This window comes from Ranitomeya imitator, chromosome 3 (genome assembly GCF_032444005.1).
Source record: "Ranitomeya imitator isolate aRanImi1 chromosome 3, aRanImi1.pri, whole genome shotgun sequence".
Classification (NCBI taxonomy): Eukaryota; Metazoa; Chordata; class Amphibia; order Anura; family Dendrobatidae; genus Ranitomeya; species Ranitomeya imitator.
The window spans coordinates 180,842,408-181,130,765 of NC_091284.1; the positions used below are offsets into that span (position 1 = coordinate 180,842,408).

Here is a 288,358-nt window from a genome sequence, read left to right on the forward strand (position 1 = left end):
AATTTGCATATAGCTGGTTTTTGGTCATTCTGCTTCACAAAAATCGGAATAAAAAGCGATCAAAAAATGTCACGTGCCCGAAAATGTTACCAATAAAAACGTCAACTCGTCCTGCCAAAAACAAGACTTCACATGACTCTGTGGACCAAAATTTGGAAAAATTATAGCTCTCAAAATGTGGTAACACAAAAAATATTTTTTGCAATACAAAGCGTCTTTTAGTGTGTGACGGTTGCCAGTCATAAAAATCCGATAAAAAACCTCTATAAAAGTAAATCAAACCCCCTTTCATCACCCCCTTAGTTAGGGAAAAATTAAAAAATGTATTTATTTCCATTTTCCCATTAGGGCTAGGGTTAGGGTTGGGGCTAGGATTAGGGCTACAGTTAGGGTTGGGGCTAAAGTTAGGGTTGGGGCTAAAGTTAGGGTTAGGGCTTGGATTACATTTATGGTTGGGAATAGGGTTGGGATTAGGGTTAAGGGTGTGTAAGGGTTTGGGGTGTGGTTAGGGTTACCATTGAGATTAGGGTTAGGGGTGTGTTTGGGTTAGGGTTTCAGTTATAATTGGGGGGGCTTCCACTGTTTAGGCACATCAGGGGCTCTCCAAACGCGACATGGCGTCCGATCTCAATTCCAGCCAATTCTGCGTTGAAAAAGTAAAACAGTGCTCCTTCCCTTCCGAGCTCTCCCGTGCGCTCCTTCCCTTCCGAGCTCTCCCGTGCACCCAAATATGTTTACCCCAACATATGGGGGATCAGCGTACTCAGGACATATTGGACAACAACTTTTGGGGTCCAATTTCTCCTGTTACCCTTGGGAAAATACAAAACTTGGGGCTAAAAAATAAATTTTGTAGAAATAATTTTTTTTTTTTTATTTTCACGGCTCTGCATTATAAACTGTAGTGAAACACTTGGGGGTTCAAAGTTCTCACAACACATCTAGATAAGTTCCTTGGGGGGTCTAGTTTCCAATATAGGGTCACTTGTGGGGGGTTTCTACTGTTTAGTTACATCAGGGGCTCTGCAAATGCAACATGACGCCAGCAGACCAATCCATTTAAGTCTGCATTCTAAATGGCGCTCCTTCCCTTCCGAGCTCTGCCATGCACCCAAACAATGGTTCCCCCCCACACACACACATATTGAGTATCAGCGTACTCAGGACAAATTGGACAATAACTTTTGGGGTTCAATTTCAACTGCTACCCTTGGAAAAATACAAAACTGGGGCTAAAAAATTTTTGCGGAAAAAAAAGATTTTTTATTTTCACGGCTCTGCATTATAAACTAGTGAAACACTTGGGGGTTCAAAGTTCTCACAACACATCTAGATAAGTTCCTTGGGGGTCTATTTTCCATTATGGGGTCACTTGTGGGGTGTTTCTACTGTTTAGTTACATCAGGGGCTCTGCAAATGCAACGTGACGCCTGCAGACCAATCCCTCTAAGTCTGCATTCCAAATGGCGCTCCTTCCCTTCCGAGCTCTCACATGCGCCGAAACGGTGGTTCTCCCCACATATGGGGTATCAGCGTACTCAGGACAAATTGGAAAACAACTTTTGGGGTCCAATTTCTCCTGTTAACCTTGGGAAAATACAAAACTGGGGCTAAAAAATAATTTTTGTGGGAAAAAAAAGTTTTTATTTTCACGGCTCTGCGTTATAAACTGTATTTAAACACTTGGGGGTTCAAAGCTCTCACAACACATCTAGATTAGTTCCTTAGGGGGTCTACTTTCCAAAATGGAGTCACTTGTGAGGGTTTTCAATGTTTAGGCACATCAGTGGCTCTCCAAAAGCAACATGGCGTCCCATCTCAATTCCTGTCAATTTTGCATTGAAAAGTCGAATGGCGCTCCTTCCCTTCTGAGCTCTCCCTTGCGCCCAAACAGTGGTTTACCCCCACATATGGGGTATCAGCGTACTCAGGACAAATTGTACAACAACATTTGGGGTCCAATTTCTTCTCTTACCCTTGGGAAAATAAAAAATTGGGGGCAAAAAATCGTTTTTGTGAAAAAATATGATTTTTTATTTTTACGGCTCTGCATTATAAACTTCTGTGAATCACTTAATGGGTCAAAGTGCTCACCACACATCTAGATAAGTTCCTTAGGGGGTCTGCTTTCCCAAATGGTGTCACTTGTGGGAGTTTCAATGTATAGGCACATCAGTGGCACTCCAAACGCAACATGGCGTCCCATCCCAATTCCTGTCAATTTTGCATTGAAAAGTCAAACAGCGCTCCTTCCCTTCTGAGCTCTCCCTTGCGCCCAAACAGTGGTTTACCCCCACATATGGGGTATCATCGTGCTCAGGACAAATTGTACAACAACGTTTGGGGTCCATTTTCTCCTGTTACCATTGGTAAAATAAATTGGAGCTGAAATAATTTTGTGAAAAAAGTTAAATGTTCGTTTTTATTTAAACATTCCAAAAATTCCTGTGAAACACCTGAAGAGTTAATAAACTTCATGAATGTGGTTTTGAGTACCTTGAGGGGTGCAGTTTTTAGAATGGTGTCACACTTGGTTATTTTCTATCATATAAACCCCTAAAAATGACTTCAAATGAAATGTGGTCCCTTAAAAATAAATGGTGTTGTAAAAATGAGAAATTGCTGGTCAACTTTTAACCCTTATAACTCCCTAACAAAAAAAAATTTTGGTTCCAAAATTGTGCTGATGTAAAGTAGACTTGTGGGAAATGTTACTTATTAAGTATTTTGTGTGATATAGCTCTGTGATTTAATTGCATACAAATTCAAAGTTGAAAAATTGCAAAATTTTCAACATTTTTGCCAAATTTCCGTTTTTTTCACAAATAAACGCAGGTAGTATCAAAGAAGTTTTACCACTATCATGAAGTACAATATGTCACGAGAAAACATTGTCAGAATCACCAGGATCCGTTGAAGCGTTCCAGAGTTATAACCGCATAAAGGGACAGTGGTCAGAATTGTAAAAATTGGCCCGGTCATTAACATGCAAACCACCCTTGGGAGTAGAGGGGTTAATATCCCATGGAGGTCTGGATTTGGAATGATACTCAAAATCAAAGTGGAAATTAAAATTACAGGCTGGCCCAACTTCAGTGGAAATGTCTCAAGACAAGGAAATGATGCTCAGTAGTGTGTGTGGCCTCCACATACATTTATGACCTCCCTACAATGCCTGGGTATGCTCCTGATGAGGCGGTGGATGGTCTCCTGAAGGATCTCCTCCCAGACCTGGAGTAAAGCATTCGCCAACTCCTGGACCATCTGTGGTGCAACATGATGGTGGTGGATGGTGCGAGACATGTACCAGATGTGTTCAATCAGATTCAGGTCTGGGGAAAGGGCGGGCCAGTCCATAGCTTCAATGCCTTCATCTTGCATTAACTGCTGACATACTCCAGCCACATTAGGTCTGTCATTGTCCTGCATTAGGAGGAACCCAGGGCCAACCGCACCAACATATGGTCTCACAAGGGGTCTGAGGATCTCATTTTGGTACCTACTGGTAGTCAGGCTACCGCTGGCGAGCACATGGAGAGCTGTGCGGCCCTCCAAAGAAATGCCACCCCACACCATTACTGACCCACTGCCCAACCGGTCATGCTGAAGGATGTTGCAGGCAGCAGATAGCTCTCCACTGTTTCTCCAGGCTGTCACATGTGCTCTGTGTGAACCTGTTTTCATCTGTGAAGAGCACAGGGCACCAGTGGCGAATTTGCCAATAATGGTGCTCTGTGGCAAATGCCAAGCATCCTGCACGGTGTTGGGCTGTGAGCACAACCCCGATCTGTAGACTTTGGGCACTCAGACCATCCTCATGGAGTCGTTTTCTAATCATTTGTGCAGACACATGCACATTTGTGGCCTGCAGGAGGTCATTCTGCAGGGCTCTGGCAGTGCTCCTCCTGTTCCTCCTTGCACAAAGGCTGAGGTAGCAGTCCTGCTGCTGGGTTGTTACCTTCCTATGGCCCCCTCTACATCTCCTGGTTTTCCGGCCTGTCTTTTGGTAGCGCCTCTAGCCTCTGGACACTACGCTGACAGACACAGCAAACCTTCATGCCACATCTCGCAATGATGTGCTATCCTGGATGAGCTGCACTACTTGAGCCAATTGTGTGGGTTGTAGAGTCCATCTCATGCTACCACGAGTGTGAAAGCACATCCAACATTCAAAAGTGAACAAAACATCAGCCAAAAAGCATTGGTGCTGAGATGTGGTCCCCACCTGCAGAACCATTCCTTTTTGCGTGTGTCTTGATAATTGCCAATAAGTTTCATCTGTTGTGTATTCCATTTGCACATCAGCATGTGAAATTGATTGTCAAACAATGTTGCTTCCTAAGTGGACAGTTTGATTTCACAGAAGTTTGATTTACTTGGAGTTATATTCTGTTGTTTAACCCTTTACTTGCCAAATTAGGAATTTTCATTTCTATTTTTTTAATGACAGATTTTTAATGATTGGGGTCCTAATGAATCAGAAACATAATTTGCAAAAATTTTTCAAGTACGGATTTTTCTGAAAAGGGCGTCCCAATATTCAATTAAAAATGACAATTACATGATTTCCTATTTTGAAAACATTCATTTTACAAACAACACAAAAAATTGGACCTAATTATAAAAATTATAAAAATCTTACTTGCTAGAAGCTAAAGATTAGGCGTCCCAAGAAAAGGATATTGGTAGATAATGGGTTAAGTGTTCCCTTTATTTTTTGAGCAGTGTATATAAAAGTTCAAATCACCCCCCTTTCGCCCCATTCAAAATAAAACTATAAAAAAAATCAAGCATACACATATATGGTATCGCCGCATTCAGAATCACCCGATCTATCAATTAAAAAAAGGACTAACCTGATCGCGAAACGACGTAGTGAGAAAAAAAGTCAGAACGCCATAATTACTTTTTTTTGGTCGCCGCGACCATTGCATTAAAATGCAATAAGGGGTGATCAAAAGATTGTATGTGCACCAAAACATCAGCTCAGCGTGCAAAAAATAAGCCCTCAACCAGCCACGGATCACGAAAAATGGAGACGCTACGGGTATCGGAAGATGGTGCAATTTTTTTTTTTTCAACAAAGTTTGGAATTTTTTTTCACCACCTACATAGATAAGAACCTAGACATGTTTGGTGTCTATGAACTTGTAATGACGTGGAGAATCATAATGGCAGGTCAGTTTTAGCATTTAGTGAACCTAGTAAAAAAGTCAAACAAAAAACAAGTGTGGGATTGCACTCTTTTTACATTTTCACTGCACTTGGAATTTTTTTTTACCCGTTTTCTAGTACACAACATGGTAAAACCAATGGGTCGTTCAAAAGTGCAACTCGTCACGCAAAAACAAGCCGTCACAAGGCCATATTGACGGAAAAATAAAAAAGTTATGGCTCTGGGAAGAAGGGCAAAAAATGAAAATGCAAAAACTAAAATACCTCCGGGTGTTAAGGGTTTAATCTATATTCTACACAGCCTGGAGTTGTGTTTTAAGTCTTTCTCCTGTTGAAAAACAAACGCCCAACTAAGGACCGAGGGATGCAATGTTATGACACAACGAAATACTGTGGTAGCCATGCTGGTCAATTGTGCCTTCAATTCTGTATAAATCAACACATTGTCACCAACAAAGCACCCCTAGAGTGCCACATTCCTTCCTTCCATACATCTTTTCTGCATCCTCCAACATTAATGACCAAATTGATAGCAGCCAACATGGGTAAGTGCGGGTATTTTTGCACACTGCGCTCATATTCAACTCTGAATAAATCGAGATATTTCTATTTTTTTCATCATTTGCATATCATTAACATGTCTATCAATCCTGTGATTTCCATAATTCCATGACTTTTCCTTCTTGTGTGTTACAATTTTAACGGTGAGGGATGTATCAAGAACAACTGATTTCTCAAACTCCGCAACTACATTCCCGGAGGCACAAGATGACCCCAGTTGTCCAGAAAGCAGTGGGTCCTAGAGGTGCATAAATTAGACATTTATGAGATATCATGCCAATATTGAAATACCCCTTTAGTTCCATTTATCCTAGATATAAACCCTTTTGAATGTTACATGATAAAAATTTAAATAAAGAATAATCCACACAAGGCTGAAAGATTAAGTCCTAGACCAAATCACATTTTGTCCTTCCTATTAGTGTTTGTATGGTGTTTTTTGTTTTTTTCTCGTTTTACAGGACTGAAGACCATGACCTGCTACATCTGTTTTCTGGTTACAAATGGGATCTAAACAGATTGTACATTACAGTATATTTTTTTTACTATATTGACCAAGGATAGACATATTATCTCAAGGACACTTTTGCAAAATGTATCTTGACTGAACAACTGTATATTAACTCTTGTAGAAACATTGTAAAGTAACATAAGCTTGTAGCATCTATATTCTGCAATAATAAGCCATTTTACTAACATAGTAGATAGTAGAATTTATCCACCATTACTAATGTCATCCCATCAGACTTATATATTTACAATCTGGATATCTGTATGCAAATCTGGCATCACATGTCCTCCAAGGTCTCAAGATCGCCATTAGTTCATTAATAAATTTACGTGCCTCCAGGTCATTAATAATCTTTTTTGAGCAGTCTTTAAGAAGCTTATCAATTTTCTCCTGAGTGGAATTAGGAAACTTTTCTGCTGTTAAGTAAGGTAACAGATCTTTACATAACAGAATAACGTTCTGTTTCTCCGTAATATTGGCACAAGATGAAAGCGTTGGTGGGCAATCAGAGGATAGGCAGCTGAAAATATCAGTTTCTTCATTGTTCTTTTCATACATTGATTTTTCTGCAATTAAAAAAGAAGGTTGAGATCTTGAATATAAAACATCAGTCACTCACAAGCAAAAAGAGCAATTAAAACAAATTCATAATTTAAAGTATACTGTTATTATTAAAACAAATCCATAATTTAAAGTATACTGTTATTAAACTATTAAAGTTACAGTTTTACTTTTAGAAGAAATATATCTTCCTCCCTCAAAAAAGTAAAGAGTATTTTAAAAATAAAAACAAGAATTTGAATTACGATACTCCCTTTTGTATTCTATAAATATAAAATACAAAAGCATATTTGATATTTTGCATGTGTAAAACATTTGGTCCAAAAATTATTTATTCTGTATGGTGAACATTGTAAAACTAAAATAAAAAATAATCTACAAACAAGCTAGCTCTCACACAACTCCTTCAACTGAGAAGTAAAAATGTTTGGGTCTCAGAAAGCATCACAAACCAACTGTATTTTTTATTAAAATAATTCGTTTTTTTTAAAAAGTAAGATTTAAAAATATACATGCAAATTTACTCGGACTCCCATGACAGCACGACGAGAGAGGGGATCCGCCCATTAGGAACAGGAAACCTACAGATACAAAAAGGGCGGCACCTCTCCCTTGCCTCAGTTGGTTTCCTGTTCCTGAAGGGATGGGTGCCTACAGAAGGAGCCCAGGCCGGCCGGCTGATTACGGTAGCGGGGGGGTCTCCTACCTCGGTCGGTGCGGAGATCCCTGGAGACGCCACGGTGGTCAATGCTGGATTGCACGCGGTGGCGTTCGCAGCAGGGAGCGGAGTCCGGAGGATTTCCTGCCTCCATCAGCGTCAGCGCAGGTAAGTATCTCCCATTGGTGGTGCAGCGGCGCGGCTGCGGGTGCTCAGGTGTGTGGGTGAGTCCCGGAGCGCTGCCGATCCATCCCCGGCATCCTGCACCGCTCTCAGCGTGTGCTGGAGCGTTTCCGGGTGCAGTGACGTAGGGGGGCGGAGCTGGTAGCCGCTTCCGGGTCGCCGGACGTCTGTGCATGCGCGGTCGGTCCAAGATGGCGGCGCCCATCGCATCTGAACGCCGGTTCGTCCGCTAGTCCTCCTGCCCTCCCTGCTGTGTCCGGAGCCAATAGGTACAGCGCTGGCCTATCTGCCGACCGGATCCAAGGGGGATTTAAGCGGGTTACAATGATAGAACCCTGCTTTTGGTCACAATTCGTCATGGAGAGTGGTGGTGAGCAGCAGCAGCAGCTGTTAGACGAGGTGCGTCAGAAGCCCAAGCAGAAAGATAGAGGCGACCAGCCCAGTCGTAAAAACTCATCCGAGCAGGGATCCAGAGCTTCGACTAGGAAAGAACCCCCTCGGATTCCGGTACTTGACTTTGGCGCACGGGTAAGTGATCTACGTGAAAGTTCACTCTGTGATGCGGGCCCCTTATACTTTATCTTTCCAGGGGAAGAAGAGTACGGACAAGTCAAAACATAAGGAGTGTGCCCTCTGTGGAGTCCCCTTACCTGACTCTTGTTCCAAAAAATTATGTGCCCCCTGTATACAACAGACGGTGAGGTCTACAGGAGTGGTTGGGTGGAAGTGACTTTAGGTCAGATAGTGGTTATCACCTATATTGTCCTCCCCTAGGTAGCAGAAGAGTCCGTGAGTGCGGCAAACTTAAAGGAAATGATCCGGCTAGAAGTAAAGGAATCATTACGGTCCCTATCCCAAGCGGAAGGCTCGAAGCATAGGACCCCTCTGGACTCTAATTCTTCAGAAGAGGAAAGAGAGGAAAGTACCTATCTCTCTAGTCCTTTCTCCTCTTCATCGGATGAGGAGTCTGGACGATTTTGTCTACCCTTGGATAAGATTGACAAGGTGGTCAAGTCAGTTAGAGGCACGATGGGTATAGAGGAACCCAAATCACAGCTCTCAAAACAGGAGTTGATGTTTAGTGGATTAGATCGTAAAAAACATAGATCTTTTCCGGTAAACGAGAAGATCCAAGACTTGATCCTCCGAGAATGGAAAAAAAGGGGGCCTTACCGCCAGCTTTAAAACGCAGGTATCCCTTTGATGATCCGGTGGTGGATACGTGGGATAAAGCCCCTAAGTTCGACGCGGCAGTAGCAAAAGCGTCAAAGAAAGCCTCATTACCCTTTGAGGATATGGGGTCCCTCAAAGATCCTCTGGACAGGAAGGCAGATATCTTCCTTAAAGGTACCAGGGAGATGGCGGCAGGATCCCTCAGACCAGCCGTGGCCGCAACATGCACAGCCAGGTCATTAATGGTCTGGCTAGATCAATTAGAGTCTCAGCTTAAGGAACGTGCATCCAGAGATTCTATTCTGAAAGCTCTACCAACAATTCAGAATGCTGCGGTGTTCCTATCGGACACATCTGTGGACTCTGTCAAAATGGCGGCTAGAGCGGCAGGACTATCTAACGCGGCTCGCAGAGCCTTATGGTTAAAGTGCTGGTCAGGTGACATTCAGTCCAGAACTAAACTCTGCACATTCCGTGTGAAGGACATCTCTTTGGTCCAACGCTGGATGAATTGCTGGAAAAAGCAGGGGATGACAAAAAGAAGTTTCCCAGTCTGTATTCAGCATCCTACCGCCGACCCTTCAATCGAAGGAGGTTTGGTCGCGGGAAGAAACGCGGGTCCTCTCCCACTAGGGAAAGCTTCAGATGGGAAGACAGACGCGGTAGAGGTACGGGCTACATGTTTCGCCGTTCCTCAAAAGATCAGAAAAAAACGGACCAATGACTAGCGATCCCTGTGGGGGGTAGACTGTCAGCATTCTCCTCAGCGTGGCTTGACATTACGAACAGTAAATGGGTCAGAAGCATTATTACTAAAGGTCTAAGGCTGGACTTCAATCACTGGCCTCGAGAAAAATTTAAATTAACCCCTTTACGTTCCTCCCCCCTTGAGCAAGCAGCTCTAGAAGCAGAGGTCATGAACTTATGCTCCAAAAACTTATTGATGGAAATTCCAGAATCAGAAAGAGGAAGGGGATTTTATTCCCCCCTTTTTCTGATCAAGAAGCCAGACAGATCTTTTAGAGCGATCATAAATCTCAAATGTCTTAATGAGTTCCTGGTTAATGAATCGTTCAAAATGGAAACAATTAATTCGGCAATAAAAATGTTGTTTAATCACTGTTTCATGGTAGTTGTAGATCTTAAAGACGCATACTATCATGTTCCGATACATGAAGATTTCCAGAGATTCCTGAGAGTAGCTGTGTCAATGGGGGGTCAGATTCGCCATTTCCAGTTCAGAGCTCTTCCCTTTGGCTTATCAGCGGCTCCTAGAGTGTTTACAAAACTAGTGGCCGAGGTCATGGCGCACTTACGAGAGCCCGACATCCTGATCATTCCCTACTTGGATGATTTCCTTATAGTAGGGAGCTCAGCAGACCATTGCCTGTCTCAACTAGAAACAGCCACATCCAAACTTGAGCGTCTGGGGTGGATCATAAATTGAGAAATCTCGTTTACAGCCCCAAAAAATACAAAGATTCTTAGGACTGTTGTTAAACTCAGAATCCCAACAGTGTTGTCTTCCACCCGACAAATTATTACATATCCAGCTACAGGTGTCTAAGGCAATTGATAAACCATCCATGACCCTTAGACAGGCTATGTCACTATTGGGTTCTTTAACCTCTTGCATTCCCGCTGTCCCTTCGACCCAATTCCACACCAGACCGTTACAATCCGAGGTGCTGGTTAATGATAGAATTCTACATGGGTCCCTGCAGAGTCAGATTACTTTAGGTCCAAAAGCGCTTACATCTCTTAGGTGGTGGCTAGACAATGAAAACTTATCGGCGGGAGTTCCCTGGGTGTCACAGGTAACACGTATTGTAACAACAGATGCTAGCCCTTGGGGTTGGGGAGCACACATGGATGACATGATGGTTCAGGGTCTATGGCCCCCTCCCCTAACATCAGCCTCCTCCAACCAGAAAGAGTTAATGGCAGTAGAACTTTCAGTGAAAAAATTCCTCATATATCTGCAGGGTCATCAGGTCAAGATCCTCTTGGACAACCAGGTGGCGGTCGCATACATAAATCATCAGGGTGGAACTCATTCCGAATCACTGATGAGAGTGGCGGATCGTCTGTTCCAGACAGCGGAAAATCATTTCTTATCCTTAACCGCTCTACACATAAGAGGAAAAGAAAATGTCAAAGCGGACTTTCTAAGCCGCAACACCTTGAGGCAAGGGGAGTGGTCCCTAAACAATCGCGTGTTCGATCAGATTGTCCACAAATGGGGACATCCAGAAGTAGATTTATTTGCCACCAGGGACAACCGGGAGACAATAAAATTCTGTTCCCTAAATCCCAGGGAGAATCCTCTGGCGGTAGACGCCTTTCTGATCAATTGGGATTTTCAGCTGGCTTATACGTTTCCTCCACTAGGCCTGATACCCTTAGTAGTCAGGAAGATAAGAGAAGATCGAGCCAGAGTTATATTGATTGCCCCATTCTGGCCCAGAAGGGCCTGATTCACTTGGCTCAGGATCATGTCAGTGGAGGATCCCTGGGTACTTCCGGAGATTCCAGATTTGCTCTACCAGGGTCCGATCAGTCATCCGCAAGTAAAGAATCTTCATTTAACGGCATGGATTTTGAAAGGGCGTTACTAAAAAACAAAGGGTTCTCCCCGAGTTTAATTGAGACCCTTATGAAAAGTAGGAAGCAAATAACCACAACAATCTACGCTAGGACCTGGCGGAAGTTTCTGGCCTTTTCTGATTTCAATTTAGAAGAGGGAATACCTATAAAGCAAATCTTAGAATTCCTGCAAAAAGGCTTAGAGCTAGGTCTATCCACTAGTACTCTAAAGGTACAGGTCTCGGCCCTAGGGGCTCTATTTTCCTGTAACATCGCCAATAATTATTGGATCTCAAGGTTCATTAAAGCATCTAGTAGGTCTAGACCCATACATAAAGATAGATCTATGCCTTGGGATCTCAACCTAGTCCTGTCAGCATTGACTAGAGAGCCGTTTGAACCATTACAATCAGCTTCAATTAAGGACTTATCCCTTAAGACAGCATTTCTGGTAGCAATTACATCTGCCCGTAGAGTAGGAGACATACAAGCTCTCTCCAGGGTTTCCCCTTATACAGAGTTTCTGCTAGATAGAGTAATCCTCAGACCGGACCCGGCCTATTTACCAAAAGTGTCATCACGGTTTCACAGGTCGCAGGAGTGCCGGCTACTTCCCTCGTACCTGGAACCAAGGCCTCATCACACCCATCCACAAGAGTGGGGACAGGTATGACCCAGCCAACTACAGAGGCATATGCGTCAGCAGCAACCTGGGAAAACTGTTCAACAGTATCCTGAACAAGAGGATCCTCACCTTCCTCACCGAGCACAACGTCCTCAGCAAGAGCCAAGCAGGGTTCATGCCGAACCACCGCACCACTGACCACATCTATACTCTGCACAGCCTCATTCAGAGACACGTCTACAATACAAAGAATGGGAAGATATACGCCTGCTTTGTGGACTTTAAAAAGGCCTTTGATTCAGTGTGGCACCCGGGCTTATTCCTGAAACTGCTGGAGAGTGGAATAGGAGGAAAGACCTACGATGTCATCAAAAGCTCCTACACCGAGAACAGCTGCAGCGTGAGTGTGAGCGGCAAAAGAACGGCTTTTTTCCAGCAGAGCCGCGGAGTAAGACAAGGCTGCAGCCTAAGCCCAACGCTCTTCAACATCTACATCAACGAGCTGGCTACCGCCCTGGAATCCTCCTCAGCACCAGGTCTCACCCTCCACGACGCCCAGGTGAAATTCCTGCTGTATGCAGATGACCTGCTGCTGCTGTCACCAACCGAGAAAGGCCTCCAGGACAACCTGAAAATCCTAGAGAAATTCAGCTCCACCTGGGCCCTACCGGTCAACCTAAAGAAAACCAACAACATGGTGTTCCAGAGGAGAAAGAGAAGATCAGACCAACACCCATCATTTATCCTCAACAACTGCGACCTCACAGGAACGGACAAATATACCTACCTGGGCCTAGAGATTCACCAGTCAGGGAGCTTCAAACAAGCCATAGAGACCCTGAAAGACAAGGCCTGCAAAACCTTCTATGCCATCCGAAGGACACTCTACCATCTGAAGCCACCAGTGAGGGTCTGGCTAAAAATCTTCGACTCCATCATCGCCCCAATCCTCCTGTATGGCAGCGAAGTCTGGGGTCCTCACACCTACCCAGACTGGTCAAAGTGGGATTCCAGTCCAACAGAAATATTCCACCTGGAATTCTGCAAGCACCTTCTCCAGGTCCATCGGAGCACCTCCAACAGTGCTTGTCGGGCCGAGCTGGGCAGATTCCCTCTACACCTAACAGTTCTAAAGAGGGCGCTGTCATTCCGGGCTCACCTGCATAGGAGCAATCCAAGCTCCCATCACCATAAAGCCCTGATACATGAAGGTGAAACAGAAAAACCAGAACCCCCGGAACAGCCCAGCCAAACCCAACCGGAGCAGAACACCAATCACAACAACCTGACAAAAGCCGGAATTAGGAAGATGGCAGATGAAGGCCAGGAGAGGTATGTCAGTGACTGGAAGAATATCATCAGCTCACAGAAACTGACCATGTACCGGAGCCTACAGAGAGACTACAGACTGGCCCCATATCTGGAGAAACTCCCGGACCCCAGAGACCGCCAGATCCTGAGCCGATATAGACTCAGTGCCCACAGTCTGGCCATCGAATGTGGCCGACACAGGCAGAGCTACAAGCCCAGGGAGGAAAGACTGTGCCAACACTGCGATCAGGAGGCCATAGAGGACGAAACCCACTTCCTGCTACACTGCTCCAAATACTCAGCAGTGAGGGACACTCACTTCAGGAGACTCTCACATCTCTTCCCAGACTTCATCACCATGAAGGAGGAAGAGAAAACATATATCTTGCTGGGAGAAGAAGAGAGAGCAGTGGAGATAGCAGCGCGGTATGTGAGCGAATGTCATAGACTGCGAGAAAGAGAACTATGATGCCATGGACTATAGCCCCCAACCTGGACCTGCCCCATCCACCTCCCCTATGCCATGGACTATAGCCCCCACCCTGGATCTGCCCCATCCACCTCCCCTATGCCATGGACTATAGCCCCCACAATGGACCTGCCCCATCCACCTCCCCTATGCCATGGATTATAGCCCCCACCCTAGATCTGCCCCATCCACCTCCCCTACAGCTCCTACCCAACATCCCCACAGTCCCTATCCCTATTGCCTCTATACACTTGCTTTGGCAAAACTGATGTGTATTTGGTCCTGCCAATAAAGCTTCTTTGATAATTTTACCATCCTTCCTTCCCAATCCTGCTAACCCTAAGGAAGAACTACTCCATACATTAGACGTTAGGAGATGCCTGCTAGAATACATCTCTGTTACTGACACATGGAAGAAAGATGATGCGTTATTTTTATCTTTCCAAAATCCTAGAAAGGGACTCAGGGTATCAAAGTACACGCTAGCAAAGTGGATTAGGGAGGCTATCTCTTTGGCTTATACTGCAGGTGGGGGTCCGGCTCCGCAGAATCTGAGGGCGCATTCCACCAGGGCCATGGCTACATCCTGGGCGGAAAAATCTGGAGTATCAATCGACCAGATATGTAAGGCGGCCACATGGTCATCCCCGTCCACCTTCTTTAAACACTATAGGTTGGATTTGGGGGCTTCCTCTGATCTCACATTCGGTTTAAGGGTGCTACAGGCCATAGTCCCTCCCTAAGGTACCTTACATCTCTGTAATTCTCTCGTCGTGCTGTCATGGGAGTCCGAGTAAAGCATTAAGCTACTTACTGGTAGCGGCATTTCTCGGAGGCCCATGACAGCACCCTTAGTTCCCTCCCTATTCACGTGGGGGTTGCACTTCCTATAAATGTATATATCTCACATATGATACCCAGTTCCAAATATATGGCTGAGATTTTGTATATAATCTGTATATAGTGTATATTTTTGTGCCACTAACCGCGGTAGTCCTCTCAAGACTCTGAAATACAACTGAGGCAAGGGAGAGGTGCCGCCCTTTTTGTATCTGTAGGTTTCCTGTTCCTAATGGGCGGATCCCCTCTCTCGTCGTGCTGTCATGGGCCTCCGAGAAATGCCGCTACCAGTAAGTAGCTTAATGCTTTTGTACCACTGTTGCTATACTGACCAGCAGATTTTAGTACTCAGGTCATTTTATCCACTATTTGACCTTACATTTTATTTTTTCAGTACATTATATGATAAAGTGATTGGCGTAATTCAAAACTTGTCCCACAGAAAACAAACTCTTATTGCAGATATGATTACAGATATTTGAAAAAGTTAAGGGTTTGAGAAAAAGAGTAGGAGAAAACAAAAGCACAAAAAAAAATTGGTTAAGGTAAGTCAGCAGTGGGTTAATGTACTATAATTTTTGAACTAAAGATACCCAAAAAATCTAGTTCCATCTAGCCAAGCCAGAATATGATTGAAATTAAATGAGTCAGCTCTCCAGAACATAAACTCATTTCAACTATTCATTTAGGGAAGAGTCATCTTAACCCCTTTATGACCGGAGCTTTTTTCAGTTTTGCGTTTTAGTTTTTCGCTCCCTTTCTTTCCAGAGCCATAACTTTTTTATCTTTCCATCAAAATAAAGGGGGCTTATTTTTTGCGGGACGAGTTGTGCTTTTGAATGACACTATTGGTTTTACCATGTCGTGTGCTCAAAAACGGGAAAAAATTCCAAGTGTGGTGAAATTGCAAAAAAGTGCAATCCCACACTTGTTTATTGTTTGGCTTTTTTGCTAGGTTCACTAAATGCTAAAACTGATCTGCCATTGTGATTTTCCATGTCATTACGAGTTCATAGACCCCAAACATGTCTAGGTTCTTTTTTATGTAAGTGGTAAAAAAAATTCCAAAATTTGCTAAAAAAAAAAAAAAAAATTGTGCAATTATCCGATACACGTAGCTTCTCTAATTTTCATGATCTGGGGTTGGGTGAGGGCTTATTTTTTGCGCTCCGAGCTGACATTTTTAATGATGCCATTTTTGTGCAGATACGTTCTTTTGATCACCCGTTATTACATTTTAATGCAATGTTGTGGCGACCAAAAAAAGTAATTCTGATGTTTTGATTTTTTTCTCACTATGCCATTTAGCGATCATGTTAATCCTTTTTCTTTATTAATATGTCGGGTGATTTTGAATGCAGGGATACCAAATATGTGCATGTTTGATTTTTTTTTTATTGTTCAAAACAGCTGACATGTCCCGACTTTGTTCCGGGCTCACCACCAGAGCCCACATCAAAGTGGGGTTGCTGCCATTGGACGTACAATCCCGTTCAATGGCAGTAAAGGGTTAAAAATAACATCTTCTTTCCTGACAGAACCCTGCAATATCCCAGATTATTTGCCAACTTTTAGGGCTTAAAGGTTAAGAAAATCATATTATTGATCCGAGTGCAATCCGACATAACATCGGATCGCAACAGGACCAATGTTAGTCTATGGGGCCATGCACATGTCCGATTTTCTCCTCCGAAGAGCCCGTCAGAGGAAAATATCAATGCATGCCCAGGTTTCTTCCGATGATCAGATCTCAGTCGGCCATGCAAGTCAATGAGTGCATGGAATTCATTGAACTGAAAGTGGATGACATCTAATTTCCACACACTGACAAAATGGAGATGATGGGAGAAATTGTTTTCTCCATCTTCTCATCCTAGAGAATCGGATCAGACTATGATCACACTCTGATCAAGCTCTGATCATAGATTGATCAGAGTGTATTTAGCATCATTGGCCCAATTCTCTCAGATGAGAGAATCTAGGACTGTGTGCACGAGCCCTTAAGGTACCTTCACACTAAACAACTTCACAACGATATCGCTAGCGATCCGTGACGTTGCAGCATCCTGGCTAGCGATATCGTTGTCTTTGACACGCAGCAGCGATCAGGATCCTGCTGTGCCATCGTTGGTCGCTGCAGAAAGTCCAGAACTTTATTTCGTCGCAGAACTCCCTGCAGACATCGCTGAATCGGCGTGTGTGACGCCGATTCAGCGATGTCTTCACTGGTAACCAGGGTAAACATCGGGTTACTAAGCACAGGGCCGCACTTAGTAACCCGATGTTTACCCTGGTTACCAGCGTAAAAGTAAAAAAAACAAAACTACATACTTACCTTCAGCTGTCTGTCCCCGGCGCTCTGCTTCCTGCACTGGCCGTGAGCGCCGGTCAGCCGGAAAGCAGAGCGGTGACGTCACCGCTGTGCTTTCCGGCCGCTGTGCTCACAGTCAGTGCAGGAAAGCAGAGCGCCGGGGACAGACAGCTGAAGGTAAGTATGTAGTGTTTGTTTTTTTTACTTTTACGATGGTAACCATGGTAAACATCGGGTTACTAAGCGCGGTCCTGCGCTTAGTAACCCGATGTTTACCCTGGTTAACGGCATCGTTGGTCGCTGGAGAGCTGTCTGTGTGACAGCTCTCCAGCGACCAAACAGCGACGCTGCAGCGATCGACATCGTTGTCGGTATCGCTGCAGCGTCGCTTAGTGTGAAGGTACCTTAAGTCTGAAACTTTTATTGCTGCTTCAATATTGGGACTTCTTTAGAGTCCACATTTTTGACACAGATCAACTTGGTAATCTAGAATCTTGGAAGGCTATATATGATAGACTGCATAATCATTATGAGGTATATCAAAAGTCTCCCCTCAATATCTTTTTATCACTTGAATCATCTCAAAGAAGCCAGATGTAAAAAAATGTTCTGATCCCAGCAGAAGATACTGCCATATAAAGGCTCAAATGCTTTCCATATCATCTGACACACTGATACACTTCAGAGTGCAAATTTCAGATGTCTCCTTACCCAACAAGTCCTTCAGAACCCAGCATGCCAACATCAGCATCACATAATATGCAACCGGGGGTTACCAAATACAGCCATGTACAGTGGGTACGGAAAGTATTCAGACCCCTTTAAATTATTCACTCTGCTTCCTTGCAGCCATTAGGTAAATTCAAAAAAGTTCATTTTTTTCCTCATTAATATACACTCTGCACCCCATCTTGACTGGAAAAAAAACAGAAATGTAGAATTTTTTGCATATTTATTAACCCCTTAACCCCCGGAGCTTTTTAAGTTTTGCGTTTTCATTTTTCGCTCCCCTTCTTCTCAGAGCCATAACTTTTTTATTTTTCGCCAATATGGCCATGTGAGGGCTTGTTTTTTGTGGGACGAGTTGTACTTTTGATCGACACCATTGGTTTTACCATGTCGTGTACTAGAAAACGGGAAACAACATTCCAACTGCGGTGAAGTTGTAAAAAAAAGTGCAATCCAACACTTGTTTTTTGTTTGGCTTTTTTACTAGGTTCACTAAATTTCTAAAACTTACCTGCCATTATGATTTTCCAGGTCATTATGAGTTCATAGACCCCAAACATGTCTAGGTTCTTTTTTATCTAAGTGGTAAAAAAAAATCCAAAATCTGCTAAAAAAAAAATAGTTAAACTCACACAGGACAAGCTCTGGGATGTGGGAACTCTGCTGACCGCAGGCCCTAATCCTATCACAACAACTAGAAATAGCCGTGGAGCGTTCCTGACTCTCCCTAGACGCCTCTTCACAGCCTAAGAGCTAGCTAGCCCTAGAGATAGAAAATAAAACCTACCTTGCCTCAGAGAAATTCCCCAAAGGAAAAGGCAGCCCCCCACATATATTGACTGTGAGTAAAGATGAAAGTCACAAACGCAGAAATGAAACAGGTTTCAGCAAAGGGAGGCCAGACTTACTAAACAGACAGAGGATAGGAAAAGTATCTTTGCGGTCAGCACAAAAAACTACAAAAGACCACGCAGAGTGTGCAAAAAGACCTCCGCACCGACTAACGGTGCGGAGATGCCACTCTGCATCCCAGAGCTTCCAGCAAGCAAGACAAAATCATGATAACCAGCTGGACAAGGAAACAATGAACAAATAATAACTATCAGGAACTTAGCTTCTGCTGGAGAAGACAGGTCACCAGAAAGATCCAAGAGCGAACTGAACCAATGCAGGAACATTGACAGCTGGCATGGAGTAACGATCTGAGTGGAGTTAAATAGAGCAGCCAACCAAAGGATAAACCACGTCACCTGTGTAAGGAACCTCAGAAGCAGCAGCTTCACTCACAGCCACCAGAGGAGTCCATGGACAGAACTCGCCGAAGTACCATTCACGACCACAGGAGGGAGTTCGACAACAGAATTCACAACAGTACCCCCCCCTTGAGGAGGGGTCACCGAACCCTCACCAGAGCCCCCAGGCCGATCAGGACGAGCCAAATGAAAGGCACGAACTAGATCGGCAGCATGAACATCAGAGGCAAAAACCCAGGAATTATCTTCCTGACCATAACCCTTCCACTTGACCAGGTACTGGAGTTTCCATCTCGAAACACGAGAATCCAAAATCTTCTCCACCACATACTCCAACTCCCCCTCGACCAACACCGGGGCAGGAGGATCAACGGAGGGAACCATAGGCGCCACGTATCTCCGCAACAGCGACCTATGGAAAACATTATTGATGGCAAATGAAGGACCAAACGAAATGACACAGGATTAAGAACTTCAGAAATCTTATATGGCCCAATGAAACGAGGCTTAAACTTAGGAGAGGAAACCTTCATAGGAACATGACGAGATGACAACCAAACCAAATCCCCAACACGAAGTCGGGGACCAACACAGCGCCGGCGGTTAGCGAAACGTTGAGCCTTCTCCTGGGACAATGTCAAATTGTCCACCACATGAGTCCAAATCTGCTGCAACCTGTCCACCACCGTATCCACACCAGGACAGTCCGAAGGCTCAACCTGCCCTGAAGAGAAACGAGGATGGAAACCAGAATTACAGAAAAAAGGAGAAACTAAAGTAGCCGAGCTGGCCCGATTATTAAGGGCGAACTCAGCCAAAGGCAAGAAGGACACCCAATCATCCTGATCAGCAGAAACAAAGCATCTCAGATATGTTTCCAAAGTCTGATTAGTTCGTTCGGTTTGGCCATTAGTCTGAGGATGGAAAGCCGAAGAAAAAGACAAATCAATGCCCATCTTAGCACAAAAGGACCGCCAAAACCTCGAAACAAACTGGGAACCTCTGTCCGAGACGATGTTCTCTGGAATGCCATGCAAACGAACCACATGCTGGAAAAACAATGGCACCAAATCAGAGGAGGAAGGCAATTTAGACAAGGGTACCAAATGGACCATCTTAACGTACCGTCACACTAGACGATATCGCTAGCGATCCGTGACGTTGCAGCGTCCTGGCTAGCGATATCGTCCAGTGTGACAGGCAGCAGCGATCAGGCCCCTGCTGTGCTGTCGCTGGTCGGGGAAGAAAGTCCAGAACTTTATTTGGTCGCTGGACTCCCCGCAGACATCGCTGAATCGGCGTGTGTGACACCGATTCAGCGATGTCTTCACTGGTAACCAGGGTAAACATCGGGTAACTAAGTGCAGGGCCGCGCTTAGTAACCCGATGTTTACCCTGGTTACCATCCTAAAAGTAAAAAAAAACAACCACTACATACTTACCTACCGCTGTCTGTCCTCCAGCGCTGTGCTCTGCTCTCCTGTACTGGCTGTGAGCGTCGGTCAGCCGGAAAGCAGAGCGGTGATGTCACCGCTCTGCTTTCCGGCCGCTGTGCTCACAGCCAGTACAGGAGGAGTGCAGAGCACAGCGCTGGAGGACAGACAGCGGTAGGTAAGTATGTAGTGGTTGTTTTTTTTACTTTTAGGATGGTAACCAGGGTAAACATCGGGTTACTAAGCGCGTCCCTGCGCTTAGTTATCCGATGTTTACCTTGGTTACCGACATCGTTGGTCGCTGGAGAGCGGTCTGTGTGACAGCTCTCCAGCGACCAAACAGCAACGCTGCAGCGATCTGGATCGTTGTCGGTATCGCTGCAGCGTCGCTTAGTGTGACGGTACCTTTAGAGAAGCGATCACAAACCACCCAAATGACCGACATCCTTTGAGAAACAGAGAGATCAGAAATAAAATCCATGGAAATATGCGTCCAGGGCCTCTTCGGGACCGGCAAGGGCAAAAGCAACCCACTGGCACGAGAACAGCAGGGCTTAGCCCGAGCACAAGTCCCACAGGACTGCACAAAAGTACGCACATCCCGTGACAAAGAAGGCCACCAAAAGGATCTAACCACCAAATCTCTGGTACCAAAGATTCCAGGATGACCAGCCAACACCGAACAATGAACCTCAGAGATAACTCTACTAGTCCATCTATCAGGGACAAACAGTCTCTCCGCTGGACAACGGTCAGGTCTATCAGCCTGAAACTTCTGCAGCACGCGCCGCAAATCAGGGGAGATGACAGACAAAATTAACCCCTCTTTAAGAATACCCGCCGGCTCCGGAACACCCGGAGAGTCAGGCACAAAACTCCTTGACAGGGCATCAGCCTTCACATTCTTAGATCCCGGAAGGTATGAAACCACAAAATCAAAATGGGAGAAATAGAGCGACCATCGAGCCTGTCTTAGATTCAACCGTTTGGCAGACTCGAGATAAGTCAAATTCTTGTGATCCATCAAGACCACCACGCGATGTTTAGCTCCTTCAAGCCAATGTCGCCACTCCTCGAATTCCCACTTCATGGCCAACAACTCTCGATTGCCAACATCGTAGTTGCGCTCAGCAGGCGAGAATTTTCTAGAAAAGAAGGCACATGGTTTCATCACCGAGCCATCAGAACTTCTTTGCGACAAAACAGCCCCTGCTCCAATCTCAGAAGCATCAACCTCGACCTGAAACGGGAGCGAAACATCTGGCTGGCACAACACAGGGGCAGAAGAAAAACGACGCTTCAACTCCTGAAAAGCCTCTACAGCCGCAGAGGACCAATTGACCACATCAGCACCTTTCTTGGTCAAATCAGTCAACGGTTTAGCAATACTAGAAAAATTAGCGATGAAGCGACGGTAAAAATTAGCAAAGCCCAGGAACTTCTGCAGGCTCTTCACAGATTTCGGCTGAGTCCAATCATAAATGGCCTGAACTTTAACAGGGTCCATCTCGATAGTAGAAGGGGAAAAAATGAAACCCAAAAATGAAACCTTCTGAACTCCAAAGAGACACTTTGACCCCTTCACAAACAAGGAATTCGCACGAAGGACTTGGAACACCATTCTGACCTACTTCACATGAGACTCCCAATCATCCGAAAAGACCAAAATGTCATCCAAATATATAATCATGAATCTATCCAGGTACTCTCGAAAGATGTCATGCATAAAGGACTGAAACACAGATGGAGCATTAGAAAGCCCGAATGGCATAACCAGGTACTCAAAATGGCCCTCGGGCGCATTAAATGCTGTTTTCCATTCATCGCCATGTTTAATTCGCACAAGATTATACGCCCCTCGAAGATCTATCTTGGTGAACCAACTAGCCCCCTTAATCCGAGCAAACAAATCAGACAGCAGCGGCAAAGGATACTGAAATTTGACTGTGATCTTATTAAGAAGACGGTAATCAATACAAGGTCTCAAAGAGCCATCCTTCTTGGCCACAAAAAAGAACCCTGCTCCCAATGGTGACGACGACGGGCGAATATGACCCTTCTCCAAGGATTTCTTTATATAACTCCGCATAGCGGCGTGCTCTGGCACAGATAAATTAAACAGACGGCCCTTAGGAAACTTACTACCAGGAATCAAATTAATAGCACAATCGCAATCCCTATGAGGAGGTAGGGCACCGGATTTGGGCTCTTCAAATACATCCCATTAATCTGATAAAAACTCAGGGACTTCAGAAGGAGTGGAAGGCGAAATTGACAACAATGGAACATCACCATGTACCCCCTGACAACCCCAGCCGGACACAGACATAGATTTCCAATCCAATACTGGATTATTGACCTGTAGCCATGGCAACCCCAAAACGACCACATCATGCAGATTATGCAACACCAAAAAGCGAATATCCTCCTGATGTGCAGGAGCCATGCACATGGTCAATTGAGTCCAGTACTGAGGCTTATTCTTGGCCAAAGGCGTAGCATCAATTCCTCTCAAAGGAATAGGATACTGCAAGGGCTCCAAGAAAAAACCACAGCGCCTGGCAAACTCTAAGTCCATCAAATTCAGGGCAGCGCCTGAATCCACAAATGCCATAACAGAATAGGATGACAAAGAGCAAATCAGATTAACGGACAAAAGAAATTTAGACTGTACCGTACCAATTATGGCAGACCTAGCGAACCGCTTACTGCGCTTAAAACAATCGGAGATACCATGAGTGGATTCACCACAGTAAAAACACAGCCCATTCCGACGTCTGTGTTCTTGCCGTTCAGTTCTGGTCAAAGTCCTATCACACTGCATAGGCTCAGTCCTATGCTCAGAGAATACCGCCAGATGGTGCAAATCTTTGCGCTCACGCAAGCGCCGATTGATCTGAATGGCCAAGGACATAGACTCATTCAGACCAGCAGGCGTGGGAAATCCCACCATGACATCCTTAAGGGCTTCAGAAAGACCCTTTCTGAAAATTGCTGCCAGGGCACACTCATTCCACTGAGTAAGCACAGACCACTTTCTAAACTTCTGACAGTACACCTCCGCTTCATCCTGACCCTGACACAAAGCCAGCAAGATTTTCTCTGCCTGACCCACTGAATTTGGTTCATCATAAAGCAATCCAAGCGCCAGAAAAAACGCATCAACATCACGCAATGCAGGATCTCCTGGCGCAAGGGAAATGCCCAGTCTTGAGGGTCACCACGCAACAAAGAAATAATGATTTTTACTTGTTGAACGGGGTCACCAGAGGAGCGGGGTTTCAAAGCTAGAAACAGTTTACAATTATTTTTGAAATTCAGAAACTTAGATCTATCCCCAGAAAATAAATCAGGAATAGGAATTCTAGGCTCTAACATAGGATTCTGAACCACAAAATCTTGAATGTTTTGTACCCTTGCAGTGAGATGATCCACACAAGAGGACAGACCTTGAATGTCCATATCTACACCTATGTCCTGAACCACCCAAAGGTTTAGGGGAAAGAACAGAGGCGTATCTAGGGTTTCTGGCACCCGGGGCAAGAATTCATTTCGGCGCCCCCCCCAGGACATATGTGATTTTCACACTTAGTCATGTACCCACGAGCTCCTCTCCCTAATGCTCTCAATATTCAGTGAAAAACTGAGAGAAGCAGAAGAGAAGCTCGTTGTCACAGGACCACAAGTCTGAAAGTCGCATATGAGTGAAGTGTCCATGTGACGACTACTGGAACCTGCAGAGCTGAATCCTGACATCGCAGCTTCTGAATTCTTTTAGGATTCTCCCTTGCCGGTGGACGGTCATGTCAGCAAAAGCATGTGATTTGTATACTTCTGACCAAATTCCGACTAGACGTGCCGGCCTCGCTCAGTTCATTTTCATTGAGTGAGGCCACACATGTCTAGTCAGCACGTGACCGCATGTATGTAAATCACCAGCACGAGAGAATCCTGACAGCGTGCAGGGCGCACTGTGAGAATTCAGAAGTCTGCAGTCACAAAGAATGACTGCAGACTCATTACAAACCTGGACAACCCCTTTAATGCTCCTAACATAAATAAAAACATGAGTTAGTCAGTATCACAATGTTATGATTAGGTAATTCAGAACCACAATGGACCTTGAAGTTCAGAGCACACAAGTGACCTGACAAAACCCACAAAACATAGGACGAGCTCTGAGACGTGGGAACTCTGCTGACCGCAATCCCTAATCCTATAATACCACACTAAAGGTAGCCGTGGAGCGCTCCTGACAGACCTAGGCGCCTCGGGCACAGCCTGAAAAACTAGCTAGCCCTGAAGGTAGAAAAATAAGCCTACCTTGCCTCAGAGAAATTCCCCAAAGGAAAAGGCAGCCCCCCACATATAATGACTGTGAGTAAGATGAAAATACAAACACAGAGATGAAATAGGTTTAGCAAAGTGAGGCCCGACTTACTGAATAGATCGAGGACAGGAAAGATAGCTTTGCGGTCAACACAAAAACCTGCAAACAACCACGCAGAGGGGCAAAAAGACCCTCCGCACCGACTAACGGTACGGAGGTGCTCCCTCTGCGTCTCAGAGCTTCCAGCAAGCAAGCAAAACCCAAAAAGCAAGCTGGACAGAAAATATAGCAACAAAATAAACACAAGCAGACTTAGCTTATGCTGAGCAGACAGGCCACAGGAAAGATCCAGGAGGAAGCAAGACCAACACTAGAACATTGACTGGAGGCCAGGAGCAAAGCACTAGGTGGAGTTAAATAGAGCAACACCTTACGACTTCACCACATCACCTGAGGAAGGAAACTCAGAAGCCGCAGTACCACTTGTGACCACAGGAGGGAGCTCTGCCACAGAATTCACAACACACAAATAACATTTACATCCAGGTACCTTATAGATGTCGTCATCTCTGGAGTCGTTCTACTTCTTTTCTTCATCTTGTCCAGACCCCATGATGAGTTTTCTCATCCACCGCCGTCTCTGCAGACTTCCATCTTGTCCGCTCTTTTGCAGAAAATCTCCACATGACGCCCTTAAAGATACAAGTGTCATTATAATGCTCCTGAATAAAAAATTGCCCCTCACTATATTGTCTGCCCAAAATATGACCCCCACACTGTCCCTCTTATGGTACATACTCTTCACTCTAACCTCTCCTTTCCATACCGGTCCCCTCTTCACACTGTCCTCTCACACTGTGTCCCCCTCTATAGGGCCCAGTATTTGTACTGTACTCTGATTACACTCCCCCCTCCTTGGTATACCGTCCTCTGCTGGCTGTGCCCTTACACTGTCCCCTCATTCTACACCCCTACTGCTCAGTTTCTATTCTGTGCCCACTCACTTTTCTCCCGCATACTGTCTCCTCACACTATTCCCTTCCCTCCTCATACTGTCTCCTCTCACATCCCTCCTGTTCACCAAACTGTCTCCTCATATATTTACCCCCTCGCTTTCTATACTGCCTGCTCACCCGACTCCCTATATTGTGTCTGCACACATCCCATCACCCTCACTCCCCGTACTCTGTCCACATACATTTTTCACATTGCTACTCATACTGTGTCCACATACATTCCCCCGTTCGCTCCTCATACTGTCTGCACCCATCCCCCATACTGTTTCCTCAGATATGCCCCCCATTCTCCTGAACTGTTTCCTCATATATGCCCATTATTTTCCTCTACCCCACCCCATCATTGCTCTCTTCACCACCTCCATCTTTACTTTCTCCACCACCACTATAATTGCTTTCTCCCCCACCACCCCATAATTTCCCATTCCACCACCTCCATCATTTCCTCCTTTGCCTTTTCTACCATATCCATCATTTTCTTTTCCCCCACCATCTCCATCTTTGCCCTTTCCACCACCATCATCATTGTCCTTTCCACCATCACCATACTTGCCCATTCCACCACCTCCATCATTTTCTCCCCCTCCAATATCATCAGTGTGCTTTCCACCACCACCATCCTTGTCCATTCTACCACCTCCATCATTTCTTCCCCCCCTCATTATTGCCCATTCCACCACATCCATCATTTCCTCCTCCCCCTCCATCCCAATTATTGCCCTCTCCCCGTCAGTCCCATCATTGCCCTCGCCTCTCCTCTCCGTACACACACAAAACCATTTACGTCTCTGCACATTCACCCGCAGCGCTACGCATGCACGCACAAACACACACACACACACTGAGTACAGTAATGTAATGGCCACACCTAGTTACTCCTACACACGTGGCTGAGCTCCGTACACCTTGCACACACGGCTCCGCTCCGTACACACGTGGCTCCACTCCATACACCTTGTATACACACGGCTCAGCTCCGTACACCTTGCACACACGGCTCCGCTCCGTACACCTCGTACACACACGACTCTGCTATGTACACCTCGTACACACACGGCTCCACTATGTACACCTCGTACACACACGGCTCCGCTATGTACACCTTGCACACACGCAGTTCAGCTCTGTACACCTCGTACACACACACACGGCTCCGCTCCGTACACACACACACGGCTCCGCTCCGTACACACACACGGCTCCGCTCCGTACACACACACACGGCTCCGCTCCGTACACACACACACGGCTCCGCTCCGTACACACGGCTCCGCTCCGTACACACACACACGGCTCCGCTCCGTACACACACACACGGCTCCGCTCCGTACACACGGCTCCGCTCCGTACACACACACAGCTCTGCTCCGTACACATATGGCTCCGCTCCGTACACACATGGCTCCGCTCCGTACACACATGGCTCCGCTCCGTACACACACACACGGCTCCGCTCCGTACACACACACAGCTCTGCTCCGTACACATATGGCTCCGCTCCGTACACACATGGCTCCGCTCCGTACACACATGGCTCCGCTCCGTACACACACACACGGCTCTGCTCCGTACACACACACAGCTCTGCTCCGTACACACATGGCCCCGCTCCGTACACACATGGCTCCGCTCCGTACACACACACGGCTCCGCTCCGTAAACACACACGGCTCCGCTCCGTACACACACACGGCTCCGTTCCGTACACACACGGCTCCGCTCCGTACACACACAACTCCGCTCCGTACACACACACGGCTCCGCTCCGTACACACACGGCTCCGCTCTGTACACAGACACGGCTCCGCTCCGTACACCTTGCAGACACGGCTTCCGCTCTGTACACCTAGTACACACATGGCTCTGCTACATCCACACAAACCACTCCTGACCCTTACCCTCGTCCAGCACCGAGCACCATGACAATCAGCAGAGTCCTGCACTACACAGAAGCCCTTCATCATGTGACTCCTGACTCCTCCCCCCCGTGACCTCATCACAGGTCCTGTGAGCACAGAGCTGCACAAGCAATAGCTGTGGTGTGCGGCTCTCTGCGGTGGAGGGGCTCTGCTCAGCTGCGGGACAAGTGCAGTCCCACCCGAGCCTCCTTGGACCGCCGCATCATCAGGCGGCCCGCTGGCGCCCCCCTGTCGGCTGCGCCCGGGGCACATGCCCCGGCTGCCCCCCCCTGGATACGCCACTGGGAAAGAAAGACAAAACACAGTGCAAAGAAAAAAAATGGTCTCAGAGCTTCTCTTATCCTTCTATTGAGATGCATTAATACTTTGGGCCAGCTGTACTGTTATGACCTGGTGGTTAGGAGCACCGGCACGACCTGATAGTTAAACTCACACAGGACAAGCTCTGGGATGTGGGAGCTCTGCTGACCGCAGGCCCTAATCCTATCACAACAACTAGAAATAGCCGTGGAGCGTTCCTGACTCTCCCTAGACGCCTCTTCACAGCCTAAGAGCTAGCTAGCCCTAGAGATAGAAAATAAAGCCTACCTTGCCTCAGAGAAATTCCCCAAAGGAAAAGGCAGCCCCCCACATATATTGACTGTGAGTAAAGATGAAAGTCACAAACGCAGAAATGAAACAGGTTTCAGCAAAGGGAGGCCAGACTTACTAAACAGACAGAGGATAGGAAAGGTGTCTTTGCGGTCAGCACAAAAAACTACAAAAGACCACGCAGAGTGTGCAAAAAAACCTCCGCACCGACTAACGGTGCGGAGATGCCACTCTGCATCCCAGAGCTTCCAGCAAGCAAGACAAAATCATGATAACCAGCTGGACAAGGAAACAATGAACAAATAATAACTATCAGGAACTTAGCTTCTGCTGGAGAAGACAGGTCACCAGAAAGATCCAAGAGCGAACTGAACCAATGCAGGAACATTGACAGCTGGCATGGAGTAACGATCGGAGTGGAGTTAAATAGAGCAGCCAACCAAAGGATAAACCACGTCACCTGTGTAAGGAACCTCAGAAGCAGCAGCTTCACTCAGCCACCAGAGGGAGTCCATGGACAGAACTCGCCGAAGTACCATTCACGACCACAGGAGGGAGTTCGACAACAGAATTCACAACACGTAGCTTCTCTATTTTTCATGATCTGGGGTTGGGTGAGGGCTTATTTTTTGCGCTCCGAGCTGACATTTTTAATGATGCCATTTTTGTGCAGATACGTTCTTTTGATCACCCGTTATTACATTTTAATGCAATGTTGTGGCGACCAAAAAAAGTAATTCTGATGTTTTGATTTTTTTCTCACTATGCCATTTAGCGATCATGTTAATCCTTTTTCTTTATTAATATATCGGGTGATTTTGAATGCAGGGATACCAAATATGTGTATGTTTAATTTTTTTTATTGTTCAAAACAGCTGACATGTCCCGTCTTTGTTCCCGGCTCACCACCAGAGCCCACATCAAAGTGGGGTTACGGCCATTGGACGTACTATCCTGTCCAATGGCAGTAAAGGGTTAAAAATGGGGGTGTTTTTCAGCAGCAGGGACATTACGACTGGTTTCCATTGAAGGAAACATGAATGTGGCCAAGTACAGAGATATCCTGGATGAAAATCTCTTCCAGAGTACTCTGGACCTCAGACTTGGCCAAAGGTTCACCTTCCAACAAGACAATGACCCTTAGCACACAACTAAAATAACAAAGGAGTGGCTTCAGAACAACTCTGTGACCATTCTTGATTGGCCAAGCCAGAGCCCTGACCTAACCCCAATTGAGCATCTCTGGAGAGACCTGAAAATGGCTGTCCACCAATGTTCACCATCCAACCTGACAGAACTGGAGAGGATCTGCAAAGAAGAATGGCAGAGGATCCCCAAATCCAGGTGTGAAAAACTTGTTGCATCATTCCCAAGAAGACTCATGGCTGTACTAGCTCAAAACATGCTTCTACTCAGTACTGAGCAAAGAGTCTGAATACTTATGACCATGTGATTAGTGATGAACGAGTATACTCGTTGCTTGGGATTTTCCTGAACATGCTCAGGTGATCTCCGAGTATTTGCTAGTGTTCGGAGATTACGTTTTCATCGCTGCAGCGGAATGATTTACAGCTATTAGCCAGCTTGATTACATGTGGGGATTCCGTAGCAACCAGGCAACCCCCACATGCACTCAGGCTGGCTAATAGCTGTAAATCATTCAGCTGCCACGATGAAAACTTAATCTCCGAACACTAACAAATACTCTGAGACCATTCGAGCGTGCTCGGGAAAACCCGAGCAACGAATATATTCGCTCATCACTACATGTGATATTTCAGTTTTTCTTTTTTAATCAGTTTGTAAGCATTTCTACATTTCTGTTTTTTTCAGTCAAGATGGGGTGGAGAGTGTACGTTGATGAGAAAAAAAATGAACTTTTTTTAAATTTACCAAATGGCTGCAATGAAACAAAGAGTGAAAAATTTAAAGGGGTCTGAATACTTTCCGTACCCACTGTATCATTTGCCTTTAAAGATTAAAACAGGCATGATTCCTAAGTAGTAAATGATGACCGGCCTTAAGTACTTACTTTGCAGTTTGTCAATAATTCCCATCTTGCTTGTGTCTCTTATAAACAAGCGACCATCATTAAATATTCCAAAAGTTGTTCCATCAATCGATGTGAAATAAAAGAAATAATTTAAGTCGTTGGCATTTAACTGGTCAATGATTTCAAGAAGCTGATATGCTAGATCCGCTGCCATGTCTGGACCAGAGATATTTAAGGAATTCAATATTTGAGTACTTGTGCTCACAAATAAACGTCCACAGGAACCTAAATACTTAGAAAAAGGCCATCCCTCTGCTCTCGGAAAAATCTAAAAGAACAGAGAATGCATGTATCAAATACCTAACATTCAATATATGTCACATACAAATAGGCAACTCAGTGGTCAAAGGTTAGCACTAGTCTTTGTGCGTGTGATATAACTGGCATAACTACCTTGTGTCTTGCTCTTGTGCTAAGTCTTGCCATTGTGTATGACCTATGACATAAATATGTCTTCCACAACCTCTTTGTAGCAGAATATGGTTGTTCCTCGCCTTGTTTTAACCCTCTTACACAGTTGTTCTTTTTTTAATTAATATCAATGTTTCAACTTACTCATGAAAATAATAATTATAATCACCTGTTTTGTATGATTGGTTACTTAAACCTACATAATTCCTGTCTTTGTTCAAGTGTAGAAGGTGGTCACACCAAATATTGATTCATTTAAATTTCTCTATTGTTTATTCGCTTTGCAATGTATTAATTGATAAAAAATAATTTATTAGCGCTTCTAGTTTTAAAAGCCTACTTACTTTTTTTTTCATTTTCAAATTTTGTTCATTAATGTAGACATTATTAATCCAATTTTAGAATTAAATAGGTGTTTTCTACCAATTCTGTTCTCTGCTTGAATTTGTAACCCTTTTAACACAAAAAGTCAAGCTATGTGTATTGCTTTTATGGCTTACTATTCTGAAGGTGTGCAGCTGACCTTTTCTTCAAGATTCTACTGGTACAACCAATGTACATCACGTTACGAATATTGCATTCAATAGAGTAAATGACATTATTCATGATTTATACCAAGCCGTAGTTTAAGCTCTTGTTTCTTATTAAAATATTGCCACTTGCATACACATTTTAAAAATCCTTTTGATGAGAACAACTTGGTATTCCCTGAATGAATCAAGAAGTTTACAACCCACATCAGTCTAGCTAATCTCCTTGGACGTGGACAGCAGAGAAAAATTGTTGAAAAGTTGAAAGGCAGGCTAGTCCGGATGGTGGATAAGCAGCCCCAATCAAGTTCCAAAGAAATTTAAGCTGTCCTGCAGGCTCAGGGTGCAAAAGTGTCAGCGCAAGCTATCTGTTAACATTTGAATGAAATGAAATGCTATGGCAGGAGACCCAGGAGGACCCAACTACAAACAAGAAGACATAAATAAGCTAGACTGTAGTTTTCCAAAATGTACGTGAATAGGCCAAAATCCTTCTAGGAAAGCGTCTTGTGGACAGATGAGACCAAGATAGAGCTTTTTGATAAAGCACATCATACTACTGTTTGTCTAAAATGAAATGAAGCCTACAAAGAAAAGAAAACAGTACCTAAAGTCAAATATGGTGGAGGTTCAAAGATGTTTTGCTGCCTCTGGCACTGGGTGCCTTGACTGTGTGCAAGGCTTCATGAAATCTGAAGATTAACAAAGGGTTTTGGGTCTCCATGTAATACCCAGTGTCAGAAAGCTGGTGCCATGCAGCTGCAGTGCAATACAGCGCAACCTTCACCAGGGGGAGTTTAATAGGGATGCGAGACTGCACACACTGAGCAGCTGAACAGATGCCACCTAGTGGCAAGAGAGTAGTCAGAAAAAGCAGGGCACAAGATAACAGTCAGGGTACAAGATAACACGTCAGTACAAAAAGGATTAAAACAGAAAGGATAGTCAGGGCGTAGCAAGAGATCAATAAACCAGGGCAAACAAATTACGGTACAGTAGGGACAAATCAAGACAGAGTCAATAGCCAAGCCAGGAGATCAGAATCAGAGAATCAATCAGAACAGACAAATGCACGGAAAGGGCAGAGGGGGATAACAGACACAGGACAAGTCAGGGTTCACAGCAGGACAAACCAAGGGTTTCCAGAGTCAGGTTCACAAGCCGAAGACAGAACTATAACTGACACTGCCAGCAAGATTCATGGGAGCTAAATAGCAAACCCAAACCCAGAATGAGGCAGAGCAAAGTTAACCCTTGATATGATCCATCCAAAAAAGGGCAGACACTAATAAACCCTGAAACGGATCATGACAGCTGGGTCATGGGTCTTCTAGCAAGATAATTAACCCAAACATGCTTCAAGAAGCATCCAGAAATGGATGGAAACGAAGCACTGGAGAGTTCTCAAGTGGCCAGCAATGAGTCCAGATCTAAAACTCATTGAACACCTGTGGAGAAATCTTAAAACTGCAGTTGCGAGAAGGCACCCTTCAAATATGAGAAACTTGGAGCAATTTGCAAACGAAGATTGGTCCAAATTTTCAGTTGAGTGGTGTGAGAAGTTTGTTGATGGTTATCGGAAGTGATTGATTGCCAACAATTTTGTCTGGCTTATCTTTAGGGTTTTGTGTGAAATTATGTCTAATTTGCATTTTTTTCAGTTTTTTGTGTTATTCCAATACACACAAAGGAAATAAACAAGTATATAACTAGACAGTTGTAATTGAAAAAATGTTCTGGAAGAAATACTTCATTTTCTGAAATACATTTTTATTTCAAGAGTGCCAACACTTTTGGCCATCACTGTATATTGTTTTGATTCCTTCTTATTGAATGTTATATTGTCCCACATAATAGGCTGGTGCTTCTTTTAAATGATCTTTCCCACGAAACCTGGTAACACTAAATAATGAAGATTGATTGTAGTGTCAGAGGTTCCTATTGATTAGAATCAAGTGAAACATTCAAGTATTTTAGAAGATGGATCTGCTGGTAGCTATTGGTTGTAATTTTACTACTTATAATATACTATAGATGTCTACAAATATAGTTTACAGTAGTGAAGGAGAAGTCAATATTAGATATGATCAGATCGATCCATGGAGGATCGAGTTTGGGTTGAATTTCCTAAATTTCACTGTTTCACATGAATGTAAACATTTTGAGAGTGAATTCGTGATTTGAAAAAAAAATTGTCTGGCACAATTTCCACCCTGTTGAAGTATCAGCGAGAGGGTCATTGTCAATTTGTGTTGCAGCGTGGACCTCCCCATAATGAGCAAGAGATTTAGAATTCTCCTACACTCAGTAGATAGTAAAAAAATTAAAATGGACAACATGTTGCATAATTGAGTCAACCAATTAAGTCAGCTTGCAAGTGAATAGAATATTTAGTCTGGCTGGGATAGCAATAGTATAAAGTGCTTGGCAGTTATGCAATGGCATTGAAGCTGATGTTCCTCTCTTCTCTTCTTCACACAGGTATTTTAATCCATCATCCATTTGTGTGCTGACTGCAAGTGTGAACAGATTCATATCTAGCAAGCTTTGCTCAGGGAATTTTAATTCATCATCCATTTGTGTGCTGACTGCAAGTGTGAACAGATTAATATCTAGCAAGCTTTGCTCAGGGTATTTTAATCCATCATCCATTTGTGTGCTGACTGCAAGTGTGAATAGATTCATATCTAGCAAGCTTTGCTCAGGGTATTTTAATCCATCATCCATTTGTGTGCTGACTGCAAGTGTGAACAGATTCATATCTAGCAAGCTTTGCTCAGGGTATTTTAATTCATCATCCATTTGTGTGCTGACTGCAAGTGTGAACAGATTAATATCTAGCAAGCTTTGCTCAGGGTATTTTAATCCATCATCCATTTGTGTGCTGACTGCAAGTGTGAATAGATTCATATCTAGCAAGTTTTGCTCAGGGTATTTTAATCCATCATCCATTTGTGTGCTGACTGCAAGTGTGAATAAATTCATATCTAGCAAGCTTTGCTCGGGGTATTTTAATCCATCACTCCTGTGTTGCTTTTTTCCCCCCTCTGTTTTTGGTTTCTGATTTAAAGTGTTCAAAGCTATTTTTTTCTTTCTTCCTCTTTCCCACTGTTTTATGGCCTTGTTCAGCATTGGTTGGTTACCCTGCATAGTAACGCCTGCTAAGGCCCTATGCTAATTGGTTAATTGCTGATTGTGGCCATTTGGTTCCTGAAACTAGCAGTCATTTCATTTCATATATATTTAGGCTATGTGCACACGTTGCGGTTTTTACCGTGGAACCGCAGCGATTTTGATGCTGCGGGTCCGCAGCAGTTTCCATTGCGTTTACAGTAAACATGTAAACCAATGGGAAACCGCAAACCGCTGTGCACATGCTGCGGGAAAAACCGTGCAGAAACGCAGCGGTTTACAACCCGCAGCATGTCACTTCTTTGTGCAGAATCGCAGCGATTCTGCACACATAGAAATGCATTGATCCACTTACTTCCCGCATGGGGCTGTGCCCACCATGCAGGAAGTAAGCGGATAATGTGCATTTGCTACCCGGGGTGGAGGAGAGGAGACTCTCCTCCAGGCCCTGGGAACCATATTTGTGGTAAAAAAAAAAAAAGAATTAAAATAAAAAATAATGATATACTTACCTTTCAGCGCTGCATGCGGCCGTCCGGTCTCAGGTTTGCTATGCGAGCAGGACCTGCGGTGATGTCGTGGTCACATGACCGTGACGTCACAAAGGTCCTTCTCGCACAGCATCTTTGGAACCAGACTGCCGCCTGCAGCACCGAGGAGATCGGGACGTCAGAGGGTGAGTATAACCATTTTTTTTTTAACATTACTATTGATGCTGCATATGCATAGTAAAACAAGTGCAGGAGTAAAACCCGCAAGACAAAACGTGATAAATCTGCAGGGATAACCACAGCGGTTTTGCCCTGCAGATTTATCAAATCCGCTGCGGGAGAACCCGCAGGGACCCGAACCTACGTGTGCACATAGCCTTAGTCTGGCTGGGATAGGACGCGTGCGAGTTCGCGTGTGCAACAGATATTAAGTGCAACAGTATAAAGTGCTTAGCAGTTATACAATGGCAGTTGGACAGGGCAGGAGACAGGTAAGGTGCATAAGTTTTTCAAACAATCATGCTTCTCGGTCAGTCATTCTACATTATGCATTTATCATATCAATCTGCTTCTTATTTGTTTCTGCTTTCTCACAACTTGCCCGCCCTTTAACACATTGTGGGCACTCTCTCTATATCCACTTCTCCCCTCTCCCATGTATAACTCTGAGGCTCTACTGACATTTCTTACCCACTCCAAACCAGTCACTACCGCCATGCAGCACTCAAAACGTTTATACAAATCATCCCACCACCTGCTCTTTCTGTTTTTTCTCCTTCTACTAGTTGCAGATGACATCTCCCCAAACCCTGGACCTCCCTCCACCAGCATACATTACTCTCCTCCAGCTACATGCAGAAACCCTGCTAATCTTATTAACATTCAGTGCATGCCTTCTCCTATTGCTTTCCACTGTGCTCTCTGGAATGCACAGTCTGTGTGTAACAAACTAACTTACATTCACAATCTTTTCCTCTCTAATTCCCTTAACCTTCTGGCTATTACAGAAACCTGGATCCAGCATTCAGACACCACCGCCGCTGCCGCTCTCTCGTTTGGTGGGCTGAAATTTTCACATACCACCAGACCTGAGAACAGACAGGGTGGAGGTGTTGGTTTACTCCTTTCATCACAATGTGCTTTCCAGGTCATCCCCCGCTTCCCTCACTTGCATTTACTTCCTTTGAAGTCCACGCCGTCAGACTCTTTAAGCCCTTCTCCTTGCGGGTGGTGGTTGTTTATCGCCCTCCAGGCTCCTCCCGCCTGTTTCTAGACCACTTTGCCACCTTACTCACTTTATATCCTGTGGCATCCCCACCCTCATCATGGGCGACTTTAACATCCCCATCAATGATCCCCTCTCCCAATCTGCCTCTCATCTTCTCTCTCTAACTTCTTCATTCAACATCTCACAGTTTACTAATTCTCCTACGCATGAGGACGGGAATACTCTGGACCTGGTTTTCTCCCGTCCCGGATCGCTGCACGACTTTACTAACTCCACTCTCCTGCTCTCGGACCACAACTTTCTTTCCTTCTCTGTCAAGAATTGTCTCCTCACCCAGGACACCCCCACTTAACACACTTATCGGAATACACGTACCATTAATACCCAGCAGCTTATGGACAACCTCCACACATCTTTAGCCCCCTCTCCTCCCTCTCCTGTCCAGACTTAGCATTGTCACACTTCAATATTACACTGAAGAATGCCCTGGATGAAGCAGCACCTTCTCCACGCAGAAAGACCTGACAGACAACGGCAGCCCTGGAACACTATGCAAACACGCTTTCTTCAACGTTGCTCAAGTGCTCAAGGTGTGCAGAGTGGCAGTGGAGAAAATCTCTCTTAGCTGAAGACTACATCCACTATAAGTTCATGCTCAAAACCTATAACTCTGCCCTTTCTCTGGCCAAACAATCCTACTTCACCACCCTCATCACCTCACTATCCAACAACCCAAAATGACTTTTTGAAACCTTAAACTCCCTCCTGAAACCTAAAGTACAGGACCCCATCTCCAATCTCAGTGGTGAGGATTTGGCCACTTATTTCCTAGAAAAAATCAACCACATCCATCAGGATATCTCAGCCCAATCTCCTCAGTGCCTGGATCACCTTCCCTATCAAGCTCACTAGACATCTTTGAGCCTGTTTCAGAAGAAGAAGTTTCCAAGCTCCTCACTTCTGCTCGGCCTACAACCTGCAATAGTGACCCCATTCCTTCACCTCTCCTGCAGTCTCTCTCACCAGTGGTCACCACTCACCTGACTAAAATAGTTAACCTCTCTCTTTCTTCAGGTATGTTTCCCTCCTCATTTAAACATATCATTACCCCTTTACTTAAAAAGCCATCCCTGGACCAGAACTGCACGGCTAACTACAGACCTGCCTCTAACCTTTCCTTCATCTCTAAACTCCTGGAACGCTTGGTCCACTCCCTTCTAATCCACTATCTCTCGGATAACTCTCTTCTTGACCCCTTACAATCTGGTTTCCGCTCTTTACACTCCACTGAAACTGCCCTCACTAAAGTCTCTAATGATCTAATAACAGCTAAATCCAAAGGTCATTGCTCTCTGCTGATTCTCCTGGATCTATCTGGCGCATTTCATACTGTGGATCACCTGCTCCTTCTCACTGTGCTTCGCTCCATAGGCCTCAAGGACACAGCCCTCTCCTGGTTCTCCTCCTACCTCTCTGACCGCTGCTTCACTATCTTTTGCTGGCTCCTCTTCCTCTCCTTGTCCCCTTAATATCGGGGTTCCGCAGGGCTCAGTCCTGGGCCCCCTCCTTTTCTCTCTATACACTGCCCCTATTGGACAAACAATGAGCAGATTTGGGTTCCAGTACCATCTCTATGCTGACGAAACCCAATTATACACTTCTTCCCCTGACATCACCCCCACTCTAATTCCAAATACCAAGGATTGTCTGTCTGCTGTCTCTAACATCATGTCCTCCCTCTATCTGAAACTAAATCTCTACAAAACTGAACTACTTGTGTTTCTCCCTTCTACTAACCTCACTCTACCCAACATCGAAATTACCCTGGAGGGTTCAACCATAACTCCCAAGCAGCATGCCCGCTGTCTTGGGGTTATATTCGACACCGAACTTTCCTTTACTCCCTATATCCAATCACTCACTCGCTCCTGTCACCTGCATCTTAAAAACATCTCCAGAATCCGACCTTTTCTCACATTTGAAACTGCTAAGACTCTTACTGTCGCTCTTATTCATTCTTGTCTGGACTACTGCAACTCTCTTCTGATGGGTCTCCCTCTTTCCAAACTTTCTCCTCTCCAATCCATCTTGAATGTGGCAGCCAAGGTCATATTTCTGTCCAGCCGCTTCACCGATGCCTCCATCTTGTGCCAGTCCTTGCACTGGCTACCCATTCGCTACAGGGTCCAGTATAAACTCATCTCTCTCATCCACAAAGCTCTCCACAGTTCTGCACCGCCTTATATCTCCGCTCTCATCTCTGTCTATCGCCCTACACGTGCCCTCCGTTCTACAAATGACCTAAGACTAACATCCTAACTTCGCACCTCCGTCTCCAAGACTTCTCTTGTGCTGCGCCAGCTCTCTGGAATGCACTTCCCCAGACAATCAGACCTATTTATTATAACTGCCAGACATGAAATAACAAGCACTTTTCACCTATTGTGTCCCCCCCCATTTCATTGTAGATTGTAAGCTTGCGAGCAGGGACCTCACCCCTAATGTCACTGTTTAAATTGTCTTAACTTGTACTGAATTTATTGTACTGTACATGTCCCCGCTTAATTGTAAAGTGCTGCGGAATATGTTGGCGCTATATAAATAAAAATTATTATTATTATTATAATGTTTTAGCTAAGCTCTTCCTATGGTAGGAAGAATTTAAAATTATTTGTGCGAATTATCAGTTGACAGCCATTACTGACTAGGAATAATGCAGGCAAATGGCAGTAGCTAGCATCGTGTGTTACCCTCCTTATTCTAGGCTGCTCCATCATTATATGCAGTAAATACTAGATTATAAGCCATCTAATGTGCCAAAAAATAAATGGACATGTAAAAATGCCTTTAATATAAATAAGGCAAAAATCGGGATGTAATCTAAAAATCATGATGATGTTATAAATATGAGGATATTAAATTAGGATATCTATGATTTTTATTTGTTCATTAGCTTTTATTTCATTTTAAAACCTTTTTCATTGTTTCTCCATTTTTTCTTTTACATCATTATTTTTCTTGACTGTAAATAAAGAAATAAGTTATGTATATTATAATGCAATATTGTAATTATGCATAGTAGTATTTAATGACCTGTGCAAATAAAATGCCTAGTCAAGGAATCATTTTGAGCAAGTGGTAATGGGTGTCCTCTCCATTAGTGAAAAATGCAATTTTCATTGAAGAGGTATTAATCATGGTGATCCCGTAATGGCAACCAAGTGGCAAGGTTAATGTAGACCATGAAAAGGCAAGGAGAGGGAAGAACCCTAGAATGCTGTGAGAAGATGAAAAAGATGGTTACTCAATTTCCTGTGTAAGATGGTACTGTCTCGAAAACACCAGTAAAAAGATGACCCCAAAAACACAGAAAAAAGCTAAAAATGCCAGTGGAAAAATTATTAAAAAAGCGCTCATAAAACAACCAAAAGACGAAGAAAAATTATGCTTCAGGTTTATTAAAGCCCAGAGAAAAAGAGCAATTAAGCATTTTTTGTTTGAAAAATGTTTTTGACCACAGAAAAAGGACACAATGTGAATATGCCCTAATAGTGAATTAACATATTTAATTATGCTATATAAAATAGATTGCTGAATATAGGACTATAACAAAACTTGATGGTCTAGACAGGGCTGACCAACATGTGGATTTCTACAAAGAAGCATGAAGTGGAGTTTTAGAATTTTGGATTGTATCACAGTAGTATTCAAATAAAACACAACTTTATTCCAGAATTGCTCATTTCTCGTTATTTTCAATTTTTCCACAGAAAGTATTCAAAGACAGCTTTGTAAGTCATAACACTGAAATGCAAATGTTTTATGGGGAAACATTTTATACATTTAATTTAGTAGAATTGTTCTACATCATATTAAAAAATATAATTTCTAAATTATTACTTAACAGCGAAAGGTGAATGTTAACATTCAGATGGGATAATTGTTAGTAGTAGAAGAAGAATTCAGCTAGTCTGTTTTTATGCATGCAATGTCATAAACCTAATGAAAAAGAAAATAATTAACTGGGTAGAAGGGCAAAATGAGCAATGGTAAGTACAGAGTGCTGTATAGTATTATGATTGCAGTATTTTAAAAGGATAAAAACTGATGGGAGCGCTTCTTTAATCAATAGTTTGATGAAGCTAAATTAATTAAGAGAAGCATGCTTATTGATGAGTTTGGTGTATCCTTTCAATGGCATGTGCCTCCTCATGCCTCTCCAGAAATTGTATTAATTTGATGGGTGGTTGTAGCCACACCACTTCTCCTTTCAAGTTCAACAAAGATCCATGAAAACGGCAAAAGAAAATTTTTTGCACAACTCCGTCATAAACAGTTTAATGATCCGGCCCCTTAACCCCTTTCTGACATGAGACATACTATCCCGTCGAGGTGGTCTGGGCCCCTATGAGCACCGACGGGATAGTACGTCATCATCGATCAGCCGTGCTCATGAGTACTCAAGACAAATTGCACAACAACGTTGGGGTCCAATTTCTCTTGTTACCCTTGGGAAAATAGAAAATTGGCGGCGAAAAATCATTTTTGTTAAAAAAATTAAGATTTTTTATTTTTACGGCTCTACATTATAAACTTCTGTGAAGCACTTGGGGATTCAAAGTGCTCACCACACATCTACATAAGTTCCTTAGGGGGTCTACTTTCCAAAATGATGTCACTTTTGTGGGGTTTCCACTGTTTAGGCACATCAAGATCTCTGCAAACGCAACATGAAGTCCTATTTCAATTCCAGCCAATTTTGCATTGAAAAGTCAAATTGCACTCCTTCCCTTCCGAGCTCTGCCATACGCCCAAACAGTGGTTTACCTCCACATATGGGGTATCGGTGTACTCAGGACAAATTGTGCAACAACTTTTGGGGTCCAATTTCTCCTGTTACTCTTGGTAAAATAAAACAAATTGGATCTGAAATAAATTTTTTGTGAAAAAAAGTTAAATGTTCAATTTTTTTTAAACATTACAAAAATTCCTGTGAAGCACCTGAAGGGTTAATAAACTTCTTGAATGTTTTCAAGCACCTTGAGGGGTGCAGTTTTTAGAATGGTGTCACACTTGGGTATTTTCTATCATATAGACCCCTCAAAGTGACTTCAAATGTGATGTGGTCCTTTAAAAAAATGATGTTGTAAAAATGAGAAATTGCTGGTCAACTTTTAACCCTTATAACTCCCTAACAAAAAAAATTTTGGTTCCAAAATTGTGCTGATGTAAAGTAGACATATGGGAAATGTTACTTATTAAAGGGAACCTGTCACCCCCAAAATCAAAGGTAAGCTAAGCCCACCAGCATCAGGGGCCTATCTACAGCATTCTGGAAAGCTGTATATAAGCCTTCGATGTATCCTAAAAGATGAGAAAAAGAGGTTAGATTATACTCACCCAGGGGCGGTCCCGGTCCGATGGGCATCACAGTCCGGTCCGGTGCCTCCTATCTTCAACAGATGACGTCCTCTTCTTGTCTTCACGTTGTGGCTCAGGCACAGGCGTACTTTGTTTGCCCTGTTGATGGCAGAGCAAAGTACTGCAGTGCGCAGGTGCCGAGCCTCTCTGACCTTTCCCTGCGCACTGCAGTACTTTGCTCTGCCCTCAACAGGGCAGACAAAGTACGCCTGTGCCGGAGCCGCAGCGTGAAGACAAGAAGAGGACGTCATCTGTTGAAGATAGGAGGCACCAGACCGGACTGTGATGCCCATCGGACCGGGACCGCCCCTGGGTGAGTATAATCTAACCTCTTTTTCTCATCTTTTAGGATACATCGAAGGCTTATATACAGCTTTCCAGAATGCTGTAGATAGGCCCCTGATGCTGGTGGGCTTAGCTTACCTTTGATTTTGGGGGTGACAGGTTCCCTTTAATAAGTAACATTTCCCATATGTCTACTTTACATCAGCACAATTTTGGAACCAAAATTTTTTTTGTTAGGGAGTTATAAGGGTTAAAAGTTGACCAGCAATTTCTCATTTTTACAACATCATTTTTTTAAAGGACCACATCACATTTGAAGTCACTTTGAGGGGTCTATATGATAGAAAATACCCAAGTGTGACACCATTCTAAAAACTGCACCCCTCATCTTTTAGGATACATCGGGGTTTATCTACAGCATTACAGAATGCTGTAGATAAGCCCCTGATGCCGGTGGGCTTAGCTCACCTTGGATTTTGGGGGTGACAGGTTCCCTTTAATTATTTTGTATGACATATCTCTGTGATTTAAGGGCATGAAAATTCACATTTGGAAAATTGCGAAATTTTCACCAAATTTCCATTTTTTTTCACAAACTCAAGTAATGTCAATGAAATTTTACCACTAACATGAAGTACAATATGTCACGAGGAAGCAATGTCAGAATCACCGGGATCCAAGCAAGCGTTCCAACGCGTTAGAACCTCATAAAAGGACAGTGCTCAAAATTGTAAAAATTGGCCCGCTCATTAACGTGCAAACCACCCTTGGGGGTAAAGGGGTTAAATTGCAACAATGTCATTATTATTTCTAATCCCAAATTAACTCCCTTTATGCTAGAATATGATCCAAGGTTATGCTCTTGTTAACATACAGAACATGGAACATTTCCAGGCTTGTTGCAGAGGAGTGAGACTGAGCTCAGAGATAAAAATTCCATCATTAGAATCTGTGTCTCTTTTTTCACATATAACAGATAAAACTAAGACACGTTTGTTAATCCCAAAAATGAAACTGAGGGCAAGTAGCAAGAGAGAATTTTAGAAGGCATAAAATCAGAGCACACTCAGACCAATGTTATTCAATGGGGACCATGCACACTTCTGAAAAATCACAGCATGCACGATTGGCATCCGATATTTCAATATGTAGATTGCATTAGGTCATGCAAATCAAAGGATCAATCAAAAATATTGGACCGTACTTGGATAATATCTGACAGACTGACAGAGTGAAGAAGATGGAGACTTTTTTCCCCATTCTATCCTTATTCGAGACAGTCAGATCACACTATGATCACACTCTGATCATATTCTAATCAGAGTGTGAATAGAGTTGGATTAGCATAATCGGACTGATTTTCTCGGCTGAGTAGAGAATTGGTCCTGTGACCCTAGCCTTACACATGTCTATCCGGGGAGGGGCAAAACTTTGTCCACGTAAGGGTAGATGCTGATTCTTGTTTCCTATTATTCAGCATACAGTCCAAGATAGAAGCGTTAAAAATGCTCCGTGTAGACTTTGATCTCAATTCATCAAAGATTTATTTCTAGAAGACTGGCATAAAAAGCTTAGAAAAGTCATAACATTTTTGCATAACCACCAAAAAATTATGACTTTAAGCGGGTTCATTTGTGTTTGGCAGAGCTGGTGTGGGGCAGGGTGTGATGGGGCGTGATGCTACAGCTCATCAAATTCATAAGAATCTTTTGCATTCCTTATACCAGAAATCTTACTCCATTCACAGACTGGAGTAAGAGTCGTGGCGCGGTGAATGTAGGTGCATACCATTTGTCAGGAGCATCTGACTCCACCAAGCCCCTGATCAAGACGGGAGTGAAAATTGATGGTCTTGATAAATCAGAGCCATGGAACTTATTTATCTTATTCACACATCAGCATTTGGTCGGTATTTAGCATCAGCATTTGGAAGCCAAAACCATGCAACATGATTTTCCAACGCGTGTAGCCTGATATGGTAAAAATGTAAATAATCCTATATTGATATCTAAAGGGTAACTTCATCTTACCTGTAAAACAATTGGGTATATGTTAATTGAGAGTGTGTACAGCAACCTCATTCTGTCCTTGTCTGTCAGGTGGGTCATATAGACACTGCCAGCATCAATCACTTCACTATAGCGCCGAATTATTCGATCTAGGAGACGTTGTGAGGGGCAGCGAAGGAATTGAACAGGTAGACCCTAGAAAATACACATCAAGAGCAAATTATTATAGCTATAATGGTAGAAAGAAAACAAACAAATGTAAAGTAATTATGAATAATCATAAAACTAGACCATTAGCATAGTGCTAGACCCTATACAATGCATTTTTAGTGTATAAACTGCGAATATCTACCTACAGTAGTGTTCAAAAACATGAGAATCACAAAATCTTGTGATTTTGGGAATATTGCACACTGTTTTCCAATTCAAAACATGAAGATAAATGCATATAATTTTAATTACTTTACAGAAAATAACAAAAAATGAACATTGGGCTGTTCTAAAAAATAGCAGTGTCTGCATTTGTCTTTGCAAATTCACAATCCGCACTTTTTTGTGGATTTAGCATTCCTGTGAATCACTTACCTAATATTTAGTTGTATACCCACAGTTTTTTAGAACTGTTTCACATCTATGTTGCATAGAGTCAGCCAACTTCTGGCACCTGTCAATTGTTATTCCAGCCCAGCATTTTTTTTACTACATCCCACAATTTTTTGCAATTCGTTGGCTTTGCTTCAGAAACGGCATTTTTAATGTCACCCCACAAGTGGTCTATTGTATTAATGTCCGGGATTGGGCTGGCCACTCCGTAACCTCAATTTTGTTTGACTGGAACCAAGATTTTGCTCGTTTACTGGTGTGTTTAGGGTCATTGTCTTGTTGAAACACCCATTTCAAGGGCATATCCTCTTCAGCGTAAGGCAACATGACCTCTTCAAGTATTTTAGAATGTGTAAACTAGTCCATGATCCCTGATATGCGGTAGATAGGTCCGGCACCTTAGTAAGAGAAATATGACCATATCATGAGGCTTGCACCACCATTCTTCACTGACTTCAGAGTGTACTGTGACTTGAATGCAGAGTTTGGGGGTCATCCGACGAACTGTGGCCCTAGGACCCAAAAAGAAGCTTCCAAACACATGACATTGGACAATTTTGTACTGCCCATATGACAAAGGAATAATCTTAGTGTATGTAAAATTTTGACTTTGCAGTAATAAAAATGCCTTATATTCTCTCTTTCATTATTCTGGCATTTGGCAAATATTAATAATTATGGTAATCCTAATTGACCTAAAATGGGGAAGGTTTATTCTGATTTCATGTCAGATACTGAGAAAAACATGCATACATGTCTTTTTTTAAAGTTTATGTAAACTTCTGGTTACAACTTTACCTTTGATCATTGTGACCAAAGAGTTCTATTTTAACCTTATTGGTCCGCATGACTTGTTTACAAAATGCATCCGGCTTGTTTAGATTTTCATTTGCATACTTCTGATGCTGAACTTTAAAGTGAGGATGCAGGAAAGGTTTTCTTCTGATGACACTTCCATGAAGACCATATTTGTGCTGGTGTCTCTGAGCAGTAGAACAATGTACCACAACTCAAGAGTATGCTAAATATTTCTGAAGGTCTTTTGCAGTCTAAGCAAGGGTTCTGATTTGCCTCTCACTAAATTTTTTCCAGACCTTATCTTAACCTCCTCTTTTCCTTTTAACTACCATTTTTTTATTACATTTTGAATCGAGGAAAGTGCAAATTGAAAACGCTTTGCTATCTTCTTATAGCCTTCTCCTGCTTTGTGGGCCTCCATCATTTTTATTTTCAGAGTGCTAGGCAGCTGCTTAGAAGAACCCATGGCTGCTGTTTTTTTGGCACAAGGTTAGAGGAGGCTGGGTTTTTATAAAGCTGAGAAATTTGCATCGCCTGGCCTTTCCTATTGATGATAGTGAACAAGCTATAACTCTAACAGGCTAAATAAGGTCTGAAACCTTGGTCATAGTTATCTGAGCACACAAATCTCCAAGGGTGCCCAAACTTTTGCATCAGCCCATTTTCTTTTTTTTTTAATTTTTAAAATGTTAAAAATTACAATATATATATTTTTGCGGCCTAAAAAGGAAATGTGTCAACTTTAAGTTTTAGAGATAATTTCATCTTCAACTTGCTTAACTGTTAACAATAATAGTAATTTTGACCATAGGTGCCCAAACTTTTACATGCCATTGTAGATAGTGACAGATTGAGACATCGAAGTTAATGGAATATAGTTCAAATTGGATAAAGATATATGTCTGTATTCAGTGTCGGACTGAGGAGTCAAAGGCCACCCAGTAACCGATCCCGGGGCCCCACTTTTCAACTACATGCAAATGTGACATTATCCTCATTCACAAATTTATATAACATTGAACTGGATAGATTGTTAACTGAATAAGATGCTGTAAGGTCTGTACATAGTGATTCAAGTATATTGTGCCAAGTACTGCTCATATATGAGGGTGGTGGCCCACTGTTGCACAGGGGCCCACCAGAGGATTCTCATGTTCTCCTGTGGGCTAGTCCAATCCTGGCTGTATTGCACATGGGTGGAGTCATCTTGTGTCTTACCCTATAAATGCTGCAAAATGTAGAATTTTTTTTCTTCGAGGAATACAACATTGATGACCTATTCTAAAGATAGATAATCCATATGAGATCGGTGGGGGTTTAACACATGGCACTATCATCCTTCAGTTGTTGCCAGGTCCGGCAGTCACTGGAAGTTTATTGCATACGAAGCTGCTGATTTCTGGGTTTGTACAGCGAATCTTTAGTGGCTGTGGGACCTGCTAAGAGCCAATCAGGGGAGGTGATGCTCTGATATTAATGACTGATTCTGAGTTCACATTCACACGTTCAGTATTTGGTCAGTATTTTACATCTGTTTTTGTAAGCCAAAACCAGGAGTGGGTGATAAATACAGAAGTGGTGACGTGTTTCAATTATATTTTTCCTTTGATTGTTCCGCACCTCATTTTGGCTTACAAATACTGATGTAAAATGCTGACCAAATACCGAACATATGAACATGGCCTACAGACAGGTCATCAATATTGTAAAAAAAAAAAAACAACCATAAGAAAAAAGCAGGATCCCTAAAATATCACTTTTAATAATTCAAGTTTAAAAGAGTATTCCAATACATACCATTGTGATGGCCAACATTCACTGATGAACCCCCGCTATTCCCACGGGGGCGAAACGCGTCGGATACTACCTGGGATGTCGTTCATGTGTGGCTTTACCGACGATTCAGAATGATAGCGACCCTCTATCTCACAGCACAGATAAGTATATGCCATCTGAATATTAATATGATTGATGAGTAATATCGGCCTTAAATGTGCTGACTATGAGTATGTGCTGAAACCCTATCTAAAGGATATATATGATTTTTTTTTGAGGTGTCGCTTGCTGAGGTCTCTGGTACTATTATGTTTGAAAGTGGCCTTTAATTTTTGTAATGGGTCGATCGATGGCCTAATAGGGAGGGCATACTCCGTTCTGTATTTCATCTGAGGGGTATTGATCAGCTGCAATACCCCATATAAATAGACACTATGGTGGTTGTTTGTGACTTATAATGTATATACATTTCTCCATAAGTGGTATAGAACGTGGAGTTTTTTTGCTTTTCCCTAGTAACATTACAGAACAAATGAGACAAGTCTATAACTTTACACCTTATATACCTACAGATTGATATTTTGGTATAAAAGGGATATTACTCCCTAGTGTTCCCCATTTGGGAGCTGAATAGAGCATTCATTATTTTGGGACATATTTGCTCTATCTATTACTGAGATATCATATACATTTTTTATACCATTTATACTCCTAGATTATTTTTGGGTATAGAGAGGATACGATTTTCTCTCCCATTTGGGAGGTGTCTAGAGCAGTTATTATTGTGGGAAATACCCGCTCTATTTATTATTTAATTTTTTCATTTTTTATGGTTATTTTGTAATTTTTTCTATGTTTTTTTTCACTTGGGTAATGGGTGTAGTGGGACACATTTTTTGATCATAGGGATTTGTAGGGACAGGAGGGCAAGTCGCCGCGGAGTGGGGGCGCTTACCGCTGAAACTTAGGGTGCCAACCTCCATTGTCAGGTAGGGGTCATTTTAGTGTATTTATACGGCCCATTAGGATATACTATTGGTACATATCCTCTTTTCCCCTATGATAAATATATTGGTATTTTTTGCTACCTGTCTCCAATTTTGGAATACACTTGAATTATTAAAAGTTATATTTTAGGGATCCTGCTTTTTTCTTATGGTTGTTTTTGTTGATTAGGATCTTGACATATTTGTTTTTGGTGGATTCATCAATATTATAATCCTAGAAAGCCTTTAAAAATGCTTTGTGCACATGGCCACATTATGGCATGAATGGTTTATCTAGTGCCAATAATGAGATTGGATCATGTCTTGAGAGATTAGAAAGTATTTTTTAGATCTTTGGCAAAGGATAATATTGCAGTGAATAGAAAGAAACTCAATACACAACCATAGGACAGAAGTAGTGCTATACAGTCTGTCTCTGCAGTATATACTGCGCCAGAAACGCGTTAGCTTAATAACATAATGTTATCCTTGTCTTTTTTTTTTATATCCTGTTTAAATATGAAGGAATAAAGATTTAAAACTTTTCATGGACGTGTTTATCCAGTTTCATTTTCAATCAATTTTTTCTACGCCATTTACTAGATTAATGCACATGTTGATGGGAGCAGCTTTTCAGCCACACGGTGAGGCTTTTGTTCCTTTCTTGTACATTTTGACTTATTTATATACAGTATATACTTGTAAATATATAAGTATAATAATAAAATATTACTAATAGAATGAGTGCTTTCATTTGGCTGGTTTTACTTTAAAATAATGTGACTTTTTATATTAGTTTAGAATTTCTCACCTTAAAAACAGTGATCATGTAACTAGCACTGTACACGGCACTTTGTAAGTGCATTTAGGCAGACAGGAATAGTTCCTCTCTGACTGATAGCGACACATTGTTCACTGTTAGGCGTGAACATCTTCAATCCCAAAGTATACATTAACAAACTGACTTAGAAATGTGTGAAATTTCACAGTATTTCACCTTCTTCAATCAAATTTCCTATTTTTAAACCTTCATAGAATTTATCTGTGTCATGAGCACGGCGGATTAGGTCATCATTACCATGTAGAAATTAAGATACCCCTCATTCCCATAAATTTCATTTGAGAAACGAATGTTTGCGTCTTTTGCATTCTTAGAGAATGTTGTCCAATAAGCACTGCTGGGAATTTTTGCTAAATTGGTCCAGGTCATGTAATTGTAGTTACAGTAAATAGAAAAAGATGTTAAATCCTTTAAGGACCTAGCAGTTTTTCATTTTTGCACTTTAATTTTTCCCTCCACTTCATTCAAGAGCTGTAACTTTTTTTATTTTCTCTTAAGGGCTTGTGTTTCGTGGGAGTTTTTGAATGACACCATCTACCGTATTTTCCGGCCTATAAGAGGACTGGACGTATAAGACGACCCCCAACTTTTCCAGTTAAAATATAGAGTTTGGGATATACTCGCCATATAAGATTACCCCTCTTCCAACGCACATACGGAAAAAATAAAAAAAAACATCAGATTTGATTTCAATATGGTAATTTTAATTCAAATGCTTATGACATGCAGGTACTCAGGTACTTAGCAGGAAAACTGTCACTTATAAACATAAGGCTGTTTATCATCAAACATGTACGGTACATTAAAACAGTGCAAGTGGATTAAACTTTTCCTAATTCACTTTAAGCTGAAAGGAAGGATAAAACAATAAACCCATGGGAGCTGCCATGCTGTTTGTTTTCTAAGGCTACTTTCACACTAGCGTCGTTAGGCGGATGTCGCAATGCGTCGTTTTGGAGAAAAAACGGATCCTGCAAAGTTGCCCGCAGGATGCGTTTTTTCTCCATAGACTAGCATTAGCCGACGCATTGCGACGTATGGCCACACGTCGCATCCGTCGTGCGACGGATGCGTCATGTTTTGGCGCACCGTCGGCACAAAAAAAGTTACATGTAACTTTTTTTGTGTGTCGAGTCCACCATTTCCGACCACGCATGCGCGGCCGGAACTCCGCCCCTTCCTCCCCGGACATTACAATGGGGCAGCGAATGTGTTGTAAAACTGCATCCGCTGCCCCGTTGTTCATTATTTTTGCAGTTTGCGTCGGTACGTCGGGCCGACGCATGGCTAGTGTGAAAGTAGCCTAAGCTGTCAACCAAACTGGAACTGATAATAAGAGGAAGATAACAAACAATAGAGAGAGAGCAAGTCTCTGTTAGCAATGCCATCATAACTGCAAGCTACGGTATTTTTACAGGTTTTGCCTTTAAAAGCCATCAAAATCCTCCTGTTCGTCATCTGATTTCATAATTACATCAATGAGATCTGGTGATACATTTGTAAGGCAGTCATCATATGGATCGAATTCCGTATCAGATGGTGTGGGCTCAGCTTCAGCTTCCTCTTCATCTTGCCACAAGTAGTCGTCCTCCATACCATCTAATGAATTTGATATGCCACACTTCTTGAAAGACTTGATTACTGTTTCTGCATCAATATCATTCCAGGCTTTTATGACAAACTTGCACAAACCATCCAACTGTGGAGCACGCATGTTTCCTCCTTTTGTGAATGACTTTTCGCCGCTAACCATCCATTCATTCCACTGTTCTCGAATGCTATCTTTAAATGGCTTGTTTAGGCACACATCCAGTGGTTGTGCCAACGATGTCAATCCTGCAGGAATAACTGCCGCATAAGTGTTTAGTTTTGCAAGTCTTTGCTTGGTGCTGGGAGTTAAATGAGCCCTGAACATATCCCATACCAGTAGACTACATTTTTAAATAAGTCAGTCCACCTGGTCTGCTGCTACATACATTATCAAGCCATAGCTTTACCCCTTCTTCATCTATCCAGCCTTTTTCATTCACATATACAAAACAACCAACAGGGAACTTGAGTTTTGGCATTGTTTGTCTTTTAAAAATAATCATTTGTCTCAGCTTGCCGCCATCAGCTATGCATCCTAATACCACTGTAAAACTGGACTTCTCATGCCCCGTTGTTTTAATTAAAATTGTTTTTTCATCTTTTTGATGGACAGTTTTATTTCCACCCGTATCAAAATTCATTGGAGTTTCATCCATATTTCCAATATTACTTAACGGATAGCCATGTTTAGTGCGCTGTTGTATTACATATCAATGGAAACTATTCACTTTGCTATCAAGATCTGCAGGCAATTTTTGGGCAATTTTTGTCTTTTGCCTCAGTACCATATTATGTGTGGCACCCCTAGGGGTATTTGCCACAAAAATAGTTACTGACAGTAAATGCAAATACCAAAATAGCAAGACTGCACTACCACCTCCGGCCAGAAGGGGGAGCTCCAGAGACTCCCCTTGATCCATTCTGGTCTGAGAGAAGAACTGGCAGTTGGGCTAAGGAGCTGAAAGTGAGAGGTCATACAGTTGAATCTCTAACAGCCCTGTGACTGTTACCAGGCCTAAATCACCGGCCTGAGGAGAAGAGGGATAGAGAAAAAGGACATTGTGAGAACCGGGTAGCATTAATCACTACCCAGAACAGGCGCAAAGACGGATACCGGATCCGTGGCTGTATTCATTACATATAATACAGCAACCGGAAAAACGTGAGGTGATATCAGCTTCACTAGGGTCGGACGCAGCAACAGACACAGAGTTCAGCGGTACTCCTGGAGGGGGTAAGCCGATAAAAGGACTCGGGTTGCCCGTCGAACCAGGACCCGGAGGGGACAGATTGGGCCGGCAGCCAGTTCACATACAGCAGCAGGGCCACACAGATATTGCGTACAATAAGAGGCGAAGACCCCGGCAGGGTCAAAGTAACTCAGAGTTCCCATACAGACTCCGGTGACAGGACTGGTTGTAAATCCTTTTTTGTTAAAGTAAACTGGTTAAACGTTTCAGTGCCTCAGTCTTTCATTTGGACAATAGCCATCTATCCAGGATTGGGATCATCACCGCTGGGAGAACCTGCTGCTGATCAAGTAAGTGCCTGTTCCCTCACGATACCCTTTACACTGTGCATTGCCTGAGGCCACAGCACCGGGTCAAGCCACCCGTGACACCCCCCTCAAGAGACAGACCCCATTGGTCCGGTGCTGGGTACCCCGGTCTCTTGGGCGTCACAATTGGCGTCACGAACAGGATCTAGCCAGCCCGTATACCGGGTATTGTGTGCCGTGATTGGAGCCCAAAACTGTGAAAACTTGGATGAAAAATCTTGAAAATTGACTTTATTAAAGAAAAATCCATTCTCCATTGAAAACTATTGAAAGTGACTTTTCCTCATTGGTTATAATGGAGTAAAGATGGCCGCCATCCCCTGAGTTAATCACTTCATAACCGTTAGGCACGAGACTGTTAATTGAGCTACGCCATCACCTGAGCCCCAGTCTAACTGAAAAACTTCAGAATCCGCCATTACAGAGCGCGGTGGGTGGGAGCAGCAGGGGGCGTGTCATTGTGGGCGGCACCAAGCTGAGCGCTCTGACATCAGAGCAAGGGGAAAATCGATCCTGCTGCACAGCGGAACGAATCTACACTATCCCGACGGAAGCGGAGGACCGGAAGGGTCCGGATTAACTAAGGGGGCACAGTATGTCGCAGCACGGAGACGCCACAGCACCCGGCGACGCTAATGCAGCTGAAAGACAGAGTGTCGATAGAGAGTCCGGTAGCGCAGCGGTGCAAGGAGTGGCGCCCATCATGCCGGTGCTGATGCCATATACCCCGGGTGGCCCATGGCTTCCAATGTATGAAGGTGAGCCTAATACCCTTGACGATTTCAGAGAAAAGATGCTGGCCCATTTTGACATGTTCCCTGTGGGTGAAGTTCAGCGTGTTAGTCTCCTGATGATGCAGTTAAGTGGCCATGCTAAGCGAGAAGTCACAGCATGGGCAGCTGATCTAAAAGGCACTGTTGAACGCATATTTGCTGGATTAAAAGCTACATTTGAAACCACTGCCAGCAGCAAAGCTAAAGTACGATTCTTTAATTGCAAACAAAAAGTTAATGAGGGCGTGAGAGACTTTGCCTTAAACCTGCAGGAAGCCCTTAAATCACTTACACTGGCTGAACCCATTTTTAACACCGGAGCGGATAAACTGCTAAGAGATCAATTTATTGAGGGACTCTACACCCCTTCTCACCGGGGGCATGTGAGCATGCTTGTTTTTAAGAACCCTGAATTGACATTTGCCCAATTAAAGGAGAGCGTTATACGTCTCCAGCTGGCAGAGGCACCTCGGGATCAGGATCCTGCGCAACTCATGGCAGAGGCTCCTCAACAACATGGAGTACCAGTGACATCAGCTATGTCCGGGGCCATTGCTAAGCCCCTGGGGCCCAGTACTAATGAGGCTCTTCAACAAAAGCTTGACTCTTTAACTGATGTTGTTGCTTCAATGGCTAAAACCATGCAGGAGATGAGAGGACCCAAGATGGAGTTGTCAAACCGTAGAGAAGGTGTTCCATGGATGAGACCCCGGAGATACCCGACATGGAGAGGACGACCCCGCGACCGCTACCAACCGGATGGACAGCCCATTTGCCGCCGTTGCCAGCAGCCAGGCCACTTTGCACGAGATTGTGATTTAAACGGGAATCCCCTGGGAATGCGGGCCGCTTCGCAGGAATGAACTTTCAAGGCCCAACACCCTGGCACGACAGGTACATCGGAGGACGACCCATTATCCCTATCGTGCTGGACGGAATGCCCCTCAACGCTTTGCTGGACACAGGTTCCCAGATTTCATCTATACCGTATATCCTTTATAAGAGGTACTGGGCTGATGCAGATATTGATAAAGGGCCCTCTGATGTTGAACTAGATATATGGGCCAGTAATGGTAAGTTGGTACCGAAACTAGGATTCAGGGAGATGACCATAAAGATTGGTAAAGTAGAATTGAAGAAACAGGGTATAATTGTTGTTGATGTTGACCGGCGGAACTGTGAACCAACTGTATTGATAGGAATGAATGTGTTAGAGAACTGCTTTTCCGAAGTCATTTCTGTCTTACAGCAAATTGCTGAAACTGCCCAATCCTGCCAGCAGAGAGTTCTCCGGAGGGAAATAAAAGTATTGATGTTAAGGCAACAGGTAGAAGTTGCAGGTGGAGAAATCGGCAGTGTGAGGGTAAGTGATCCAACATCTATTGTAATCCCACCAAAAACAGAAATGCTGGTATGGTGTAGAGCAGCCATTGGTACTAAGGGACGAGATTATCAAGCCTTAATAGAACCAGTGTACACCGACAGCAGGCCCACTATACTCACAGCACGAGGGATAGTCGAGGTACACCGGGGACGAGTGCCGGTACGACTGGAGAGGAAGAGGTCACTTTGCCAAGGTATGCTACAATGGCAAAGCTATATACTGTTGACAACAATGCCATCACAACCATTGAGCCCTTAGAACCAACCTGTCAGGTGGAAGGCAATGGCTCAGATGGAGAAATGGAGGATTGGTGCCAACAGCTACACGTGGGCATAAATTCAACACCTACCCATCAAAAACAAGGGGTGTATAGGCTAGTGACGGAATATGAACAAGTCTTCAGTAAACACCCATTGGACTTCGGACGGATAGAAGGGGTAGAACACACAATCCCCACCAGTGACCATCCCCCAATAAAAGAAAGATATAGACCCATACCGCCCGCTCACTATCAATGTGCAAAAGATATGCTGAGGGAGATGAAACAGGCCGGGGTAATAAGAGACAGCTGTAGCCCCTGGGCGGCCCCTCTAGTGATTGTCAAAAAAAAGGACGGAACCATGAGAATGTGCGTAGACTACCGGAAGATTAATAACATCACCCATAAAGACGCCTACCCCTTGCCTAGGATAGAAGAGTCCTTAACTGCTTTGAAATCTGCTAATTATTTTTCCACCTTAGACTTAACAAGCGGGTATTGGCAAGTCCCTGTGGCTGAGCGAGATAAGGAAAAGACGGCATTCACCACACCAATGGGTCTATGTGAATTTAATCGCATGCCGTTCGGACTCTGCAACGCATCCAGTACCTTCCAGCGGCTGATGGAATGCTGCCTCGGACACAAGAACTTCGAGACCGTCCTCCTGTACCTAGATGATGTGATCGTCTACTCAAAGACTTACGAACAACACTTAATAGACCTGGCAGAAGTGTTCGAAGCCTTATCCAGGTATGGCATGAAAGTCAAGCCATCCAAATGTCACCTTCTCAAGCCAAAGGTACAGTACCTGGGACACATCGTGAGTTCGGAGGGAGTAGCACCAGATCCCGAGAAAATAAGCGCCATAAGGGATTGGCCAAGACCTACCAGCGCAAAAGAAGTGAGACAATTCCTGGGATTGGTGGCTTACTATCGCAGATTTATAAAAGGATTTACCAAGTTGGCAGCACCCTTGCAAGACACCTTGGTAGGGCAGACGAAGAAACCTTCAAACCGAAACCCTCCTTTTCAGTGGAACGACGAAAGGGAAGACTCCTTTGAACAACTAAAGAAGGCACTAACCGGAGAAGAGGTTCTGGCATACCCAGATTACCATCAACCTTTCATCCTCTACACCGATGCCAGTAATGTGGGACTAGGAGCGGTGCTGTCACAAAAGCAAGAAGGTCGGGAGAAAGTCATCGCCTTTGCAAGTAGAAAGCTCCGGCCTACTGAAAGAAATTCAGAAAATTACAGCTCCTTCAAATTGGAACTACTGGCAGTAGTTTGGGCTGTGACTGAACGTTTCAAACACTATCTGGCCGCTGCAGAATTTATTGTCTATACTGACAACAATCCGTTGACCCACCTGGACACAGCCAAATTAGGTGCGTTAGAACAGCGATGGATAGCCCGGTTATCTAATTACAACTTCAAGATCAAGTATCGAGCAGGTTGCAAGAATGGAAATGCCGATGCCCTATCCCGGATGCCACACTTGAGAGATGTAGAAGAAGAAATGGGGGAGCTTGAAGAAATTGAACTACCAGCCTTCCATCATCCCAAGGCAAAACATCATCAGTCAAGTACCTATCAGAAACAACAAGAGGTGAATTTAAATCCGTTAGCACACCATAGATGGGCTGACACCCAAGACAGCAATCCGGCTGTGAAGTTGGTGAAGGAACTGTTAACTGAGCAAAGTGCATATCCCGATGAGGATGCCCCAGAAGAGACGCATCAACTCTGGAAAGAGAGAGGCAAAATGTTCCTGTATCAAGGGAAGCTCTGTAGAAGGTACACCAATCCGAAAACACATGAATTGGTTTGGCAGATTATCGTGCCTAAACAAGATGTCAAGATGGTGCTCGAAGCTTACCATAATGGTGCTGGTCACTTCGGTTGGAAAAAGTTAGAAGTACTTCTAAGAGAAAGATTTTATTGGGTCGGGATGAGAAAATCAATCGAACAGTGGTGCAGAAATTGTGGCCCATGCAACCTCAGAAGAAACGATCAAAAGAACCAAAGAGCACCACTGCAGCCCATAATCACCAAACAACCACTTGAACTTGTAGCCATGGACCACGTGAAGTTGACACCAAGCCGGTCTGGCTATGTCTATGCCTTGACCATCGTGGACCATTATTCACGCTTCTTGGTAGTAGTACCCGTAAAAGATCTGACAGCAAAAACAGCAGCCAAAGCGTTCCAAACGTACTTTTGTAGACCCCATGGATATCCGGAACAGGTTCTCACCGACCAAGGTACAGCCTTTGAATCAGAGATCTTCAGAGAATTCTGTAATATGTATGGTTGCAAAAAGATCCGGACGACGGCCTATCATCCACAAACAAACGGCTTATGCGAGAAGATGAACCATATTGTAATAGAACTACTAAAGACTTTACCTGAGGCAGAAAGGAATCAATGGCCAGAGAAATTGCCTGACTTGGTGGATCTGTATAATCATGTCCCGGTGAGTTCCACCAATTGCACCCCAGCTTACCTTATGCGTGCAAGACCCGGCCAATTACCAATCGATCTAGAAATGGGAATTCTGAAACCAGACGCAGAAGTCCAAGACTCCAATTGGGATATCATACGGCAAAAGCAGTATCGCCAAGTGCAAGAGAGTGTGGAAAGAAGCCTTCAGCAAACTAGAGAAAGACAAGAGCGAACTTTCAACCAGAATGCTCTAGCGACCCCATTAAGACCAGGTGACCAAGTGCTCAAGAGAAATCGTCGAACCAATAAACTGGACAATCAGTGGGAAGCCGTACCCTACACAGTTTTACCAACAAGAGTGGATAATCCTAAAATGTGTCTCATTAGCAAAAACGGAGGCTTAACATCTGTACTAGTGTCAAGAGACAATCTTAAATTATGTCCGGAAGCATTGAAAGAGCCAGACGTTGTCCAGCCAGAACCAGAAGTTATTCAACCCATACAGGTTCAACCAGTAAAGGAAAAAGAAGAGGAAGTGTATCACACCTGTATAGGAGACTTTCCCAAAACCCTACTAACATACCATGGTGCAGTAGTGGTTCCCATGGTGGCCTTTTACCCAACACCAAACCCAATACCAGAAGTCCCAAGACAGGAAGAGGCTGACCCCGTACTACAGGAGGTTCCAGGCCAGGAAGAACAGATTCCTGGTCAGAGTAATCCCATTCACGGTGGACTTGCCAACTCCATAGTCGTGGAATTATCTTTAGCAGAGCGGGCAGATACTACATCCGCAGTAGACAGTAGTACACCACATGAAGAGACACCGCTATTACGTAGATCACAGCGTAGTACCCAGGGTCAATTACCGGCCAGGTATGCAGATTACCAACTATAAAGCTCATAATGTGAATTGTATATATGTTATGCCGTATATAGTTAAACAGAAAATGTAGTATAGTCATTGTTATCAGTCTGCAACGTTTAAGCCCAGTGCCTACAGAGACTTGTCTGTATGAACTTCTTGCATATTCTTGAACTTTTTATCAGCCCGGAGGCACTAAATCAAAGCTCCGGAAAGACTGCTTTTTGAACTTTGCTCCTCGCTCTTTTTGAACTTTCTTTAGACTTTATATTGATAACTCCGTTGGAAAAATGGAACTAAATTCCTGGACACTAAGTACAGTGCCTTTCCTAATACCTTCAAGGATAGAACTGTATTAATGGACGCTATTTGAAGTGACTTTGTACAGAACTATATTTTTGTTTCCTCGAGTGGTTTTTGTAACTTTTCATTTTTAAGACTCTGTACATATTAATTGTTATTTTAAAATGTTATTGTCCCACAGTCCCGGAGTACTGTTCTTAACTAAGGGGGAATGTGGCACCCCTAGGGGTATTTGCCACAAAAATAGTTACTGACAGTAAATGCAAATACCAAAATAGCAAGACTGCACTACCACCTCCGGCCAGAAGGGGGAGCTCCAGAGACTCCCCTTGATCCATTCTGGTCTGAGAGAAGAACTGGCAGTTGGGCTAAGGAGCTGAAAGTGAGAGGTCATACAGTTGAATCTCTAACAGCCCTGTGACTGTTACCAGGCCTAAATCACCGGCCTGAGGAGAAGAGGGATAGAGAAAAAGGACATTGTGAGAACCGGGTAGCATTAATCACTACCCAGAACAGGCGCAAAGACGGATACCGGATCCGTGGCTGTATTCATTACATATAATACAGCAACCGGAAAAACGTGAGGTGATATCAGCTTCACTAGGGTCGGACGCAGCAACAGACACAGAGTTCAGCGGTACTCCTGGAGGGGGTAAGCCGATAAAAGGACTCGGGTTGCCCGTCGAACCAGGACCCGGAGGGGACAGATTGGGCCGGCAGCCAGTTCACATACAGCAGCAGGGCCACACAGATATTGCGTACAATAAGAGGCGAAGACCCCGGCAGGGTCAAAGTAACTCAGAGTTCCCATACAGACTCCGGTGACAGGACTGGTTGTAAATCCTTTTTTGTTAAAGTAAACTGGTTAAACGTTTCAGTGCCTCAGTCTTTCATTTGGACAATAGCCATCTATCCAGGATTGGGATCATCACCGCTGGGAGAACCTGCTGCTGATCAAGTAAGTGCCTGTTCCCTCACGATACCCTTTACACTGTGCATTGCCTGAGGCCACAGCACCGGGTCAAGCCACCCGTGACACCCCCCTCAAGAGACAGACCCCATTGGTCCGGTGCTGGGTACCCCGGTCTCTTGGGCGTCACATATGCCTTTCCATGAATCTAGTACACCAGGATACAGTGGCCTTAAAGCTGGTGCTGTGATCTGGGTTAGATTTGGCCCACTGAAGTGCAAAGAAACGTATTTGATTTCGTGTCACTACATAACCGCTTTGGCGGTGCTCATTCACCATGTCTGCTACATGGTTTTCAAGTTCTGGCCAATGTGGGGTGCCTCTTCTTAATCCACACTTACCCCTTGGCATGCTCTTTAATGCTTTTTCATTTGCTTTCCTGTCCCGAACCATCTTTTCTGTTACACCCAATTGTCTTGCAGCAAAGCAGGTATTATGTTCCATAGCAAAATTTACAACTTTAAGCTTAAAACTGGCTTCATATTTCTTCTTGCTGGTGGAGCCATGATGGGGTTTTGACTGCTGGCCATTTGTAATGTACTGTATGTACTGGTAAACAGGTACAGATATTGGTGATGTACTGGTATCCAGTATACAACAACAACCATCTAAAGTACCTTGCGATTGGCTGGTGTTGTATACAAGCCCTGCTTGGGTTGGTCCCTGTCTGCCCTGTCTTTCTGGCCTGCCCTTGTGCCTATTACTGGTACCTCCAGAGAGCACTGTGCCCAGCAAAAAAGGAGGAAAACAAGCTGCAGGCGTCCCAGGGTATGGAAAACAGTGAGAACGGTGCTGTGCCCAGAAGACACGCCTCTTTCACCTGTCTGGCCCGCCCTTGTATCTCTGCCTCTCGCCTCTCTCGCTCCGGAGTATCTCGCACATGTGCCATTGCGCTGCTGCCTCGTCACTGCAGTACTCCGAAGCGAGAGGCAGAGATGCAAGGGTGGGCCAGACAGGTGAAAGAGGCGGGTCTCATGGGCACAGCGCCGCTCTCCCCCTGATCTCCAGGACGCCTGCAGCTTGCTTCACCTTCCGGTAAGGTGCTCCCTCACCTCATCAAGACCGCTTTCCCCCGCCATATGCGCAGCCGCCATATAAGGCAACAGTAGACCGCAGCATGCCCCACAACCGCCGTATAAGGCGACACCGGTGTATAAGACGACCCCCAACTTTTCTGAAGTTTTTCAGGGGTTAAAAAGTCATCTTATATGCCGGAAAATTTGGTATTTTATTATACAATTTACTGGAAAATGGGAAAAAAATTCAAGTGAAGAGAAATTGTGAAAAATGCACAATTTCACACCTGTTTTTTGGGTTTTATTTTTTTTATGTTCCTGCTCCAGTAAAAATGACTTGGAAATATAATTGTCCAGGTCAGAAAAATTACAACGGTACAAAACTTGCATTTTTTATTTATCTTTTTATTTAAGCGGTGAAACAAAATTCAGAAGTTTGTCAGAAAAATTAGATGGAGTCTCCGTTTTTTAAAACCCATAACATTTTTATTTTTTGGTCGATGAAGCTGTGTGAGGGCTTGTGTTTTGCGTAGAGACCTCATGCATTTTTTGTTGAGTTACAGTAGCCACAACCAGAAATTCTGGAATTTCTATTTTCTTTCTCCTTATTGTTTTTACAGATCGAGTTACTACATTGTAGATCAGGTTTGATAAATCAGACTTTTCTGAACATGTCAATAACAATACAAAAATGCCCAGACTCACATTAATCAGTAAACCAAGCACCATCACCTAGCTACCTGTATACCACTCCATTACTATATACTAACAAAAGCAGAAACATAGGAGTTTTATGGTAGAAAAACTTATGACAAATCTTTATTAATACAATCACACATATATTGACAAACAATTTTAAAAAATATATATATGATGGTAAAGGACACCAATAAGCAACATACAGCACCATATAGATATGAACGTCTAACAAAATAGGACTAAAAGTATATAAGGTAAGTAACCCTATCCCATAGTGTGTCCAAACATATTCCCTCAAGACCTCTAGGGGGAGGACAGCACAGGTTCTGCCCCAATGGTTAATGCATGATAATGTCCACAGTTCATAATAGTTCCATCTCCCATGCCACCATGTAGGTAAAGTTATAACATAAGTATTGGACAGAAAGAATAAGGGTTAACCTTACCGATGCCTGTTATGATCTGGTGGTTTAGGAGCAACATGGGACGAGCTCTGAAGGAAGTGGTACCTGTACTGACCGCAGTCCCTAAGCTCAACACAACACTAGAAGTAGCCGTGGGATGCTCCTGACACTCCCTACGCACCTCGTCACAGCCTGAGAACTAACTACCCCTAAAGATAGAAACAGGAAAACTATCTTGCCTCAGAGAAAATCCCCAAAGGATAGATAGCCCCCCACAAGTAATGACTGTGAGTGGAGAGGGAAAAGACATACACAGAATGAAACCAGGATGAGCACAGGAGGCCAGTCTAGCTAGATAGATAGGACAGGATGGAATACTGTGCGGTCAGTATAAAACACTACAAAAAATCCACAGAGTTTACAAAAATCTCCACACCTGACTAAAGGTGTGGAGGGTAAATCTGCTTCCCAGAGCTTCCAGCTACACAGAATTAATTCATACTGACAAGCTGGACAAACATAGAAAGCACAGAACGGATAAGTCCACAACATGTGGACAGAAAAGTGCAAGCAAGGACTTAGCTTTGCTGAACTGGTCAGGATAACAGGGAAATCCAAAGAGATGTGAATCCAACCAGGAACCATAGACAAGTGGCACAAGCTGAAGGAAAGAGCCAGGCTAAATAGCCGAGCATAATAGACAATTAGTGGAAGCAGCTGCTGACTGCTAAATCCAAGGAGCAGCCATTCCACTTAAAACGACCGGAGGGAGCCCAAGAGCAGAACTCACAAAAGTGCCACTTACAACCACCGGAGGGAGCCCAAGAGCGGAATTCACAACAGATGACGTAATGTGCAACTGGACGCACCCACGTACGTTTTGCCGCTTTACAGCTTGGCTTTCTCAAGGGGAGGTGTGTTTCCACTCTCCTGCAGGACCTTAAGTATCCCTGGTAACCGGTTACATGTGTATCACGTGACCGGCCGCTACTGGGCTGTGTATATAAGGCGCATGTGCCCACGGTCGACCCCACCAAACCCACTACACCCGGCGCGTCTCTGCCCAGAATCCGAGCAGGAGCAGGAGGTAACCATAACTCCCAGTCAGACGCCAGCAGCGACCATTGCTGGACTGCGCAGGGCAGCGGGCTGCGGCAAGCGGGAGCACGCACACCACAGCCAGAGAGGCACATATAAATACCAAATGAGCTATAGACACCATTACAAAATAATATATATCATAAAGGGGTTATTCCAAATTGTAGCGTATTATGGCATCATAATAACGATAGTTCATTCTTCAAGTCTCCTTTTTTTTGTGGTCCCAAACCCAGTGGATTCTTTAAGGAGTGTTCAAACAATGATAGGGATAACTGATGTAAAGATCAGATATAGTTCATCATACCGCAGGGGACAGATTAACATTAAAAAACTATTGAAACAAGGAAAAACAATTAAAATCAGATAAAAGCACACACAAAAACCAGTTAAAAGCATACAAGTGGAAGGGTGTATGATCAGAGAAACAAAAACACCTCTAATTATATTTCTTTACAGAAAGGGTGCGAAATTAAGGGCCTCATTAATCCCAAATGGTTTTACTGTTCCCAGTGTAACAATCCATTTTAATTTCCTCTGCGCCAATAATTTTGGCGTCTGACTGGGAGCTATGGTTACCTCCTGCTCGGACGCTGGGCGGTGATGCGCCGGGTGGCGCAGGTTTGGTGGGGTTGACCGCGGGCGCATGCGCCATATATACACAGCCTATCAGCGGCCGGTCACGTGATACACATGTGACCGGTTACCAGGGATACTTAAGGTCCTCCAGGAGAGTGGAAACACACCTCCCCTTGAGAAAGCCAAGCTGTAAAGCGACGAAACGTACATCGGGGTGCGTCCAGTTGCACATTACGGCATCGGTAAGTTTAACCCTTATTCTTTCTGTCCAATACTTATGTTATAACTTTGTACCTACATGGTGGCATGGGAGATTATGAACTGTGGACATTATCATGCATTAACCATTGGGGCAGAACTTGTAGAATATCTATATGGTGCTGTATGTTGCTTATTGGTGTCCTTTACCTTCATATATATATATATTTTTTAAATTGTTTGTTAATATATGTGTGATTGTATTACTGTATATACTCGAGTATAAGCCGACCCGAGTATAAGCCGACCCCCCTAATTTTGCCAAAAAAAACTGGGAAAACTTATTGACTCGAGTATAAGCCTAAGGTAGGAAATGCAGCAGCTACTGGTCAATTTCAAAAATAAAAATAGATGCTCCATACCGTTCATTATTTCCCCATAGATGCTCCATATACAACTGTGCTATATACAATGCTCTGCACCGTTCATTATTGCCCCATAGATGCTCCACATAAAGCTGTGCCATATGGAATGCTCTATACCATTCATTATGGCCCCATAGATGCTCCATAGAAAGCTGTGCCCCATATATATTGCTCTGCACCGTTGATTATGGCCCCATAGATGCTCCATGGAAAGCTGTGCCATATATGCTCTGCACCGTTGATTATGGCCCCATAGATGCTCCTTATAAAGCTGTGCCCCAATATATATTGCTCTGCACCGTTGATTATGGCCCCATAGGTGCTCCTTATCAAGCTGTGCCCCATATATATATATGCTCTGCACCTTTGATTATGGCCCCATAGATGCTCCTTATAAAGCTGTGCCATATATATATATATGCTCTGCACCTTTGATTATGGTCCCATAGATGCTCCTTATAAAGCTGTGCCCCATATATATATATATATGCTCTGCACCTTTGATTATGGCCCCATAGATGCTCCTTATAAAGCTGTGCCCCATATATATATTGCTCTGCACTGTTCATTATGGCCCCATAGATTCTCCTTATAAAGCTGTGCCATATATATATATGCTCTGCACATTTGATTATAGCCCCATAGATGCTCCTTATAAAGCTGTGCCCCATATATATATTGCTCTGCACTGTTCATTATGGCCCCATAGATGCTCCTTATAAAGCTGTGCCCCATATATATTGCTCTGCACCGTTGATTATGGCCCCATTGATGCTCCTTATAATGCTGTGCCATATAGAATGCTGCTGGTGCTGCAATAAAAAAAAAAATCACATACTCACCTCTCTTGCTCAGGACGCCAGCGCTTTCAATATTTACCTGCTCCTCGTGCGGTTCCGTCTCCAGCAGTGACGCTCAGCAGAGGGCGCGCACTGACTATGTCACCGCGCCCTCTAACCTGAGCGTCACTGCTAGAGGATGCTGCAGACGGAGCCGCACCGGAGCGAGGAGCAGGTAATTATAGCGCAGCGCTGCACTCCCCGTATACTTACCTGCTCCTGGCACGATCCCTGCAGTCCCTGGCTTCCCCGGCGCTGCAGCTTCTTCCTGTACTGAGCGGTCACAGTTACCGATCATTTACAGCAATGAATATGCGGCTCCTCCCCTATGGGAGGTGGAGCCGCCTATTCATTTCTGTAATGAGCGGTGCCATGTGACCACTCAGTACAGGAAGAAGCTGTCAGCGCCGAGGAAGCCAGGGACTGCAGGGACCGCGCTGGGAGCCGGTAAGTATAATTACACAGCCCCTGCTCCCCCTCCCCTGCCGACCCCCGGGTATATGACTCGAGTATAAGCCGAGAGGGGGACTTTCAGCCCCCAAAAAAGGACTGAAAATCTCGGCTTATACTCGAGTATATACGGTAATAAAGATTTGTCATAAGTTTTTCTACCATAAAACTCCTATGCTTCTCCTTTTGTTAGTACATGCTAATAACAAATATGTATTGTTTTCATTTTTTATGTTTCTTTATTGTTAATTGTGGAGAATGTGGTGCGGGTGGTGATTCAAGTTAGTAGATGGACCTGTGATCGTCTGATCGCTTGTGCTATGTACTGCATTACCACAGTTATTGGTATTACTGTATTTTGTATATGGTATTATTGGCATTATGGTATGTTCTCCTCTGTTGCCCAGCCACAGGCCGAATGTTACAGAACTGATTACATCACAGGAATGGGGTCGCTCGGCCGGCCTCAGGCTACCACAGCAACTCATTGACACAATCGTAGGGAAGCCAATGTCCACCCGAACTAACATCTGACCTGGATTGTGGTGATTAAATATGGCTTTCAGCAACTGACAGTGAAAGGGCTGGACTGAGATTAAGAAGGATACTTTGTGTTGCCAATTTGTTAACCAAGAAGAAAATTAACCATCTTTAAGTCTACAAAATCAGCAATGAATATTTTTTGCTATATATATTTTCCAAGACTAAAACGATGGCCTTGTAATCTTATTTCATACTGGAGTAGTGACCAGTTTATAAACCATATCAAAGAAACAAGAGCTGATGTGGTCTATCTAATGCCATTTTCTGAATCAGCACCCCAAATTGATACCAGGAACAGGCCTAAAAACTAAGACACCAACATTTTTTTTCTTAGGCTGTGTTATCACTTTTGTTAACCTGGTAACGTTTAAATGTTGCAACAAGATTTTTTTTCATAGTGTTTCTATTAAAATGTATCCAATAATTTTTCAAGGGAAGTTGTCATCAGAAAATTATGTATTATTTAAATCAGGTTTTTGTTTTACACAAATTAAAATAAATGGTAATTTTTTTCATATCCATAAAAAAATTGTAATATTGCAATTTTTGTTGGCCTAATGCATATTGATCTGTATGTATTGCAACAACTATTGTTTGTTTAATATGATGTGATTTATATATCTGCATGCATATTGTTCACATGTCAGCAAAGTTAAAAAAAAAAAAAAAAAAGGAGTCCTCATTTACAGACAGAATGTTCCTCCTCCCCCTTCCCTGTGAGCACATTTTCTTGTGTGTAGCTGAAGCAGAAGGACTCACAGCAGATATGTCTCTCAGAAACCAGATTGATCCAGTTCTCATGTTGTAATGCTGGATGTTCTTGATTCTTAATAAATGAACATTCTCTGTTGCTCGTTGTGGACATCACGCTATTTTAGAAACCTACTTCCTGTGTTTACATGAAAAGTTTTCAGCAGGCTCTTTATTATCAGAGGCAATATTATGATAGATAACACCTCTATACAAAAAACTATTTTTTTTTTTATACACTAAAATATAACTTTTAATATTTATATAAAAATTAGCCACTCAAGCAAAATAAACACACACTACCACCAAAGTATCATGCAGACACTTATAAAGGACTAGATGGTGGCCTGATTCTAACGCATCGGGTATTCTAGAATATGTATGTATGTATATAGCAGCCAAATAGTATATAGCACAGGCCACAACATATTGTAGAATACCCGATGCGTTAATACAGGGCACGCAGTATATAACAGTGGCCACGCAGTATATAACACAGCTCAAACAGTATATAACATTTCCCACATAGTGTATAACACTGTCCACGTAGTATATAACATTGCCCACGTAGTATATAGCAGCCACGCAGTATATAACACAGCTCACGTAGTATATAACACAGCCCACGCAGTATATAACATTGCCCACATAGTGTATACCACTGCCCATGTAGTATATAGCAGAAATGTAGTATATAACAGCCCACGCAGTATATAATACAGCCCACATAGCATATAACACTGCCCACGTAGTATATAGCAGCCATGTAGTATATAACGCAGCCCACATAGTATATAACACTGCCCACGTAGTATATAGCAGCCATGTACTATATAACACAGCCCATGCAGTATACAACACAGCCCACATAGTATTTAGCAGTGTGGGCACCATATCCCTATTAAAAAAATAATTAAAATAAAAAATAGTTCTATATTCACCCTCCGTCGTGCAGCAAAGCTCTGTCGATGCGCGCGCGGCTCCCGCCAGCTTCCGTTCCCAGGGTGCATTGCGAAATTACCCAGAAGATGTAGCGTTCTCACGAGACCGCTAAGTCTTCTGGGTAATTTCGCAATGCATCTCTGGGAACGGAAGCTGGCGGCAGCCGCACACACGCATCAGCGGACGACGGAAGGTGAGAATAGCAGGTTTTTTTGTGTTTTAATTATTTTTAACATTAGATCTTTTTACTATTGATGCTGCGTAGGCAGCATCAATAGTAAAAAGTTGGTCACACAGGGTCAATAGCAGCGTTAACGGAGTGCGTTACCCGCGGCATAACGCGGTCCGTTAACGCTGTCATTAACCCTGTGTGAGCGCTGACTGGAGGGGAGTATGGAGCGGGGGCCGGGCACTGACTGGACAGGAGTAGGGAGGGACTAATTCTCAGCCGGACTGTGCCCGTCGCTGAATGGTCGCAGCAGCCAGGACAGGCAGCTGGCGACACCAATCAGCGATGCGGGATTTCCATAACGGAAGTTGTAGACAGAAAGACGGAAGTACCCCTTAGACAATTACATAGTAGATACAGTTGTGGCCAAAAGTATTGACACCCCTGCAATTCTGTCAGATAATACTCAGTTTCTTCCTGAAAATGATTGCAAACACAAATTCTTTGGTATTATTATCTTCATTTAATTTGTCTTAAATGAAAAAACACAAAAAGAATTGTCCTAAAGCCAAATTGGATATAATCACACCAAACATAAAAAAGGAGGTGGACAAGAGTATTGACACTGTTCGAAAAATCATGTGATCTTCTCTAATTTGTGTAATTAACAGCACCTGTAACTTACTGGTGGCACCTAACAGGTGTTGGCAATAACTAAATCACACTTGCAGCCAGTTGACATGGATTAAAGTTGACTCAACCTCTGTCCTGTGTCCTTGTGTGTACCACATTGAGCATGGCCCATTTTTGGAGTTTTGTGTGAAATGATCAATGTTTTGCTTTTTGCTTCATTCTCTTTTGTGTTTTTTCATTTAAGACGAAGTAAATGAAGATAATAATACCAAAGAATTTGTGATTGCAATCATTTTCAGGAAGAAACTGAGTATTATCTGAGAGAATTGCAGGGGTGTCAATACTTTTGGCCACAACTGTACCTAGGGAAGTGTCTATTCCTACAATGCACTGTAGTAACCCTACCTAACAGTGGAGGTTGGCACCCTAAATCCTGCGCAATGGCGCCACCACTCATTGACGGCTCACCCTGATGGCCCTATCGGCCCTGTTATGGAGAAAAGGAGAAAAAAAAAATAAGACAACACAGGTGGATAAAGGTGTCAGGATGTTTGAATATGTATATTGTACTGAAGAATATTAGGGTTTATTTATCTACTAAAAAGGAATTATCTGTGTAGACGTGCTGGTGGTCCACTTGCCCCTCTGTTATTCAGAACTGCCTAACAGCGGGGATTGGCGCCCTAGAGGCAATGAGAGTGGCGCCCCCGCTTGTCAGCGGCTATCCCTTATGTCCCTTACTGGATGTAAATGCCAATTAGCATAGTGAGAGGGAAAGGGTGATGAATAAAGTGCTTAGTGTCAAGATTAAATGTTGTGTAGTAGTTGTCAAAAGTGGTTGGCTTTAATACCATAACATGGATTCCACACATGTGACAAATAGGTCATAATGTTATATACTACCTATCGTAGCGCTCTGGTGTACAGAAATTCTTAGTGCAGCAATAGTGGGGCAATTCACGCAAAGAGTGCAGTGTAGTCTACAGAGCCACAGTCAGGCAGTCAATCAGAGGGGATTGGGCTCGGATGGCCTGTATGATATGAACCTTATGCATTGCACCTAAATCATCTGATGTCAGCTAAGTTTTTATCATTAGTAACATAGTAACATAGTTATTAGGGTTGAAGGAAGACTATAAGTCCATCTAGTTCAACCCATACCCTAACCGAACATGCCCTAACATGTTGATCCAGAGGAAGGCAAAAAAAACCATGTGGCAAAGAGTAAGCTCCACATTGGGGAAAAAAATTCCTTCCCAACTCCACATACGGCAATCAGACTAGTTCCCTGGATCAACACCCTAACAAGGAATCTAGTGTATGTACCCTGTAACATTATACTTTTCAAGAAAGGTATCCAGTCCCCTCTTAAATTTAAGTAATGAATCACTCATTACAACATCATACGGCAGAGAGTTCCATAGTCTCACTGCTCTCACAGTAAAGAATCCGTGTCTGTTATTATGCTTAACCCCTTCCCGACCTCCGCCGTACTATTACTGCGGAGGTCGGGTCCCCTGCTTTGATGTGGGCTCCGGCGCTGAACACACCTCAAAGCCGGGACATGTCAGCTGTTTTGAACAGCTGACATGTGCCCGCAATAGCGGCGGGTGAAATCGTGATTCACCCGCTGCTATTAACCAGTTAAATGCTGCTGTCAAATGCTGACAGCGGCATTTAACCGGCGCGTGGGGCTGTAAATGATCGCATCGCCGACCCCGGTCACATGATCGGGGGTCGGCGATGCATCAGGATGGTAACCATAGAGGACCTTGAGACCTCTATTGTTACTGATGCCGGCCTGCAGTGAGCGCCCCCTGTGGTCGGCACTCATAGCAAGCCTGCATTTCTGCTGCATAGCAGCAATCTGATGATATGCTATGTAGCAGAGCCGATCGAGTCTTGCCAGCTTCTAGCCTCCCATGGAGGCTATTGAAGCATGGCAAAAAAAAAAAAAAAGTTTTAAAAAATATGAAAAAAATTAAAAAAAAATATAAAAGTTTAAATCACCCCCCTTTCGCCCCATCCAAAATAAAACAATAAAAAAAATCAAACCTACACATATTTGGTATCGCTGCGTTCAGAATCGCCCAATCAATAAGAAAAGCATGACCTGATCGCTAAACGGCGTAGCGAGAAAAAAATTAGAAGCGCCAGAATTACGTTTTTTTGGTCGCCACGACATTACATTAAAATGTAATAACGGGCGATCAAAAGAACGTATCTGCCCTCATCTGACCCCAGATCACGAAAAATGGAGACGCTACGGGTAACGGAAAATTGCGCAATTTTTTTTAGCAAAGTTTGGAATTTTTTTTACCACTTAGATAAAACTTAGTCATGTTTGGTGTCTATGAGCTCGTAATGACCTGGAGAATCAAAATAGCAGGTCAGTTTTAGCATTTAGTGAACCTAGCAAAAAAGCCAAACAAAAAACAAGTGTGGGATTGCACTTTTTTTGCAATTTCACCGCACTTGGAATTTTTTTCCCGTTTTCTAGTACATGACATGCTAAAACAAATGATGTCGTTGAAAAGTGCAACTTGTCCCGCAAAAAACAAGCCCTTACATGGCCATATTGACAGAAAAATAAAAAAGTTATGGCTCTGGGAAAGAGGGGAGTGAAAAACAAAAATGCAAAAGCGGAAAAGGGCAAGGTCGTGAAGGGGTTAAACCTTCTTTCCTCCAGACGTAGAGGATGCCCCTTTGTCCCTGTCTCAGGTCTATGATTAAAAAGATCATCAGAAAGTCTTTGTACTGTCCCCTCATATATTCATACATTAAAATAAGATCACCCCTTAGTCTTCTTTTTTCCAAACTAAATAGCCCCAAGTGTAATAACCTATCTTGGTATTGCAGACCCCCCAGTCCTCTAATAACCTTGGTCGCTCTTCTCTGCACCCACTCTAGTGCAGTTATGTCTTTCTTATACACCGGAGACCAGAACTGTACACAGTATTTTAAGTGTGGTCGAACTAGTGACTTGTATAGAGGTAAAATTATGTTCTCCTCATGTGCATCTATGCCTCTTTTAATGCATCCCATTATTGTATTTGCCTTTGTAGCAGCTGCCTAACACTGGCCACTAAATGTGAGTTTGTCATCCACCCATACACCCAGGTCTTTTTCATTGACGGTTTTTCCCAGAGTTTTAGAATTAAGCGCATAAGGTACCTTCACACTCAGCGACGCTGCAGCGATACCGACAACGATCCCGATCGCTGCAGCGTCGCTGTTTGGTCGCTGGAGAGCTGTCACACAGACAGCTCTCCAGCGACCAACGATCCCGAGGTCCCCGGTAACCAGGGTAAACATCGGGTTACTAAGCGCAGGGCCGCGCTTAGTAACCCGATGTTTACCATAGTTACCAGCGTACACGTTAAAAAAAAAACAAACACTACATACTTACCTTCAGCTGTCTGTCCTCCGGCACTCTGCTTTCCTCTGCACTGTCAGCGCCGGTCAGCCGGAAAGCAGAGCGGTGACGTCACCGCTGTGCTTTCCGGCTGGCCGGCGCTGACACAGGATGCAGGAGGAGTGCAGAGAAGCAGAGCGCCGGGGACAGACAGCTAAAGGTAAGTATGTAGTGTTTTTTTTTTAACGTTTACACTGGTAACCATGGTAAACATCGGGTTACTAAGCACGGCCCTGCTCTTAGTAACCCGATGTTTACCCTGGTTACCAGTGAAGACATCGCTGGATCGGCGTCACACACGCCGATCCAGCGATGTCAGCGGGAGATCCAGCGACGAAATAAAGTTCTGGACTTTCCTCAGTGACCAACGATCTCCCAGCAGGGGCCTGATCGTTGGTCGCTGTCACACATAACGATTTCCTTAACGATATCGTTGCTACGTCACAAAAAGCAACGATATCGTTAACGATATCGTTATGTGTGAAGGTACCTTTAGTTATACATCTTATTACTTCTACCCAAGTGCATGACCTTACATTTATCCCCATTAAAGCTCATTTGCCATTTGTCAGCCCAAGCTTCTAGTTTACATAAATCATCCTGTAATATAAAATTGTCCTCCTCTGTATTGATTACCCTGCAGAGTTTAGTGTCATCTGCAAATATTGAAATTCTGCTCTGTATGCCCTCTTCAAGGTCATTAATAAAAATATTAAAAAGAAGAGGGCCCAATACTGACCCCTGTGGTACCTCACTGCTAACTGTGACCCAGTCCGAGTGTGCTCCTTTAATAATCACCCTTTGTTTCCTATCCCTGAGCCAGCTCTTTTGCCACTTACACATATTTCCCCCTATCCCCATTATTCTCATTTTATGTATCAACCTTTTGTGTGGCACCGTATCAAAAGCTTTTGAAAAGTCCATATACACTACGTCCACTGCGTTCCCTTGGTCCAGTCCGGAACTCACCTCTTCATAGAAATTGATCAGATTAGCCTGACAGGAACGGTCCCTAGTAACAATGTCATCTCACTCCTGATGAATCTCAAGAGAGGGGACACGCGTTGAGTGAAATAAGTGTTTCTCATCAGTGAGCACACGACTCGCACGAGTGTTTCTTTCGTAATGCTGTCACAGACTGCTCATCATGGTTTTGCTGAGTATGCTGAACTTTATATTTGAATTACCCTAACAATGTGTATTTTGGGTGATATAACTTGCACTCATCACATTTGTATGTAAGGCACTAAGCACTTTATTTTATCAGGGTGACCAGAGAGGTTATAGTGCTGTGCACCATCTATTACAGCTCTGAGGGTAACAGGTGTTTTTTCCATTAAGCATATAAGTCATTGTTCTATCATGATGCCCTCACAGGTTGCTCATTGTGGCTCTGTAGACTACACTGTACTCTTTGCGTGAATTGCCCCACTATTGCTGCACTAAGAATTTCTGTACACCAGAGCTCTACAAAAGGTCATAACGTTATATACTACCTATCTCTCACCTATGTGGAATCCATGTTATGGTATTAAAGCCAAACATTTGTGGCAACTACTACATAACATTTAATCTTGGCACTAAGCACTTTATTTATCACCCTCTCCCTCTCACTATGCCAATTGGCATTTACATCCAGTTAGGAACAGAAGGGATAGTCGCCGACAAGCAGGGGTGCCACTCTTGTTCCATCATGGGTGCCAGCCCCCGCTGTTAGGCAGTTCAGAATAACATAGGGGCAAGTGGACTATCAGTACTTCTACACAGATAATTCCTTTTTAGTAGATAAATGAATGAAGCCTAATATTCATAAGTGCAATATACATATTCAAACATCCTAACATCTTTATCCATCTGTGTGTTGTCTTTTTTTTCTTTCTCCCTTGCTCCACAACAGGGCCGATAAGGCCAGCAGGATGAGACGTCGATGAGCTGGGGCACCATTGCACAGGATTTAGGGTGCCAACCTCCGCTGTTAGGTAGGGTAACTACAGTGTACCATAGGGATAGGTACCTCCCTAGGTATCCTTTAATAGTGTCTGTTTGATACTTTGGAGTTGGTCTTTATTTTACTTCACTAGTTAATTTTAATATAAATATTAAAAGTTATATTTTTTAGTGTTTCGGTGAACTTTTATTTCTTTACCTACTCCTATACTTAACTTCCCTTTTTCTGTGAATACAAAGTAACAACTCTATACACAGCTGATAGCACTGGATCCACCATCCAAAATAGGAAATGTCACAGCAGACCCTGCTCCCCTCCCTTCACAATGACCTTTGTATAGGGTGATTAGATACTTCAATACAAAACAAAAGGTCGGGATCTCACCATTATGATTATGTACAAGTATTGTTTCCTTAAACAAAGTAAAGTAAAAGCCCCAGTGGCCATGGTAAAACATGCAGGATTTCTATTTTATTACAGATTGTGACACTGAAAACAAAAAAGGCAAACATTAACAAAAATACATTTAGCATAAAAAATTATCAATAGGTCATTTCCTGATGGTAACTTCCTTTTAAACAAGTGAAAACATTCTGGCCATTATTTTGCAGTTTCCATTCAAATTAGTCTACAATAAATGGTTTGCTTTCAAATTAAACTAATAAAAGAAAGTTAGAGTCTAAAATATTTTTAGTACTAATTGTAATATGAAAAAAGTTAATAAGAGAAAATAACTTTACCTCCATACTCTACAGAGGTGAGCACAGTGTATTTTTATACCTTTGGCAATAAGCTACAATTTGGTGCAGCTTTGCTGTTGAAAATTTTCATATAGGTCCTTGCTGAATTGCTGTGGAAACTTTCCGCAATTTTGCTATGTTTAGATGTATCCCAAGGCCTGGTTTTCCCAAAGAACTTTATTGGGTTTTCGTATTTCAACCAGGGAGGGTATGTAGGGGGGGGGGAGGAAGGATGGAGGGGAGGATAAGAGTAATGGGAAATAGGGGAGGGGAAATACAACACATAACACATAAAACATTGAAAAGTAATAACATTTCGACGTGAAATGATGCAAGGGACGCAGCCCTTGAAAGGCACACAGGCAGAATACAAGTCATCAACAGTGTATCTTAACAATGCAAGGGATTTGACCCTTGTGGAAATCTTATTTATAATAAGCAAATACAAAGCCAGAGGTTAACGTGAGGAGGGAAGGGAGAGAAAATCTTGGAGCACATTTTTACCTTAAACCTAATTGGGAACTAAGTCTTTATGGTAAGTTTCCTATGGGAGGGCAGATGTCTTAATAGGCAATAAAGCAATACGACCAGGGTCGTTCAGATGGGACATAAACAGATCGGGTAAGAGGGTGAGCTTGGAAGAGAGGGGTAGGTTGGGTTGTTAAGTATTCAAGGAGGAAAATATTGTTCCCATTTATGCCATTTTTGGTACAATTTACCGAACTCGTTATTGAATAAGGCAAATTTAAGTTCGAGTTCTCTATGTTGCATCATTAGTTTGATAATAAAGGCTGCATTTGGTAGTCTAGTTTTTTTCCAGTGGTAGGCAATGGATTTTTTGGCTACCATACAAAGATGCAAGATTATGCGTAATAAAGATCTGTCAATGAGGTTAGTGTCCAAGGAAAGAGGGGCTAATTGTGGAGGAAGGGTGAATGGGGCTCCTATCAATTTAGAAATAATTGAGGAAATTTCCAGCCAAAAGAGGGCCACAGTGGGGCAGTTCCAAAAGATGTGTAATAGGTCGCCTTTATGGCCACAGTTGCTCCAACAGAGGGAGGAGTTGGATGAACTGATGTGAGACAGTCTTGCTGGGGTGTAATACCACCTGGAGCACACCTTAAAGTGTGACTCCAGAAGGGACATGGAAATTGTTGATTGGTGGGATGCCGAAAAGGCCTCCTCCCAGTCGTCTATGGTGGCGGAGTAACCAAGGGATTTCTCCCAGGTTATGAGAGATGCGTTTTTAACAAGGGATGTATCTTTGTTGAAGCTATTGTATATGAACTTATGGCTCCAAAAAATTGAATGGTTTGCATTAGTTAGGATTTTTAAAGAAGATTCTGAGAGTCTCAATTTGAGGTCAAGGAATAGTTTTAGATTTTCCCTCAAAATCATATAGTCGAGGAAAAAGGACGAGGGGGCGTTAAATTTATTTTTTAGTGATCTAAAGTCTAGGAATTTAGACCCATTGAAGATGTCACCAAGGGTTTGGATTTCTAAGTCAGCCCATATAGGGGGTAAGTCTAGATTCAGAATTGAGTAGATGAATGGTAGGGAAAGTTTGAGCTGTACAGATCCATTTTGACCACTTTCCCCTTTTGTTGAGATTGTGGACCATGCGAGTGAAATCGCTTGAAAAATTGGGTGATTGTGGATTTTTTGGGGGGAACTAGTTATGGCCTTGAAAATTATGGGTTTAAGAGGTTTGCCATCATTGATTTCCACCTCCAAGTCGAGCCATGCAGGAGCGTGTTGTAATGGGCAGGGATATTGGGAAGGTCCATTCCTCCGTGTATTTTTGTTTTATAAAGGGATCTGGTGTTCGTTCTAGGTTTTTTATTGTTCCAGATGAAGTTGTTCAATCGTGTTTGGAACTTCATCAGGGCAGATGAGGAGATGGGAAGGGGTATGCATCTAAGGATATAAAGGATTTTTGGTAATGTAAACATTTTAACCGTCAGATTTCTCCCCCACCAGGATAAGCTTTTATCATTGAAAGTGGTGCAGTCTTTTGTAAGTAATTCGTGGATTTTTTCAAATTTGATGAGGTAGTTTTATCAAGATTTTTATTAATTATGATCCCTAAGTAGGGAAATTCCTCGCTACACCACTTAAATGATGTTGAATTCTTCAAGAGGTTGATTTCTTTTTTTCTGACATGGATGGGTAAGATATTGGATTTTGAGCTGTTGATCTTGAATTTGGAGAGGCCTGCAAAATTTTCCAATTCTATAATGGTTTCTAATGTGGAAGTTACTGGGTTGGTGAGGGTTAGGATTATATCATCGGCAAATAGACTAAGTTTGTGGTGGCGTTTATTAGAGATTATGCCCGTGATGGAAGGGGCTCAAGAGCCAAATTGAAGAGCAGTGGGGAAAGGTGGCATCCTTGTCTAGTACCGTTGCTAATTTCAAACGGATCTGAGATATGATTGTTGCAGATGATTTTAGCTGTGGGTCCTTTGTATAGTGACATAAATGAGGAGATGAGGTTGTCGTTAAAGCCGAATTTTTGAAGGGTCTGTTTAAGGAAGCTCCAATCGATACGATCAAAGGCCTTTTCAGCGTCGAGAGATACGAAGACTGTTGGGGTTTTGGATTTGTTAGTAAGCTTAATTGAGTTCAGGATCCTTCTAGTGGCGTCTGCTGGTTGCCTATTTTTAATGAAACCCATTTGGTCATTAGCTATTAGCCTAGGTAGGAGGAAACTGAGTCTATTAGCCAATATTTTTGGATATATCTTTATATGTGAATTCAGGAGATATATTGGCCTATAGCTACCAGGAGATGTGGGATCGCCCGATTGGTTAGGAATGAGGACGATAGATGCCTCCAACATTTCTGGTGGAAAGGAACCCGATTTAGTGGCGTAATTAAACAGTTTTACCAGATGGGGTGTTAAATATTTCCCGAAGGCTTTATAATATGCATTGCAAAATCCATCTGGTCCTGGGGATTTCTGAACTTTGAGGTGGTTGATGGCTTCTTCAACCTCTAAGGAGGAGAAGGGTGCTGATAAAGAATCTATTTCTTCTTTCGAAAGAGAAGGAAGGTTAATGCTGGCAAGGTAGGATTTGATGTCTGATTCTTTTGGAGGGGGAGAGGATGGGTCTAAGTTTAAATTATAAAGTTTGGAGTAATATTTAGAAAATTCGTTGGCTATGTCTTGGGGGTGGGACAAAATGGTGTTATCTGTCAGGGAGGAAATTCTGTTTATTTTGTTGTGGATCCTAAATTTTTATATTCTATTTGCCATGTACTTGGTAGGCTTGTTCAAGGAGGAATATACCTTGTATTTAGAGGAGTTGAGGGCTGCTTCGTAAGGGGAGAAGAGGAGGGTTTTTAAATCTTGTCTAAGGGAGTTTAAGTCAGAATGGATTTTAGGTGAGGGGGAGGGGAGGCCAATTAAGGTTTTTTCCAAGTTTCGTATATCTTTCTGAAGTTTTTGTATTTTTACCCTCTTCTTTTTTGATTTTGGTGGAGATAATTATTAAGGTGCCTCTGATGACAGGTTTATGAGCACACCAATTGGTTGAGGGGTTAGTGGTTTCTGGGGGATTTTCATTGAAAAAAATGGTTATATCGTTTTGAACCGTGGTCGCATGGATGGGGTCGTGAATAATAAATGAGCTGCATTTCCATGTTCTGGAGTTTTTTAGGAAGGGGTCAAGGAGAATTTCTCCAGTGACGGGGGAATGGTCTGACAGTGTCCTGTCTCCGATATTTACTCCTTTGAATTTCTCAAGAGAGAAGATATCCGAAAGTATCAGATCAATCCTTGATGCTGATTGGTGGACTGAAGAAAAATGGGTATATTCTCTAGATGTGGAATTGAGACATCTGAAGGTGTCATAAAGCTCATTCTTGTCCAGCCACCAATTCAGGTCCTCTGAGGCTGGTCTAAGGCCAGAAGAGGAGTCTAGTGATTTGTCAGGAGTGGTGTTGAAATCTCCTAGGAAAATGAGGTTACCCTTCTTTACCTTATTAATTTTCCTCAAAAGCTTAGACAGGAAACTAACCTGGTTTTTGTTTGGGGTGTATGTATTGATTAAAGTACAAGCTTGGCCGTTGATATTGCAAACCAATATGTGGTATCTGCCTTTGGGATCAACATGTTCCTCAAGGAACTCGAATGGGACTATATTTCTGATCAGGGTAATCACCCCCGCTTTTTTGCTTGAGTTGCAGGCCTCAAAAATATGAGGGAAGCTGCGGTGATTAAAGTAGGGTTGATTTCCTGCCAGAAATTTTGATTCTTGGATACATGCAATATCTGCTTGTAGTCTAATCAATTCTCTCCATAATGCATGTCTTTTTTGGGGGCTGTTTAGCCCTCTAACATTATAGGATAAAACTTTGAACGACATTTTAATGAAACAAATCAATTAAAACTCCAAGGGTCTCGAAGCTGTTGTAAACTAAGGAAGAACAAACACAAAAGAGGAGGTAATCACAGCAAAGATTCAAGGACCCTAATATCACTTTTCCCTAGGAAAAGTCAGTCAGTCGATTCTTGGTGGGTACCTAAGGAGAGAAAACTAAACTGGTAGGTCGACTGAGCTACCTTGAAGAGAAAAAAGGGGGTTAATACAAGTGGATGGGAATAGGGGATATATCCCGATATGAGACGAGAAAAGGCGACCCTTAACATTAGGAAAATGAAAGAGAAAGAGAATTATCCATATGTGGGATACATAGTTATTCAACGGCCCAACGATCTGATGAAGTCCATACCTTCTTCAACCGAGAAAATCGGGATGGTTTTTTCCCGATGGGAGATTAAAAGTTTGAGTGGGAAGCCCCATTTCTAATTAATGCCTCTGTCACGGAGGGCTGTAGTAACTGGCCTAAACTCTCTGCGACCCTCCAGGGTGTCTTTAGAGAAGTCAGGAAAGACTTTTAGGTTTTTGTAAGGATCCGGGAAGGATTTCTTATCTCTCAGGTAGGAAAGTATGGCTTCTTTAGTTTTAAAGAAATGAGCTCTAAGTATAGTGTCCCTTGGTAAGTCTGCGGGGACTTTGGGGGGTTTGGGCAGCCGGTGGGCCCTATCGATTGTCAAATCCAGGTCCGAGAGGTCGGGCAAGGCTGATTTGAATATGTTTTTAATGTGTAATGACAACTGGTCTTGGGGCACATCCTCAGGGATTCCCCTAATTTTCAGGTTATCCCTCCTGCTTCTGTCCTCTAGGTCGGCCATCTTGGAGCGTAAGTGTTTCATCTCGATATTAACTCGATCTAGTTCGTCGAAAGAGATTGATGACCTATGCTCAAGTCTATTAATCCTTTCTTCATGCTTAGATAATTGTCTCTCTATGTTGTCTAGTTTGTCACAATATTTTTGGAAATTATTATCCATTTCCGTTTTTAGTGTTTTGACAACAATATTTAGTTTTTCATCCATTTTGGACATTAGTTTGTTAAGCATGTCTTCATAATCTGGCGGGTTAGGGCCTGCATGAAGGGCTGGACTATCATATTTAGTTTTACTCTTCAAGGGAGTTGGATTGGGAGAGGTATCACTGGAGTCAGCCTCGTCCTCCACTTCTGAGTAGTTTCCAGTAGAGATATATTTTTCGCTTGTTGCACCTGGGTTCGGTCTCTTTAAGCTGGAAGATGAGTCCATTTTGATAGGAGAAGATTTACTGATTGGAGACTTGTTAAAGGACTCATATTCCAATAGGTTAGGTAAGTCTCTCCTGGGAGACCTAGATCTGCGCCTGGGAGAGGAGAGGGTATTATGTCTGGTTCTTTCTTGGTCTCTGCGACCTTGGGTTTTTTCCTGTTTTTGGCTATACTGAGATCTCAATGAGGAGGTTGGGACTATTTTTCCTTTAATTTTTGTGTTACTCATGATGACAGATAATAGGCACTAATACCCTGGTAGGACGGGTTCTGATGTATTGATCAAGTGGGTAAGTCTCTCCGTTAAATAGTGTGCGTCTGGGGTTAATCTTATATTTTTGCTCCTTTCTTTTCCGAGGGGCAAGACTTTTTAAGGGGAGAATGTAAATGACCGATGCTCCCGAATTGTTTAAATTTAGTTGCCAAATGATTTTTATATTAAGTGCAGCGGTCCGGATTTTCGGCTATTATTCTCTGTTATCTGCGCTCTGAGGGATAAAACAAGATGGCGCTGGTGGGGTGATTCCTATTCAGGATAGCTGGAACTACTTTCCATATACATTAGTAATGGGCACATAGAATTTATTCCTTATATTTCTTTCCCCTGAAATGTTGTTATGGAGGCTATGTGAGGAGAATGCTCCTATATTATTTTTATTTTGAGTGCAGTGATCCGGGTTTCAGCCTCTGTTCTCTGTTGTCTGCACCCTGAAGTGAAAAGCAAGATGGAGCCTGCGGAGTGATTCCTGCTTCTGACGGCCTGATCTACTTCCTATTGAAGTTTGTTATGGGAAAGACTTTATAGCCGGTGTTAAAGCCCCCTATTTCTGGGTGGCTATTGTATGGGCGATATGTGGGGAGGTTAGTGCATATATTGACCCCCCTTTTATGCGGTTTCTGCGGAGAAAGTAAAGTTTTTCTGGGGACTACTTTTTGTTATCAGGCCCCCAGTAATTCAAGGGTAAAAAGCAGGGCTCGAACCAGCAGTGGAATGACCTTTTTAAATGATTGTGTGGAACGGGGCGAGCTGTGACGGTCCGGGATCGGGCAGTATTAAGGCACCGGCATCTGGAGGGGGGCTGCGATGAGGGTCGCGCTGCTGCGGAGCCGCGTCCACCGTCTGCAGCTGCTGGCCGCTGGGTGTCCGTCCTCAGCGATGTCGCTCTCTGGGGGAGAGTCCCTCACCTGTAGAGCGACGGCGCCGCTGCAGAACCGCTCCCGCTGTCCGCGCTTGACAGGCGCCGGTGACGGTTGTGTAGTCTCGGCGGTGCTGCAGTCCTGGAAGGAGGGGAGGAGCCTCGGGTCTCTGTCCGATGCCGGCGGCGGCGCTCCGGTACTTGCCGCTTAGGTCTGTGGTCCGGGTCCGGGTCTTCTTACCTGGAACGGTCGGCCAGGGGGTCCTCTGCTTGTAGCTGTGGGGGCTTCCTGTGGGTCAGAAGGCGCCGCTGTAGCTCCGCTCTCGCCGTCTGTATCAGGCAGCCGCTGAGGGTGGATCTCCGGCGGCGCTGCACACCAGGGGGGGAGAAAAGAGTCCTGAGCTGCGGTTCTCGGCCGGAATAGGTCACTGCCTCCTGGGTCTATAGTCTTTGGCTCCCTGCTTGTGGTGGTCAGCAGTAGGGTCCACATCTTGAGCTGAGAGCTGAGAAGGCTTCTCAGGAAGGAGGGGAAGATCCTTTTTAAGGCTTTGTCCCTTGAGATGGGAGGCAGAGAAGATGGATCCTCTTGTGCCCTGTGCGGAGGGATCTTCCTGTTAGAGGGCCTCAGTGTTCAGTCAGGCTGATGCTGTTTTGGAGCCCAAAATACAGCAAAAGTGGCTCAAAATCCTGGCTGGAGGGGGTCCCAATTGCCTCAGTGGACAATAAAAGGGGTTTTTGTGGCAAGGGGTCTCCTTTGAGTGTGGTGGAAGTAGCTTAATTGGGATTTTTCCCCTGGAGCTCCCTCTTCACGTGTGCTTCTTCATCAGCACCGAAGCCACGCCCCCCCCCCCCAAAGCCTGGTTTTGACAAAGTTTTTTTATTTATTGCCTGAAAGGATGTGAGTTATGTGTGTCTCTACTGTACTCTTTTCACTCCATGACAAGCACAAATGTATATTTAGTCTTATGGGAGTTTTCCACAAAAATGGCAATAGTATACTATATTATTACTAAAATGAAAAGTAGGTGTGTTGCTTTGGCACAACAATGCCAAATAAATGGTCCTTCCACCATCTTAGATAACATTTTAGGGAAAGCTTGAGACTTCCATTGGTATGTAAAAGTTTGACACCCCTTGTCAAAATTACTGTTATTGTGAACAGTTTAGCAAGTTGAAAAGAAATGCTCTCAAAGGGTACGTTCACATTAGCGTTGCGCCGCTGTTGCGTCGGCGACGCAGCGGCGACGCAGCGGCGACGCGCCCCTATGTTTAACATAGGGGACGCGTGCGTTTTTTGGGTGGCGTTTTTCGCCACGTGCGTCGTTTCCGACGCTAGCGTCGGACGCAAGAAAATGCAACAAGTTGCATTTTCTGTGCGTCCGATTTTTGTCAAAAACGACGCACGCGTCGCAAAACGCGCGCGTTTTTGCGCGCGTTTGCGCGCGTTTTAACATGCGTCGCGCGTTGCGTCGCCGACGCAGGGCGGCGCAACGCTAATGTGAACGTACCCAAAAAGGCCTAAAGTTAAAGATTACACATTTCATTTGTGTTTTAGCAAAAAAAAAAAAAAAAATCTTTTGCATTTTAAAAATTACAAAAAGGAAAATGGGCTGATGCAAAAATGTGGGCACTCTGCATGGTTAGTACATAGTAGCACGCCCTTTTGCAAGTATCACAGGTAGTAAATGCTTTTTGTAGCCAGTGAGGAATCTTTCAATTCTCGTTTCAGGGATTTTCATCCATTCTTCCTTGGAAAAGTCTTCTAGTTCTGCGAGATTCCTGGTTGTCTTGCATGCTCTGGTTTTTTGAGGTCTAGCCACAGATTTTCAAGTAAATTCAAATCAGGGGACTGAGGGCCATCGTAAAACCTTCAGTTTGTGCCTTTTTAGTTAGTCTATTGTCGATTTTAACATGTTTAGGGTCATTATCCATCTGTAGAAGCCGTTCGCTTTTCAACTTCAGCTTTTTTACAGATGGTGTTATGCTTGCATCAATAATTTGTTGAAATTTCATAGAATCCATTCTTCCCTCTACCCGTGAAATGTTCCCCTTGCCATTGGCTGCACCACAATTCAAAGCATGATTTATTCACCCCCAATCGTTGGCGACATGTTCTTTTCCTGAAATTCTGGTCCCTTTTTTCTCCACACCTACGCTCGATCATTGTGGCCAAAAAGTTCTATTTTAACTTCATCGGTACACAGGACTTGTCTGTTAGAATCTCTTTTGTTTTTGACCATCCGCCATCTTGTTGTGATTTTCTGGCTACTAGTCTTTTTGCCCTGGTGCTGGGTTGCCTTAGGTCAGGTGATTGTATCACCCTTTATTACCCACCACCTGCCTCTCCCATTCCTTGCTTTACAACAGTGTTAATCCGCTAGAGTTCTGGCTAGGTGCTTTGATAGCTTTCTGTGTTTGATATTGTGCAGTTCTGGGATCTCTTGTTCTGCTATCTTTAGTTTCTGTTTTCAGTTGGTATCTGCAGCTGTCTCTGTGTTTTCTATTAGGAGGTGACCTGTTTTTATACCCAGTCCTTAGATCTTTCAGGGACCTCCTTCTCCCTAGCTATAGGTCTTCCCTGAGATTAACCTAGGATTGTTGGTGGGTTTATTCGCAAGGAATGGGTCGCCCACTCCATCGTAGGGTATCAGCCTAGTCTCAGTGCAGGGTCAGTTTTCCTCCTTCTATCCTAGTTCTGTGTTGCAGTTCCTTAGCAGTGTCCAAGATGCATCAGGCTTGTATAGATTTTTTTACATTTTTGTGATGCTGAATTTTATGATGAGGATGCAGCAGAGTTTTTCTGATGACTCTTCAATGAAGGCCATATTTGTGCAGGGGTCTCTGAACAGTAGTCCAATGTACCACAACTCCAGAGTTTGCTAAATCTTTCTGAAGGTCTTTTGCAGTGAAGCAGGGATTCAGATATATCTTTCTAACAATCTTACATACAGCTCTCACTGAAATGTTGCTTGGTCTTCCTGACCTTATTTTGACCTCCACTGTTACTATTAACTACCATTTCTTAATTATATTTCGAACTAAGAAAAGGGCAAATTGAAAACGCTTTGCTATCTTAGGCCGGCGTCACACTGGCGTTTAAAACGGCTGAGTGCAATGCGATAAAAAAATCGCATTGCACTCGGACCAATGTTAACATATGGGGCCGCTCCCATCAGCCGACTTTTTGGCGGCCGTTTTCCTTGGTCCCAGACAAACGCAGAATGCTGCGATTGTCTCGGACCGAGGAAAACTCTCGGCTCACTCGCACCCATATAAGCCTATGGGTGCGAGTGAGACAGCGCACACCACTCGGATATCATCCGAGTGATGTGCGCTATAAGCAAACCCCGGGAATGGAGGAGATGGAGAAATTCATTTCTCTGCCTCCTCCGCAGCTGTGCTCCGATCCTCCCTGTGTGAGAGAATCGGAGCACAGACGCATGACACTCGGCTCCTGCTCTGCTGCACGCAGGAGCCGAGTGTCATTAGCATATCGCATCCGTCGCTTATCGCATATCGTCGCTAGTGTGACGCCGGCCTTATAGCTTTCTCCTGCTTTGTGGGCCTCCACCATTTTAATTTTCAGAGTGGCACAAGGCTGGGTTTTTATAAAGCTGGGAAATTTGCATCACCTGTCCTTTCCTAGCGATGATAGTGAACAAGCCATAACCCTAACAGGTTAATTAAGGTCACAAATCTCCAAGGGTGACCAAACGTTTGCATCAGCCCATTTTCTTTTTTTAATTTTTAAAATGTAAAATATTACAATATACACTGCTCAAAAAAAATAAAGGGAACACTTAAAAAACAGAATATAACTCAAAGTAAATCAAGCTTCTGTGAAATCAAACGGTCCACTTAGGAAGCAACACTGTTTGACAATTAATTTCACATGCTGTTGTGCAAATGGAATAGACAACAGATGGAAATTATTGGCAATTATCAAGACACTTAAAAAAGGAGTGGTTCTGCAGGTGGAGAAAACATCTCTGTACCAATGCCTTCTGGCTGATGCGTTGGTCACTTTTGAATGTTGGTTGTGCTTTCACACTTGTGGTAGCATGAGACAGACACTACAAACCACACAAGTGGCTCAGATAGTGCAGCTCATCCAGAATGGCACATCAATGTGAGCTGTGGCAAAGAGGTTTGCTGTGTCTGCCAGCGTAGTGTCCAGAGGCTGGAGGCACTGCGAGGAGACAGGCCAGTACACTCCAACACCATACAGGGCAATTGTCATTTGCCACAGAACACCAGGATTGGCAAATTTGCCACTGGCACCGTGTGCTCTTCACAGATGAAAGCGGGTTCACACCGAGCACATGTGACAGACGTGACAGAGTCTGGAGACGCTGTGGAAAGCAATCTGCTGCCTGAAACATCCTTCAGCATGACCGGTTTGGCAGTGGGTCAGTTATGGTGTGGGGTGGCATTTCTTTGGAGGGCCGCATAGCCCTCCATGTGCTTGCCAGAGGTAGCCTGATTACCATTAGGTTCCGAGATGAGATCCTCAGACCCCTTGTGAGACCATATGCTGGTGTGGTTGGCCCTGGGTTCCTCCTAATGCAGGAAAATGACAGACCTCATGTGGCTGGAGTGTGCCAGCAGTTCCGGCAAGATTAAGGCATTGAAGCAATGGACTGGCCCACCTATTCCCTAAACCTGAATCCGATTGAACACATCAGGGACATCATGTCTCACACCATCCACCAACGTCACATTGCACCACAGACTGTCCAGGAGTTGGCGGATGCTTTAGTCCTGGTCTGGAAGGAGATCCCTCAGGAGACCATCATCCGCCTCATCAGGAGCATGCCCAGACATTGTAGGGTGGTCATACAGGCACGTGGAGGCCACACACACTACTGAGTATCATTTCCTTGTCTTGAGGCATTTCCACTGAAGTTGGATCAGCCTGTAACTTCATTTTCCACTTTGATTTTGAGCATCATTCCAACTCCAGACCTCAGTGGGATATTAGTTGTGATTTACATTGATAATTTTTAGGTTTTATTGTTCTCAACACATTCCACTATGTAATGAATAAAGATTTACAGATGGAATTTTTCATTCAGTGATATCTAGGATGTGGGATTTTAGTGTTCCCTTTATTTTTTTGAGCAGTGTATATATTTTTTGGCCTTAAAAGGAAATGTGTCAACTTTAACTTTTAGAGATCATTTCACCTTCAACTTGCTTAACTATTCACAATAATAGTAATTTTGACCACAGGCATCAGCCCATTTTCTTTTTTGCAACTTTTAAAATGTAAACAATGACAATATATTTATTTGCCTAAAATACAAAGAAAATATGTCATCTTTAACTTTATACTTTTTTAGAGATCCTTTCATTCTCATCTTGCTGAACTGTTCACAATAACAGTAATTTTGACCAGGGGTGCCCCAACTTTTATATGCCACTGTAATTGACTAAACCAAGTTTTCCATTGGTACTATACTACCATTTAGGCAAGATTGTAGGCTTTTGGAATGTCAGTGTTGTAATTAAACACTCATATTGTGGTTACAACATTACTGTTTCACATTCACTTTTAATTAGGTGCTAATGTTTTCTTATAACAGAGTCCATGGCTTAGCAGAGAACATATTTCACATTTCAGCACAAAAGGCTTTGGCAGTGAAGTGTGTCTGCCTATTACCAGTGTAAATGCATTTATAAACCTCAACTTAGGAGCTAGTTTGGAGAAAATGGCATTTCGTAATAATAGAACTGGTAGGCAATTGAGAATGTTTTGAAAAGTTATCATTTGCTACAAGTAAGGTATTTTGTGGAATTATTTGTAATAAAGTAAGCTATTTAATGATTAAATTAGTTGTCCCACAAACAAAGTTCATTTTAATTAATACAGTAGATCTTAGAATAATAATTAATTTCCACAATTAAATGTGTTAAAAGGAACCTGTCACCAGTTTTGAGCCTATGAATAAATGAAACCACATGTAACTGCCCTGTCAAGATTCAGCTCCACTTGCTGGTTCCTTCACTCAGATACGATGCCACCACCTTTAACTGCCCCAGTGCTGCATTACACAAACGGGTCTATGATTGACTGACTCCCCATGTACACCCCCAAAAATACAATTTTATGCTCCCACATTGTAGGTAAATGAGAGTGGTCCAGACTGATGGGCATCCTCGATGCAGCGTCTGTCCCTCCTCTCTGCTCCTAATCGAGTCGTCCTGCTTGATGTGATGCATCATCCACATAGCGAAGCAAGAGTTCACTCCTGCTCACAAAACTGCGCAGGCACACTCTGCTCTGCCCTACTGTGAGCAAAGCATAAAACAGCACTGCGCAAGCGACTACCTTTGATTGATGTGAATGGCGAACCATCATCTTGCTGAACTGTTCACAATAACAGTAATTTTGACCAGGGGTGCCCCAACTTTTATATGCCACTGTAATTGACTAAACCAAGTTTTCCATTGGTACTATACTACCATTTAGGCAAGATTGTAGGCTTTTGGAATGTCAGTGTTGTAATTAAACACTCATATTGTGGTTACAACATTACTGTTTCACATTCACTTTTAATTAGGTGCTAATGTTTTCTTATAACAGAGTCCATGGCTTAGCAGAGAACATATTTCACATTTCAGCACAAAAGGCTTTGGCAGTGAAGTGTGTCTGCCTATTACCAGTGTAAATGCATTTATAAACCTCAACTTAGGAGCTAGTTTGGAGAAAATGGCATTTCGCAATAATAGAACTGGTAGGCAATTGAGAATGTTTTGAAAAGTTATCATTTGCTACAAGTAAGGTATTTTGTGGAATTATTTGTAATAAAGTAAGCTATTTAATGATTAAATTAGTTGTCCCACAAACAAAGTTAATTTTAATTAATACAGTAGATCTTAGAATAATAATTAATTTCAACAATTAAATGTGTTAAAAGGAACCTGTCACCAGTTTTGAGCCTATGAATAAATGAAACCACATGTAACTGCCCTGTCAAGATTCAGCTCCACTTGCTGGTTCCTTCACTCAGATACGATGCCACCACCTTTAACTGCCCCAGTGCTGCATTACACAAACGGGTCTATGATTGACTGACTCCCCATGTACACCCCCAAAAATACAATTTTATGCTCCCACATTGTAGGTAAATGAGAGTGGTCCAGACTGATGGGCATCCTCGATGCAGCGTCTGTCCCTCCTCTCTGCTCCTAATCGAGTCGTCCTGCTTGATGTGATGCATCATCCACATAGCGAAGCAAGAGTTCACTCCTGCTCACAAAACTGCGCAGGCACACTCTGCTCTGCCCTACTGTGAGCAAAGCATAAAACAGCACTGCGCAAGCGACTACCTTTGATTGATGTGAATGGCGAACCAAGATCTCGGGCATGCGCAGTAGCCTCATTCTGATGATGTCGCTAGTCATTTGCATGTGCTCTTTTATGCTCTGCTCACAGTAGGGCAGAGCAGAGTCCTGTGAGACTACTGCGCAGGCACAAGCTCTCGGTTCACTATGTGGATGATCAAATTGTATTTTTGGGGGATGTAAATGGGGAGTCAGGAGCAGATAGACCCGTTTGTGTAATGCAACAAATGTGGTGACATTTGTTAATAGGCTCAAAAACTGGTGAAAGCAGGAAGAGAAGCTAGTTGTCACGTGACCGTAAAATTGAAAACCACAAATGAGTGAAGTGTCCATGTGGTGACTGCTGGAACCAGCAAGCAGAGCTGAATCCTGACAGTGAGTATATTACATACTGTTAGGATTGGCATGCTACAGGGCTTCATTTTATTATTAAAGGTCTCATACAGGTTTGAGATGAAAGTCACAAGAGAATACTGACAGTGTGCAGTATGCACTGTGAGAATTTAGAAGTCTACAGTTACATAGAATGACTGCAGACTAGTGATGGGCGAGCACTAAAATGCTCGGGTGCTCGTTGCTCGGGTCGAGCAAATTGGAATACTCGGGTACTCAACCTGAGCAACAAGCCCAATGTAAGTCTATGGGAAATCTCAGTATTTTTACCGCGATCCCCCCGGGGGTCATTTTAAAGCCTAAAAATGTCTGAAAATAATGGAAACGCTGATCAAATGACACATCATGAGGATCGTTCCTGTAAGCATTTCTGACTCCTAGGTCACAGCTGTAAGCAATGTTGTCAGAGTTTCACGCCATTTTTACAGGTGCACCAAAAATCATACAAAAACGAAGCCAAAATGGATTTTGCTGGGAAATATGTTAAAGGGACACTGTCACCTGAATTTGGAGGGAACAATCTTCAGCCATGGAGGCGGGTTTTTGGGTGTTTGATTCACCCTTTCCTTACCCGCTGGCTGCATGCTGGCTGCAATATTGGATTGAAGTTCATTCTCTGTCCTCCATAGTACATGCCTGCACAAAGCAATCTTGCCTTGCGCAGGCATGTACTATGGAGGACAGAGAATGAACTTCAATCCAATATTGCAGCCAGCATGCAGCCAGCGGGTAAGGAAAGGGTGAATCAAACACCCAAAAACCCCGCCTCCATGGCTGAAGATTGTTCCCTCCAAATTCAGGTGACAGTGTCTCTTTAAGTGTGATGCAGTGACCCCTGTGACAGCTAGGGGGAGCTGTGAGTGCTCCTTGGGATGTGCATGGAGGCATATCTGTTGTTATATTGGTGGTGAAACAGTGATTGGCAGAATTGTGAGTGGCCGATATGTGTCGCAGAGGGAGTCTGCGTGGTAAATCTGATGCAATGTTGTTGTTCTGGGACCTGTAGTCCCTCAAGAGTGTGTATATGTATGGTGTAGTTGTAAGGGAGACTTACTAGGCTAGTTGTGTGAGATGGGCGGGACAAACTAGCCACACATCCACACTCCCACCCAGGGGAGTGGTTAAGGGTATATAATGTGACCAGGGTGTGGGTCACATGTTCCCGTGTGGTTCCAGTGGAAGGTCCTGGAGAGCCTGTGTGTTGGGAGGTCCTGGGAGTAGGACCGGATCCCTGAATAGCACACTGAACTACCTGTGTTGGATTTCCTGGGAGTAGGAGTCCTGAAGAGCACGTGGTGGGGCTTTGGACCGACCTGGTAGCCTGGGGTGTTGGACAGAGGTCCTGAATAGCACCTGGACAGGTCACATGCTGATGTGTTGGATTTCCTGGGAGTAGGAATCCTGAATAGCACATGCTGGTGTGTTGGATTTCCTGGGAGTAGGAGTCCTGAAGAGCACATGGTGGGGCTTTGGACTTGCTGGTGGCCTGGGGTGTTGGTCTGACATCCTGAATAGCACCTGGACAGGTCATATGCCTGGGGTATTAGACTGACGTCCTGAATAGCACCTGGATAGGTTATATGCCTGGGGTGTTGGACGAGGTCCTGAATAGTACCTGGACAGGTCATATGCCTGGGGTGTTGGACGAGGTCCTGAATAGCACCTGGACAGGTCGCATGTGCGGTTCATGTGAGGAGGTTTTCTGAAGAGCACATGCTGGTGTGTTGGGAGGTCCTGGGATTAGGATCGGATCCCTGAATAGCGCACAGTGACTGTGGTTCTGGATGGTCTATGCTGGGGAAGCTACTGTCCTTCGGTGGGTCTGGACTGACTAAGATATGCTGCCCAGGCAAGTTGGTGATCCCTGTGAGGCAGCTTTCCCGGAGGAGTGGACTGACAAGGAGTTAGCAGGTGGAGCAGGAGCTCCAGTCAGGTACCTATACAGACTATAATCAATAATATGATCCTTACAATATCATTGTGTAACAACATCAACTATAATCCAAAAACACAAAGTCCTAAATTGCCATAGCACGCAACAAGGAAAAAACACAATGTCTAACAAATTTTAATTCTAAAATTAATATTTATTATTAATTCACATAATAAATTAAATATGCAGTACTAAAGTGAAAAACCTTCCAATGTATAGGAGCGGATAGATACACATAACATCACAAAACCCTAAATGTGTGATCATCATCCCAAAAATTAGCCCATACATAAACGGCTATATAGCAAACAAATCCATATCTAGCTACCCAAAAGGAAGCAATTATAAATGGAAATCCAGTGGAATTAGAAGTACCAAAGTGAGAAGGCACAATAAATCATTGCCATCAGCTGATACACATACTGACTACCGCCACTCACTAAGAATGTACCCACAATACAACACTGGAAAATATAAAAGCCGAAAAAATGGGCAGATAGATGGTAACTTACACAGGGAATGGTGTCCGTGTATCCGCTCCTTTACCCCGACGCGCGTTTCGTAACACTTCCTCAGGGGGCGTGTCACGATGATCACACATTTAGGGTTTTGTGATGTTATGTGTATCTATCCGCTCCTATACATTGGAAGGTTTTTCACTTTAGTACTGCATATTTAATATATTATGTGAATTATTAATAAATATTAATTTTAGAATTAAAATTTGTTAGACATTGTGTTTTTTCCTTGTTGCGTGCTATGGCAATTTAGGATTTTGTGTTTTTGGATTATACCTATACAGACTGTTGGTGCTTGTGATGTTCTATGAACTGTGTGGTCTCCCACGGTGACTGAACGGAGTGAGGTTCGGCATGTTTAGAGACCGCGACCCAGTGTCATATGCGCTGTATGTGACTTGGGACATTGGTGAACTGTACGGCGTACGAACACCCATGGTAACTGGGCGAAGTGAGAGGTCCAGCATGTTTAGTGTCCATGAGTCAAAGCCGTAAATTAAGTGTTAAGACAAAGCTGCAAGTTAATATCACCAGTTGGTGCCTACTGTGTTCTATGGAATGTATAATATGAACTGTGCATAACCCGGTATATGACAATTTAATAAACCGTATGGACTGTTTTGTGCCTGACTACGTTAATCCCGCGCCAAGCGAGTGTCCTCCAATACACTTAGAGAGAGCAATCTTACATAATGTACATCTTTTCCAGAGTAATGACTTGTATATAAGGTAAAATAATTAACCCCAGACTGAAATGTTTCTCCACCACTTGGGCTATGTTCACATGCAGCGTTTTTTATGCTTTTTTTCAACGTTAACATTGCTTTCAACCAATACAAATGCATTCACTGGGAAACGTCATTGTAACATTTAACAACCCTACCTGGCCAGGTGGTGTGTGATGCATAAGGAGAAACATCTCATTTTATTTATTAAGTAGGGACTCTTAAAGTCACAAGCCTATTTTTAGAGGGGCATCAGGCGACATTAATATTCTTAAAGGGCCATTATTAAACAGTGGGTCTCCTATGCTGTTATTGCCTATGCAGTGAGTGGCTGGGCTGCCAAGAATTACAACACACCCCAATACCCCTTTCACAAGAGGTTCAGGAGGGCTTCCTGAAAAATGTTGCATTGAATGCAAGGCTTGCCCTGCTATCAAGTCATATGCACCCCAATAAGGCTTTGAACCCAGGTACTGGATGGTCACAGAAAACCCACTTCACATTCTTCAGTTAGTCCTGCAATACTTTTTTTATGTATTAACTGCAAGGCCTGCCATCCTACCAAGTCATATGCACCCCAATAAGGCTTTGAACCCAGGTACTAGATGGGCACAGGAAAACCCACTTCACATTCTTCAGTTGGTCCTGCCATACTGTTTCCTTATGCATTGAATGCAAGGGCTGTCTTGACCCAAATTTGCACGCACTCCAATCCCTCCTTGGAAGAAACATGGAGGAGGGCCTCCTAAAATAAACTGTCCCATTACAAACGAGCGGGTCTCCTAGACTCGTAATGCCCATACACTAAGTGCATGGGCTGACAAACATTTCCCCATGGGGGGTACATTTTTTTTTAAATATTTTATCGGGATCATAGACACCCTTGCCCAAAAATTGACTGGTTGTAGCATAAAGGAACATGTTAACCCTGGTGATCTAGTGGCGAAGAATGATGAGAAGTTGATGAAGGCCTAATTAAAAACTATGCCCAATTTAAAGGAGCGGGTCTCCTAGACTCGTAATGCCCATACACTTGGGCTGACAAATATTTCCCCCTGTGGGAGTAAAATTTGTTCTGGTTTCAAATTTGTAACGGGCATCATAAAAACACCCTTGCACAAAAATTTAGTGACTTTTACATTTTGCAGTGGTTGTGGAAGATGAGGATGAGGAGAAGCAGGAGGATAACACCAAACAGACCATATCAGGAAGCATATACCCCTGTGTGGTTGTGAAGAGGTGCATGAGAATACACCTCCATAAAAAAGGCAATTCTCAGATGGGAATTTTTTTAGTAATTCCGCTGCAACAGGAACTGCAACATTTTAGTACATCTGTCTGCCTCTGGAAGAAGAGATTGAAAGTTCTCCTTGTATCGTGGGTCTAGAAGTGTCACCAACCAGAAATGAGAGTCATCGAAAATTTTAATAATGCGAGAGGCAGGGGAAATGCAGCACAACATAAAGTCAGCCATGCGTGCCAGACTGCTAACCATGCTGTCCTCATCCTCATCATTCTCCTCCTCCTCCCTATCCTCAGGCCATCCACGCTGAACAGGCGGTATGACAGCTGTGCTTGTAGTACCATCTATAGCGCATGAAAGTAGCTCCTGTTCTTCCTCCTTCTCCTCTTCCTCATTGTCTGCCAATCCACGTTGGGACGGCATGAGGCTGGGCTGAGTGTAATCACTCTGTATGGTTCCTTGCTCCATGTCCTCGCTCTCCACCTGCAATGCATCCTCTTTAATTGTGACCAGAGAGGTTTTCAGAATGCAGAGAAGTGGTATTGTGATGCTAATTATGGCGTCATCGCCGCTCACCATCTTGGTGCAGTCCTCAAAGTTTTTGAGGATGGTACATACAGTGGGGCAAAAAAGTATTTAGTCAGTCAGCAATAGTGCAAGATCCACCACTTAAAAAGATGAGAGGCGTCTGTAATTTACATCATAGGTAGACCTCAATTATGGGAGACAAACTGAGAAAAAAAAATCCAGAAAATCACATTGTCTGTTTTTTTAACATTTTATTTGCATATTATGGTGGAAAATAAGTATTTGGTCAGAAACAAAATTTCATCTCAATACTTTATAATATATCCTTTGTTGGCAATGACAGAGGTCAAACATTTTCTGTAAGTCTTCACAAGGTTGCCACACACTGTTGTTAGTATGTTGGCCCATTCCTCCATGCAGATCTCCTCTAGAGCAGTGATGTTTTTGGCTTTTCGCTTGGCAACACGGACTTTCAACTCCCTCCAAAGGTTTTCTATAGGGTTGAGATCTGGAGACTGGCTAGGCCACTCCAGGACCTTGAAATGCTTCTTATGAAGCCACTCCTTCGTTGCCCTGGCGGTGTGCTTTGGATCATTGTCATGTTGAAAGACCCAGCCACGTTTCATCTTCAATGCCCTTGCTAATGGAAGGAGGTTTGCACTCAAAATCTCACGATACATGGCCCCATTCATTCTTTCATGTACCCGGATCAGTCTTCCTGGCCCCTTTGCAGAGAAACAGCCCCAAAGCATAATGTTTCCACCACCATGCTTTACAGTAGGTATGGTGTTTGATGGATGCAACTCAGTATTCTTTTTCCTCCAAACATGACAAGTTGTGTTTCTACCAAACAGTTCCAGTTTGGTTTCATCACACCATAGGACATTCTCCCAAAACTCCTCTGGATCATCCAAATGCTCTCTAGCAAACTTCAGACGGACCCGGACATGTACTGGCTTAAGCAGTGGGACACGTCTGGCACTGCAGGATCTGAGTCCATGGTGGCGTAGTGTGTTACTTATGGTAGGCCTTGTTACATTGGTTCCAGCTCTCTGCAGTTCATTCACTAGGTCCCCCCGCGTGGTTCTGGGATTTTTGCTCACCGTTCTTGTGATCATTCTGACCCCACGGGGTGGGATTTTGCGTGGAGCCCCAGATCGAGGGAGATTATCAGTGGTCTTGTATGTCTTCCATTTTCTAATTATTGCTCCCACTGTTGATTTCTTCACTCCAAGCTGGTTGGCTATTGCAGATTCAGTCTTCCCAGCCTGGTGCAGGGCTACAATTTTGTTTCTGGTGTCCTTTGACAGCTCGTTGGTCTTCACCATAGTGGAGTTTGGAGTCAGACTGTTTGAGGGTGTGCACAGGTGTCTTTTTATACTGATAACAAGTTTAAACAGGTGCCATTACTACAGGTAATGAGTGGAGGAAAGAGGAGACTCTTAAAGAAGAAGTTACAGGTCTGTGAGAGCCAGAAATCTTGATTGTTTGTTTCTGACCAAATACTTATTTTCCACCATAATATGCAAATAAAATGTTAAAAAAAACAGACAATGTGATTTTCTGGATTTTTTTTTCTCAGTTTGTCTCCCATAGTTGAGGTCTACCTATGATGTAAATTACAGACGCCTCTCATCTTTTTAAGTGGTGGAACTTGCACTATTGCTGACTGACTAAATACTTTTTTGCCCCACTGTATTTCTGACATCTTATGTCCACTCCTGAGGTCTTATGTGTAGAGTCTGAACTGAATAACGGTGGCCTTGTTGATGCTGATAATCAGCAACTGCCCTCTTCTGCTCACAAATCCTTTCCAACATATGCAGTGTAGAGTTCCAATGCGTGGGGACATCACACACCAGTCGGTGAGCTGGAAGATGCAAATGCTGCTGAAGCATGGCAAGGGCGGCTGAAGCTGTAGCTTACTTTCGAAAATGAGCAGACAGGCAGCGTACTTTCACTAGCAGATCTGACAGCTCCTGGTAGCTTTTGAGAAAACGTTGAATGACGAGGTTAAGCACATGGGCCAGAAAAGGTACGTGTGTGAGCTCACCTTGCCTCAGAGCCACAACCAGGTTCCTGCCATTGTCACACATGACCATGCCTGGCTGTAGGTTCAGCGGTATCATCCACAAATCTGACTGCTCTTTCAGCGCTGTCCACAACTCTTAAGCATTGTGTGGTTTGTCACCTAAGCAGATTAGCTTCAGCACAGCCTATTGCCGCTTGACTGACACAGTGCTGCAGTGCTTTCAGCTTCAGACTGATGTGCTCATTTCAGAGATGGAGGCAGAGGAGGAGGAGGTGCAGGAGCTGTAGACTGTGGGGGCAACCCTGATTGACGTAGGGCCCGCAATCCTTGGTGTCGGGAGGATGTGTTCCATCCCAAGGTCCAACTGGGTCCTGGCTTCCACTATGTTAACTTAGTGTGCCATCAGAGAGATGTACCATCCCTGCCCACAAGCACTTGTCCACGTGTCCGTGGTCAGGTGGACTTTCCCAGTAGTGCTGGTGTAATGCTGGTACGACACACCAGGAGAAAAAGTGACAACTGGGGACCGAGTACATTGGGACCACCGCCGCCATCAGGTTGCAGAAAGCTTCAATCTCAATGAGCCTAAAAGGCAACATTTCGAGCACAAGCAGATGAGAAATGTTAGAATTTAGTATTGTGGCCTGTGGGGTGTTGGCTGCGTATTTCCGCTTGCATTCCTATGACTGGGGTATAGACAACTGAAGGCTGCGCTGGAACAAGGACGTGGATGGGCTTGATGATGGTGCTGGTTGACTGTGGGCAACAACAGGGGCAGGGCTAGAGGCATCTTCACATGCACAGTGGACAGGGGATTGGCTTCTACGCAAAACAGTGGAAGAAGCAGTGGTGTCACCTGCAGACAGTGTTCCTGGAGCCTGGGGTTCGGTCCACAATGTTCGTTGCTTTGCTGCCATGTGCCTGATCTTGCTGGTAGTGGTCAGGCTGGTAGTTTTGCTACCCCTGCTGATGCGGGCATGGCAGGTGCAGCAAATGGCCTGTTTGGGGTTATCGGCAGACTCTTTAAAAAAATAACCAGACTCGGTAAGATCTAACAGTTGAAATGGCAACTTCCGTCATGTTGGTTTTATGGGGAACGGATGCATGCCTTCTATCTGTGGCTACCACACTGCTTCTTTCTACCTGTTGGGGTGCTATGCCTCCTTCCCTATGTGTGCTGCTGTCCTTGCTCTGCATGTGCTCCTGCCAGGTTGAGTCAGTTACTATGTCATCCACCACCTCATCTTCCACATCTGCATACTGCTCCTCCTCCTGACTTTCTGGCAATTGTGCCTCATCATCGTCCACCTCTTGTGACACTTTGCCACCACCGCCTTCGTGTGACCATGGCTGCTCAAAGCTTTGGGCATCACTACATGCGATCTCAATTGCTCCACTTCAAGCTGACTGTCCGAGAGTCCAGAATCTTTAAAGTGAAAACTGTACAGCTCTTCAGAGTGTCCAAGTGTGGGATCAGTTGTCTCAGAGCACTCAACATGGTCGGAGGAAGGAGGATCAGGGTGAGTAATATGCGGTCCACACTCACTGCTACTCGGAGTTTACTGTGTGGAAGACATGGTGGTGGGAGCTAGGTGACTGGAAGCATTATCCACTATCCATCCAACAACCGTTTCACACTGCTCTGGCTTCAATAGTGGTGTGTTGCTGTCCCCAAGAAACTGGGACAGGAAGTTGAGCGAGAAGATGTGGATCTTTGTTGTGGCCCACTTTCAGCTTGGCCATGGCCTCGTCATCTGCATGCACCATCAGCATCACATCCACTTCCCTGTCCCTTGCCCCTTGCCTTGCAAATTTTAAATGGACTACTGAAATATTTTAAAAGTTCAATACAAATGGATTAATTTTGAAAAAACATATATGTGATCAGTATGCCTGAAAAGCATGTATTTGGAGACCATAGATAGACCAGGCGTATGACTGAGATAACAGACTGTTTCTATATGTGGCCTGTATATTTTTAAATTTTTTGAACCACAAAATACTGTATACACCAAGGGTAACAGACAAAAAACTCGACTGTATTTCTGAAAAGCATGGATTTGGAGACCACAGATAAACCGGGCGTCTGACGGAGATAAAAGACTGTTTCAATATGTGGCCTTTTTTTCTTTTTTTTAACACAAAATACTGTATACACCAATGTTTCCCAAACTCCAGTCCTCATTGACTCCCATGGGTCATATTTTCAGGATTTCCTTAGTATTGCTCAAGTAGTGGAAGTATCATCAAGGCATCAGGAATTTTCTCACCTGTGCAACACTATGGATATCCTGAAAACATGACCCGTGGGGTCCGTGAGGACTGGAGTTTGGGAAACACTGGTATACACCAAGGGTAGCAGACAAAAAAACTGGAATGTATGCCTGAAAAGCAAGGATTTGGAGACTACAGATATACCGGGCATCTGCCGGAGATAGCAGACTGTTTCAATATGTGGCCTGTATATTTTTAAATTTTTTTGAACCACAAAATACTGGAATGGAAAATAGAGCAAGCAAACTGCAGTGGAGTCTAGCAATGGATGAGTGCATCTGGTATACTTCTATATTCAGCCAAAGGTAAGGACAAGTCCTGTGGGATTTATGCCTGGTTCATTTTAATGAATGTGAGCTTGCCAACGTTGGCTGTGGACAGGCACATATGCCTGTCTTTGATCACATGGTTAAATAAATAAGGCAGCACACTGCAGCGCTAGAACATACAAACTTGAAATACGAAATTTGAACTGCATTACTGCATTAGAAATATGAAAAATGAGAGCGTTTAGCGCATAAAAATGGCCAATTTTATGTGTACCTGGTAGCCACTTTACGGCATCTCTCTTATACCAGGTCCTACGCTTGACTTACCTCGCTGAGAATAAACGTCTCCATCTGAATGGGTACATGTGAAACCTCTTCCTAGACTAAAATTCTCTCTCTCTATGGAGGGGTATTGGACCTGCTGTAATTAAAACACCTGTGGCTAGAAGGCGGAGTGCACGATCAGAAGGCTAGAGAATACATTTCAAAAACCTGACCTGCACATCCAAACATAGACTAAGTGTGAACAGGTGCTGAACCTAGAGTCGCCAACTCGTACATAGTTAAATAAATAAGGCAGCACACTGCAGCGCTAGAACATACAAACTTGAAATACGAAATTTGAACTGCATTACTGCACTAGAAATATGAAAAATGAGAGCGTTTAGCTCATAAAAATGGCCAATTTTATGTGTACCTGGTAGCCACATTACGGCATCTCTCTTATACCAGGTCCTACGCTTGCCTTACCTCGCTGAGAATAAACGTCTCCATCTGAATGGGTACATGTGAAACCTCTTCCTAGACTAAAATTCTCTCTCTCTATGGAGGGGTATTGGACCTGCTGTAATTAAAACACCTGTGGCTAGAAGGCGGAGTGCACGATCAGAAGGCTAGAGAATTACAGCAGGTCCAATACCCCTCCATAGAGAGAGAGAATTTTAGTCTAGGAAGAGGTTTCACATGTACCCATTCAGATGGAGACGTTTATTCTCAGCGAGGTAAGGCAAGCGTAGCACAGTTGGCATAAGATTTCTTGAAATACCATCCACTTTGCTGGAGCCGATTCCAAAAATGAGTCAAAAACGCATAAAAGTTACAAATCTACAAAGATATTGGCATCCTGAATTCAGCAATTCTAAATGTTAGGATTTTGCTACTCATAGAAACAGTAAAGAACCTTCCAGGGCATGGTAAAATAAGAAAATTGATGGTAAACTCTATGAAAGTTAGTTTGAAATCTGGCAAAGAAACTACAAACAATATCCAGATAACTTCAAACTGAACTGGAAACATCTGAAGTGACCGTTTTAAAGGGAATCTGTCAGCAGGTTTTTGCTGTGTAATCTTGGCGATGCATGATGTTAGGGCAGAGATTCTCATTTCAGCAATGCATCACTTTCACCAAATATACTATAGCCCCATTTTTCAAATATGACATACTGTACGTTACTTAGTGGGGTAATAACGGTGAAATAATTTTTTTAATCTTAGGGATTCTGAAGGGATTCTGAGATTTGTTTTTATACATTACTAGATGGTGGCCCTATTTTAACGCATCGGGTATTCTAGAATATGCATGTCCACGTAGTATATTGCACAGCCCACGTAGTATATTGCTCAGCCATGTAGTATATTGCCCAGCCACGTAGTATATTGCCCAGCCACGTAGTATATTGCCCAGTCACGTAGTATATTGCCCAGTTACGTAGTATATTGCCCACCCACGTAGTATATTGCCCAGTTACGTAGTATATTGCCCAGTGATGTAGTTTACAGCACAGAGCCACGTAGTATATTGCACAGCGACGTAGTATACAGCGCAGAGCCACGTAGTATCTTGCCCAGCCACGTAGTATATTGGCCAGTCACGTAGTATATTGCCCAGCCACGTATGTCACAGGTTAAAAAATAAAAAATAAACATATACTCACCTTCTGAGGGCCCCTTGTAGTTTGGTCACATGACCAAGACGTCATGGCAGGTCCTTCCCACGCAGGCGCGCAGGTCCTGTGATGACGTTGCGGTCACATGACTGTGATGTCATGGCAGGTTGTTCTCGCGCAGGAGCGCAGGGCCTGTGGTGACTTCGCGGTCACATGACCGTGACATCATGGCAGGTTCTTCTTGCGCAGGATCTGTGATGATGTCGCGGTCACATGACCGTGACGTCATGGCAGGTCCTTCTCCCATACCATCCTTGCCACCGGAACCTGCCGCTTGCATGGAGCGGTCACCGGAGCGTCGTGAAAGGTGAGTATATAATGATTTTTAATTTTTTTTTAGTATTTTTAACATTAGATGTTTTTACTATTGAAGCTGCATAGGCAGCATCAATAGTAAAAACTTGGTCACATAGGGTTAATAGCGGCGGTAACGGAGTGAGTTACCTGCGGCATAACGCGGTCCGTTACCGCTGGCATTAACCCTGTGCGAGCGGTGACTGCGGGGAGTATGGAGCGGGCGCCGGGCGCTGACTGCAGGGGAGTAGGGAGGGACTAATCGGACTGTGGCCGTCGCTGATTGGTCGCGGCAGCCATGACAGGCAGCTGGCGAGACCAATCAGTGACTTGGACTCCATGACAGATAGAGGCTGCGACCAATGAATATCCGTGACAGACAGAACGAAAGACAGAAAGACGAAAGTGACCCTTAGACAATTATATAGTAGATTCTCTAGATAATGGTCAATAAAATTTGCATTTATTTATGACATTTATTGGAAAACTTTATTATATCTTGTTTAATATTTCTAGAAATTTTGTTAGACTTTTTTATACTGCTATGCGACTTGAACGTTTGCTGACCAGATCAATGGTCTAATACCCTGCAATACTGATGTGTTGCAGGGTATTAGGCCTGTCAGTTTTGCAATGACAGGACGTCTGTTAAGCTCTGCCATTAGTATTGTCTTACCATAGCTGGATGTATAGCTAGTGACATTTTTTCCTGGAGGTAACAGCTGATTACCCAGGTTTTCTGAAGCAAAAGCCACAGACATCATCTAATCCAGTGATTTTCAACCTTTTTTGAGCCGCGGCACACTTTTTATACTTAAAAGATCCCGAGGCACACCACCAACCAAAATGGCACAAAATGGTGCGTCCAGGTTTGAGATGAAAGTCTGCAGTCATTCTATGTGACTGCAGGCTTCTGAATTCTCACAGCGCAAGCACTGCACACTTTCAGGATTCTCCCTTGCCGGTAGCCAGAGTGGACGGTCATGACAGCACAAGTATGTGATTTGGATACTTCTGGCCACATTCTAACTAGACGTGTCCGGCCTCAGTCAATTCATTTTCATTGAATGAGGCCACACATGTCTAGTCAGCACGTGACGGCATGTATGTAAATCACCAACATCAGAGAATTATGATAGCAGTGTGCACTGTGAGAATTCAGAAGTCTGCAGTCACATAGTATGACTGCAGACTCATCACAACCTTGGACATCCCCTTTAATGTTCCTAACAAATAAAAATGAGAATTAGTATCACAAAAAAAACACATTTACATCCAGGTACCTGATAGATGACGTTGTTTATGGAGTCGCCTCTTTCTTTTCATCTTCACCTTGTCCAGATGCCATGATGACTCTTCTCATCCACCGGCAGAGCTCGTTTCTGCAGACTTCCATCTTCTCCTGTCTTCTGCAGCACATCCCGACACAACAACCTTAAAGATAGCAGTGTTATTATAATGCTCCAGAATAACAATATCTGCCCTAGGCTGAGCCCCTGAGTAAATAATTGCCCCTCACTTTATTCCCAGCACATAATATGACCCTCACTATCCCTCTTATGGTACATGCCATCCACACTACCCTCTCTCTCTTTTCCATACTTCACACTGCCTTCTCATACGGTGTCCCTCATAGAGAGCCCAGTCTCTCTACTGTGCCCCTTCATTACACTCCTCCTACTTGGCATACTGTCTCCTCCTGGCTGTTACCCTCACACTACTCAGTATCTATTATGTGTCCACTCACACTTTCATCCCCCCATACTGTCTGCACACATTTCTAATAGCCTCCTCCTGTACATCCCCCACCTGCTAACATACCCCTTTGCTCTCTCCATATTTCCTCCTCACACATTCCCCCCTCACACATTCCCCCGACTCCCCATACTGTCCTCACACATCCCATCACCGTTGCTCCCAGTACTGTCAGCACACATTTTTCCCCTCGCTACTGTGTCCACCCCCATCTCCCCACTCACCCCCACAGAATATATCCACTCCCCTTCCGATAGAATAAATCCATCCCCTTCCACACAGAATAAATGCACCCTGCCCCACACATGCTAAATAAATTCCAGCCCCCCCCACGTACACACTGAATAAATCCCCCCCACACACTGAATAAATCCCCCCCACACACTGAATAAATCCCCCCACACACTGAATAAATCCCCCCACACACACTGAATAAATCCCCCCCACACACTGAATAAATCCCCCCACTCACTGAATAAATCCCCCCCACACACTGAATAAATCCCCCACACACACTGAATAAATCCCCCCCACACACTGAATAAATCCCCCCCACACACTGAATAAATCCCCCCCACACACTGAATAAATCCCCCCACACACTGAATAAATCCCCCCCACACACTGAATAAATCCCCCTACACACTGAATAAATCCCCCCCACACAGAATAAATCCCCCCCCACACTGAATAAATCCCCCCCACACACTGAATAAATCCCCCCACACACTGAATAAATCCCCCCACACACACTGAATAAATCCCCCCCACACACTGAATAAATCCCCCCACTCACTGAATAAATCCCCCCCACACACTGAATAAATCCCCCACACACACTGAATAAATCCCCCCCACACACTGAATAAATCCCCCCCACACACTGAATAAATCCCCCCACACACTGAATAAATCCCCCCACACACTGAATAAATCCCCCCCACACACTGAATAAATCCCCCCACACACTGAATAAATCCCCCCACACACACTGAATAAATCCCCCCCACACACTGAATAAATCCCCCCACTCACTGAATAAATCCCCCCCACACACTGAATAAATCCCCCACACACACTGAATAAATCCCCCCCACACACTGAATAAATCCCCCCCACACACTGAATAAATCCCCCCCACACACTGAATAAATCCCCCCACACACTGAATAAATCCCCCCCACACACTGAATAAATCCCCCTACACACTGAATAAATCCCCCCCACACAGAATAAATCCCCCCCCACACTGAATAAATCCCCCCCACACACTGAATAAATCCCCCCACACACTGAATAAATCCCCCCACACACACTGAATAAATCCCCCCCACACACTGAATAAATCCCCCCACTCACTGAATAAATCCCCCCCACACACTGAATAAATCCCCCACACACACTGAATAAATCCCCCCCACACACTGAATAAATCCCCCCCACACACTGAATAAATCCCCCCCACACACTGAATAAATCCCCCCACACACTGAATAAATCCCCCCCACACACTGAATAAATCCCCCTACACACTGAATAAATCCCCCCCACACAGAATAAATCCCCCCCCACACTGAATAAATCCCCCCCCCACACTGAATAAATCCCCCCACACTTAATAAATCCCCCCACACACTGAATAAATCCCCCCACACACTTAATAAATCCCCCCACACACTTAATAAATCCCCCCACATACTCCCCATAAACCCGCCCCACGCTGAATCTTCGGTGTCTTCAGCTCCACAGCACAGGAGCACTTACCACCAAGTCTCTTCTTTCTCCTGCGCGCCGGATAGTGACGTCAGCAGCGTGATCACATGACTTGATCACGCTGCTGGCGTCGCTCTGACCCAGCGGTCAGAGCCTCAATTGTACTCGCAGCTGGTAGATGTCTGCGAGTACAATTGATCTCCGGGACCCGGCGCGCTGCAGCTTCTCTGTGCCGGCTGTCAGCTTGACAGTCGGCACAGAGAACAGCTGACTCCCGTTCCCCGCGGCACACCCGACCATGTGTCGCGGCACACTAGTGTGCCGCGGCACACTGGTTGAAAAACACTGATCTAATCTTTACTCCAGCTTCTATTTAATACATTTTTATGTGCTTCCAACAGATTGCCAAAAAAAGTAAAGATATTTAAACATATCTTTCTTTATCAAATTTAAAAGATTGCAGGAAAGCTACATTTAGAAAGAGTTATCAAGGTTCTGTATGTAACACAATGAAAAAGACCAGTAGGTAAAAACAATAATTTCACAACTTGCTATTGTACTATGAGACAATATCACATGATATGTCAACAAAGTGCATCAAATAGTACAGTAATCTGTCTCAGAAATGAGAGATTATGTGATGTTATTGGATTATATGATAGCACTGCTGCTTAGGAAATTATTGTTGCTGTAAATAACTGGGCACCACCATTATAAGAGGAGTGCTGCCCATGTGTATAAAGAAGACAATGATTGACGAAAGAAAAAAAGCTGTACACTGATTAATGCGCACCTCACAAACATATGTATCAAAGTAACTCATTTATTGATAATAGAGACATAAATATAATAAAAACACATGTCAATAGCTAAAAAATATTGTAAGAACATGTAGAATAAAACAGATGGTGTAAAATAAAGACCAAAAACAAGTACCAGTAATGATTGTAGTCAAAATGCAGACTGCCAAATTGTGACAGCTTGCTATCGGTAACGTGACGGCATATATGCAATTTGCATTCATACATTCACATGACCGCCCTCTCGCTTCGGCAAGAATAGGGAGTCATGACCACATGTGTATCATATGTGGTCACGATTCAGCTGTCTGCAGTCACATCAAGCCTGAACAACACATTGAAGAAGTGCTAACAGCCTTTACTATAGAAAGGAATGTTCAATGTGAAGGGTTCACTTTAAGAATATTTTACCATCACAGAAAATATCAGTGACATTACATGAACATTTAGAGAAAAAGAAGACGTATTCACTTGGACCTTTTCTAAAGCACAGGGCAGGATTACACCATTCTTGGAAAGTTCCTGTAATCTATATATGAAACCCAGAGGTGTATCTCATAGTGCTGTGGTTTAGGGGCAACCACTTCCACAGGATGCTAGCTGATTTCTCTAGATAAAAGTAAGCACATGGAAAGTAGAGCAAGTCTTATAGCAAATATATGATGCTGCTCAAAGCTCACATTATATTTGCAATCATACAAACAGTTGTATTTCAAATCATACAACCTCCATTGCAAATTAGGATTATTAGCAAAGTTTACAAACTTTTTACTTTGCAATAAACCTATAAACAACACCAATCAAAAAATAACTCAACTAACATTACAAATAGTTTTTTTCAAATTTAACATAAAATGTGACTTTTAATGATCACTGCAGTCTCATAACTATTTATCCCCTTTGTACTTATTGCAAACAGCAGAGAGTTTGGAAATTCGGTTCATAATGATAATTGTTTTTGTTTTTTTGCAACTGTCTATTTAAAGGGAACCTGTGCCCCCAACACCACCAGCAGTTGTGTCTACCTGTCTAAATTTCCTGCCTAACAGTCCATTTATTAGATTGGGCACATAAACAGATCTTTACAAAAAGTATTTCTAAAGTCCCTTTATGATATGTAATTGAGGCCTTTGACTAGTCAATGGGGCGTTATTTTCTCCAGATTAGTTGGCCCACTTAGCAAGTTATCATGCCCTTGTGGGCATATTAACATGGCTTACAAGAGCCGGCGTCATCTCCAGCATTGTACAAATATTGCGCATACGTGTGTCTTTGTGCCCCCACAGCACTGAGCCTTTGAAGCTGGGTGTACGCATCAGAGATGGACACGAATCGGAAGTCTTAAAATAAATTAATGGGAGGCGTTGACCTGTCAGACCAGGTGCTTCAACCATATCTGGTGAAGCGAGGGACTAGGGCCTGGTTTAATAACAGCTGTGTCCTCTACAAGAAGTCTCAAGGAGTACTCACTTTTTTTCCAATTTCAGGGGAAAATTTTTGAGTGTCTCCTATTTAACTCAACGGCACAGGAGGCAATCTTCAAGTCAGAATGTTCAGTGAATGGCAGAGTGACATTTTCTTGGAATGTCCCTGCCACGCTCACTCAAAACTGTCCCAAAAAAGATGCCGGATTTGTAGGAAGCACAGTAGAAGGAATGATTCTCAGTATTATTGCCCCATGTTCCCATCCCAACCAGGCCTTTGTGTCACCCCCTGTTTTGAAATGTACCACACAACTTCCCATTATTAATTTGACATGAATAAGATTAAATTGTGTGGTAGTGTCTTTTTTTTCAAATCATTTTAATTTTTAGTTTAGTGGGCCTCAATAGAGAGGAATTTTTATTGGACTTGTAATAAAAAGTATATTTTTGTCAGTAAAACACATTTTACCCCATTTCACAATTAACCTCTTCATGACCCAGCCTATTTTGACCTTAATGACCTGGCCATTTTTTGCAATTCTGTCCCTTTATGAGGTAATAACTCAAGAACGCTTCAACGGATCCTAGCGATTCTGAGATTGTTTTTACGTGACATATTGAGCTTCATGTAAGTGGTAAATTTAGGTCAATAACTTTTGTGTTTATTTGTGAAAACAACGGAAATTTGGCAAAAATGTAGAAAATGTTGCGATTTTCAAATTTTGAATTTTTATTTTGTTAAACCAGAGAGTTATGTGACACAAAATAGTTAATAAACAACATTTCTCACATGTCTACTTTACATCATCATAATTTTGGAAGCAAAATTTTTTTTTGCTAGGAAGTTATAAGGGTTTAAATTTGACCAGCGATTTCTCATTTTTACAACAAAATTTACAAAACCATTTTTTTTAGGGAGCACCTCACATTTGAAGTCACTTTGAGGGCTCTATATGACTGAAAATACCCCAAAGGTGCTTCACAGCAGCAGAAGCAACATGGAAGGAAAAAATGAACATTTAACTTTTTAGTCACAAAAATGAACTTTTAGCAACAATTTTTTTATTTTCCCAAGGGTAAAAGGATAAACTGGAACCGAAAGTTGTTGTACAATTTGTCCTAAGTAAGCCGATATCCCATATGTGGGGGGGGAATCACTGTTTGGGCGCACAACAGGGCTCGGAAGGGAAGGAGCGCAATTTGACTTTTTGAATGAAAAATTGGCTCCAATCTTTAGAGGACACCATGTCGCGTTTGGAGAGCCCCTGTGTTCCTAAAGATTGGAGCTTCCCCACAAGTGACTGCCATTTTGGAAACTAGACCCCCCCAAGGAACTTATCTAGATGCATAGTGAGCACTTTCAACCCCCAGGTGCTTCACAAATTGATCCCTAAAAATGAAAAAGTACTTTTTTCACAAAAAATTCTTTTAGCCTCATTTTTTTGTTTTCACATGGGTAACAGGATAAAATGGATCCTAAAATTTGTTGGACAATTTCTCCTGAGTACACCAATACCTCACATGTGGGGGTAAACCACTGTTTGGGCACACGGCAAGGCTCGGAAAGGAAGGAGCGCCATTTGACTTTTTGAATGAAAAATTCGCTCCAATTGTTAGCGGTCACCATGTTGCGTTTGGAGAGCCCCTGTGTCCCTAAACATTTGAACTCCCCCACAAGTGACACCATTTTGGAAATTAGACCCCCCCAAGGAACTCATCTAGATGTGTGATAAGCACTTTGAACCCCCAAGTGCTTCACAGAAGGTTATAACGCAGAGCCATGAAAATAAAATAATTTTTCTTTCCTCAAAAATTATTTTTTAGCCCACAATTTTTTATTTTCACAAGGGTAACAGGAAAAATTGGACCCCAAACGTTGTTGTCCAGTTTGTCCTGAGTACGCTTATACCCTATAGTGGGGGTAAACCACTATTTGGGTGCATGGCAGAGCTCAAAAGGGAAGTAGTGACTTTTTGAAATGCAGACTTTGATGGAATGGTCTGCCGGTGTCATTTTACGTTTGCAGAGCCCCTGATGTGGCTAAACAGTAGAAACCCCCCACAAGTGACCCCATTTTGGAAACTAGACCCACCCAAGGAACTTATCTAGATGTGTGGTGAGCACTTTGAACCCCCAAGTGTTTCACAGAAGTTTATAACGGAGAGCCGTGAAAATAAAAAATCTTATTTTTTCCCCACAAAAATTATTTTTTAGCCCCCATTTTTTATTTTTCCAAGGGTAACAGGAGAAATTAGACCCCCAAAGTTGTTGTACAATTTTTCCTGAGTACGCTTATGCCCCATATGTTTGGGTAAACCACTGTTTAGGCACACGTCGGGGCTCGGAAGGGAGGGAGCACCATTTGACTTTTTGAATGCAAGATTGGCTGGAATCAATGGTGGCGCCATGTCGTCATTGGAGACCCCCTGATGTGCCTAAACAGTTGAAACCCCTCAATTCTAACTTCAACACTAACCCCAACACACCCCTAACCCTAATCCCAACTCTAACCATAACCGTAATCACAACCCTAACCCAACACACCCCTAACCACAACCCTAACTCCAACACACCCCTAACCCTAATTCCAACCCTAACCCCAACCCTAACCCCAACACACAACCAACCCTAATCCCAACCCTAACCATAACCCTAACCACAAGCCTAACCCTAACCTCAACACACCCGTAACCCTAATCTTAACCCTAATTCCAACCCTAACCCTAATTCCAACCCTAACTCTAGTTCCAGCCCTAACCCTAAGGCTATGTGCCCACATTGCAGATTCGTGTGTGGATTTTTCTGCACTGTTTTTGAAAAATCCGCAGGTAAAACGCACTGCATTTTACTTGCGGATTTACTGCGGATTTCCAATGTTTTTTGTGCAGATTTCACCTGTGGATTCCTATTGAGGAACAGGTGTAAAACGCTGCGGAATCTGCACAAAGAATTGACATGTTGCAGACAATACAACGCAGCGTTTCCGCACGGTATTTTCCGCACCATGGGCACAGCAGATTTGGTTTTCCATAGGTTTACATGGTACTGTAAATGTGATGGAAAACTGCCACGAATCCACAGCGGCCAATCCGCTGCGGATCCACAGCCAAATCTGCACCGTGTGCACATAGCCTAATTCTAACCCTAATTGCAACCTTAACCCTCGCCCTAACCCTAGCCCTAACCCTAACCCTATTGGAAAAATAAAAATATTTTATTTATTTCATTATTTTCCCTACCTATGGGGGTGATAAGGGGGGCTTTATTTACTATTTTTGTTATTTTGATCACTGTGATATAACCTATCACAGTGATCAAAATGTACCTGTAACGAATCTGCCGCCCAGCAGATTCGGCGGGCGCACTGCGCATGCGCCTGCCATTTTGGAGTATGGCGGCACCCATCTTAGATGCCGGACGGACACCGGGAGGGTCCCTGGGATTCCAGAGGTACGGGGGTGGGATCGGACAGCGGGGGGGGCGCCGGACAGGACGGAGGGGAGAGGAAGGAAATGGAGGGCAGCGGAGCACTGAACGGAGGGGAGGAAAGACTGACAGCGGCGGCAGATCACTGCTGTCAGTCGGTTGAGGGGGCAGATCGCGGTTTCCAGCCATGGCCGATGATATTACAGCATCGGCCATGGCTGGATTGTAATATTTCACCAAGTTTCATAGGTGAAATATTACAAATTGCTCTGATTGGCTGTTGAAAGTGAAACAGCCAATCAGAGCGATCGTAGCCATGTGGGGGCAAAGCCACCCCCCTGGGCTGAAGTACCACTCCCCCTGTCCCTGCAGATCGGGTGAAATTGGAGTTAACCCTTTCACCCGATCTGCAGGGACGCGATCCCTCCATGACACCACATAGGCGTCACAGGTCGGATTGGCACCAACTTTCATGATGCCTAAGTGGCATCACAGGTCGGGAAGAGGTTAATCTGAGGACTTGATCACTCACATACCAAGCTATTATTCAGACATAATTATTATTAGACACTATTATTTAGTCTGTAAACTCCAGAATGTGAACCCTACAAATGTACTTGAAAAGTCAGGTCATCTGACAATTTATTCCAGGACTTGATCCATCACATAAACATGTTTGACCATTTACCTTAGTTTGACTTTTTACAACTGTGTCTTGCTACACAAAACACCACTCAAAAAAACGAAGCAGTAATATATCATAAAATAATCAAATATTATTATTAATAATACACATAATAAAAACCATGAATCACACATAAGCATGATCCATGTAAGGAGGTATCCAAAAAAAACAGAGAAAGTAATCAAGTCGACAAAAGTGGTGAAGCGGAAAGGAGTCAGGTTGCAAATAGTGGTATTATTCATAATATAGCTAAGTTCCTAGGGCCACGGGTATAAAGGGTAATAAGCAAGTGCATATAGTACAAGCCAGTGTAACACAGACCACAAGTAAACAGATCAAACATATAGCTTATCCATATTGCATCAATGCAATGTGGCATGGAGGCAATCAGTCTGTGGCACTGCTGAATGTTATGGAAGACCAGGTTGCTTTGATAGCAGCCTTCAACTCATGTGCATTTTTGGGTTTGGTGTCTTTCATCTTCCTCTTGACAGTACCCCATAAATTCCCTATGGGGTTAAGGTCAAATGAGTTTGCTGGCCAATCAAGCACAGTGATATTGTTGTTTTTAAACCAGGTATTGGTACTTTTGGCAGTGTTGACAGGTGCCAAGTCCTGCTTGAGAATGAAATGACTGGAGAATGAAATTTCCATCTCCAAAAAGCTTGTCGGCAGAGAGAAGCATGAAGTGCATATTCATCCCTTAGAGTAGCATGAAAAAGTTGCACCCCTGGTCAAAATTACTGTTATTGTGAACAGTTAAGCAAGTTGAAGATGAAATTATCTCTAAAAGGCTTAAATTTAAAGATGACACATTTTCTTTTTAATAAGCAAAAAATGTAATTTTTTTTACATTTTAATAATTACAATAAGGAAAATAGGTCAATGCAAAAGTTTGAGAACCCTTTGAGAATTGTGTGTTTAGATAACTTTTACCAAAGTTTCAGACCTTAATTAGGTTGTTAGGGTTATGGATTGTTCACTATCATCGTTAGGAAAGGCAATGTGATGCAAATTTCCCAGCTTTATAAAAACCCAAGCTTCTTAATCTTATGCCAAAAAACAGCAGCCATGGGCTCTTCTAAGCAGCTACCTAGCAATCTAAAAAGGAAAATGGTGTAGGCCAACAAAGCAGGAAAAGGCTATAAAAAGACAGTAAGGCGTTTTCAGTTTTCCATTTCCTGTACCGTATATACTCGAGTATAAGCCGACCCGAGTATAAGCCGACCCCCCTAATTTTGCCACAAAAAACTGGGAAAACTTATTGACTCGAGTATAAGCCTAGGGTGGAAAATGCAGCAGCTACCGGTGAATTTCAAAAATAAAAATAGATGCTCCATACCGTTCATTATTGCCCCATTGATGTACCATATAGTGCTCAGCACCGTTCATTATGGCCCCATAGCTGTGCCATATAGTGCTCTGCACCGTTCATTATTGCCCCATAGCTGTGCCATATAGTGCTCTGCACCGTTCATTCTTGCCCCATAGCTGTGCCATATAGTGCTCTGAACCATTCATTATTGCCCCACAGCTGTGCCATATAGTGCTCTGCACCATTCATTATTGCCCCATAGCTGTGCCATATAGTGCTCTGCACCGTTCATTATTGCCCCATAGCAGTGCTATATAGTGCTCTGCACCGTTCATTATTGCCCCATAGCTGTGCCATATAGTGCTCTGCACCGTTCATTATTGCCCCATAGCTGTGCCATATAGTGCTCTGCACCATTCATTCTTGCCCCATAGCTGTGCCATATAGTGCTCTGCACCGTTCATTCTTGCCCCATAACTGTGCCATATAGTGCTCTGCACCGTTCATTCTTGGCCCATAACTGTGCCATATAGTGCTCTGCACCATTCATTCATGTCCCATAACTGTGCCATATAGTGCTCTGCACCGTTCATTCTTGCCCCAAAACTGTGCCATATAGTGCTCTGCACCGTTCATTTTTGCCCCATAGATGCTCCGTATAAAGCTGTGCCATTGCTGCTGCTGCTGCTGCAATAATAAAAAAAATGCCATACTCACCTCTCTTGCTTGCAGCTCCCGGCATCTTGTCCCGGCGTCTCTCTGCACTGACTGATCAGGCAGAGGGCGGCGCGCACACTATATGCGTCATCGCGCCCTCTGACCTGAACAGTCAGTGCAAGAGGACACGAAGACAGAGCGGCGCCCGGCGTGTGGAATGCGGACAGGTGAATATAAAATACTCACCTAGTCCCGGCGCGCCTGACGCTCCCCCTGCCTGTCACACTGTCTCCGGGTGCCGCAGCTCTTCCTGTCAGCGGTCACTGGCACCGCTCAGAGGAATGAATATGTGGCTCCACCCCTATGGGAGTGGAGTCCATATTCATTTCTCTAATGAGCGGTCCCACGTGACCGCTGAACAGGGGAAGAGCCGCGGCACCCGGAGACAGTGTGACAGGCAGGGGCAGCGTCAGGAGCGCTGCGACTAGGTGAGTATGCCTCAGCGCCCTCTCCCCCTCACCCGCCGACCCTGCCGCCCACCGTGATTCGAGTATAAGCCGAGAGGGGCACTTTCAGCCCAAAAATTTGGGCTGAAAATCTCGGCTTATACTCGAGTATATACGGTAATTAAGAAACGGCAGTTAACAGGAACAGTGGAGGTCAAGATATGGTCTGGAAGACCAAGCAAAAATTCAGTGAGAGCTGTTCATGGGATTGCTAGAGACGCAAGTCAGAAATGACCTTATTTTTCAAACTACACCTGTTCTGCCCATCTTAATGTGCAGAAAGTTAATTATCATGTTTTTCAAGTTGTGGCCACTGGAGGTCATCAGTTGCCTACTTTTCATGTTGTTTACCAACCTTTCCCTCAGAAGAGCAATGTCTTATGGGTTAGTTCCGCCCTCATTCTTCTTGTGGAAGACAAGCTTCAGTAGCCATTTTTCCTCAGTTCTGAAGAGGCACACGTGCTCCTGTCTCGCTTACTTTCTTACCCCTGTCCTAACGGATCTCGGTACGTTTATAAAGGTTTAATGCATCTTATGTTTGTGTTATTATTTAAGCCTTATGCAGCTCCTATAGTCAGATATAGTTAGGCAGATGTGCTTTGCAGCTTGCAGTTAGGTTCAGGTGTACTCTGCATTTAGATAGATGTATCTTTGTATGGTATAGGGCAGTGCTGCAGAATTACTGTGTAATGCACTCTGTATAATTTCTGCTGTATTGTCCCAGTTATTTATGTGATTGCACCCTGTATGTGCATATACTGAAATGCTGTTATTCTTTACAGTTTTTCACCAGTCATCCACTATGATTATTCACTGAACATCCACCTTGTACATCAACATCATTCACTATTCGATCATCTACTATGAATACTGTCCATCATTGTTGTTCAACGTTATAGTTTTGGTTATCATCACCCTAATAAATAAGACTTAAGCATCAACACAGTCTGTTTACTGGGATATGGATGAAGGTTTAGCCGTATGTTGGAATCCACACAGCATCCTCCATGGAGAAAGGCAGAACAGTGAAAAACGAGACCGCCAGTCGCAGGCGGTGATTGTAAAGTAAGAACAGATTAGCTGCCTTCAGTGAAACTGATAGCCGGTCGCAGGCTGTAGTTGATCACACTGTACGGAACCGCTAACACCCACACTGCTCCGCATTCGGGTATCACAGCAGCCGCCATACAGCTGCAGAACTATACTGCAGCCCGCCAAGAAGAGCTACATCATTCCCGCCACGCGGAAGCTCACCGCACATAGACTCAGTTTCCCGCCAAAACACTCAGCAGTACGCAGCTAAGCGCACTATGTCTCGAAACAGCACATCCTCACTCAAGACGAGGTCACGAGCAAGCTCTAACAGGTCATCATTAGCAGAGCTGGCTGCTGTCGCTCGTCCTGAAGCTGAAGCAGCCAAAGCGAGGTTCTCCTTTGCCGAGAAAGAAATGCATCTAAAGCAGAGACAAGCAGAGCAAGAGGCAGAAAGTACGCGCCTGCAAGTGTCTCTAGAAAGACTTATGGCAGACAAAGAGGCAGTAGCTGCAATAGCTAAGGCAGAGTACTTGGAAGCCATGAAGGATCTTGATTATGAGAGACGCAGCAACGTTCTTGGAACAGATCTAGAGCAGCAAGATCCAGCTCAGCGCGTCGCAGAGTACGTTCATCGACACTCCAGCATGGACAACACCCTAGATAGACTAAAACAATCAGCCTACGTCGATTATCATCGATCCAACCCCGATCTTTGCTACTACAAAGAAGACGTCCAACAGAGAGGAGTCGACCACAGCTACCGTTCCACTGAGTAGAAGGTACAGCTCCCACCTCACCTTAAAGAGACATCTTCTTCACCAGAAAGGTACTATGCAGACTGTCCGAAACCAAGAGCGTCTCACAGGTATGGTGATGCACCACACACTAGACATGGCTATAACATACCGGCTCATACCAACACTGATCAAGCCACCGTAGACTTGGCAAAGTTCTTTGCCCGCCGAGAACTGGTAACAAAAGGACTTGTAAAGTTCACTGACACAGCCAAAAACTATAGGTCATGGCGAGCTTCATTCCAGAACGCCATTCAGGGACTGGACCTTTCTAGTAGTGAGGAGTTAAATCTCCTGGTAAAGTGGCTTGGAACTGAATCGGTCGAGCATGCTAAAAGACTAAGCGACATTAACATAGAATACCCACACATAGGTTTACGTAAAGTGTGGGAAAGACTTGACGAATGCTATGGGTCCGTAGAAGTAATAGAGAATGCTTTATTCAAAAGAATTGATGATTTCCCTAAGAGAGGGCCCAAGGGTTATCAAAGACTTAGAGAATTGAGTGATTTATTGATAGAGTTACAGGTCGCCCAGAAGGAAGGTCACTTGGCTGGATTGGCATTCTTAGACACTGCTAGGGGTGTCAATCCAATAGTACAAAAACTTCCTTACAATCTTCAAGAAAGGTGGATTATACATGGTTCACGATATAAACAAATTCATAACGTACCATTCCCTCCTTTTACTGTATTTGTTGAGTTTGTCACCCAGCAAGCCAAGATCAGAAATGACCCTAGTTTTGATTTCACTCTGTTATGTTCCACTACCCCTGGTGTCAAACCCAGTAAGACACCCGTGGCAGTCCATAAAACTGATATTGATTCCACAGGTCCTCCACACAAGACAACTAAGCCCCCTATGGAAGACAGCAAACCTCAGGATGTCAGTAAGCAGTGTCCTCTACACAGGAAATCACATCCTCTACTAAAGTGCAGCGCCTTCAGGGAGAAGACTTTAGAGGATCGCAAAGGTTTCCTCAAGGAAAACAACATCTGCTTCAAATGCTGTGCTACAACCTCTCACTTCGCCAGGAACTGTGGAGCTAGCGTGAAATGTGCAGAATGCAGCAGCACGGATCACAATACAGCCTTGCATCCTGGACCACCTCCAGGAGTGTTGTCACAAGCAGAGGAGCACGATGAGAAACAGAAGAACACCGACGAAGACACCCCTGCTGTCACCTCTCAATGTACGGAGATCTGTAGGGGACTCACGGGAGGAAGATCCTGCTCAAAAATCTGCCTTGTCCGAGTCTATCCAACAGGCCACAGAGACAAAGCGCTCAAGATATATGCAATCCTAGATGACCAAAGTAATAGGTCTTTAGCCAGGTCCATCTTCTTTGACAACTTCAACATTGTAGGCCCCGGTTCTCCCTACTCCCTTAGGACATGTTCAGGTACCGTCGAGACGGCGGGGAGGAAAGCAACCGGATACAAAGTGGAGTCCATGGATGGCCAGACCTGTCTGTCACTACCGACCATCCTGGAGTGCAACCAGATTCCCGACAACAAGTCTGAGATACCTTCACCAGAGGTGGCAACATATCACCCCCACCTGAAGCGTATAGCCCACCTGATACCTGAGTTGGAACCAGAAGCCCCAATAGCTTTACTTCTGGGAAGAGATATACTATGAGTCCACAAGACTAGAGAATATATCAACGGCTCACGGAATGCTCCATACGCTCAGAGGCAAGAACTTGGATAGGTCATTGTAGGAGATGTCTGTCTAGGAGGAGCACACAAGCCGGTCTCAGTCAACAGTATGCTTACCAGCACACTAGACAATGGACGTCCATCTCTCTTCCAGCCGTGTCACAATAGTCTGCTAGTAAAGGAACTACCGAGTAGCACTCCCCTACCTTGCCCTTTCTCAGTTCCTATCAACGAAGACCACGCCTGTGAAGGTGAACAAGACCACATAGGATGTACAGTCTTCCACAGGACGAAGGAAGACAACAAGGTAGCGATGTCTATAGAAGACAAGATATTCTTGGACATCATGGACGAACAAATAGTCAAGGATATGTCGAATAGTTGGGTCGCACCTCTACCATTTCGACCTCAGAGGAGATGCCTACCCAACAACAAGGAATTGGTCTACAGCAGATTCATCTCCCCAAGACACAAGCTTCAGAAGTCACCTGAGATGAAGGAACATTTCTTTACCTTCATGGGAAAGATATTCCAGAACAACCACGCAGAGATTGCACCTACACTTCGACACGGAGAGGAGTGTTGGTACCTGCCCATCTTTGGAGTGTACCATCCTAAGAAGCCAGGTCAAATTAGAGTGGTATTCGACTCAAGTGCCAAATGCGAAGACGTGTCATTGAATGATGTCTCACTGTCGGGCCCAGACCTCAACAACAGACTTCTGGAAGTATTACTCTGTTTCTGTAGAGATTCAGTGGCATTTATGGCTGACATACAACATATGTTCCACTGTTTTCTCGTCAAAGAGGAACACAGAAACTACCTGAGGTTCTTCTGGTACCGTGACAACGACCCGGGCAAAGACATCGAAGAGTACCGGATGCGGGTACACATCTTTGGGAACAGCCCTTCCCCAGCGGTCGCAATCTACGGCCTCTGACATTCTGCCAAAAAGGGTGAAGAAGAGTATGGCTCGGACGTCAGGTCCTTTGTGGAAAAGGATTTTTACGTGGATGACTGTTTGAAGTCCACACCGACAAGTGAGGCCGCAATCAGTCTACTAAAGAGGACTCGTGACTAGGGTTGAGCGACCTTGACTTTTTTAGAGTCGAGTCGGGTTTCGCGAAACCCAACTATCTCAAAAGTCGAGTCGAGTGGAATCGGCCGATTATCGCGAAAAGTCGGGGGTCGACCGAAACACGAAACCCAATGCAAGTCAATGGGGGAGCATAGTCGGCAGTGAGTGGAGGCCAGGAAAACATGTACAGAGCCCATTTTAAGGGCAAAAACATCCATTCTTGTTACTGAAGCTTGTCAATCTTAATTTAGCTTATAATAGTAGTAAGGCATTTGAAATTGGGGGTCATTTGGCTAAAGTTGTGGGGGGTAGGGCTGGTTTAAGTAATTAGTGGGCCCAGGAAATCTGGACCACGTCACGGCAGTGGAGCAGGGAGAGGTAAGTATTTCAACTTTGCAAGTGCTGTGATCCTGAGCAAGCAGGGGGGGCCCACTCGTTGGCATTGGCACTGGCACAGGGCCCCTCAAAGTACAGCGGTGTGTTTGCACGGCGGGGGCGCCTCCCATCGGCAGCAACACTTTTGCGTACTATGAGAGGCCCTGTGCCAGTGACGTCGCCAATGAGTATTCCTCCCCCCACCTGATGAAGGAACCTGCACCTTCATCTGCACCTTCCTCTTTGTCCCCGTGTAAGGTGGTATGGTATGCGGGAAGGGGGACCTGACTTTCAGCAGGGTCACATTCTTGCAGTGTAGCGTGCACGGGGAATGTTGCGTTATGGGTCAATGTACCAGCAGACTCATCTATCACTGGCTGGGCAATGGGCAGGCAGAGGAGGAAACACAGATATAGGCCCAAAGAATAAAGTGGGCTAAATGCAGTTCAAAATTGGTAACAGGACTAACCAGGGGGCATTGTTTTGTTCAGTGGAGGACAACTGGAATGAGAGGCTGACACAGAGAGTAGGCCCAAATCAGTAAGTAGTCTAAATGCAGTTCAAAATTGGCAACAGTAGTAAACAGGCGGCACAGCTTTGTTCACTGTAGGAGAACAGCAAAGAGCGGCAGACACAGATAGAAGGCCCCAACCCAACTAGTAGGCCCACTGCAGTTTTAAAATTCCGATAGGCTGAAAACCAGATAATTGTAGGTCATTTTTTGTAAAGAGGACAGCTGTATTGAGTGGCGCAGCCAGACACTACAAGTAGGCCTTAAACCACAAAGTTGGCTCGACGCTGGTTAAAAAAAGGTTACATGGGTACACGGTCTGCATTGTTGTGCTCAGTGGAGGACAATTGGAAGGAGGGACCGCAGAAAGACTCTGTAGGCGTAAAATTACAAAATAGGCTCTATGCAGCTTCGATTATGTGGCAACCTGGAGAACACCTTGGAGCGGCAGACACCGTCTCTACGACCCAGACCCAACTTGTAGGCCTAATGTAGTGTTGTTTCAACAACTACTTAAGACGAGCATGAAGATTGAAGCAATGGAGAGGAAACCTGGAGAACACCTTGGAGTGGAAGACACCATCTCTACAACCCCAGACCCAACTTGTAGGCCTAATGCAGTGTTGTTTTCAACAACTATTTAAGAAGAGCTAGAAGATCGAAGCAATGGAGAGGAAACCTGGAGAACACCTTGGAGTGGAAGACACCGTCTCTACAACCCAGACCCAACTTGTAGGCCTAATGCAGTGTTGTTTTCAACAACTACTAAACGAGAGCCAGAAGATCGAAGCAATGGAGAGGCAACCTGGGGAACACCTTGGAGTGGAACACATCGTCTCTACACCCCAGACCCAACTTGTAGGCCGAATGCACTGTTGTTTTCAACAACTACTAAACAAGAGCTTTAAGATTTAAGCAATGGAGAGGCAACCTGGGGAACACCTTGGAGTGGAACACACCGTCTCTACACCCCAGACCCAACTTGTAGGCCGAATGCAGTGTTGTTTTCAACAACTACTAAACAAGAGCTTTAAGATTGAAGCAATGGAGAGGCAACCTGGGGAACACCTTGGAGTGGAAGACACCGTCTCTACAACCCAGACCCAACTTGTAGGCCTAATGCAGTGTTGTTTTCAACAACTACTTAAGAAGAGCTAGAAGATCGAAGCAAAGGAGAGGAAACCTGGAGAACACCTTGGAGTGGAAGACACCGTCTCTACAACCCAGACCCAACTTGTAGGCCGAATGCAGTGTTGTTTTCAACAACTACTTAAGAAGAGCTAGAAGATCGAAGCAATGGAGAGGCAACCTGGGGAACACTTTGGAGTGGAAGACACCGTCTCTACAACCCAGACCCAACTTTTAGGCCTAATGCAGTGTTGTTTTCAACAACTACTTAAGAAGAGCTAGAAGATCGAAGCAATGGAGAGGAAACCTGGAGAACACCTTGGAGTGGAAGACACCGTCTCTACAACCCAGACCCAACTTGTAGGCCTAATGCAGTGTTGTTTTCAACAACTACTTAAGAAGAGCTAGAAGATCGAAGCAATGGAGAGGAAACCTGGAGAACACCTTGGAGTGGAAGACACCGTCTCTACAACCCAGACCCAACTTGTAGGCCTAATGCAGTGTTGTTTTCAACAACTACTAAACGAGAGCCAGAAGATCGAAGCAATGGAGAGGAAACCTGGGGAACACCTTGGAGCGGAAGACACCGTTAGTAGGCCCTAGCGAAGTAGTAACATAGTAACATAGTAACATAGTAACATAGTTAGTAAGGCCGAAAAAAGACATTTGTCCATCCAGTTCAGCCTATATTCCATCATAATAAATCCCCAGATCTACGTCCTTCTACAGAACCTAATTGTATGATACAATATTGTTCTGCTCCAGGAAGACATCCAGGCCTCTCTTGAACCCCTCGACTATAGTACCATAGTTAGTAAGGCCGAAAAAAGACATTTGGGGCCGAAAAAAGACATTTGAGGCCGAAAAAAGACATTTGAGGCCGAAAAAAGACATTTGTAGCCCCAATGTAGCCCCAATGCAGTTTTCAAATTCCTATAGGCTGAAAACCAGACTATTGACGCTCAGCTTTTTTCAGAGGAGGACAGCTGTATTGAGTGGCGCAGACAGACACAGGTAGTAGGCCTTAAACCAAATTTGGCTCAATGCAGTTTAAAAAAGGTTACAGGGGTACACGGGCAGCAGTGGTCTGGTCAGTGGAGGACTAGTGGAAGGAGGGACCGCAGACAGGCTTAGTAGGCCTAGCATAACAAAAGTTGGCTGTAGACACTGTAAAATAGCTTCCAGGGGTACACGGGCAGCAGTGGTCTGGTCAGTGGAGGACTAGTGGAAGGAGGGACCGCAGACAGGCGTAGTAGGCCTAACATAACAAAAGTTGGCAGTAGGCACTTTAAAATTGGTTCCAGGGGTACACGGGCAGCAGGGGTCTGGTCAGTGGAGGACTAGTGGAAGGATGGACCGCAGACAGGCGTAGTAGGCCTAACATAACAAAATTAGGCTGTAGGCACTTTAAAATTGGTTCCAGGGGTACACGGGCAGCAGTGGTCTGGTCAGTGGAGAACTAGTGGAAGGAGGGACCGCAGACAGGCTTAGTAGGCCTAACATAACAAAAGTTGGCTGTAGGCACTGTAAAATAGCTTCCAGGGGTACACGGGCAGCAGTGGTCTGGTCAGTGGAGGACTAGTGGAAGGATGGACCGCAGACAGGCGTAGTAGGCCTAACATAACAAAATTAGGCTGTAGGCATTTTAAAATTGGTTCCAGGGGTACACGGGCAGCAGTGGTCTGGTCAGTGGAGGACTAGTGGAAGGAGGGACCGCAGACAGGCTTAGTAGGCCTAACATAACAAAAGTTGGCTGTAGGCACTTTAAAATAGCTTCCAGGGGTACACGGGCAGCAGTGGTCTGGTCAGTGGAGGACTAGTGGAAGGAGGGACCGCAGACAGGCGTAGTAGGCCTAGCATAACAAAAGTTGGCTGTAGGCACTGTAAAATAGCTTCCAGGGGTACACGGGCAGCAGTGGTCTGGTCAGTGGAGGACTAGTGGAAGGAGGGACCGCAGACAGGCGTAGTAGGCCTAACATAACAAAAGTTGGCAGTAGGCACTTTAAAATTGGTTCCAGGGGTACACGGGCAGCAGTGGTCTGGTCAGTGGAGGACTAGTGGAAGGATGGACCGCAGACAGGCGTAGTAGGCCTAACATAACAAAAGTTGGCAGTAGGCACTTTAAAATTGGTTCCAGGGGTACACAGGCAGCAGTGGTCTGGTCAGTGGAGGACTAGTGGAAGGAGGGACCGCAGACAGGCTTAGTAGGCCTAGCATAACAAAAGTTGGCAGTAGGCACATTAAAATTGGTTCCAGGGGTACACGGGCAGCAGTGGTCTGGTCAGTGGAGGACTAATGGAAGGAGGGACCGCAGACAGGCTTAGTAGGCCTAACATAACAAAAGTTGGCTGTAGGCACTGTAAAATAGCTTCCAGGGGTACACGGGCAGCAGTGGTCTGGTCAGTGGAGGACTAGTGGAAGGATGGACCGCAGACAGGCGTAGTAGGCCTAACATAACAAAATTAGGCTGTAGGCACTTTAAAATTGGTTCCAGGGGTACACGGGCAGCAGTGGTCTGGTCAGTGGAGGACTAGTGGAAGGATGGACCGCAGACAGGCGTAGTAGGCCTAACATAACAAAATTAGGCTGTAGGCTCTTTAAAATTGGTTCCAGGGGTACACGGGCAGCAGTGGTCTGGTCAGTGGAGGACTAGTGGAAGGAGGGACCGCAGACAGGCTTAGTAGGCCTAACATAACAAAAGTTGGCTGTAGGCACTTTAAAATAGCTTCCAGGGGTACACGGGCAGCAGTGGTCTGGTCAGTGGAGGAGTATTGGAAGTAGGGACCGCAGACAGGCTTAGTAGGCTTAACATAACAAAAGTTGGCTGTAGGCACTGTAAAATAGCTTCCAGGGGTACACGGGCAGCAGTGGTCTGGTCAGTGGAGGAGTATTGGAAGGAGTGACCGCAGACAGGCTTAGTAGGCCTAACATAACAAAAGTGGGCTGGAGACACTTGGAATTCTCTTGCAGGGGTACACAGGCAGCATTGGTGTTGTCAGCGGAGGCCGATTTTAATGAGTGTCTGCCAGTTAGTACTCCCAAAAAATAAATAGATGTTAATGTCTCGCATTACACCAAAACCAAAACACAAAAGGGTGGAATACTTAGGTACAGGGGTGGGCTCCTCTGCTGAGTTTCAGGCCTAGTAATTTGGCGCAAAGTATGTACTGGTGTAAATATAGGACACTGCCCCTGACTATGTTAAGTGCCATCATACATGTCAACACAATGGTATTGTCAGTGGCAGGCATTGAAGGATGTCAGCGCATAGACTAAACATTGGTGGAACTGTGAGAGATAATTTTGCAAGTGGTAGAGCAATGTTTGAGCTGGGGGGAACTCTCTTGTGGCTGGCGGTACAGGCCCAGGGCCCCTCATGTTACAACGGTGTGTCTGACGTTGGGTGCACACCACCACCGCCAGAGACACTTTATTGTACTATGAGGGACCCAGTGGCAGTGCCGTCGACCAAAAGCGGGCACACCCACCTCTTCAGACAAACGGCACTCTCACGGGTGCTTGCGCCAAGTGACGAGACCACGGCCCCGTGGGGGGAGTTTGGCCATTTAGGGTGGTGTAAACATGTCGTATGCTGGACAAACAGCTGCTGCAAATTACGAGATTGGAAAAGTCAGTCAGAGTACTCCACAAGCAAGACCTATTCATTGGAAAGCTAGGTGTCAGCTGGGCAAGGTGGGGCAAAAGAATTCGAAATCCAGTTGTGGTTCATTTTAATGAAGGTTAGATCATCAACATTTTGGGTAGCCAGACGAGTCCTTTTTTCGGTTAATATTGAACCTGCAGCACTGAATACTCTTTCTGATAGGACACTAGCTGCCGGGCAAGCAAGCTCCTGCAATGCATATTCTGCCAATTCTAGCCAGGTGTCTAATTTGGATGCCCAGTAATCAAATGGGAATGACGGTTGAGGGAGAACATCGATAAGGGATGAAAAATAGTTTGTAACCATACTGGACAAATGTTGTCTCCTGTCACTTTGAATTGATGCTGCAGTACCTGTCCTGTCTGCGGTCATAGCAAAATCACTCCACAACCTGGTCAGAAAACCCCTCTGTCCAACGCCACTTCTGATTTGTGCACCTCTAACACCTCTGGCCTGCTGACCCCTGCAGCTCGTGTGATAACGATCACCGGTGCTGTCTGCTGGGAATGCCTGAATCAAACGGTCAACAAGAGTTGATTGTTTGGTTGCTAATATTTGTTCCAGGTTCTCATGTGGCATAATATTTTGCAATTTGCCTTTATAACGAGGATCAAGGAGGCAGGCCAACCAGTAATCGTCATCGCCCATCATTTTACAAATGCATGTGTTCCTTTCGAGGATATGTAAGGCATAATCCGCCATGTGGGCCGAAGTTCCAGTTGTCAAATCTGCGGTTGTGCTGGGTTGACGTGCAGTTTCAGGGACTTCTAAGTCACTTGTCTCCCTAAAAAAAACCTGACCCCGGCCTTGCAACGCCACCAGTTGTTATTGGCCCCGGAGAAGCTTCCTCAATGCAAAAATAATCATCCCCATCATCCTCCTCGTCCTCCTCCTCCTCCTGTTCGCCCGCTACCTTGTCCTGTACACTGCCCTGACAATGGCTGACTGTCATCAAGGCTTTCCTCTTCCTCTGCTGCAGACACCTGCTCCTTTATGTGCGTCAAACTTTGCATCAGCAGACGCATTAGGGGGATGCTCATGCTTATTATGGCGTTGCCTGCACTAACGAGCCGTGTGCATTCCTCAAAACACTGAAGGACTTGACACATGTCTTGTATCTTCGACCACTGCACACCTGACAACTCCATGTCTGCCATCCTACTGCCTGCCCATGTATGTGTATCCTCCCACAAATACATAACAGCACGCCTCTGTTCGCACAGTCTCTGTAGCATCTGCAGTGTTGAGTTCCACCTTGTTGCAACGTCGATGATTAGGCGATGCTGGGGAAGGTTCAAAGACCGCTGATAGGTCTGCATACCGCTGGAGTGTACGGGCGAACGGCGGATATGCGAGCAAAGTCCGCGCACTTTGAGGAGCAGGTCGGATAACCCCGGATAACTTTTCAGGAAGCACTGCACCACCAGGTTTAAGGTGTGAGCCAGGCAAGGAATGTGTTTCAGTTGGGAAAGGGACATGGCAGCCATGAAATTCCTTCCGTTATCACTCACTACCTTGCCTGCCTCAAGATCTACAGTGCCCAGCCATGACTGCGTTTCTTTCTGCAAGAACTCGGACAGAACTTCCGCGGTGTGTCTGTTGTCGCCCAAACACTTCATAGCCAATACAGCCTGCTGACGTTTGCCAGTAGCTGCCCCATAATGGGACACCTGGTGTGCAACAGTGGCAGCTGCGGATGGAGTGGTTGTGCGACTGCGGTCTGTGGACGAGCTCTCGCTTCTGCAGGAGGACGAGGAGGAGGAGGAGGGGGTGCGAATGGCTACAGCCAACTGTTTCCTAGACCGTGGGCTAGGCAGAACTGTCCCAAAATTGCTGTCCCCTGTGGACCCTGCATCCACTACATTCACCCACTGTGCCATGATGGACACGTAACGTCCCTGGCCATGCCTACTGGTCCATGCATCTGTTGTCAGGTGCACCTTTGTACTCACAGATTGCCTGAGTGCATGGACGATGCGCTCTTTAACATGCTGGTGGAGGGCTGGAATGGCTTTTCTCGAAAAGAAGTGTCGACTGGGTAGCTCGTAGCGTAGTACAGCGTAGTCCATCAGGGCTTTGAAAGCTTTGCTTTCAACTAACCGGTAGGGCATCATCTCTAACGAGATTAGTCAAGCTATGTGGGCGTTCAAACCCTGTGTACGCGGATGCGAGGCTAAGTACTTCCTTTTCCTAACGAGAGTCTCATGTAGGGTGAGCTGGACTGGAGAGCTGGAGATCGTGGAGCTAGCGGGGGTGCCGGTGGACATGGCAGACTGAAAGACGGTTGGAGACGGTATTGTTGCCGCCGGTGCCCTAGATGCAGTGTTTCCTACTACGAAACTGGTGATTCCCTGACCCTGAGTGCTTTGGCCTGGCAACGAAACCTGCACAGATACTGCAGGTGGTGCGGAAAATGGTGGCCTTACAGTGACGGAAGGGATGTAGCGTTGCTGACTAGCTTCATTGGCCGAGGGTGCTACAACCTTAAGGGACGTTTGGTAGTTAGTCCAGGCTTGCAAATGCATGGTGTTTAAATGTCTATGCATGCAACTTGTATTTAGACTTTTCAGATTCTGACCTCTGCTTAAGGTAGTTGAACATTTTTGACAGATGACTTTGTGCTGATCAATTGAATGTTGTTTAAAAAAATGCCAGACTGCACTCTTTCTAGCATCGGATACCTTTTCAGGCATTGCAGACTGAGCTTTAACCGGATGGCCACGCTGTCCTCCAACAGGTTTTGGCTTTGCCACGCGTTTTTGGCCAGATACGGGCCCGGCAGATGGAACCTTGTTGTGAATTCTGTGGCTGAGTTCACTTCTGTGGTCACAAGTGGTATTGCAGTCTCTGGGCTTCCTCCCTCAGGTGTTTTGGTGAGCTCGTTGGCTGCCTTGCTATTTAGCTCCACCTGAGTCTGTCTTCCTTGCTCCTTGTCAATGTTCCAGTGTTGGATCTGAGCTACTGCATCTTTCCTTGGGCCTGCTGCTCTGCTAGATAAGTGCTTCTAGTTTGTTTTCTGTTTTTTTCTGTCCAGCTTGCTATTGTCTTTTGCTGGAAGCTCTGAGAAGCAGAGGGGTGCACCGCCGTGCTGTTAGTTCGGCACGGTGGGTCTTTTTGCCCCTTTGCGTGGTTTTCGTTTTAGGGTTTTTTGTAGACTGCATAGTTCTCTTTGCTATCCTCGCTCTGTCTAGAATATCGGGCCTCACTTTGCTGAATCTATTTCATTCCTACGTTTGTCTTTTCATCTTGCTAACAGTCATTATATGTGGGGGGCTGCCTATTCCTTTGGGGTATTTCTCTGAGGTAAGTCAGGCTTGTATTTCTATCTTCAGGCTAGTCAGCTCCTCAGGCAGTGCCGAGTTGCATAGGTAGTTGTTAGGCGCAATCCACTGCTGCTTATAGTTGTGTGAGGATAGATCAGGTACTGCAGTCTACAGAGATTCCACGTCTCAGAGCTCGTCCTATTGTTTTTGGTTATTGCCAGATCTCTGTATGTGCGCTGATTACTGCACGCTGTGTTGCCTGATTGCCAGCCATAACAGTACAAGGAGCCCCACCAATGATTCCCAATAGAGGGAAAAAAGAAATCCTGACATCATTTTTTTTTCTTAGCTCTGTCTTCAGTCTTTTTTTTCCCCTAGACATTAGAGTGCTTCAGGACACAGCTGTGGACATGGATATTCAGGCTCTGTGCTCCTCAATGGATAATCTCGTTGTAAATGTACAAAAGATTCAAGATACTATTGATCAGAAATCGATGCTAGAACCAAGAATTCCGATTCCTGATTTGTTTTTTGGTGACAGAACTAAGTTCCTGAGCTTCAGAAATAATTGTAAGCTATTTTTGGCCTTGAAACCTCATTCTTCTGGTAATCCTATTCAACAGGTTTTGATTATTATTTCTTTTTTGCGCGGCGACCCACAGGACTGGGCGTTTTCTCTTGCACCAGGAGATTCTGCATTGAGTAATGTTGATGCATTTTTCCTGGCGCTCGGATTGCTTTACGATGAGCCTAATTCAGTGGATCAGGCTGAGAAAAATCTGCTGGCTTTATGCCAGGGTCAGGATGATGTAGAAGTATATTGTCAGAAATTTAGGAAATGGTCAGTACTCACTCTGTGGAATGAATCTGCACTAGCGGCTTTGTTCAGAAAGGGTCTCTCTGAAGCTCTTAAGGATGTAATGGTGGGATTTCCTATGCCTGCTGGTTTGAATGAGTCTATGTCCTTGGCCATTCAGATCGGTCGTCGCTTGCGCGAGCGTAAATCTGTGCACCATCTGGCGGTACTGCCTGAGAGTAAACCTGAGCCTATGCAGTGCGACAGGACTATGACTAAAGTAGAACGGCAAGAACACAGACGTCTGAACAGACTGTGTTTCTATTGTGGTGATTCTACTCATGCTATTTCTAATTGTCCTAAACGCACTAGGCGGTTCGATAGCTCTGCCGTTATTGGTACTGTACAGTCCAAATTCCTTTTGTCCATTACCTTAATGTGCTCTTTGTCATCGTATTCTGTCATGGCGTTTGTGGATTCAGGCGCTGCCCTGAATCTGATGGATTTGGATTATGCTAAACGTTGTGGATTTTTCTTGGAGCCTTTGCGGTGTCCTATTCCGTTGAGAGGAATTGATGCTACACCTTTGGCCAAGAATAAGCCTCAGTACTGGGCCCAGCTGACCATGTGCATGGCTCCTGCACATCAGGAAGTTATTCGCTTTCTGGTACTGCATAATTTGCATGATGTGGTCGTGTTGGGGTTGCCATGGCTACAAACCCATAATCCAGTATTGGATTGGAACTCTATGTCGGTAACCAGCTGGGGTTGTCAGGGAGTACATGGTGATGTTCCATTTTTGTCTATTTCGTCATCCATTCCTTCTGACATCCCAGAGTTCTTGTCGGACTTTCAGGATGTATTTGAAGAGTCCAAGTCTGATGCCCTACCTCCGCATAGGAATTGTGATTGTGCTATCAATTTGATTCCTGGTAGTAAATTCCCTAAGGGTCGTTTATTTAATTTGTCCGTACCTGAACACACCGCTATGCGCAGTTATGTGAAGGAGTCCCTGGAGAAGGGACATATTCGCCCATCGTCGTCACCATTGGGAGCAGGGTTCTTTTTTGTAGCCAAGAAGGATGGTTCGCTAAGACCGTGTATTGATTACCGCCTTCTTAATAAGATCACTGTTAAGTTTCAGTATCCCTTGCCATTGATTTCTGACTTGTTTGCTCGGATTAAAGGGGCTAGTTGGTTTACTAAGATTGATCTTCGTGGTGCGTATAATCTGGTGAGAATCAGGCAGGGAGATGAATGGAAAACGGCATTTAATACGCCCGAGGGTCATTTTGAGTATCTGGTGATGCCGTTCGGACTTGCCAATGCTCCATCTGTTTTTCAGTCTTTTATGCATGACATTTTCCGTGAGTATCTGGATAAATTCTTGATTGTTTACTTGGATGACATTTTGATCTTCTCAGATGATTGGGAGTCTCATGTGAAGCAAGTCAGAATGGTTTTCCAGGTACTGCGTGCTAATTCCTTGTTCGTGAAGGGATCAAAGTGTCTCTTCGGTGTGCAGAAAGTTTCATTTTTGGGGTTCATCTTTTCCCCTTCTACTATCGAGATGGATCCGGTTAAGGTTCAGGCCATCCAGGATTGGACTCAGCCGACATCTCTAAAAAGTCTGCAGAAATTCCTGGGCTTTGCTAATTTTTATCGTCGCTTCATCTGTAATTTTTCTAGCATTGCCAGACCATTGACCGATTTGACCAAGAAGGGTGCTGATTTGGTTAATTGGTCTTCTGCTGCCGTGGAAGCTTTTCAGGAGTTGAAGCGTCGTTTTTGCTGTGCCCCTGTGTTGTGTCAACCTGATGTTTCTCTTCCGTTCCAGGTCGAGGTTGATGCTTCTGAGATTGGTGCAGGGGCGGTTTTGTCACAGAGAGGTTCTGGTTGCTCAGTGTTCAAACCATGTGCTTTCTTTTCCAGGAAATTTTCTGCTGCTGAGCGTAATTATGATGTGGGCAACCGAGAGTTGCTGGCCATGAAGTGGGCATTCGAGGAGTGGCGTCATTGGCTTGAGGGTGCTAAGCATCGCGTGGTGGTATTGACTGATCATAAGAACTTGACTTATCTCGAGTCTGCCAAGCGCTTGAATCCTAGACAGGCCCGTTGGTCGTTATTTTTTGCTCGTTTTGATTTTGTGATTTCATACCTTCCGGGCTCTAAAAATGTGAAGGCGGATGCTCTGTCTAGGAGTTTTGTGCCCGACTCTCCGGGGTTATCTGAGCCGGCGAGTATCCTCAAGGAAGGAGTCATTGTGTCTGCCATCTCCCCTGATTTGCGGAGAGTGTTGCAGAAATTTCAGGCTAATAAACCTGATCGTTGTCCGGCCGAGAAACTGTTCGTCCCTGATAGGTGGACTAGTAAAGTTATCTCTGAACTTCATTGTTCGGTGCTGGCCGGTCATCCAGGAATCTTTGGTACCAGGGAGTTGGTTGCTAGATCCTTCTGGTGGCCATCTCTGTCACGGGATGTGCGTGCTTTTGTGCAGTCCTGTGGAATTTGTGCTAGGGCTAAGCCCTGCTGTTCACGTGCCAGTGGGTTGCTTTTGCCCTTGCCGGTCCCGAAGAGGCCTTGGACACATATTTCGATGGATTTCATTTCTGACCTTCCCGTTTCTCAAAAAATGTCGGTCATTTGGGTGGTCTGTGATCGCTTTTCTAAAATGGTCCATCTGGTGCCCTTGGTTAAATTGCCTTCCTCCTCTGATTTGGTGCCTTTGTTCTTCCAGCATGTGGTTCGTTTACATGGCATTCCTGAGAATATTGTTTCTGACAGAGGTTCCCAGTTTGTCTCGAGGTTCTGGCGAGCCTTTTGTGGTAGGATGGGCATTGACCTATCTTTCTCCTCGGCCTTTCATCCTCAGACTAATGGCCAGACCGAACGAACCAATCAGACCTTGGAAACATATCTGAGATGTTTTGTTTCCGCTGACCAGGATGATTGGGTGTCATTTTTGCCGTTGGCTGAGTTCGCCCTTAATAATCGGGCCAGCTCGGCTACCTTGGTCTCTCCATTTTTCTGCAATTCTGGGTTCCATCCTCGTTTCTCTTCAGGACAGGTTGAGTCTTCGGACTGTCCTGGTGTGGATTCTGTGGTGGACAGGTTGCAGCAGATCTGGACTCAGGTAGTGGACAATTTGACCTTGTCCCAGGAGAAGGCTCAGCTTTTCGCTAATCGCAGACGCCGTGTGGGACCCCGACTTCGTGTTGGGGATTTGGTTTGGTTATCTTCTCGTCATATTCCTATGAAGGTTTCCTCTCCTAAATTTAAACCTCGTTTTATTGGTCCGTATAGGATTTCTGAGATTCTCAATCCGGTGTCTTTTCGTCTGACCCTCCCAGACTCCTTTTCCATACATAATGTATTCCATAGGTCGTTGTTGAGGAGATACGTGGCACCTATGGTTCCATCTGTGGAGCCTCCTGCCCCTGTTTTGGTGGAGGGGGAATTGGAGTATATTGTGGAGAAGATTTTGGATTCTCGTGTCTCTAGACGGAAACTCCAGTATCTGGTCAAATGGAAGGGTTATGCTCAGGAAGATAATTCCTGGGTTTTTGCCTCTGATGTCCATGCCCCAGATCTTGTTCGTGCCTTTCATGTGGCTCATCCTGGTCGGCCTGGGGGTTCTGGTGAGGGTTCGGTGACCCCTCCTCAAGGGGGGGGTACTGTTGTGAATTCTGTGGCTGAGTTCACTTCTGTGGTCACAAGTGGTATTGCAGTCTCTGGGCTTCCTCCCTCAGGTGTTTTGGTGAGCTCGTTGGCTGCCTTGCTATTTAGCTCCACCTGAGTCTGTCTTCCTTGCTCCTTGTCAATGTTCCAGTGTTGGATCTGAGCTACTGCATCTTTCCTTGGGCCTGCTGCTCTGCTAGATAAGTGCTTCTAGTTTGTTTTCTGTTTTTTTCTGTCCAGCTTGCTATTGTCTTTTGCTGGAAGCTCTGAGAAGCAGAGGGGTGCACCGCCGTGCTGTTAGTTCGGCACGGTGGGTCTTTTTGCCCCTTTGCGTGGTTTTCGTTTTAGGGTTTTTTGTAGACTGCATAGTTCTCTTTGCTATCCTCGCTCTGTCTAGAATATCGGGCCTCACTTTGCTGAATCTATTTCATTCCTACGTTTGTCTTTTCATCTTGCTAACAGTCATTATATGTGGGGGGCTGCCTATTCCTTTGGGGTATTTCTCTGAGGTAAGTCAGGCTTGTATTTCTATCTTCAGGCTAGTCAGCTCCTCAGGCAGTGCCGAGTTGCATAGGTAGTTGTTAGGCGCAATCCACTGCTGCTTATAGTTGTGTGAGGATAGATCAGGTACTGCAGTCTACAGAGATTCCACGTCTCAGAGCTCGTCCTATTGTTTTTGGTTATTGCCAGATCTCTGTATGTGCGCTGATTACTGCACGCTGTGTTGCCTGATTGCCAGCCATAACAGAACCTGTTGCGATGTTGATGCCTGCTGCGGCCCCTCCTCCTCCGCTTCAGAACTACTGCCGCCTGCACCCTGTTCTCCCAATGGCTGCAAATCGGGGTCAACAACTGAGTCATCTATAACCTCCTTTTCTAGCTCGTGTGCAACTTCGTCTGTGTCACCGTGTAAGTCGGTGGTATAGCGTTCGTGACGGGGCAACATAGTCTCATCAGGGTCTGATTCTGGATCAGTACCCTGCGAGGGCAATGTTGTGGTCTGAGTCAAAGGAACAGCATAGTAATCTGGCTGTGGCTGTGCATCTGTGCACTCCATGTCCGATTCAACTTGTAATGGGCATGGCCTGTTAACTGTTTCACTTTCTAAGCCAGCAACGGTATGTGTAAAGAGCTCCATGGAGTAACCCGTTGTGTCGCCAGCCGCATCCTTCTCTGTTGTTGTTTTTGCTGAAGAGGACAAGGAAGCGACTTGTCCCTGACCGTGAACATCCACTAACGACGCGCTGCTTTTACATTTACCAGTTTCAGAAGAGGAGGCAAAAGAGCTAGAGGCTGAGTCAGCAAGGTAAGCCAAAACTTGCTCTTGCTGCTCCGGCTTTAAAAGCGGTTTTCCTACTCCCAGAAAAGGGAGCGTTCGAGGCCTTGTGTAGCCAGACGACGAACCTGGCTCCACAGCTCGAGACTTAGGTGCTATATTGTTTTTCCCACGACTACCTGATGCTCCACCACCACTACCATCATTACCAGCTGGCAATGAACGCCCACGGCCACGACCTCTTCCACCAGACTTCCTCATTGTTTTAAAAACGTAACCAAAGTAACGGTATTTGTTACTGTAAAAAAAATTACAAGGTGAACTCAAACCTCTGTAGGATTTAGATATCCCTTTATAGGTGGGTGAGACTGCAAGGGAAATCAGGCACAATGTTACACACTCAGTTTTCTGTGGCACCAAATAAGAGAGATGCCACACACGCAGGACTGTCACTCAAGCACAAAGGCCAATATTAATCTCCCACTGTTAATTTTTTTTTTTTTCAGGGAGAATTTTAAAACCCAAAACAGACACTAGGCTTTCTATGGCCCACTATTTGAGAGAGATGGCACACAGGACTGGCACACAAACACAAAGGCCAATATTAATCTCCCACTGTTTTTTTTTTTTTTTCAGAGAGAATTTTAAAACCCAAAACAGACACTAGGCTTTCTATGGCCCACTATTTGAGAGAGATGGCACACAGGACTGGCACTCTAGCAGAAATGCCAATATTAATCTCTCACTACTTTTTTTTTTTAGGGAGAATTAAGAAAAAAAAAACAGGGACTGTCCTACAATTACTATCTCCCTGCAGTAATCTCTGCCAGGTATGGCAGGCAGCAATAACAAGGAGTGGACTGCTGCACAAATTAAATCAAAAGTGTGGACAAGCAAAAAAGATAGCTGTGCAGAAAGGAAGGAACAACATGATTTGTGCTTTGAAAAAAGCAGTTGGTTTGCACAGCGGCGTACACACAGCAATGCAGCTATCAGGGAGCCTTCTAGGGCAGCTCAATGAGCTACAGCGCTGAGAAAAAAAAAATGTAGCTTCCACTGTCCCTGCAAACAAAAGGTGGTGTTGGACAGTGGAAATCACTACAACACAAGCGGTTTGGGGGTTAATGGACACTGCCTAACGCTATCCCTGCTTCTGACGAAGCGGCAGCAACCTCTCCCTATGCTCAGATCAGCAGCAGTAAGATGGCGGTCGGCGGGAACGCCTCTTTATAGCCCCTGTGACACCGCAGACAGCAAGCCAATCACTGCAATGCCCTTCTGTAAGATGGTGGGGACCACGACCTATGTCATCACGCTGCCCACACTCTGTGTCCACCTTCATTGGCTGAGAAATGGCGCTTTTCGCGTCATTGAAACGCGACTTTGGCGCGAAAGTCGCGTACCACATGGCCGACCCCACACAGGGATCGGGTCGGGTTTCATGAAACCCGACTGTGCCAAGAGTCGGCGACTTTTGAAAATGAACGATCCGTTTCGCTCAACCCTACTCGTGACATGCTCGCTCAGTCTAACCTAAGGTTACACAAGATTTCTTCCAACAGCCAAGAGTTGATGGAAGCCTTTCCCTCTGAAGACTATTCCAGCGATCTAAAGGATTTAGACCTCAGCGTCGACCCCCTTCCCATGCAGCGGAGCCTTGGATTGCTGTGGGACCTGAAGACAGATACCTTCACCTTTCAGATCAGCAAGGATGAGAAACCCTTCACGCGCAGAGGAGTTCTTTCCTTCGTGAATAGTTTATACGACCCCTTGGGGTTCGTAGCTCCAGTAACCATCCAAGGAAAGCTGATGCTCAGGGACTTCACCCAAGACACTACTGATTGGGATGATCCACTTCCAGCGGAAAAGGCTGACCTGTGGGCAGAGTGGAGGAAGTCTCTTGAAGCCCTGACCAACCTTCGTGTGAAACGGCCGTATGCTCCTGTGCCATCCACAGAGGTCAAAACGCAAAGACTTTGTATTTTCTGTGATGCATCAGTCAAAGCGATTGCAGCAGTAGCGTACCACAAAACCATAGACGTAAGCGGACAATGCCATATCGAGTTCGTTATGAGCCGGACGAAATTGGCGCCACTTCGGGAACACACGATACCTAGACTGGAACTTTGTGCTGCTGTCCTTGCAGTTGAGTTGGCTGAACTGATCTCGGATGCGATGAGTCTGAAGATCAAAGATGCAGAGTTCTACACCGATACCAAGGTGGTACTGGGGTACATCTGTAACGAGACACGACGCTTCTACGTCTACGTCAGCAACCGGGTACTTCGGGTAAGAAGATCCACCAGCCCTAATCAGTGGCACTACATACCTACTCACCACAATCCTGCGGACCACGCGACTAGATCCGTTGCTCCCAGTTATCTGAAGGACACTTCATGGTTCACAGGTCCTACCTCTTTGTACCGTTCGATGCCCCACATCAGCAGGCCTGAAACTTTTGAACTTGTGGGTCCAGACACAGACGAAGAAATCCGACCTCAAGTGTCTGCTCTACATACAGAGATTTCAAGCTGCCACCTCGAATCTCACCGGTTCAGCAGGTTCTCCACCTGGAAGTCACTTGTTCGAGCTATAGCTTGTCTATTTCATGTAACCCAGTCCTACAAGTCAGCACTACCTGATAGCCAGAGACCTTGTAAAGGTTGGCATCACTGCAGGCTTGCATTTACTGCTCCCGACCTGGAAAGAGCCAAGGTTATAATACTTCATGCCGTACAAAGAGAAACCTATGGCAGAGAAATAGACAACCTCAACAAGGGACAACCCATTCCTGAGGTCAGTGGGCTGAGGAAGCTTGATCCGATTGTCGATCAAGAAGGGCTGCTGAGAGTCGGTGGTCATCTTCAAGAAGCTGAGGTAGAAGTTTCAGAGAAGCACCCAGTGATAATTCCTGGACATCATCACGTAACAACCCTGCTGATTCAACATCATCATGTCTTAGTGAGACACCAAGGCCGTTTGTTCACTGAAGGAAACCTACGGGCAGCTGGACTATGGATAGTTGGAGCTAAGAGAAGAGTGAGCAAACTCATCTTCGACTGTGTTACGTGTCGCAAACTCCGGGGCACATTTCAAAATCCGAAGATGGGCAATCTTCCCCCCGACAGACTCAGTACTGAACCCCCCTTCAACAACGTTGGACTAGATGTATTCGGTCCTTGGTCTGTGGCTACACAACGGACTAGAAAAATACTTACGGAAGCAAAGTGTTGGGCAGTTCTATTCACGTGTCTGTCCATCAGAGCCGTTCATATCGAAGTAATCGAATCGATGGACACATCAAGTTTTATAAACGCACTTCGACGCTTCATCGCAATCAGGGGCCCTGTGAAGCATATTCGTTCTGACCGAGGTACGAATTTCGTCGGAGCAGCAAGAGAACTCCAAATCCCTTCCAATCTGGACATCGCTAATGTGGAAAGGTATCTAGGTGAGTAAGGATGTACCTGGACCTTCAATCCACCACACTCTTCGCACATGGGAGGTGCGTGGGAAAGGATGATAGGGATAGCACGCAGAATATTAGACTCTATCTTCTTGCAAGCTAACACCAGACTTACACAAGAGAGTTTATCCACGTTCTTGGCAGAGGTCTCAGTCATCATGAATGCCAGGCCACTGACAGCACTTTCTAGTGATTCTGGAGATCCATCCATCCTTACTCCTGCAATGTTACTCACACAGAAAACCTGTGTCCCGAAAACTCCACTCAGAGAATTCAATGACAAAGACCTCTACAGACGACAATGGAGGCAAGTACAAAGCGTGTCCAACGTCTTCTGGGATAGCTGTAGGAAACAGTATCTCTCCACTCTGCAAACCAGGACAAATGGCAGAAAGACCACCCAAACATTCAATCTGGCGATGTTGTACTCGTCAAAGACAGTCAGTCACATCGGAACGAGTGGCCACTCGGCCTAGTCATTAAGACCCTTCCCAGTAAAGATGGGAAAGTGCGGAAAGTAGAGGTCAGAGTGTGTAAGCTTGGGGAGAACAAACTGTTCCTATGGCCTGTTACAGAGCTTGTATTATTATTTTCCCCAAAAGAACCTAATTGTGGCATCTGTTGACGCCAAGCGGGGAGTGTTCTGCCCATCTTAATGTGCAGAAAGTTAATTATCATGTTATTCAAGTTGTGGCCACTGGAGGTCATCAGTTGCCTACTTTTCATGTTGTTTACCAACCTTTCCCTCAGAAGAGCAATGTCTTATGGGTTAGTTCCGCCCTCATTCTTCTTGTGGAAGAGAAGCTTCAGTGGCCATTTTTCCTCAGTTCTGAAGAGAGGCACACGTGTTCCTGTCTCGCTTACTTTCTTACCCCTGTCCTAACGGATCTCGGTACGTTTATAAAGGTTTAATGCATCTTATGTTTGTGTTAGTATTTAAGCCTTATGCAGCTCCTATAGTCAGATATAGTTAGGCAGATGTGCTTTGCAGCTTGCAGTTAGGTTCAGGTGTACTCTGCATTTAGATAGATGTATCTTTGTATGGTATAGGGCAGTGCTGCAGATTTACTGTGTAATTCACTCTGTATAATTTCTGCTGTAATGTCCCAGTTATTTATGTGATTGCACCCTGTATGTGCATATACTGAAATGCTGTTATTCTTTACAGTTTTTCACCAGTCATCCACTATGATTATTCACTGAACATCCACCTTGTACATCAACATCATTCACTATTTGATCATCTACTATGAATACTGTCCACCATTGTTGTTCAATGTTATAGTTTTGGTTATCATCACCCTAATAAATAAGACTTAAGCATCAACACAGTCTGTTTACTGGGATGTGGATGAAGGTTTAGCCGTATGTTGGAATCCACACAGCATCCTACGTGGAGGAAGGCAGAACAACACCCCTCAATGAATTAATCTAGGCACGCAGTGATCACATTGCCAAAGTGGGTGTGTCTCAGAACGTTACACAATTTTACAGTGAAGAAAAAATAATTACATTTTTACCACAAAAATTGTATTTTAGCCCCAGATTTTACATTGTCACATGGGGAAATGTTAAAAAATGGCACCAAAATTTCTCACACAATTTCTGCTGAACATGGCAATACTCCATATGTGCCTGTACAGTACTGCTTAGCCACATGGCGAGGCGAGACTTGGTAGGGACAGAGCAATATTTGACTCTTGGAGAACAAATTACTGTAGAGTACTTTGCGGGCTCCATATACAGAGACCCTAAGTGCAAGAAGAGCAGAATCCCGTCTCAGTTGACCCCATTTTGGAAATTACACCCCTTTGGGAATTTATCTACATGTGTAGTGATGATTATGACTCCATGGGTCTTTGCCAGAAACAAGCTGCAGTGAATGTTGCTAAGTGAAAATTGCAAATCTGCCAGTGTAGTGTCCTGTACATTGAAGTGCTCCTACACTGTGTTCAGCGCGTGCTTCTGGAGACATGCACCTGTAAATTAAGCGTGGTCTCATCACTACAGAAATGCCAAACATGTGGATGATAAATGTCGTTTAGATACATTGGGGGGCTCAGAAGGGAGGGGAGCATTTCAATTTAAAAGAGCAGAATTCACTGGATTTCTTTTGGGGGACAAAGAACCATAACGCTTTTTCAGAGCGTTTGTTCTACGAGTAACATGGAAGCCCCCTATATTTCCATTGACAGATGTTGAACCTGAGTGGGGACTTGCTTTTTTTTCGTTTGTCCTGTGCTCTATGCTGAGCACTTACATCGGGGTTTCCATCTAAATCTCTGAATTCAAATGAAACCCCTGAGGGATCCATTCACTATAATGAGGCAGCAGAGTAACTCTGGACTCTATCTGGTCTCTGTTCAGCAGCTCCCTTCTTTTCAGAGGTGCACTAAACTGTGGCCCACCTCTCTTTTATGTATGCATAAAAAGACCGACTTCGCTGGATAACAGAACGGACGGCATCCAATATGCCTTCCTCTGTCATACTATAGGGAATCTTCAGTCAGGGGTTCTGTCATAATGATGTTTAGAAATTTACATGGAAACCCTGGTGTAAGCATTCGGCGTAGAGCGCATGAGCACGAGCCGAACTGTACTGCCATCTTTGTGAGACAGAATGAACAAATTATCACCAGGTGAAGAATTGGTTTTATTTTCATTTTATTATGCTGTTTCTCATTCAATATGAATGTGACACCCCAGGAGTTCGGTTGTCACAGTGGTATTGCCTTCCTCATGGGGAGGGTGATGCCATGCTTGGAAGTGAGGAAGATCCCTTTAACAGGTAGCACGTACACACAACACTGTTCTGCCTCCAGGCCAGAAGGGGAGCTTTGATCCAGTTTATGAGTGGCTTCCCTATATATTTTGGCTGGAGGAGGAGTTAGGGTCAGTCTGTCAGAGAGGAGTGAGGAGTGGAAAGCTGGGGCCATGCAGACACGTGGTTCTGCCTCTCCTGGAAAGAGAAGAGAGGGACAGAGCAGCCTGTGAAAGACTGCAAGGGGAGAAAAGGCAAAGGAGAGGAAAGATACTTGGAGTGGAGCTGCGAGAGGGCTCAATCCAGAATCTGCGCAAGTAACCAGAAGCCGGAATTCCAAGTTTGTGGGGGTAACTGTATGCCCCACAGCAGAAACTGGCAGGCAGGAGATTTCAATTCAGCTGTCCACCATTACATCCGGAGGCACAGCAGCATATAGAGCCCAGAGTCGCCGCAAGTTAGGGACACCTGTTAAAAGGCTCGAGTTGCCTGCCCTATGGATATTGTCCTACTAATAGGACAGAGAGAGAAAGAGAGGACCTTGTACGAAGCCTCAGGCAGCAAGAGACTTATACCATAGCGCAGTAAGCAAGGCTTCCAACCCCACCTGGCTAGGGGGATTCCGAATCGCTTTCAGGCTGGCCGGACCACACAATCACCTGTTATCCGTACCCTGGACTGTGGCTGCCTACCACCATAAATAGGTAAAGAGACTGCAACCTTGTGTCCTCTAATTCTTTCCTGCACTTCACCATCTATATTCATTACCAACTACACTGGGAGCCCTGGGGACTAAGTTCTACCTGTGAGCAACTATACCACCTCTGCTGCAATATCATCATCCTCAGAGGACCACTTTAAGCAGCATGGGCCATCCCTGGCCAAATACCACAGGTTGCGTTATGAACAAATAACTTTCATAAACTTTATTCCCCATTCACATCCCCTTTTATTGGATGCCCAGGGCCAGGGATCGGGTCACTGCCACTGTGACCACCCCTTTAAGTACCGCCAGACCCAGTATCAAGTTCCCCACGGACCTAGCGGGCGCTCCATAAGTGATTAGAAGACTTTATTCTTTGGGGCGATTACTGCGATACCAGATTTATATAGTTTTTTTATGTTTGGCTGCTGTCACACACTTTTTTTTGGAAAACTAAGTTGTTACATATTTTAAGAGCTACAATTTTTCTATGTTTTTGCCAACAGAGTCATATGTGGGCTTGTTTTTTGCGTTAATGTTTTTATTGGTACTATTTTCGCTCACAAAGTTTTTTGATCGCTTTCTATTCCGATTTTTGGGAATCAGTTTTTAAAAAAAGCAATTCAGGATTTTTTTTTGTTTATGCCGTTCACCGTGTGGTAAAAGAAATAATGCAGCTTTATTTTTCAGACAGTACGATTACAGTGATACCATAGTGATTTATATAATTTTCATTTGGCGCATTTACACAATAAAAACTATTTAATAGAAAAAAGAATTGTTTCTGCATCATTTTATTCTGAGGGCTATAACTTTTTTATTTTTGTCTTGACGGAGTTGCTTGGTGGCTTATTTTTTGCAGGACAAGATGAGTTTTAAGCAATACCATTTTTATTAACATTCACCTTTTCGATCGCATTTTATTCCACTTTTTCTTCAGCTGTATGGGGAAAAACCATAGTTTTTTGCCACATTTTTTTATTACCAACTTCACTGAAGGGGTTAATCAGTGGGACAGTGTTATAGGTTGGGTCGTTCTGGATGTGACAATATCAAATATGTGTACTTTATTTGTTTATATTTGTTTTTACATAAATACATTTGATTTATTATTTTTCATCTGTTCTGTTCCTTAGTCTGTGATTTAAAAAAAAAAAATTTTCTAAATTTTTTTAAAACTTATTTTTTACCTTGTCTCAGGATGAGAAATCAACTTTTCCTGCCCTGCTCCCTGATCTAATACCATACAATACTGTTGCATTGCAGGGCATCAGATCATCAGATCAGTGTCTTGCAGGCAGGGAGGATGCGTGTCAGCTCCTGCTCTGAGCAGAAGCTTTCAGGCCACCGTCCCTGGGTGACCTTGTGGCCATCTTTCGACCCAGGGTTACCACAAAGACCATTGGCACAATGTTATTGCAATTGCATTGTGCCGATGGGAGGAGAGAGGGGGATTCACTCCCTCTGCGATGCCCATTGATGTCGATATCAGTAATGGCAGCGGCATCGAGGGTTTAGCACCTGAGATCAGTACTAAAAGCAATCGTGGGCATTGCTGCAGGGTGTCATCTCTCATATAGAGCTGACATCCGCATTTGATCATGGCGGCAGTCAACGTTAGCCTGTGCGATTGCCACAAAGTATATGCATCGCAGTTTTGCAGGAACGCTGCTCCTGCATCACTGTGAATTTTTGGCCCATGTCGCTAAGGGGTTAAGGTAAAAAATGAGCTTAATCACTAAGGCCTTGTTCACACTAGCAGTATTTGGTCAGTATTTTACATCAGTATTTGTAAGCCAAAGCCAGGAGCGGGTGAAAAATCCGGAAGTGGTGACATGTTTCTATGATACTTTTCCTCTCATTGCTCCTCACCTGGTTTTGGCTGCAAATACTGATGTAAAATACTTTATAAGGCAAGGAGAAAAATAAGGAGCATATAGTAAAGATATCAATAAAATGATCTTTATTACTACAAAAAGGTTAAAACAGTCATTGGACATCAGTAATTACACACGGTAACCCACAACATAGCACATGAAGGGGGGAAAAAACACCCCACATCTAACCACCCCGACACACTGTACCAAATACTAGTAATATAATGAACGTCACACAATAAGTGCACTGAGAGTAAAGGGAAATGCAACCATAACAGGGCCCAGAAAGTAAGGGAGAAATCTATAATGGCAGCTGGAGTAACCTCTGTAACCATAGTGTCACCCTACCCAATGATGTAAAATACTGACCAAATACTGAAAGTGTGAACGTGGCCTAAGTGGTTAAGAGCAAGTAGTGGAGGGCTCGGAACCAGACTTCCACCGATTTGCAGAACAAATTATATTTAAAAAATAGTCAAAAATATAGTTTCTCTTTAAGCTTCAGTCGCATATGTTCACAAAAAAGTAAGAACTTAAAGAGGTTATTCAATATGATAAATAAATATACTTGGTGATAATAATACAGCATAAATGTCAATAGAAAACACCATGTTGTAACCTGGTGTTTTCAATGTGGTGGTTTATGTTTGACATTTTTGCTGTGTTATTACCTATCATATTGGAGTTACTGACTACTTTTAACCCCAGTTTACATATTTCTATATTATTTTTTACATCCTTGCCAACACTTTCAATGGCTCCATTCTCTGACAGAGCTATGAATGGAACGTTAAAGCTTCTTAGGCAAGGTGACCATGCATTCAGGGTTTGGAAATGGCTTACAGTAACCAAATTCTCTCTACTTGTTGAAGAGCATGCAACCGTCATGTGCATGCTCTGATTAACCTGACCGTGACATATGAACATTCCCCTCTTGACGTTGTGTATGCTCTACGTTAGGTTGAGCTGCAGAGCCTCCTGAGAAACCTATTTAGTATTAACAGACTGGGCTATCACTTTTAGCTCATCACCTCCCATGACACAATAAGGCTATGTTCACACGCTGCGGATTTTGCTTCAGATCCGCACCGCAGTGGTTTCCCATGCATTTACAGTACAATGTAAACCTATGGGAAACGCAATCCGCAGTGCACATGCTGCGGAAAAACGCGCGGAAACGCAGCGGTTTACATTCCGCAGAATGTCAATTCTTTGTGCGGAATCCGCAGCGGTTTTACACCTGCTCCATAATAGAAAACCACAGTGGAATCCGCACAGAAACCGCGGTAAATCCATGATAAATCCGCAGAAAAAATGCAGTGTTTTTGCCCTGCGTATTTATCAAATCCGCTGTGGAAAAATCTGCAGTGGACCATTCTATGTGTGCACATACCCTTATGATAACTATAGCTTAATAAATGTCCTCCTGCCACAAATATCTGTTTACAATATAAAGCCTAAGGGCTTGTTTTCACTTGCGAGGAACACGTCCGTGTCTCGCATGTGGAAACGAAGCTCTGGTGCCGGCACTCCGGAGCGGAGCGTGCGGCTCCATGTGTTCCTATGCGGCCGCACGCTCTGCTCCCAAGTGCCGGCACCAGAGCTTCGTTTCCACATGCGAGACATGGACGTGTTCCTCGCAAGTGAAAACAAGCCCTAATAGTTTGCCTGTCAGGGTAACACATCCAGGATGCCGATACAGTTGAAAGTGCAATTTTGTGCAGGGAACCCAATGCTGGCACTGGACCCCCTCTATAGATGGTCCTCAAAGTGGCCGCGTAGTATTGGCAGTCTCTTCAGATATACTGGCAGCCCCCAGGTTACATTAAAGTTTTCATGCTTTATCTTTTCAATGTCCAACTGTATACAAGCAGAAGCTTTGTCAGTTTGCTAGTCTGGAGCATTCAGGTGTGTGTTAATACTATGCCAAATAGGGAGCACATTAGCAGGTGAATGAGGGCTTATTTTTTGCATGCCGAGCTGACATTTTTAATAATACCATTTTGGTGTGGATACGATCTTTTGATCTCTCGTTATGGTATTTTAATGCAATGTTGCAGAGACGAAAAAAATGTAATTCTGGTGTTTTTAATTTTTTTTCTTGTTACACCATATAGCAATTGGGTTAATTCTTAATTAGATTGCTAGATCGGGCGATTCTGAATGTGGCGATACCAAATATTTTTAAATCTTTTTTTACATTTTTTTTAAACTTTTGTCATGCTTCAGTAGTTTCCCGGCTAGAGGCTGCCATAACCCGATCGGTAACAATCCGGTATTCACAACCATAGAGGTCTACAGGAGACCTCTGGTTGTCATGTCGACCCATCAGTGACCCGAGATCATGTGGGCGGATTTTCGGAGCGATGGCCAGAAGCGTGCGTTAAATGCCGCTGTCAAAGTTTGACAGCAGCATTTAACAGGTTAATAGCTGTGGGTGGATCACGATTCCACCTGCGGCTGTTCTGGGCACATGTCAGCTGTTCCAAACTGGTTGCCATTGAAGGAAACATAAATGCGACCCAGTACAGAGATATCCTGGATGAAAACCTCTTCCAGAGTTTTCTGGACCTCGGACTTGACCAAAGGTTCACCTGCCAACAAGACAATCACCAAAGGCACACAGCTAAAATAACAAAGGAGCGGCTTCAGAACTACTCTGACCATTCTTGACTGGCCCAGCCAAAGCCCTAACCTAAACCCAATTGAGCATCTCTGGAGAACATGAAAATGGCTGTCCATCAACGTTCACCATCCAACCTGACGGAACTGGAGAGGATCTGCAAGGAAGAATGGCAAAGGAACCCCAAATCCAGGAGTGAAAAACTTGTTCCATCATTCCCAAGAAAACTCCTGGCTGTACTAGCTCAAAAGGGTGATTCTACTCAATACTGAGCAAAGGGTCAGAATACTTATGACCATCTGATATTTCAATTTTTCTTTAATAAATTTGCAAAAATGTCTGTATTTGCTTTTTTTTCAGTCAAGATGGTGTGCAGAGTGTACATTAATGAGAAAAAGAATGCACTTTTTTGAATTTACCAAATGGCTGCAATGAAACAAAGAGTGAAAATTTTAAAGGGGTCTGAATACTTTCCGTACCCATTGTACATGTTCAAGTTAATGACATTACAATCGGAAAAAGACTGAATAAGTATTACTTGTTTGGAAGGGCTATCAGGAGAATGCCTCTTTCTGAAAAAAAAATAGCAGCACAGATAGAGTATTCAAAGTTGAATCTGAAGAAATCATTAGATTTCTGGAACAATGTTGTATGAACAGAAAAGGAAATAGTGGATGTGTTTGGCCATAATGTCGTTCACCACATTTGGCATAAAACACAGCATATCCGCACAAAAAAAACATATACAAGCAGCCAAGTACAGTGATGGAGGTGAAAAATTGTTATGCACCTATAAGACATGGGCACCCTGCAGTCATTCAGCTGACCATGAACTTTTCTGTACATCAAAGTATTCAAGAATAAAATGTGAGGCCCTCTATCTAAAAACTAAACCTTAGCTGGAAAGAGTCATGCAGCTCAGAACCATGATCCCAAGCAAATCAGCAACTGTACATCAAAATGCCTGAAAAGAAAAGAATAACGGTGTTGCAATTGTCCAGTCACAGTCCAGACTTCAGCCCAATGAAATGTTGCGGTAAGACCTTAGGAGAGCTGTGTATAAACAAATGCCCGCAAACCTCAATGCACTCAAGCAACGTTGTAAAGAGTGGGATCAAATTCTTCCAGAACAATGTTAGTGAAGCCTAAAGTCACACAGAAAATAATTACTTCAAGTTGTTGTTCTACAACCTATTAATTACTGGGGTGTACTTGATTTTTGACACACTGCTGCATTTTGGCCTAGTTTTTGTTATATAAATAATGACACACTGTAATTTGTCGTGAGCAGCTGTATTTACCTACTTTTAAGACATTTTAAGAACCAGATGTTTTTTCATTGTGTTCTAATAGATCGAAAAAATAAATTTCAAACGTGTATTAATTTTTCTACTGACTTTATGTTGATATAAAAATTTAAAAAATATGGTTCTTTGAATATGCCTGCCTAAAGATTATATTTTTTTAAATATAAAATAAGATTTTATGATGCAACGGTACTAAAGTGTACAATTGAAAAAGAAGTTTACATACACTATATAAAAAGACACATATGCATGCTTTTCTCAATATCTGACATTAAAAAATGCCTTAAAACATTCTCTCTCGATATTATGGAACTCGGCAAATCAGGGCTGTGGAGTCGGAGTCAGAGTCATGGCGTTGGAGACAGAGTCAGAGCCCATTGTGGTGGAATAGGAGTAGGTGTCATGGAAATTGAAGAGTCGCAGTCGAAGGTTTACCGACTCCACAGCCCTGTGGCAAATATTAATAATGATGGTAATCCTAATTGACCTAAAACGAGAAAGGTTTATTCTGATTCTATGTCAGGTATTGAGCAAAACATGCATTTGTGTCTTCTTATATAGTGTGTGTAACCTTCTGGTTCAACTGTAAATCAAGTGCGAAAAATCATTTGATATCACAATATTTGTTCTGTTCAATAGAATATAAGAAATGTGTTTTTTGTACAATATGGAAAACAGTAATTAAAATACAAAATCATCTTATTTTAGGACTGTAATGTTCCTAACTAAAAACACAACTATTCATTTGGGGGCAGGGGAGAATTTTGTGCATTATTTCCCACTTTTTAGCTACCGTATATACTCGAGTATAAGCCGACCCGAGTATAAGCCGACCCCCCTAATTTTGCCACAAAAAACTGGGAAAACTTATTGACTCGAGTATAGGCCTAGGGTGGAAATGCAGCAGCTACCGGTGAATTTCAAAAATAAAAATAGATCATTATTTCCCCATAGCTGTGCCATATAGTGCTCTGCACCGTTCATATTGCCCCATATCTGTGCCCCATATATGCTCTGCACCGTTCATTTTTGCCCAATATCTGTGCCCCATACAGTGCTCTGCACCATTCATATTGCCCCATAGATGCTGCATAGATGCCCCATACAGTGCTCTGCACCGTTCAAATTGCCCCATAGATGCTGCACAGATGCCCCATACAGTGCTCTGCACCGTTCATATTGCCCCATAGATGCTGCACAGATGCCCCATATAGTGCTCTGCACCGTTCATACTGCGCCATAGATGCTCCACATAAATCTGTGCCGATGCTGCTGCAATAAAAAAAAAAAAAAAAACACATACTCACCTTTCTTGATTGCAGCTCCCAGCGTCCGGTCCCGACGCCTCCATCTTCCCGGCGTCTCTGCTCTGACTGATCAGGCAGAGGGCGCCGCGCACACTATATACGTCATCGCGCCATCTGACATGAACAGTCAGAGCGCAGACGCCGGGAAGATGGAGGCGCCGGGAAGATGGAGCGGCGCCCGGCGGCTGGAATGTGGACAGGTAAATATGCCATACTTACCTAGTCCTAGCGATCCTGACGCTCCCCGCCTTCCTCCCCGTCTTCTGTGCTGCAGCCTCTTCCTGTCAGCGGTCACCGGCACCGCTGATTAGAGAAATGAATAGGCGGCTCCACCCCTATGGGAGGTGGAGCCGCCTATTCATTTCTGTAATGAGCGGTCCCACGTGACCGCTGAAGAGGGGAAGAAGCTGCAGCACAGAACACTGTGGGACGGCAGGGGGAGCGTCAGGATCGCTGGGACTAGGTAAGTATACCTCAGCGCCCTCACCCCCTCACCCACCGACCCCACCGCTACCGTGACTCGAGTATAAGCTGAGAGGGGCACTTTCAGCCCAAAAATTTGGGCTGAAAATCTCGGCTTATACTCGAGTATATACGGTATATAGAGTGTCAGCTTTGAAGAATTATTTTCTGTTAGTAGCGTCTCCTGAAAATAGGATGGTCACAGAGCGTTATACTGTTGTGGTTCTCAGTAATCTGCTGTAATCTAAGAAGCCATCAGCAGCATCACTGCCAGAGATACCTAGGGCTAAAATGAAAAGGTGTATAATGCATGGATATGTAGGGTTCCCCAGAAAGAGATAATTCCACATTTTTCATAGCATGTAAATAAGCTAAGATCTAAGGGATGGACACAGAACTCCCTGAGAATCAGGCTATGTGCCCACGTTGCAGATTTGTGTGCAGATTTTTCCACACAGATTTTGAAAAATCCACAGGTGAACCGCACTGCAGATTACCTGCGGATTAAGGCTATGTGCACACGTTGCGGATTAGGCTAAGGAATTTCTGGTGCGGATTCTGCCTCTCCGGGCAGAAAACGCACCTGCGGATTTGTTGCGTTTTTTGTGCGGTTCCGCAGCATTTTTTGTGCGCGTTTGCTGCGCTTTTCTTGCTGATTTACTGCGTTTTTTACCCCTGCGGTTTTCTATAATGGAATGGGTACAAAAACGCTGCAGATTCACAAAAAAGAAGTGACATGCTACTTCTTTTAAACGACAGCATTTCAGCAGCGGATTTTCCGCAAAGTGTGCACAGAATTTTTTTTTTCTCATTGATTTACATTGTACTGTAAATCAATTGCGGATCTGCAGCGTTTTTGCACTGCAAAAAACGCTGCGGATCTGCAGAGAATCCGCAACGAGTGCACATACCCTAACTGTGGTTTTTGTGCGGATTCCACCTGCGGTTTTACACCTGCAGATTCCTCTTATGGAGCAGGTGTAATCCGCTGCGGAATCCGCACAAAGAATTGACATGCTGCGGAAAAAACAACGCAGCGTTTCCGCGCGTTTTTTTCCGTAGCATGTGCACTGCGGATTTTGTTTTCCATACGTTTACATGGTACTGTACAACGCATGGAAAACAGCTGCAGATCTGCAGCAAAATCCACAATGTGTGCACATAGCCTCAGTGTCCGGCCAATAGATCCTGACAGCTTATTTACATATTAAGTAAAATGTGGATTTCTCTGTATAAGACATCAAATTGCAGATACCAAGGTATCATTTTATTCAGCTTTTTGTGACCTACAGTTGAAACCAAAAGTTTACATACATTATATAAAAAGACACATATGCATGTTTTTCTCAATATCTGACATAGAATCAGAATAAACCTTTCCTGTTTTAGGTCAATTAGGATTACCATCATTTTTAATATTTGCCAGATGCCAGAATAATGAGACAGAGAGAATATTTTAAGGTATTTTTATTACTTACTGCAAAGTCACAAGTTTACATACATTTCATTAGCATTTGGTACCATTGCCCTCAACCCCTTAGTGACCAGGCCAAATTTTTCAAATCTGACCAGTGTCACTTTATGTGGTAATAACTTTGTAACATTTCAACGGATCTCAGTGATTATGAGATTGTTTTTTGTGACACATTGTACTTTATATTAATGGTAAATTTATAGTAATATTTTCTGAGTTTATTTATAAAAACATAAGACATTTTTAGTAGGTCATGGCTGGTCTCTGCAGGAATTTGTGCCAGTTCCTTTCAACACTTCTGACCTGTACGTTAGTTCTTAGTGAGTTTGCTATGCTAGCGTCCAGTTTGTGCTTGTGCATTTATTTCCTTCCTTTATAGACCTTGCTCATGTACCAGTCCTGTCTGACCTCTCCACTCCTGACCTTAGCTACGTATCCTGTTCCTGTGCTGCCCCAATACCGGACCGTCTGTATCCCAAAATAGAAGCTCTGACCCTCCAATCAGCTACTTCAGTTCGAGGGACTGCCCTGGAATGGTAGCTGGTGTCTACTGACAGTCCAGACTACCCTTAATGTAAGGGGGTATACTATGTCCTTGCATTCCCTGTTTGTCCCGATACCGTATGTTATAATGAATAATTATTTGTAATGTAATGTTTTACCTTTGTCTACTGCTATCGCGTATGTGTCGTGTTGTACATACCTATTACTGTTGCTAAGATGTTCAGTGTTCATCATAAGGAAAGTGTAGTACTCAAGTTTAGCCACAAGATGAGGTACATCATAGTTCCAGATATAGCACTGTAAATAGTTAACATAGGAGGGACACGGTAGATAAGGCAGGAGTGACTTCCTGACAGATCTCAGTTGGGAACAGGGCACCCGTGCAGCTCACTTGGGTTGGCTAGCCCTGGGCTACACCATGCCACACAACATTAAAGAAGAACAGGGCCCAGCCATATAGCATCACTGGTCTGGACCTCATCAGGAAAAGCAACAGCAACAGTGCTAGCGGTGCAGTATTATTGGGACTACAGTTTCTAGAAAAGGCTAAGCAGTACGGACAGGTTGCTCAGCATGTGGCAGCTTATTGCGTGGGCTGGCACCCTCAGAACCGGTGCAAAACGGCTGAGGGAGACCCTGAATGGAGTATTGCTCTACAGAGAGGACACTGAAGGGTCAAACAGTATGGTCCATCCCGAAAGCGGGTTTAGTGACAGAGAAAAAAGGACAGGGACAGAAGAGGAGTTGCACATTGGGAAACTTGATGTGGATGCTGGAAATAACTCGGATGTGCTGTGTAAAGAACCAAGTAGAGCAATTGTTGTTAAAGTTCAGCTGGACTGTGTCTCTCTTGGTGTGACACCAACGACAAGGAGCCTTCAGCAGCCCAGGGAGGAACCTGATGGCGCAGAGACCCAGAACGCAGGTATGCTGAAGGAAAGGCACTATTGTACTGTGAGGAGAGAGGATGTGATACAGGGATTGCTCTCAGCCATGACTACTGCCCTGGCTCACTCTCACATTACCACCAGAGGCCCTAGTGAAGACCCAGGAGACACCTAATTACACCCCTCAAGGGTAAGCCTGGGCCATGGTGCAGTGGGTCCACATCCAGTAGCGTTACTGCAGCGTCCCAGAGTCCTGGTCATTGCAGTAATGTCGCTCTGCCACTAAGGGGAGTGATGTTATGTCTGATTGCACTAAAGGAGTTCACCTGACCAGGTATCACAGTCACACATTACACTTCACACTCCGGCCACCAGGGGGAGCAAAAGGCACTATGTATTAGGCCACTCCTCACACTCTGGTAAAACTGGGGGTTGGATAGGAAGTTAGTGAGAAAGCAGCCTGGGAGAGCTCCAGGGAGGACCTGTCAGGGGTGGGTTCCTGGCAGGTACCTAGCAGAAAGGACAGATCGTTACGGAGCCGTGCCTGCACTACCTTGCGGCGGCATCCTAAGGAAGGACACGAAGCGAAGGATATTGTGGAGAAGTGAGAAACGAGATCACAGTACAAGGAGATAGAACCAGTAGGAGTCGTGCCCCGAGAACGGCAACATCCTACTGAGGCGCGTAGCCGGTGGCCGGAACGCCGAGGAAGTAACTGACTCCAAGCATTACTTCAAACAGCGGCAGGACAGTTGATTATAGGTTGGCTGTCTACCATACATCACCTAAGCAAACATAGGGGGCAAACGTGGAGAGGGGCATCTCTAGGGTTCCAGAATAGCTCCAAGCCTTCCTGTCAAACGGGTGCGTCGTAGCCAGATATACTTGGGGGATGGAGAGAGAGAAAAAACGAATACGAAAGTTGTGAGGACTATCCCGAATGCTCAGCAGGGAAGAACTACAACACACAGGCGCTAGTTGGTAGGCACTGATTTCCACCTGCAAAGGGAACTCTGGATGTGCCTTCGGACCGGCCAGACTCAGCCAGCCCTGTTAGCAGTGCTCTGGATTGCGGATCCCGAAGTCTTCAGTAAAAAAGTAAAGAGACTGCAACCCTGTGTCCTCGTTATTAACTGCGCCTCACACCATCACCACCTACACTACTGGGTAGCCCTGGGGATATACAGTACTTCACCTGTGGGAAGGTATACCATCTAGCTGTCATTCCATCACCCCAGTGGACCCCTAAGCAGCGTCGGTCACCCTTACCGAATACCACAGGTGGAGTCACGAATCCTTGACAAACTTACATCACCCTTTCATTGGACGCCCCTTAGCAGGGTCACGGACCGGGTCCAGCCACCGCAACAACCCTAGAACCGAGACAGAGAGGACCGGTACCGAGTAACCCACGGCCCTGTGACTGGGGGCGCTCCATTACACAGTCTGTGTATCAGCATTGCACCTATACAACGGCCGATCGTTGTAAAAGGAGGGGGAGCAGAGTCAGCTGACATTGCCTATTTTGAGTGGTGGATCCTTTGATATCAGCTGTATATACACTTATCTGTCATTGCAATCGTGCATCTGCTGATAAGGAAGCTGCAAACTGTTCCTGAAAAAGCAGGAAGTCTAAAATAGCCTAAGTGGTCAATGTGAAAATGACTAATTATGATTTTAATTATGATCATGAGAAAAAGTAACATTGTTATCAATTTCTAAATGCATGTAGCAAAAAACTGAATTACATGAATGGACATGTAGGGTCCGCCATAATGAAAGATCCTCTGGCACTGTGAACTTAGAATATCCTAATATCGCATTGAAAAGTAGATTTTTTAAAGCAGACAACCCCTTCCTGGAAAATGCATCATCCCAAGTTCAGCACTAATTAAACCATTGATTATAGAGCATTTTATGCTCCTGATATGTTAATTCTTACTAATACCGCATGTTGACTATTATTAAACAAATGTGTCACTCTCATATAATTACTTCAATCATATTCAAATCACATCAAATGCATCTTACGCTAATTGCTGAGAAAGCAAGCAGCTTGCCTTTTCAGGAAATGTTACTTGAAATGTTATGTAGCCAAGGATCCTTTTTCTCAATGTTGTGTTAATTGCATTTTGCACATGTCCTCATTAACTACTTCTGTAATTGCGATAGGATTCCCAAGCAAATTTGATAAAAATACAAACAATCAAAATATTTACAAAAGTGATTTCTGGAATTTCTTCAAAATAGTGAGAACAGGCAATAACTACCTCATATGCATACCTAACAGATGGCAGATTCAATCAAGTTTGAGCACATTTATTGCAGCGTAACTTTCACAGACCCCTTTTAGGAGCATCACAGCAATAGTGTTAAGTTTGTTTTGTTGCTTATGCTTTTGGATTGCTTTTTTTGGCACTGGTATATTTTTCAAAATAATTTTCTAACAGTTTTACATTTTGGAAAATAGTAAGAAAACACCATATATAAAAATATTAGGATAAATGTCTGAGCTACAAATGTAGCAAAAGAAAATACAAGTAACATAAACATTACAGCTGCCAATGCGACATTGTAATATCCACAGTAATATATAACCTTTACTCTCTTGGGAGGTTTCCCTCACAAGTGCTCATCTCTAGCAATAAAAGAACCCATTCTACATTACATAGGGTAACTCTAGGTTAATCCTTCAGGAGTCTATGTGTGACAAGTCTTAGGGTATGATTCCATGTGCAGGAAACGCTGCGTGTCTGACGCTGCATAGAGCCACAGCGTCAGACACGCAGCGTCCAGATGTTACAGCATAGTGGAGGGGATTTAATGAAATCCCGTCTCCACTATGCGTGGTAACACGCACGCGGCGGCCCTGTGACTCCGGACATGCTGCGCGTCTTTTCAGATCGCAGCATGTCCCTATATCTTGCGGCGACCCTGCGTCGCCGCAAGATATAGCACAGGGCCCTATGCGATGGGTGCGATTATGTCGGATGTGTGCTATGAACACATCCGGCATCATCGCGTCCCAGATGGGGGCTGGGCTTACCGCAGAGCGGCAAAGCCGCTCCGACGATGCCGCCTGCCATCCTGAAAGTGGACACATACCCTTACAGTGCCTATAATATACCTTACACAGCCCATGAGTGAGGGTATATGCAGACTTTCAGGAATTGGCAGCGTTTTGGATGCAGCACATGTCTGCTGCATCTAATGTGCTTCGGCTATTGAGCTCAGGTGAATCCGCAAGATAATTATACATGCTGTGGTCTGGAAAGACTCTCCGCATCTTGACCTCCACAGGTGATCAGCGGTCGTCTGTGCACGCATAGTGGGCATGAGATCTCTTGAAATCCCATCCACTATGCTGTAACATCTGGATGCTGTGAGTTGGATGCTGCACAAGTACGCAGTGTCCAACCTGCGGCGTTTAATGATTGTCTGCACATACCCTAAATCAGGTCAAATATCCAAGAGGTAAGTTTTCTCCTTGTGGAGCGTGACATGCCAGGTCTGGCAGGCCAATATGAGGAGACTTAAACACCTTGCAAGTCATATATTCGGACATTGTACAACCCTGTCTTGTGAGAAAAGAACTGTTATGCGCAATCATTGTCTCTTTCAGGGCATTAGTGCCCTTTCTGGTCTATGGGGCCCGGTGAGTAGAAGCAAGGAGGAGGGAATGTGATCTGGAAGTGGAGCTCTATATAATTGTATGTTATTTTCTGCAGAAACCAATCCTGGCTGGAAGATGTGATGGCGAACTGTGCTGGATAAAGACGGAAATTGAAGATTAAGGTCTTCAAGTAGAGATGTCACTGGTGAGTCAGTGTATTACCTGTACACTTAAACTATACACAGTATATAGGGCTTCTGTGTATAATGTCACTGGTGATCCCTGTATTACCTGTACACTGACACTATATACAGGGCTCCTGTGTATAATGTCACTAGTGGTCACTATTGCATGTACACTATACACTATATACAGAGCTCCTGTGCAGAGGCAGACATACTGCTGGTGCAACTGCACTTGGGCCCAGAGCGGGGCCCTCTACAGGCAGGAGTGTACTGCCCATAGTGACAGAGTATACAGCTGCTATGGAGCCACTCAAAATATAGCTATGGAGGATATCCCAGTGTTAAAAAATAACCTTTAATACTGTTGAATTAAAAATCTTGGACACCTCGGAGTTCAAATAGAAGTAGATGCCAATACACTGTCTGTGTAAGTCCTTACTTTGCAGCCTAAAAGACTTACTTTAGGCTGCAAACACAGACAGTCATCCTGACCTATGGGTATTGGAGTTGAAACGCGTAGGAAGAAGAGGAACATTGGGTATCTACATTTCATGGTGGTTGTCCATAATAGGGTTCACCTGGGACCAGTCATTGTTAGGGCAGGAATACTACAGGGGCACAACAGGGAAGATAACGTAAATAACCCTACCCCTTGCCCATACCCCTGGACCACCATTCTCCCGCTTGGGAGACTGAGAAGCAAACTGCTATATTGATACGTCCGTCTTTATTGGTGAGACCGATCCAATTTTTATCTTTGAGCACTAGTTCACTTGAGCACTTTTGTTTATGTTTGTGTTTTGTTGGGTGTCCAAGATTTTTAATTCAACAGTATTAAAGGTTATATTTTAATATTGGGATATCTTCCATAGCTATATTTTGTTGTCAACGCTGAGGGCATAGGAACGGTGTTGCTCATTCTATATGGAGCCACTCACTCAAGATTACAGGCAGGAGTGAGAAGGGCCCGGTGTCATGCAGGACCGGGCCCTTTTACTGCCTCCCGTAATCAAGTGGATACTCACAGCTAGGGTTGAGTGAAACGGATCGTTCATTTTCAAAAGTCGCGGACTTTTGGCACAGTCGGGTTTCATGAAACCCAACCTGATCCCTGTGTGGGGTCGGCCATGCGGTACGCGACTTTCGCGCCAAAGTCGCGTTTCAATGACGCGAAAAGCGCCATTTCTCAGCCAATGAAGGTGGACGCAGAGTGTGGGCAGCGTGATGACATAGGTCCTGGCCCCACCATCTTACAGAAGGGCATTGCAGTGATTGGCTTGCTGTCTGCGGCGTCACAGGGGCTATAAAGGGGCGTTCCCGCCGACCGCCATGTTACTGCTGCTGATCTGAGCATAGGGAGAGGTTGCTGCCACTTCGTCAGAAGCAGGGATAGCGTTAGGCAGGGTCCATTAACCCCCAAACCGCTTGTGCTGTAGCGATTTCCACTGTCCAACACCACCTTTTGTTTGCAGGGACAGTGGAAGCTACATTTTTTTTCCTCAGCGCTGTAGCTCATTGGGCTGCCCTAGAAGGCTCCCTGATAGCTGCATTGCTGTGTGTACGCCGCTGTGCAAATCAACTGCTTTTTTCAAAGCACAAATCCTGTTGTTCCTTCCTTTCTGCACAGCTATCTTGTTTGTTTGTCCACACTTTTGATTTAATTTGTGCAGCAGTCCACTCCTTGTTATTGCTGCCTGCCATACCTTGCTGAGATTACTGCAGGGAGATAGTAATTGTAGGACAGTCCCTGTGTTTTTTTTTTTTTTTAATTCTCCCTGAAAAAAAATAAATAGTGGGAGATTAAGATTGGCATTTGTGCTAGAGTGCCAGTCCTGTGTGTGCCATCTCTCTCCAATTTTGGGGCACAGAAAGCCTAGTGTGTAATACTGGCCCTGATTTCTTGGCAATTCTCCCTAACAAAAAAAAGTAGTGGGAGATTAAGATTGGCATTTCTGCTAGAGTGCCAGTCCTGTGTGTGCCATCTCTCTCCAATTTTGGGGCACAGAAAGCCTAGTGTGTAATACTGGCCCTGATTTCTTGGCAATTCTCCCTAACAAAAAAAGTAGTGGGAGATTAATATTGGCATTTGTGCTTCTGTACCAGTCGTGTGTGCCATCTCTCTCAAATTGTGGGCCACGGAAAGCCTAGTGTTTTTTTTTTTTTGGGGGGGGGGTTAAAATTCTCCTTGAAAAAAAATAAATAGTGGGAGATTAATATTGGCATTTGTGCTTCTGTGCCAGTCGTGTGTGCCATCTCTCTCAAATTGTGGGCCACAGAAAGCCTAGTGTCTTTTTTTATTTTGGTTTTTAAATTCTCCCTGAAAAAAAAAATAGTGGGAGATTAATATTGGCATTTGTGCTTCAGTGCAAGTCGTGTGTGCCATCTCTCTCAAATTGTGGGCCACAGAAAGCCTATTGTCTGTTTTTTTTTGGGGGGGAGGTTTAAATTCTCCCTGAAAAAAAATAAATAGTGGGAGATTAATATTGGCATTTGTGCTTCTGTGCCAGTCATGTGTGCCATCTCTCTCAAATTGTTGGCCACAGAAAGCCTAGTGTCTGTTTTTTTTTATTTTGGTTTTTAAATTCTCCCTGAAAAAAAATAAATAGTGGGAGATTAATATTGGCATTTGTGCTTCAGTGCCAGTCCTGCGTGTGTGGCATCTGTCTCATTTTGTGCCACAGAAAACCGAGTGTGTAACATTGTGCCTGATTTTCCTTGCAGTCTCACCCACATATAAAGGGATATCTAAATCCTACAGAAGTTTGAGTTCACCTTGTAAGTTGTTTTACAGTAACAAATACCGTTACTTTGGTTATGTTTTTAAAACAATGAAGAAGTCTGGTGGAAGAGGTCGTGGCCGGGGGCGTTCATTGCCAGATGGTAATGATGGTAGTGGTGGTGGAGCATCAGGTGGTCGTGGGAAAAACAATATAGCACCTAAGTCTGGAGCTGTGGAGCCAGGTTCGTCGTCTGGCTACACAAGGCCTCGAACGCTCCCTTTTCTGGGAGTAGGAAAACCGCTTTTAAAGCCGGAGCAGCAAGAGCAAGTTTTGGCTTTCCTTGCTGACTCAGCCTCTAGCTCTTTTGCCTCCTCTTCTGAAACTGGTAAATGTAAAATCAGCGCATCGTTAGTGGATGTTCACGCTCAGGGACAAGTTGCTCCATTGTCCTGTTCAGCAAAAACTACAACAGAGAAGGATGCATCAGGCGACACAACGGGTTACTCCATGGAGATCTTTACACATACCGTTCCAGGGTTAGAAAGTGAAACAGTTAACAGGCCATGCCCATTACAAGTTGAATCGGACATGGAGTGCACAGATGCACAGCCACAGCCAGATTACTATGCTGTTCCTTTGACTCAGACCACCACATTGCCCTCGCAGTGTACTGATCCAGAATCAGAACCTGATGAGACTATGGTGCCCCGTCACAAACGCTATACCACCGGCTTACACGGTAACACAGACAAAGTTGCACATGAGATAGAAGAGGAGGTCATAGATGACCCAGTTGTTGACCCCGAATGGCAGCCATTGGGGGAACAGGGTGCAGGCGGCATTAGTTCTGAAGCGGAGGAGGAGGGGCGGCAGCAGGCATCAACATCGCAACAGGTTCCATCTGCCAGGCCCGTATCTGGCCCAAAACGCGTGGCAAAGCCAAAACCAGTTGGAGGACAGCGTGGCCATCCGGTTAAAGAAGCTCAGTCTGCAATGCCTGAAAAGGTATCTGATGCTAGAAAGAGTGCAGTCTGGCATTTTTTAAACAACATCCAATTGATCAGCGCAAAGTCATCTGTCAAAAATGTTCAACTACCTTAAGCAGAGGTCAGAATTTGAAAAGTCTAAATACAAGTTGCATGCATAGACATTTAACCACCATGCATTTGCAAGCCTGGACTAACTACCAAACATCCCTTAAGGTTGTAGCACCCTCGGCCAATGAAGCTAGTCAGGAACGCAACATCCCTTCCGTCACTGTAAGGCCACCATTTTCCGCACCACCTGCAATATCTGTGCAGGTTTCGTTGCCAGGCCAAAACAGTCAGGGTCAGGGAATCACCAGTTTCGTAGAAGGAAACACTGCATCTAGGGCACAGGCAAGAATACCGTCTCCAACCGTCTCTCAGTCTGCCATGTCCACCAGCACCCCCGCTATTTCCACCATCTGCAGCTCTCCAGTCCAGCTCACCCTACATGAGACTCTCGTTAGAAAAAGGAAGTACTCATCCTCGCATCCGCGTACACAGGGTTTTAATGCCCACATAGCTAGACTAATCTCGTTAGAGATGATGCCCTACCGGTTAGTTGAAAGCGACGCTTTCAAAGCCCTGATGGACTACGCTGAACCACGCTACGAGCTACCCAGTCGACACTTCTTTTCAAGAAAAGCCATCCCAGCCCTCCACCAGCATGTTAAAGAGCGCATCGTCCATGCACTCAGGCAATCTGTGAGTACAAAGGTGCACCTGACAACAGATGCATGGACCAGTAGGCATGGCCAGGGACGTTACGTGTCCATCACGGCACACTGGGTGAATGTGGTGGATGCAGGGTCCACAGGGGACAGCAATATTGGGACAGTTCTGCCTAGCCCACGGTCTAGGAAACAGTTGGCTGTAGGCGTTCGCCCCCCTCCTCCTCCTCCTCGTCCTCCTGCAGAAGCGAGAGCTCATCCACAGACCGCAGTGGCACAACCACTCCATCCGCAGCTGCCACTGTTGCACACCAGGTGTCCCATTATGGGGCAGCTACTGGCAAGCGTCAGCAGGCTGTATTGGCTATGAAGTGTTTGGGCGACAACAGACACACCGCGGAAGTTCTGTCCGAGTTCTTGCAGAAAGAAACGCAGTCGTGGCTGGGCACTGTAGATCTTGAGGCAAGCAATGTAGTGAGTGATAACGGAAGGAATTTCATGGCTGCCATCGCCCTTTCCCAACTGAAACACATTCCTTGCCTGGCTCACACCTTAAACCTGGTGGTGCAGTGCTTCCTGAAAAGTGCGCGGACTTTGCTCGCATATCCGCCATTCGCCCGTACACTCCAGCCGTATGCAGACCTATCAGCGGTCTTTGAACCTTCCCCAGCATCGCCTAATCATCGACGTTGCAACAAGGTGGAACTCAACACTGCACATGCTTCAGAGACTGTGCGAACAGAGGCGGGCTGTTATGTTTTTGTGGGAGGATACACATACACGGGCAGGCAGTAGGATGGCAGACATGGAGTTGTCAGGTGTGCAGTGGTCGAAGGTACAAGACCTGTGTCAAGTCCTTCAGTGTTTTGAGGAATGCACACGGCTGGTAAGTGCAGACAACGCCATAATAAGCTTGAGCATCCCCCTAATGCGTCTGCTGATGCAAAGTTTGACGCACATAAAGGAGCAGGCATCTGCAGCAGAGGAAGAGGAAAGCCTTGATGACAGTCAGCCATTGTCTGGTCAGGGCAGTGTACAGGACGAGGTAGCGGGCGAACAGGAGGAGGAGGACGAGGAGGATGATGGGGATGAGTATTTTTTTAATGAGGAAGCTTTTCCGGGGCCACTGGAAATTGGTGGCGTGGCATTGCCGGGTTCTGGTTTTTTGAGGGACACAAGTGACGTAGATTTGCCTGAAACTGCCCCTCAACCCAACACCACCGCAGATTTGACAACTGGAACTTTGGCCCACATGGCGGATTATGCCTTACGTATCCTCAAAAGGGACACACGCATTACTAAAATGATGACCGATGATGATTACTGGTTGGCCTGCCTCCTTGATCCTCGCTATAAAGGCAAATTGCAAAATATTATGCCACATGAGAATTTGGAACGAATATTAGCAACCAAACAATCAACTCTTGTTGACCGTTTGATTCAGGCATTCCCAGCACACAGTGCCGGTGATCGTTCTAACACAAGCTGCAGGGGGCAGCAAACCAGAGGTGTTAGAGGTGCACAAATCAGAAGTGGCGTTGGACAAAGGGGTTTTCTGACCAGGTTGTGGAGTGATTTTGCTATGACCGCAGACAGGACAGGTACTGCAGCATCAATTCAAAGTGACAGGAGACAACATTTGTCCAGCATGGTTACTAACTATTTTTCACCCCTTATCGATGTTCTCCCTCAACCGTCATTCCCATTTGATTACTAGGCATCCAAATTAGACACCTGGCCAGAATTGGCAGAATATGCATTGCAGGAGCTTGCTTGCCCAGCAGCTAGTGTGCTATCAGAAAGAGTATTCAGTGCTGCAGGTTCAATATTAACCGAAAAAAGGACTCGTCTGGCTACCCAAAATGTTGATGATCTAACCTTCATTAAAATGAACCACTACTGGATTTCAAATTATTTTGCCCCACCTTTCCCGGCTGACACCTAGCTTTCCAATGAAAAGGTCTTGCTTGTGGACTGCTCTGACTGAGTTTTCCAATCTCGTAATTTGCAGCAGCTGTTTGTCCAGCATACGACATGTTTACACCTCCCTAAATGGGCAAACTCCCCCCACGCGGCCGTGGTCTCGCCACTTGGGGCAAGCACCCGTGAGAGTGCCGTTTGTCTGAAGAGGTGGGTGTGCATGCTTTTGGTCGACGGCACTGCCACTGGGTCCCTTATAGTACAATAAAGTGTCTCTGGCGGTGATGGCGTGCAACAAACGTCAGACACACTGTTGTAACATGAGGGGCCCTGGGCCTGTACTGCCGGCCACAAGACAGTTTCCCCCCCCCCCAGCTCAAACAGTGCTCTACGATTTGCAAAATTATCTCTCACAGCTCCACCAATGTTTAGTCTATCCGCTGACATCCTTCAATGCCTGGCACTGACAATACCAATGTGTTGACATGTATGATGCTACTTAAAATAGTCTGGGGCAGTGTCCTATATTTACACCAGTAAATACTTTGCGCCAAATTACTAGGTCAGAAACACAGCAGAGGAGCCCACCCCTGTACCTAAGTATGCCACCCTTTTGTTTTTTGGTTTTGTTGTATTGCGAGACATTAACATCTATTTATTTTTTGGGAGTACTAATTGTCAGACACTCCTTACAATCGGCCTCCGCTGACAACACCAATGCTGCCTGTGTACCCCTGCAAGATAATTCCAAGTGCATAGAGCCTACTTTTGTTATGTTAGGCCTACTAAGCCTGTCTGCGGTCCCTCCTTCCAACAGTCCTCCACTGACCAAACCACTGCTGCCCGTGTACCCCTGGAAGCTTTTTTAAAGTGCCTACAGCCTACTTTTGTTATGTTAGGCCTACTAAGCCTGTCTGCAGTCCATCCTTCCAATAGTCCTCCACTGACCACACCACTGCTGCCCGTGTACCCCTGGAAGCTATTTTAAAGTGCCTACAGCCTACTTTTGTTATGTTAGGCCTACTAAGCCTGTCTGCGGTCCCTCCTTCCAATACTGCTCCACTGGCCACACCACTGCTGCCTGTGTACCCCTGGAAGCTATTTTAAAGTGCCTACAGCCTACTTTTGTTATGTTAGGCCTACTAAGCCTGTCTGCGGTCCCTCCTTCCAATAGTCCTCCACTGACCACACCACTGCTGCCCGTGTACCCCTGGAAGCCTTTTTAAAGTGCCTACAGCCAACTTTTGTTATGTTAGGCCTACTAAGCCTGTCTGCGGTCCATCCTTCCAATAGTCCTCCACTGACCACACCACTGCTGCCTGTGTACCCCTGGAAGCTATTTTAAAGTGCCTACAGCCTACTTTTGTTATGTTAGGTGTTATGATACGGTGGTCTAGGAGCAACATGGAACGAGCTCTGAAAGAAGTGGTAACTGTACTGACCGCAGTCCCTAAGCTCAACACAACACTAGAAGTAGCAGTGGAATGCTCCTAACTCTCCCTAGGCATCTCTGTTGTGAATTCTGTGGCAGAGCTCCCTCCTGTGGTCACAAGTGGTACTTCGGCTGGTTCTCTCTGTGAGCTTCCGTTGGTGGAGGAGAGTGGTACTGCGGCTTCTGAGTTTCCTTCCTCAGGTGATGTGGTGAAGTCGTTAGGTGCTGCTCTATTTAACTCCACCTAGTGCTTTGATCCTGGCCTCCAGTCAATGTTCTAGTATTGGACCTGTTTCCTCCTGGATCGTTCCTGTGGCCTGCTGCTCTGCATAGCTAAGTTCCTCTTTGCTATTTGTTTGCTGTTTTTTTCTGTCCAGCTTGTCAATTTGTTTTTTTCTGCTTGCTGGAAGCTCTGGGACGCAGAGGGTGTACCTCCGTGCCGTTAGTTCGGTACGGAGGGTCTTTTTGCCCCTTTGCGTGGTTTTTGTAGGGTTTTGTGTTGACCGCAAAGTTACCTTTCCTATCCTCGCTCTGTTCAGAAAGTTGGGCCTCACTTTGCTAAATCTATTTCATCTCTACGTTTGTCTTTTCATCTTAACTCACAGTCATTATATGTGGGGGCTGCCTTTTCCTTTGGGGTATTTCTCTGAGGCAAGATAGGCTTATTTTCTATCTTCAGGCTAGCTAGTTTCTCAGGCCGTGCCGAGTTGCATAGGGAGCGTTAGGCGCAATCCACGGCTGCCTTTAGTGTGGTTGGAGAGGATTAGGGATTGCGGTCAACAGAGTTCCCACGTCTCAGAGCTCGATCTTGTTTTTTGGGTTATTGCCAGGTCACTGTATGTGCGCTGACCTCTATGTCCATTGTGGTACTGAATTACCTTTCATAACACATCTCGTCACAGCCTAAGAGCTAACTATCCCTAAAGATAGAAGCAGGAAAGCTATCTTGCCTCAGAGAAAATCCCCAAAGGATAGATTAGCCCTCCACAAATAATGACTGTGAGTGGAGAGGGAAAAGACATACACAGAATGAAACCAGGATGAGCACAGGAGGCCAGTCTAGCTAAATAGATAGGACAGGATGGAATACTGTGCGGTCAGTATAAAACACTACAAAAATCCACGCAGAGTTTACAAAAAATCTCCACACCTGACTAAAGGTGTGGAGGGTAATTCTGCTTCCCAGAGCTTCCAGCAAGACAGAATTAATTCATACTGATAAGCTGGACAAACATAGAAAGCACAGAATGGATAAGTCCACAATCTATGGACAGAAAAGAGCAAGCAAAAACTTAGCTTTGCTGAACTGGTCAGGATAACAGGGAAATCCAAAGAGATGTGAATCCAACCAGGAACCATTTACAAGTGGCACTGGCTGAAGAAAGAGCCAGGCCTAAATAGCCGAGCAGAAGAGACGATAAGTGGAGGCAGCTGATGACAGCTAACTCCAAGGAGCAGCCATACCACTAGAAACCACAAGAGGGAGCCCAAGAGCAGAACTCACAACAGTTAAGCCTACTAAGCCTGTCTGCGGTCCATCCTTCCAATAGTCCTCCACTGACCACACCACTGCTGCCCGTGTACCCCTGGAAGCTTTTTTAAAGTGCCTACAGCCTACTTTTGTTATGTTAGGCCTACTAAGCCTGTCTGCGGTCCATCCTTCCAATAGTCCTCCACTGACCACACCACTGCTGCCCGTGTACCCCTGGAAGCTATTTTAAAGTGCCTACAGCCTACTTTTGTTATGTTAGGCCTACTAAGCCTGTCTGCGGTCCCTCCTTCCAATACTCCTCCACTGACCACACCACTGCTGCCCGTGTACCCCTGGAAGCTATTTTAAAGTGCCTACAGCCTACTTTTGTTATGTTAGGCCTACTAAGCCTGTCTGCGGTCCCTCCTTCCAATACTCCTCCACTGACCACACCACTGCTGCCCGTGTACCCCTGGAACCTATTTTAAAGTGCCTACAGCCTGCTTTTGTTATGTTAGGCCTACTAAGCCTGTCTGCGGTCCCTCTTTCCAATAGTCCTCCACTGACCAGACCAATGCTGTCCGTGTACCCCTGGAACCTATTTTAAATTGCATAGAGCATCCTTTTTTTAATTGTAGGCGTACTAAGTCTGTTTGCAGTCCATAATTGAAATTGTCCTCCACTGACCAGAGCAATGCTGCCTGTGTACCCCTGTAACCTTTTTTAAACTGCATTTAGCCAATTTTTTTGTTTAAGGCCTACTACCTGTGTCTGTCTGCGCCACTCAATACAGCTGTCCTCCTCTGAAAAAAGCTGAGCGTCAATAGTCTGGTTTTCAGCCTATAGGAATTTGAAAACTGCATTGGGGCTACTACTTCGGTAGGGCCTACTAACGGTGTCTGCTGCTCCAAGGTGTTCTTCAGGTTGCCTCTCCATAGCTTCGATCTTCTAGCTCTCGTTCAGTTGTTATTGAAACAACACTGCATTAGGCCTACAAGTTGGGTCTGGGTTGTAGAGACGGTGTCTGCCGCTCCAAGGTGTTCTCCAGGTTGCCTCTCCATAGCTTCGATCTTCTAGCTCTCGTTAAGTAGTTGTTGAAACAACACTGCATTAGGCCTACAAGTTGGGTCTGGGTTGTAGAGACGGTGTCTGCCGCTCCAAGGTGTTCTCCAGGTTGCCTCTCCATAGCTTCGATCTTCTAGCTCTCGTTCAGTTGTTGTTGAAACAACACTGCATTAGGCCTACAAGTTGGGTCTGGGTTGTAGAGACGGTGTCTTCCGCTCCAAGGTGTTCTCCAGGTTGCCTCTCCATAGCTTCGATCTTCAGGCTCTTGTTAAATAGTTGTTAAATGGAACAACTGCATTTGGCCTACTAGTTGGGTTGGGGCCTACTAACAGTGTCTGCCGCTGCTTGCGGTTCTCTTGGTTTCCTGTCCTGAAATTCCATTTTCAGGCTCTCGTTAAGTAGTTGTTAATGTTAGACCGCATTTGGCCTACTAGTTGGGTTGGGGCCTACTATCGGTGTCTGCCGCTCCTTGCTGTTCTACTCCACTGAACAAAGCTGTGCCGCCAGTTTACTACTATTGGGAATCACCGCTAAACTCTAATGTGTAAATTAAAAACTAAATTTTATTAAATACATCTAAAATACAACAATATGTGAAGAAGCACCAACACCAATAAACTAAATAACCAAGACACCCAGGGAAGGGTGCCTGACTTTATATAACCTCTCTCACCCTGCCTGACAGCGGAGGTTGGCACCCTAAAACCTGCGCCTTGGCGCCCCCACTCGTCGGCGGCTCTCCCTTTCTGCCCTGTTATGCCCAACACTTGGCAGGGGAGTGAGAAAAGGCACTTAAAGGGTGCAAAAGGATAGTATGAGGCAAAGTAAATGTGTATTGCTAGTCTTCAAATGATGGTTTAAGACTGGAACTAATGTCAGAACTAATAATCTAGCTAACTTTAGGATACTACTGCTAGTATACACTAATACTGCTTCCAAGATAAACAACGGTAGGTCTTCTTAGATAAAATAAACCATATCTGATAAAGACTATTACTGATGGTACAAGCAGATATTGGAGCACTACGGTCTATTAAACATATATCTATGGATAGAGGAAACAGAATGGAAAGTAGATAGATCATATATACTCTTAATCTTATTAATGATACCTAGTCCACAGAGTACAACCAAAGATAGAAAAAAATGGGGATGGACTAGACCAGATGTATTTTGTCACAAATATTATATATCTAATAGCCTTTTACAGAAAAGAAAACGTTATAACCATACCGTAGCAGTAATTAGTTGTTGTGTATATCCATACACAGCACATGGGTCAGACAAAACACCACATACTAATCCCCATAATGCAGCAAACTCCGGTGTAGATGCACACAGAGTGCCACAATACAAAACACACCTCAAATAATGCGATCGACTGCATGCCACAGTGATGTGACACAAAAAACACTCTGTCACAGTAATGTGACATAGAACATACTCAACGCGTTTCCCCTCTACTGAGGTTCATCAGGAGTACATAGATAAATCAGTCAGTGCCAAAGATACATGACATGTTTGAATAAGTCAAGCCTGGTGATACTTAGCTTTCGCAGTAATAATGGAACCGGCTTGATGGCCAGAGCATAAGAGTCAATCCTCCCTTAATGATGATGCCTGGTGTTGCATACCCACCCTCATATCTTATATGCTAAACCTAAATGGCTTATTACCCGCACCTGTTGATAGCAGCGTACGTGTAATGTCCCCTCTCAGGCATCGCGATTCAGATACCGCGCATGACCGGAAGCCTCAGCCTAACCAAAAACAAAGTGGTAATGAAAGCGAAACTAAAGCAACTGCGCATGTCCGTGAGCGCAAAAATAAAGTTCCCCCGGTTCAAATGGTGCACAAATGTAGTTCCGAGGGTGGACGCATCAGCGTCCCATACCACCTTCCAAAAACAATAAATCAGCGGGGATGCGCAGGCGCAGAACGGACCCATGTGCAGCCGGGCTTAAGAGCGCCTGAGAACGTAAACCCCCGGAAAAGTGAACACACCACAATGGGTCCGGGAAGAAAAGCGCTGTGTGGCAATGACGCGCATGCTCAGTTGGAACCCCCTGTTGTAATATAAATAGTATACTGCTATTAAGATACACCAAAGATACAATAGGCTACCATATAGGTAGGAGATGAAGTGATGTCGTTGTTACCTTAAAAAATGACCAAGGAAGTACAACTATAATACTATATACATTGACCAAATGCAAAAGAGGGAAGGGGGGAGGGGGGGGGGAAGAGGGGGGTATTAAAGAAAAGAAAATGTAATAGGATATTCTAGTGCCCACAAGATGCATGGGCACTAAATAACAGGATGAAAAATCCAATAATGGGATAGGGTACAAAATGTCACACTAGCCTATCATGGCCGATAGAAGTGACTAGATTTCGATAGTTTTGCAGGCCAATGAAGGATACTGTGTTAATGCATATAAATATAAAAGGACACTTATATATACAAGTATTAGAGAAAACAACCAAATTGTAATTGTTCATTTAGCCCATCCGGAGATATGGATTTTAACCTACATATCCACTGCTGTTCCTTCTGTAGGATGGTCTTGTTCCAATCTCCTCCCCTTATGGATGGAGCAATAACCTCGATGACACTGAAAGTAAAGGAGTCCAGGTTACCCCCATGCAGTTCTCTGATGTGTCTTGACACAGGGGTATCTCTCTCATGTCGGATATCCCCAACATGATCCCCGATCCTCCTCCTCAACTCTCTCTTGGTTTTGCCCACATAATTAAGGGGACATGAGCATTTAAACAGGTACACAACCCCTGAGGTCCTACAACTGGCGAAGTGTCTATTCTGATAGACCTTGCCAGTAGAGGCACTACTGAATTGTCTGCCAACACACACAAATTTACAAAAGGAGCATTTACCACATCTGAAAGTGCCCAATTCTCGTTTTTCCAACCAAGTACTCTCTTTAGGTATGGATGTGTACACACTATGGACCAACTGGTCACCAATGGACCTGCCCCTTCTGAAGGTGATGGCTGGAGTATCAGGTATAAAATCACAAATCTCACTATCAGCCTTTAAGATATCCCAATATTTAAGGATAATATCCCTTATCTCAGAGGAACATTTATCATAATTGCCTATTATTCGTACAATGTCATCCTGACATTTCTCTTTTGGTACAAGGAGAATGGACCTGGTACGTGTTTCTGCCTCCTTGAAGGCTACCTGTAGAACCCTTTTGGGGTATCCCCTTTCCAGGAATCTATCCCTCAAATCTTTTGCCTGGGTATGAAAAGTGGAGGGGTTCGAGCAATTGCGTTTGACTCGAAAGTATTGTCCCTTGGGGATCCCTCTACGTAGATTCAATGGATGATGACTCCTCCAGTCTAAAAGACTGTTAGTGGATGTAGATTTTCTATAAATCTTAGTGTCAAGACTCCCATCAATATTTTTCTCGATGTTGATGTCCAAAAAATTAATTGACTTAGAATCAATTTCTGAAGTGAACCTAAGACCAATGTTGTTATTATTAAGTTCACACATCAATCTGTCAAAAGACAACGAATTACCTTTCCAAAAAATCAGGACGTCATCAATATATCGTCCCCAGAAAATAATCTGGGGACGCCACCAGGCCGATCTATCGTCCCCAAATACCTCGGTGTCCTCCCACCAGCCCAGGAGCAAGTTTGCATAGGTAGGCGCACAGAGGCTCCCCATAGCAGTGCCCCTGAGCTGGTGGTAAAAGACACTGTCAAAGAGAAAATAGTTGTGAGTCAGGACGAAATGAAGTAATTCAAGAATAAATTTGTTATGATGGCAGAAATGTGTTCCTCTTGATCTTAAAAAATACTCCGTAGCCTCCAGACCGGCATCGTGTGGTATACTACTGTACAATGCCTCAACATCGATGGAGGCTAGACAGACATCATCATCCAATGAGATGTCCTCAATTTTAACCAACAGATCAGACGAGTCCCTGATGTATGATGGAAGTGCAGTGACAAAATTTCTGAGCACCTTATCTATGTACACCCCACAGTTCTGAGATATTGAATCATTACCAGAAACTATAGGGCGTCCCTTCAGTGGAGAAGTGCCCTTGTGCACTTTTGGAAGTGCGTAGAAGACAGGTATAGTGGGATATTTAATTGACATAAAATCCTTTTCATTTTTGGAGATAATTCTTAGGTCAAAGGCCGACACAAGAATGGTTTCTAGCTCCATACCAAAACCCTCCGTAGGATCTCTACGGAGAATCCCATAAGTAGATCTATCAGAGAGGATTCTATTACACATAGTCTTATAGCCGTCATGATCCATCAAAACTATGTTGCCACCCTTGTCAGAAGCCTTAAATATAAGTTCTTTATTAGAAGCCAAGTTGTTTAAAGCATTTCTTTCACCATACGATAGGTTAGATGGACCAAAATGTCTATAGTCACTCAATTTCTTCAAATCAGCAGTGACTAGTTTTGTGAAAATATCCACACTATTGGTATCTGACAAGGGGGGCATCCTAGTACTCTTTGGTTTTAAATCAGTGAATGGACCCAAACCAGGTGGTCTCTGACCTTCTTCCAAAAAGCCTGCCAAAGTTCTGACATCTGACAGATCCTCTGGGTCTATGCCCAAGGATGTGCATTGGGCTTGATCACTAAGTTTGAAAAACCTCTTCCATTTCAGTTTTCTTGAAAAAAGGTTAATGTCCTTTATCCAAGTGAACTCGTCAAATTTGTTGGTAGGTACAAATGAGAGACCCTTCATAAGAACAGATTTATCACAATCAGTTAGAGGGTATGATGACAGATTGATAATTGTGTGTGATTCATTTCTTAGAACCGTCGATAATTGTCCTGTCGCTCCCTCAGATGATATGGGCCTTCCAAATTCCTCCTTTCTAAAAAACGATCCGATGAGGAGGGTGGAACCGAGAAGGAGGCAGTATTTGGAGAGTAATAATTTGGACCGCCCTTCCTTGGGCCATGTTTCTTTTTGCTTGGTCTCTCCCATCTTTCCCTCCTATGTTTAGCTATTCCAGTCTCTAGATTGCTATCCTGTCCACTTCTCTCCGCATCAGATGTATCCACATCAGACGAGGAGATATCAGTGCTTACTGGTGGTTGTGAATTAGGGTTAGTTGACAAATGCAAGAAGACTTTGTTGTTTTTAAAATCCAAACTATCTCTATTGAATTGTTTATGTTTTCTTGCCTTGATATCAGCCTGGAAACGCTCTATGTTTGTTTGTAATGTAGACTCCTTCCTGTTAAAGTCTGGGTCGTTCCTATATTTACTGATATTCTCAATAAGTTCAGTTAATTTCTTGCCTGTGCGTTCCAAAGTAACCCTTTCCTCTGTCAAAAGAATTGTCATAAATCTAATTGAACTATCAATCAGTTCTTTACGCCAAGCTTGTAGTAGTTCAGGGGTCCTACTCCTAACAGCTGGTGCTATGTTAATACGTAGCCCTCTAGGAACTATATTATTCTTGATATAACTCTCTAAGGATTGAACCTCCCACCAGGATTTTATGTTGTCTTTATAGCACCTAGTGAGTTCATAAAATAAATCTCCCAAGTCTGGTGATCTAGAGGAATCACTGGTGGTAGATCGGTCATTGAAAGCATCCCTGGCATCCAACACCCATGTATCCCTGTTAATTGGTCCTGCAAGGAAACCTGCCATATATAATGTCTAACTCAAAGCTATCACAGTATGGAAATGAATAATTAGAGTAACTTGTTATTGGGAATCACCGCTAAACTCTAATGTGTAAATTAAAAACTAAATTTTATTAAATACATCTAAAATACAACAATATGTGAAGAAGCACCAACACCAATAAACTAAAATACCGAGACACCCAGGGAAGGGTGCCTGACCCTATATAACCTCTCTCACCCTGCCTGACAGCGGAGGTTGGCACCCTAAAACCTGCGCCTTGGCGCCCCCACTGTCAAGACACATCAGAGAACTGCATGGGGGTAACCTGGACTCCTTTACTTTCAGTGTCATCAAGGTTATTACTCCATCCATAAGGGGAGGAGATTGGAACAAGACCATCCTACAGAAGGAACAGCAGTGGATGTATAGGTTAAAATCCATATCTCCGGATGGGCTAAATGAACAATTACAATTTGGTTGTTTTCTCTAATACTTGTATATATAAGTGTCCTTTTATATTTATATGCATTAACACAGTATCCTTCATTGGCCTGCAAAACTATCGAAATCTAGTCACTTCTATCGGCCATGATAGGCTAGTGTGACATTTTGTACCCTATCCCATTATTGGATTTTTCATCCTGTTATTTAGTGCCCATGCATCTTGTGGGCACTAGAATATCCTATTACATTTTCTTTTCTTTAATACCCCCCTCTTCCTCCCCCCTCCCCCCTTCCCTCTTTTGCATTTGGTCAATGTATATAGTATTATAGTTGTACTTCCTTGGTCATTTTTTAAGGTAACAACGACATCACTTCATCTCCTACCTATATGGTAGCCTATTGTATCTTTGGTGTATCTTAATAGCAGTATACTATTTATATTACAACAGGGGGTTCCAACTGAGCATGCGCGTCATTGCCACACAGCGCTTTTCTTCCCGGACCCATTGTGGTGTGTTCACTTTTTCCGGGGGTTTACGTTCTCAGGCGCTCCTAAGCCCGGCTGCACATGGGTCCGTTCTGCGCCTGCGCATCCCCGCTGATTTATTGTTTTTGGAAGGTGGTATGGGACGCTGATGCGTCCACCCTCGGAACTACATTTGTGCACCATTTGAACCGGGGGAACTTTATTTTTGCGCTCACGGACATGCGCAGTTGCTTTAGTTTTGCTTTCATTACCACTTTGTTTTTGGTTAGGCTGAGGCTTCCGGTCATGCGCGGTATCTGAATCGCGATGCCCGAGAGGGGACATTACACGTACGCTGCTATCAACAGGTGCGGGTAATAAGCCATTTAGGTTTAGCATATAAGATATGAGGGTGGGTATGCAACACCAGGCATCATCATTAAGGGAGGATTGACTCTTATGCTCTGGCCATCAAGCCGGTTCCATTATTACTGCGAAAGCTAAGTATCACCAGGCTTGACTTATTCAAACATGTCATGTATCTTTGGCACTGACTGATTTATCTATGTACTCCTGATGAACCTCAGTAGAGGGGAAACGCGTTGAGTATGTTCTATGTCACATTACTGTGACAGAGTGTTTTTTGTGTCACATCACTGTGGCATGCAGTCGATCGCATTATTTGAGATGTGTTTTGTATTGTGGCACTCTGTGTGCATCTACACCGGAGTTTGCTGCATTATGGGGATTAGTATGTGGTGTTTTGTCTGACCCATGTGCTGTGTATGGATATACACAACAACTAATTACTGCTACGGTATGGTTATAACGTTTTCTTTTCTGTAAAAGGCTATTAGATATATAATATTTGTGACAAAATACATCTGGTCTAGTCCACCCCCATTTTTTTCTATCTTTGGTTGTACTCTGTGGACTAAGTATCATTAATAAGATTAAGAGTATATATGATCTATCTACTTTCCATTCTGTTTCCTCTATCCATAGATATATGTTTAATAGACCGTAGTGCTCCAATATCTGCTTGTACCATCAGTAATAGTCTTTATCAGATATGGTTTATTTTATCTAAGAAGACCTACCGTTGTTTATCTTGGAAGCAGTATTAGTGTATACTAGCAGTAGTATCCTAAAGTTAGCTAGATTATTAGTTCTGACATTAGTTCCAGTCTTAAACCATCATTTGAAGACTAGCAATACACATTTACTTTGCCTCATACTATCCTTTTGCACCCTTTAAGTGCCTTTTCTCACTCCCCTGCCAAGTGTTGGGCATAACAGGGCAGAAAGGGAGAGCCGCCGACGAGTGGGGGCACCAAGGCGCAGGTTTTAGGGTGCCAACCTCCGCTGTCAGGCAGGGTGAGAGAGGTTATATAGGGTCAGGCACCCTTCCCTGGGTGTCTCGGTATTTTAGTTTATTGGTGTTGGTGCTTCTTCACATATTGTTGTATTTTAGATGTATTTAATAAAATTTAGTTTTTAATTCACACATTAGAGTTTAGCGGTGATTCCCAATAACAAGTTACTCTAATTATTCATTTCCATACTGTGATAGCAGTTTACTACTGTTGCCAATTTTGAACTGCATTTAGACTACTTACTGATTTGGGCCTACTCTCTGTGTCAGCCTCTCATTACAGTTGTCCTCCACTGCAATGCCCCCTGGTTAGTCCTTTACCAATTTTGAACTGCATTTAGCCCACTTTATTCTTTGGGCCTATATCTGTGTTTCCTCCTCATCCTGCCCTTTGCCCAGCCAGTGATAGATGAGTCTGCTGGAACATTGACCCATAACGCAACATTCCCGCTACACAGCAAGATTGTGACCCTGCTGAAAGTCAGGTTACTCTTCCCGCATACCAGACCAGCTTACACGGGGACAAAGAGGAAGGTGCAGATGAAAGTGCAGGTTCCTTCATCAGGTGGGAGGAGGAATACTCGTTGGCAACGTCACTGGCACAGGGCCCCTCATAGTACGCAAAAGTGTCGCTGCCGGTGGGAGGCGCCCCCGCCGTGCAAACACACCGCCGTACTTTGAGGGGCCCTGTGCCAGTGCCAATGCCAACGAGTGGGCCCCCCCTGCTTGCTCAGGATCACAGCACTTGCAAAGTTGAAATACTTACCTCTCCCTGCTCCACTGCCGTGACGTGGTCCAGATTTCCTGTGCCCACTAAATACTTGAACCAGCCCTACCCCCCACAACTTTAGCCAAATGACCCCCAATTTCCAATGCCTTACTATTATTATAAGGTAAATTAAGATTGACAAGCTTCAGTAACAAGAATGGATGTTTTTGCCATTAAAATGGCCACTGTACATGTTTTCCTGGCCTCCACTCACTGTCGACTATGCTCCCCCATTGACTTGCATTGGGTTTCGTGTTTCGGTCGATCCCCGACTTTTCACGATAATCGGCCGATTCCACTCGACTCGACTGTTGAGATAGTTGGGTTTTGCGAAACCCGACTCGACCCTAAAAAACTAAAAGTCGCTCAACCCTACTCACAGCCAGGGATAGGGTGGTACGCAGAATGCTGGGACTAAAAAGGGGACATGTCATGCAGGGAGAGATGCTAGCCAATGAACGCTTTCCCCACCAGACTGATGAGAGTGCTCACTGGCTGCCATCTCTGTCCTCCTGCATGGCGAGTCCCAATGGTGAGTGTTCGCCTGTAGTCAGGGGGCACGGGCCTCACAGCACACAGGGAACAACAGTGGAGGAAGAGCAGGCCTTACGTTGTGTCTTCTGCGCCCTCCACTGTTCCATTCCCAGCAGTATCTCCCCACAGAGAAGAGGTCAGGGGCGGAGGGCTCACTGCAAGGGACAGCATGGCAGCAGCAGTTGGCTTATATCAGTCCTCTCTGCTGTGTCCCCATCCCCCCCACAATGAGTTCTGCAGCTCTCTCCAGCTGAACTCTGAACTATGTGGCTGACCTCCTCCAGGGCTCATCTGAACACATGATGTCATAGATTACTATGTGTGTGTATGAAGAAACATATACTGTATATGTGTGTATCTATGTGTGTGTATGTACAATTGAAACCAGAAATTTCCATGCACTATATAAAAAGACACATATGGATGTTTTTCTCAATATCTGACATGAAATCAGAATAAACCTTTCCTGTTTTTGGTCAATTAGGATTACCATAATTATTAATACTTGCCAAATCCCAGAATAATGAGAGAGAGAATGTTTTAAGGCTTTTTTTTTTTTTATTACTTACCGCAAAGTCAAAAGTGCATACATTTCAATAGTATTTGGTACCATTGCCCTTAAATTGAAAGACTTGCGTCAAACATTTGGGATATCCTTTCACAAGCTTCTCACTATAGTTGGTCGGAATTTGGACCCATTCCTCCTGACATAACTGGCGTAACTGATCCAGGTTTGTAGGTCACCTTGCTCCCACCTGCCTTTTCTGCTTTGCCCATAAGTTTTCAATAGGATTGTGATCAGGGCTTTTTGATGGCCTCTCCAAAACATTGACTTTGTTATCCTTTAGCCACTTTGTTACCATTTTGGCAGTATGCTTAGGGGCATTGTCTATCTGGAAGATTCATTTTCGCACAAGCTTTAACTTCCTGGCTGATGTTTTGAGTTGTTGCTTCAGTATTGCCACATAATCTTCTTTTCTCATGATGCCATCTATTTATGTCAATGTGAGGGCACCCTAAACATCATCCTCGCTTATTCTTTTGCCACCGCCCACAAGGGAAGGGGGACATCATGAACATCATCATGAACATGGAGCAGATCCTGCCCACATTTACTACTGAGAGGGTATGTGCATGGAGCGCCCCCAGACACAGGGCCACAAGTCACTCGGTACCGGTCCCTTCTCCTTCTGTTCTGCGGTTGTCACGGTGGCTGGACCCGGTCGTGACCCTGCTAAGGGGCGTCCAATGAAAATGGTAGTACAGTCTGTCAGTAGTTCGTGACGCCACCTGTGGTGTTCGGTCAGGGCGACCGGCGCTGCTGTGGGGTTCCGCTGGGGTGATGGAATGGCAGCTGGATGGTAAACCTTCCCACAGGTGAAGTATGTCCCCAGGGCTTCCCAGTAAGGTGGATGGTGATGGTGTAAGGCGCAGTCAATAACGAGGACACAGGGTTGCAGCCTCTTTACCTTTTACTGAAGGCTTCAGTACACTCAGTCCAGAGCACGTTCAACCGGGCTATCAGAGACCGGCCGGTCCGATGAGCACATCCAGAGTTTCCCTCGCAGATGGAAATCGTTGCCTACCAATAGCGCCTGTGTGTTGCAGTCCTACCCTGCTGAGCATTTGGAATAGTCCTCACAACTGCTGTTCTCTTTCGTTCGTTCTCTACAGCTCTCTCTCTCGTTCTTTGGTTCCAGATGTTGCTAGTTTCTAACGTCCCCCAGATATGTTATGGCTAGGACGCCACCCGTTTGACGGGAAGGCTTGGAGGTCTTCCGGGACCCTAGAGATGCCCCTCTCCCAATGTTGCCCCCTATGTCTTCGTAGGTGTAAAAGGTGTAAAAGGTAGACAGCTGTTGTGAATTCTGTGGCTGAATTCACTCCTGTGGTCACAAGTGGTACTGCAGCTTCTGAGCTTCCTCCCTCAGGTGTTCTGGTGAGCTCGTTAACTGCTTCATTACTTAACTCCGCCTGATGCTGCTATCCTTGCTCCTTGTCAATGTTTCAGTGTTGGATCTGAGCTTCTCCTGATTGTTCCTGTGACCTGCTGCTCTGTATAGCTAAGTGCTTTTTGCTTTTTTGTTGCTTTTTTTCTGTCCAGCTTGTCTTTTGTTTTGCTGGAAGCTCTGAGACGCAAAGGGTGTACCGCCATGCCGTTAGTTCGGCACGGTGGGTTTTTTTTGCCCCCTTTGCGTGGTTTTGCTTTAGGGTTTTTTGTAGACTGCAAAGTTCGCTTTACTGTCCTCGCTCTGTCCTAGAATATCGGGCCCCACTTTGCTGAATCTATTTCATCCCTACGTTTTGTCTTTTCATCTTACTCACAGTCATTATATGTGGGGGGCTGCCTTTTCCTTTGGGGAATTTCTCTGGGGCAAGTCAGGCCTATTTTTCTATCTTCAGGCTAGCTAGTTTCTTAGGCTGTGCCGAGTTGCCTAGGTAGTTGTTAGGCGCAATCCACAGCCGCTTTTAGTTGTGTTTAGGATAGGATCAGGTGTGCAGTCTACAGAGTTTCCACGTCTCAGAGCTCGTTCTTGTATTTTTGGGTATTTGTCAGATCACTGTGTGCGCTCTGATCGCTAAGCACACTGTGTTTCTGGATTGCCTTCATAACACCTGTCATTAGCAAACATAACAGTACAAGGAGCCTAACTAATGATTCTCAATAGAGGGAAAGAAAAAGTTCTGACATCATTTTTTTTTTTCTCAGCTCTGTGTTCACTTTTTTTTTTCCCCTAGACATTTGGGTGATTCTGGACACAGGTGTGGACATGGATATTCAGGGTCTGTGCTCTTCAATGGATAATCTCGTTATAAATGTACAATAAATTCAAGATACTATTGATCAGAAATCTATGTTAGAACCAAGAATTCCTATTCCTGATTTGTTTTTTGGAGATAGAACGAAGTTTCTAAGTTTCAAAAATAATTGTAAGCTATTTCTGGCCTTGAAACCTCATTCTTCTGGTAATCCTATTCAACAGGTTTTGATTATTATTTCTTTTTTGCGCGGCGACCCTCAAGACTGGGCATTTTCTCTTGCGCCAGGAGACCCTGCATTGAGTAGTGTCGATGCGTTTTTCCTGGCGCTCGGATTGCTGTACGATGAGCCTAATTCAGTGGATCAGGCTGAGAAAAATTTGCTGGCTTTGTGCCAGGGTCAGGATGATATAGAAGTATATTGTCAGAAATTTAGGAAATGGTCAGTACTCACTCAGTGGAATGAATCTGCGCTGGCAGCTTTGTTCAGAAAGGGTCTCTCTGAGGCTCTTAAGGATGTCATGGTGGGATTTCCTATGCCTGCTGGTTTGAATGAGTCTTTGTCTTTGGCCATTCAGATCGGTCGACGCTTGCGCGAGCGTAAATCTGTGCACCACTTGGCGGTACTGCCTGAGGTTAAACCTGAGCCTATGCAGTGCGATAGGACTATGACTAGACTTGAATGGCAGGAATACAGACGTCTGAATGGTCTGTGTTTCTACTGTGGTGATTCCACTCATGCTATTTCTGATTGTCCTAAGCGCACTAAGCGGTCCGCTAGGTCTGCCGTCATTGGTACTGTACAGTCCAAATTCCTTCTGTCCATGCTCTTTGTCGTCGTTTTCTGTCATGGCGTTTGTGGATTCGGGCGCTGCCCTGAATCTGATGGATTTGGATTATGCTAAACGTTGTGGGTTTTTCTTGGAGCCTTTGCGGTGTCCTATTCCATTGAGAGGAATTGATGCTACACCTTTGGCCAAGAATAAACCTCAATACTGGGCCCAGCTGACCATGTGCATGGCTCCTGCACATCAGGAAGTTATTCGCTTTCTGGTGTTGCATAATCTGCATGATGTGGTCGTGTTGGGGTTGCCATGGCTACAAACCCATAATCCAGTATTGGATTGGAATTCCATGTCGGTATCCAGCTGGGGTTGTCAGGGGGTACATGGTGATGTTCCATTTTTGTCGATTTCGTCATCCACCCCTTCTGAGGTCCCAGAGTTCTTGTCTGATTATCAGGATGTATTTGAAGAGCCCAAGTCCGATGCTCTACCTCCGCATAGGGATTGTGATTGTGCTATCAATTTGATTCCTGGTAGTAAATTCCCTAAAGGTCGATTATTTAATTTATCCATGCCCGAACACGCCGCTATGCGCAGTTATGTGAAGGAATCCCTGGAGAAGGGACATATTCGCCCATCGTCATCACCACTGGGAGCAGGGTTCTTCTTTGTAGCCAAGAAGGATGGTTCGCTGAGACCGTGTATTGATTACAGCCTTCTTAATAAGATCACTGTTAAATTTCAGTATCCCTTGCCATTGTTATCTGACTTGTTTGCTCGGATTAAGGGGGCTAGTTGGTTCACTAAGATAGATCTTCGTGGTGCGTATAATCTGGTGAGAATCAGGCAAGGAGATGAATGGAAAACTGCATTCAATATGCCCGAGAGTCATTTTGAGTATCTAGTGATGCCGTTCGGACTTGCCAATGCTCCATCTGTGTTTCAGTCTTTTATGCATGACATCTTCCGTGAGTATCTGGATAAATTCCTGATTGTTTACTTGGATGACATTTTGATCTTCTCAGATGATTGGGAGTCTCATGTGAAGCAGGTCAGAATGGTTTTTCAGGTCCTGCGTGCTAACTCTTTGTTTGTGAAGGGATCAAAGTGTCTCTTCGGTGTGCAGAAAGTTTCATTTTTGGGGTTCATCTTTACCCCTTCTACTATCGAGATGGATCCAGTTAAGGTCCAAGCCATCCAGGATTGGATTCAGCCGACATCTCTGAAAAGTCTGCAAAAGTTCCTGGGCTTTGCTAATTTTTATCGTCGCTTCATCTGTAATTTTTCTAGCATTGCCAAACCATTGACCGATTTGACCAAGAAGGGTGCTGATTTGGTTAATTGGTCTTCTGCTGCTGTGGAAGCTTTTCAGGAGTTGAAGCGTCGTTTTTGTTCTGCCCCTGTGTTGTGTCAGCCAGATGTTTCTCTTCCGTTCCAGGTCGAGGTTGATGCTTCTGAGATTGGAGCAGGGGCGGTTTTGTCACAGAGAGGTTCTGATTGCTCAGTGATGAAACCATGTGCTTTCTTTTCCAGGAAGTTTTCGCCCGCTGAGCGTAATTATGATGTGGGCAATCGAGAGTTGCTGGCCATGAAGTGGGCATTCGAGGAGTGGCGTCATTGGCTTGAAGGAGCTAAGCATCGCGTGGTGGTATTGACTGATCATAAGAACTTGACTTATCTCGAGTCTGCCAAGCGCTTGAATCCTAGACAGGCCCGTTGGTCGTTATTTTTTGCCCGCTTCGACTTTGTGATTTCGTACCTTCCGGGCTCTAAAAATGTGAAGGCGGATGCTCTGTCTAGGAGTTTTGTGCCCGACTCTCCGGGTTTATCTGAGCCAGCGGGTATCCTCAAGGAAGGAGTCATTGTGTCTGCCATCTCCCCTGATTTGCGGCGGGTGCTGCAAAAATTTCAGGCGAATAAACCTGATCGTTGTCCAGCAGAGAAACTGTTCGTCCCTGATAGGTGGACTAATAAACTTATCTCTGAACTTCATTGTTCGGTGTTGGCTGGTCATCCTGGAATCTTTGGTACCAGAGAGTTAGTGGCTAGATCCTTCTGGTGGCCATCTCTGTCACGGGATGTACGTACTTTTGTGCAGTCCTGTGGGATTTGTGCTAGGACTAAGCCCTGCTGTTCTCGTGCCAGTGGGTTGCTTTTGCCCTTGCCGGTCCCAAAGAGGCCTTGGACACATATTTCGATGGATTTCATTTCTGACCTTCCCGTTTCTCAAAAGATGTCAGTCATTTGGGTGGTCTGTGATCGCTTTTCTAAAATGGTCCATCTGGTGCCCTTGGCTAAATTGCCTTCCTCCTCTGATTTGGTACCTTTGTTCTTTCAGCATGTGGTTCGGTTGCATGGCATTCCTGAGAATATTGTTTCTGACAGAGGTTCCCAGTTTGTTTCAAGGTTTTGGCGAGCCTTTTGTGGTAGGATGGGCATTGACCTATCCTTTTCCTCGGCTTTCCATCCTCAGACTAATGGCCAGACCGAACGAACCAATCAGACCTTGGAAACATATCTGAGATGTTTTGTTTCTGCAGACCAGGATGATTGGGTGTCCTTTTTGCCGTTGGCTGAGTTCGCCCTTAATAATCGGGCCAGCTCGGCTACCTTGGTTTCTCCATTTTTTTGCAATTCTGGGTTCCATCCTCGTTTCTCTTCAGGACAGGTTGAGTCTTCGGACTGTCCTGGTGTGGATTCTGTGGTGGATAGGTTGCAGCAGATCTGGACTCAGGTAGTGGACAATTTGATCTTGTCCCGGGAGAAAGCTCAACTTTTCGCTAATCGCAGACGCCGTGTGGGTCCCCGACTTCGTGTTGGGGATCTGGTTTGGTTATCTTCTCGTCATATTCCTATGAAGGTTTCCTCTCCTAAATTTAAACCTCGTTTTATTGGTCCGTATAGGATTTCTGAGGTTCTCAATCCTGTGTCTTTTCGTTTGACCCTCCCAGACTCCTTTTCCATACATAATGTATTCCATAGGTCGTTGTTGCGGAGATACGTGGCACCTATGGTTCCATCTGTTGAGCCTCCTGCCCCGGTTTTGGTGGAGGGGGAATTGGAGTATATTGTGGAGAAGATTTTGGATTCTCGTGTTTCTAGACGGAAACTCCAGTATCTGGTTAAATGGAAGGGTTATGCTCAGGAAGATAATTCCTGGGTTTTTGCCTCTGATGTTCATGCTTCCGATCTTGTTCGTGCCTTTCATGCGGCTCATCCTGGTCGGCCTGGGGGCTCTGGTGAGGGTTTGGTGACCCCTCCTCAAGGGGGGGGGTACTGTTGTGAATTCTGTGGCTGAATTCACTCCTGTGGTCACAAGTGGTACTGCAGCTTCTGAGCTTCCTCCCTCAGGTGTTCTGGTGAGCTCGTTAACTGCTTCATTACTTAACTCCGCCTGATGCTGCTATCCTTGCTCCTTGTCAATGTTTCAGTGTTGGATCTGAGCTTCTCCTGATTGTTCCTGTGACCTGCTGCTCTGTATAGCTAAGTGCTTTTTGCTTTTTTGTTGCTTTTTTTCTGTCCAGCTTGTCTTTTGTTTTGCTGGAAGCTCTGAGACGCAAAGGGTGTACCGCCGTGCCGTTAGTTCGGCACGGTGGGTTTTTTTTGCCCCCTTTGCGTGGTTTTGCTTTAGGGTTTTTTGTAGACTGCAAAGTTCGCTTTACTGTCCTCGCTCTGTCCTAGAATATCGGGCCCCACTTTGCTGAATCTATTTCATCCCTACGTTTTGTCTTTTCATCTTACTCACAGTCATTATATGTGGGGGGCTGCCTTTTCCTTTGGGGAATTTCTCTGGGGCAAGTCAGGCCTATTTTTCTATCTTCAGGCTAGCTAGTTTCTTAGGCTGTGCCGAGTTGCCTAGGTAGTTGTTAGGCGCAATCCACAGCCGCTTTTAGTTGTGTTTAGGATAGGATCAGGTGTGCAGTCTACAGAGTTTCCACGTCTCAGAGCTCGTTCTTGTATTTTTGGGTATTTGTCAGATCACTGTGTGCGCTCTGATCGCTAAGCACACTGTGTTTCTGGATTGCCTTCATAACACCTGTCATTAGCAAACATAACAGACAGCCAACCTTTAATCAACTGTCCAGCGGAATTTGAAGTAAGGCCTGAAGTCAGTTACTCCTACGGTGATCCGGCCACCGACTACGCGCCTCAGTAAGATGTTGCCTTCCTCTCTCGGCACGACTCTTACTGGCTCTCCTTTGTGCCGATCTCGTTTACATTGTTCCACAATATTCTTCCCCTCTTGTCTCCTTCTTAGGATACCGCCGCAAGGTGTGCAGGCGCGGTTCCATTACGTTCTGTTCTGTCGCTAGGCACCTGCCAGGTTCCCACGCCTGACAGGGACCCCCCTGTGTCTTCTCCCCGCAACACCCCCTGCCACGGGATGTTGCCTGGTTCCAACCCAGTCAGCTTCTGACTAACTTCCTCCCCAGCCCCTAGTTTTACCAGTGTGAGGAGTGCTCCCCCTAGTGGCCGGAGTGTGAAGTGTAATGTGTTCTGGTGATACCTGGTCAGGAGAACTCTTTAGTGCCATCGGACGTACCGCTACTCGCCTTGGGGCCATACTGCAACGACCAGGTCTCTGGGGCGCTGCATGCACATGTAGGTGGGATGCCTGCAGATTTTTCCGCACCTGTTTTTGTAAATCCGCAGGTAAACCGCACTGCGGACTACCTGCGGATTTACTACGGAATTACCATGGTTTTTGTGCGGATTACACCTGCGGTTTTACACCTGCGGATTCCTATTATGGAGCAGGTGTAAATCGCAGCGGAATCCGCACAAAGAATTGACATGCTGCGGAATGTAAACCACTGCGTTTCCATGCGTTTTTTTCTGCAGCATGTGCACTGCGGATTTTGTTTTCCATAGGTTTACATGGTACTGTAAACTCATGGAAAACAGCTGCAGATCGCTGCGTCAAATCCGCTGCGGATCCGCAGCAAAATCCGCAGTGTGTGCACATGCCCTCATGATGCGAGCTAAGAGTACGCTAGGTATTCATTGCAAATATCAGTTGCTCCCCCTAGTGTTTGAAAACAGCACATTTTAAAAAGATTCTTATATATTACACCATCAATAATGAATATATATATTTTTAACAATTGTAGACATTTTTAGGAAATAGTTCCTTTAAATTTCCTTCGTTCTCTATCAATGCTGATGCATAAACACAAATGTGGTCAGGTTCAGCTTTGAACTGTGCCAGGTAATTAGGTCCTGACAAGTGCCCACCAGGAAACTTGGGTTGAACATTATCTGAAAATGGTGCTAATATCTGAACATCTGATAGATATTTTTTAAATGGACAATCTAGTTTGGGTTTTTCTACATGAGATGGGTTTTCATCAGGTTTTCTGCCTGGACAATGTAATACTGTAGGAACAAAGTGCGTGACATTTTAGGAAAGCTCATTTAAAATCTGTAGCATGTCAGTTTATGCTGCAGATTTTTACAATGAATTCCATGCTTTGCAAATATTGATATAGTGATGAGCGAGGGTTCTCAGATAAGGTGGTATCCGAGCATGCTCATGTCCAATTGAGTATCTTTGGAGTGCTCGAAAAAAATACTCAAGTCGCCATGGCTGTCTCCTCGCTGTTCAACAGCAGCAACACATGCAGAGATTCCCTAGCAAACCTGCAATCCCTGCATGTGTTGCAGCTGTCGTGAGGCATGCAGCGGCTTGAGTATTTTTCTCGAGCACGTCAAAATACTCGAATAGGACACCAACATGCTCAGATAACACCTTATCCGAGAACCCTTGCTCGTCACTACTTGCAAAGTATAAGATTACATCCAAGGGACATCTATAGCAAAATCTGCATTTATCAAATTTGATCACAGCATCCTGGTACCCAATAACACCAGAGAAAATGAAGAGATCCATAGTAGTAAAAATATATAAAGATCAAGACATAGTATGGATAGCTATCTTAAAGCAATGATTTAGTAGGTGTTCAGAATAATGTGCAGTCTTTTCAAATACAATGAAATGTATACCAGATTCACAGTGGAATATTGCTGCTATGCAATGCCGCCGATACATGGGCTTGAGTGTAGGTGTCTCCACAGCCAAAAGGCTGATACCCAAAAGTGAGGAGAAAATACCTATGCAGCCCTAAAGCAGAAATAGAAACAGAGTAGTTTACCTTAATTGTAGCGGAGTGGCGTCCCCACACCACAACACGCGTTTCACCACTGGCTTCTTCCGGGGGCATCAATTGTTTTAAGATACCTTTCCATACTATGTCTTGATCTTTCCTACCATTTTTTTGTCACCATTTCACATCACTACCTCATGTGGCAGCATTTATTCTGATTAATTTTTCATTATATTTATCTTTAAGAGTCTGTGTCTTCTCCCTTGTGAGGCACTGTGTAATGTATTTACTGTTTTAACCATTATTAATAGAGTTATATATTTTTACTACTATGTATCTCTTCATTTTCCTTGGTGTTATTGACTAATATAAGTTTTGTGGGGATTGAATGTTGGTCACTCCCACCTATCAGGTGTTATTAGCTCCAGTGGTGGCTAGATATAAGCATTGAAGGAAGAGCTCTGCTCAGAGTAGTGGCCGCTTCTGAGAACTGCAGATCACTTTTTGTATAGAAATGAGCGGATCAATTGACAGGACTCCGGGACACCATCTAAATTAGTGGTACCTGGTGGCTTGATGACAGTCCTGCAAATCACTTACCTTCCGGTGTCCCCAGGCTGGAGCAAGATCATCTGTGTGACGTTAAACACAGATGAAGTTGCGCCAGCCCTGGCTAATCAAAAACCACAGTGTGGATGCCAGAAGGTAGTAGATTTGCAGGACTCCCTAGTCACTAGGTACAATTGGCCTGGACGGTGGACTGGAATCCCGCAAATCGATCAGCTCCTCTTTTCTACCTTTAAATAGAAGCTGATCTGCAGTTCTTGGATTCTACAGCTACACATCAAATTGAGTTGTGTTGTTCAATTCCTTTCAATGTTTACATGAGGCCTTGATGGAGCTAAAAAGAGCTGATCAGTGGGAGTGACGGGTGTTCGATTCCAACAGATTTGATATTGATGATCTGTACAAAAGAGAAATGTTAAATATAGTATTCCTGTAAACCTTTTTAAAGATCAGTAATATTCCCCACACAATGCCACTCCAGTCTATTACCATAAACGAAATTGAGCCTATAGATATTTTTTGGCAAAGCCTATAGATGACAGTAAATCCTGGCTTTCCACCAATGTCCATTAGCAAATGCATATTATGTGATTTCTGTAAATACAGTTTTTGAATATTGAATCATACTGTACCATTTTAGTTTAGATAACACTCACTTGTACTAAATCTGGAGTAAGACGCTCAGCTGTCGTCCACTTCTTAAATCTCTCCGTCCTCCTTAGGATTCCTTCAATGCTGCAGGATTTCCTCTTGGTAAAATTAATGCAGATCCTCTGATCACCCAAGTCATGTTGCATTTTTGTAGATAACCGAGAAATCTCAACAGGTCTCCAGCTTTCTCCATCATCACTATAGTTCCCTTCATAACTATGAAGATCTGGAAGGGGAAGCTGCAGATGTGGAGCCAGCCAGTTCTGAAACCTTGAACGACAAAACATGGGCAATGTTTTTCAGACTGGAAATGTATTTGTAACTACAAAAACATGGATTTAAATGTGCTTGCTTGTAGAGGTCTATATATATATATAATGTTTGATGTTTCCCGTTTATATAAAATTATATTGTTAGTTTGTGACATTTTAAAAGTTCTACCGTGCCATGATAATCCATGGTATGCCAGGCATACTACGAAAAAGATGAGGAGGAATGTACTGTGCCTACTTCTTATAGGAATGTCTCAAAGTTATTAGTTTTTTTCATTATTTTCTATGTGTGCTCTGTATACAGTACCACAAGTGTGCAGGTAATAAAGCTTTTTAAGTTTATCCATATTTTAGATTTGACCAATTAACCATCCTATATAAATCTCTTTAAACTTTACATCATTAAGGGTACAGGTTTTCCTTCCCTGCCATAATTTTTGAAGGTTTTAAATTTGTAGAATGATTGCAAAACAATTGTGTATTTTTAGTTTTCTAATTTCTCATCTCTATTGTGGAGATATATTAGCTTGTAAAGTTTATCATTTATGATAAACCCTACTGGGCGTAACTAGAGATTTTTCTCTGGAGGGACGTACTTCGTCCCCTGCATGACATTGGCCAATAATAAGCAGGAGGCATCAGGCAGATGAAAAAAAAAACACATCCTGATGTCAGCTCTGATCTCTCCAACTATTGTGCAGTATAGATTAGAGCTAAGAGTGATTACAAATACTTATAGATCTAGTTTTATGGAAGTCAGTGTGGGAGGAAGGAGAATACAGTAGAGCTGCCTGTCATTATAAACATGTCTGCAGCTGCAGCTCTCCTCTTACAGCTGTCAGCTACACCTCCCCCTCACGCCGACACTGTTCCCAGAGGAGATTTGGAAGTGTTTGTAATCACAATCAGCTATGCTATAACTTAAATGTTATGCGCTAATGACTATGCAATGGAGATGACAAATAAAAATTATATTCAGCTCCGCAACCACTATTCCATGATGTGGCTTGTTTAACAAACTAAAACTGGTGAAAGATCCTATTTAACTAAGCTATTAAAGCTTATCTCATAAAATTGTGTAGATTTCATCCTAAGGGTTTCTGTAGGTATACTTTGCTACAGAAAAGTTATCACCTTTTGGCAAGTTCTTGGCCAATAGAAAACAATAGTATGTGTCAAGAATATATTCCTATGTTTTTTTGCGGGGAGTTTCAAGAGATTATCAAAATCTGGAGTGAAAGGGGCGTAACTACTAAAATAAATGTATTGGACAAACTTTTATGAAATTTGCACAAGGAGGTATTTGATGTTATTATTTACAGTGCATGTATTGTATTGTTCCATGAATACGCGATCATGGATATTTTGTGCAATCTTAAGGTTTCCTACTTTTCATTTTTATCTACAAAAACCATAAATGCCTACTCTCTTAAAAGTAGTGTAGTCTCATGGAATATTAAAATAGACATTGGTAGTGTAATGATGTCAGTGTGGATAAGCACTGATCCCTGTTGCCCTCACTGTACCATGAATAAAGGTGTGATAGGTTCCAAGAACTAATATATGGGACACCATGAATACAACTAATGTGGGCACAGTGGTTGACACATTTATGGGAGAATTGTACCTGTTTCTATTTTAAAGATATTATGGCAGGCACCGTTATTTCACTGCTATGAGTTTTCAAGTAATCCGAAGTAAGATGCACTAACCATGATTTAACTGCACTAACTTAATGGCTCCATACACATTGAACTAATGTTGGCCGAACCCACCGATATTGATGGGTTTGAATAACAATCTTATGTGTATGGGGATGCTGGCTAACATTGTCGGGGTAGGTGTATTTCTTTCAAGATTAATTTTGGACTGCCGATCGCATTGTTCTCATGGGTATAAGCAGCCTGCCCATGCGTCAGCTGACGGTTTTCTCACATGAACACAGGAGCGCACAGCCAAACAAACATTTGTGCGTATGGGAGAGTCAATTGTCTGCCGAACAATCGGATGAAGCATTGATTGACATCTGATTTTCTTAAAACATTATGTATTGAAGGCATAAGTGACCAATGTACAAATTGGCCCACAAAATCATTTTTAGAGTAATTTCACCCTTTGATTTTTTCTAAAAAAGTTGCATTCTTTGTTTAATATTTTTCTTTCATCTTTTGCTACTTTTTTGTCAGAAGTAAGGCTAGGTTCACATTAGCGTTTCTGTGCACAGCGTATCATCTGCATGCACAAATGCATGCCAAAACGCATGCAAACGCATGTTTACGCAGCGTTTTTTTATCCGCATGATCTTACGCATGATGGCAAAAAAACGCTGCTTGTGCTTGCGTATGTATGCGTTTTTGTATGCGTTTGCATTGTTTATGCGCATTGGGAATGGTATTTCCCAATGGGCGTGGTTTATGGGATTTCTATATATAGACACACTGCACAGATGAAATCCTCTTCTTTTGATGCGGTATCCTGCTACAAGATGGATCTTAGCGTGCAGAGCTTCAATCTGAATCTGGATTTATCATTGAAATTGGCTTTTGCTTTTGCTGTGGCTTGTGAGGAAGAAAGGAGAAGAGAAAGACGGAGAAAACATCGTTGCCGCTATTGGCAACACCCCATTGTTGAAGTCTGAAAGAGCCGTGGAGCCTACCACTCATTGTACACTGAGCTTCGTGAAAACCCGCAAAAGTTTTTTTGAGTACACAAGAATGTCTGAACAGAGCTCCAAGAATTGCTGCTATGTGTCAGAGGATCCATCACAAGGCAGGACACACAGCTATAGAGCAATTCCTGCTGAGGAACGTCTGTTGGTGACCCTAAGGTACGTAATTTTGAAAAAGAAACAACTGTCATTAATACTATTGTTCTAAAAGCCATGTACTGATTTTTTTTCCATTTTCTTTTCCACAGATTCCAGGCTACCGAAGAGACCTTAAGATCTGTACATTTTCAATTTCAGATTGGATTGTCTACCCTTGCTGGGATTGTTGGGGACACCTGCCGTGCATTGTATGAAGTTCTACGTGTAGAATTCTTCCCCCAACCCATAACTGAACTCTGGCACAAAAATGCAGAACAAGTCAAGGAAATTTGTAATTTTACAAACTGTATTGGGATGTGGACGGCAAACACATTCGGATTCTGAAACCTGCTGGAAGTGAATCTGAGTACTTCAATTATAAAAAAATACTGTATTTTCCATTGTTCTCAAGGCGATTGCAGATGTTGAGTGTTGATTTTTCGCCATTGACGTTGGCTCATTTGGATGAGGAAATGATTAGCAGACTTTCAAAAACTGACATGGGCCAACGTTTCTATGGTAATAATTTTAATTTTCCACCTCCACAACCTCTTACGAACACTGAAGGACCGCCAATGCTGTTTGTTGTTGTTGGGGATGAGGCGTTTCAAATGTGTGCCAACCTCATAAAACCATACTCGAGTCAGGACTTGATTCACACAAACAGGATTTTTAACTACAGACTGACAAGGGCACAAAGGACTGTGGAGTGTGCCTTTGGTTTGCTGGCAGCTAAATGGCACATTTTGGGTACAGCTATCAATCTTAAAATTGAGACAATTGATGAGATTGTGAAAGGGTGTGTTGTTCTGCATAATTACATCCTGTCAAACGAGTGACCCCACTTCGAACTTGAGGAACCTGTTAATACCACATTGCAGGATTACCACGCTCACCCTCTGAGGACTACAGGGGAAGTTGCCCAAATGAGGGATAAATTGGCTGCCTACTTTGTTTCTGATATTGAACGTGTGGCATGGCAAGATGAAATGGTTTAACTGTAATGTACCTGTAATGTTATGTATCTGTACTGTTTTCTGACTGTAATACTAACACCTTGACTGTAACTTTAATAATAAACACCTTAACTGTAGCACCCGTTAATACTTCACTCAACAATACACACATGTTTAAATGAAGAGTTAAAGAAAACACAGGGATACAGGTATTGTGAAACAAAATAATTTTTACTAACAAAAATAAAAACAATTTGAAAAATGTGATTTACTTTCAGGGTCAGTGGGTTGGAGCTACATGGGGGGTGTTGGGCTGTGATGGTAGGCTAGGAGTGGTTTGGGAAGTTGTTATAGGGGAAGTGGCAGTCAATTGGAGGATTGGGTCAGAAACATTGGCAGAGGACACTTTGGGGAAGAGGACACATTAGGAGTGGAAAACAAGTTTGAAGGAATTGACACATTGGATTGGAAAGATGTTGAGACTTCTTCGCAGAGTCATTGGATCAGGGAATGATTCTGATTATGGGGGTCCCACAATGCTGCTCGCTCTTGCACAGCTTGAATAAGTAGGTCGTTATCTATGTCACGCTGTCCTTCCTCACGTTGTGGAACCGATAGATGAAATGCAAAAAAAGAATTTGTAAGTAAATCTGAAAACAAATTCAATGCCAACTCTGATAAAGGCTTCTTACACCCCGTCTTTCCTCCTCAGCAACTTGTGGTGGCTGACGACCCTGGGAAGAATCATTTCCACTCGACTGCTCCTGCTCTTCCGCATTGGAAGGTCCCTGTAAAGAAAATACATTTACCACATGTATAATATTGCCAGTCAATACATACCAATCAGTAAATCAAATGTGAGTACATAATCAGTGTCATGTCCACTTTTGGAAGCTTCAGTAGAGGACATGTTAGAATAGCAGGCAGCAGTCAAGTGAAAACACTAGAGAAAAGAACAGATAAGAAAAATTTAACTGTTAAGAGCCAAACACAATGTATCCCAAAAAAAAAGAACAATGGACACCAATACCTACATTACAGGCAGTAGTCCAACAGCACAGCAGTCAGGCAGCACCAGGACAGCAGCACCAGGAAGGCAGCACAAGGACGGCAGGACCAGGAAGGCAGCACCAGCACGGCAGCACCAGGAAGGCAGCACCAGGATGGAAGCACCAGTACGTCAGCACCAGGAAGGCAGCATCAGGACGGCAGCACCAGGACCGCAGCACCAGGACCGCAGCACCAGGATGGCAAAACCAGGAAGGCAGCACCAGGATGGCAGCACCAGGAAGGCAGCACCAGGAAGGCAGCACCAGCACGGCAGCACCAGCACGGCAGCACCAGGAAGGCAGCAAAAGGACAGCAGCACCAGGACCGCAGGACCAGGACAGCAGCACCAGGACCGGAGCAGCAAACAGTCTATAAGGAACAGAAAAAAATTAGTACAGAGTACAGACTGTAACGACAAACAGACATTTCAAAGCTTCTATACTTACATCCAAAGTCTTGTGCTTACATCAAGCATCTTGAGAGTAATGAAATTCCTGTGTCCTCACCCTCTTTTATACCCCTTTGTTTTAGGAGTGGCTGAAATCAGTTCCTGGACATGTTCAGTCTGAAGTACGTATGCATATGGTACGCATGCGTGCGCATGTCCTTGTGTACCAATGCGTTCCCATAGACAGTAATGCATTTTTTAATGCACTCATCCGCATGCGCATGATTGTGCAATATTTGACGCCTTAAAAAATGCAACATGTTGTGTTCGTCGGCCACCGCCGCACACAGCAAAACAATGCATTCGTAGGCATGTCCCTGCGTACACAATGTTAAAGATATGTACGTATGACGCATGCGGATCTATGCTGATCATACACTGCACACAGAAACGCTAATGTGAACCCGGCCTTAGATGTTGCCCATGAATCAAACAACAACATGATGCAGTAGAAACAGTGTTTTTTAGAGATATTTTTTCACACATTTTTTATATGCTAAAAGACTTAAGGTCACTAAAAGACTTACCATATAAAAACAATGCACACAAACCATGTAATTTTTCACAAATCTATATATATATATAATTGTCTAAGGGTTTTTCCGTCTGTCTGTCTTTCTGTCTGTCTGTCTGTCTGTCCAGGAAATCCCGCGTCTCTGATTGGTCGAGGCCTGGTGGCACAGCATCGACGTAGAAATCCCGCGTCTCTGATTGGTTGAGACCGCCAGGCCTCGACCAATCAGCGACGGGCACAGCGACGATGATGTCATAAAGGACATAGACATCCCGCGTCTCTGATTGGTCGAGGCCGCCAGGCCTCGACCAATCAGCAACGGGCACAGCGACGATGATGTCATAATGGTTGCCATGGCGATGATGATGTCATAAAGGTTGCCTCGACCAATCAGCGACGGGCACAGTCTGCCGCGAATTCTGGAATCATCATTGTCCATATACTACGGGGACATGCATATTCTAGAATACCCGATGCGTTAGAATTGGGCCACAATCTAGTAGCTTATAATAACCGTTTAGTAGTTTCATTGAAGGGCCTGTTGGTTATCTGTGTAAGGGGGTGCCAGGCCTCTACCCCCTTAAATATTGTATAGTAAGTCATGCTGCTATGTATATAGTATTCTGCTACGTGTTAGAAATGTGCATATTTCATTTTAATGGTTGTATATGTCAGTAGCGATAGGGTAAGTGTTGTACCCTAAATCTGACACTAGATGGTGCACAATATTGTACATAGTTAAAGGAGGGGCTGGCTGTGTTAAGAGGAAAGTGTCTTCTTGTTTAGATTCAGTATGGGCCTAGTGCTCGTGTTGGGTGGACAGCTCTGCAACGCTAATCAAGGAACCCAGCCATTCAGATTCCAGATGGACAGAAGTGCAGCTGAAGCAGCAGTGTTAGCGCAGCTTGGGGCAGGAGCTTGTGCAGATCATCGCATGGGCTGATGCCCTCCATTTTGGGTCTAAACGGACGAGGGAACTCTCAAGTGTAGTGAGCTCGCACAGAGAGGATGCTGTGTTATCGCAAGAGGCGATAAGACCCCGTAATGTACTGAAGGACATAGGAGAAAGCGTAGGCAGAGCGGAGAACGTGGACTGTATGGAACCTAATGCTGATGTTGTAACCGACAAGAATGTGGTGCGACAAGCAAAGAGTAAAGTTCTTAGTTTTAAGTTTGAAATGGACTCTGTCTCTTGTTGTACAATCATGGAAGCAGCTGAACTTCAGCCTTCCCAACGGGACCCTGATAGTGCGGAAGGTGAAGCAGAAGGTAGGCTGTAGAAGGGACATTGTGTTCATGTGATGGGAGGTCAGGGTGCACAAGAGCCACTAATCTCAGCCATGACTACAGCTCTGGCTCTCCCTCACACTTCGCATAGTCGGCAGGATCCTGCAGCCTTGTGGAGTGGGGATGCCATAGAAAAAGGAGAGACTGATACTTTAAATTTGATCAGAAAGAGAGAAGAAGATGTTGCAAATGTTACAGAAAAACTGGATGTAACTGATATACTGGACTTGTCTAAAACCTCATATATGACTGACGTGTTGATGGCAAGGATGGCGGCTCTAAAGATGGCGGAGTTTGGCATCAACAAGGAGAACAACAACTGTGATGACCTCCTTCGTGGGTGTGACCGCGCAGCGATGGCGCGAAAATCTGTCCCACTACATCACTCATTCCACCCATGGTGGGTGCACTGAAGAAGAAGAGGACCTTGCCTACTTAAGCAGATTACTAAGAAATGGGTGGAGGGGCCAGAAGCAACCCCACCCTGGAATGGGTGGAGCCCAGAAGAAAACCCTGTGTGCTACTGCGCGGTGCCATTAGGAGACACGGCACCAGCAGCAATGGAGCACTCTTGCACACATCACTGCAAGGGAGTAGGGCGCGTGGAGTTAAAATAGTGGCAGGAAGAGAATTGAAGCATTGTAGATGCTGGGTTTTCCAGAATGACAATAACCCGAAATACATAGCCAGGGCAACTAAGGAGTGTTTCCATGTGAAGAATATTGGAGATATAATTTCATGTCAATCATTTGTATTCTATTTGGCATAGGATTATAAAAACTCCTTCCTTTGTGCAGCTGTAACAGGACACCTAACACCGCAGACAGTCAAACCTCAAAAGGCTTTGAGTTACAGATCTCACTGCCTAGGTCAGCTAAGGTTCAGGACAAAAGACTTGCTTGCAATATGGAATCTATGCAGTCTAACTGCTTTGTTCAGAAAACTAGTATTTCATAAGGAGAATATGGACTTACTGCATGTCCTAGCCACACACTGGTTACATTTTCGAGGACAAATGCCTTCCAGGGCCTCAATCCGCTCTTGCACCCAAGGATAGGGATGTGCGTGGAATGTCTAGTAGAAGCCAGGTAGCAAAGCTGTGTTTGGTCTCAACGCATAGCAGGGGCCCTGCCATATCCAATGGCGACAAAACCACCTCACTTGAACAGTCCATTAAGGAATTATGAGTCATCTTAGGTTTTAGAGTTTTTAGCTGCCAGAGGCAAGGGGAGGGGATTTAGGTTCTTCCCAGAGAGCAGGAGGGGAGTTACCCAAAGGGGTTAAAAGCTTATGTAAAGCATTGCCTATTGCTTTTTGCTGGGGAGGTCGCTACAACATGTTGTGTGGGAAGAACTACATATTTTGTCCTAATAAAATTGTATTTGCCTATAGGATCATTGTATATGTATAACCATTATGTTTACAGTGCTTTGTCTAGTGTGCCCTTAAGGTGATTAAATAAACAATTTAGCCTTGGGCTGCTCTTTGTTATCGATCCACGAATCGCGGTGGCTCAGTGGTTAGCACAGCAGCCTTGCAGCGCTGGAGTCCTAGGTTCAAGCCCCACTAAGGACAACATCTGCAAGAGTTTGTATGTTCTCTCCGTGTTTGCGTGGGTTTCCTCCGGGTTCCTCCCACACTGCAAAGACATACTGATAGGGAATCTAGATTGTGAGCCCCAACGGGGACAGAGATGATGTGTGCAACCTGTAAAGCGCTGCGGAATATGTTAGCGCTATATAAAAATAAAGATTATTATTATCCACACATCTGCATTCTCGGTTTAACTTTCCATGCTACCGGGGCTGGTTTCTGTAAACAGGTTCCACTGATACATAATAATCAAAATGAGAGGCCATATGCCCATAAAGGGACAAAATGGGTTAACATTAAGGACACTCCCAAGACATGAATCCTACAAGTAACTCTTGGAGTAAACAGTCCATTCCACATGTGAGTATAATACACAAAATTTTATTCCCAAAATATAAACAGAATATTTACAGACGAAACAAGGTACATCCAGATGTATCTGTCATAGTGATTGATGTACTGGTGAGCTGCAGGATCCTGACTGCTATACATAGCCAGGCTCTTGCTGTAACTGCTAAGAATGGAGGTCTCGCATAGACTAGCAGTTTTATCCTTCATATGCCGCTATCAATAATGACAGCGGCACACGAGGAGTTTGATAGAGGGAAAGCACAACATCTATCGTCCTATTGACGCCCCTGCAGCATGATTGTAGGGTTTCAATGGTGTGCTATGGTAACTGGTATTCAGACAAAAGGCCCCTTCACATTAAGCGACGCTGCAGCGATACCGACAACGATCCGGATCGCTGCAGCGTCGCTGTTTGGTCGCTGGAGAGCTGTCACACAGACCGCTCTCCAGCGACCAACGATGCCGGTAACCAGGGTAAACATCGGGTAACTAAGCGCAGGGCCGCGCTTAGTAACCCGATGTTTACCCTGGTTACCTTCCTAAAAGTAAAAAAAACAAACAGTACATACTTACCTACAGCCGTCTGTCCTCCAGCACTGTGCTCTGCACTCCTCCTGTACTGGCTGTGAGCACAGCGGCCGGAAAGCAGAGCGGTGACGTCACCGCTCTGCTTTCCGGCTGACCGACGCTCACAGCCAGTACAGGAGGAGTGCAGAGCACAGCGCTGGAGGACAGACGGCTGTGGGTAAGTATGTACTGTTTGTTTTTTTTACTTTTAGGATGGTAACCAGGGTAAACATCGGGTTACTAAGCGCGGCCCTGCGCTTAGTTACCCGATGTTTACCCTGGTTACCAGTGAAGACATCGCTGGATCGGTGTCACACACGCCGATCCAGCGATGTCCACGGGAGATCCAGCGACGAAATAAAGTTCTGGACTTTCTTCAGCGACCAACGATCTCCCAGCAGGGGCCTGATCGTTGGTCGCTGTCACACATAACGATTTTATTAACGATATCGTTGCTACGTCACAAAAAGCAACGATATCGTTAACAATATCGTTATGTGTGAAGGTACCTAAAGGCTTTCAGGTCTGTCATTCACCACATCAGATTCCGAGAGAGGTGAAGCCTCATAGGCTACCTGTGAGTCAGGAACTGACAGGATGATGTAAAACACAACACTACTTAAACAGTATTGTGCATTACCAATGCAATCATAAGATTGCATGTTCACATTCCTTTCAGTGACTAATAACAAATGCTTTTAAGTTTAACCCCTTTCTGCTATTAGACGTACTATTCCGTCCATGTGGGGTGGGCCCTACTTCCCAAGGACGGAATAGTACATCCAGCGCGATCAGCCGCGCTCACGGGGGGAGCGCGGCCGAGTGTCAGCTGCTTATCGCAGCTGACATCCGGCACTATGTGCCAGGAGTGGTCACGGACCGCTCCCGGCACATTAACCCCCGGCACACCACGATCAAACATGATCGCGATGTGCCGGCGGTGCAGGGAAGCATCGTGCAGGGAGGGGGCTCCCTGCGGGCTTCCCTGAGACCCCCGCAGCAACGCGATGTGATCGCGTTGCTGCGAGGGTCTCCTACCTTCCTCCCTGCAGCAAGGCCCGGATCCAATATGACCGCGGCATCCGGGTCCTGCAGGAAGGGAGGTGGCTTAACAAGTGCCTGCTCAGAGCAGGCACTTGGTAACGCTGCAGCACTCTTTGACAGATTGGTGATCTGACAGAGTGCTGTGCAAACTGTCAGATCACCGATCTGTATTGTCCCCCCCTGGGACAAAGTAAAAAAAGTTTTAAAAAAAATTTCCAAGTGTGTAAAAAAAAAAAAAAAAAAAAAAAATCCTAAATAATGAAAAAAAATATATATATTATTCCCATAAATACATTTCTTTATCTAAATAAAAAAAACAACAATAAAAGTACACAAATTTAGTATTGCCACGTCCGTACCGACCCAACCTATAAAGCTGTCCCACTAGTTAAACCCTTTGGTAAACACCGTAAGAAAAAAAAAAAAAACGAGGCAAAAAACAACGCTTTATTATCATACCGCCGAACAAAAAGTGAAATAACACGCGATCAAAAAGACGGATATAAATAACCATGGTACCGCTGAAAACGTCATCTTGTCCCGCAAAAAACGAGCTGCCATACAGCATCATCAGCGAAAAAATAAAAAAGTTAGTCCTGAGAATAAAGCGATGCAAAAATAATTATTTTTTCTATAAAATAGTTTTTATCGTATAAAAGCGCCAAAACATAAAAAAATGATTTAAATGAGGTATCGCTGTAATCGTACTGACCCGAAGAATAAAACTGCTTTATCGATTTTACCAAACGCGGAACGGTATAAACGCCTCCCCCAAAAGAAATTCATGAATAGCTGGTTTTTGGTCATTCTGCCTCACAAAAATCGGAATAAAAAGCGATCAAAAAATGTCACGTGCCCGAAAATGTTACCAATAAAAATGTCAACTCGTCCCGTAAAAAACAAGACCTCACGTGACTCTGTGGACTCAAATATGGAAAAAGTATAGCTCTCAAAATGTGGTAACGCAAAAAATATTTTTTGCAATAAAAAGCGTCTTTCAGTGTGTGACGGCTGCCAATCATAAAAATCCGCTAAAAAACCCGCTATAAAAGTAAATCAAACCCCCCTTCATCACCCCCTTAGTTAGGGAAAATAAAAAAATAAAAAAATGTATTTATTTCCATTTTCCCATTAGGGTTAGGGCTAGGGTTAGGGTTAGGGCTAGGGTTAGGGTTAGGGCTAGGGTTAGGGCTAGGGTTAAGGCTACAGTTAGGGTTAAAGCTACAGTTAGGGTTGGGGCTAAAGTTAGGGTTAGGGTTTGGATTACATTTGCGGTTGGGAATAGGGTTGGGATTAGGGTTAGGGGTGTGTCTGGGTAAGAGATGTAGTTAGGGTTACTGTTGGGATTAAGGTTAGGGGTGTGTTTGGATTAGGGTTTCAGTTAGAATTGGGAGTTTCCACTGTTTAGGCACATCAGGGGCTCTCCAAGCGTGACATGGCGTCCGATCTTAATTCCAGCCAATTCTGCGTTGAAAAAGTAAAACAGTGCTCCTTCCCTTCCGAGCTCTCCCGTGTGCCCAAACAGGAGTTTACCCCAACATATGGGGTATCAGCGTACTCAGGACAAATTGGACAACAACTTTTGGGGTCCAATTTCTCCTGTTACCCTTGGGAAAATACAAAACTGGGGGCTAAAAAATAATTTTTGTGGGAAAAAAGATTTTTTATTTTCACGGCTCTGCGTTATAAACTGTAGTGAAACACTTGGGGGCTCAAAGTTCTCACAACACATCTAGATAAGTTCCGTGGGGGGTCTAGTTTCCAATATGGGGTCACTTGTGGGGGGTTTCTACTGTTTAGGTATATTAGGGGCTCTGCAAACGCAATGTGACGCCTGCAGACCATTCCATCTAAGTCTGCATTCCAAATGGCGCTCCTTCCCTTTCGAGCCCTCCCATGTGCCCAAACAGTGGTTCCCCCCACATATGGGGTATCAACGCACTCAGGACAAATTGGACAACAACTTTTGGCGTCCAATTTCTCCTTTTACCCTCGAGAAAATACAAAACTGGGAGCTAAAAAATAATTTTGAGGGGAAATTTTTTATTTAATTTTCACGGCTCTGCGTTATAAACTGTAGTGAAATACTTGGGGGCTCAAAGTTCTCACAACACATCTAGATAAGTTCCGTGGGGGGTCTAGTTTCCAATATGTTGTCACTTGTGGGGGGTTTCTACTGTTTAGGTACATTAGGGGCTCTGCAAACACAATGTGACGCCTGCAGACCATTCCATCTAAGTCTGTATTCCAAATGGCGCTCCTTCCCTTCCGAGCCCTCCCATGCACCCAAACGCTGGTTCTCCCCCACATATAGGGTATCAGCACACTCAGGACAAATTGCACAACAACTTTTGGGGTCCAATTTCTAATGTTACCCTCAGGAAAATACAACACTGGGGGCTAAAAAATAATTTTTGTGGGAAAAAAAATTTGTTTTATTTTTACGGCTCTGCATTATAAACTTCTGTGAAGCTCTTGGTGGGTCAAAGTGCTCACCACACATCTAGATAAGTTCCTTAGGGGGTCTACTTTTCAAAATGGTGTCACTTGTGGGGGGTTTCAATGTTTAGGCACATCAGTGGCTCTCCAAACGCAACATGGCATCCCATCTCAATTCCAGTCAATTTTGCATTGAAAAGTCAAATGGCGCTCCTTCCCTTCCGAGCTCTGCCATGCGCCTAAACTGTGGTTAACCCCCACATATGGGGTATCAGCGTACTCAGGACAAATTGTACAACAACGTTTGTGGTCCATTTTCTCCTGTAACCCTTGGTAAAATAAAACAAATTGGAGCTGAAGTAAATTTTTTGTGAAAAAAAGTTATTTAAACATTCCAAATATTTCTGTGAAACACCTGAAGGGTTAATAAACTTCTTGAATGTGGTTTTGAGCACCTTGAGGGGTGCAGTTTTTAGAATGGTGTCACACTTGGGTATTTTCTATCATATAGACCCCTCAAAATGACTTCAAATGAGATGTGGTCCCTAAAAAAAAATGGTGTTCTAAAAATTAGAAATTGCTGGTCAATTTTTAACCCTTATAACTCCCTAACAAAAATTTTGGTTCCAAAATTGTGCTGATGTAAAGTACACATGTGGGAAATGTTACTTATTAAGTATTTTGTGTGACATATCTCTGTGATTTAATTGCATAAAAATTAAAAGTTGGAAAATTGCGAAATTTTCAAAATTTTTGCCAAATTTCCGTTTTTTTCGCAAATAAACGCAGGTAATATCAAAGAAATTTTACCACTATCACGAAGTACAATATGTCACAAGAAAACAATGTCAGAATCACCGGGATCCGTTGAAGCGTTCCAGAGTTATAACCTCATAAAGGGACAGTGGTCAGAATTGTAAAAATTGGCCCGATCCATAAAGTGCAAACCACCTTTGGGGGTAAAGGGGTTAAAAAAAATATAAATAAATAAATAAATGCTCGTAGCAAAATCCCAGATTTCACATGGAAGAAAATGGTTTAGGCTGGTTTCACATTTGCGTTTTTTGCAGCTGCGTTTTAACGCAAAAAAACGCATGCGTTTTTTTCCCCTATATTTAACATTAAAAACGCATGTGTTTTTTTATGTATGCGTTTTGCCGTGTTTGACAACGCATGCGTCGTTTCTATGCTTGCATTTTGTTGCGGAAATGCAACATGTAGTAATTTCTAGAGGCTTTTTTTGCCGCAAAACGCATGCATTTTTTTGCGGCAAAAAACATATTGCTGTCTATGTAAACGCATGCGTTTTTTAGCACATGTGTTTTGTTGCATTTTTTAATGCATGCGTTTCCATAGAGAAAAACAAGTCTACACACTGATAAGCCACCCCCCACCATCAAGGTGATAAAGGGATCTAAACCCTAACCCTAGCCCTAACCCTAACCCATCAAGGTGAAAAAGGGATCCAAACCCTAACCCTAACCCATCAAGGTGATAAAGGGATCCAAACTCTATCCCTAACCCATCAAGGTGATAAAGGGATCCAAACCCTAACCCTAACCCATCAAGGTGATAAAGGGATCCAAACCCTAACCCATCAAGGTGATAAAGGTATTCCAAACCTTAACCCTAACCCATCAAGGTGATAAAGGTATTCCAAACCCTAACCCTAACCCATCAAGGTGATAAAGGGATCCAAACCCTAACCCTAACCCTAGGGATCCAAACCCTAACCCTAGGGATCCAAACCCTAACCCTAACCCTAGGGATCCAAACCCTAACCCTAACCCTAGCCATTTCTATTTATAGTGGGTTTTCTAGTTGATTTTTATGATTGGCAGCTGTCACACACTAAAGACGCTTTTTATTCCAAAAAATATTTTTTGCGTTACCACATTTTGATAGCTACAATTTTTCCATATTTTGGTCCACAGAGTCATGTCACACGCCCTCTGTAGTCCAATTGGCGGTGTCTGGATCTTGGTTTTTCTCTTGTGAAATTTCTCATCATGCTTTTAAAAAACATAAACGCGGTAAAAAGCGCATGTAAACGTGTAAAAACGCGGCATTTTTTTACCGCATACAAAAATGCATGCGTCTAAAAAACGCAGTGTTTGAATGCGTTTACAAGCGTTTTTTTCACCACCTGCGGATGCGTTTTTAACGCTGCGTTTAACGCAAATGTGAAACTAGCCTAAGTCAGGAATAAATAAAAATAACATAAAAGTCAAATATTTCATTTTGCCACATCTGTTATGACATTTACTAAAACACTACATAATTATTTCACTTACAAGGTAAACACCGCAAAAGGAAAAAAAAAACAAGCCCAGAATCCCACCTCACAAAAAACGAAAAAGTGCTCATACAGCTCTATAAATGAAAAAATGATAGAGTTACAGCTGTGAGAGCATGATACAAAAAAATACACACGTGGTCAAAATTGTTGGTACCCCTCGTTTAATGACGGAAAAACCCACAATGATCACGGAAATAACTTGCATCTGACAAAAGTAATAATAAATGATCTCTGAAAATGAACAAATGAAAGTCAGACATTGCTTTTCAACCATGCTTCCGCAGAATTAAAAAAAAAATAAAACTCATGAGAGAAATGATGGTACCCTTAACTTAATATTTTGTTGCATAACCTTTTGAGGCAATCACTGCAATCAAATGATTCCTGTAACTGTCAGAGACTTCTGCACCTCTCGACAGGTATTTTGGCCCACTCCTCAAGAGCAAACTGCTCCAGTTGTCTCGTGTTTGATAGTTTTTATTTCTATTTGACTGAAATAAAGAGTTAATAAAAGTTAGGTAACAAAGTGGACATAAAAAGTATACACACCTCCTTTGTCATGCAAAAATTCATACCAGGAAGAATCAGTTCAGAACTTTTTACACCTTTAACATCCCTTATAACCTTTACAAATTTATTGAGAAACAAACTGAAACCATTTTGAGAGGAGAAATAAAAGTAACAAAACTAAAATAATATGGTAGCAAAAGTGTGAATTTGGAATGATTAGCCAATCACATTTATAAGCATGTTAAACAGTAGTCAGTACACAGCTGCCGACATTTGAAGTGATTTTGATTAACTCCTGTAAAGGTTAGCTGTTTTAGTAGCATTTTCCTAGAAACTGTAGGAGAGATCTGCGCCAATAGGGTCTTATCAGAGAAATACAGTAAGTTTTGCAATCAGATTAAACTTACTTGTTAAATCTGTTAAAAACACATAATGTAGAAAATCAGCTGCAGCAGATCCACAGGTCAGCAAGAGACCATCTGACATAAGACTGTAAAGAGAGTTAGTGGATAAATTCCATTCCATGTTGACATGTGGTTTTTCCTGAAATAAACCACCACCTTACTGTACCACTGGGATATACTGTATGTCTCAATTCTGTCATCCACTGTTGTCCACTAGCTCCCTTTACAGTTTGAGTAGCATTTTACAAACATTTTCTTAGTTTTATGCTACAGCAGAAGTCATAACCTGTAAACAGTTTACAACCCAGCAAAGGGATCTCAATGTTTAAATTTTTAAGTCAGGAGAAAGATGCAAACATATATACAGTAGTGTTCAAAATAATAGCAGCGTGTTTAAAACATGAGTTAACCACAAAATCTTTACAGTTTATTTCCATGCATTGGTAACATTGCAAACTATTTTCTAATTCAAAACTAGAAGAGAAATGCATAGCAAAGTATAACATTTTGAACTACTTTACAGAAAATAACAAGAATTGAACATTGTGCTGTTCTAAAAAATAGGAGTGTCTGCATTTGTCTTTACAAACTCACAATATGTACTATTTTTTAATGATGATTTAGCATTCCTGAGAATCCCTAACCTAATATTTAGTTGTATATCCCCTCAGTTTTTTAGAACTGCTTCACATCTACAGTACAGACCAAAAGTTTGGACACACCTTCTCATTTAAAGATTTTTCTGTATTTTCATGACTATGAAAATTGTAAATTCACACGGAAGGCATCAAAACTATGAATTAACACATGTGGAATTATATACTTAACAAAAAAGTGTGAAACAACTGAAAATATGTCTTATATTCTAGGTTCTTCAAAGTAGCCACCTTTTGCTTTGATGACTGCTTTGCACACTCTTGGCATTCTCTTGATGAGCTTCAAGAGGTAGTCTTGCCAGACGGTTAGTGTTGGGAAGCAAACCAGAAGTCTATTATTGCAAAGAAAAACATCCAAGTTTGGATATGCTTTGCTAAGACCTACATCAAGTCCACCAACAGCATGTGGGAACATGTTTTATGGTCTGATGAGACCAAAGTTAAACTGGTCATAATTTCAAAAACTATGTTTGGTGTAACTAAGGTATTACCAAAAGAACAACATTTTACCAAAAGAAGATCAACGTTTTGGAATGGCAAAGTCAGAGCCTAGACCTGAATCCAATTGATATTCTGTGGGTTGACCTGAAATGGGATGAACACAGAAGATGCCCTCTGAATCCTCCAATACTCCCAAAAGAGTGAATGCGGTCATAAATTCAAAGGGTATTACGAACAAAATATTACATTATATTCTAACTATAGATATGATATATATATATATATATACCAAACAAAAAAGAGAAGGCAGCACTCCAATAGTTTGTAAGGTGAAGAAGCTGTGAAGTTTATTTCAGACCCACATCTCGAGATGTGGGTCTGAAATAAACTTCACAGCTTTTTCACCTTACAAACTATTGGAGTGCTGCCTTCTCTTTTTTGTTTGGCATATTAGTTGGATGGACATGTGGATGGTCTTATCCAGGAGGCCTGGCACCCATCGGTGAGCATTGTGCTGCACTCACTTTTTCTTATCTATATATGTATATATATATATATATATATCTCACAAAATTAGAATATGATCAAAAAATGTGTTTATTTCAGTTCTTTAATACAAAAAGTGAAACTCACATGTTAGAGTCATTACAGATAGAGTGATGTATTTCAAGTGTTTATTTTTGTTAATATTGATGATTAAAGCTGTGTTCACACGTTCCGGTTTTTTCGCGTTTTTTCCCGATAAAAACGCTATAAAACCGCAAAAAAAACGCATACAATAAGCATCCCATCATTTAGAATGAATTTCGCATGTTTTGTGCACATGATGCGTTTTTTTCCGCAAAAAAAACGCATCAGGCACAAAATCCGGACATGCTCTATCTTTTTGTGTTTTTTTTGTGGATTTCCCACTCCAAAATGCATTGGGAAGTGTCCGGAAAAAACCGCGGCAAAAACGCGTCAAAACTGCGGCAAAAACGCGTCAAAACCGCGGCAAAATCGCGGCAAAAACACACGCGGTTTTCTTGCGGATTTCATGCAGAAAATGTCCGGAATTGTCAGGAATTTTCTGCATGAATTCCAGAACGTGTGCACATAGCCTAAAGCTTACAGCCAATGAAAACCCAAAAGTCATTGTCTCAGTAAATTAGAATACTTTATAACGCCAGCTTGAAAAAATGATTTTAACATCCAAAATGTTGGCCTACTGAAATTCTTGTTCAGTAAATGGACTCAGTACTTGGTAGTGGCTCCTTTTGCATCAATTACTACATCTATGTGGCATGGCATGGAGGTATGTGGCACTGCAGAGGTGTTATGGGCTCCTTTTGCATCGATTACCACATCAATGTCGCGTGGCTTGGCGTGGAGGTGATCAGCCTGTGGCACTGCTGAGGTGTTATGGAAGCCCAAGTTGCTTTGATAGCATCCTTAAAGGGACACTGTCACCTGAATTTGGAGGGAACAATCTTCAGCCATGGAGGCGGGGTTTTTGGGTGTTTGATTCACCATTTCCTTACCCGCTGGCTGCATGCTGGCTGCAATATTGGATTGAAGTTCATTTTCTGTCCTACGTAGTACATGCCTGCGCAAGGCAAGATTTCCTTGCGCAGGCGTGTACTATGGAGGACAGAGAATGAACTTCAATCCAATATTGCAGCCAGCATGCAGCCAGCGGGTAAGGAAAGGGTGAATCAAACACCCAAAAACCCCGCCTCCATGGCTGAAGATTGTTCCCTCCAAATTCAGGTGACAGTGTCCCTTTAAGCTCGCCTGCATTGTTGGGCCTGGTGTTTGTGAGATGCACATATATATATATATATATATATATATATATATATATATATATATATATGTATAGTTTAATAGTTTAAATAGTAGATAATAAGCAAAATAAATCAAATAAATAGTTTTTATAGTTTATTCATATTTTTGCAACCATATTATTTTTAATTCTGTTTCCTTTTCCATTAAAAAGCACAGATTACAGGTTGAAAAAGTTCATAAATCCTTCTTTGATTTTTTATGTAATGAAAACCTGGTATTTTAATAGGTGTATGTAGACTTTTTATATCCACTATAAATTATATGTACCCCCAAATGCTGCACCTAACAAATGCATTTTTTTCTGGATACAACAGCTAAAAGTCAGTCAATAAAAAAAGAAGCTAATTGGAATATGACTATGACAAAACTTAAAAAAATACTGTGTTCTAAAGGCCTAATATGGACAAGTCCTTTGGCGGTTAAGTAGTGTACTTTTAGAGATTATTACAGGATTAGTTTAAGTCTGAAACTTTTAAAAGCTAAGAAAAAAAGCCTAACTTTGTGTTTGCAGCATATATACATTCAGAACGGAATGAAATGTAAATTGTAAAGTGCAAATCATAGATTAGCAATTATAATGAATAGCAGCTTATACTCAGCGTAGGAAAAGCCTCAATGTCACTTATTTTAAGTCAAAGTGGAGATGACGTCTAGATACTTACAAAACAGCGATAATATGAAAACATTAAGGTATTTTAAAATTAGATTAGTTTAGATGATATAATAGAAACATATGTATTTGGACTTAAATGTAAAAAGAGGGCAAGAAACATAACCTCACATAGCAAAATGGAGGGATATTGGAATGCAACAATCAATTACTACTTTGGGAAGTTATATACTTACAATAAGTAAGAGAATAATGGATTAATAGGATATATATATATCTAATTGACCAATTATCTCTATGAAAATGAGTGGTCATCTAGCATGGAACCCCAGGCATATGAAAATTGGTGACATGGGTTCTATTGACAATGGGTTATTGAGAAAATGTGCTTTGTTTGATTAGATTAGTGTCTTGATTTTTTTCAATAAGCCATTGGACCACTTATATTGATAGTGATAATTTGTACTCATGATATCTTTATCCTATTTATCCATACTTACCATATTCCTCCATTATAAATGTATATCTTCACTAGGTAGTTTCAACTACCAGATTTTCCCAGATCTTTCCATTTCAGGTGGAATATAGCTAGATATATTTTCAAACAGAAATATACAGAAGCCATTGTACATTCCTGAGTGACAAAAATGTAATACATTTATATGCCATTCTATGCATATTGTCATCTATAAATCCGCTATAAAACAGCCCCTTTGACCTCCCTATAGGAGCAAAATATCTGGCTAATAGCGGAGGGATCTGCAGGAAGGCTAGAGGTGGGGAGAGGAGACTAATAAGCTACCGTTACCTAGGTTACACATCTGCACAAGTGCTGGCCAGCCAGTAAATGCACACATGCGCAATACATACATCATGTGATCACAAGAAACAGTATACCGGCTGATGTTGGAGTGGATAGCTCGCAGATGCTCATAGAGCAGAGGAAGAATCCTGACCGAGGCCCACATGTAGGTGCGGAATACTGCTAAAGACCTCTATTGGTTCACTGAACTCCATGTCTTCGCCCCTGCATCGAACGCATGCGTATAGACAAAGAGAAACAGTGGAAACATGCTGGAGTTGTCCCCTATGCAGCTCAAGCAATATGACATCAGCAGCTTGAGTGGATTTAAACTGGGAAATTCTGAGGGGTTCTACCTCACTCTCATCTGGTTACTTAAATGGACTAGAGTTGAGCGACCTTGACCTTTTTAGAGTCGAGCCGGGTTTCGCGAAACCCGACTATCTCAAAAGTCGGGTCGAGTGAAATCGGCCGATTATGACGTAAAGTCGGGATCGACCGAAACACGAAACCCAATGCAAGTCAATGGGGCAGCATAGTCGGCAGTGAGTGGGGGCCAGGAAAACACCTAGAGTGCCCATTTTAATGTCAAAACCATCCATTCTTCTTAATGAAGCTTGTCAAGCGTAATTTACCTTATAATAATTGGAAGGCATTTGAAATTGGGGGTCATTTGGCTAAAGTTGTGGTGGGTAGGGCTGGTTCAAGTAATTAGTGGGCCCAGGAAATCTGGACCACGTCACGGCAGTGGAGCAGGGAGAGGTAAGTATTTCAACTTTGCAAGTGCTGTGAACCTGAGCAAGCAGGGGGGGCCCACTCGTTGGCATTGGCACTGGCACAGGGCCCCTCAAAGTACAGCGGTGTGTTTGCACGGCGGGGGCGCCTCCCACCGGCAGCAACACTTTTGCGTACCATGTGAGGCCCTGTGCCAGTGACGTCGCCGACTAGTATTCCTCCCCCCACCTGATGAAGAAACCTGCACTTTCATCTGCACCTTCCTGTTTGTCCCCGTGTAAGGTGGTATGGTATGCGGGAAGGGGGACCTGACTTTCAGCAGGGTCACAATCTTGCAGTGTAGCGTGCACGGGAAATGTTGCATTATGGGTCAATGTACCAGCAGACTCATCTATCACTGGCTGGGCAATGGGCAGGATGAGGAGGAAACACAGATATAGGCCCAAAGAATAAAGTGGGCTAAATGCAGTTCAAAATTGGTAACACAGGACTAATCAGGGGGCATTGCAGTGGAGGACAACTGGAATGAGAGGCTGACACAGAGAGTAGGCCCAAATCAGTACGTAGTCGAAATGCAGTTCAAAATTGGCAACAGTAGTAAACAGGCGGCACAGCTTTGTTCAGTGGAGGAGAACAGCAAGGAGTGGCAGACACCGATAGTAGGCCCCAACCCAACTAGTAGGCCAAATGCAGTCTAACATTAACAACTACTTAACGAGCGCCTGAAAACGGAATTTTAGGACAGGAAACCAGGAGAACAGCAAGGAGCGGCAGACACCGATAGTAGGCCCCAAACCAACTAGTACGCCAAATGCAGTTGTTCCGTTTAACCACAATTTAATGAGAGCCTGAAGATAGAAGTTCAGGAAAGGCAACCTGGAGAACACCTTGGAGTGGAACACACCATCTCTCTACACCCCATACCCAATTTGTAAGTCTAATGCAGCGTAGTTTCCAACAACTACTAAACGAGAGCATGATGATCGAAGCATTGGCGAGGAAACCTGGGGAACACCTTGGAGTGGAACACACCATCTCTCTACACCCCATACCCAATTTGTAGGCCTAATGCAGCGTAGTTTCCAACAACTACTAAACGAGAGCATGATGATCGAAGCATTGGCGAGGAAACCTGGGGAACACCTTGGAGTGGAACACACCATCTCTCTACAGTGGAACACACCATCTCTCTACACCCCATACCCAATTTGTAGGCCTAATGCAGCGTAGTTTCCAACAACTACTAAACGAGAGCCGGAAGATCGAAGCAATGGAGAGGAAACCTGGGGAACACCTTGGAGTGTAACACACCATCTCTCTACACCCCATACCCAATTTGTAGGCCCAATGCAGCGTAGTTTCCAACAACTACTAAACGAGAGCCGGAAGATCGAAGCAATGGAGAGGAAACCTGGGGAACACCTTGGAGTGTAACACACCATCTCTCTACACCCCATACCCAATTTGTAGGCCTAATGCAGCGTAGTTTCCAACAACTACTAAACGAGAGCCGGAAGATCGAAGCAATGGAGAGGAAACCTGGGGAACACCTTGGAGTGTAACACACCATCTCTCTACACCCCATACCCAATTTGTAGGCCTAATGCAGCGTAGTTTCCAACAACTACTAAACGAGAGCCGGAAGATCGAAGCAATGGAGAGGAAACCTGGGGAACACCTTGGAGTGTAACACACCATCTCTCTACACCCCATACCCAATTTGTAGGCCTAATGCAGCGTAGTTTCCAACAACTACTAAACGAGAGCCGGAAGATCGAAGCAATGGAGAGGAAACCTGGGGAACACCTTGGAGTGTAACACACCATCTCTCTACACCCCATACCCAATTTGTAGGCCTAATGCAGCGTAGTTTCCAACAACTACTAAACGAGAGCATGATGATCGAAGCATTGGCGAGGAAACCTGGGGAACACCTTGGAGTGGAACACACCATCTCTCTACAGTGGAACACACCATCTCTCTACACCCCATACCCAATTTGTAGGCCTAATGCAGCGTAGTTTCCAACAACTACTAAACGAGAGCCGGAAGATCGAAGCTCAGGAAAGACAACCTGGAGAACACCTTGGAGTGGAACACACCATCTCTCTACACCCCATACCCAATTTGTAGGCCCAATGCAGCGTAGTTTCCAACAACTACTAAACGAGAGCCGGAAGATCGAAGCAATGGAGAGGAAACCTGGGGAACACCTTGGAGTGTAACACACCATCTCTCTACACCCCATACCCAATTTGTAGGCCTAATGCAGCGTAGTTTCCAACAACTACTAAACGAGAGCCGGAAGATCGAAGCAATGGAGAGGAAACCTGGGGAACACCTTGGAGTGTAACACACCATCTCTCTACACCCCATACCCAATTTGTAGGCCTAATGCAGCGTAGTTTCCAACAACTACTAAACGAGAGCCGGAAGATCGAAGCAATGGAGAGGAAACCTGGGGAACACCTTGGAGTGTAACACACCATCTCTCTACACCCCATACCCAATTTGTAGGCCTAATGCAGCGTAGTTTCCAACAACTACTAAACGAGAGCCGGAAGATCGAAGCAATGGAGAGGAAACCTGGGGAACACCTTGGAGTGTAACACACCATCTCTCTACACCCCATACCCAATTTGTAGGCCTAATGCAGCGTAGTTTCCAACAACTACTAAACGAGAGCATGATGATCGAAGCATTGGCGAGGAAACCTGGGGAACACCTTGGAGTGGAACACACCATCTCTCTACAGTGGAACACACCATCTCTCTACACCCCATACCCAATTTGTAGGCCTAATGCAGCGTAGTTTCCAACAACTACTAAACGAGAGCCGGAAGATCGAAGCAATGGAGAGGAAACCTGGGGAACACCTTGGAGTGTAACACACCATCTCTCTACACCCCATACCCAATTTGTAGGCTTAATGCAGCGTAGTTTCCAACAACTACTAAACGAGAGCATGATGATCGAAGCATTGGCGAGGAAACCTGGGGAACACCTTGGAGTGGAACACACCATCTCTCTACAGTGGAACACACCATCTCTCTACACCCCATACCCAATTTGTAGGCCTAATGCAGCGTAGTTTCCAACAACTACTAAACGAGAGCCGGAAGATCGAAGCTCAGGAAAGGCAACCTGGAGAACACCTTGGAGTGGAACACACCATTTCTCTACACCCCATACCCAATTTGTAGGCCCAATGCAGCGTAGTTTCCAACAACTACTAAACGAGAGCCGGAAGATCGAAGCAATGGAGAGGAAACCTGGGGAACACCTTGGAGTGTAACACACCATCTCTCTACACCCCATACCCAATTTGTAGGCCTAATGCAGCGTAGTTTCCAACAACTACTAAACGAGAGCCGGAAGATCGAAGCAATGGAGAGGAAACCTGGGGAACACCTTGGAGTGTAACACACCATCTCTCTACACCCCATACCCAATTTGTAGGCCTAATGCAGCGTAGTTTCCAACAACTACTAAACGAGAGCCGGAAGATCGAAGCAATGGAGAGGAAACCTGGGGAACACCTTGGAGTGTAACACACCATCTCTCTACACCCCATACCCAATTTGTAGGCCTAATGCAGCGTAGTTTCCAACAACTACTAAACGAGAGCATGATGATCGAAGCATTGGCGAGGAAACCTGGGGAACACCTTGGAGTGGAACACACCATCTCTCTACAGTGGAACACACCATCTCTCTACACCCCATACCCAATTTGTAGGCCTAATGCAGCGTAGTTTCCAACAACTACTAAACGAGAGCCGGAACATCGAAGCAATGGAGAGGAAACCTGGGGAACACCTTGGAGTGTAACACACCATCTCTCTACACCCCATACCCAATTTGTAGGCCTAATGCAGCGTAGTTTCCAACAACTACTAAACGAGAGCATGATGATCGAAGCATTGGCGAGGAAACCTGGGGAACACCTTGGAGTGGAACACACCATCTCTCTACAGTGGAACACACCATCTCTCTACACCCCATACCCAATTTGTAGGCCTAATGCAGCGTAGTTTCCAACAACTACTAAACGAGAGCCGGAAGATCGAAGCTCAGGAAAGGCAACCTGGAGAACACCTTGGAGTGGAACACACCATCTCTCTACACCCCATACCCAATTTGTAGGCCTAATGCAGCGTAGTTTCCAACAACTACTAAACGAGAGCCGGAAGATCGAAGCAATGGAGAGGAAACCTGGGGAACACCTTGGAGTGTAACACACCATCTCTCTACACCCCATACCCAATTTGTAGGCCTAATGCAGCGTAGTTTCCAACAACTACTAAACGAGAGCCGGAAGATCGAAGCTCAGGAAAGGCAACCTGGGGAACACCTTGGAGTGTAACAAACCCTCTCTCTACACCACGGAAGGGCTGATTCTTAGGAAGGAAGGCTGTCGGAAAGAAGCAGGGCGCGTCCGAGGGTGATTATATTCTTATTAGGTATATACTCACCCTCGGACGCGCCCTGCTTCTTTATTTGTAATGAATGTTTATTTGCAATGTGGTTTTGACTTACTCTATTTTTTTGGTAAATAATGATTTTATTATTTTCATTGTTTTGCATCTTCTTGGCAATAATATAAAGAAGACGCGACAGGACAACACTCGGTGGATGCCATATCTGTGTTTAAAATTGAAAAAACCTTTCAGTTAACTACTTGCAGGAGAAAGTTATTGTAGCTGGTGGCCATTTTTAGTACTGTACCAGATTTTTGTTGTATGTGTTTGTTTTTAATGTTAAAATGTCTGCATTTGATATCTCTCCAGTATTTTCTTTTTTATAAGCAAAATACTTATTTTTATATTTTCTGATGTTGGTTCCAGGGGTACACGGGCAGCAGTGGTGTGGTCAGTGGAGGCCTAGTGGAAGGAGTGACCGCAGACAGGCATCGAAGGCCTAAAATAATAACACATGGCTGTAGGCAATTTTAAATTGGTTCCAGGGGTACACGGGCAGCAGTGGTGTGGTCAGTGGAGGCCTAGTGGAAGGAGTGACCGCAGACAGGCATCGAAGGCCTAAAATAATAACACATGGCTGTAGGCAATTTTAAATTGGTTCCAGGGGTACACGGGCAGCAGTGGTGTGGTCAGTGGAGGCCTAGTGGAAGGAGTCACCGCAGACAGGCATCGAAGGCCTAAAATAATAACACATGGCTGTAGGCAATTTTAAATTGGTTCCAGGGGTACACGGGCAGCAGTGGTGTGGTCAGTGGAGGCCTAGTGGAAGGAGTCACCGCAGACAGGCATCGAAGGCCTAAAATAATAACACATGGCTGTAGGCAATTTTAAATTGGTTCCAGGGGTACACGGGCAGCAGTGGTGTGGTCAGTGGAGGCCTAGTGGAAGGAGTGACCGCAGACAGGCATCGAAGGCCTAAAATAATAACACATGGCTGTAGGCAATTCTAAATTGGTTCCAGGGGTACACGGGCAGCAGTGGTGTGGTCAGTGGAGGCCTAGTGGAAGGAGTGACCGCAGACAGGCATCGAAGGCCTAAAATAATAACACATGGCTGTAGGCAATTTTAAATTGGTTCCAGGGGTACACGGGCAGCAGTGGTGTGGTCAGTGGAGGCCTAGTGGAAGGAGTCACCGCAGACAGGCATCGAAGGCCTAAAATAATAACACATGGCTGTAGGCAATTTTAAATTGGTTACAGGGGTACACGGGCAGCAGTGGTGTGGTCAGTGGAGACCTAGTGGAAGGAGTGACCGCAGACAGGCATCGAAGGCCTAAAATAATAACACATGGCTGTAGGCAATTTTAAATTGGTTCCAGGGGTACACGGGCAGCAGTGGTGTGGTCAGTGGAGGCCTAGTGGAAGGAGTGACCGCAGACAGGCATCGAAGGCCTAAAATAATAACACATGGCTGTAGGCAATTTTAAATTGGTTACAGGGGTACACGGGCAGCAGTGGTGTGGTCAGTGGAGGCCTAGTGGAAGGAGTGACCACAGACAGGCATCGAAGGCCTAACATAACAAAAATGTCAATACAATGGTATTGTCAGTGGCAGGCATTGAAGGATGTCAGCGCATAGACTAAACATTGGTGGAGCTGTGAGATAATTTTGCAAGTGGTAGAGCACTGTTTGAGCTGGGGTGGGGGGAAACTGTCTTGTGGCCGGCGGTACAGGCCCAGGGCCCCTCATATTACAACGGTGTGTCTGACGTTGGGTGCGCACCACCACCGCCAGAGACACTTTATTGTACTAGGAGGGACCCAGTGGCAGTGCCGTCGACCAAAAGCGGGCTCACCCACCTCTTCAGACAAACTGCACTCTCACGGGTGCTGTCGCCAAGTGTCGATACCACGGCCCCGTGTGGGGAGTTTGGCCATTTAGTGAGGTGTAAACATGTCGTATGCTGGACAATCAGGTGCAGAAAATTACGAGATTGGAAAAGGCATTCAGAATAGTCCACAGGCAAGACCTTTTCATAGGAAAGCTAGGTGTCAGCCGGGCAAGGTGGGGCAAAAGATTTCGAAATCCAGTTGTGGTTCATTTTAATGAAGGTTAGATCATCTACATTTTGGGTAGCCAGACGAGTCCTTTTTTCTGTTAGTATTGAATCTGCAGCACTGAATACTCTTTCTGATAGGACACTAGCTGCCGGGCAAGCAAGCTCCTGCAATGCATATTCTGCCAATTCTGGCCAGGTGTCTAATTTTGATGCCCAGTAATCAAATGGGAATGACGGTTGAGGGAGAACATCGATAAGGGATGAAAAATAGTTTGTAACCATACTGGACAAATGTTGTCTCCTGTCACTTTGAATTGATGCTGCAGTACCTGTCCTGTCTGCGGTCATAGCAAAATCACTCCACAACCTGGTCAGAAAACCCCTCTGGCCAACGCCACTTCTGATTTCTGCCCCTCTAACTCCTCTGGTCTGCTGGCCCCTGCAGCTCGTGTGAGAACGATCACGGGCGCTATGTGCAGGGAATGCCAGAAGCAAACGGTCAACAAGAGTTGATTGTTTGGTTGCTAATATTAGTTCCAAGTTCTCATGTGGCATTATATTTTGCAATTTGCCTTTATAGCGAGGATCAAGGAGGCAGGCCAACCAGTAATCGTCATCATTCATCATTTTAGTTATGCGCGTGTCCCTTTTGAGGATACGTAAGGCATAATCCGCCATGTGGGCCAAAGTTCCAGTTCTCAAATCTGCGGTTGTGCTTGGTTGAGGGGCAGTTTCAGGCAAATCCACGTCACTTGTGTCCCTCAAAAAACCAGAACCCGGCCTTGCCGCGCCACCAATTTCCAGTGGCCCCGGAAAAGCTTCCTCATTAAAAATATAATCATCCCCATCATCCTCCTCGTCCTCCTCCTCCTCTTCGCCCGCTACCTCGTCCTGTACACTGCCCTGGCCAGACAATGGCTGACTGTCATCAAGGCTTTCCTCTTCCTCAGCTGCAGACGCCTGATCCTTTATGTGCGTCAAACTTTGCATCAGGAGACGCATTAGGGGGATGCTCATGCTTATTATGGCGTTGTCTGCACTAACCAGCCGTGTGCATTCCTCAAAACACTGAAGGACTTGGCACATGTCTTGAATCTTCGACCACTGCACACCTGACAACTCCATGTCTGCCATCCTACTGCCTGCCCGTGTATGTGTATCCTCCCACAAAAACATAACAGCCCGCCTCTGTTCACACAGTCTCTGAAGCATGTGCAGTGTTGAGTTCCACCTTGTTGCAACGTCTATGATTAGGCGATGCTGGGGAAGGTTCAAAGAACGCTGATAGGTCTGCATACGGCTGGAGTGTACGGGCGAACGGCGGATATGTGAGCAAAGTCCACGCACTTTGAGGAGCAGGTCGGATAACCCCGGATAACTTTTCAGGAAGCACTGCACCACCAGGTTTAAGGTGTGAGCCAGGCAAGGAATGTGTTTCAGTTGGGAAAGGGAGATGGCAGCCATGAAATTCCTTCCGTTATCACTCACTACCTTGCCTACCTCAAGATCTACAGTGCCCAGCCACGACTGCGTTTCTTTCTGCAAGACCTCGGACAGAACTTCCGCGGTGTGTCTGTTGTCGCCCAAACACTTCATAGCCAATACAGCCTGCTGACGTTTGCCAGTAGCCGCCCCATAATGGGAGACCTGGTGTGCAACAGTGGCAGCTGCGGATGGAGTGGTTGTGCGACTGCGGTCTGTGGACGAGCTCTCGCTTCTGCAGGAGGACGAAGAGGAGGAGGAGGGGGTGCGAACGGCTACAGCCAATTGTTTCCTAGACCGTGGGCTAGGCAGAACTGTCCCAAACTTGCTGTCCCCTATGGACCCTGCATCCACCACATTTACCCAGTGTGCCGTGATGGACACGTAACGTCCCTGGCCATGCCTACTGGTCCATGCATCTGTTGTCAGGTGCACCTTTGTGCTCACAGATTGCCTGAGTGCATGGACGATGCGCTCTTTAACATGCTGGTGGAGGGCTGGGATGGCTTTTCTGGAAAAAAAGTGTTGACTGGGTAGCTCGTAGCGTGGTACAGCGTAGTCCATCAGGGCTTTGAAAGCTTCGCTTTCAACTAACCGGTAGGGCATCATCTCTAACGAGATTAGTCTAGCTATGTGTGCGTTCAAACCCTGTGTACGCGGATGCGAGGCTAAGTACTTCCTTTTTCTAACCATAGTCTCATGTAGGGTGAGCTGGACTGGAGAGCTGGAGATCGTGGAACTAGCGGGGGTGCCGGTGGACATGGCAGACTGAGAGACGGTGGGAGATGGTATTGTTGCCACCGGTGCCCTAGATGCAGTGTTTCCTACTACGAAACTGGTGATTCCCTGACCCTGACTGCTTTGGCCTGGCAAAGAAACCTGCACAGATACTGCAGGTGGTGCGGAAAATGGTGGCCCTACACTGCCGGAAGGGATGTTGCGTTGCTGACTAGCTTCATTGGCCGAGGGTGCTACAACCTTAAGGGACGTTTGGTAGTTAGTCCAGGCTTGCAAATGCATGGTGGTTAAATGTCTATGCATGCAACTTGTATTGAGACTTTTCAGATTCTGTCCTCTGCTTAAGGTAGTTGAACATTTTTGACAGATGACTTTGCGCTGATCAATTGGATGTTGTTTAAAAAAATGCCAGACTGCACTCTTTCTAGCATCGGATACCTTTTCAGGCATTGCAGACTGAGTTTTAACCGGATGGCCACGCTGTCCTCCAACAGGTTTTGGCTTTGCCACGCGTTTTGGGCAAGATACGGGCCCGGCAGATGGAACCTGTTGCGATGTTGATGCCTGCTGCGGCCCCTCCTCCTCCGCTTCAGAACTGCTGCCGCCTGCACCCTGTTCCCTCAATGGCTGCCAATCGGGGTCAAGAACTGGGTCATCTATTACCTCTTCTTGTAGCTCGTGTGCAACTTCGTCTGTGTCACCGTGTCGGTCGGTGGTATAGCGTTCGTGATGGGGCAACATACTCTCATCAGGGTCTGATTCTTGATCAGCACCCTGCGAGGGCAATGTTGTGGTCTGAGTCAAAGGACCAGCATAGTAGTCTGGCTGTGGCTGTGCATCAGTGCACTCCATGTCAGATTCAACTTGTAATGGGCATGGACTGTTAACTGCTTCACTTTCTAAGCCAGGGACGGTATGTGTAAAGAGCTCCATGGAGTAACCCGTTGTGTCGCCTGCTGCATTCTTCTCTGTTGTTGTTTTTGCTGAAGAGGACAAGGAAGCGACTTGTCCCTGACCGTGAACATCCACTAACGACGCGCTGCTTTGACATTTACCAGTTTCACGAGAGGAGGCAAAAGAGCTAGAGGCTGAGTCAGCAAGATAAGCCAAAACTTGCTCTTGCTGCTCCGGCTTTAAAAGCGGTTTTCCTACTCCCAGAAAAGGGAGCGTTCGAGGCCTTGTGTAGCCAGACGACGAACCTGGCTCCACAGCTCCAGACTTAGGTGCAATATTTTTTTTCCCACGACCAGCTGATGCTCCACCACTACCACTACCCTCATTACCAGCTGACAATGAACGCCCCCGGCCACGACCTCTTCCACCATACTTCCTCATTGTTTTAAAAACGTAAACAAACTAACGGTATTTGTTGCTGTCACACAAATTACACGGTGAGCTATAACTTCAGTATGATTTAGCTACCCCTTTACAGGTGAGTGAGACCACAACGAAAATCAGGCACAATGTTACACACTCTGTTGTTGGTGGCAACAAATGAGAGAGATGCCACACACGCAGGACTGTCACTGAAGCACAAATGTAAATATTAATCTCCCACTGATTTTTTTTTTTTTTTTAAGGGAGACTTTAGGAAAAAAAAATAATAGAATAAAATGATTTTTTCAGGAAGAATTTAGAAACCAAATAAAATAAAATGATTTTTTCAGGGAGAATTTAGAAAACAAATAAAACAAAAAAAGGCTTTCTATGGCCCACTGAGTGAGAGATGACGCACACAGGAGTCAGGAGTGGCACACAAGCCCAGAGGCCAATATTTATCTCCCACTGATTGATGTAGTGATTTTTTCAGGTAGATTTTGGAACCCAAATCAAGCTAAAAAAAATAATAGGCTTTCTATGGCCCACAATTGGAGAGAGAGAGAGAGATGGCACACCCAGGAGTCAAGACTGGCACACAAGCAGAAAGGGCAATATTAATCTCCCACTGATTTGTTTTTTTTTTTTTTTTTGAGGGAGACTTTAGGAAAAAAAAATAATAGAATAAAATGATTTTTTCAGGAAGAATTTAGAAACCAAAGAAAATAAAATGATTTTTTCAGGGAGAATTTAGAAAACAAATAAAACAAAAAAAGGCTTTCTATGGCCCACTGAGTGAGAGATGACGCACACAGGAGTCAGGAGTGGCACACAAGCCCAGAGGCCAATATTTATCTCCCACTTTTTTTTTTTTGTTCCAGGGAAAATTTATAAACCCAATAAAAAAAATAATAAATAGGCTTTCTATGGCCCACTATCTGAGAGACAGAGAGAGATGGCACGCTTAGGACTGGCGCACAAGCCCAAAGGCCAATATTAATCTCCCTTTTTTTTTTAAGGGAGAATTTATAAAACCAAAAAAAAATAAATAAATAGGCTTTCCATGGCCCACTATTTGTGAGAGAGATGGCACGCTCAGGACTGGCACACAAGCCCAGAGGCCAATATTAATCTCCCACTTTTTTTTTTTTTTTTTCCAGGGAAAATTTATAAACCCATTAAAAAAAAAAATAAATAAATAGGCTTTCTATGGCCCACTATCTGAGAGAGAGAGATGGCACGCTTAGGACTGGCACACAAGCCCAAAGGCCAATATTAATCTCCCACTGATTGATTTATTGATTTTTTCAGGTAGAATTTAGAACCCAAATAAAGCAAAAAAAAAAAAAAAAAGGGCTTTCTATGGCCCACTGAGTGAGTGATGATGCACACAGGAGTCAGGAGTGGCACACAAGCCCTGAGGCCAATATTTTTCTCCCACTGATTGATGTAGTGATTTTTTCAGGTAGATTTTAGAACCAAAATCAAGCAAAAAAATAAATAGGCTTTCTATGGCCCACTGAGTGAGAGATGACACAGACAGGGATGGCACTCTAGCAGAAATGTCAATCTTAATCTCCCACAAAAAAAAAAAAAAACAGGGAGTGTCCTTCAATTACTATCTCCCTGCAGTAATCTCAGCCAGGTATGGCAGGCAGCAATAAGGAGTGGACTGATGTACAAATTAAATAAAAAGTGTGTACAAACCAAAAAGATAGCTGTGCAGAAAGGAAGGAACAAGAGGATTTGTGCTTTGAAAAAAGCAGTTGGTTTGCACAGCGGCGTACACACAGCAATGCAGCTATCAGGGAGCCTTCTAGGGCAGCCCAATGAGCTACAGCGCTGAGGGGGAAAAAAAAAAAAATGTAGCTTCCACTGTCCCTGCACACCGAAGGTGGTGTTGGGCAGTGGAAATCGCTACAGCACAAGCGGTTTGGTGGTTAATGGACCCTGCCTAACGCTATCCCTGCTTCTGACGAAGCGGCAGCAACCTCTCCCTAAGCTCAGATCAGCAGCAGTAACATGGCGGTCGGCGGGAACGCCCCTTTATAGCCCCTGTGACGCCGCAGACAGCAAGCCAATCACTGCAATGCCCTTCTCTAAGATGGTGGGGACCAGGACCTATGTCATCACGCTGCCCACACTCTGCGTTTACCTTCATTGGCTGAGAAATGGCGCTTTTCGCGTCATTGAAATGCGACTTTGGCGCGAAAGTCGCGTACCGCATGGCCGACACCGCACAGGGGTCGGATCGGGTTTCATGAAACCCGACTTTGTCAAAAGTCGGCGACTTTTGAAAATGTTCGACCCGTTTCGCTCAACCCTAAAATGGACATCTGTGGTTATACTCCATGACCTCCTGAAGAACCTTTATCTAGAGGAGGGAAATGCTTTGAGGTGCAATATGTGGATGGATAAGTACACTTTATATCTACTGGTCCTGAACTTTAAAGATAGCACATACAGTAACGGTACGGTCACACTAAGCGATGCTGCAGCAATACCGACAACGATGTCGATCGCTGCAGCGTCGCTGTTTGGTCGCTGGAGAGCGGTCACAGAGACCGCTCTCCAGCGACCAATGATCCTGAAGTCCCCGGGTAACCAGGGTAAACATCGGGTTACTAAGCGCAGGGCCGTGCTTAGTAACCCGATGTTTACCCTGGTTACCGTTGTAAATGTAAAAAAACAAACCCTACATACTTACATTCCCGGTGTCTGGTCAAGTCCCTCGCCTTCAGCTTCCAGCACTGACTGAGCGCCGGCCGTAAAGTACAGCGGTGACGTCACCGCTGTGCTTTGCTTTACGGCTGGCCGGCGCTCACCAGTCAGTGCGGGAAGCTGAAGGCGAGGGACATGACCAGACACCGGGAATGTAAGTATGTAGTGTTTGTTTTTTTACATTTACAACGGTAACCAGGGTAAACATCAGGTTACTAAGCGCGGCCCTGCGCTTAGTAACTCGATATTTACCCTGGTTACCAGAGAAGACATCGCTGAATCGGCGTCACACACGCCGATTCAGCGATGTCAGCGGGAGATCCAGCAACAAAATAAAGTGCTGGACTTTCCCCAGCAACCAACGATCTCCCAGCAGGGGCCTGATCGTTGGTCGCTGTCACACAGAACGATTTAGTTAACGATATCGTTGCTACGTCACAAAAAGCAATGATATCGTTAATGATATCGTTCAGTGTGACGGTGTTAGGACTGGCGGAACGCACCAAGTACAAGATGAAATGGAACTAGGTGCGTTCGCAGTCCGAGGTCCACCGTGCAGGTAAAAACCCTGCTGCTAGTAAGACGGACTATATGGCGGTACTTCAAGTATACACGCACGGGTTAACTGCACCCTGCGTGAAGGAAGCGATCCTGTTGCGTCACAGGACCGTGGTACCGCACATAGAGCGCGAGCAATAAGTCAGCGAACTCAACCCCAACTAGGATTGAAGTCCGATTAGACACTTGCTGGCACAACACCGCAACTGGGTGTGTAAGGAAACTAAATAATAATATAAAGGCACAAGAGTGCGTGCGGTGCCGCACAGACGGACGCCACTAGCCACCCAGGCTTGGGTCAGGAAAGCGCAGAGCAAGCGCACGGCGCCGTACAGGCGGACACAGCAACTGGTAGCTGTAATGTGTGTTACGTGCTGTTGGATAAGTCGGGCGCTAGATAGCAAACATACACCTTCCGCGAACAGACATTCAACAGGGAGGGTATTTAAAGAGCGACTTTCACTCACAACACACACACATATTTACAAGACAATACTAGCGCATGGCCGTGCGGTCATGCGCAGTTTATATAGCTGCAGCACAGGAAACAGCTACAGAAGTTTTGCCCTTTCAGGACCTGCCAAAAGGACCAATGGGATGTGCTGCAGTACCTGAGCATGTGACCCTCGATCTCCAACAGGAGATCTTGCCCTGGGCATGCTCAGTGTGTGCAAATAAGGACTTAGATCCAGAAACGTCCACTCGCCGCTGCCCAGCACTTGCTTCAATGGCAGAAGCAGGAAAAGCAGCAGTAACTCTTCGCACAGAGTCAGACTGAGCGAGACGCTGGGATCGACGTCCCTGCTGAGCAGACTCCACTGCGGCTGGAGGAGAATGGGAGACCGCAGCGGAGACGGATCGAGATTCCCCCTGTGCAGCAGAGGAAACTTGACTCCTAACAGACGGTACCTTTATAACTGCAAATCACAAAATGATAAAATACTTCAATAAAAATATATTTATTTAGTGAATACCACAGGTGCTTTGTGACAAAGAGTGGGAACCACTCGAATAGCAGAGAAGCCAAATAGAAATACCCAGAACAGTGGACTAAAGAAAATACCGGACAAAAAAAATATTCAAATAAATTTGCCTTTATTGAACAGAATGATGGCAAACAGTAGTACTACATTGAAACATGTGCCCGTATTAGGAATATACATGAAATAATTTAAAAATTTGCATACTTTTTAAAAAAATATATATTCAATACTACAACGCGACAGACAAAGGAAAAAGAAAATAATAATAATAATAATAATAATAATAATAATCTATATATAAAATATAAATACGGTAATTGTGATCACACAAAAAAATTAAATTATGATCACATAAAAAGGCCCCAAAAAATACATATGAAAGAGAATTAATACAAGTAGTCATATAGAAAAAAATATCTAAAAACCAAAGCGAATATACACAAGTGATAAATAAACTGAAAAAAGGGGAGTTATATATGCCTCAGGTAGTGAAAAGAAGGAAACTACCAAAAGGGCCAAACAATGATGTGAAAGGATTAGTATGTGTAAGTGCTAAAACCATATTACATTGTGCAAGTGCAAAATACGGCCATAATGAGTGCAAAAAAGTAGCAATGCATTATCAATTAACAAAGAGGGCCTGTACCTTTAAACACTGCCTATCCTAATAGAGCACACCCCCCGACACGCGTTTCAGAATAAATTCCTTCCTCAGGGGACCCCCTTTGTTACTTGTAAATTTTTTCTATTTGTTTACCACAAAAAAATTTTTATACAAATTTTTAAATTATTTAATGTATATTCCTAATACTGGCACGTGTCAGTGTAGTACTACTGTTTGCCATCATTCTGTTCAATAAAGTCAATTTTATTTGAATATTTTTTGTCCAGTATTTTCTTTAGTGCCGAACTTTACTTATCTCACATCTCGATTGGATTATTTTTTCCGTCATATTATCCACATGACTGACTTTAGGAAACTACTTATTGATGGGGGGTACCAGAAGTAATCTATCAGTACAGTTCAAACCCCCACATAAAGAAAGAAAAAAGGGGCAAATTCAGTTTGTGTAGCAGTTGTATCTGTGTGTAGTGGTGGTATATATATATATATATATATATATATATATATATAGTTTTTTTACACTTGGACACATATTGCTTTTATTGCAGTCTTTCTCCTAATGAGCCAATTTTTCTGCCTGTGATCTTTATGATATGTGGGACCCATTTTCTTCGTCATACACAGAGTAACAGGTGTACATCTGTGTCAATAGGGTCTTGATATGGACTCATTAGGGTCAGACACAAGTGGGGCGCCATTTGCATAACAATAAGGGCGCCAACCTCCGTGGTCAGGCAGAATCGATTTCAGGGAATACATTTAGGGTATTAACAGAGTGTGAATATTTACCTGATGTATCCTAAGACAATATTTGTAGCCAGCTCTTTGCTTTATTATGTGTTTGTCTACAGTATTTTCAATAATTGTTTAATAAAATATAGATTTTTTTATGGGTTTATTTATGTAAAAAACACTTTACATCAAAAGAAATGACTCTGTTTCTGTTCTCATCTAATTTGCATCTCTGTCCATGAGAGTTACTGCTAAATTTTAAGTGGTGTCCCTCTTCACTTTGACCAGATTCAATGGCAAGTTTAGAACATAAAAATAATTTTTGTATGCTATTATATTATTTTCTTAGTATCATTACTTTAAGGATGGTGGACGGAGTGATGACAAAGAACAAGGCTAGTGCACACGATGATTCTACAGCATGGTAATAATGTCCATTGTGATATCACAGTACAGGCATATGCATACAGTGATATAGCACCACATGGAGATTAGAGATGAGCGAAAACATTTGCCAATGGTCGGAAAATGTTTGCCAATCCGGCACGAATGTAGCTCATTTGGGTTCGAATTCTGATTCCCGAGCATTTGTCCTGAAAATTAACAAAAGTCGGCTAAAGTTAGGTAAATGACCATGTTCACAAAGGTGTTTTTCAAATGTCAGTGTTTCCGGTAGCAGCACGGACCGCAAGAAATCCCGCACACGTGCAGAATGATGACGTGTCATCAGTGTGACATGTACTGGCACCAGTGGTACTGTTCGCGCTGTTCCCTGGTGCTAGGTACTGAAGTAAAGACAGCTTCGGGCTGTGACTAGCAGGAGACAATGTTGAAAGTTGTATTCAACTGTTAACAGCGATAGCAAGCGGTGGCTGATGTGAGTATTCATCAGCCACTGGCTGCGCTATAAATAAATAATAATAGAAAAAATGATGTGGGGTTCCCCTGTATTTTTGATAATCAGCCAGGCAAAACTGACAGCTGTGGGCTGCAATCCTCAGCTGTCAGCTTCAGCAAGGCTGGTTATCAAGAATAGAGGAGTCCTCAAGCCATATTTTTTAATTATTTAAGTAATATCCATGGCCCCTTTTTAGGCCATTAAAATCAGCCCGCTGGGGTCTGCATAGCCTTTGCTTGTTATTAAATATAGGGGACCCTACATCACTTTTTGGAGTTTACCCATTTTAATAATCAGGAAAGGCTAAGTATATAGCTGTGAGCTGATATTACTTTGCCTGGGAACCTTTATGAATATTGTTTTATTCCCAGAATGACAACATCAACCCCCAGCAGTCGGCTTTCTCTCTGCTAATTATGAAAATTATGGAGGACCCTACCATGTATTTTTTCAATTACTTTTTTGATTGTTAACAAGAACAGTAAGGTCACCTGAGCTCATAGCAGCTGTTTCTCCTGCTTTGCAAGTGCCAGTACTGGACTGATGAACGGCTGCGATTCCGACACTCGTCACTTCGGCGTTAAACAATCCGGCACTGGAGCTACTGTGAGACCCGGTGGCTTGATCTCAGGTTGCCAGAGTTAAGAGCCACCGGGTCCCCCGGCAGCTGCAAGGCCCGGAAACCTCATATGAAACTTTGGAGGGCATTTTAAGGATACTGAAGTTTCCAGCTGCTAGAACACATGAAGGCTGTAAATTAAGGTTACCTTGAGTGTGTATTTTACCCGCTGTCATCTGACAGGGGTCTCCGGCAGACCCAGGTTGTCATGCCAACCCATCGGCGTCCTGCGGTCGTGTGCAAGGGGCACTTATGGGCGTGGGCTAATCTATTTATCAATCTCATATCTATCAATCAATAAATCTAATATCTATATAGCCATGTATCTAATATGTCCATCTCGCATTTATCTATTTACCTATTTATCAATCTCATATCTATCTATCAATCACTCTCATATCTATCTATCTGCCTATTTTCTATCTATTTATCTCATATCCATCAATCTCATAATCTCACTATCTCATAGCTATCTATCTAACTCAAATCTATTTATTAATTACTCTCATATCTATTTATCTCACATCTATTTACCTATTTATGAATCTCATATCTATCAATCTCATATTTATCTGCCTATTATCTATCTATCTGTCTCTGTCTGTCTGTCTATCTATCTATCTCATATCTATCTATCTGTTGCATTTATCACATTTACCACAAAATATGAAATAGTTATGACAGATTTCTGACCTGATTTCTTCTTTAAAAAACTTCTTGCAGGCTGAGGTTCCAACACAGGCATTACACTTGTTAAGTCCAAGAAAGATTTTGCCGAAATTATACGAATTTTTCAGTCTTGAAACAGAAGAGTTTGTTGCTTCCACTTTGTCTTTCGTTACCATAACAATGAAAAATAGGGTATAAAAGTGGCCTAAATGTAACGTAAACATCCCTAAACCCATTGATAACACCTCAGAATGTTTTAAGCTGGTACAATCATGTGAATACCTTCTGTTGGGATCATTATAAAAAACACTCATTCCTGCTTGCTATTAATTTCAAATGTGTAAATGGGAAGAAATTTTCTGGCAATGAGAGGAAGGAGGAAACTCATGGAGGATGCAGATAATATAGATTGCGATGGTTATGCTTCCTATTTGAACTTCAGAGGTTTGTTCCTTTAAGAATTAACATTTAGAAAACTCTAAAGAATTAAAATTAGTGTTCAGATGATCAGAAGTCTGGTGTCAGTCCTGCATTGTATGTAAAGGAGTTTTTGGTGAGAGTTTTTGGTGATTCTTTAGAAAATCTAATGTTACTGTTTCAGTATTATAAATGTTTTGCCACTAAAGTAATTGTATTTTTCACTACCAGTCCATTATGAGCCATATGAAAAAGTAGAAATATGGTGCCCAAGTATGTAACGCCTATGTTTTCATCATTTTCAAATATCCTATGTGAGAAAGTAGGAGGTTAGGTCCTGGATGGCAGATATGTGTCAACGAGTTGGTTGGCCCAGGTTATGTCAAATCTGTATTTGTAACACTAGTAACATAGTAACATAGTAACATAGTTAGTAAGGCCGAAAAAAGACATTTGTCCATCCAGTTCAGCCTATATTCCATCATAATAAATCCCCAGATCTAACACTAGGTTATTGAGAGGGTTAATTTGACTTGTTTTTGGGTCTGGGATTAAGGAGCAACCCAGAGGCGTAGCTAGGGGTTCAGCTCAGGGGGGGGGGGGGGGGGGGCGAAACATGTGAGTGGGCCCCTAACAGGCGGACATATCATTAGTGCAAACTATGCGGCAGCACATGTGCCCAAGAGTTAAGGGGGGCCTTTTCTACCTCTAAATAAGGTGCAATTTTGTATTTTTAGAAGTTCTTGGGCTGCAAAGGGCCCATATATTGTTCTTGCACATAGGCCCTTTTCTGTCTGTGTCCACAGACAAAATAAATCTCTATACAATAACCAGCACTGATATTACCGCCATACGGTAATACCATATAGTAGTAGAGACCAGTCCTGCATGACATAGAGAGATCACAGCACAGTTGTAGATGGTGACTTACAGAGGACGTTCTTTCCGGTGGAGCCATTCACTTTTCCCTGACAAACTGTGTATACTATTACTTCAACATTTTCCAGTCACCGCTCTGTGTATAGAGAGTGGCGGCTGTAACTGATGCCCCGGGACAGACTGACAGCCAATACAGCACTATCTGCCACCCAGTAGTTAGGCTTCAATGCTTCGCAAGTGCCTACTTAATATTTAGGAGTCCCCCTATGTACAGTAATAATGGCCCCAGCATCGCTGATGAGAGCAGGAGGTCATGTGATGATTTTCTTCTATTGAGAGAAGTCAAACTTGTCTGGTCAACACGTGCAAATAGCAAACGTGGTCGCATGACCGCCTGATCACATCAGTGGTCTTGGGGTCTCATGACGGCAGGTGCACCCCATCATGATTTGGCAGTCTGTAGAGTGACTGCAGACAATTATCCCAAGCCTTTAATAACTTAAAGGGAACCTGTCACCCCAAAAATCGCGGGTGAGGTAATCCCACCGGCATCAGGGGCTTATCTGCAGCATTCTGTAATGCTGTAGATAAGCCCCCAATGTTACCTGAAAAAGGAGAAAAAGACGTTATATTATACTCGCCCAGGGGCGGTCCCGCTGCTGGTCAGGTCGGATGGGCGTCTCTGGTCCGCTCCGGCGCCTCCTATCTTCTTTCCATGACGTCCTCTTCTGATCTTCAGCCACGGCTCCGGCGCAGGCGTACTTTGTCTGCCCTGTTGAGGGCAGACAAAGTACTGCAGTGCGCAGGCGCCGGGCCGCTGACATTTCCGGCGCCTGCGCACTGCAGTACTATCCTCTGCCCTCAAGAGGGCAGAGCAAAGTACGCCTGCGCCAGAGCCGTAGCTGAAGATCAGAAGAGGACGTCATGGAAAGAAGATAGGAGGCGCCGGAGCGGACCGGAGACGCCCATCCAACCTGACCAGCAGCGAGACCGCCCCTGGGTGAGTATAATCTAACGTCTTTTTCTCCTTTTTCAGGTAACATCGGGGGCTTATCTACAGCATTACAGAATGCTGCAGATAAGCCCCTGATGCCGGTGGGATTACCTCACCCGCGATTTTCGGGGTGACAGGTTCCCTTTAAAGGGAACCTGTCACCCCCCCCCAGGGCCTATTAAGGTAAAAGAGCCACCTTCTTCAGCACTAAGGCTGCATTCTGTGAAGGTGGCTTTTATGTTTTTGATCCCTAATAACGCTGAAATATTCACTTTTATTGTGCGCCATACCTGTATTGAGTCCAGTGGGTACATTTTCTCCCCCTGACTCAGCCGCCTCGCAGCCTTTCATCATCCCACCGAGCACCGCCTCCTTTCTGTCTTGTGCCGTAACCGGCGCTCTGCAATTATTTCTCAGTCATGCGCAATGCGCGCTGCCCTCGAACTTATATCAAGTGATGTAAGTAGATCGCACCTGCGCACAGCGCCAGATTCCCAGCCCCGCAGTGTGAATAAATCGTAACACACTGCGGGGCGGGATCTCGGTCCTCCGCTACACACAGACGCGATATCAGTACATCAGCTGATGTGAGCTTCAAGGCAGCGCACATGGCGCATGCCCGAAAAATGAGAGCCCAGGCATCGGCGCCCGGTGGGATGATGGACGGCTGGGAGGCGGTTGTGTCCGGGGACAAAAGACGTACCCTCCAGACTCAATACAGGTATGGCACGCAATTTCTAAAAGTGAATATTTCAGCGTTATTAGGGATCAAAAACATAAGAGCCACCTTCACAGAATGCAGCCTTAGTGCTGCTGAAGGTGGCTGGCTCTCTTAACTTAATATGCCTGGGGGGTGACAAGTTCCCTTTAATAATTTAATTATAAGCAATTTATTGTTATAACATAGAATGCAGCCCGTGGTTATTGTATTGTTATACTTGTTAGGGGGCAGACAGACGGACGTATTTCTCATGTGCGGATCGCATCGCAAACCTCGGACTGACCTTTGGCTCTCCCGACCTGAGGCTGACAGTTGCATAGTAATCTATCACGCTGTCAAGCTTATGTCAGGAGAGGTGTCAGGGCCAGTCCGAGGATTGCAATGCGATCGTCGCATGAGTTATACAGTGTCTGTCTGCGCCCTTATGTTAATATTTATCCTTGTTATAGTAATATTAACCTTCTTTGCTATGCTTGTTTTACTAATACTTATAAAAGACCCAGCTCGCAATAATAAACCCCCCCCCCCCGACATCCCCATCTCCAGCACCCAAGACAGCAACTATTAGGGTATGTTTCCAAGGGGCGTATTGCTTGGGCTTTTGCTGGGGATTGAACGCTGTATACATCCGCAGCGTCGAAACCGCAGCTTCCAGATGTTACAGTATAGTGGAGGGGATTTTATGAAATCCCATCTCCACTATGCGTACATAGACGCAGGTGGCAGACCTGCGTAACCGGACATGTGGCGCGTCTTTCTAGACAGCAGCATGTCTATTGAGCTTGTGGCGATGCTCCGTCTCCACAAGATAAATAAAACAGTCTATGAATAGGATGCGGTGATTCCACCTGTGTTCAATGAATATATGCGGAATCACCGTGCGTACAACAGGGGGCAGCGCTTTGGGCGGAGCGGGGTATCTGCTGCGTCCAAAGCGCTGCCAATACACCTCGAGGACACATACCCTGACATATGATGGAGTGAATATCTCATAACATTAAACAGTATAATAATAATCAGCCCCCCAGTGCCCCCTCACCTACGTCAGCCCTCACAATACCCTCAAACTCTCCCATTCACCCCCACAGTGCCCTGTCTCCCTCCCACAATACCACCACCCTCTCTCATTCACCCCCATAGTGCCCTGTCCTCCTGCACACTAACAATAACCCCCATCGTTTCACATTTACCCCACAGTGCCCTGTCCTCCTCTCCCACTTCAGCCCCCACAATACCATAATCCTCTCACATTCACCCCCACAGTGACCATGATATGCCTAAACCGAATTACTCTAATAAACTCCATCCCCACTTACTGATGAAGTTTTCAGGCAGTGAGGAGAACCAGGAAGTGTCCAGATGGATGCAAGGAGGGCACTAGGACCCAGCGTGCCTCAGCCAAACCAAGCGTGCACACACTGCACAGCCAGAAAGTAACTGCAGCTGCTGCTGCCAGCCAGGAAGAGACTCCTCTCGGGTGAGACACATCGCACTCTGCACGGAGGGGGGCTCTGCAGCCGGCATTGTGCTGCTCTCTCCCTGACACCTCAGACTCGGCAGTGGATCTCCCTGTGGACCCCTTCAGGTGACTGGGCCCGGGGCAATGGCCCCCTCTGCCCCCCCAGTAGCTACGCTACTGGAGCAACCAAAACAGTCTAGGAAAAAGGTTGTTCCCATAATCCAGCCTGGGGTTTACAGGCCTAATTACAGCAGCTGGGTTAGCTCAGCAGTGTGGAGTTGTGTTGTAGCTCAACAGAGATGTGTTTGTTTGGTGAACACGTTTAAACTGCTGGTTCTGATACTGCCTGGAATACAAAGATTCGTGATGCTATTATAATTACTTTGCTTGATGATACCTGAAGGACGGACTCTTTATTTTATTAATTTGTATTGGAGAAAAGCTGTTTTCGTTTTGAAGCTGTAAAGCAGTGGTCCCCAACTCCAGGCCTCGAGGGCCGCCAACAGTGCAGGTTTTCAGGATTTCTTTAGTATTGCATCGGTGGTAATGTGATCATCTGCACAGGTGATGATTCCAACCCCTGTGCAATACTAAGGAAATTCTGAAAACCTGCACTGTTGGCGGCCCTCGAGGCTTGGAGTTGGGGACCACTGCTGTAAAGTCTTTGGTGAGAGCAGTCCATAACAAGGTAAACAAAGTAAAAACAAATTGTAAAAATAAAAAAAAAAATATATATATTGTACCCATAAATAAATATTTTTATGAAAAAAGGACACATATTTGGTATCTAAACAGAAAGAATATACGGCACTGGCGTTTGGCACTTAATTCAATCCTCAGCAGCCTGTTTAGATAGCAATATTCACGTGTTGCTAAAATGGAATAAAACCTATAAATGAAAAACAAATTCCAAATAGTGCTATGGGAACAATATACAGGGATTGTACTTATTAGTTAGCTTATATGTGTATTTTCTAAATGTGACAATGCGTAAAGGTGACTATATTGAGTAAATAAATAGATTTCAATGAATATGACAAATGAAAAAAAGATTTCCTGGTAGGTACTGTATACATTCACAAATCTTGAATTTATGGTTTTTGTTCATTCTGCCTCCCAAAAATCTGACTAAAAGTGATGAAATAATGTCATTTGCATGAGAATTGTTGAAATAAAAACGTCAACTCGTCAAAAAAACAAGCCCTCATATGACTCTGATGGCAGAAATTATAGCTATCAAAATATGGCAATGCTAGTTTTTGGAAAAAAAAGTGTCTTTTAGTGTGTGACAGCAGCCAAACATAAAAAACTATATACATCTGATATTGCAGTAATTGCACCGACCAGAAGAATAAGGTAGTCTAATCACTTATACCGCACAAGGAATGGCGCAAAAAATAAATAAAAAATAATTCTTACCTGCTGTTCATTCTGCCTCCCAAAGATTGATGTAAGGCTCGGTGTGTTAGGCTCCCACCTCTGCACAGGGGGAATCTCAAACCATCTCTGCTGCGGTCTCCCATTCTTCTCCAGCCGCAGTGGAGTCTGCTCAGCAGAGATGTCAGTCCCAGTGTCAGGCTGATACTGAACAACTGCCCTTCCAGGCTCTGTCCTTGTAGCCAGCAATGTTCAGCAGCGAGCAGGTCTTTCTGGGACTAAGTCCTGCTTTTCCCTTACTGAGCGTGCCCAAAGGATGACTTCCCATTGGAGGTCGGGGATCACATGCTCAGGTCCTGTTGCGGCTCCTATTGGTCCATCTGGAAGGTCTTGTAGCACTGCCACTATAAAAGGTTCGCATGGCCGCTCGGCTTGTAAACGTGTGTGTGTCGACGTGTGAAAGTCGTTCATTAATTATCCCCTCCCTTGTGTATGACTGCTCGCGTAAGGTGGATGATTGCTATCTAGCGCCTGACTTAGCTATTAGCATGTGACACACAAAACAGCGTCAAATTGCTTTGACTGCCAGTGCGGCGCCGTGCGCTTTCACAGCGCTTTCCTTACCCAAGCCTGGGTGGTTAGTGGCGTCCGCCAGAGAGGCACTACATGCACTCCCGTACATCTAAATTATTATTTCAGTTACGTCGACACCCCAGTTGTGGTGTCGAGCGCAAGAAGTCTAGTTGTACTCTAATCCCAAGTCTAGGGGTAGAGTTCTGTGACTTCTTGCTTGCGCTCTTTGTGCGGTACCGCGGCCCTGTGACACAACAGGATTCGCTTTCTTCATACTGGGTGAAGTTAACCCGTGTGTGAATCCATATTGTACCGCCATATAGTCTGTCATTACTTAGCAGCAGGTTCCATCTCTGCACGGTGGACCCCGGGCTGCAAACGCACCTTACTCTATCTTTCTAATTATTTGGTGCGTTCCGCTAGCCCTAACATTAAACTAGCGCCAGGGTCTGGCTAGTAATGACGGACAAACAGCAATCCTTGCGATACATCCAGCAGCTGGAGGGTAGGTTGGCAGCTCTCGAGTGCACAACCTCAGCTGTGGATGTAACTGCAGTTGCTGTTCAAGCTGCTAGCGTGGCTGCATCAACCTGCCACCCCTGTTCCGACTCTATCTCGTCTCCCGCTGCCAGAAAAATTTTCTGGTGATAGTAAATCTTGTAGGGGTTTCGTGAGCCATTGCGCTATACATCTCGAGCTTCTGGCTGCAAGTTTCCCCACAGAGAGGGCTAAGGTGGGATTTATTGTGTCTCTCCTGTCGGACAGGGTGTTGGAGTGGGCTACGCCGCTGTGGGAGCATGGCGATCATGTGGTGCAGAGTGTTCCGCTGTTTCTGAGCACTCTGAAACAGGTCTTTTTAGGACCTCGTGTCACCCATGATACGGCGTTCCAACTGCTAGCATTGACCCAGGAGTCAGGACTCGTCCTTGGTCAGCAATTTTGCTGTCCACTTTCGCACCCTAGCATCTGAGCTGGAGTGGTTGGATAAAGCCTTTATTCCGATATTTTGGAGGGGGCTGGCTGACCACACGAAGGACGCTGTGGCCACTAGGGAGATTCCCGCCACACTGGAAGAGTTAATAGCTGTGTCCACTCGTATTGACCTCCATTTTCACAAGTGGAGGTTAGAGCGAGCCCAGTGTAGGCAGAGGTTTCGGCTGGTTCCCACCTTCGCCAAACCTTTGGAATCTCCAGTCCAGGCTCCTGAGTCACATGAGGCTATGGTAGTTTCACAAGCAGGATCTAAGTCCTGGACCGCTCATGCACTCCAGGTTTGTTATGTTTGCCAGCAGTCAGGACATCTTGCCACCAGATGTCCCCAGTGGTCGAGGAAACGTCGGCATCTAGTGGTAATAGGTGGAGGTACACTAGACATGGTGACATTTGCCTCCAAATTGTCCTTTAAGGGGACAATTACTTTAGGCTCATTTACCCACTCGGTAGAGCTCTGCGTGGATTCTGGGGCGGAGAGCAATTTTATGTCTTCTGCCTTCGCTCAACATCATGCAATTCCCCTGGTAATGTTAGCTCAACCAGTAACCGTATGAGTGGTAAATGGGTTGACACTGCCCTCACAGATAACACACCATACCATCCCTTTTTCTCTGTCCATGTCGCCATCTCATCAGGAAATTATATCTCTGCTCATCATTCCTGAGGGAATTGATGAGGTCCTGTTAGGGATACCTTGGCTACGGTACCCCTCTCCTCATATTGAGTGGTCCACAGGCAGAATTTTTGGATGGGGTGAATCTTGTGAGGGTAGATGTCAGAGGGAATGCGTTCAGGTTGCTACTACTGAGGTACCCGCAGATCTATCCTCTCTCCCCAAGCAATATTGGCCCTATGCGGACGTGTTCTCCAAAAGGGCTGTGGAGACCCTTCCGCTTCACCGCCCCTATGACTGTCCTATTGACCTCTTGCCTGGTCCTGAGCCTCCCCGGGGTCGAGTCTATCTGTTATCTCTCCCGGAGACAGAGGCAATGTCACAGTAAATCCAGGAAAATCTGGCAAGAGGATTCATTAGGAAGTCAGTGTCACCTGCAGGGGCTGGGTTCTTCTTCGTGCAGAAGAAGAACAGGGAACTACATCCATGCATAAATTATAGGGGTCTTAACGCCATCACCGTTAAGAATCCCGAGTCTAGGGGTAGAGTTCTGTGACTCCTTGCTTGCGCTCTTTGTGCGGTACAGCGGCCCTGTGACGCAACAGGGTTCGCTTTCTTCATAATGGGTGAAGTTAACCCGTGTGTGAATCCATATTGTGCCGCCATATAGTCCGTCATTAGTTAGCAGCAGGTTCCACCTCTGCACGGTGGACCCCGGGCTGCAAACGCACCTTACTCTATCATTCTAATTATTTGGTGCGTTCCGCTAGCCCTAACATTGTGCACATTTATCATGCGCTCTGAGTTGAGTGCTCACACTGAGATTTCCGTGGTAATCTCTGAAATTTGTGATTCTGATGGAACACCCGATGAAAGATTCCATATGATCTGGTGGTGTCTGTCTTTTTAAGCATGCATAAAACTGAGGTCGGCCACAGTTTTGTGCAACTCTGAAAAGAAGGAGAGCGCTGAACAGAGGCCAGACGGAGTCCATAGTACCTCTGCTGCCTCATTACAGTGAATGGATCCCTCATGGGTTTCATCTGAATCAAGTCATTTGGAAATTGAGATGGAAACCCTTATGCAAGTGCTCAACATAGAACACAGGATAAATGTGATCCCAAATGTTACACAAAATGTTACCAATAAACACTTCAATTCAATCTAAAAAAAGAAAGTACTCACTGAGGTCTGTCACCGGTTACGTATCTGTGTCCACAAGTTTGGCCTTTCTGTAGTGATGAGAGCTCTACGGCACTACAATGTACGGGCACTACACTAGCAGATTTTCAATTAGCAACATCCACTGCTGCTTTATTCTGCAAAATACCCATGTAGCCAAATCATCACTACACTTGTAGATAAATTCCCAAAGGGTTATAATATCGCTAATGGGGTCACTTGGGAGGGGGGTATTCTGCTCTGCAAAAAAAGCTGTTAGTCAAATCTTAACTAAGAGCTTTTTTGTTTGAAACACGTAGACCTAGTGTTTCCCATGTTTTGAACTATTTTTTAACATGTGTTAATAAAGTAGCTGAATTTTTCCTCCCTTATACTCACCTTGTTTCACCTGGGAACCGGACTCAGGATTTCCTTGCACCATACGCATACAGGTACAACTATCCTCATCGGTGAGCTAATGTAATCTCCTTCTCTATATTTTTTCAGTGACCTGCCTTGTCTGACTAAAATCTCATGCAGACACCTTCAAATAATGCCATTGAGCTGGAAAAATTATTTCTATGTACTACCCCCTGAAGTGACAAATTTTCTCTAGAAGAGGTAGGTCACTGAAAAAGCATTGACCCGTTAGTAATATACTGGAGGGAGGTTGAGCTGTGGAACAAATCAAGCTTAACAACCAGCTCCATTGCACTTACACTGAATTAGCATAAAATTTCCATGATGTATATCCATTTGTGATAAAGCTCCAAACATGCTGGCCACGTCTACTAGGCGGCACAGCGTTAAGGTCATGGTTGCTGCTGGGCAGTGAAAGTGTTGCTCAGCTAAATCCAAGGCCTGCTGGACTTGTGCTCTCTCTGTTCTCTGTTTATGTTTGGTAATTTAGGGGTTAACCTTGATTAGCTTTCTGCTGGAGCGATGGGCGGTGTTCCTGGCTATTTAAACTCAGTAGTCAGTCCATGGTTGTCAGTTATAGCTTTGTCATTAGCATTGCTGGTTGTGTTTTTCTGCTGTATTTGACTAAATCCTGTAATTGACCCAGGCTTGATCTCTGACTACCTTCTCGCCAGATGATTGTGCCATCACTTATCGATATCCTCAAAAATATTTCACAAATCCGTTCATTCCTCAACCATGAATCTGCAAAAACCCTAGTCCATGCCCTCATCATCTCTCGCCTTGACTACTGCAACCTCCTGCTCTGTGGCCTCCCCTCTAACACTCTCGCACCCCTCCAATCTATTCTAAACGCTGCTGCCCGACTAATCCACCTGCCCCCCGCTATTCCCCGACCTCTCCCCTCTGTCAATACCTTCACTGGCTCCCCATTGCCCAGAGACTCCACTACAAAACCCTAACCATGACGTACAAAGCCATCCACAACCTGTCTCCTCCATACATCTGTGACCTCGTCTCCCGGTACTTACCTACACGCAACCTCCGATCCTCACAAGATCTCCTACTCTACTCCCATCTTATATCCTCTTCCCACAATCGTATACAAGATTTCTCTCGCGTATCACCCCTACTCTAGAACCCTCTACCACAACACATCAGACTCTCGCCTACCATCGAAACCTTCAAAAAGAACCTGAAGACCCACCTCTCCCGACAAGCCTACAACCTGCAGTAACCACCGATCGACCAAACCGCTGCATGACCAGCTCTATCCTCGCCTACTGTATCCTCACCCATCCCTTGTAGATTGTGAGCCTTCACGGGCAGGGTCCTCACTCCTCCTGTACCAGTTATGACTTGTATTGTCTAAGATTATTGTACTTGTTTTTATTATGTATACCCCTCCTCATATGTAAAGCGCCATGGAATAAATGGCGCTATAACAATAAATAACAATAAATAATAATAATAATAATAATCCTGGTTTTTGATGCAGCTTACCTGACCTTCTGTTGCCTGTCTGCCCTGCTGCCTCTGTTCATTACATTATAAGCGGCCCAAATAGAATCCGCATGGTGCAACTTTAAGCAGTAGTTGAGCACATTCAGTCCCTCACCCAGCTGGTTCAAGATTTGAAGGTACGCCTCCAGCTTCACGAAATTGCTCAGGCCCAAGCAGCTGTGACTTCACCAACCACCCCAAGAACTGAACATAAACTTACCAGACCCTTTTCTGGTGGCTACAATCAGTATTGTTTCTCCTTGTCGAGAGTGTTAAGCATGCCGAGATGAGGAGACTTAAAGCCTCAATTCTCCTCTGGGAAATATGCAAATTGTCTCTTCAGAGCGGAAGAGGACTAGAACTCTAGTGCTACCTATTGGAAGTAGCAATCCTACCAGTCAATGTCGACTATTTAACGAGCCTTGTCACATGACTAAGGATAGAAGCCAAACCAGAATCTCAGTTTGCAGACACTGTGTTTCAGGGTACTGCCCCTCGTCAGTGCAAAGTGTGAGATCTGATTTAGCTGTGTGAGAGGTGTCTGACCAGGATCTAAGAAGTATAATTTCTCCTTGCGGAGAGTGACATGCTAAGCATGCCGAGATGAGGAGACTTAAAGCTGCAATGCTCCATTGATGGCTACAAGAAAATGTTTACATTTAAGGAGAGCTTAAAATTGTATCTTTGTCTCTGTCCACACTTTTCAAGCTCTGAAAATCAACTTGTGGGACTTGTTATATCATTGCTGCAGGGTGCCCCTCAGGCACAATCATTCTCCCTTACTCCTGATGCCTCCAAATCTTCTCAGTCAATGCATTTTTGGAGCCCTTGGTCTTTTGTACAATAACTCTGGCAAGGTAGCATTTGTGGAAAATAAGCTTATGACCCAACACCAGGGGTAATGTGTTGCTGAAGAATAAGGCACAGAGTTTCAGCACTGGGCTACTCAAAATGAACAATTAAGCTCTTCACCAAGAGTTCCATATTGTACTTTTGGACCAGATTAAAGACTCATTGGTTCAGTTTCCTACACCTGACATTTGCTATCCCCATGAAAATCCGGAAATGTCAGTGGCTGGATGAAAGATGCAAGAGTCTGTCTGGATCCCAGAAACTCACTCAGCTTTTATATGCTCTTTTTCTCAGAAGAGGCAATTTGCATATTATATTTCCCAGAGGAGCATTGCACGGCGAATAAGCCTGCTTACCTTGACAAGCCAGAGATGGTATGTCACTCTCCATAAGGAGAAACATTACCCCTTAGATCCCAGTCCAGAGCCTCTCACCTAGCCAAATTAGTTCTCATGCTTCGCACTGACGAGGGCCAACAGCCTGAAACACCATGTCTGCGAATTCAGATACTGATTTGGCTTTTATCCTAAGTCATATTGCACAACAATTCGTTAAAGGGTTGATTGTGACTTGTAGGATCGCTACTTCCAACATGTGGTGCTATAGAGTTTAAGTGTTAGGGGTCGAGTTCCCGCTTCTGCACAGGGGGAATCTCGAGCCGCCTCCGCTGCGGTCTCCCATTCTTGTCCAGCCGCAGTGGAGTCTGCTCAGCAAAGACGTCGGTCCCAGCGTCTTGCTCATCCTCACTCTGTTCTGAGAGTTACTGCTGCTTCTCCAGTCTCTGCCATTAAAGTCAATGCTGGTCAGCAGCGAGCGGACTTCCCTGGGACTAAGTCCTTGTCTGCACGTACTGAGCATGCCCAGCATAAGGTCTCCCGTTGGAGATCGAGGGTCATGTGCTCAGGCTCTGCAGCACATTCCATTGGTCCTCTTTGCAGGCCCTGGAAGGGCAAAGGTGCTGTGACCTCTTCCTGTGCTGCTGCTATATAAACTGCGCATGACCGCACGGCCATGCGCTAGTATTATCTGACAATTGCTTATGTGTGTATGTTGTGAGTGCAAGTCGTCCTTGGAAACCCCTACCCTATTGAATGTCTGTTCGCGGAAGGTGTATGGCTGCTATCTAGCGCCCGACTTAGCCTACAGCACTAAACACACATCTCAGCGTCCTGTAGCTGTGCCTGCCAGTACGGCGCCGTGCGCCTGCCTTGCGCTTTCCATACCCGAGTCTGGGTGGTTAGTGGCGTCCGTTAGTGCGGCATCGCTCGCACTCTTGTGCACTTATATATCTTAAGGTTCTCTACACACCCAGTTGCGGTGTTACGCCAGCAAGGGTCTAATCGGGCTTCAATCCCTTCTGGGGTTAAGTCCGCTGACCACTTGCTCGCGCACTAGTGCGGTACTGCGGTCCTGTGAATTAACAGGATCGCTTTCTTCACGCTGGGTGAGGTTTAACCCACGCGTGTATACTTTAGTGTACCGCCATATTGTCTGCAAATTGCTAGCAGCAGGTTCTCACCTGCACGGTGGACCCCGGACTGCGAACGCACCTTTATCATCTGTCTAGGTGCGTTCCGCCAGTCCTAACAGAATACTAGCGCCAGGGTCTGGCTAGTAAAAATGGCGGACGACCAGCGTTTACAGCGGTACATCCAGCAGCTGGAGGGAAGGTTGGCGGCTCTTGAGCGTACAACCTCAGCTGTGGATGTCACTGCTGTAGCTGTGCAGGCTGCAAGTGTAGCCGCAGCCAGTTTGTCCACTGCCACCCCTGCTCCGACTTTATCCCGTCTCCCACTACCTGACAAGTTTGCTGGCGACAGCAAACATTGTCGTGGATTCGTGAGTCAGTGCTCTATACATCTTGAGCTCCTGGCGTCACGTTTTCCTACGGAGCGGGCGAGAGTGGGATTTATCCTATCTCTCTTGTCGGGCAGGGCGTTGGAGTGGGCAACGCCACTCTGGGAGCGAGATGATCGTGTGGTACAGAGTGCTCCTCTCTTCTTGGACACTCTGAAGCAGGTCTTTTTAGGGCCTCGGGTTACCCACGACACCGCACTCCAATTGTTGTCCATTACACAGGGTACCTCCGTGGTCAGCCAGTTTGCCATTCAGTTCCGGACTCTAGCTTCAGAGTTAGAGTGGCCAGACAAAGTTCTTATTCCGGTGTTCTGGAGGGGACTGGCAGACCACGTGAGAGACGCCTTGGCCACTAGGGAGATATCGGCCACACTGGAGGAACTTATTTCCGTGTCTACCCGCATCGACCTCCGTTTTCACGAGCGGAGGTTGGAGCGGACCCAGTGTAGGCAGAGGTTTCGGCTGGCTCCAACTTTCGCCAGACCTCTGGAATCTCCTGTCTTGGCGTCAGATTCTCATGAGGCCATGGAGGTTTCTCGAGCGGGACCTAAATCTCTAGCCGCTCGAGTACCCGTAGTTTGTAATAACTGTCGACAACATGGACATTACGCCAATAAATGTCCGCGGCGGTCGCGAAACGATCGCGTCTAGTGGCCATTGGGGGAGGTTCACTAGACACAGCAGCATTCTCCTCCAAACTGTCCTTTAAAGGGACAATCCTGTTAGGCTCCTCCACTCTTACAGTCGACCTTTGTGTGGATTCAGGAGCAGAGGGAAGTTTCATGTCCTCTGCTTTTGCTACACGTCATGCTATACCACTGGTCATGCTCGCCAAACCAATAACGGTTAGAGTTGTGAATGGGGCAACACTCCCACTGCAAATCACGCACCAGACAGTCCCGTTATCGCTGTCCATGTCTCCTTCCCACCAGGAGATTATTTCCCTTCTTGTCCTTCCTGAGGGAATGGATGAGATTTTGCTAGGAATACCCTGGCTCCGTTTCCACTCGCCACATATTGAGTGGTCCTCAGGGAGAATATTGGGCTGGAGTAAGTCATGTTTGGGCAGATGTGTGAGTGAGTGTGTACAGGTCTCTACTACCCAGGTACCCGCAGATCTCTCGTCGCTTCCCAGGTATTATTGGTGTTATGCAGACGTGTTCTCTAAAAAGGCTGCTGAGACTCTACCGCCCCATCGCCCTTACGACTGTCCTATCGACCTCTTGTCGGGAGCTGAACCTCCTAGGGGAAGGGTATATCCCCTCTCTCTCCCTGAGACGGAGGCTATGTCTCAATACATTCAGGAGAATTTAGCAAGAGGATTTATAAGGAAGTCAGTGTCTCCGGCAGGGGCGGGATTCTTCTTCGTGCAGAAGAAGAACGGAGAGTTACGTCCTTGCATCGATTACAGGGGTCTCAATGCTATCACCATTAAGAATAAATACCCGTTGCCCCTGATATCGGAGCTCTTTGACAGGTTAAGGGGAGCTAAAATATTCACCAAGTTAGATCTGCGGGGTGCCTACAATCTGATTCGTATCCGTGAGGGGGACGAGTGGAAGACGGCTTTCAATACCAGGGATGGGCACTATGAATACCTGGTGATGCCTTTCGGGCTCTGTAATGCCCCAGCCGTTTTTCAGGACTTCGTCAACGATATCTTCCGGGATATGCTTTCTACCTCGGTCGTAGTCTATCTGGATGATATTCTCATCTTTTCTCCAGATATTGACTCCCACCGGAGAGATGTTGGCAGAGTCTTCGAACTCTTACGGGCAAATTCCTTGTATGCAAAGTTGGAGAAGTGTGTGTTTGAACAGGAGTCCTTGCCTTTCCTGGGCTATATTGTCTCGGCCCAGGGATTGGCTATGGATCCTGCCAAACTACAAGCAGTGATGGACTGGCAGGAACCCCATTCTCTTAAAGCGGTGCAGCGCTTTATGGGGTTCATAAATTACTATCGCCAGTTCATTCCCCACTTTTCAACTTTGGTAGCTCCCTTGGTATCCCTCACCAAGAAGGGAGCGAATCCCAAATTGTGGTCCGAAGGGGTCTCCAAGGCCTTCTCTTCTATAAAGACCCATTTTGCCAGCGCTCCTATCTTACATCGTCCCGATGTGGGTAAGCCATTCCTTTTGGAAGTGGATGCCTCATCCGTTGGTGCTGGAGCAGTCCTCTATCAAAAGGATGCTCAGGGTCGGAAGCATCCATGCTTCTTTTTCTCTAAGACCTTCACACCAGCGGAGAGAAATTACTCCATCGGGGATAGAGAGTTGTTGGCAATGAAGTTGGCCTTTTCTGAGTGGAGACATCTCTTGGAGGGTGCCCGATTCCCATTCCAGGTTTTCACGGATCACAAGAATTTGGTCTATTTACAAACAGCCCAGCGGCTGAATTCTCGTCAGGCCAGATGGTCCTTGTTTTTCTCCCGGTTCCACTTTACCCTACATTATCTCGCCGGGGAGAAGAACATTCGTGCCGACGCTCTCTCTCGCTCCTTCGTGTCAGCTGAGGAGGAGGAGGACGAGCCTCGGCTCATTGTCCCTTCGGAGAGTCTGAGAACTGTAGCTCCGGTTTCGCTGGAGTCTGTGCCCCCGGGCAAGACTTTTGTTCCCATCAATTTGCGTCCGGAGGTTCTCTCTTGGGCTCATTCGTCCAGAGTGGGTGGACACTTTGGGGCTAAAAGGACCTCTGAGCTACTGGCGAGGACGTACTGGTGGCCACATATGGTTCGTGACGTCGGAGACTACGTTCGGGCATGTGTCTCTTGTGCCAAGAATAAGTCTTCCCGACAACGGCCAGCTGGTTTGTTATACCCTCTGCCGGTGGCAGACAGGCCCTGGGAAATGGTCGGGATGGATTTTGTTGTGGGTTTGCCCAAGTCTCGTGGCTGTACCATTATTTGGGTAATCACCGACCATTTTTCTAAAATGGTGCATTTGGTGCCACTTCCCCGGTTACCTTCTGCACGGGCCTTGGCAGCGTTGTTTGTCAAACACATCTTTCGTCTTCACGGTATGCCAGACAAAATTGTCAGTGACCGAGGTCCCCAGTTTGCGTCTCGGTTCTGGAGAGAGCTTTGTCGTCTTCTCAGTATCGAGTTGAATCTCTCTTCGGCTTATCATCCCGAGACGAATGGGTTGGTAGAGAGAGCCAACCAGACCTTGGTCACATATCTGCGACATTTTGTTTCTGCTAAGCAGGATGACTGGGCATCTTTGCTACCGTGGGCGGAGTTTGCTCTTAACAATGCTGTCGCTGATTCCACTGGACAGACTCCATTCCTCCTTAACTATGGTCAGCATCCGAGGGTACCTGTGCCCATGCCCGTGTCTTCCGCCGATTCCAGGGTGGCAGACTGGGCTGTGGAGGCACGGGACATTTGGGATCGCACTCAGGATGCTATTCAGGCTTCCAAGGAGAGAATGAGGTCCTCCGCCGATGCACATCGGCGCCCCGCTCCAACCTTTGCTCCTGGCGACTTAGTGTGGCTCTCCGCCCGTAACATCAGGCTGCGAGTTGAGTCCACCAAGTTTGCACCTCGCTACTTAGGTCCTTTTAAGGTCCTCGAACAGGTTAATCCTGTGGTTTACCGTCTGGCCCTTCCTCCACGCCTGGGTATCACCGACACCTTTCACGTGTCCCTCCTTAAGCCCGTCTACATGTCCCGGTTTTCTGAGTCATCTACTGAGACGTCGGGTTCGTCTACGGACGATTACGAGGTGAACGCGATCTTGGGGTACAAGGTGGTTCGTGGCAAAAAATTTTATTTAGTGGACTGGAGGGGTTACGGCCCTGAGGATAGATCCTGGGAGCCTGCTGAGCACATTCGGGCTCCGCAGCTCATTGCTGCCTTCGAACGTAGCGAGGCCCAAGGAGGGGGGGGCCCTAGGAGGGGGGGTAATGTTAGGGGTCGAGTTCCCGCTTCTGCACAGGGGGAATCTCGAGCCGCCTCCGCTGCGGTCTCCCATTCTTGTCCAGCCGCAGTGGAGTCTGCTCAGCAAAGACGTCGGTCCCAGCGTCTTGCTCATCCTCACTCTGTTCTGAGAGTTACTGCTGCTTCTCCAGTCTCTGCCATTAAAGTCAATGCTGGTCAGCAGCGAGCGGACTTCCCTGGGACTAAGTCCTTGTCTGCACGTACTGAGCATGCCCAGCATAAGGTCTCCCGTTGGAGATCGAGGGTCATGTGCTCAGGCTCTGCAGCACATTCCATTGGTCCTCTTTGCAGGCCCTGGAAGGGCAAAGGTGCTGTGACCTCTTCCTGTGCTGCTGCTATATAAACTGCGCATGACCGCACGGCCATGCGCTAGTATTATCTGACAATTGCTTATGTGTGTATGTTGTGAGTGCAAGTCGTCCTTGGAAACCCCTACCCTATTGAATGTCTGTTCGCGGATGGTGTATGGCTGCTATCTAGCGCCCGACTTAGCCTACAGCACTAAACACACATCTCAGCGTCCTGTAGCTGTGCCTGCCAGTACGGCGCCGTGCGCCTGCCTTGCGCTTTCCATACCCGAGTCTGGGTGGTTAGTGGCGTCCGTTAGTGCGGCATCGCTCGCACTCTTGTGCACTTATATATCTTAAGGTTCTCTACACACCCAGTTGCGGTGTTACGCCAGCAAGGGTCTAATCGGGCTTCAATCCCTTCTGGGGTTAAGTCCGCTGACCACTTGCTCGCGCACTAGTGCGGTACTGCGGTCCTGTGAATTAACAGGATCGCTTTCTTCACGCTGGGTGAGGTTTAACCCACGCGTGTATACTTTAGTGTACCGCCATATTGTCTGCAAATTGCTAGCAGCAGGTTCTCACCTGCACGGTGGACCCCGGACTGCGAACGCACCTTTATCATCTGTCTAGGTGCGTTCTGCCAGTCCTAACATTAAGTCATCTTTTTCTCAGAAGAGGCAATTTGCATATCAGCTTTTATGCACACACACTGATTACAAGCATACCAGGTAACAGATGAGGATGTTAACTTTAGTAGCCGTTCAAACCCATCGTCAACTTCTGTGCATGTTATCAGGCCAAAGTAACCAGGGTATGGGACCTTTTGATCAGGGTCATTTTGATGTTTTGTGTTGTCGTTATGATTTAAAAAGAAAACACAGTAGTTTGACAATAAATGGCTTCACCCAACCACTAATCATGAGTGGAGATAAAGTTTTGGTGTTATCATTCATATTCTCTGAAAAAAGGCAAAGAAAGCAAAAATTCTGCTGGGGTATGTAAACTTTTGAGCACAACTGTAGTTAGCAAGATAGTGGAATACACATTCCCCATCCCTTTACAATGCCAGTTAAAACATGGCCATTTGAATTTTGGGCTTTGTCCACCACCACCACCACCACCACCACCGCCATGTCCACCGCCATGTCATTATGTGGCCCTTGCTTCACATTTTCAGAGGGCCAGCATGTGCTTTGAAACCTGAGTTTTGTGAGCTCCACAGTTCATTTTGGCCACCGAATCCCAATGGAGCCATTGTTATAGATGGTGAAGACGCTGTAAGGTGATTATAATACAGGAGTCGGAAGAGCTGTATGATCAATGTCTGTAAATTGGATTCAACCAGACAACAAAAGCATCATAATTAAATTCTGAATACAGTTTATACAAGCGTGTATTGTGATCAGTCTGTCAGGCATGAAACCCCTGTCATGAACATGTACAAGCCTCATTTTACTTGGAAGCAGCCTCCTCAATGGAAAGAGACAGGAGTGCCATTGACCAATCTGCACAAGCCTACAAAGTTCTTCTGGAAACTACCCAACCAGGCAGAATGTATATTTTGCATGGTTTTGAGCAACAATGGAGTAATTACAGGATATGTCCTAGAGAGTGTTGAGGTCTGTGGAATGTATTACTCAGGTGACAGGCAATGCTACAGAGCTCAGGTAAAGACCTTAGCGTGGCAATGACCATGTTCCAATATGTGTAAGGTTGTGACCTCAATAGATCTGTTGACCGTAATAATCCAGTCTCTTAGACGTGCTTAAAATGTACCGAAATTGGCTAATACCCCACCACCAATTGTTTTGTAAGGACTCAAATTTAGAAAATGTAAGGTGAGCGACAGTTTAATAAAGAGACACAAGTCGAATATACAGTATATGCCCTATCTATCTAACAATTTGTAAACAGACGTCTATGCTGACAAGGGACAACTGAACGCTGCACTGAGACAACGAACTGGACATGTTTGCTGACTGTTGTGTCTGTGCAACTGCAGGTTGGGGACTGGAGGCATCAGCGTCTCCTTCCTGGACAGCATATTGGGAAGGATGTAACACAGGGGAAGGGCAAGTGGTTTCACCATCAGACACAGATTTTGTACCCAGGCATTCCACTCACCTACTGGGGTGCTGCGTATATGAACAGTATATGCTAACAGAGGTATTATGTCGAATTTCCCTTTATAAAGGGATGTGTGGGTAAGATGTATGAACTAGCAGCATGTATAAAGCATGTTTCATTACTCATATAATTCAGTGTAAGGCTGAAATCTGACGAATTGTTTGGAGCATATTAATGCATTGATGTTCCAAAATATCCAAATGCAGACCCAAAAATAAACATCAGGCTACCAGGTACATGCTTAACCCCTTTCTGACCTCAGACGGGATAGTACGTCCGAGGTCAGATCCCCTGCTTTGATGCAGGGCTCCGCGGTGAGCCCGCATCAAAGCCGGGACATGTCAGCTGTTTTGAACAGCTGACATGTGCCCGTAATGGGCGCGGGCAGAATCGCGATCTGCCGGCACCTATTAACTAGTTAAATGCCGCTGTCAATCGCAGACAGCGGCATTTAACTACCATTTCCGGCTGGGCGGCCGGAAATGACGTCATCGCCGACCCCCGTCACATGATCGGGGGTCGGCGATGCTTCAGAATAGTAACCATAGAGGTCCTTGAGACCTCTATGGTTACTGATCCTCGGCAGCTGTGATCACCACCTTGTGGTCGGCGCTCACAGCACACCTGCAATTCTGCTACATAGCAGCGATCTGATGATCGCTGCTATGTAGCAGAGCCGATCGTGCTGTGCCTGCTTCTAGCCTCCCATGGAGGCTATTGAAGCATGGCAAAAGTTAAAAAAAAAAAGTAAAAAAAAATGTGAAAAAAATAAAAAAAATATAAAAGTTTAAATCACCCCCCTTTCGCCCCAATCAAAGTAAATGAATAAAAAAAAAATCAAATCTACACATATTTAGTATCGCCGCGCTCAGAATCGCCCGATCTATCAAATAAAAAAAAGCATTAACCTGATCACTAAATGGCGTAGCGAGAAAAATGCGAAACGCCAGAATTAAGTTTTTTGGGTTGCCGCGACATTGCCTTAAAATGCAATAACGGGCGATCAAAAGAACGTATCAGCATCAAAATGCTATCATTAAAAACGTCATCTCGGCACACAAAAAATAAGCCCTCAACCGACTCCAGATCATGAAAAATGGAGACGCTACGGGTATCGAAACATGGCGCAATTTTTTTTAATTTTTTTTTAGCAAAGTTTGGAATTTTTTTTCACCACTTAGGTAAAAAATAACCTAGTCATATTAGGTGTCTATGAACTCATACTGACCTGGAGAATCATAATGGCAGGTCAGTTTTAGCATTTAGTGAACCTAGCAAAAAAGCCAAACAAAAAACAAGTGTGGGATTGCACTTTTTTGCAATTTCACTGCACTTGGAATTTTTTTCCCGTTTTCTAGTACACGACATGCTAAAACCAATGGTGTCGTTCAAAAGTACAACTCGTCCTGCAAAAAAATAAGCCCTCACATGGCCAAATTGACGGAAAAATAAAAAAGTTATGGCTCTGGGAAGGAGAGGAGTGAAAAACGAACACGGAAAAACGTAAAATCCCAAGGTCATGAAGCGGTTAAAGAGACCATGAGAAGGGCAACACAATAAATACAATTATAATAATAGAATAAATAGAGATAGAGAGTACAAGTTTCACCATTGCACAATGTGCAAAGGTTTCCAAAAATTACCCAAGGGGTCTGTATCAGACCAGTTGAAAGACGCCGTGATGGGGACATCACAATATACTTTGCAGTTATTACAAGAGTTATAGACAGGGAGTACATGTTTCACCATTGCAAAATGTGTAAAGGATTCACAAAGTACAAAACATTACCCACTTGGGGTACACATAGATGACCACTAAGTTCTGTTGCAGCTTTGGTAAGGATGGATGTTAAGACAACTTCCAAATTATAACATTTGTGCTGCATTCATATTACGTTGTTGTCATCCGTAGGGCTTACAAAGCCGGAGGAAATCCAGGCCTTGTTCAGTTTTGAAAGAGTCAGCCGGCAGCGAAGCTAGACAGGTGAAAGCCTGAGATGACTTTCAAAATGTGCGCTGAAACGGCGTACCTTGGCAAGTAGGTCCAGCAAGTCAGGGTATGTTTTTAAAAACCGCTGTACAACCAAGTTCAGCACATGGGCCAGGCATGGAATATGTACCAGCTTGACGAGCTTTAAAGCCGCCACCAAGTTACACCCATTATCGCACACAAGCAAACATGGTGGGAGGTTCAGTGGGTGGAGCCACTGATCGGTCTGTTCTTTTTTCCCTTTCAACTGAGGCATCGTGAGCTTTACCACCTAAACAGGTGAGCTTCAGCAAAGTGTGCTGCCACTTTGCCAAGGCAGTGCTGCAGACTTTCCAGCTGGGGAGTGATGGGGAGGCAAGTTCTGAGGATGAGGAGGAGGGAAAGAACCTGGAATAAGAGGAGACTGAAACACTGATGGAATTTGGGCCTGCTATTCTTTGTGTGGATAAAATGTGTGATGTCCCAGCGTCTAACTCCTCAGACTCCACCAGGTTAACCAAATGTGCAGTCAGCGAAATGTAGTGTCTCTGTCCACAAGAACTTGACCATGTGTCTGTGGTTGCGTGGACCTTCCCTGTAATTGTGTTGGCCAGAGCATGGCTGATATTGTGTATTACGTGCTTACGTAACGCGGGGATGGTACACTGGCAAAAATAGTGGCGGCTGGGAATCGAGTACCATGGGGCTGCCACCGCCAAGAGATCGCTCAAAGACTCAGTTCCCACAAGCTGAAACTGCAGAATTTTTTCAGGGCTAGCAATCTGGCAATGTGGGTGTTTAGCATTTGGGCCTGTGTGTGGGTGGCTGGATATTTCTGCATTCTGTTAAGCATCTGGGGCAGGGACAACGGAACACTGCTCTGGGACAACAAACTGGATGTGGTTGCTGACTGTTGTATGTGCAACTTCAGGTTGCGGACAGGAGGCATAAGTGGCTTCTTCATGGATAGCAAATTGGGAAGGCTGTAACACAGGGTAAGGGGCAGTGTTTTCACCATAAGGCACAGATTTTGTACCCAAGCATTCCGCCCACCTACTGGGGTGCTTGACTGCCATGTGCTTTTGCACGCTGGTGGTACTCAGGTTGGCAGTGTTCTTGCCTCTTCCTAGCTTGGTTTGGCAGATGCTGCAAATTATAGTTGTTTTGTCTGAAGGAATTTCAGGAAAATCTGCCATACAGTGGAACAAGGCACCCTTAGCCTGTTATGTAGCTGAGTGGGGGCTCTGTGGAACAGTTGACCAGGTTCTCTCTCTGGTTAAACCACTACCTCTTCTTGCCTGTTTTCATGTTATGGATCTATCCCTTTCTGCACTGCTGTGCTCGTTAGGCATGCCACTGCCAGGTTGATCAGTCGACTCATCATCGACCACATTGTCTTCCAATTCATCAATCTGATCCTCCTTCTGAATTGCGATTTTAGGCTGGACTGATGGCAAATGTTCATCATGTTTATCTTCCACCTCTTTAGACATCAATTGACCTTCCCCAACGTGGCTTTCTCCTGGATGCTCAAATGTTTGGGCATCACTGCACTCCACCTCCTCATCACCATCTTTAATGGTGCACATTGAGAGGCCTGACAAATTACAAGGGTTCGAAAACAGTTCCTCAGATTGGCCAACCTTGGGGATGTCTCCTGGGACTCTTGATGGTGGGAGGAAGGAGGACTATATTGAGGATTCAGAAGCCCAGCCTCTTGTGTACTGAGACTGGATGGTGCAGTGCTGCCATCAGGGCATTAACTCCTTCATTTTCCGAGACCCATAGCATCTCCATTTTTCGTGATCTGGGCTGGGAAAGGGCTTATTTTTTTGCATGTCAAGCTAACATTTTTAATGATACCTTTTTGGTATTGATATAATCTTTTGATTACCCGTTATTACATTTTCATGCAATGTTACGGCGACCAAAAAATGTAATTCTGGCATTTTGACTTTTTTTCGCTACACCATTTACCGATCGGATTAATTATTTTCATAGCTTGCTAGATCTGGCGATTCTGAACGCAACAATACCAAATATGTGTATTTATTTAAATTGTTTTATTTTGAATGGGACAAATAGGGGTGATTTGAACTTTTAATATTTTTTTACTTTAATATGTTTAAAACTTTTTTTTTAACCTTTCACCTTTTTTTCACTTGTTTCAATAGTCTCCATGTTCAAAACAGCTGACATGTTCCAGGAAAGATGTGGGCTCAGCGCCGGAACCCACATCAAAGGGAGGGACAGAACATGCACCGTACATGTACGTGAAGGGGTTAACAAGATGGAGAAAAGAAACAAAGAAAATGGTTGTAATGAGTCAAGACATTAGCGGAAAGTTACTGGCTGCAAATATTTATTCTGTATTTCCACCAATCAAAGTTTTACATAATAATAATAATTTTATTTCTAGAGCGCCAACATATTCCGCAGCGCTTTACAAATTATAGAGGGGACTTGTACAGACAATAGACATTACAGCATAACAGAAATCACAGTTCAAAATAGATACCAAGAGGAATGAGGGCCCTGCTCGCAAGCTTACAAACTATGAGGAAAAGGGGAGACACGAGAGGTGGATGGTAACAATAGCTTTACTTATTCGGACCAGCCATAGTGTAAAGCTCAGGTGTTCATGCAAAGCTGCATGAACCAGTTAACTGCCTAAGTATGTAACAGTACGGACACAAAGGGCTATTAACTGCATAAAGTGTATGAGAACATGATGTGAGGAACCTGATTATGTTTTTTTTTTTTTGAATGGGCCACACAGGGATAGTTAGGTTAATGCGTTGAGGCGGCAGGCCAATCTGAACAAATGAGTTTTTAGGGCACGCTTAAAACTGTGGGGTTTAATCGTATTAACCTAGGTAGTGCATTCCAAAGAATCGGCGCAGCACGTGTAAAGTCTTGGAGATGGGAGTGGGTGATCAGTGCCACAAAACACCAATGATCAGCAAACCACGATCATTGTTCTTGGCAGTGTGAGTCCTGTTTACAGAGGATGATGATCTTTTGTGCTGCACAGAAAATAATTTAACCTGATGCTCATTAATCAGGTGATCGGTAGCCTGTTCACACTGGAAGGATATTGTCATGACTCAGCTGTCGAGTGACCTGGGACCAGGGGCTCCTTCACTGTCCCTACAACTAGGGGATACCCTAATTCACCTTATTTCCCAGGATACTTCTGAAGGTGAAGATGCGGGGGCCGCCACCCTTGCCTTATCTCCTGATTCAGCCCTATGTCTGTTCACTTCCCCCACCTAGGGAAGAGGGGCGCTACTGTGCACAGCAGTACACCAACCCGACAAACAAGGCAACACAAACAAGAGTAAACTGAAATGCGAAGCATACAAATATTCACGCACATATAACAGAGGATTGCACCGGGGTGTGGAGGATGGGGGAAAACAAAAGTAAGAGGTGGGAAGGGAATCATCACACTTACAAACCATGCAACAGTCACAGATAACTCCTCCAATATTCCTCATATAAACACCTCTCCACCCAGCCATGCAGCAAAAGCTAGCTGTGAAATGAGTTTGAATCAGGACCCAGATTATAAAAGGGATGGGAGTGGCTAACCGAGCTCTGCTGAGAGCTCATACTCCCAGAGGTTCTAGCATGACCGATTAACCTCTGTTCTGCCAAAATAAATAAACACCATTTAAAATGAAGAAGTGCTTTTCAGTGCATGAGCAGGAGCAATCAAACGCTGCATCTTCTGACTCCTCTCTGTTGTAGTGACCCTGTGACAGTAACTCTTCTTTGAGAGACATCAGGAACCTCAGGACCAGCTTTATCAGTTATGCCGATTGAAAAAAATGGATAAGTCTGGCCACATGGACGTCGGTACCCATATCCTCTCCTCATGACTATACCCCCTCTAATGTACCAAATACTGAAGCAACTGACAAACTAAACCAGAATCCATGATTCTCACAATCTGAAAGTTTCCATCGACAATGACAGTAGATGGTGGTAGTGGTGATGGTATCGAAGATGTAAGGTTGGCTTCACATTAGCGTATCTGTGCACATCATCTGCATGCGCAAACGCCAAAACGCATTTAAATGCATGCTTTTCCAGTAGAATTTCCTTGACACAAGCCACACACAATGGGCGTGTCTCATAGTATTTCTATATATAGACCATGCAGAGATGAAATCCTCGTCTTTTGCTGCTATATACAGCGTCAAGATGAATTTTAGGGTGCAGAGCTTCAATTTTAATATTGATTTGTCACTGAAATTGGCTTTTGCCTTTGCTGTGGCTTGTGAAGAAGAAAGAAGAAGAGAAAGACGGAGAAGATGTCATAGTCGCTATTGGCAACACCCCATCGTTGAAGTCCGAGAGAGCCATGGAGCTTACCTTTCGTACACCGAGCTGCATGAAAACCCGGAGAAGTTTTACGACTACAAAAGGATGTTGGAACAAAACTTCAATGACTTGCTGCAATGTGTCCGAGGATCCATCACCAGGCAGGACACACAGCTATGTCAAGCAATACCTGCTGAGGAACATCTGTTGGTGACCCTGAGGTACATAATTTTGAAAAAGAAACACATGTCATTATTATTATTGTTATAAAAGCCATCTACTGATTTTTTTTCCATTTTCTGTTCCGCAGAGTCCTGGCTCACTTGGATAACTTCCAATGTAGTCCTCAGAGGGATAACTTTGCAGCTTACTTTGTTTCTGATATTGGATGTGTGGCATGGCAAGACAAAATGGTTTAATCCGCTTCTAAATCTACATGTATTGTTTGTTGACTTTAATAATAATAACACCTCCAGTGTAACACCCGTTATGCAATACACACATGAGTACGTTTTCAAATAAAGAGATAAACACAGTGATTGTGAAAACAAAAGATTTTTTATTAAAAAAAATAACAATAATTTTTAATTTAACAAACATTAATTTGAAAACAAAAATTCAAAATGGGGTTTAGGTTCGGGGTCTGTTCGATGGTGTGACATTGTGGACCAGGAGGGTGTCGGGCTGGGATGATTGGATAGGAGTGGGTGAGGGAGTGGTTACAGGGGAAGTGGCAACAAAATGGAGGATTGGGTCATTGGGGGAAGAAGACACCTTAGGAGTGGAATACAAATTGGAAGGGATAGACACATTGGAAGGGAGAGACCCAAGGGAAGATGTAGACAGAAGATGTAGACAGTCAGGCAGCACAGAACTGGGGCAGCAGCACAGCACCAGGACATCAGTACAACACAAGGGCAGCAGTACAACACCGGGACAGCAGCAGAACACTGGGATGGCAGCACAACCCTGAGATGACAGCAGTGCCTGGACATGCTCAGTCTGAAGTACGCATGCGTATTGAACACATCCATGTGCATATCCATGCGTACCAATGTGTTCCCATAGACACTAATGTGCTGTTTTGATGCACTCATCCATATGTCCATGCCTGCACATATTTGACGGATCAAAAAATGCGAAATTTTGCGTTCAGTGTGCGCGGCGAAACAACGCATGCGGACGCATCCACACCCAAGCTGATGCAAAGGCATGTCCCTGCATACACAATGTTGAAGGTACGCAAGACGCCTGCAGATCTATGCGGATCTGTATGCAGGCATACGCTGCGCACAAATACGCTAATGTGAACCTAGCCTAACATTTTTTGACTAGAGATCGATTAAATACATTCTGGATCCTAAAGGTGGGCGGCAAAGCAAGGCGGAATGCTACGGGATTGACCATGATCACAACCACAAAAGAAGACAGAGTAGCAACAAATAACAATATGAATACAAATTACAACATTTTTTACTGTACACTTAAATAAGAAAAAGTCATACAAAATCCATATAAACGCAATATAATTTGATGAAGGAGGACAAGAAGGAAGGTAAGTGGTGAATGAAAGGTCAAAAACATAAATGGACTAGGGAAAAGCTTGGTGGACAAAAATACTACTGATGTACCAGGACAATATCATGTAAAAGTCAGCACTGAGTCAGGGATTGACCATGACTACGAACTTATAAGGAGTAGAACTAATAAAGCTGGGGCCCAGTTTCCAAGATGGAACCTTCAAATTAATATTCCTAGAGGACAACCACACCAAGTCACCAACACACAGGTCCAGTCCACCAAATGTCTCCGATCAGCCACACACTCACATTTGGATCCCATCTTCCTCAAATTATTGGTATCCCCCTACAATATGGATGTAATAGATGATGAAAACTGTTGCTCTTCAGGTAATCTAGAAGGATGATTTTTATTAAATGAGCTGATCTGAGGATGGAACCCATACACCCCGAAAAATGGTAACTTTATTTCAGTTTATTCATGGCGATTATTTACTGTGAATTCAGCTAGCGGTAAATGGGTAACCCAAGTCTCCTGATTCTCAGACACAAAAAGCTTAAGATACCGTATATACTCGAGTATAAGCCGAGATTTTCAGCCCAAATTTTTGGGCTGAAAGTGCCCCCCTCGGCTTATACTCGAGTCACGGTAGTGGTGGGGTCGGCGGGTGAGGGGGAGAGGGCGCTGAGGCATACTTACCTAGTCCCAGCGATCCTCGCGCTGTCCCTGCCTTCCTCCCCGTCTTCTGTGCTGCAGCGTCTTCCCCTCTTCAGCGGTCACGTGGGACCGCTCATTAGAGATATGAATAAGCGGCTCCACCTCCCATAGGGGCGGAGCCGCCTATTCATTTCTCTAATCAGCGGTGCCGGTGACCGCTGACAGGAAGATGCTGCAGCACAGAAGACGGGGAGGAAGGCAGGGACAGCGCGAGGATCGCCAGGACTAGGTGAGTATGTTATATTCACCTGTCCGCGTTCCAGCCGCCGGGCGTCGCTCCATCTTCCCGGCGCCTCCATCTTCCCGGCGTCTGCGCTCTGACTGTTCAGGCAGAGGGCGCGATGACGCATATAGTGTGCGCGGCGCCCTCTGCCTGATCAGTCAGAGCAGAGATGCCGGGAAGATGGAGGCGCCGGGACCGGACGCTGGGAGCTGCAATCAAGGGAGGTGAGTATGTGTTTTTTTTTTTTATTGCAGCAGCAGCAGCGGCAGCACAGATTTATGTGCAGCATCTATGGGGGCAGTATGAACGGCACACAGCACTATATGGGGGCAGTATGAACGGCACACAGCACTATATGGGGGCAGTATGAACGGCACACAGCACTATATGAGGCATCTGTGCAGCATCTATGGGGGCAGTATGAACGGCACACAGCACTATATGGGGGCAGTATGAACGGCACACAGCACTATATGGGGGCAGTATGAACGGCACACAGCACTATATGAGGCATCTGTGCAGCATCTATGGGGGCAGTATGAACGGCACACAGCACTATATGGGGGCAGTATGAACGGCACACAGCACTATATGGGGCATCTGTGTAGCATCTATGGGGGCAGTATGAACGGCACACAGCACTATATGGGGCATCTGTGCAGCATCTATGGGGCAGTATGAACGGCACACAGCACTATATGGGGCATCTGTGCAGCATCTATGGGGCAGTATGAACGGCACACAGCACTATATGGGGCATCTGTGCAGCATCTATGGGGCAATATGAACGGTGCAGAGCACTATATGGCACAGCTATGGGGAAATAATGATCTATTTTTATTTTTGAAATTCACCGGTAAATGCTACATTTCCCACCCTAGGCTTATACTCGAGTCAATAAGTTTTCCCAGTTTTTTGTGGCAAAATTAGGGGGGTCGGCTTATACTCGGGTCGGCTTATACTCGAGTATATACGGTAAGTCTCCAGATTCTGGTTAACACGTTCAGTCTGCTCATTAGACTGCGGATCAAATGCAGAAGAAAATGACAGCTGTATCCCCAGATGGGTGCAAAATCTTGGAAACAAACTGTACCACTGGTCAGAAACTATATTGGTCGGAATCTCATGCAATTGTACAATTTCCCCTCACGAAAATTTGCGCCAAGGACTTTGCGTTCAGTAAAGCTGGTAATGCAATAAAATGAGACATCTTAATGAATCTATCTACCACCACCAGAATTACAATATTCCCCCCAACACGGGTAGATCCGTGAAAAAATCGACTGACAAGTGAGTCCCAGGTCTGCTGGGAATCTACAGTGGTTGGAGAGCCCCAGACGGACGCGTATGAGAGATCTTAGAACGAACAAAGAAACTGCAGGAGGCTTCATACTCCCGGACATCCTGATGAACCCCTGGCCATCAAAAATGCAGAGTAAAAAGATCAGTGGTGGCTTTATTACCAGGATGTCTGGCGAAGACCAAATCGTGATGTTCACTATGGACTCTTAGATGAAGATTAACAGGACCAAACAGTTACCTAGTGGATAGGCAGCAGGGGCATCCCCCTGAGCGTCAACAACCCTCACTTTCAAGATCGGAGCACATAGACGCTATAACCACCCTTTTTTGTAGAATAGGTACCAGTTCACCATTATTTCCTCCCCCAGGAAAGCAATGAGAAAAGGCATCTACCTTAACCCCTTCAGCCCCAAGGGTGGTTTGCACGTTAATGACCGGGCCAATTTTTACAATTCTGACCACTGTCCCTTTATGAGGTTATAACTCTGGAAAGCTTCAATGGATCCTGATAATTCTGACAATGGTTTCTCGTGACATATTGTACTTCATGGCAGTGGTAAAATTTATTTGATAAGACTTGCGTTTAAGTGTGAAAAAAATGGAAATTTGGCGAAAATTTTGAAAATTTCACAATTTTCCAAATTTGAATTTTTATGCCCTTAAATCACAGAGATATGTCACACAAAATACTTAATAAGTAACATATCCCACATGTCTACATTACATCAGCACAATTTTGGAACCAAAATTTTTTTTGTTAGGGAGCTATAAGGGTTAAAAGTTGAGCAGCAATTTCTCATTTTTACAACACCATTTTTTTAGGGACCACATCTCATTTGAAGTCATTTTGAGGGGTCTATATGATAGAAAATAACCAAGTGTGACACCACTCTAAAAACTGCACCCCTCAAGGTGCTCAAATCCACATTCAAGAAGTTTATTAACCCTTCAGGTGTTTCACAGGAATTTTTGGAATGTTTAAATAAAAATGAACATTTAACTTTTTTCACACAAAATTTACTTTAGCTCCAATTTGATTTATTTTACCAAGGGTAACAGGAGAAAATGGACCACAAAAGTTGTTGTACAATTTATCCTGAGTATGCAGTTACCCAATATGTGGGGGTAAACCACTGATGGGCGCATGGCAGAGCTCGGAAGGGAAGGAGTGCTATTTGACGTTTCAATGCAAAATTTACTAGAATTGAGATGGGACGCCATGTTGCGTTTGGAGAGCTACTGATGTGCCTAAATATTGAAACCCCCCACAAGTGACACCATTTTGGAAAGTAGACCCCCTAAAGAACTTATTTAGATGTGTTGTGAGAGCTTTAAACCCCCAAGTGTTTCACTACAGTTTATAACAGAGCCGTGAAAATAAAAAATATTTTTTTCCCACAAAAATTATTTTTTAGCCCCCAGTTTTGTATTTTCCCAAGGGTACCAGGAGAAATTGGACCCCAAAAGTTGTTGTCCAATTTGTCCTGGGTATGCTGATACCCCATATGTGGGGAGGAACCACCATTTGGGTGCATGGCAGAGCTCAGAAGGGAAGGAGCGCCATTTGGAATGCAGACTTAGATGGATTGGTCTGCAGGCGTCACATTGCATTTGCAGAGCCCCTAATGTACCTAAACAGTTGAAACCCCCCACAATTAATCCCATATTAGAAACTAGACCCCTCAAGGAACTTATATGGATGTGTTGTGAGAACTTTGAACCCCCAAGTGTTTCACTACAGTTTATAACGTAGAGCCGTTAAAATAAAAAATCTTTTTTTTTTCCACAAAAATTATTTTTTAGCCCCCAGTTTTGTATTTTCCCAAGGGTAACAGGAGAAATTGGACCCCAACAGTTGTTGTCCAATTTGTCCTGAGTACGCTGATACCCCATATACTGTATGGGGGGGAACCACCGTTTGGGCACATGGCAGAGCTCAGAAGGGAAGGAGCGCCATTTGGAATGCAGACTTAGATGGATTGGTCTGCAGGTGTCACATTGCGTTTGCAGAGCCCCTAATGTACCTAAACAGTAGAAACCCCCCCCACAAGTGACACCATATTAGAAACTAGACCCTTCAAGGAACTTATCTAGATTTCTCATTTATATCATTTTTTTATGTTTTGGCGCTTTTATACGATAAAAACTATTTTATAGAAAAAGTAATTATTTTTGCATTGCTTTATTCTGACGACTATAAATTTTTTTTCACTGATGATGCTGTATGGTGGCTCGTTTTTTGCGGGACAGGATGACATTTTCAACGGTACCATGGTTATTTATATCCGTCTTTTTGATCGCGTGTTATTCTACTTTTTGCTTGGCGGTATGATAATAAAGCATTGTTTTTGCCTCGTTCTTTTTTTTAACGCATTCACTGAAGAGGTTAACTAGCGGAACAGTTTTATAAGTGGGGTTGCTACGGACGCGGCGATACTAAATATGTGTACTTTCATTTTTTTATTATTTAGATAAAGAAATGTATTTGTGGGAACAATATATATATTTTTTTCTTTATTTAGGAAATTTTTTTTTTTTACACATGTGAATATTTTTTTTTTTACTTTATAACATTGCCCCAGGGAGGGCATCATGTTATAGTGACAGATCGCTGTGGCATCATGTTATAGTGATCACAGCACTGTGTCAGATCAGTGATCTGACACTTTGCACAGCACTGTGTCAGATCAGCGATCTGACATACAGGGCTGAAGGCTTACCAGCACTGGCTCTGAGCAGGCGCTGGTAAGCCACCTCCCTGCAGGACCCGTATGTAGCCCCGCGGCTATTTTGGATCCGGGGCCTGCAGGGAGAAGGAGGTAGGAGACCCTCGGAGCAACGAGATCACATCGAGTTGCTCCGAGGGTCTTAGGGAAGCCCTCAGGGAGCCCCCTCCCTGCGCGATATTTCCCTATGCTGCAGGAACACTACGATCATGTTTGATCGCAGTGTGCCAGGGGTTAATGTGCCAGGGGCGGTCCATGACCGCTCCTGGCACATAGTGCCGGATGTCAGATGCAATAGTCAGCTGACACCTGGCCGTGATTGGCCGTGCTCCCCCTGTGAGCGCAGGCGATCGCATATGACGTACTATCCCATCACTGGGAATTAAGTCCCAGGTCACTTTGACGGGATAGTACGTCATATGGAATTAAGGGGTTAATGTTTTCTTTCCCCAGCCTATATGTGACAAAATAGTTAAACCTGGTAAAAAACAATGCTCATCTTGCCTGTCGAGGTGTTAGATGTATCACCGATTCCAAATATACCAAATTTCTATGATCCGTGAACACGATAACCGGATGAACAGCTCCCGTCAAAAAATGACGCCATTCTTCAAAACCCCACTAGATTGCCAAGAGTTCCCTGTTACCGATGTCATAATTTTTCTCTGCAGATGACAGTTTTTCAAAAAATAAGCACATGGACGCCATTTACCAGGAAACACACCCTGTGACAACACAGCGCCCACTCCCAGCTCAGATGCAACAACCTCAACGATAAAATGCTGGGATACGTCTGGCTGTATGAGGATTGGCACAGATAAAAAGCACCTATTCAAAGAATAGAATGTCTTCCTGGCCAGACTGGACCACTTGGAAAAATGAGGCCCCTTCCTAGTCATATCCGTGAGAGGTTTGGCTACTACCGAAAAGTTTTTGATTAACTTACGGTAGTAGATGGTGAAACCTAAAAACCTTTTTAATGCCTTCAAATCCTCAGGACGATCTCAATCCAATACCGCCCAGAATTTTTCCGTATCCATGTGAAAACTGGTGGATGACAACATGTATCCTAGGAAAGATATCTCCTTAACTGAGAACATACACTTCTCGGGTTTGATATATAATTTATTGTCTCTGGGAATATGTAAGACTTGCCTGACATGTACCTGATGTGACTAGAGGTCAGGTGAATAAATTAATATATAATCCAGATAGATAACCAAAAATCTGCCTTCCAGGTGACTAAACATGTAATTTACAAAGCGCTGAAACACGGCAGGCACGTACGTCAACCCAAAAGGCATCATCAGGTTGTTACAGTGTCCCTCAGGTGTATTGAATGCTGTTTTCCACTCATCCTCCTCTTCAATGCAAATGAGATTATACGCCCCCTGAGATCCAGTTTTGAAAACCATCTTGCTCCTACAATCTAATTAAAGAGGTCTGAGATGAGAGGACACGGATATGGATCTCGGAATGTGATCATATTGGGTTCATGGAAATCTAGACATGGGCGGAACCCCCATCTTTTTTTCTTTATGAAAAAGAACCCCGTGGCAATGGGGGATGATGATGGTCTGATATGACCCTTTGCCAAACTTTCCACGATGTAGTCCTTCATGGCCTGCTTTTCTGGAACGGAGATAATACAATACAGACCAAAAGTTTGGATACACCTCATTTAAAGATTTTTCTGTATTTTCATGACTATGAAAATTATAAATTCACACTGAAGGCATCAAAACTATGAATTAACACATGTGGAATCATATACTTAACAAAAAGGTGTGAAACAACTGAAAATATGTCTTATATTCTAGGTTCTTTAAAGTAGCTACCTTTTGCTTTGATGACTGCTTTGCACACTCTTGGCATTCTCTTGATGAGCTTCAAGAGGTAGCCACCGGAAATGGTTTTCACTTCACAGGTGTGCCCTGTCAGGTTTAATAAGTTGGATTTTTTGCCTTATAAATGGGGTTGGGGCCATCAGTTGTGTTGAGCTGAAGTCTGGTGGATACAAAGCTGATAGTCCTACTGAATAGACAGAATAAGGGCAAATAAGGACAAACTTGTCACGCTCCCCAGAGAGCCTACCAGGCAAAGAGATCTTGGGCTCCACTACAGTTTGCCTAGGAGATGTGATTCCTACACCAAATGTATTGGGATGCTGCAACACAACCGTGCTTAAATCTGCCACCTCCAGACTGAGCTGCTACAGTTGCCCCTTCAGAGCAGTAAAAGGATCCATAACGGATTAGAAAATGGTTACCAGGGGCTCTTTCCCTGTCCCTACCATTAGTGGGCACCCTAGCTCGCCCTATTCCCCAGGATACTTTTGAAGGTGAAGATGCCAGGCCCGTTACCCTTGCCTTATCTACTTAATCAGCCATCTGTCTGTTCACTTCCCCCACTCAGGGAATAGGGGGCCTACTGTGCATCGCGGTACACAAACCCGACAAACAAGGCAACACAAATAAGGGTAAACTGAAATACCAAGCATACAAAAACTCACTCACATAACAGGGGAATGCATCGGGGAGTGGAGGACGGGGGAATTATCACACTTACAAACTACACAACAGTCACAGATAATTTCTCCAAAACTCCTTCTCATGTAAACACCTCTCCACCCAGCCATGTAGCAAAAGCTAGCTCTGACATGGGTTTGAATCAGGACCCAGATTATAATGGGGATGGGAGTGGCTAACTGAGCTCAGCTTAGAGCTCATACTCACAGAGTTTTCATTATGGCCGATTAATCTGTGTTCTTCCAAAAGAAATAAACACCATTTAAAAAGAAGGAGAAGTGCTTCTTTTCAGTGCAGGAGTAGGAGCAATTAGATGCTGCGGTCTTCTAGCTTCTCTCTGTTGCGGTAGCCCTGTGACAGATATATCGTAAGAATGCGTGAAACGATTATCTTTCAGTGTAAATTCAGCTTTATTTGCATAGAGATATTTGTAGTAATAATTTTTCGGCAAAGGAAACATTCTTAGTATGTAAAGCGGCAACCCTTAATATTCATGGACTTCTCTTGTTATGTTCAGCGCTTAACAAAAGGGGAACATTTGTTGTATATCTCCAACCCTTATTTCATAGTATCCCGTATTGCTATGTTTAGCGCTGTGCGCAAGGGAAAAAAATTGGGGTCTACAGATGTGCACCAGAGCATGTGCGTTCATCACATCACCTCCCAAAAATATCATTTGACATGTTCCGTGAAGCATTGGGTGCTGGAGGGGGCCATGCCTTTGGACAAATCAAATACATCTGGAGGAAGTGAGAGCTGCTGCTCTCTTATTTCCTCTGGATGTATGTGGTATGTCCGAAGGCAGGGAGAGTGAAGCCAAAGCTCATTGGCCACATGGATCACGTGATAAAACTGTGACGCAGTCCCTGGGAGATCCAGAAAGCTATAGGTGAGTATAAGTGTTATTATTTTACAAAGGGGAACATGAGGATTGAGAAAGGGTTGTCTAAGTAGCGGGTAACCCCTTTAATATAGGGAAGCAATGCTCTAGCCATTATTATTTTCCAGATGCAGTTTATGCACTTGGTTGTGCCTATGCTCCCAGAATTTAATCACATCTTGCATCTGAATGTTAACTATATGAATGCGAATATGTAAACAGCATGATGAAAGGCTTCTTTTTTGTTTTGCACTGTGAGCGGCTTCTTGCTGAGAACTGTGGAGTTTGCAGGAGGGGAACATTCTTGAAAGGAAGGAAATGACAGCTTCACAAACCATTCAGTAGGTTTAGCAGATGCAAGTTTTAAGGAAGTCAAAGGACTTAGAAAAGGTTTTACATGATAGAGCTAAAATGTTAACCGCTTTTATAGTGTTCAGTGTGTCAGCACATGATTTCTATGGAGCTCAGCTGCACAGCTAAACTAATAGTATTTACAGGAGGCTTTTGTACATGGGACATTTTAAAGTTACTTGCCACCTTCAGATTAATCCTGCCGCTTCTCCTACAGAGAGATAGAGGAACGTTGCCATCTTGATAAACGTGTACATAGTTGATGCTTAACTATAGACAGAATTTTAATTTTAGTATATATAAATGACCAGGGTCACCCGCACACAATATCAGCTGGTGCTTAGGAAGAAAAAAATAGTACAATGTAATAGAACAACCTCCAGCACTCTTATAAGAAAAAAGTAAAGAAGTCTTGTATCCAATGATGAATTCTTTATTATTATAATTATTTGTTCTGGGAGTTCACAGCCATGACAACAGGATATAACAGAAAATTTTCCCAACGTTTCGACCATAAAATGGTCTTTGTCAAGGGTACAATCTATATAAAAAAACATAGTACAGTATATGTACAAAACAATATGGATCAATCATATGTAAAAGGAAAAAAAATTAAATAAGCGCAAAAAGGTCAATGCTACTGTTACATAATAACTATAAATTTGCATATTATGTGAACTCTAAAAAGGAAAAGAAAAAATTATATGAATAAAAATGTGTATATATACATAAGATATATTATAATAAGGCCAATAAACATTATATGTTCTCCAATCTAGAATATATGTGGGCAAAAGAAAACGCGGTTCATTAAACCAATATATCAAAATAACTAATAAATAATAATAAATATAGTCCCATTAGAGGTCAGTACCGTGAAAGACCGGGCAAAAAATAAACATAAACTGATAGAATTAGCTGGTCGCTTTGCAATACACAGGTACTAAACAAATTTCATAGCATATCAGCCGCGATATAAGTGAACAATAGAGAGCTAATGGAAATGTATCCCCAACAAAGGGCCCAGAAAACCAAAAGAAAAGAAATAAACTGCAGGCAAAATGGATCCAAATGTGCTATAGGAGTAATAATAGTTACCTGTATAAGAAAACAAGATTCCAGACAGCAGTCCCAGAGCAGTAGTATACCGGCGTGCGGAAGGACCTTATATAGGGCAGTGATGCAATATCCTGCCTATCATGTGATGAAGCCGAGAAGTCCCGAAACAAGCCGAGATGGGACACAAAGTAGAGCGCATGCGTCGTAGCAATAGAGCCGGAGACATCCGAAAAGAGCCGAAGAAAACGGAGAAAGAGAAAAAGGAAGGAGAAAGAACTGCGCAAGCGCAGAGAGATAAGGTGCCGCAGAGAAGTGCGCATGCGTCATAGCATAGAACCGGAGACATCCGAAAAGAGCCGAAGAGCGCGGCGAAAGAGAAGGAGGAAAAGAGAGGGCTGCGCAGCCGCAGAAAATTAAGGAGCCGCTAATAGATTCAAGAAATAGGATAAGGTGAAGAGGTAAAAACTACTTGGGAAAGAGCTAAATAAGAAGAGAGGGAAAAAGGAAAAGGGTATAAACAGGAAGAGCAGAAAAGGAAAAAGGGAAAAGAAACAAGAAAGACATGCCCAAAGAAAGGGGGGATACATTACCAGTGCATCAAGAAACCTATGATAATAAGAACAAAACAAAAAGGAGAAATTATTATACACAAAAACTAGACAATGTGACATATGACAAATGACAATACATTTAGTAGCTAATCTCATACTCCCTATTCAGTCCCCACGGTTCCAGTGTTTGTAATGTAAAAATCCAATAAGATTCCCTAGATTTCAGCCTCTTGATCCTGTCTCCTCCTCATCTGGGCAAAGCTACACACTCTATCACCTGTTATTTCAATTGTGACACATTGTGTCCAGCGGCGGCAAAGTGTGCTGGGATAGGCAACATGAGTTTTTGACACCTAATGGTGGATTTGTGCTGAGATATGCGGTCTCGGATATGTTGGGTAGTCTCCCCAACATATCCGAGACCGCAAGGACACTTGATCAAATATACAACATAAGAAGAATTGCATGTAAAAAAACCATTTATATTAAACAACTTTCCAGACCGGGGGTGTGAGAAGGTCTTGCCCTTTGTAATGTTCGAACATTGCAAACAATGAAGACAAGGGAACGTGCCCCATTTCTGAGTAACAAGAGTCCTCTGTGTGTAATGGGGTTTGTCAGAACCAATGTCAGCTCTCACCAAAAGATTTCTAAGATTAGAAGGTTTTTTGTAACACATAATAGGGGTGTCATTGAATTCGGGTATATTAGGATAAGCTTTGCCTAGTAAATCCCAATGACGTAAGACACAATTTTTTATCTTATAAAGATATGGATGGAATGTGCTGACAAAGGGTATTCTCTGTCTCCCCAGACTTTCTTTGTTGCTCATAATATTAGTTCTGGCCTTTTGAAGTGTTCTCAAAGGATAGCCACGTTGTAAGAATTTAACTGACATCTCCTGATATCGCACGGTCTGTTTACCCTCATTAGGTATTATCCGAGATAATCGGTGATATTGAGAAGTGGGTAAAGACTGTTTAACATGTCGGGGGTGACAACTGCTATGATGCAATAAACTGTTCTTGTCGGTTGGTTTACAGTATAGGTCCACATCAAGATTACCATCAGCTTCTAATGTAATCATTGTATCCAAAAAATTGATGGATATTGCGCTCTTCTGCATAGAAAATGACAAATTGGGAACACAGGAATTCATATCACTTATGAACTGAAGGAGAAGATCCTCCTCCCCCTTCCAAATCATAAAAACATCATCTATATACCGTTTCCAGTATATAGAATGTGTTTGGAATAGTGAATGTGTATAAACGTAACTTTCCTCGAAAGCCGCCATGAAAATGTTCGCATATGGTGGTGCCATGTTTGAACCCATGGCCGTCCCGGTTTTTTGTATATAGTATTGATCGCCAAACAAGAAAAAATTCTTATGTAAGACCAGAAACAATAAATCCACACAAAACTGGAGTTGATCAGGAGAAAAATTGGTGTGTTTGGTCAAGAACCATTGGACTGCCTCAATACCCCTTTGATGGTTAATACACGTATACAGACTATTCACATCTAACGTAACAAGTGTACACCCAGAGGCCACCGGAGTGATGGCATGTAATTTAGAAAGAAAATCTGTAGTGTCTTTAAGATACGAAGAAATGTTCTGTAGTAAGGGAGTAAGAATATGGTCCAGGGTAATAGCAAGAGGAGAGAGAAGTGAATTAGTTGATGCCACGATGGGTCGTCCTGGTGGGTTCATTAAGTCCTTATGCACTTTCGGCAATATGTAAAACACCGGTGTCATAGGTTGAGTATTGATAAGGTATTCACTTAGTTTAACATCAATCGTACCTTTACCTTTATATTTTTCCACAATCTGGCGTATCTCTCTCGCTACATCAAAAGTAGGATCTCGATCAATTGGCTGATAAGTAGTTCCATCACTAAGTTGTGTTTGTATGATAGATGTATAATGGGATTTGTACATGACAACTATAGAGCCCCCCTTATCGGCGGGTTTAATTACAATCCGCATATTCTCTTTCAAACTCCTCAATGCATCTTTTTCTATAACAGATAAATTTCTATTTATACGCATTGAGCCTTTTTGAATGGATTTCAAATCGAATTCAACATCCCTTTTAACAAGTGAGATATATACCTCAATAGGATGATAAATACGTGGAGGATTATAATTACTTGGGACTCTGAGGCCTAATTGTTTCAAATGAAATGATGTTGCAGATTGACTGGGATTAGTAGCATCAGCAGTCCTTTCCTCAACTGGATTACTGTTAAAGTGTACTTTGAGTCTTAGAGACCTAAAAAATCGGTGTAACTCTTGATCTAATGTAAAACCGTTAAAGGAGGGGGTGGGGCAGAATGATAGTCCTTTTTGTAGGACATTGTATTCAGTGGGTGAGAGATTATAGGATGGTATATTGTAGACAATCTGGTTGTCCCTACCTGAGATCGTGTGCGTATCCGTGAACTCTCGAAGATTGTATTGTCTGCGACCCCTCCTCGTCGGCTTTTTGTACTTTTCCCCGGCCTCTGCTCTAAAAAAGGAAGGGGAGTACGAGACACAAATTCGCTTTCGGAACCTGATGACGTTGAAGAGTTGCCACGACGGTAACTCCTTCTTTCCTTGTAATAATTTGAGTCCCGCCATCTACAGACTTGTTCCCGGTGATAGTCCTCAGCGTCGCGCAAGAATTTGGATCGTTTTCTCTCTTGAAGTTGGGATCTGAATTCCTCAATAGTCTTGTTAGTTTTCTGTAAAATAAAGTCAAATTTATCCATAGTTAATGTACTACTCAGTTGTTGTTGAATAGAGGTGATCTGTTCCTTGATCGTTGAAAGTTCCTTATGGAGATACTCAATGGTGAGAATGATTATGTCCATAGAGCATTTGTTCAAAATGCTTTCGAATTTCTGGCAAAAATCCGGTTTATCCTGGAAGAGTGTGGGTCTGAGGGAGACTCGAAGTCCTCTAGGTATCCTCTTGACCTTATGATATTCAGCTAATGTCACATAGTGTAGTTCAAGAGCTGTTTTCCTTCTTAGCTCTCTCTCCAAATCACGGGATCTGATCTCTTCTGAAGGGGTATGTAAAAATTCCCCTGAAATAGTAACACGAGAGATGATTTCTTCTGGCTCTGCTGGGCCATAAGATAAAGTATTAAATGACATGTATCTGGTTTTCGAGGTGCAGTGAACCCAAAAAATTTCAAATATAAATGACCAGGGTCAGAGAGAAAACAATCCAAATTCTTGCGCGACGCTGAGGACTATCACCGGGAACAAGTCTATAGATGGCGGGACTCAAATTATTACAAGGAAAGAAGGAGTTACCGTCGTGGCAATTCTTCAATGTCATCAGGTTCCGAAAGCGAATTTGTGTCTCGTACTCCCCTTCCTTTTTTAGAGCAGAGGCGGGGGAAAAGTACAAAAAGCCGACGAGGAGGGGTCGCAGACAATACAATCTTCGAGAGTTCATGGATACGCACACAATCTCAGGTAGGGACAACCAGATTGTCTACAATATATCATCCTATAATCTCTCACCCACTGAATACAATGTCCTACAAAAAGGACTATCATTCTGCCCTACCCCCTCCTTTAACGGTTTTACATTAGATCAAGAGTTACACCGATTTTTTAGGTCTCTAAGACTCAAAGTACACTTTAACAGTAATCCAGTTGAGGAAAGGACTGCTGATGCTACTAATCCCAGTCAATCTGCAACATCATTTCATTTGAAACAATTAGGCCTCAGAGTTCCAAGTAATTATAATCCTCCACATATTTATCATCCTATTGAGGCATATATCTCACTTGTTAAAAGGGATGTTGAATTCGATTTGAAATCCATTCAAAAAGGCTCAATGCGTATAAATAGAAATTTATCTGTTATAGAAAAAGATGCATTGAGGAGTTTGAAAGAGAATAAGCGGATAGTAATTAAACCCGCCGATAAGGGGGGCTCTATAGTTGTCATGGACAAATCCCATTATACATCTATCATACAAACACAACTTAAGGCCCCTTCACATTAAGCGACGCTGCAGCGATACCGACAACGATGCCGATCGCTGCAGCATCGCTGTTTTGTCGCTGGAGAGCTGTCACACAGACAGCTCTCCAGCGACCAACGATCCCGAAGTTCCCGGGTAACCAGGGTAAACATTGGGTTACTAAGCGCAGGGCCGCGCTTAGTAACCCAATGTTTACCCTGGTTACCAGCGTAAAAGTAAAAAAAAAAAACACTTCATACTTACCTACCACTGTCTGTCCCCGGCGCTCTGCTTCTCTGCACTCCTCCTGCACTGACTGAGCACAGCGGCCGGAAAGCAGAGCGGTGACGTCACCGCACTGCTTTCCGGCTGACCGACGCTCACAGCCAGTACAGGAGGAGTGCAGAGCACAGCGCCGGGGACAGACAGCGGTAGGTAAGTATGTACTGTTTTTTTTTTTTTTTACTTTTACGCTGGTAACCAGGGTAAACATCGGGTTACTAAGCGCAGCCCTGCGCTTAGTTACCCGATGTTTACCCTGGTTACCAGTGAAGACATCGCTGGATCGGTGTCACACACGCCGATCCAGCGATGTCCACGGGAGATCCAGCGACAAAAAAAAGTTCTGGACTTTGTTCAGCGACCAACGATCTCCCAGCAGGGGCCTGATCGTTGGTCGCTATCACACAGAACGATTTCCTTAACGATATCGTTGCTACGTCACAAAAAGCAACGATATCGTTAACGATATCGTTATGTGTGAAGGTACCCTTAGTGATGGAACTACTTATCAGCCAATTGATCGAGATCCTACTTTTGATGTAGCGAGAGAGATACGCCAGATTGTGGAAAAATATAAAGGTAAAGGTACGATTGATGTTAAACTAAGTGAATACCTTATCAATACTCAACCTATGACACCGGTGTTTTACATATTGCCGAAAGTGCATAAGGACTTAATTAACCCACCAGGACGACCCATCGTGGCGTCAACTAATTCACTTCTCTCTCCTCTTGCTATTACCCTGGACCGTATTCTTACTCCCTTACTACAGAACATTTCTTCGTATCTTAAAGACACTACAGATTTTCTTTCTAAATTACATGCCATCACTCCGGTGGCCTCTGGGTGTACACTTGTTACGTTAGATGTGAATAGTCTGTATACGTGTATTAACCATCAAAGGGGTATTGAGGCGGTCCAATGGTTCTTGACCAAACACACCAATTTTTCTCCTGATCAACTCCAGTTTTGTGTGGATTTATTGTTTCTGGTCTTACATAAGAATTTTTTCTTGTTTGGCGATCAATACTATATACAAAAAACCGGGACGGCCATGGATTCAAACATGGCACCACCATATGCGAACATTTTCATGGCGGCTTTCGAGGAAACTTACGTTTATACACATTCACTATTCCAAACACATTCTATATACTGGAAACGGTATATAGATGATGTTTTTATGATTTGGAAGGGGGAGGAGGATCTTCTCCTTCAGTTTGTAAGTGATATGAATTCCCGTGTTCCCAATTTGTCATTTTCTATGTAGAAGAGCGCAATATCCATCAATTTTTTGGATACAATGATTACATTAGAAGCTGATGGTAATCTTGATGTGGACCTATACTGTAAACCAACCGACAAGAACAGTTTATCGCATTATAGCAGTTGTCACCCCCGACATGTTAAACAGTCTTTACCCACTTCTCAATGTCACCGATTATCTCGGATAGTATCTAATGAGGGTAAACAGGCCGTGCGACATCAGGAGATGTCAGTTAAATTCTTACAACGTGGCTATCCTTTGAGAACATTTCAAAAGGCCAGAACTAATATTATGAGCAACAAAGAAAGTCTGGGGAGACAGAGAATACCCTTTGTCAGCACATTCCATCCATATCTTTATAAGATAAAAAATTGTGTCTTACGTCATTGGGATTTACTAGGCAAAGCTTATCCTAATATACCCGAATTCAATGACACCCCTATTATGTGTTACAAAAAACCTAATCTTAGAAATCTTTTGGTGAGAGCTGACATTGGTTCTGACAAACCCCATTACACACAGAGGACTCTTGTTACTCAGAAACGGGGCACGTTCCCTTGTCTTCATTGTTTGCAATGTTCGAACATTACAAAGGGTGAGACCTTCTCACACCCCCGGTCTGGAAAGTTGTTTAATATAAATGGTTTTTTTACATGCAATTCTTCTTATGTTGTATATTTGATCAAGTGTCCTTGCGGTCTCGGATATGTTGGGGAGACTACCCAACATATCCGAGACCGCATATCTCAGCACAAATCCACCATTAGGTGTCAAAAACTCATGTTGCCTATCCCAGCACACTTTGCCGCCGCTGGACACAATGTGTCACAATTGAAATATCAAGTGATAGAGTGTGTAGCTTTGCCCAGACGAGGAGGAGACAGGATCAAGAGGCTGAAATCTAGGGAATCTTATTGGATTTTTACATGACAAACACTGGAACCGTGGGGAATGAATAGGGAGTATGAGATTAGCTACGAAATATATTGTCATTTGTCATATGTCACATTGTCTAGTTTTTGTGTATATTAATTTCTCCTTTTTGTTTTGTTGTTATTATCATAGGTTTCTTGATGCACTGGTAATGTATCCCCCCTTTCTTTGGGCATGTCTTTCTTGTTTCTTTTCCCTTTTCTGCTCTTCCTGTTTATACCCTTTTCCTTTTTCCCTCTCTTCTTATTTAGCTCTTTCCCAAGTAGTTTTTACCTCTTCACCTTATCCTATTTCTTGAATCTATTAGCGGCTCCTTAATTTTCTGCGGCTGTGCAGCCCTCTCTTTTCCTCCTTCTCTTTCGCCGCACTCTTCGGCTCTTTTCGGATGTCTCCGGTTCTATGCTATGACGCATGCGCACTTCTCTGCGGCACCTTATCTCTCTGCGCTTGCGCAGTTCTTTCTCCATCCTTTTTCTCTTTCTCCGTTTTTTTTGGCTCTTTTCGGATGTCTCCGGCTCTATTGCTACGACGCATGCGCTCTACTTTGTGTCCCATCTCGGCTTGTTTCGGGACTTCTCGGCTTCATCACATGATAGGCAGGATATTGCATCACTGCCCTATATAAGGTCCTTCCGCACGCCGGTATACCACTGCTCTGGGACTGCTGTTTGGAATCTTGTTTTCTTATACAGGTAACGATTATTACTCCTATAGCACATTTGGATCCATTTTGCCTGCAGTTTATTTCTTTTCTTTTGGTTTTCTGGGCCCTTTGTTGGGGATACATTTCCATTAGCTCTCTATTGTTCACTTATATTGCGGCTGATATGCTATGAAGTTTGTTTAGGACCTGTGTATTGCAGAGCAACCAGCTAATTCTATCAGTTTATGTTTATTTTTTGCCCGGTCTTTCACGGTACTGACCTCTAATGGGACTATATTTATTATTATTTATTAGTTATTTTGATATATTGGTTTTGTGAACCGCGTTTTCTTTTGCCCACATATATTCTAGATTGGAGAACATATAATGTTTATTGGCCTTATTATAATATATCTTATGTATATATACACATTTTTATTCATATAATTTTTTCTTTTCCTTTTGAGAGTTCACATAATATGCAAATTTATAGTTATTATGTAACAGTAGCATTGACCTTTTTGCGCTTATTTAATTTTTTTCCTTTTACATATGATTGATCCATATTGTTTTGTACATATACTGTACTATGTTTTTTTTATATAGATTGTACCCTTGACAAAGACCATTTTATGGTCGAAACGTTGGGAAAATTTTCTGTTATATCCTGTTGTCATGGCTGTGAACTCCCAGAACAAATAATTATAATAATAAAGAATTCATCATTGGATACAAGACTTCTCTACTTTTTTCTTATAAGAGTGCTGGAGGTTGTTCTATTACATTGTACTAAATTTTAGTATATAGTCACCTAAGGTAACTTTGCACTCAGTCTAAGTTCCCACGATGAGATTTTGGTGTATTTTTGATACAGCAAAGTTGGTGGGATATATAGAAATCTCCTGCCCAGCGTAAACTGACCTGCAGTGTGTTTTCAATATGCACAATGTCAATTTTTCTTGCGGGTATGGGGAGTTTTATGTGCAGATTTTCCCCATTGAGTCGCATTACATGTGGAGAATCCGCTAGGAAAAAAACGTACATGAGAGTTTAGCACGTTTTCAAAGCAGAAAAGTATACCAAACACAAAAATGAATGAAACGAATGAAAAAACGCAAGTAAGCTAATTTGAATAATACTTGCAAAAATGGAGCAGAAATTCTCCAGCTTCAAAAATTCACCAAAAAATAGGAATATAGCATCAAAGTGTTGATTTACAAAGCCTACTCTTGTTACGTAACAGCAATATTGAGTCTTGCTTTTCTATTGACCCAGAGTTGTATTAAAAATTATTATGTGCATATTCTTTCACTGACCTTGATGTTAACACATTCACTACAATTTCTCTTCTGTTAGCTTATAGTCTTTGATTCTATTTGTAATGTCTGGTGTTACACAAAAGCATTCTCAGCCTCTGTAATAATTTCCATCAATTTCAATCCCAACAATTGTTTTCTGAAAGGGCCTGAAAACAATGCTAAAGCTGTGTTTTATTTAGTTTATATATAGATGATTTGTGTTTCATTTGATTACAGCTTGTCAATATTACAGTTAAAGGGAACCTATCATCTCGGAAAACACTATTTACCTGCAGATATTGGGATAATCTGCAGCTAAACAGCATTATAATGCTGCCCGGCTGCCTTGCTGAAAATGAACTTACATCTTCTCGGGAACACCCGGGTTTCAGTCATATGGATGTAATGGATCGGTTACCTGTAAGCATGTCCTGGAACTTTTTGTAAGATGGTGAGCATTGCTCAAGAAGACGTAGTGGCAAAAGAGAGTTGAATTTTATAAACGGGGTGGGCCATGTATATGGATACACCTAAATAAACTGGGAATGGTTGGTGATATCAACTTCCTGTTTGCTCAGGCGCCCTCCCTATGGTGGGGGAGCTCGAAATAGTAACCATCAACATGTCATTTGCCAGAAGTCCTTTTTGAAAAATGCGTGCTGTCTCTTTAAGAGACCGGAAGCGCGCGCGCGACCTAAACACTCTGCCTGAGAACCTGCTGGCAGCGCGCCAGGAAGCAGAGAAGGAAGGGAAGGCAGAGGCTGTATCCTGACAGCATGGAACCTGCACAGAGCGGGAGTCCCAACTGGGAACCCGCGGAGGTACAGGAACCGGACCGGGTGTAACATCTATCTCACCTATTATTATGTTTATTATATACTAGATGGTGGCCCGATTCTAACGCATTGGGTATATTCTAGAATATGCATGTCCTCGTAGTATATTGCCCAGTCAAATAGTATATTGCCCAGGCTCATACTATATTGCCCAGCCACGTACTATATTGCCCAGCCACGTACTATATTGCTCAGTCACGTACTATTTGCCCAGCCACGTAGTATATTGCCCAGCCACATAATATATTGGCCAGCCACGTAGTATATTGCCCAGCCACGTAGAATATTGCCCAGCCACGTAGTATATTGCTCAGCCACATAGTATATTGCCCAGCCACATAGTATATTGCCCAGCCACGTAGTATATTGCCCAGTCACGTAGTATATTGGCCAGCCACGTTATATATTGCCCAGCCACGTATTATATTGCCCAGCCACATAGTATATTGCCCAGCCACGTAGTATATTGCCCAGCCACATAGAATATTGACCAGCCACGTAGTATATTGCACAGCCATGTAGTATATTGCCCATAAACGTAGTATATTGCTCAGTCACGTAGTATATTGCCCAGCCACGTAGTATATTGTCCAGCCATGTAGTATATTGCCCAGCCACGTAGAATATTGCCCAGCCACATAGTATATTGCCCAGTCACGTAGTATATTGCCCAGTCACGTAGTATATTGCCAAGCCACGCAGTATATTGCCCAGTCACGTAGTATATTGCCTAGCCAAGTAATATACAGCACAGAGCCACGTAGTATATTGCCCAGCCATGTAGTATATTGCCCAGTCATGTAGTATATTGCCCAGTCACGTAGTGTATTGCGCAGCCACGTAGTATATTGCCCAGCCATGTTGTATATTGCCCAGTCACGTAATATACAGCACAGAGCCACGTAGTATATTGCCCAGCCACACAGTATATTGCACAGCGACGTAGTATACAGCACAGAGCCATGTAGTATATTGCCCAGCCACGTAGTATACAGCACAGACACGTAGTATATTGCCCAGCCAGGTAGTATATTGCCCAGTCACGTATGTAACAGGTTAAAAAATAAAAAAGAAACATACTCACCATCCGAAGAGCCCATTGTAGTTCCGGCGCTTGTGAGCGGTGTCCGGTCCCAGGATTGGTATGAGCGCAGGACCTTCCATGACATCGCGGTCACATGACCGTGACGTCGTGGTCACATGACCGTGACGTCATACAAGGTTCTTCTCCCATAGCATCTTTGGAAGCGGAACCTGCCGCTTGCAGTGCCGAGGAGAGGACGCGACGGCGGAAGGTGAGAATAAGGTTTTTTTTTTATTATTATTATTTTTAACATTAGATCATTTTACTATTGATGCTGCGTATGCAGTTGGGGACACACAGGGTTAATAGTGGCGGTAACGGAGTGCGTTACCCGTGGCATAACGCGGTCCTTTACCGCCGGCATTAACCCTGTGTTAGCATGACCGGAGGGGAGTATGTGGGCGACAGGCTCTGACTGCGGGGAGTAAGGAGCGGCCATTTTCTTCCGGACTGTGCCCATTGCTGATTGGTTGCGGCAGCCATGACAGGCAGCTGCCGAGACCAATCAGCGAATGAATAACCGTGACAGAAGGACAGACGGACGGAAGTGACCCTTAGACAATTATATAGTAGATTTGTAATGATTTTTTTGGGTTAATAAATTTGATATTTTCTTTATTTATTCTAATGTTTTTGGGTCTCCTTCTTGGCATAACCTTGTATGTACACTACGGTTCCAAAGTTTAGGGTCAATTTTGTGTTTTCCATGAAAACTCATACTTTTATTAATCAAATGAGTTGCCAAATGAATTGAAAATTTAGCCCAGACATTGACAAGGTTCGAAAAAAAGATTTTCATTTGAAATAATAATTTTCTCCTTCAAAGTTTGCTTTCGTCAAAGAATGCTCCCTTTGCAGCAATTACAGCATTGCAGACCTTTGGCATTCTAGCAGTTAATTTGATGAGGTAATCTAGAGAAATTTCGTCCCATGCTTCCAGAAGCCCCTCCCACAAGTTGGTTTGGCTTGATGGGCACTTTTTGCATACCATACGGTCAAGCTCTGGTGACTTCGCTAGCCACTCCATTACAGATGGAATACCAGCTGCCTGCTTCTTCCCTAAATAGTTCTTGTATAATTTGGAGGTGTGCTTTGGGTCATTGTCCTATTGTAGGATGAAATTGGCTCCAATCAAGCGCTGTCCACAGGGTATGGCATGGCATTGGAAAATGGAGTAATAGCCTTCTTTATTCAAAATCCCTTTTACCTTGTACAAATCTCTCTCTTTACCAGCACCAAAGCAACCCCACACCATCACATTATCTCCACTATGCTTGACAGATGGCGTCAGGCACTCTCCCAGCATCTTTTCAGTTGTTCTGTGTCTCACAAATGTGTGATCCAAACACCTCAAATTTGGATACGTCTGTCCACAACACTTTTTTCCAATCTTCCTCTGTCCAATGTCTGTGTTCTTTTGCCCATATTAATCTTTTCCTTTTATTAGCCAGTCTCAGATAGGACTTTTTCTTTGCCACTCTGCTCTGAAGGCCAGCATCCCGGTGTCGCCTCTTCACTGTAGATCTTGACACTGGTATTTTGCGTATACTATTTAATGAAGCTGCGAGTTGGGGACCTGTGAGGCGTCGATTTCTCAAACTACAAACTCTAATGTACTTGTCTTGTTGCTCTGTTGTGCAGCGGGGCCTCCCACTTCAATTTCTACTCTGGTTAGAACCTGTTTGTGCCCTCCTCTGAAGGGAGTAGTACACAGCGTTGTAGTAAATCTTCAGTTTCTTGGCAATTTCTCGCATGGAATAGCCTTCATTTCTAAGAAAAAGAATAGTCTGTTGAGTTTCACATGAAAGTTCTTTTTTTCTGGCCATTTTGAGAGTTTAATGGAACCAAGAAATGTAATGCTCCAAATTCTCAACTAGCTCAAAGGAAGGTCAGGTTTATAGGTTTTCTAATCAGCCAAACTGTTTTCAGCTGTGCTAACATACTTGCACAAGGGTTTTCAAGGGTATTCTAACCATCCATTAGCCTTCTTACACAGTTAGCAAACACAAAGCACCATAAGAACACTGGAGTGATGGTTGTTGGAAATTGGCCTCTATACACCAATAAAGATATTGCATTACAAACCAGATGTTTGCAGCTAAAATAGTAATTTACCACATTCTCAATGTGTAGAGTGTATTTCTGAATCATTGAATGTTAGCTTCATTGGAAAATTGTGCTTTTCTTTCAAAAAGAAGGAAATTTCTAAGTGACCCTAAATTTTAGAATGGTAGTATATATACAGTTAGGTCCATATATATTTGGACAGAGACAACATTTTTCTAATTTTGGTTATAGACATTACCACAATGAATTTTAAACAAAACAATTCAGATGCAGTTGAAGTTCAGACTTTCAGCTTTCATTTGAGGGTATCCACATTAAAAAAGATGAAGGGTTTAGGAGTTTCAGCTCCTTAACATGTGCCACCCTGTTTTTAAAGGGACCAAAAGTAGTTGGACAATTGACTCCAAGGCTATTTCATGGACAGGTGTGGGCAATCCCTTCGTTATGTCATTCTCAATTAAGCAGATAAAAGGCCTGGAGTTGATTTGAGGTGTGGTGCTTGCATTTGGAAGGTTTTGCTGTGAAGTAAACATGCGGTCAAAGGAGATCTTCATGCAGGTGAAACAAGCCATCCTTAAGCTGTGAAAGCAGAAAAAACCCATCCGAGAAATTGCTACAATCTTAGGAGTGGCATAATCTACAGTTTGGTACATCCTGAGAAAGAAAGAAAGCACTGGTGAACTCATCTAAAAAAAAGACCTGGGTGCCCACGGAAGACAACAGTGGTGAATGATCACAGAATAATCTCCATGGTGAAGAGAAACCCCTGCACAACAGCCAACCAAGTGAACAACACTCTCCAGGAGGTAGGCGTATCAATATCCAAATCTACCATAAAGAGAAGACTGCATGAAAGTAAATACAGAGGGGTCACTATACAGTGCAAGCCACTTTTAAGCATCAAGAATAAAAAAGGTAGACTGGTAGTGTTGAGCATTCCGATACTGCAAATATCGGGTATCGGCCGATATTTGCTGTATCGGAATTCCGATACCGAGTTCCGATATTTTTGCGATATCGGAAATCGGAATCGACGTGTGCGGTGCGTATGGTTCCCAGGGTCTGGAGGAGAGGAGACTCTCCTTCAGGCCCTGGGATCCATATTCATGTAAAGAATAAAAATTAAAAATATGGATATACTCACCCCTCTGGCGAACCCTGGCTATCACCGCTGTGAGCGTCTGCCTCCGTTCCTGAGAATGCAGAGAGTGAAGGACCTTTGATGATGTCACGGTCAGGTGAGCGGTCACCTGACCGCGACGTCATCGAAAGTCCTTCACTCACTGCATTCTTAGGGACGGAGGCAGACACTCGCAGCGGTGACAGCCAGGGTTCGTCTGAGGGGTGAGTATATCCATATTTTTTATTTTTATTCTTTATTTTTTACATGAATATGGATCCCAGGGCCTGAAGGAGATTTTCCTCTCCTTCAAACCTTGGGAACCATCCAGAATGATGGAAAGAGAAAAGTATGGCAAAGACGTGGTACAGCTCATGATCCAAAGCATACCATATCATCTGTAAAACACGGCGGAAGCCACACAGTGCAGGAGCTTTGGAATGCCATCAAGCAGCTGAGTGACGTGTGGTTTGTGCCAGCGAATCTCCAGCCAGGCATGGTAGTGTGTGACAATGGCTGAAATCTGGTGGCAGCTCTGGGTTTAGGCAACCTCACCCACATCCCATGTCTGGCACATGTGCTCAACTTGGTCGTGCAGAGTTTTTTGAGCGACTATCTGGATCTTGATGCACTGCTGCACAAGGTCCGCATAGAGTGCGCTCACTTGCGGTATTCCAGCATGGCAAGATCGCGCATTGCAGCTCTACAGCGCCGATTCTGCCTTCCGGAACATCACATCATATGTGACCTACCCACCAGGTGGAATTCAACGTTATATATGTTGGAGAGGTTGTGTGAGCAGCAGGCAGCAGTAATTGAGTACCAGCTGCATCAGGCACAAACAAGTCTCACTGCGCGCCGTTCACACCACCACTGAGTGGGCCTCTATGATGGACATCTGCCACATTTTGCGTGCCTTCGATGATTCCACGTGGATGGCGAGTGCAGATGATGAACTAGTCAGCATGACTTTCCCCCTTATCTACCTGCTTGAAAAAACACTGCAAGCACTAAGGGAAGAGGTTTTGGAAGAGGTGGAGAATGAGGAGTCACAAATGCCATCTGCTTCTGGACAGTCTGCGCAATGTGGTTCCTCACAAAGGCCTAGGCAGGGGACACTTTGTGAGGAGGATGAGGAGGAGTCAAAGGAGGAGGAAGACATATGTCCAGGGGAGGGAGGTACACAATACTCTAGTAGTCAGTATGCAGAGTGAGGGTGAGGTGATGCAGAGCAGGCAGAGATCACGCCTCAAGCAGGGGAGAGCATTTTTTGGCCAGTTGGCAGTCTGCAGCACATGGCTGATTTCATGCTGCAGTGCCTGAGAAACGACCGCTGCATCGCCCACATTCTCAACACGGCTGATTTTTGGGCCTAATAACACAGTTGAACCGGGAGCATAAAATGCAGGAGTACTAAGATGCACTGGTGCATTCCATCATGTTCTCCATTCCACCCGAGAGCAGTGCTGCTAGTGCTTTACAAAGCAGCTCAGTGCGTCGAGGCAGTGGAGGAAGCTCTGCACAAAGAGGGAGCAGAAGCAGCGCCTCAGCACAAGGCAAGTCGCATGCAACTATCCTCCAATAACGTTGACCAGCTTACTTTTCTGAAAATGAACAAGGCCTGGATCTCGCAGGAATTTGCCAGTCCTCTTCCAGATTAAATAATTGGTTGGCAACAGTATCCAGGTCTCCTGTTGTGTTCATGTTTCAACCACCTGAACTGTAATCCCTGGGCTCCAGCACCGCCAGTTGCTGCTCAGAAGTGCCGTCTGCACAATCAACACATGCTCCAGTGTTATTGGGGTTCAGTAACGTCAGCTGATCCCCTGCTGTGTGTCCGGCAATTTCTCCTGCTCTGTCCACATTCACACTACTACTGATTTTAAACTTGCTCCAATTAGGCCTCTGCCTCCACTATGTTTCTAGTATTTACCCTGGGCCCCAACACCGCCAGTTGCTGCTCAGAAGTGCCATCTGCACAGTCAACACATGCTCCAGTGTTATTGGGGTTCAGTAACGTCAGCTGATCCCCTGGTGTGTGTCCGGCAGTTTCTCCTGCTCTGTCCACAGTCACACTACTACTGATTTTAAACTTGCTCCAATTAGGCCTCTGCCTCCACTCTGTTTCTAGTACTGTAAGAGAGTGTCACCCCAGCCTGTACACATGAACCATACTTTAATCAGGCTTACATTAGCATTCCTTGCCCTGTATCTGGTGGGGGCATGCTTGTCTTTGTTCCCCTCTGCAGGGGGCATCTCCAATACACAAACCTGTAGAGAGACTGCAGACAGGGTGTCTGGAACTTTCTTAATCCTTGAAGCTATGTTTAAGGGGGTGGGTGTTGGGATCAGCCCCTTTGTTGGGCAGAGATATTAACCCCTTCATGACCCAGCCTATTTTGACCTTAAAGACCTTGCCGTTTTTTGCAATTCTGACCAGTGTCCCTTTATGAGGTAATAACTCAGGAAGGCTTCAACGAATCCTAGCGGTTCTGAGATTGTTTTTTCGAGACATATTGGGCTTCATGTTAGTGGTAAATTTAGGTCAATAAATTCTGCGTTTATTTGTGATAAAAACGGAAATTTGGCGAAAATTTTGAAAATTTCGCAATTTTCACATTTTGAATTTTTATTCTGTTAAACCAGAGAGTTATGTGACACAAAATAGTTAATAAATAAAATTTCCCACATGTATACTTTACATCAGCACAATTTTGGAAACAAAATTTTTTTTTGCTAGGAAGTTATAAGGGTTAAAATTTGACCAGCGATTTTTCATTTTTACAACGAAATTTACAAAACCATTTTTTTAGGGACCACCTCACATTTGAAGTCAGTTTGAGGGGTCTATATGGCTGAAAATACCCAAAAGTGACACCATTCTAAAAAATGCACCCCTCAAGGTACTCAAAACCACATTCAAGAAGTTTATTAACCCTTCAGGTACTTCACAGCAGCAGAAGCAACATGGAAGGAAAAAATTAACATTTAACTTTTTAGTCACAAAAATTATTTTTAGCAACAATTTTTTTATTTTCCCAATGGTAAAAGGAGAAACTGAACCACGAAAGTTGTTGTCCAATTTGTCCTGAGTACACTGATACCTCATATGTTGGGGTAAACCACTGTTTGGGCGCACGGCAGGGCTTAGAAGGGAAGGAGCGCCATTTGACTTTTTGAATGAAAAATTGGCTCCACTCTTTAGCGGACATCATGTCACGTTTGGAGAGCCCCCGTGTGCCTAAAAATTGGAGCTCCCCCACAAGTGACCCCATTTTGGAAACTAGACGCCCCAAGGAACTTATCTAGATGCATAGTGAGCACTTTGAACCCCCAGGTGCTTCACAAATTGATCTGTAAAAATGAAAAAGTACTTTTTTTTCACAAAAAAATTATTTTAGCCTCAATTTTTTCATTTTCACATGGGCAACAGGATAAAATGGATCCTAAAATTTGTTGGGCAATTTCTCCTGAGTACACCAATACCTCACATGTGGGGGTAAACCACTGTTTGGGCACATGGTAAGGCTCGGAAGGGAAGGAGCGCCATTTGACTTTTTGAATGAAAAATTATCTCCATCGTTAGCGGACACCATGTCGCGTTTGGAGAGCCCCTGTGTGCCTAATCATTGGAGCTCCCCCACAAGTGACCCCATTTTGGAAACTAGACCCCCCAAGGAACTTATCTAGATGCCTAGTGAGCACTTTAAACCCTCAGGTGCTTCACAGAAGTTTATAACGCAGAGCCATGAAAATAAAAAATAATTTTTCTTTCCTCAAAAATGATTTTTTAGCCTGGAATTTCCTATTTTGCCAAGGGTAATAGGAGAAATTGGACCCCAAATGTTCTTGTCCAGTTTGTCCTGAGTATGCTGATACCCCATATGTGGGGGTAAACCACTGTTTGGGCGCACGGCAGGGCTCGGAAGGGAAGGCATGCCATTTGGCTTTTTAAATGGAAAATTAGCTCCAATCATTAGCGGACACCATGTCACGTTTGGAGAGCCCCTGTATGCCTAAACATTGGAGATCCCCCACAAATTACCCCATTTTGGAAACTAGACCCCCAAAGGAACTAATCTAGATGTGTGGTGAGGACTTTGAACCCCCAAGTGCTTCACAGAAGTTTATAACGCAGAGCCATGAAAATAAAAAATAAAAATTATTTTCTCAAAAATGATATTTTAGCCTGCAATTTTTTATTTTCCCAAGGGTCACAGGAGAAATTTCACCCCAAATGTTGTTGTCCAGTTTCTCCTGAGTACACCGATACCCCATGTGTGGGGGTAAACCACTGTTTGGGCACACGCCGGGGCTCGGAAGTGAAGTAGTGACGTTTTGAAATGCAGACTTTGATGGAATGCCCTGCGGGCGTCACGTTGCGTTTGCAGAGCCCCTGATGTGGCTAAACAGTAGAAACTCCCCACAAGTGACCCCATTTTGGAAACTAGACCCCGAAAGGAACTTATCTAGATGTGTGGTGAGCACTTTGAACCCCCAAGTGCTTCACAGAAGTTTACAACGCAGAGCCGTGAAAATAATAAATACGTTTTCTTTCCTCAAAAATAATTATTTAGCCCAGAATTTTTTATTTTCCCAAGGGTTACAGGAGAAATTGGACCCCAAAAGTTGTTGTCCAGTTTCTCCTGAGTACGCTGATACCCCATGTGTGGGGGTAAACCACTGTTTGGGCACACGCCGGGGCTCAGAAGGGAAGTAGTGACTTTTGAAATGCAGACTTTGATAGAATGGTCTGCGGGCGTCACGTTGCGTTTGCAGAGCCCCTGGTGTGCCTAAACAGTAGAAACCCCCCACAAGTGACCCCATTTTAGAAACTAGACCCCCCAAGGAACTTATCTAGATATGTGGTGAGCACTTTGAACCCCCAAGTGCTTCACAGACGTTTACAACGCAGAGCCGTGAAAATAAAAAATCATTTTTCTTTCCTCAAAAATGATGTTTTAGCAAGCAATTTTTTATTTTCACAAGGGTAACAGGAGAAATTGGACCCCAGTAATTGTTGCGCAGTTTATCCTGAGTATGCTGGTACCCCATATGTGGGGGTAAACCACTGTTTGGGCACACGTCGGGGCTCGGAATTGAGGGAGCACCATTTGACTTTTTGAATACAAGATTGGCTGGAATCAATGGTGGCGCCATGTTGCGTTTGGAGACCCCTGATGTGCCTAAACAGTGGAAACCCCTCAATTCTAACTCCAACACTAACCCCCCCACACCCGTAACCCTAATCCCAACTGTAGCCATAACCCTAATCACAACCCTAACCCCAACCTTAACCCTAAGGCTATGTGCCCACGTTGCGGATTCGTGTGAGATTTTTCAGCATCATTTTTGAAAAATCCGCGGGTAAAAGGCACTGCGTCTTACCTGCGGATTTTCCGCGGATTTCCAGTGTTTTTTGTGCGGATTTCATCTGCGGATTCCGCACGGTATTTTCCGCACCATGGGCACAGCGGATTTGGTTTTCCATAGGTTTACTTGGTACTGTAAACCTGATGGAACACTGCTGCGAATCCGCAGCGGCCAATCCGCTGCGGATCCGCAGCCAAATCCGCACCGTGTGCACATAGCCTAATTCTAAAGGTATGTGCACACGCAGCAGTTTCCCATGAGTTTACAGTTCAATGTAAACCTATGGGAAACAAAAATCGCTGTACACATGCTGCAGAAAAACTGCATGGAAACGCAGCGGTTTACATTCCGCAGCATGTCTCTTCTTTCTGCGGATTCCGCAGCGGTTTTACATCTGCTCCAATAGAAAACCGCAGTTGTAAAACCGCAGTGAAATGCGCAGAAAAAACATGGTAAATCCGCCATAAATCCGCAGCGGTTTAGCACTGCGGATTTATCAAATCCGCAGCGGAAAAATCCGCAGAGGACCAGAATACGTGTGCACATACCCTAGCCCTAACCCTAGCCCTAACCCTAGCCCTAACCCTAGCCCTAACCCTAACCCTAGCTCTAACCCTAACCCTACCCCTTGCCCTAACCCTAGCCCTACCCCTAACCCTACCCCTAACCCTAGCCCTAACCCTAGCCCTAACCCTACCCCTAACCCTAACCCTATTCTAACATTAGTGGAAAAAAAAAATTCTATATTTTTTTATTGTCCCTACCTATGGGGGTGACAAAGGGGGGGGGTCATTTATCATTTTTTTATTTTGATCACTGGGATAGATTATATCTCAGTGATCAAAATGCACTTTGAACGAATCTGCCGGCTGGCAGATTCGGCGGGCGCACTGCGCATGTGCCCGCCATTTTGGAAGATGGCGGCGCCCAGGGAGAAGAAGGACGGACCCCGGCAGGATCGGTAAGTATGATGGGGTGGGGGGGAGCACGGGGAGGGGATCGGAGCATGGGGGGGTGGATCGGAATGCGGGAGGGGTGGAATGGAGGACGGGGGGGGGTGGAACGGAGCACGGGGGGGTGGAACGGAGCACGGGGGGTGGAACGGAGCACGGGGGGGTGGATCGGAGTGCGGGGGGGGTGATTGGAGCACGGGGGGGTGATTGGAGCACGGGGGTGAGCGGACAAGAGCACGGGGGGGAGCGGAGCACAGGACGGAGGGGAGCGGGGCAGTGTACCGGACAGATCGGGGGGCTGGGGAGGGCGATCGGTGGGGTGGGGTGGGGGCACATTAGTATTTCCAGCCATGGCCGATGATATTGCAGCATCGGCCATGGCTGGATTGTAATATTTCACCCGTTATAATAGGTGAAATATTACAAATCGCTCTGATTGGCAGTTTCACTTTCAACAGCCAATCAGAGCGATCGTAGCCACGGGGGGGTGAAGCCACCCCCCCTGGGCTAAACTACCACTCCCCCTGTCCCTGCAGATCGGGTGAAATGGGAGTTAACCCTTTCACCCGATCTGCAGGGACGCGATCTTTCCATGACGCCGCATAGGCGTCATGGGTCGGATTGGCACCGACTTTCATGACACCTACGTGGCGTCATGGGTCGGGAAGGGGTTAAGAGTGGTAGGACAACAAGCCACATCTTCTGTTAATCGATGCTGTGTGCTTTGAAGGACAAGGTTCTGCTGCTGCAGCTGGATCCTGGTATCATGTATAGAGATTGGAGATCATTTTGCCACATGGAATTGTGAGGTCTCACCACCCTACTGGATTTAAGGACTGAATCTGAAGACTGTAGTTGTGAGGTGACTTGGGAAGGGCTGGGATCTTATGCTGAGGCGAGATCCTAGTGCCAGAGTGTGGAAGGTAAAAAGCTACTACGTTGTACTGTGTTGTGTCCCTCATCTGCTGGAGCCATTGAATTCACTAAAGGACTATTTCTATTTCCCTGGTGTCGGATTGCCGGGTGGCGCCCCCGGATTTGCTCCCTTTCTGTGGACTCATTGTGGACTCATTGTGGACATTGCAGAATTACTTTCATTTAAGTTATCTCAGTTCCCTATTCCAATAAATCTTGTTGGATTGTTTATCGGCCTTGTGTCTCTTTCTGCTCTGTGTTATTGGGGTTCAGTAACGTCAGCTGATCCCCTGCTGTGTGTCTGGCAATTTCTCCTGCTTTGTCCACATTCACACTGCTACTGAATTTAAACTTGCTCCAATTAGGCCTCTGCCACCACTCTGTTTTTAGTATTTACCCTGGGTTCCAGCACCGCCAGCTGTTTCCCGGCAGTGTCTTTGGCATGGGTACTCCCTCCTGCCCAGCCTGGCTGCTGCCTATCTGAGTTCCAGTACCATTAGCTGGTTCTTTGAAAGTTAATCTTGAATATTTCCCCCTGGGTTCCAGTAACATCAGCTGGTTACAGGCAGTGCTTTTGGATTAGGTGCCTCCATCTTGGTATCCGAGTTCCACCAACGTCTGCTGGTCCTTGGTAGTGCTTTCTGGCACAGGTACCTCCTGCTTAGTAACCGGGTTCCAGTACCATCATCTTGTCCTCGGTAGTTCCATTGGCTCTTGTACCTTCTGCTACCCATCCGGGTTCCAGCACCACCAGCTGTTTCCCGGCAGTGTCTTTGGCACGGGTACTCCCTCCTGCCCAGCCTGGTTCCAGCACGCCAACTGTTTCCGGGTAGTGTCAAAGTTACTTTGCCTCCAATACGTTGTCCTGTCGTGTTGCGGTCGGATTAGCCGACTCTATGGTGCCTGCAGTTTAGGTGCTTCCTATGTGGGCTGCGGGATCTGGCAATGAAGGCTGGTTCCGTAGTGCCAATGGGACAAGCACCCCCTGTAGGACTGTGGGCTTCGGTAACTCTGGCCGGCTCGCGGCCTTGCAACTTTTTTTTTTCATGTTTACCTTCTGATGCCTATTTGAGTTCCAGTACCATTAGCTGGTTCTCAGAAGAGACAGAAGACCAAGAAGCAGAAGAAGAAGAAGCTGCAGAACAAAAATCAGAAGAACATTAAGCATAAGACTAAAAAACAGAGCAAAAGATATTATCTAAATTATAAGCAGAAGAAGACAAAGCAGTGTATGGGGGTTAGTCCATTCCTCCTTGTGGTGCCTCTGGAAACTACCTGCTGCTGCAGGCCAAACTGAACGCGGACAAATCCTGTTGTAAATCTTTTGTGACAGGCAGAACGGAAGGTGTAATCTTCAAACTTTTATAGATAACAACTACAGGAATGTCTGTCACAAATAAGAATATGATGAAAAAGAAGAACAGGAAGAAGATGAAGAAGTAGAATATGAAGAATAATAATAATAGTTGAATAAGAAGAATGTGAAGAATGTAAAAAAAGGATAATAGGAAGAAGGTGAAGAAGAAGATGAATAAGGTGAAGAAGAAGTTGATGAAAAAGATGCTGCTGCTGAGGATGATGAAGGAGAAAGTGTGGGAGAAGTAAAAAAGAAGGTGAAGAGCATGGAAGTAGTGAAACATAAATATCTGACAAAATATAAAAAAGCTTAACATAGTCAATATCTTTGTAACTCCGAACGTCTTACATTTTTTTAAAATTCCTGCTATTCCATTTGATTGGGCTAAACCTCTATGCCTTTAAAGTCTCCTCCACCTCCCCCAATACATTCTACATTTTTCTTAGTGGTTTTCCTTCATGTAGAATTAAACTACATGGAAAGAAAGGGTTTATTTTAATTCCAATATTTTTGTCCCATTGACTTGCATTGGTTTCCGGTATCGGAATCGGCGATATTCAATATTTTTTGGGTATCGGTCCGATCCAATCCGGTCCGATATTTCCCAATATCGGAAGGTATCGCTCAACACTAATTCTGAGGTATTCAGAGACATACTGTGTGCTCAGATCCAGCCAAATGCAGCAAAACGGATTGGTCGTCGTTTATACTACAGATGGACAATGACCCAAAAAATAAAGCCAAAGCAATCCAGGAGTTTATTAAAGCAAAGAAGTGGAATATTCTTGAATGGCCAAGTCAGTCACCTGATCTCAACCCAATTAAGCATGCATTTCACTTGTTAAAGACTAAACTTCTGACAGAAAGGCCCACAAACAAACAGCAACTGAAAACCACCGCAGTGAAGGCCTGGCAGAGCATCAAAAAGGAGGAAATAGAGCGTCTGGTGATGTCCAGAAAACTTCAGGCAACAAAGGGTTTTCAACCAAGTACTGAAATGAACATTTTATTTAAAATTATTGAATCTGTCCAATTACTTTTGGTCCCTTTAAAAACAGCGTGGCACATGTTAAGGAGCTGAAACTCCTAAACCATTCATCCAATTTTAATGTGGATACCCTCAAATGAAAGCTGAAAGTCTGAACTTCAACTGCATTTGAATTGTTTTGTTTAAAATTCATTGTGGTAATGTCTATAGCCAAAATTAGAAAAATGTTGTCTCTATCCAAATATATATGGACTTAACTGTATGCTCTATATCTAGCCATCTCTTTGATACCCACGGTTATTTTAGGTTCTATACTTCTCACTAGGATTTCTTTATAGGTTAACATGTAAAATTTGGCTTGGTCATTAAAGGGAATGTGTCACTTCATATTTCGTATATAAATTGCGGCCACCGCCATCAGGGGCTTATCTACAGCATCCTGTATTGCTGTAGATAAGCCCCCGATGTAACCTGAAAGATAAGAAAAACAAGTTAGCTTATACTCACCCAGGGGTGGTCCTGGTTCGGCCCGTCCGATGGGCATCGCGGTCTGGGTCCGGCACCTCCCATCTTCATATTATGACGTCCTCTTCTTTACTTCCTGCCGTGGCTCCTGTGCAGGCGTACTTTATCTGCCCTGTTGAGGGCAGCGTAAAGTACTGCAGTGCGCAGGCACCGGGCCTCTCTGACCTTTCCCGGTGCCTGCACACTGCAGTACTTTGCTCTGTGAGTGAGAGCCTGTCAGCTGTTACGGAAGTAGACATGACTGCTGCTTTTGTGTCACCTAGCACAACACATCTTTCTCAATCCACCAGAACATATCCACATGCACCTTACTCACAGTCCAGCAGTTTGTCTGCTCTCCATACTGTACCCTCTTTCAGCACAGCAGCTAGCCCTCGGTCCCGCAGTTGTGGTCACGTAAAAGAATGTTTCCCCTCCACATGCCAAAGCTAAGAGATTGAACTCCACCATCTCCAATCTGTTGGTCACGGAAATGCCTTTCCACCTTGTGGATACAGATGGTTTCAGAAAGTTGATGGCTGTCGCAGTTCCCCAGTCCCAGTTGCCCAGTCACCATAGCTTCTCTAAGAAAGCTGTGCCTGTGCTACATGAGCATGTCACAGACAAGATCACCCATTCCCTGAAAAAATCTGTCTGCCAGGGTGCATTTCACCACTGACACCTGGACGGGCAAATATGGGCAGGGTCATTACATCTCACTGACTGGGCATTGGGTGACTCTGGTGGCTGTGGGGGAAGGTGATCAAGGGTCTGCTCCACAAGCCTTTGAATCCCCAAGGATTGCGGTACAAATCTCTGTATCTAACAGGTCCACCACTGCTTCGGCTTCCTCCACCTCCTCTAGGGCCTCCACTTGTGCCTCAACCTCTTCATTAATCAGACACATGTTCCAACAGTGCAGATAGAATCCCCCTGTTATGGACTGACCTGGGTTGGAGTAGTGGAATTGCAATCACTAAGGGCAGCACCGGCAGGTAGCATAGTCAGGAACACCCAGGGTTGGTACACAGGTGCAGCAATGTAGTTTACAGAATCAGCAGGTGAAAGAAAGTTGACTAAAAGCTAGTAGTTCAATAATCTCACAAGGGAGGAAGTGCAATGCCAGGTTTAACTAGGGTGTTCAATCAGGTTGGAGCCAATCAGGAATTCAGGGTGGAGACAATCAGAAACAACACAGGTACTTATATCTGGGTTAGAAAGGAAATGTACAGCAAGCTGAATAGCTCAAAGGGAAGGGTACTGCCTTGTGCACAAGAGCCGTTGGGTTTGTATCCTAACACCCCCACCTCCGTACTGCGCAGGTACGGCTAACTGCAATCATGCAGTGTGCAAATTAATATGCCTTGAAGATCGCAGTTACACAGCTCAAGAGTTGTAGACAGCTATCCATGCCAAATTAGAGCATTGGCTGTCTCTACTGAACCTGGAGCTAGGGAAGGATGTGTGCGATAAAGGTGCAAACCTGCTGGTGTTTCTACACTGCGAAAATCTCACACACATGCCTTGCATGGCTTACATCCTCAACACATTGTTGTACAGCAATTTCTCTGCCACTATCCGGGCCTGGATGCGCTGCTGCAGAAAGCACAGTCGCTGTGTGCTCACTTCCGATGATTGCACCCCACAGATCATCGCCTTGCGTTACTACAGATGTCTTTCAGCCTACCAGTTAAACATTTGTTTTGCAATGTTCTGACACGGCGGAATTTCACTTGGCACATGTTGCAGCAACTGTGGCAGCAACGAGGAACCCTGGTGCAGCATGTAATTTTGCATTGCCTGTGCCAATGCAATATGGAGATAGTGCAAATCATGCTTGCAGGGTGGACACAAATAAAGGACCTCTGCACCCTTCTGCACAGTTTTGAAATGGCTACTAAGATAGTTAGTTGAGCTGTTACATCAAGTATTAGGGCTCCCAGCAAAGGCTTACATTGCTTCCTTAGCCACCATGTGTTAATTGAAACTTCACTTCCTTGCTCTAAATGCTGGCCCAGAACCTGATACAACATGCATGGAATATTGTTGACTGCAGCTGTGCCATTCTAAAATTTCTACTGTAGGTGAATTAATCAGTCAACTACCTGGGTTACTCTCCTTATTTTTTCTACCAATTGTAGTTTACTAAGCTGAGATGCGTGCCACCTGAGTGTGGTTGAGCGAAAAAAAAGTTTGAGTTTGAGTTATTGCATGAAGTATCAGTGCTCCCAGCACAGCTGGCCTACACTGGTCGCTCACCCACCTCGTCTTAATTTAAACTTAAATTCAAGGCTCTAAATGCTGGCCCAGTCCCTGATACCACATGCATGGCCTATTGCTGACTGTTGCTGTATAATTATAAAATGTGCATACCTGTGTTACTATCCTGACATTTTTCTACCAATAGTAGTCTATGAAACTGATGTTTGTGCCAACTGGCTGAGAAACTAAAGAAATGAGCTGTTGCATGAGGTATCAGGGCTCCCAGCAAAGAAGGCTTACATTGCTCCCTTAGCCACTACATCTTAATTGAAACTTCAATTCCAATCTGTAAATGCTGGGCCAGACTGTGATACCTCATGCATGGGCCATGGCTGACAGCTTCTGTGCCATTATAAAAGGTTCTTCTGTGGGTCAATTGATCAGTTAACAATCTGTGTTATTTTCCTTACATTTTTCTACCAATAGTACTGTATGAAACTGATGTGTGCCATCTGAGTGTGGCTGGAATAAAAAAGAAATTGTAGGTGTTGCATGATGTATCAGGTCTCCCAGCTAAGAAGGCTTACACCAGGGGTGTCAAACTGCATTCCTCGAGGGCCGCAAACCATGCGCGTTTTCAAGATTTCCTTAGCATTGCACAAGGTGCTGCAATCATTATGTGTGTAGGTGATTAAATTATCACCTGTGCAGTACAAGGAAATCCTGAAAACATGACCTGTTTGCAGCCCTCGAGGAATGCAGTTTGACACCCCTGGCTTACACTGCTCCCTTAACCACCAGGTCCTCATTGAAACTTCAATTTCAAGCTGTAAATGCTGGGCCATGCCCTGATACGAAATGCATGACCCATGGATGACTGCTGCTGTGCCATTTGCAAATTTCTACTCTGGGTCAATTAATGCCACTTTTCGTGGCATCTGACCCTAAGTTTAGCTGTTTGGTTAGCTTTTTGTCACCCCTTAAGGTGTTGTGTATATGTTTGATTTGGCCTCCCACTGAATCCAATGGGGTTCGGGTACGTTCGTCGACTCTTTCACGAATATTTAAACGTTGGCAAATCAAAGGCTCACTCATCTCTAGTCACAAGTCCTTTAACCTGCGGGAGTCTAGAAGACCTCAAGAAGAGGAGACAGACTGGTAAGTATTCTACGGTGTGTGCATGTCTATCTACCTATCTATTATCTATCTATCTATCTATTTATCTAGGCCATGTGAAAACACAGACAAACGTTCAATATGAATCATACTTCTCAAAAATATTTTTTCATAAACATTTTTTCAAAAAAATTTTTTTCATAAAACTTACAGTTATAGATAAAATGAAGATTCTTAGCGCATAAATTGGCCAATTCATGTGTGTCCATCAACCACGGCAAGGTGGTCTCCCTCTGATGGGTCCTACTCTACCATATATGCCACTCTTGGGCCACCAGCCTACAACTCTGGACAAACATGTCACTCTGGGCTAAACCTACAATTTATGGGCAGGTAGAGTTGATTACCGCCACCTGCAAGGTCAATGGGAGGAGTGCAAGATCAGTCTGGATGCAGCCACATCCATACACACTAAACAGAGAAAAAAAAAGAAAAAAAAAGTTTTATGAAAAAAAAA

At 44.3% G+C, this 288,358-nt stretch overlaps 1 protein-coding gene across 1 annotated transcript; it reads right to left on the reverse strand.

Annotated features, from left to right (window-relative positions):
• Positions 1-6,365: 6,365 nt before the first annotated feature.
• On the reverse strand, positions 6,366-222,906 carry DIPK2B (divergent protein kinase domain 2B). The gene is made up of 5 exons (XM_069760081.1): positions 222,627-222,906; positions 183,176-183,440; positions 43,817-43,990; positions 30,268-30,556; positions 6,366-6,813 (listed from the first exon to the last, which is right to left on the reverse strand). The coding sequence occupies exons 1-5, from the start codon at positions 222,836-222,838 to the stop codon at positions 6,470-6,472; spliced, it is 1,284 nt and encodes a 427-aa protein (XP_069616182.1). The 5' UTR covers positions 222,839-222,906; the 3' UTR covers positions 6,366-6,469.
• Between the last annotated feature and the right edge of the window lie 65,452 nt (positions 222,907-288,358).

Coding starts and splice junctions, on each gene's coding strand:
- DIPK2B (XM_069760081.1), bottom strand. CDS start 222,838: ATGGGTTTAGGGATGTTTACGTTACATTTAGGCCACTTTTATACCCTA. Junction 183,441..222,626: donor TTTTTTAAAGAAGAAATCAG/GTCAGAAATCTG, acceptor TTGTCGTTCAAG/GTTTCAGAACTGGCTGGCTC. Junction 30,557..43,816: donor TATACCCAATTGTTTTACAG/GTAAGATGAAGT, acceptor CTGTTCTTTTAG/ATTTTTCCGAGAGCAGAGGG.